The 288358-nt window shown below is 43.3% G+C and overlaps 5 protein-coding genes and 1 long non-coding RNA gene across 9 annotated transcripts; 3 read left to right on the top strand and 3 right to left on the bottom strand.

The window, feature by feature from the left end:
* The first annotated feature begins 7571 nt into the window (after positions 1-7571).
* Positions 7572-18598, top strand: LOC141495485 (uncharacterized). The gene is made up of 2 exons (XR_012470792.1): positions 7572-7740; positions 16851-18598. It is a non-coding gene; the product is annotated as an uncharacterized LOC141495485 (long non-coding RNA).
* Positions 9125-31298, bottom strand: TFAP4 (transcription factor AP-4). Its single transcript, XM_074196852.1, has 7 exons — positions 30885-31298; positions 17361-17526; positions 15758-15856; positions 13844-14014; positions 12780-12926; positions 11247-11414; positions 9125-10231 (listed from the first exon to the last, which is right to left on the bottom strand). Exons 1-7 carry the CDS (start codon positions 30971-30973, stop codon positions 10031-10033), a joined length of 1041 nt encoding a protein of 346 aa, XP_074052953.1. The 5' UTR covers positions 30974-31298; the 3' UTR covers positions 9125-10030.
* Positions 31299-72705: 41407 nt separating this feature from the next.
* On the top strand, positions 72706-124891 carry GLIS2 (GLIS family zinc finger 2). Of its 4 annotated transcripts, none has more exons than XM_074196848.1 (7): positions 72706-72898; positions 110103-110359; positions 111285-111493; positions 111748-111924; positions 112015-112148; positions 112441-112559; positions 113549-124891. In XM_074196848.1, exons 2-7 carry the CDS (start codon positions 110188-110190, stop codon positions 114334-114336), a joined length of 1599 nt encoding a protein of 532 aa, XP_074052949.1. In that variant the 5' UTR covers positions 72706-72898; positions 110103-110187; the 3' UTR covers positions 114337-124891. The 4 variants fall into 4 exon arrangements, with proteins under 4 accessions (XP_074052949.1, XP_074052948.1, XP_074052950.1 ...); XM_074196847.1 differs by having other exon boundaries at positions 72706-72911; XM_074196849.1 differs by lacking the exon at positions 72706-72898 and adding an exon at positions 73916-73979.
* PAM16 (presequence translocase associated motor 16) lies at positions 119237-126367 on the bottom strand. Its single transcript, XM_074196850.1, has 5 exons — positions 126210-126367; positions 121772-121856; positions 120701-120837; positions 120241-120306; positions 119237-119380 (listed from the first exon to the last, which is right to left on the bottom strand). The coding sequence occupies exons 1-5, from the start codon at positions 126210-126212 to the stop codon at positions 119294-119296; spliced, it is 378 nt and encodes a 125-aa protein (XP_074052951.1). The 5' UTR covers positions 126213-126367; the 3' UTR covers positions 119237-119293.
* Positions 126368-135447: 9080 nt separating this feature from the next.
* Positions 135448-277007, bottom strand: CORO7 (coronin 7). The gene is made up of 28 exons (XM_074196844.1): positions 276851-277007; positions 263367-263463; positions 262538-262612; positions 254452-254522; positions 253272-253461; positions 244947-245023; positions 226251-226301; positions 213669-213755; positions 212846-212928; positions 147167-147221; positions 144652-144709; positions 144385-144530; positions 144147-144239; positions 143692-143820; positions 143280-143409; positions 142644-142819; positions 141819-141927; positions 141436-141522; positions 141166-141308; positions 140624-140728; positions 140428-140513; positions 139368-139509; positions 139092-139181; positions 138526-138642; positions 138108-138243; positions 136985-137076; positions 136481-136567; positions 135448-136286 (listed from the first exon to the last, which is right to left on the bottom strand). The coding sequence occupies exons 1-28, from the start codon at positions 276908-276910 to the stop codon at positions 136281-136283; spliced, it is 2778 nt and encodes a 925-aa protein (XP_074052945.1). The 5' UTR covers positions 276911-277007; the 3' UTR covers positions 135448-136280.
* VASN (vasorin) lies at positions 187422-202465 on the top strand. The gene is made up of 2 exons (XM_074196845.1): positions 187422-187588; positions 199654-202465. Exons 1-2 carry the CDS (start codon positions 187501-187503, stop codon positions 201684-201686), a joined length of 2121 nt encoding a protein of 706 aa, XP_074052946.1. The 5' UTR covers positions 187422-187500; the 3' UTR covers positions 201687-202465.
* Positions 277008-288358: the final 11351 nt, after the last annotated feature.

Below are 288358 nucleotides of genomic sequence, written 5' to 3'. Positions count from 1 at the left end.
ATGTGATGCTCTGATAATTAAACTGGTCTAGTTCTATTGAAACCTTCTTTTCTAGAGGAAGAAACTGCTCCTCAAAGAGGTAGAATGGATTTTCCAAGGACACATATCAAATGAATAGCAAGGGAATGATTAGAACTCCGGTCTCTTTCAGTGATCCAGTTCTTTTAAAGTATGCAAGAATTTGACTTAGGGAACTATCTGAGGCCTCACCCTAATTCAGGAAAATTCTCAGCTGGTGCCCTTCTGCTCTGGTCACAAAATAGGAAAGGGGGAGAGAGAAGGGCTTTGGGAAGCTCATACCTTCCCACAGCTGCCAGATATAGGGTTATATCTGCGCCCCAGCCCCCAGCCCAGCCCTCTCCCCTGAATCAGCACCAGCCCTTGTCAATCAAAAGAAGAAGATTGCAACTCAGCAGGTCAAAGGCAGAGAGGGGATCAGGACAGATGAGAGAGAAACCAAGGAGTGGGGAGGGTTGGCTGAAGATATAGTCCAACTGTTATAGGGCAAATGGATGAATCTCAGTCAGAGCAAAGGAAGAGGTAGAGAAAAGGGGTAAATTCAATAAACTAGAGGTTAAAGAGCAATGAAACTTAGGCCAAAAAAACAAGGGTCAAAGGGGCAGTGTGAACTAGTTCCCATGAAAAGCTTGATGACTCTAGCCTATTATACTTAATGGTAACCCACGAAGTATAGTTTGAGCAATATTATGGCAGAAGAGAGGATGTCCTCTGGGCAATGGAATTGCTGTCCAAGCAAAACCCTCCTTATCTCCAAACAATTGAGCAAGAACTTACCCACAAGAAGTTCTAGGAACCCCAAGATAGGCCAAGCACTTCAGAAACTGGCAGTGGCATTTAATGGTAGAGGATGGCAGCCTTCATCTTCTGGGGGGGGGGGGGGTTGCAAGGCAATGGGGTTAGGTGATTTGCCCAAGGTCACAAAGCGAGGTAATTCTTAAGTGCCTGAGGCCCAATTTGAACTCAGGTCCTCCAGACTCCAGGATACGTGCTCTATCCACTGTGCTACCTAGCTGCCCCCCCAGCCTTCATCTTTAAAATGATAAGGTGGTATTACATAATCTTCCCTTCCTACATGGTAAACAATCTAGCAAAACTTGTAGTCTGTGACACCACAGAAAGGCAACCCTGGACTCAAATGGATCTAATTATTTATTTATTTAAGGCAATTGGGTGATTTGCTCGAGATCACACAGTGAGGCAATTATTAAGTGTCTGAGGCCGAATTTGAACTCAGGTCCTCCTGACTACAGGGCTAGTGCCCTAACCACTGAGCCACCTAGCTGCCCATCTAATTTGAATCTAAGAAGCATCTCAATATTTCTAATGGTTGATGGTATTCTTCTATTTGTCCCCACCCAGAAATGATTGAGAACATGCAGGAGAGATGGGATTTGATGGAATAAGCATAACTGAGACTAATAGAGATGCAGTGTGAGAGAGAGAAATGGAATTTGGGACAGAGAGAAAGAATAAATGCAGAGTGGCAGCTAGGTGGTACAGTAGACCCTGGAGTCAGGAGTACCTGAGTTCAAATCTGGCCTCAGACATTTAATAATTGCCTAGTTGTTGCCCTAGACTTGGGCAAGTCACTTAACCCCATTGCCTTGCAAAAAATTTAAAAAAACAATTTAAAGAATAAGGTCCAGGCAGCTAGGTGGTGCAGTGGGTAGAGCACCGGCCCTGGAGTCAGGAGTACCTGGGTTCAAATTCAGCCTCAGACACTTAATAATTACCTAGCTGTGTGGACTTGGGAAGCCACTTAACCCCATTTGCCTTGCAAAAACCTAAAAAAAAAACAAGAAGAAGTGACAGTTTTGGTCAGAGAGAGAGAGAGAGAGAGAGAGAGAGAGAGAGAGAGAGAGAGAGAGAGAGAGAGAGAGAAGAAAGAGAGAGAAAGAGAGAGAGTTACAGAATATGTGAGGAAGATTGTAAGAGTGAAATTCGAAAAGAGAAATGAAATGTGTGACAACAGACACGATGTATCTGACAGGAAGATTGAACATATTACAGAAAGAGGAACATATGAGAGACAGAAGCAGAAGATACAATAGGGAGATAGTATATGACAGTAAAATATATATTTGCATGTATATGTATATTTGACAGGGAAATTGAGCATGTGACAGGAAGACAGAGAGACAATGTATGAAAGATTGTATATCAGAGATTCTGTGAGAGATGGAATGCAAATGAGAAAGTAGGAGGATATGACCAAAAGGCTGAGGGTGTGATAGAGAAGATGACTGTGAAACTGCATGACTAAGATTCAGAATAAGCAACAGGAAAACACTGTGATTTCAAGAAACAGTATGACAGGAGATACCACATGTGATAAAAAAAAAAATTGCATATGACATAAATGTGTAAGAGGAGAACCATTTTTACTCCAGAAAGAAAGAATAAGAGAGATCCTCTATAACATGAAGACATTGTATGACATGGATCATGTGTGACAGAGGTGGCATATATGGCAGTTATGACAGGGTCAGTGTATACCAGGACAATTCTGAGACTATGTATTAGAGAGGTGATGTATATAACAAACGCTGTTGTGACATAGAATATGATAGAGTCAATGTGTGTGAGACAGTAAGTGACAGAGACAGCATGAGGTTGGAAAATATATGATAGATGGGGTCAGAGACATTGTGTGACAGGAGTATGGCAGAAAATTTAACTGGAAAACTTTGCTAGAGAAAATGTAAATGACAGCAGGTGATAGAGAAAATCAGGTGTAATATGTGCAAGAGATTGAGACAGATAATATGTATAACAGTATGGTGGGCAATTTATACAAGAGAGAATGTGTACAACAGATGAGATATGGTCTATGAGAGACATTTGTGACAGAGTGACAATTATGTGATGGTGAGATGGTGTGGCAAAGACAATGTGTGTGATGATGTATGACTGTGTGAAAGGGTGTAAGACAACAAGCATGTGACAAAGACAGTCTTATGACACTTTGTACAAGTTTATAAACAATATGAGAGACAGCATGACAGACTGCGAGACAGTGCATGAGAGTGACAGAAACAGTTACTGTTATGAGATCCATGAGAGGAAAGGATGGAAATATGAGTGACAGGGACAGAATATAACAACCAGAGGGACAGTATATGAGATACATGAGAGACAGAGAAAGTATATAACAGACTATGGCTGTGTTATGAGATACATGAATGGGAGAGATGGTAACATGATTGTGGGAGAGTGTATGATTGACAGACTTTGTTAAAGTGTGTGAGATATGAGGGACAGAGACAGTAAGACAGACAGACTGTGGGACACTGTGAGACAGATGGGAGGGACAGACAGTGCGACAGACAGACTGAGGGACAGTGTGAGAGATGTGAGGGAGAGAGACAGCACGACAGACAGACTATGGGACAGTGTGTGCAATGTGAGGGACAGAGACAGCATGACAGACAGACTGCGGGACAGTGTGTGAGATGTGAGGGACAGAGCACAACAGACTGAGACAGTGTATGAGAGATGTGAGGGACAGAGAAAGCGCAACAGACAGACTGTGGGACACTGTGTGAGAGATGTGAGGGACAGAGAGAGCATGACAGACAGACTGTGGGACAGTGTGTGAGATGAGAGGGAGAGAGACAGCACAACAGACAGAAGGTGGGACAGTGTGAGAGAGATGTGAGGGACAGAGACAATGGGACAGACAGACTGTGGGACAGTGTGTGAGATGTGAGGGACAGAGACAATGCAACACAAAGACTGTGGGACAGTGTGTGAGATGTGAGGGAGAGAGACAGCACGATAGACAGATGGTGGGACTGTGTGTGAGATGTGAGGGACAGAGCACAACAGACTGTGAGATAGTGTATGAGAGATGTGAGGGACAGAGAAAGCGCAACAGACAGACTGAGGGACAGTGTGATAAAAATGTGAGGGACAGAGACAGTGCGACAGACAGACTGTGGGACACTGTGTGAGAGATGTGAGGGACAGAGAGAGCGTGACAGACTGTGGGACAGTGTGTGAGATGAGAGGGAGAGAGACAGCATGACAGACAGATGGTGGGACAGTGTGTGAGATGTGAGAGACAGAGACAGCACAACAGACAGCAGGTGGGACAGTGTGAGAGAGATGTGAGGGACAGAGACAATGGGACAGACAGACTGTGGGACAGTGTGTGAGATGAGAGGGAGAGAGACAGCATGACAGACAGATGGTGGGACAGTGTGTGAGATGTGAGAGACAGAGACAGCACAACAGACAGAAGGTGGGACAGTGTGAGAGAGATGTGAGGGACAGAGACAATGGGACAGACAGACTGTGGGACAGTGTGTGAGATGTGAGGGACAGAGACAATGCAACACAAAGACTGTGGGACAGTGTGAGAGAGATGTGAGGGAGAGAGACAGCGTGACAGACAGACTGTGGGACACTGTGTGAGATGTGAGGGACAGAGACAGCATGACAGACAGACTGTGGGACAGTGTGAGAGATGTCAGGGAGAGAGACAGCGGAACAGGCAGACTATGGGACAGTGTGTGAGATGTGAGGGACAGAGACAGCACGACAGACAGATGGTGGGACTGTGTGATAAAAATGTGAGGGATAGAGACAGTGCGACAGACTGTGGGACACTGTGAGAGATGTGAGGGACAGAGAGAGCGTGACAGACAGACTGTGAGACAGTGTGTGAGATGAGAGGGAGAGAGACAGCATGACAGACAGATGGTGGGACAGTGTGTGAGATGTGAGAGACAGAGACAGCACAACAGACAGAAGGTGGGACAGTGTGAGAGAGATGTGAGGGACAGAGACAATGGGACAGACAGACTGTGGGACAGTGTGTGAGATGTGAGGGACAGAGACAATGCAACACAAAGACTGTGGGACAGTGTGAGAGAGATGTGAGGGAGAGAGACAGCGCGACAGACAGACTGTGGGACACTGAGATGTGAGGGACAGAGACAGCATGACAGACAGACTGTGGGACAGTGTGAGAGATGTCAGGGAGAGAGACAGCAGAACAGGCAGACTATGGGACAGTGTGTGAGATGTGAGGGAAAGAGACAGCATGACAGACAGACTGTGGGACTGTTTGTGAGATGTGAGGGACATAGCGTGACAGACTGTGGGACAGTATGAGAGAGATGTGAGGGACAGAGACAGCACAACAGAGTGTGGGACAGTGTGTGAGATGTGAAGGACAGGGACAGTGTGACACACAGACTGTGGGACAGTGTGTGAGATGTGAGGGACAGAGACAGTGCAACAGACAGACTGTGGGACAGTGTGTGTGTGAGATGTGAAGGACAGGGACAGTGTGACACACAGACTGTGGGACAGTGTGTGAGATGAGAGGGACAGAGACAGCACGACAGATAGACTGTGCAACAGTGTGAGAGAGATGTGAGGGACAGAGACAGCATGACAGATACAATGTGGAACAGTGTGTGAAATGTGAGGGACAGACACAGCACGACACACAGACTGTGGGAAAGTGTGTGAGATGTGAGGGACACAGACAGCACAGAGACAGCGTGACAGACAGTGTGCCACACTGTGTGAGATGTGAGGGACAGAGACAGCATGACAAACAGAGTGTGGGACAGTGTGTGAGATGTTAGGGACAGAGACAACACAACAGACAAACTGTGGGACAGTGTGAGAGATGTGAGGGAGAGAGACAGCATGCCAGACAGGCTGTGGGACACTGTGTGAGATGAGAGGGAGAGAGACAGCATGACAGACAGATGGTGGGACAGTGTGTGAGATGTGAGAGACAGAGACAGCACAACAGACAGAAGGTGGGACAGTGTGAGAGAGATGTGAGGTACAGAGACAACAGGACAGACAGACTGGGGGACAGTGTGTGAGATGTGAAGGACAGAGACAATGCAACACAAAGACTATGGGACAGTATGAGAGAGATGTGAGGGAGAGAGACAGCGCAACAGACAGACTGTGGGACAGTATGAGAAAGATGTGAAGGACAGAGACAGCATGACAGGAAGACTGTGGGACAGTGTGGGAGATGTGAGAGACAGAGAGCGCGACACACAGACTGTGGGACAGTGCGAGAGAGATGTGAGGGACAGAGAGAGCACAACACACAGACTGTGGGACTGTGTGTGAGATGTGAGGGTCAGAGACAGCAAAACAGATAGACAGCGGGACAGTTTGTGAGATGTGAGGGACAGAGAGCATGACAGACTGTGGGACAGTGTGTGAGATGTGAGGGACAGAGACAGCACAAGAGATAGACTGTACGACAATATGAGAAAGATGTGAGGGACAGAGACAGCACAACAGACTGTGGGACAGTGTGTGAGATGTGAGGGACAGAGACAGCAAAAGAGATAGTGGGACTGTGTGTGAGATGTGAGGGACAGAGACAGCAAAACAGATAGACAGTGGGACAGTGTGTGAGATGTGAGTGACAGAGAAAGCATGAGAGACAGACTGTGGGACAATATGAGAAAGATGTGAGGGACAGAGAAAGTGTGACAGACTGTGGGACAGTGTGAGAGAGATGTGAGGGACAGAGACTGTGCGACAGACAGCCTGTGATACAGTGTGAGAGATGTGAGGCACAGAGAAAGCGTGACACACAAACTGTGGGACAGTGTGTGAGATATGATGGACAGAGACAGTGCAACACACAGACTGTTTGCCAGTGTGAGAGAGAATTGAGGGACAGAGACATCGCGACAGACAGACTGGGGGACAGTGTGAGAGAGATATGAGGGAAAGCGTGACTGTGGGAGAGTGTGAGAGAGATGTGAGGGACAGAGACAGAACGACAGACAGACTGTGGGAAAATGTGTGAGATGTGAGGGACAGAGACATCTTGACAGACAGACTGTGGGACAGTGTGTAACATGTGAGTGACAGAGACAGCAAAACAGATAGACAGCGGGACAGTGTTTGAGATGTGAGGGGCAGAGACAGCATGACAGACAGAATGTGCAACAGTGTGACAGATGTGAGGGATAGACAGCAGGACAAACTGTGGGACAGTGTGAGATGGGAGGGACAGAGACAGCGTGACACAGACTATTTGACTGTGAGAGAGATTTGAGGGACAGAGACAGTACGAAAGAAACACTGGGACAGTGTGAGAGATTTGAGGGACAGGGACAGCGCGAAAGACAGACTGTGGAACAGTGGGAGAGAGATGTGAGGGACAGAGAGAATGCGACAGACAGAAAGATGTGAGGGACAGAGAAAGTGTGACAGACTGTGGGACAGTGTGTGAGATGTGAGGGACAGGGACAGCACGACACACAGACTGTGGGACAGCGTGAGAGACACATGAGAGCAGGAGACGGTGGGACAGAGTGCGGGAGCCGCGCCATGCGTGTGTCTCGGTGTGTAGGTGCGTGCGCGCCCACGCAAGCGTGTGGCTAACTTCCAGCCCGAGCGCGCGCCGGACCCCAGGCCTGCCCTTCCTCCCTCCCCTCGCTGTCTCTGCGGCCAGTCGGACGAATGGAAACGGAATTCAACTTCGGTCCCGCCAATCAGAAAGCAGCAGCGCCGCTGCTGGGCGGGGCTCGGCCCTCTTTTCCGGCCGCGGCGGGTGACTCCCGGGCGCTCGGGGCCCCCTGGCGCCAGGCGGAGGGACTCGCCCGGCCGTCAGGGGGAGCCCTCCCGCCCCACGCGGCTCGCCGGGCCGGGCCGAGCCGGAAGCCTGCGGGCCGGCCAGGCCTCCCGAGCCTCCTCCAGGCCGCCCCGCGCCTCGCACAGGTAAACAGTCCTGCCCCGCCCCGCCCCTCCTCCGGGCCGCCCCTCCCCCTCCCGCCCCGCCCCTCCTCCGGGCCGCCCCTCCCCCCCCGGGCCGCCCCGCCCCGCGCCTCCTCTTTGGCCCGGGCTTCCCGCAGCCTCCGCCCCCGACTCCCCAACCCGCCGCTCCCGCGGGGCGCCCTCACCCGGCCCGGGAGGCGGCGGGGCCCACGGATGCCCGGGGATTGCCCGCCGCTCACCAAGCCAGGCTCGCCCCGGGCCTGAGCCCCTCGTACAGGCCCGCCCGCAAGTTCAAGCACGGGGTGTTCGTGGGTGCCCAGCCTCCGTGCCCCATCCGGGTCTTCCTGGCAGGGGCACCGCGTGGCTGCCGTCCCCCTCTCCAGCTCGTACAAAGGAACCCGAGGTCGAGGGACTTGGCCAGGGTCACACGGCCAGGTGGTGCCCGAGGCCGGATTTCAGACCCACTTTGCACCCAGGTAACTTGCCAAAGGTCTCCAACCTAAAGGCAGAATTGGAACTTGAACCCGAATCACTGGACATGGGCCTTGGAGTCAGAAGTACCTGAGTTCAAATCCAGCCTCAGACACTTAATAATGACCTGGCTGCGTGACCTTGGGCAAGCCACTTAACCCCAATGCCTTGCAAAAACTAAAAAAAAAAAAATTTAACTCGTGCCATCTCTTCTGTGATGCCTTTATAATGCTACCACCTCCTAGCTTCTTGGGGTGGCTTAGGTGGTACAGCAGATAGAGCACCAGCCCTGGAGTCAGGAGGACCTGAGTTCAAATGTGCCTTCAGACACAAGTCACAAGCAAGTGGTAGGCACTCTCCTAGGTGCTTTACCTCATAACAGTTTCCTGTTTTACATATGGAAAAACTGAGACTCAGCTCACCTTGCCTAAAATCACCGGGCCATGGCACCACAGCTGGTACACATATCCCCAAATACATTTGGGGAATGAAAAAGGATAGTGAGTGATTTTCCCCTCTAGAGAGAAAGGGACTGGTGCTTTTTCTTTCCTTGCCCAGCTTCTTGGGGGGGGGGGGGGGGAAGTCCTTCCCAAGTGAGATTTCCAACCAAAAAACAAAAGCGAACTACTTTTGAGATTGCCCCTAATCCTCTCCATTTCCCCCTTCTACCCCCAACATTACCAACACCTAGATTACTTCTAAGAATCAACAGTATTCTCTTCCTTGTTCTGGGAATCACTTTTTCCCACCCCCACCACCCACCTCCAAATCCTCACTGCCAAGCCCTTGTATAGGCATTTGGCTCCTCCACACATAATGGACCCAACACCAGTCCCCTGGGCCTCGGTGTAGGACGAGGCCCCTCACCATCACCAGCCCATCTCCCCAGAACAGAAAGTTGGCAGGAGGCAAAGGCTCTAAAAAACAAAGTACAAACTTTATTTTGTTTCTTTACAAAGGCACAATGGCCTTGTTTTTTGTTTTTTTCCCCATTTCTTAACAAAATATAATAGCTTCTCCCAGAACACAAAGACCTCAAAATTGTAAAAAACAACAACAGACAAAACCAAGGAAGGAAGGAAAGAAGGAAGGAAGAGGGAGACAGAAAGGAAGAAAAAGAAAGAAAAGGACAGAGACAGCTGTGGCTGGAGGAGGGGGTAAACCTAGGGGGAAAGGTTGAGGGGGGTAAAAAATAACAGCTAATTCTAGTGCTGAGCCAGGTGGAAAGGGAGGAGGGGGCATGAGAAAACCCCAAACCAAGAAGCAACATACACAACCCACCCCCACCCAGGCCCCCAAACAGCCCCAGCCCAGCCAGACCCACAGCCCCCAAATCCATTTAAGTGCTTAAAGGGTAAAGAGGAAAAAACAAAAGGGGAGAGGGGGGAGAGGAAGGGGAAGAGAGGATGGAGGGGAACAAGTGGTAGACTGGAGGGGGTGGTCACTGTTCCCAGAGCTGGCTTCTGAAAGGAGGGGAGAAATAGCTTGTATATCCCTTTTTAAATTAAATGCAAAATGGACTAGTGGAGAGGGGCCAGGGAGTTCCCTGACTTCCTCCCCAGCCTCTTCCAGCCTGGTCCTGGCCCCCTGGTACCACCTGTGTCCCAGCTCCGCCCTCCATCTTTCCCGAGCCTCCTCCAAAGTTGGGTGTGTTGGCTTTGTTAAGAATTACAGTATTGAAAAGAGGTCATAAAAGAGACCCAAATGACATTGTAATTTTGTAAAAATCTCTCCGCTCTAAGAACTCGAGCATTTCTCCCCACAATTTGCCCCTGCCCTCGCCCCCCTGAGGGTGGGGGGAAGAGGAGGGCTGTGGGGTGGGTCAGGGGAGATCCCCATCCCCTGCCGGGTCCTCCTTGCTCTGGTCCATAGCGTCACTGTCTGAGGCCTCTGAGTCTGAAGCTGTGTCAGAGGCAGGGGCTCCAGGGCAGGCCCGGACTGGCGGCTTCACTATCACCACCCGTCGATGCTCTTCTTGTTCCTGTTCCTCCTGCTCTTGTGTGCCCTCGATGTGCTGAATTGCCTAAGAAGGGGTTGGGGGAGAGGTTAAGTACTTTGACCAGACCAGCTCAGTAGCTCTCCAATCCCATGCCAGGCCCCCCAAAGACCTCACTCCCCAAAATCCCAGCCTAAGAGCTCTCCCCAAACCCTCTTTTCTCCACTAAGATCTCTCCCTAGTTGACCACAACTTCTCAACTTTAGTCAGTCTAGATAGATACAGGAAACAGATCAGGTCAAAGGGTGGCCAAGGTGTCCCCTCCTGGCCATCCATACCTTCACCTTCCCTGCCTACAACTAAGTTAAACCGTGCCTACGAGAAATTGATAGGTAAGACCTAACTTGCTACAGAGGAGGTGGACTAGGGATTTAGAAAACAATGAAGTTGTTTTAAAAAGTGTTTTTACTGAGGTGAGAAATAATATTAACAGACTAGGCTAGTAACTCAATAAAGAAATTTGTAGCATTCTTCATTTCTCTATCAAAATTAAAAATCTTTTAAATTTCCTCATGTCGCTCCTAGAACTTGAGCAAGGACATGATGAAAACCTGAATCTCTGATCTACCACTCTGAGCCAGAGACAGAGCAAGCCTTTCCTTACATACATCCGATGACAGTCCACTTCCCTCCTGTGGACCACCAAATGACTTGGGAGGGAGAAAGCAGAAAAAGCACCCTGTGATACCCAAGGTGGGACCCTAAAAGCCCCTGGCAGTGTTCAGTCAGCATTCTCTTGTTCTCACCTCCTCAAGGCCAGGAGAGGGCTCTCTTCCCCACCCCCCAACCCTCCCAAATCCTCTGTTTGACAGTTCTCATAGCTTCCCAACTGATCTTTAGGATACATAAATACTATTCTCATTTTACAGATGAGGAAGCTCAGAGCAGTTTTACACTAGTGAAAATGAAGATTTAATTTTTTTCCCCACCCACATTCACTGACCATGTTGATCCTGGTTGGGTCTTTCCCTCTACCTTCTTCCTAGAACTGGAAACCCCCTCACCAGTCACTCAAAGCAAATGCTGTCTCTCCCTTTATTACCTGCACAATGGTGTCCAGGTTTTGCCGGGACGTGGAGACTGAGTTGATGACCGATGAAGGACCCATAGTGACTACATTGACATGGTGGGAGGGTGGGGGTTGAGGAGCAGGCACAATCACTGTGGGGTGGTGGGTGGGTGCTGGTGGAGGCCCATGGGGGGGCAGGAGCTGCAAAACAGAGAGGGTTCAAGAATTGTCCTCAAGATACAGGTTCTATCCTCATCAGACTGATTACTCCCCTTTCCTTTGTCCCTGACTTCCAGTCATACACCAAACCCTGCCAACTCTTCCTACAAAATGTCTCTCATATCCATGACTACTTTCCATTATGACTGCTTGTCCCCCTAGTTGAAGCTTTTATTATATCATTTCTGGATCATTACAGCTGCCTCCTAATTAGTCTCTTGGCCTCCAGTCTCTCCCTTCAAATCATTCTGCACGTGTTACCATAATCTTCCTCAAATGACAAGACAATGAAACTGAATGAGAGCTGGAAAGCAAGATTCAAACTCCCTCCTTAGCATAACCCTCAAGACCTTCCACAATCCCTCCAACCTCCCCAGGCAGTCTGATACCACCAGTCCCCCCACCTACCCCTGACATTCGAAGAAAGACATTCTCACTGTTTCCACAGCACAGCACAGCATGCCAAATCCCATTTCTATGCCTTTGATGCATGGTGTCTCCCCCCAACCCACAGAAATCCCTTTTCTGAGTCTCTCCAAATTCTAATCATCTTGAAACATCCCAAATCATTCACAAAGCCTTCTCTGACCAATGTTGAGCTCCTTTTTTCTCTGAACTCTTATGGTCCAATAATCTATCCAGTGTCTCCCATCCTTTAAGCATAAAGACCCCTTTTTAAGGACAGAGTCAGAGACCCCCACCCCAACTGAAAGGAATTATCCTACTGATTGAAAAAGGAAAATGATAACATATTGATATAAAGTATTTTAAGTAGCAAAAAACACTTTCTTCACAATCTTCTAAGATAAGTAGTATCATTGTTGCCCCAATTCTGTGGACAAGGTAAAGGAGCCCTTAAGAGATTAATAGTCTGTCTCTGGTTAGTGAAGGTCTCAAGTCAGATGGGACCCATTTTCTTGCATCATGTGCAGCACTCTTTCCACAGCCTCCCACACATACAATGACAGTTGACAAATCCCTTTCTATATTTCCATAATCCAGAAGTAAAGAATCACTAGTCCACACCACCACTAAATCAGGCCAAAAACAACAGCCTTAACTCTCTCCAATTCTTTCATTATGAATGCCTCGTATATCCCAAACAGCCTATAAACCCTTTAAGAGCACCCCTTCGTCTCACTACAAAACCACCTGTACAGAGTGGGGCTGGCAGGAGGATCCCTGAGACCCAGGCTGAGGTGCAGCCCATGTGGGAGAGGACCAGAGGCTCTGGTCCGACCCTCTCACCTGTGGAGATGCCTCAGGCCAGGTCACTTGGCACCTCCCTCCACAGTGACCCACTCCCATGTTGCCAGTAGTACATAAGTGGGCTCCTGCCACACTCACCTGTGTGCGGAGCTGCTGTTGCTGCTGCTCACGCTCCAGCTTCTCCTGGTGCAGCAATCTCACCTGCTCCTGCTGCTGCTGGAGCTGGACTTGCTGCGCAATCACCTTCAGCTTCTCAGGGTACATATGTGCCTCCAGAGAACGCACCTGTGGGATGGGCTGGCTCAGGAAGCTGGGTTGGGACCTTTCCTCCCACCACCAACGTGAAAGCAAGGGACTAAGGGAAACCCCGAGAAGTCCTATTAAAAAACCAAATCCCATCTGCCCTCAAACTTTTTGCAAACTTTAGGACTATAGACTTTGGAATGTCACAGTTGGAAAGGCCCTTAGAACATAGCACCATAGAGCTAGAAGAGGCTCTGGGGCAGGCAACTTAGAGTGTCAGAGCCAGAAAGACCTTAGAACATATCTAAAGGTAGAAGAAGCCTTGGAACATAATACAAAGAATGTTCAAGGTGGAAGAGACCACAGAATGTAGGCTCTAAGAGCTTTAAAGAAACCCCAAAAGAGAGAATGCAAACTGTCAAAGCAAGGGGAGATCTTAGAAATCATTCCATCTTGCCCCTTTATTTCATAGATGAGGAAACTGAGGACCAAGGACACACAGGTAATGTGTCCAGACTTCAGTCTGGTGCTCTTCTCTCTATATATCTTCATATAGATATATACACATACATATGTGTACATACACACACACACACACACACACACACACATATAATCTATATAATCTATAACTCTTATGTCAGAATTTTAAATATCCCAAGCACATTGCATAGAGGAGACAGTCCATACAGACTTTTAAACACAAGAAAGGTAATCATCTTTGAATAGATGAGAGCAAGCTAACCAAGGAACTCAGCAGGAAAACAGACACCTCAAAGCTCCATGTGTCTTCCTTAGAGCTCTGCCTATCTTTCCCTGCCCACCATGGGAAGAGAACAGACTGAAAACAAGGCAGGAGGAGACTGGGGGCTCATCCCTTCAACTCCACCAGGGGGCATAACTGGTCTGCCCTAATCACCACATTGGGACCCCAGGGTTGCCCACTCCCTCCAACTCACCTGCTCTTCCAACATCATCCGCACTGAACGTTCCTTGTCCAGCTGTTGTCTCAATTCAATCATCTCTCGCCTAAGGTCTTCAGCCTTCTCGTCCTCCCAGATGTCTGGTGAGCCAATGCCCTCGTCCTTGTCCTCTGCCCTCCGCCGTTTGGGAGATGAGCCACTCAGTTCCTGGGCACCCCAAGGGGGAAGGAGTCAGTGGCCAATGCACCCCACCCCAGGAAGGATGCATGGCTGGTCCAGAGCCCCATGGGAAGGGCTGGAGAAACACATGCCAGCCCCCATCCAAGCTGGGGATAATCAATGTATTGACAGTCAAATGCAGGTGACCCTGATACTAAGCAAATCCACTACATGAAAATCCAACTTGTTTGACAAGCTTTTCATCATAGGATTCTAGGTAGCTCCCCTAGTAGAATAAGGTATCACAAAAAAAAAGGCTGGTTTACGTTTTAGAAGAGCTAGGTTCTAAACCCAGAGCAGCAAATAACTATGACCCTGATCCTACAGGCAGACAGATGGCTTAGTGGATGGAGCCTCGAGTTAAAATCTGGCCTCAGACACTAGTTGGGTGCTCCTGGGCATGTCACTTAACTTCTGTTTGCTTTAATCCACTAGAGAAGGAAATGAAAAATTACTCTAGGGTTTTTTGGGTTTTTGGTTTTTTTTTTTGGTTGCTCTGGGTTTGGTTTTGGGTTTTTTTTTTTGTTTTGTTTTGGCTAAGAAAATCCCATGGACAGTATGGTTCACATAAAGAGTTGAACATAAACAATTTAATGTTAATTTGATCCTAGAACCCTAGCTTTAAGGTTAGAACAAGTCTTAGGAATCATCTAAACTAAACTGTTACTTTTCTTTTGTAAAATGGTGAATAAAAACCTGTCCCTCTTCTCCTACCCCACATCCCCTTACTTTTCAAACATCAAAGTAAACAGTATCTTCAATAATACTTGGAAAGGGGGTGGCTAGGTGGCACAGTGGATAAAGCACTGACCCTGGAGTCAGGAGTACCTGGGTTCAAATCTGGTCTCAGACACTTGATAATTACCTAGCTGTTGTGGCCTTGGGCAAGCCACTTAACCCCATTGCCTTGCAAAAAAATAAATAAAGAGATCTATCTAATACAGTACAGAAGTAGTATTTACAAACATCTGATTTACAGAACTTTGCAGGAATACAGCTCCCTTGGATAAACAACTGAGGCACTCAACACCCTACCTCCTCATCCCACCCCTCCATCCATACTCTCCTATCCAGGTTTCTGACTTATCTAGCAGTATGGACTGTGCATCTCCCTTAGGGTCATGCTTCAGAGAACTCAGTGGTATTAGCTCACATGCAAGAGCCAATGCGCTTTGAATAGGCTAAGCTCAAGCCTCACCTCCTTCAGAAGTCTCCAGACTCCTCCACTCTACTCTCAGCCTCCCCTATTGCATGAACCACTTCCCTGGGGATGCTAGTTTCCCCTAACTACAAGAACAGCTACATGAGGGAGAAAATTGAGGCCCAGGGAAAAAAGAAGGGACATAGTGAATTAGTTTCAGAGTTGAAGAGAACCTGGATCTCCTGTCTTCCAAGTCAACATGTCTTCTTCCCTGAATCCCTATGGTTTGCTAATTAGCTTCTATATTCCATGATCAAATTTGGTCTCACATTCTCTGTCAGAGAAGGAACCCCTTTGTTGCCCAGCTATGGGAAGCTAACTAATGTTAGCCAAGTGTAACTTGTACCTCCCTCTGAGATACTCCACATCAGGGCCAGTTGTGCCCTGGTGAAGCAGTACCAGCCAGGATGCCCTTAGTCTGTGAAGAATTGTTGGCATGTCCAGAAAAATGTTCTCATTAGGCAGCAAGATAGGGAATGAACCTGTGAGGACCTAAGGATGGAAACCAGGTGGCCAAGGTGTCTCCTTACCTGGATGAAGCGTTTGAGTTGGTTGTTCTGTTGTAAGAGTCTTGTTTTTTCCTGCTCCAAGGAAAAGATGTATTCTGCTGTTTGTTGGAGAATGGCTGCCTGCCAGGGAAGGAGGAAGAATATGGTGCAAAAGGTCAGACCTTCTATCCTATCCTAGTCAAAATCAATCCACAAGCATTGATTAAGCCATTACCAAGGGCCAGGCTCTGTGCTGAGCTCTGAGGAGCCAAAGAATAACCTCTCAAGAAGATTGTATTTTAATGGGGAAGAGGACATGTAAATAAATTGGTACAAACAAGATCAATGAGTCAGTGGCAGGTAGTCTTGGAGTGCTCCTCAGCTGTTTGCTCCCCTTTCCAGCCCCACTAGTTCTCAGGAACTAAGACCTATTCTACCGAACTATATTTCTTACTTTGGATTTTTATAGTGTCATTTCACAGCATCATAAGATTTAATGTCTTTTTTTTTATGTTTTTTCAAGGCAAATGGGGTTAAGTGGCTTGCCCAAGGCCACACAGCTAGGTAATTATTAAGTGTCTGAGACTGGATTTGAACCCAGGTACTCCTGAGTCCAGGGCCAGTGCTTTATCCACTGAGCCACCTAGCCACCCCCAAGATTTAATGTCTTAAGAAAAGGGTCCAGTAAAGACAATCTCTTGGCCAAACTTATCATTTACAGATGAGGGAAAAATAAAAGTTGATCTACCCTTCTTGCCCTTCTTGTTGTCTCCTGAAACACTCTCTCTCTCTCTCTCTCTCTCTCATTCCCTATCTTTGTTCATGCTATTCCAAGTTTGTCCTGCCTCCTCCAAGCCATCTTCTTTGCCCACCCCAGGCATCCCTCTGACTTTTACAAACATTCTTTACTATAGGGTAAAGCTGAGTCTTATGTCACATCCTTCACCATGTTGCTAAGCACAGAGCTGCAGCAATATGACCTCGGAACACCTACTTGCTCACCCTCCACTACTGCAGAGGTGGGGGACTACAAGGGCTGTATACCACATGTGCCGTCAGACACTAACTCTTCATTGGTTAGTTGGTTTCGCTGACCTGTCTTTTTTTATCTTTTTTTTTTATATCTTTGTTACAGGGTATGGTTCACTGGATAGAGATAAGGAGATCATATATCTGGAAATGGATGTGAGATAAAAACAAAAGGCATCATAAAATTAAACTGCCTTTTTTTTTTTTTAAACAAGAAAACCCATTTGCTGGTCATTCAAACTGTACAATTTAACACGCTAAGAACTTAACCACCTGCTATGGATGACACACTGTGTTAGGTGCTGCAGAGTAAAGATAGGAGACCTACCCTGCTATCAAGAAACCTATAATTTAATGAACTCAGGAGTCATAAAGACTGGACAACAATAACAACAAAAGTCCTCTGTCTGCCTCCACCTCCCATCTCCCTGACTCCTCTCTTCCTTGTACAAAGACAATCAGACTTGAAAAGAAGAATCGCACTTTGGGAAACATTTGACAAAACTGGTTTTGATGTCCCTTAATTTCTAGCCAGTCCAATGAGAAGGGCCTCAACCTGTGAAAAAGCCACTCCCAGACCCTTTCAGGTTCCTTGCCCAGGCTGGGTCCTACTCACCTTGCTGAGTTTCTCTCCATCTGTGTGTGGGATGAGGGTTTTCAGGGACTGGAACCCCGCATTAATGCTCTGCATCCGTCTTCTCTCATTGCTGTTGGCAATCTCACGACGTATCCGACGCTCCTGGTCTCTCTGGGTCTCTGGGGTCAGTGGAATGTTGGCCAGGCTAGAAGGAGAAAAGAGCCCATCAGCCAATCAGCAGAAGACCTCCCAGAGGGAAGGAGAAAGAGACATGAGCTGGGGCCTCTCCTCCTGCATCCTGATCGGTCTTCCTCAAATAGTTCTCCTGCCCCCTTTTCCTTACACATGACTGGAGAGAAAAGGAGGGGAGGGCTAAGAGGAGAACACAAAATCCCACTTCCTGTCTCTAACACATTCCACGGATGATGGGATAATCCCGTCATCCATCTCCATCTGACACGCAGGCAAAGCCAGAGCCCGCTCTTCTTTGATTTCTGGTGAGTCCCCAAGTCTGATGAAGATTCAGACCCCAGATGTCTGGATGCAGAGAGGTTTAGAGGTCACTCCCAGCATCAGACACTTAGCAGGGTCAGCTTCTGAGAAAGGACCAAGAGGACAAAGTTACTTTTATAGACTGGACACTGACTTCAAATACCCTCTGTGAATCATCAGGGATTGATTGTCCAAGGGTTTCTCTCAGGCCCCTTTGAACCTGTTTTTATGTCTAGTCTGCACTTCGATTACAGAATTTATTAAATGGAAGGAACCTTAAAGATCATCTAGTTCAACCCTTATCTTTTTTACAGAGGAGGAAACTGAACTGTACCATCCTGGGAGGCACCACAAAGAATGCTATCTCTAGAGGCAAAAGATGGCTGTTCAAATCCTCCCTCCTACCAAATGACCTTGGGCAAGTGACTTGACCTCCTAGGGTCCAGGAGGATGCTAGACTAAAAGGCCTCTGAGGTCTCTGCTTCAGCTCTACATCTAGGATCCAAGCTCACAAAGTCTGTCAGTGAAGATGGAGACCAGAACCCTGGTGTCCTAGTTATGAAGTGCTATTATGTGTAGGTGTACAGGCAGGCAAAAGTCCCAAAAGTCTTAGTGCAGTTGTTAAGCTATCAAAGTTTTAAACTACACCAAAACTTTTGTCTTTAAATATTTTCCCTCTAACTTCAATGGAAAGGAGGGCCAGGCCCTCAGTCAAGAATCTGGAGATTGAGAACTGATAAGTGTCTTAATACAGACTGAAATATATTAAAGAGAGGGAGAATTTGGGGATTGAGTCCATGTTCCCCTAAACCTTCCTTGGTTTTATAGATTTTTCTTAGATCTGCTCTTTCCAGATAACAGCTGTCTTGTGGGTCATCTAATTACCCACCCTCACATCCACTTGTTTGTTCCCAGCTACCCAACGACACACACTGATCTTAGAACAGCAGTCACCCTACTTCTCCTCAAAGGGGATTTCCTTTAACTCCCAAACAACCTGCTGTGTCATCCCAGAGATGGCTGTACTACTTTTATTTCATAAGGATAGGGCTCCCAGCATCCTTTGGGGTCATCCCCCCCAATTAAAGAATAGGTAAAAGAGCCCAATGGGGGAAAAGGACAATAAGACTTTGAGAGAGGGAAGGGAATATTGGTCAAAAGAAGAAGCTGGGGGATAGAAGGGGGATTAGATGAGAAAATTTAGCAGGCAATATAGACAAATGGACAGATGGTGTATGTGTAACAAATGCCACCACTCCCAAGGGGCGTGTGTGTGTGTGTGTGTGTGTGTGTGTGTGGCCTAGGATGAGAAGGACCCCCCCATTTCCCATTCTGGGTCCTTTCCCCCCTTCTCCCCTAAATTAATGGCTTCCAGATGCTGTGATCCCAGCAGAGGCCAGCTGGCCCCACCCAAAACCACAGCTCCTGCCTGCTTCCTGCCAAGCCCCCTCCCTAGGCGACCTGACCCAGGGACAGGGGAGTGGGCCCCAGTCCCCCTCTTTTCTCACAGTATCCTCACTCAAAACTTTGAGCCAGGAGGAGAATCAACAGCAGTCTTGGTGTCTCCAATCCTATCACTGAGAAATCCTACTGAGTAAAGAGGACGAGGGAGTGGGGAGAGGGAGGCCCTCAGAAACCCCAAAGCAGGAGATGAATCCAAAGTCATTTTTTCCATCAAAGTACCTCCCCAGAAATCAAAACTCACCTCCTCACATATGCACAATAATAGGAAACCCAGTATAGCTCTTTGACTCAGCACAACTTAAAAAGGATTATCTCTGGTTCTTTTCCCCATTCCATTGGGGGGGGGGGTTATCACAAACCCATGAAACAAATACAATTTATACAATGGCTAGCTCCAAACTGAAGATGACAGTCAAAAGTACCAGATCCTCCCCATCTTACTTGGTGGTCCTGGCCAATTCAGTTTTGGTTTCCTCTACTATCAAATGAGAATAATCACCCCTACCCTTCATGAATAATCTCCCTCCCAAATGATCTTATGTATATGTATATTTACCAACTTGAGACATATGCTATTGGTATGTCCTTGTTGTCTCCCCCATTAGAATGTAGTTTTCTTGTGATTAGAGATTATTAAGTACTTTGATCCTCGGTGCCTAGGATGTGGGAGGCACTTAATGAATATTAGATGAACAATGATAACAACATTAAATTTAAGCAATGGGAAGGATGTTAGGAGTTTGGAAGAGTTGGATTAGAATTCTACCCATAGGGGCAGCTAGGTGGCGTAGTGGATAAAGCACTGGCCCTGGAGTCAGGAGTAGCTGGGTTCAACTCTGGTCTCAGACACTTAATAATTACCTATCTGTGTGGCCTTGAGCGAGCCACTTAATCCATTCTACCCATAGAATGCTAAAAGGTAGGAAGCAGAATTCTAAGATAACTTTTCCAAACTCTATAACAACCTACCGACATAACCCCAAGGAGGGAGTCAATATTAACAAGTTTCATCCTACTTTCCACCAGATACCAACACATGCACTTAAATGTATATAAATGTGCTTCTGCTCTTTCCTCCCTTTCTCCTCATTGAAGAAACTGCCATATAATAGGTATGAAGGATTCTCCTTCTGAGGCCTGGTACTTACAGTCTGACTAGGAGTTCACCCCAAGAAGTTGGAAACCAAATCTTAATCTTAGGGGAAGCTCTAAAACAAGGCAGCCCTCCACCAAGAATGACAGCATCAGGCCCAAGTTCTCTAGACATAGGACATCAGACTTGGAAGAAATTCAACTCATTCATTTTTCAAATGTGGGGAATATGAAGCCCAGATAATGAGTGACTTGAACTTCATTTCTGTCTTTGTAGTTCCAGGATCTGGCACAGAGTGGGTAATAAATGTATGCTTGCCAAATGAATGAATGAACATTGGTTTACATTTGCTGAACTGAATCCCCCAAAGACAAAAAACAAATCAGTGGAATTGCCAGTATCCCTAGGGTTGTACCTCTGTCTCTCCTATCTCCTAGTCTACTTCACCACAAATAATATTAATGTCTTCCTCACTGGTGTGAACAATGTGTGGGGTGCAATGATGAGTGTTCAGGATGGGTCATGGAATGGGAGGTTACAGATAGCTGACCAAAGTCCTCCTTAGGTAGCTCTGGAAGGACCAGAGCTCCCAGGATACCTTGGTACCTGAGACACTGGGAAACATACTGAGCTGACTGGATGAAAAGCAATGGATTTGGAGTCAGAAGACATGTATTTAAATTGACCTCTTACTAGCTGAACAACTTTAGGTAACCCTCCCCTCTCCAAGTCTTAGAGAACTCATCTGTTTGGTTGGATTAGCTGGTAGATCTTTCCTTCCAGTTCCAAATTCTTTGTTCTAAAGACTCTCCAGGGAATCGGCCCCACCCCCAGCCCTTTCAGGGAATAGCTAGTCTCAAAACAAAGCTTGGTCCTTCAACCACCCAAAGCAGAGGTTAGGGTAGAAAATTTCCCAGGGGCTCCTAGGGAAGGAGAGGAATTGTCCATTCTTAAGCTGATATGGAAGAGACCTAAAGTTCTTCAGGGCCTTCTGAGAATCATTTGATATTAGGAAGTCAGAACCTCAAGAATATACTTTTAGTGCATAAAAGACCTTGTATTTTGGAATTTCCCCACCCCCCCTCCCATCATGAAAGGTGTGCCAATTTGTTAAGATATTTAAAAAAAAAAGAATATACTTTTAGGAAAGGTCAAAGACCAGGCAGATCAGGGCACAGAGCAGGGCTGGGGAAATAAGGAGTTTGGGGGGGGGGAGGTCTCCTTGCTTTCTAAAACCCTGTTCTTTGCCACTAATTCGTGTTAGTCTGGACACTTTCTTTGCCTGGATTCTAGTGCCAGCTCATTACATTCTAGGAACTGTTTCACCACTTGAGAAATCAAATGGGGAAAATGATGACAAAGTGCTTTGTAAATCATAAAGCTAGGTCCCGCTGACAAGACCTACCAAAAAGAGCCCTGGCCCTGGATTTAGAAGACCTAGATGTGAATCTCTGTCATTTATTAGCTTATGGGAGTTTAGGCACTTCACCTCCTCTCTTTAAACCTGAAGGAAATTAACTGTATTTTTGTATTGGGAGAGTCTTTCTTTTCTTTTTAGTACTATGTCAAGTCCTAAATCAAGAGGCCTTGAGTTGAAATTCCACTCCTGGACACTGAACAAGTGTGTTCTCTCTGGGTTTTATTGTCAAAAGGGGAAAGCATCCTGAAAACCTTAACAAGTCCATATAAATGTATGATTATTTTCATATCCATTCTCTCATCTGATCCTTATAACACTCCCTGCAAGGAAGAGAGGATTATTTCCTCCATTCTGTGGATGAAAAAGCTGAGGCTTGGGTGAGTCAAGCAAATTGTCTAAGAGGAACAAATTAATTTGAAAAAGGAACTTTTGGCTTCCCCAGCATTGAACACATACCAAGAGCTTAGACAATGCTTCTTGACTAGCCCCCATACTTCTTCCTACTTCTGAAGCTAGATGGGGCTCCTACCCCCATACCTCAATTCTGGGACTCAAAGTGCTCCTTCAAAGCCCACAGCTAAAAAAGGGTAGGTGGCTAGTGTTGGTACATGGCTATTGCAGATTTCTTTTCCTCAGGATGGGGCCAGGACCAACCACAAGACTTAACTTTCCAACTCTTACCCATTATAGGGAAAAGGACCTCAGGACCTTGTGTGACCCCAGCCTTGGCAGGGGTGGGGGTTCCCTCTATGTCTAGCTGTTCCCTGGAATCACATCAGAGATTTCAGAGTTTAGGAAACAAGAAAGAGGCCGGCAAGGACTGCCCAGCATTAGGAGCGGCTATTCTTTGTTCCATTCTTCTACGATCCTCAACATACTCCATTATCCAACTTTTTGACTTCTCAATAATTTTCTGGGAGCACAGAGGTAACTTCTTGTTTTCAAAGGCCACCACAAAAGAATAGAAACACTGATAAGTTTTATTAATCAATCATCAAGCATACATTAAAAGGCTGCTATGGTCCAGGTACTATCACAGGAGCTAAGAATACAAATATGCTTAAATTATTTACTAAGACATGAAAGAACGGTGAGCCAAAGAAGTGGGGAAAATACATGGAAGAATTGCAGATCCTCAAATCATCAAAGAAGTTTCAATTTGTGCCTTACTTGACAATGTGTTCCTTTCAAAAGAATTAGAGCTCAATAAAATGTGTCATATTGAGCTGAATATGGGCTATCCTCAAATACAGGTTACAATTTCTGAAATGAAATCTTTTTGAAAGAAAAAAATAGATACAATTACAGATCACAACTCAGGTTTTAAATAAGCTATATTATTTTTTTTTGGGGGGGGGGGGAATCATCCCTCTAGTCAGTCCAATATGGTACTTAACACCAAAGCTACATTAAGAGTGATTTAGGGGCAGCTAGGTGTCGCAGTGGATAAAGCACCGGCCCTGGAGTCAGGAGTACCCGGGTTCAAATCCAGTCTCAGACACTTAATAATTACCTAGCTGTGTGGCCCTGGGCAAGCCACTTAACCCTATTGCCTAGCAAAAACTTTAAAAAAAAAAAAAGAGAGAGTGATCTAGTCCTTCTTTGGCACTTCATATGGCACTAGAAGCCCTTACTTTGCTGGGGTGGGGAGATCATCACCACGAACAACAATTATCACTGTCCTTAAAATGGACCTGAGTACAGGAAAAGATCCCAGCTGAACAACAGCCCACTACACAGCTTGAAGCAAATTGTCAAAAAAGAAAAAAGAAAAAAAAAAGCTGGCCCTTAGAGCCAGCATCAAATCTGTGCGGGGATACATTCTTTTTGTTTTCAGAATGAGGAGAAGATAGAGGAGGGTGCTACAGAAAATCAGAAGTCTCTGGGTTAGGGGTAGTTTTGGTGCCTGCCCTGTGAATTAAAAAGGAGAGTTTTTCTCACCCAACCCTATCTCACTCTAATGAAGAGGAAGAAAAGGGATAGTGGCCAATTCCCCTGGACCTTGATTCTTGACAGGATTAGAGATATAAAGAATAATATTTGGACTTAAGCTAGTAAAGACCTTAGTTCAAATTCTGCCTCTGCTATGTCTTGAATATGTCACCCAACCTTTCTGAGCCTCGGTTTTCACATCTGTAAAATGGAGATAATAATACATTTAGTACCTATTTTACATGCTTATTTGGGAGGCTCAAATGAGTTAAAGTTGCAAAAGTCATTAATAGACTTTAAAACTGATATAAACAGGGTATATAGTATACTGGACCCAGCTCCAGAAAGCTAATTAAAATCTTTCCATGTGAGCATTTACACCTTGGAAATTGGCAAGCTCCAAATCAAAACTTGATTTATTGTTTTATTGATTGTCTAGACTTAAGAAAGTGATGGAGAATGTTAATAATGAAGATTAATGTTGAAGTGTGTGGGAGAGGGCCAACTATTAAACACATCCAGCACATCTCTGGATATAAATGTCAGTTAATAGCATCTTTCCCTCTGATTAATCACAATAACCCTGTAGTGTATTATTTCCCATTTTACAAACAAGGAAACCAAGGCTCTATGTATACAGCACTTTGAGGCCTTGGTTTTGTGAGTGCAAGCTCACAAAAGCAAATAAAAGTCAGGGCATTTAGATTCAAACCCAAATAGCCTGACTTCACAATGAGTATCATCAAACACCAATTCTTTGAAAAAAAGTCATAGAACATAGATTTTTAAGCTAAAAAGGGTTTCTTATCTAACCCCAAAAGATAAGAAAACTTATGTCCAGAGAAATAAAATGTCCTCCATAAGATCAAACAGGTAATTTAGTAAGAGGCATGATTCTTTTTTTTTTTTTGCAAGGCAATGGGGTTAAGTGGCTTGCCCAAGGCCACACAGCTAGGTAATTATTAAGTGTCTGAGGTCACATTTGAACCCAGGTACTCCTGACTCCAGGGCCAATACTCTATCCACTGCACCACCTAGCCACCCCAAGAGGCATGATTCTAACCATGGTTCTCTGACCCCAGATCCAGAGTTCTTTACTACTGTCTCATTCTGTTTCTCAAGTCAATCAATCAATCAATCAATTCACAAAAATTTATTAAAGGTTGATTAGGTGGGTACTATATTAATGCTAGAAATAGAAATATCTAAGAAACTGATGGAGGGCAATAAGTATTCCACTGAGAAAAGTGTTAGTTTACTCATGTGTAAAACAGGAATAGGTCTTGCCCTATCTAAACCAAAAGATCGTGGAATGGCTCAAATGAAGAAAAAAGTTATAAATGCCTTTGCCAACAGCAAATCAGTATGCAGTACAAAGAATTGTCATTATTATTTGGCAGATTCTTAGGGGGCAGGAGTAACTAGCTACCAAAGGAAACTTTAATAGTTACTTTTTCACAATGTAAAGACTAACAGATTGCTTTCTGTAGGGGGTGGGGGGAGGGAAGTGAGATTTGGAGAAAAATTGAAAAAAAATTTTTTTTAAAGTTACTTTTTCAATTTATCACACAAGATTCAATCTCTGGTCTTCTGTGCTTATCTAATGGTCTCTCAAACTTTTCCCTTCCTAACCCTGAGTTTCTTAGGGGCAGAAGTTATAAAACCCAGGGGTAATCTGGAAGCTTCTGGATTCTAGTTCCTTGGTCAATACTTAGGATGATATATATTTCATATCTCTGCACTGAGTTTCTCAATTCCTACATTTATATTTGAGATCTTAGTTCAAGTCTCTAGCAGGATCAAGGGAGACAGTTGTACGTACAGAGCACTTTGAAAGCTCAAAAGTCCTAAATAAATGCTGGATTTATCAATTCTACAGAACTGAAATAGAAGACCTGGGGAAGTTATAAGTTACTTGCTCCAAATCACACAGGTTAAGTAAATCATATCTATTTCCAAGGAGGTTCAGAACAAGACTCATACAGCCCCAATCAGAAAATCACCGATAGGTTAAGTGGTTAAAAAAAAATAGATACATTTCAAACCTAATTACCTTTTATCAAATGAAACTAGCTTAAGCTGAGAATGTATTGGAATGGGGTGGGGGGGAGCTTAAGATAATGAGGACATAATGCAGTTTATTTTATCAAAGGTTTATCTGAACAGTACTCATCCAAAATTGCAATTCTTTTTTTTTTTAGTTTTTGCAAGGCAAAAGGTTAAGTGACTTACCCAAGGTCACACAGCTAGGTAATTATTAAGTGTCTGAGGCTGGATTTGAACTCAAGTACTCCTGACTCCAGAGCCAGTGCTCTATCCACTGTGCCAACTAGCTGCCCCTAAAATTGCAATTCTAATTCTAATTCCCCAAAAGTCGCAACCCAAGACGTCCCAGCAGAAGGAGGATAATGTATAACACAATCAAAAACTAATGAAGATTACAACTAGGAGGAACCTTAAAGACTCATTTCCAAATTCCCCAGTCTGGCTTTCACCTTTACTTGGACAAGTGACTTTAACCTCTGCTTGCCTCAGTTTCCTCAACTGCAAAATTTGGATATTAAAAGCACTGACCTCACTGGGTTCTTTTAAGGATCAAACAAAATATTTGTAAAGCACTTATCCCAGTGCTCACTTAGTAACACCTACTCCCTTTCCTTCCCTTTCTGAAAACTTTCCCCACCTAACCAGAAACAATAACAAAAAAATTATAGAGTGCTTCTCAGGTTTCCAAAGAACTTTTTTCTTATAACTATCCCACGAAATAGGCAGCCTAAAGATTAGAATCCCTGTTTTACAGATGAGGATATTAAGACTCAGAGGGGATAGATGCCGCATTCAAATATCATAGGGAGAAGAAGTATAGGAGCTGGGGATCTGAACCCTAGTTTCCATCTCAAGATTTGCTGGTCTTCCCTCCCCTCACTCTTACCTCATCATCAGAGGCAGCAAGCTATATAGTAGAAACAGCACTGAGTTTGAAATCAATAGAGACTTCTAGAATCCCACACTTAGTAGTTGTGTAGCTACACACACAAGCTAGTATCTCTCCCCGAGGCTCAAATTTCTTTATCAATGAAATTGAAAGAATATCTAAAGCATCTATCTCAAGAGCTGCAGTGAGGAACAAATGAGAAAATAATGTACATAAATTCCTGGTAAACACCAAACAACTATATAAACCTCAGCTCTATTATTATTGCAAGGACACATCACTCACCCAGTTTCTATAGAAGCAACTTTCCACCATGTCCTCCCTACATTTCCAAATCTGACCCCCTTCTTCAAGCCCCATCTACCTTGAAATTTGGTGCAGTGGCCAACAGCTCTAGACTAAAAGCAAAAAAATCTGGGTTTTAAAGATCCATTCTGGGGCAGCTAGGTAGTGCAGTGGATAGAGCACTGGCCCTGGAGTCAGGAGTACCTGAGTCCAAATCCGGCCTCAGACACATAGTAATAATTACCTAGCTGTGTGGCCTTGGGCAAGCCACTTAAGCCCATTGCCTTGCAAAAACTAAAAGATCCATTCTGCCATAAACTCACTGTATGGCATCAGCAAGGCTCTCAGTCTGTTTCCTATACAATGGTAGAATTAAGGGGCAGCTAGGTGGCAGTGGATAGAGCATCAGCCCTGGAGTCAGGAGGACCCGAGTTCAAATATGACCTCAGACACTTCATACTTAACTGTGGACCTTGGACAAGTCACTTAATCCCATTATCTTGCAAAAGTTCAAAAAAAGGCAAACTGAAAAATAAAATTATGGAATTAGACTCGATTAGGGGTCCTTAACTGAGAGTCCATTACTTGTTTTAATACTGAATTAACTGCATTTCAATATTTTTTTTTCCTTTGCAAATCTTGGTATTTAAGAAAAAAAGCATGATTCTGAGGAGTAGATAAAACCAATTACAGGTCTTCATTTCATTCTTCATTTCTCTAACCATTGCAATCCACTGATTTCTCCCTACTAGTAAGCATTCAAAATATCCCCACAATTTCCCTCTATATCCTAAACCCAACATCAAAAGTTTTTCCTCACACCTGGCCAGCCTAAACCTCTTGTACAACAATTCATATCTATCCTCAATGGGGAGAAAAGTTGATGTCAAGGACAGACTTTGCACCTGCTTCAGAGGATACCAGATTAGACAGGGAAGAAGGCCAGAGGTGTGATCTGACCCACAGGACACTGAAATAGAAGAGTCAGGTCACCAGCTCATACCAGGTGGACAAACAGCTGTTGTGGACTGGTGTTTCTGACATCTCACACTTTCAGAAATCTGTGTAGGGAATACATCCCTTATTTTAGATTAGAGCAGAGCCACACATTAAGTAAGAGAAACACATAAAAAGGATCGGCCAGCACAAACAAGGGTTCCAACAGGCCCACAGAAGTTTCAGACCCTAGGTTTCAATTTGGTGAGATGCCCAGGAGCCTCATAGGGAAAGGGTTGCCAAGTGGTCAAAAAAGAATTCCTGGGAATCCCATTCTCCACATGCTCAGCTCTGGCTGACTGGACAGCAGCTGCCTCCTGGCTGACTCTGCTTCCTTTCCTAAATCTCTCTCCATAGTCCTCCTCCCCTACTAACCTCTGTGCTTGGGAATGTCTGCTCTTCTTGCCTCATCAACCCATACCTAATTGTCCTTCCAGGAGCCAACTTAAAATTCCCCTTTTTTTCCCTTCCTCTGAGAAGTCTACCCTGACTTTGTTGGATCACTCTGGTTATCTTCCTCTAGCTTTATTCTTGTGTGCTCCTGATTTGGCTCCAGATTTAAGGCTAGAATTTCAAAAGCTCCTGAGCATTTTACAAAGTGCTTCCCTCAATAATCCTGTGAGGCATGGAGCTGCACAAGCCCTCATTTTACCCCTAAGGAAGATGAAACTCAGAGAGAAGTTAAATGATTTGCCCAAGGTGGTTAAACCTAAAAAGGAATTGAGTCCAGGTCTCTAGAATTCTAGTCAACACTCTTTCCCATAGACACCGTACTGACTCTGAACCAAAAGTTTTTAAGGCATTCTAATACATCCCCTTCATTTTACAGCTGAGGATCATGAGACAAGAGTGAAGAAAATATCTTGCAAAGAAAGAGTCGCCTGGTGCACAGTATCTTTTTCTATCTTTTCGGGTTTAAGTGTTAATAATTCTGTCTTGTAGCTAAGTTCTTTGAGGGAAGGCATTAGGTTTATTCATCCCAACAACAAACTGACACTTCTCTAACTTTTATACCTTTCTTCAAACTTGCAAAATAGGCAATTCAAAATTTCTGTCACCATTTCACAGATAGGTAGTTAAGTAGAAAGAATGCAGGGCTCGGCATCAGGAAGACTCATCTTCTTGAATATAAATCTGGCCTAACGACGTACTAGCTGTCTGACTCTGGTGAGTCACTTAAAACCCTGTTTGTCTCAGTTTCCTCATCTATAAAATGAGCAGGAGATGGAAATGGCAAAAAGTTCTTTATCTCTACCCAAAAAAACCCGACAACAACAAACGTGGTCACAAAGAATGGGAAGAGATTGAACAACAATGCAGATAAGAAAACTGAGGCTCAGAGAGAAATAAAATGACAATGTCAAACTGAAGTTGTCTAAATCCACAGCTGCTTCCATTACATCATGAGGGTCTTCTATCCCCAATGTCAGTCCAAGGCAAGTTTATCATTAGCCCTGAGGACCTTAAGAGACCACCTGGCTTCAAGCCCTTTATTTTACTTATTGTTTCTGTGATCCGTCGGCAGAGCCGGACAAACTATGGCAGCGGTGAGCTGAAAGGGGAGATCTGAGGCTAAGAACTGCCTCAGGTCCCCACAGGAGACACCTCTTCCCAGGAGCCAGCGCACCTTTCCACCACCTGCTCCCGGGAGAGAGGTCTGGTAAAGGTACAGGTAAGTTAGTGGGGGGCCTGGGTGGGCAGGGGCAGAGGCCTTGGGTCGAGTCTCCCTCCTGAGCATAAGGGAAGTGAAGAATTCGGGATCCTTGACAGTCCTGGCGGTTCAAAGGGCTCCGGGAAGCCCCGAGGGTTTGGGGGCGCCTGGGGGGCGGCCCCCTGCCCAGGCGCATGGGGGGCCCGGGGCGCTGAGGCTCGGGCGCTCCGAAACTCCTTCTCTGGGTTTCTGCCCCGGGGGTGGGGGCGGGCGCGCTGTCTAGGAGTTTGTGGCGGGGACCCACGTGGAGAGGGGCCGCACGAACCCGGCGGGGGGCCCCGGCCTGGGGCTGGCGGCGAACCGGCCCCGTCCCGGGCTCCCCGCCCCTCCCCCTCCCGCGTGGACCATGCTTTGTGCATGGAGAGCGTGGCCCGGGCAGCGCCTACAGCTCCCACAATCCCGCACACGAGGGGCCCGCGAGAACTACATCTCCCAGGAGACGGCGGGCGCAGATCCGCCTACTCCAAGAGGGCTGCAGAGTCACGTCCAGGCCGCGCTGGTAAACAGCGCCCCAGCGCCCGGCGAGCCGCCCCCGGCGTGCCCGGGGTCCGCGGCGGCCCCAGCCCGGGGGCGAGCCCCCGCCCCCCCCCCGCCGCGCCGCGCGCGCAGACCCGCCACGCGCGTACCCAGCCCCCCCCCCCCGCGCCCACCGGGCTGTTTGCAAACAGGCGCGCCGCCTCCCCCCTCTCCCCACCCCCACTCGGCCGGAGCAGCCCGCAGGAGCAGCATGGCTGCGTGGTAGCCCGGACCCGTGCCCGCCCCGGCCCCGCCGGCCAGCCCCGTGCCGAGCCTCGTCCCTCTCCCTCGCCCCCTCCCCCCGCAAAAGAGAAAATCCACCCCTTTCTGAGCGCCAAGCGCGAGCCGGAGTGAAGGGGAGGAGGGAAAGGAAGCGGCCGCGGGAGAGGGGGAGGAGGAGGAAGAGGGGGAGAACGCGAGCAGCATGGCCGGGACTGCTGCAGAACCACGTGGGTCTGTTTGCAATCTACAAACGTCGCGACTCGCTCGCCTGCGCCAGACAAAAGTGGCCGCGGCGCGCTCGGGGGCCGCCCGGGGCCGCGGCGCCCTCGGGGGGCCGGCCCCCGCCGCGCCGCAGCCCCCCGGCCCCCGGCGGCGCCCAAGAAAGGAGTCGGGCCGGTGCCATGCCGTGCACACACACACGCGCGCCGAGGGCGGGCCGGCCGGGGGCTGCGCTCGCGGGGAATAAATAGATGGATAAAGAGGGGAGTGGTACACACCTACAGAGTCCTCCTATCACTTCTTTCTCTGTTTTCCTGAAATGTTGCAAAGAGGGCACCTTCTGAGCGGGCACCATGAAATACTCCATAGCGATCGCCCTCCCCCCCCGCCTCTGCAAAAAGCCAAGTCCGTGGTCCCGATCCGCAGGAGAATGCAAAATGGAAATCCGAATCCAAGGGCAGCGCCGGGGGCTGCTCTGCCGGTCCCAGATGCGGGCGGCGGGGAGGTCTCTCGGCCCGCCTGCCCGTGCGTGTGCGCGAGTGTGTGTATGTGTGTTTGCAGCTGATCAGATGTCTGTTTCAAGGCGGGAAACAGCTGGTGAAAACTCAGCACTCCCCCGGCCTCCTTCCGCGGAGTAAGGAATTGCATGTAAACAAAGGACTATTTGCAGCGCCCCCCCGGGCCGGCGGGAGACCCGGGCGAGAGGGGAGCGGAGCCCCGGGGGCGGCCTTGGGCCGGGGGCCGGCCCCGCGGCTCGGCCGCCCGGGGGGGTGGGGGTGCGGTGGGCGGGCTGGGAAGGACTGTGTGAATGGAGCAAACTGCCTGAGCTTCATGCGCCACTATGGGTGATGAGGTCCATCAGCTGACAGGTTGGCAAGCCTCGCCGAAAAAAAAAAAAAAACCCACCGGCCACGGAGGGAAGGGCAGCTCGCCCCGGGGGTCGGGCCCGGCCGCCGCGCGACCCTGCGCCCGCCCCCGCCCCGCGCGGCGCGCCCGGGCGGACAGGCTGCGGGGCTGCACCCCGGCTCTGCGGCCGCCCTCCCCACCTCGCACTGGAGGGCCCCCCGGAAACTTGCGCCACCCCGCCGCCGCGTCCCACACGGAACTCCGGGGCGTCCTCCCGAGGCCGGCTGGCGGCTCTGCCCGCGGCTCCTCCCCGCGCGGCTCCGGGCGCCGCTGCCTGCCAAGTCCCGCCTGGCGGCCCGGAGCCCCGGGCGGCGCGCCTGGGCCCCGGAGCCCCGAGCCGGACCGAGCCGCGCGCCGCCGGCCCCCGGGGAGGGGCCGCCCGGCCTGGCCCCTCCCCGCACCGCTCCTTTGGGAAGTTCCTGGAAGAGCGCGGACCCATGGGCTCAAGTCCGGGGCGGCCGGTCTCGCCGCGGGCCGGGGGGCCCAGCCCCGACACTTCAGCGTTACCCGTGGGCCCACGCGGGAGTGCTCGGATCCACAGGTAGCGTGTGGAGAGCCTCCCCCGTGTCGCGGCTACCAGCGTGGGAGACTGCAGCAACCCGGTGACCCTAGTGTGGATGCAGGAGATGAGCACGTGGAGCATTTGTGCAGCTGCAGAAGCCAGAGACTTCACTTTTAAAAACTGACATCGTATTGTCTGATCTCGCCACCTCTTATGCTTTATGTTGCTTCCTTGAGGAGATGATTTCTCTCTCATTACTTTCAACGGAGATCAATGTAAACCATGGAAACAATGTAACAGACTGCCTGGGGGGGGTAAGATTCGGGGGGGGGGGGAATTGTAAAACTCAAAATAAATAAAATCTTTCAAAAAAAAATTTTTTTAACAAGGCATGATTGGAGAAGGACACTAGATGCTGGAAGGCGTCATGAAAGGATTCGTGCAGATCGTTTCTGAGATGAAATTTTAAAATAGAAGGAAGGCACAAGGCTCTGAGATTCTGAAATGAGGAAGGGAGAAGCCAGTTTGGATGAGCGAGTTCAACAGGAATAATGTCCACTAATGTCCACTGTCGGATTGGGGCCAGGTCCGGATTGTACCCAGGAATAGTCTCTACCATTTTAAATGTTGTCTACTCCCCCCCCCCCTTTAATCTTTTACTTTAACCTAAAATCCAGCTCCTTGAAATTTTTTTTTTTAGGTTTTTACAAGGCAAGTGGGGTTAAGTGGCTTGCCCAAGGCCACACAGCTAGGTAATTATTAAGTGTCTGAGACCGGATTTGAACCCAAGTACTCCTGACTCCAGGGCCAGTGCTTTATCCACTTCGCCACCTAGCCACCCCTCCTTGAAATTTAATATGCAGGCTGTTCCAAGCTTTTTTCACACACATCTTTGGAAGTTGCCTTTAAATTGCCTTCTAGTCCCCCTCCCACTTTGATCTCCTTAATAAGATTGCAAGTCCCAAGTGTACTGGGACTGTGCCTGTCTCCTGTGCACCCATTATATAGGATGTGCAGAGCACTACAGTAAAGTTTATTGAGTTGAAGTCACCAAAGTGAACAAACTTGGTCTCTCTAAGGCCTTGAAGACTTGGAAACACATCATGATGGCTGAGCATCTGGACTGCTTTGTCCATTACCTTCATCTTGGAGAAGCAACTCTCCAGGTACAAATGGGAATGGAAGAATGAACTGTGGACCCTAGGGGTCAAGTTCCCACAGTACCTAATGTAAGTGAATAACACACTTCATAATCACTATGATGATTAGTGGAAGGCAAGGAGATTCTCCAAGGGAATTCCATCCCCACTTTGGCCAAGGTGAAAAAGGGCAGCAATCTGTTGACCTCTGATCAACCTAAGGAGCTTCACCAAGGAGTCAAAACTTTAAAAATTTTTTAAATAATGAGGGAGGAGGGGAGAAGAGAGAAAAATATAGACATGCTCCAACTCCTCTGAAGCTATTTCCAGACCAAAAATCACCTTGACCTCCCTACTTCAACTACTCCTGACCTGTTTGTTACCTATGGGATTAAGAATTTTGTCAACTAGTATGGAAATGTTTTGTTTGATCATACATATTTAATCTATATCAAATTGCTAAAGAGGAAAGGACACAATTTGGAATTCAGTTTTAAAAATGAATGTTAAAAATTGATTTTACAAGTAATGGGGTTTGAGAAATAAAATGATAAATAAAATTAAACAACCTTTCTGACATGTGACAAAAATGTCAATAACCAAACTTGGTGCTGATGTCTTTCTCTCTCCTTTTCTGTCTCAATCATTGACCCTTCTCATTTCTTTCTTTCAGTGATATTCCTGACACAGATGCTACTTCCTCTACTATCCTTTAGGACAACACTTTATCCAATCAGCACAACACTGGGGGGACATGAAAGAAAACTCCTCATGGAGTTCATGGCTTCACTGACTCAACAATATACCCAGTAAAAAGTTTAATGATAATTCAGGGGCAGTTGTGATTAAGTGCCATATAGGTGGTGTGGGAGATTCATCAATCAATTAATCAACATTTATTCAATACCTACTATGTGCTAGTTAGTCATTGTGCTAAGAGATCTTCATAGAGCAGTCACTCTGGGCTAAAATAGTGAAGACTTAACAGAAGTTCTTAGGAGAGCATTGACAGAGTACTTAACTTAGGTCTTGACAGCCAGGAAAAATTTACTGGGTAGAAAAGAAAGGGTAGGTACTTTCAGGCAGAGAGAATTGTTTCTTCACATTCACATTGCCCAAGCCTGTTCTGCCCTAATTTAAATGCTTTGTCATTTATTACCTAGATTATTGCAATCTCATCCTCACTGAATGTTCTCCTCTAGGCTGTTGTCATAGTCTCCCATTGCTTTGACCAGACCAACTCCACCTTGAAAAACCCTAATTTGGCTTTAAATCATGAGTTCCCCAAACTAGAATACGAGGAGCTTTGCAGAGAAATGTAGAGATGTAGGGGATGGCTAGGTGGCGAAGTGGATAAAGCACGGGCCCTGGAGTCAGGAGTACCTGGGTTCAAATCCCATCTCAGACACTTAATAATTACCTAGCCGTGTGGCCTTGGGCAAGCCACTTAACCCCATTTGCCTTGCAAAAAAAAAAAAAAACCTAAAAAAAAAAGAGATGAAGAGAAATAGTTTCTTGATTGATTTACAACCAACTCCAACAATGTAAGCAGAAAGAATAACAACCACCAAAAATTAAATTAATTTGTCCAAAAAAGGTAAATGTTGCAAAATGACAAAGAACAACCCCAAATTAGAGAGATTAAATGCCTTCACATACATATAACACACAAGTACAAAACTTTACAGAGGTGAGAAGTTCACAGCTGTGAAACACTGTAAATATTTTCGGATTTTTTTTTGATATATTAACTGGGATTTTTTCTCTTTGTTTTTAAAAAAGTTCTCTTTTTTAAAATGACTTTCTGGAGGGGAAAGGAGAAGTGGGGGGATTTAAATGTGTAAAAATAAAAGATATCAACCAAAATATTTTTAAATATTCTAAAATAGTAAACTACTTTATTTCTTATATGCATGTGAATGATAAACTTAAGAATGAACTTTTTTCATACCAAATAGGGGGTATTGGTTACTGAAAGCTAAGGAATATAGGGACTAAAAAAAAAAGTTAGGAACCTCATTCTAAATACAGAGAGGAAATATGTAGAGGAAGGAGCATTGATTTTAGGGTCAGATGACCTAGGTTCATATCCTAATTCTACTATTAACTATCTGTGAGGTAAGCCAAATCACATTCCTATACTGTCACAGTTTCCTCATCTATAAAATTAGAGGGAATTTAACTATTTGATCTTTCTAGTTGTAAGTATATGATCAGGAAAATAAGAGGGCTCTGCCCCCCCCAAGAAACTTAAATTGGAAGAATAAAGATGGAATTCATCATGTAAATAGAATTTGAGGATAGAAAATATTAAGTGAGTTTTTGTTTTTTGCAAGGCAATGGGGTTGTGGCTTGCCCAAGGCCACACGGCTAGGTAATTATTATTATGTGTCTGAGGCCAGATTTGGACTCAGGTACTCCTGACTCCAGGGCCGGTGCTCAATCCACTGCACCACCTAGCTGCCCCTATTGAGTTTTGAAAGAAGCTAAGTATTCTAGGAAGTGAAGGTAAGTAAGGAGCACATTCCCAGGATGCAAAGGTATAGGCTATGCAAAGACCTGGACCAGGAAGATAGCAAAATTTGAGAAAAAGCATTAAATTAATTTGTCCAAAACATAGCATAAGTGCACTTAAGAAGAAAAATGTTCAGAAACAGATCCAACATGGAGTCAAGGAAACTTGATTTAAAATCTGACCTTAAATACTTACTAATGTCTACTTAATTTTTTAGTAGTATGATGCTTGACAAATCACTTAACTTCTGTTTGCCTAAGTTTCCTAAGTGCTAAAGTGCTTAGCACGTAGTAGGTGCTAAATAAATGCTAGCTATCAATATTATTATTAAAAAGGTAGGCTGGAGTCAGATTGTAAAAGACTTTAAATATTAAGCTCAAATGTTTGTGTTTATTCTAGAGTCAATAGGAAGAATTCCTCCTAGAATTCCTCTAAGGGAGAGGAATGATGTGCTCCAATTTGTACTTTAGCAAGATCATCTAGAGGATGGATGGGGAGGGAAAACACCAGTGAAAAGGCTATTGTGAAACTCTGGGTGACTCATAATCAGATGGGGGCTAGACTTCACAACTTCTAAAGTCCCTTCCTATTCTGTACCTTATGATGTCATTATTTAAGCTTTTTTATGCTGTTCCCCAAACCAATTCCTAGGTCTTTGCCCCAGACACACCTGCCAGTTCTTTCATTCCATTAAATACTCAAGGGTAGAAATATTATCACCTATATCTTAAATGGTTTCTTTCTCAATTACTTAAGCATCTTTTGAACTGAGTGCTCCAAGAAGCTTTCCTGAATCTATCAGAGGATCAACTCTGGGTGCCCAGTTTAATCATATCCAACCCCCACTGCAATTATTTACTGATACTAACCCTTAGGCTATCAAATGTAGTTAAATGTGCTTCTATTTAAAGTTAAATAAACTTACATCTAAATTCAGTTTTTGGTTATCATTATTAATTAACTAGGAAATCTGTGTCTCTCTCAGATTTTTTTTTCCTAGACAGTACATTTTCTTTGGATAGCACCTAACAGGAAGTCAAGAGCAATTTTTTTTCTTCACAAATACTCAGTTATAGTGATGGTGATGGCAGTATTACAGGATATAAATGGAAAAGGATCTCTCCCAAATCAGGATGCCATTTAGGAGTCTATTGCCTCCTTGGCTTGGGCAGTAGTTGCCTCCTTTTCCATGTTTAGAGTCCTGGCAGAAGCAAGGCCTGAGATGATCCAGGAGGTGGAGACAGAATCTAGCCCAGCCAGTGTTACCATGAAGGAACCATCTGCCAGCTAGTCTTACCAGCCACCTTCAACATCAGAAAAAAAAAACAGCAGTCAGAAACAATTTATTGAATGCTTCTGGTGTACTACATTGGGACTACTAGATATAACTGGGAAGAGGAAAGAGGAGCAGGATACAAAAAAGCGGGGTTGGGTTCTCACTCCAGAGGAGGAACTTAGATTCTATTAAGAGGAGATATAATTGGTAAAAATTGTCATTGCATATAGTGGGGAAAAACAAATAAATACAATATTTTTTTAAAGGAGATTTAACATTCATACAGAAGAGTAAATAAAGGGGAAAGAACATCAACATCTTTGAGAATCAGGGAAGATTTTGGAGGAGGTGTCTTCAACTGAAGATAAGGCTTAGGGAAAATAGAGATCTTGATTGGGAGAAGGAGGGTGGGAGGGCATTCTGGCCACAGTCAAGGGCAGTTGGGGCTTTTGGAACCAGGAAAGGGGTTAGCTGTCCAATTTGAATGCCACAGAGAGAATGAGGGGAGTGCTGTGAGATAAGCCTGGTTCCAGATAATGGAGGGGCTTAAATATCTGCCAGAGTTTGTGCATTATCCAAGAGGTAATTAGGAGATACTGTAAACTTTGAATGATCAACACAGTCAGGCCTGTGCCTTAGGAAGACAATTTAAAAGTCATTGCATGAATGTGTCTAATAAAAACACCCCCCCCAAAAAATGAAAATAAAAACAAACCCAATAATATTAGTCAAAGCTGTTGTCAGAAAGCAGCATATGAGAAAAGCTCCAGAAATTAAGTGCTACAGACATTAAAGGGAGAGTGATCCTTGGAGTTTGAGGGGGTCAGAGAAAGTTTTATGAAGGAGGTGAAACTGAGGGAAGTGGAACTTGAAGTATAGATAGGGGGATTCATTTATCTTTCCTGCCAAAACAAGTTGTACTTTGAAAGGGAAAGTGAGTGTTTTCAACTGTGTTTTATTGTAGAACTCTCACATTAGCTTTAGGCAATGGGCATGCTCTTGGAAAGTTATATGAATAATCCTCCTACTTTAAAAGCCCAGGGGAGCTTGTTATTCAAAGGAATTATACAATTAAACCCTCTGTTAAGTGAAAAATTCCTTTGTAAATCAAATAATCATACACACAGGTGCTTGGTTTCATAGATCTGAATTTTCATATGTGTAGTTTATTTTAAAAAAGGCATGTATCTAGCTGAGTTCTAACATTGATAGCTCTGGCAGTATCACTGTCCTGATAATACACTGAGTAAGTGAAAAGTAAAGTTAAAATTAGAGGGACAAAATATTTGTCTCCCATCAGTATTAGGATGTTGGTGTTAATCATAGTTTTGCTAATGGTGGTGATCATGATGCCAATGATTGTGATAGTCATGACAGTGATGGCAAGAGTGGCCATCATCACAACCCTGTAGTTGTTATAGTGGCATAATTGATTATTGTGATCATGGTGGTCATGGTGGTGATTATGGTTGTAATGATATAGATGGTGATAGTCATCATGATGGCTGTGGTCATGATGGTAATCAGTGGAGTAATGTTGAATGTAATGATGATAGTGGTCATAATGATTTTGGTGATTATGATAGTGGTGTAATGACCAGCATGATAATAACAGCAATGACAAAATGATTATAAAATTGTCCTCTCCCATCTCTTTAAATTGCACTAGGAAGGCTGACCCTCTCTCTTTTTCTCCTCTTCCATGTACCCATTTACAGCTGTTAATCTTCTTACTTTATAATCCTGATGCAGTGAGGACTACCAACATCCACAATTCTAATCTTGAATATGCTTTTAGACTCTTGATTGAACTGATGATTCCAGCAAATCTTTATAGATCCCTGGTATAAATGCACAATTTATATTGTCAGTCCCATGGCAATATGCCTTACCTTGACCTTGACCAAACTCCAAATTATGTGCCCTTACTTACTCTATAGCCTAGCAACAGGTATTCAGTACATGTTAATTGATTAGAAAATGGATTTGAATTGTAGCAAATAAAGTACACATGCTTTCTCAGACATAACCAATGTGGGAATTTGTTTTGCTTGACTATATGTATTTGTTACAAGAGCTTTGTTTTTCTTTTTTTTTCAATCTAGGTAATTAGTAGGAGGGAGAAGAGGACTAGAGAAAGATTTTTTTAAAAAATAAAAACAAAATAGAGAAAAGTCAGGCATTGAAGCATTTTTTAATTTACAAAAGAGAAAATAAGGAAGGTCTGAAAGAATCATAAATAAGTAGTACAAATATGGAATTTACAGGCTGAATGTATTAAAATTTAAAAGTTTTTAAAAAAGAAAAGCAAGATTCACAATTCGACAAATAGTCTTATTCTTTTCTACTATGTATATGAAAATGTATATGGATGTTTGTTGAGCTCAGAATTTTTAAAATTAATTTTTAAAAGTATTTTAATTGTAGCATAGAAGATTGACTAAGTAAGAAAATGAACTACCAGGAGGGATGTAGAATTTCCTTTCCCAAAGATGTCTGAATTTACATTAGATAAACATCTATCTAGAATGAGATTTCAAGGTTTTATTCAATCTTCACTTTATAGTTGTATAGGGTTTTGCATTTTTACAAAATACTTTTACTTACATTATGTTATTTGATTCTCTCAGCAGTCTTATGGGAGAGGTAGGGCACATATCATTATCCCCAAATGGTGAAAATGAGGCCAGGAGATGCCAGAGGGTCTTGTCTAGGCTGAAACAGCAAAATCAGTGGTTGAGCCCAGTTCTTTAAACCAGGTCTTCTGCTTCCTAGTTCTGTGCTTTTCCTACTAAATAAATAATAAACCCAACAGAAGGCAAGGAAATGGGCAAATGATCCCATAAGTCTGGGATGATCAGAAATCAAACCCAGATTTATTTAGAAAACAATGATAGTAGGTAATATGGACCCTGGATGGACTTAAAGAATCAAGGGACCTAAGATTCCAGTTTGACTATAGTAACTTAATCTATTAATAAGCATTTCCTAAGCATTTAATTTGTACCAACCACTGGGCTAGGTGCTAGGGTACACACAAAAAGTCAGATGGTTCCTGCCCTCGAGGAGCTACAGTGTAATAGAGGAACTGAGTGGAGAGATGGCAGAGTGATAGTCAATGAAGGAGTCTTGGTCCTGGTAGTTAGGAGCAGAGCTGTAGTACATTATCATATCCTTTCCCTTAATGATATCAGTATTGATTTGATAGTTATGTAGCCTGCCTAGGATGCTAGGTGGTGGTGTATAGAGGACACTGAGTCTGGAGTCAGGAAGTCTCATCTTCCTGGGTTCAAATATGACCTCAGACATTCACTAGCTGTGTGACCCTGGACAAGTCACCTAACTCAATTTGTCTTCAGTTTCTTCCTCTGGAGAAGGAAATGGCAAACCACTCCAGTATCTCTAAGAAAATCTTAAATGGGGTCACAAAGAGTCAGACATGACTGAAAAAAAATGGCTGAACAACAAAATAATCTTTATACCTTTAGGCAAATCACTTCACCTTGTTAGGCCTCAGTTTCCCTGTAAAAATGAGGCAATTAGATCAAGATCCACTTATCTATAATAATCTATGAATCTTCAAATAAGCATTAATGCAATGAAAAAAATCTGTTTCCTTCCAGAGTCTGTCCAGGAATAAGAGCCAGAATTTCTTTCAGACCGTGAGATACAGCCACAAATGAGGTTCCACAGGGGTCCAGGATGTGGCCTAAATTTCACCCTACTTTTCCTCTCTCTCCCCTTACATCCAACTCCTTCTAAATGGGGTTCAGGTCCTACAAAGTTGGAACTTCCCCCAGCCACTAGGGGGCCCCTGTTGCATGTGTGATGATTCCGGGGCAAACTAGGGTGCAAATTTTTGTTTTAGGGAATGAATGAATGCCCATGACCTCAACCACAACTTCCTTGAATGCCTCACATTGGACCAGGAAGTCTGAAATGGCATGAGAATTGTTTAGGGCCCAAGAAGTAATCCTCCATGGCTGAAGTGAAGCAGTATTAATTTAGGAAGCACCTGTTCTAGTTCAGCTCTTAATCGATTAATCAGGAGCAGATCTTTTCACCTCAGCACCTCAGCTTCTGGTCTCCACAAAGTATACTGTAGTTACTAATGCTCTCTTTTTACAGATAAAAAAACTGAGAATTATCATTAGGGGATGCTCCTGAGGTCATACAACTTGTAACTGAAAAGAGAAAGAGAGAGAGAGAGAGAGATTGGGGGGAGAGGGAAGGAGAGGGAGAGAGAGAGGGAGAGGAAGGGGAGGAGGAGAGGGAGGACCTGGCCAAAGATCCAGGAGAACCAGTTGAAGTAGTACCACTTTGGGCCACAAAGTCACCAAGAACCTTGGGAGAGCAGTTATACAGATGAGCTGATCATGGAAGCCCCACTGCAGATGCATAGATGGTAAGAAAACACTCATAAACTGCTTCCTAAAGAGAAAAAAAATTGAATTGGAACTGGAAAGAGTAAAGGGAATGAATCAGTGACATTGGCAGGGCAATAGACCTGAATATTCTTTTTGTTTTAATTTATTTATTTTCGAATTTTACAATTTTCCCCCTAATCTCTCTTCCCTCCCCCCACCCACCACAGAAGGAAGTCTGGTAGTCTTTATATTGTTTCCATGCTATACACTGATCCAAATTGAATGTGTTGAGAGAGGAATCATATCCTTAAGGAAAAAATAAAGTATAAGAGATAGCAAAATTACATAAAAATATAACATTGGTTTTGTTTGTTTTTTTTAATAGAGGTAATAGTCTTTGGTCTTTGTTTAAACTCCAACAATTCTTTCTCTGGATACAGATGGTATTCTCCATTGTAGACAGCCCCAAATTGTCCCTGATTGTTGCACTAATGGAATGAGAGAGTCCATTAAGGTTGACCATCACCCCCATGTTGCTGTTAGGGTGTACAAGGTTCTTCTGGTTCTGCTCATCTCACTCAGCATCAGTTCATGCAAATCCTTCCAGGCTTCCCTGAATTCCCATCCCTCCTGGTTTCTAATAGAACAATAGTGTTTCATCACATACATATACCATGGTTTTTTAAGCTGTTTCCCATTTGATGGACATTCACTCAATTTCCAATTCTTTGCCACCACAAACAGAGCTGCTATAAATATTTTTGTACAAATGATGTTTTTACCCTTTTCCATCATCTCTTTAGGGCATAGACCCAGTAGTGGTATTGCTGGATCAAAGGGTATGCACATTTTTGTTACTCTTTGGGCATAATTCCAGATTGCTCTTCAGAAAGATTGGATGAGTTCGCAGCTCCACCAAGGATGTATTAGTTAGATCTGAATATTCTTTTTTTTTTTTTGCCTCTCAGTGCTCTCAGTATCTCTCTTTCTTTCTTTCTTTCTTTCTTTCTTTTTTTTTTTTAGGTTTCTGCAAGGCAAACAGGGTTAAGTGGCTTGCCCAAGGCCACACAGCTAGGTAATTATTAAGTGTCTAAGACCAGATTTGAACCAGGTAACTCCTGACTCCAGGGCCTGTGCTTTATCTACTGCCACCTAGCTACCCCAGATCTCAATATTCTTAAAGGTAAAGAAGACTACCTGTAGAATGGATGAAATTGAGACCACCCCATGGTGGAAAGGGGGAAAGACGAAGAAGGTCAGTCTCTCACTGAGTAAAAGAAGAAAGAGCCCAAGAGTAGTAGGATTAAGTTTTTACCCCCTCCTCTGAGACAGCTAGAAAGCAGAAGTTGGATTATAGGGGCTGGGCCTTTTTAAACCAGCCTCCAAATTAATACTACAAACTTAGAATGGGCTACAATTAGTTGTAAAATGAATTGTATTAGTTCCTGTTTATGTTTGTGTCATATCTCCTTATTGATCTATAAACCTCATGAGGACAAAGACTGTATATTCCCCTAAGAACTAAGCCTAATGTTCTATATACAGTAGATATTTAATAAAGCTAAAATTGGAGAATGATATAACAATTGCCAAGTAAATGGATAGTCACTGCCAGCACTGTGTTTGATATAGTGATAATTAAATTTATTGGCATACAATAAATCTTACAACTTATATCTTTAAAAAACTTTTATTATATAATATTAATATCATCTAGTTACTTGTTTTATTCGATATGGCACATTTTGATGCATATTTTTAAATTCTTCATCATGAAACCACACTTTTTTTCCACATTATATATATTAAGCATACCTTTGAAGAAAAGTCTATTTTTCTAAGTATAGCTTTGATTATAACCCTTAGGTTTTCTATGGAGATTTATATAAGGTGAGTTCTCAGGTCACTAAAGAGTGTTTATCTCTATCTCCTGGATAAATTTCTTAACTATTCACAATGCATGAAGTTGTATTGTAGGATTCCATTTCCATTTGGGAATTTCTGTTATTCTGGAAGGATTGCTTCTCAGTATATCACTATACTTAAAAGAATTTATTTCCTCAATGAGATAATTTCAGGCCCATTGGAAGTATTAAAGCATCTTTTAGGGGGAGTGAATATTTTACAGTCTGATAAGGATATATAAAAATCTTGTAGACTCAGTTGAAAACAATTTTATTATAACCTTGAACAAAAAAAGTGAATTTTACCAGTAAAATCATTCCTGTATTTTTTTTGTCTTTCCCATGGCAAACATTTTTTGTTCAAAGCAATGATTAGCAGCTGTGGTTTTTTTTGGGGGGTTGGGGTTTATTGTTGATGATTTTGGGGGGTTTTTGATTGTTTTCTTATCAATCTTGTAGCTTTAAGAAGCTTTCATAGCACTTTTAAGGAATCAGTTACTAAGTCCTTTAAAGGAACTTTTTTGATTGTTTTCAGAGGATGAAATAGGCTATATTGAAGCAATCATTTATCAATTCTTAGGGTTGTTTTTCCACTTTCTACTGAATTTTGCACTTTAGGGTGACCATTTCATTTTGATTTTGATTAATTCCCACCGCAATAGTCATTTCAATATCATTAACAGTCACTAAAGTGTGCTCTTTAAGAGCCATAATTTTTACATATTTCCTTGGAGTAATATTTTTTCTTAAGAAACACAAAATTTAGGGTGGCTAGGTTGCACAGTGAGTAGAGCACTGGCCTTGGAGTCAGGAGTACCTGGGTTCAAATCCAACCTCAACCTCAGACACTTAATAATTACCTAGCCGTGTGGCCTTGGGCAAGCCACTTAACCCCATTGCCTTGAGAAAATCTAAAAAAAAAAAAAGAAAAAAAGAAACACAAAATTTAAAAATCAACAAAAGAAATCAATGAAGAACTGTGTATGGTCTGAAATCCAGCACTCAACTGATAGAACAGTAACTAAAGGTGGGGAAAGAGGCTCAAATTTGGTTTCATCTGCTCTAGACATTCTGAGTCAGCTTAGTGTAAACAGAAGCATACAGGCATTTGTGACTTGCTAATACAAAATGAAATCACATCAAAATTGCTGCCTATTCCAAGTGATTTAAATAACATTGTAGATGGAATGAGAAATTCAGAAGAGGAAACAGAAATGATTCTTGCCCTCAAGTGGTTTGCTATTATGCAGCAAGGAGTAAGACTTTTCAACATATCTTGGTAGTATGGTGTTAAGGAAAAGACAACTGCACTGGTAGCCTAGAATTTGAGTTTGATTTCCACCACTTACTAGCTATGTAAACATGGACAAGGAATTTCCTCAGTGTCTAAATAAGGAAATTGGGGGGGCGGTCAGGTGGCACAGTGGATAGAGCACTGGCCTTGGAGTCAGGAGTACCTGGGTTCAAATCCGACCTCAGACACTTAATAATTACCTAGCTGTGTGGCCTTAGGCAAGCCACTTAACCCCATTGCCTTGAAAAATCTAAAAAAAAAAAAATAAGGAAATTGGATTGGATGATTTGTAAAGTCCTGTTCCTCTTTAACATTTTTTTTGTTCTACGATTCCTTCAGACTCTATGATTAAGTTATATGTTCTAAGGTCCAACATGGAGGAAGAAAAATGAAGACTGAGTGGCTCTGCCTTCCTATCCATCTCTTCACCATGCCTTCTCCACTGAGATCATCATCTCCTCCCCATTGGAACCTTGGATACTACTCCAGGACTCTGAATAACAAAGTTTCGCTTTATCTTGCCTGGATCTAAGCCTTCATTTCACTTCCCAAAAGTTTGGCACCTTGCTATCATTAATGACACTATATACATTCCTTTCCTGTTTTCTTCATATCTTCCCTTATTAGAATGAAAGTTCCTTGAAGGCAGGGACAATCTTTCTTGCTTGTATTTGTATCTCTGCCACTTAGCAAAGTTCCTGATACTTAATAAGTGTTTTTTGATCTTTCTATAAGATTCATTAGGGCTAGCTAAGTGACACACTGAATGGAGCACTGGCCCTGGAGTCAGGAGGACTTGAGTTCAAATCCTACTTCAGACACATAATAATTACCTAGCTGTGTGACCTTGGGCAAGTCACTTAACCCCACTGCCTTGCCAAAAAAAAAAAGATTCTTTAACATGAAATAGATAATACAAAAGAAGAAGTATGACAGTGTTGTAGGGGAAAATCATTAAGCTCTTAGGTGGTAGGGGTGGCTAGGTGGCGCAGTGGATAAAGCACTGGCCCTGGAGTCAGTAGTACCTGGCTTCAAATCTGGTCTCAGACACTTAATAATTACCTAGCTGTGTGGCCTTGGGCAAGCCACTTAACCCCACTTGCCTTGTAAAAACCTAAAAAAAAAAAAAACCCAAAAAAAGATCTTAGGTGGTCCTGAAGGCTTGAAAGAAGAGGATGACCTTGGAAATTGGATGCAGATTGGATCTTAGAATCATACACTTAGAGCTAAAAGGAATCTTGGAAGTCATCTAGTCCAGTGCTCTGACTTTAAATTGAAGAAACTGATATCCAGATTAGTTAAATGACTTGACTGAGATTTTGCAGACAGAAAAGGCCAGAATTTGAACCCATACCCTCTAATTGAACAAAGCTTAAGAAAATCATGAAACCATGGTGACTGGGTTCACTACAAATTCATGTTACATAATCTCAAGTGGGTCCTCAGTGCTGCAAAGGAATTCATTTATACCTTTTTAACTCACTATCCTACTTACCACTGTAGCTTTTTTCAAATCAATTCATCCCTGCTCAAACCTTCCATGGCCTCCCCTTCCTCCGCCCTCTCTCAGCTGAGAACTTTGCCTCATATTTTACTGGAAAAAAATTGAGGACATTTGCCAAGAATTCCTTCTTCTCCCCCTCTTCCCCATCTCACATCACTGGGATGTTTTGTGTCACTATCTCTCCCTTTACTCCAGTCTCACATGAGGAAACAGCCTTTCTTGCCGAGGCAAAACCCTTGACATGCACAAGTGATCCCATTTTAAATAGCCTTTTCCAGCATATTTCCTCCTCTGTCATCCCTGCTCTATCTCACTTATCTCCTGTTTCCCTCCTGCCCACAGCATGCCTGTATCTCCCCATCCTCAAAAAAAACCACTCTCTTGATTAATCTCTATCTGCCAGCTATCATCTCATCTCTCTCTCCTCCCTTTTTGACTAAACTTTCTGAGAAAGCCAACTACAATTGGTAATTCTACTTCCTTTCTTCTCACTTTTTTTTTTCAGTTTTTGCAAGGCAATGGAGTTAAGTGGCTTGCCCAAGGCCACACAGCTAGGTAATTATTAAGTGTCTGAGGTTGAATTTGAACTCAGGTCCTCCTGACTCCAGGGCTGGTGTTCTATCCACTACGCCACCTAGCTGCCCCTTCACTTTCTTTTAAACTCTCTTCAGTCTGGCTTCCAACTTCATTATTCAACTAAAATTTCTCTCTCCAAAATTACTAATGATCTTTTTTTTAATTATCAAAGCTAATAACATTTTCTCAATCCTCATTCTTCTTAAACTCTTTGTAACCTTTGAAACTAGCTATTATTATTAATGTTATTTTTCTTTTGCTGGCTTCTAGGGTTCATCTCTTACTCTGTCTTGCTCAGACTATTCCCTATAACTAGAAGTAATTGTGTAGGTAGAGAGAAGGATGAAATCCAGGATGGTCTTTGGAAAATGCATCCCTCAAATAATCTTACCATGTTTCCTGGTCCTCCATTTGGAAGTCCCATCTCTTACTTTTGTATCTCTCCACCTGAAATTTTCTTGGGCCTGATGATCTATTAGGGCTTTTCCAGCTCTAAATATTGCTATGATTTCTGTCAGCTGGGACTGCCAAGTTCCCCGGCAGTCTGCCAGGTATTGCTTCTGTCTCCCCAGATGGACAGCCTGCCCCTTTGTCAAAGGCTCCAATGGTCAGTGGGTGCCTCAGAACTTTCCTTCCTGTACAAAGTCTGACTAGGGTCTGCTGATCCCTCTCCTGGGACTACTTTGGAGGAGTTGAGGGAAGGGGCTGGGAAGAGGGACACATCCTTTTTCTCTGGCAGACAGAGAGTCTTGTATCTGCCAGGGAAATCCTCTCTCTAGTTTAGCCTTCTCTAGGCCTGCAGCTCTCCCTAGCTTCTCACATTTCAGCTTCTGAGTTACTGGCACCACCTCATGCTGCTGCTGCTGCTGCTGCTGCTGCTGCTGCTGCTGCTGCTGCTGCTGCTGCTGCTGCTGCTGCTGCTGCTGCTGCTGCTGCTGCTGCAGCCAAAGAATTTAACCCTCAGGTTGCCAGGGAGGTCTGTGGACAATTCATCCAGTAACCCAAAAGTAGAAAAAGGACTTTCTTTTGCCATCCCACCTCAACAACATTCTGTTTTCCTCCTCTGGAATTCCCTTCCTATATCTGCACAGATCTGATGTTTCAGTGGTAAGAACATTGGAGCTTAGAGTTAAAGTGAAATCAACATTTATTTGTCACCTCCTATGGGCCAGTTACTGTGTGGAGTACTAAGAACACAAAGAAAGGTAAAAGATAGTCCCTGTTCCCCTAAGAGCACAGAGTCTAATGAGGGAGACATCATGCAAACATCCATGTATAAACAAGCTATACACAGGAAAAACTGGAGATAATCAGCAGAGGGAAGGCACTAGAATTACAGAGATCAGGAAAAACATCCCTTAAAAGGTGAGATGTTAACTGGCACTTGAAGGAAGATAAAGAGAAAGGATATTCGAGGCATGGGGACATGCCTGATTTCAGATCGTTTTAAAATAACAGCTAGGAAGCAAAACCCTGGATTGTAGAGTATGTGGTAGGGATTGGGGGGCCAGTGGTTAAGGTGTAAGAAGATTGAAAAGAGGGGACAGGCTATGAAAGACTGGTCTTTTTTTTTTTTTGGTCTTTTTTTTTTAGGTTTTTGCAAGGCAAACAGGGTTAAGTGGCTTGCCCAAGGCCACACAGCTAGGTAATTATTAAGTGTCTGAGACTGGATTTGAACCCAGGTACTCCTGACTCCAGGGCCGGTGCTTTATCCACTATGCCACCTAGCTGCCCCTATGAAAGACTTTGAATGACAGCAGATTTTCTATTTGATGAAGGAGATGATGGAAAACCACTGAGCAGAGTCTATCACAGTGAGACCTCTGTTTAAATATAATCTCCAATATTTACTATCCATGTGATTTAACCTTTGTTTGCCTCAGTTTCCTGATCAGTAAAACAGGGATAATAATCACACCTACCTCCTAGGGTTGTAGTGAAGAGCAGATGAGATGATATTTGTAAAGTGCTTATTCAGTCAGTGCTATATAAATTGTTATCTATCATTATTATTAGAACAGTAACTGTCCTAAGACTTTTGGGACACCCTGTATTATTAATAACATATTTATACAGCATTTTAAAGGTAGGGAGCACAAATATTAGTATTATTATTATCCTTCTGTGAGGTGAGCTGGAGAAGTTAAACAACTTACTGTCACACTTTAATAACAAAGCTATATTAAAGTTTTTGAGGATACCTTGTTTTATCAAGAAAATGAGATGAAGATGAAAGCATAAAAGGGAGATGATTAAGTCTACAAATTTACAAGAAGTAAACCTAAATTCAACAAACATGGGGCATTCCTGGTAACTGTCATGCCTTCCTCATTCATTGTGATCTTAAGCACAAACTGTTTCTTAGGCCTGGAATGGCCTTTCTTCCACATCCCAGCAGGTTAAATCCTTCCCTTCCTTCCAGGTCAGGTCCAGGTCCAGGTCCAAGGTCCAGGTCAGGCATCATATCCTCCAAGAAGCCTTCCCCAGCAACAACAAATTTCATAGCATTTAGAGTTATAAGTAAAGCATTCTGGTAAATGTTTAACAATGTATTATTTGTTAGTAAGAGAGGTAGAAATAGGAGGTGTTCCCAACCACTCACTTTTAAATATAGACTACAGTATCAACATATTTTTCATCATTTTCTCAAGCCTAGACAATCAACAAAACATTAAATCAAATCAGCATTGATTTCCAAGATTTAAATGCTCATATTGAAATTTTAACAATCAGTTCTCATAGTTCCAGATGACTCTATCACACTCCCAATCGCTTAGGAATTTCAGCAATCATATAATCTAATCCCTTCATTTTACAGATGAGAAAACTGAGGTCCATAGGAGTGAAGAGAATTGCCCAATACCACACAGTTAATAACAACAGCAGAAATTAGGATTTAAATGTTTGACTTCTAGCTCCATATCCTCTTTGTTTTTTTGGGTTTGTTTTTTTTTTTTTGCAAGGCAATGGGGTTAAGTGGTTTGCCCAAGGCCACACAGCTAGGTAATTATTAAGTATTTGAGGCAGGATTTGAACTCAGGTACTCCTGACTCCAGGGCAGGTGCTTTATCCATTGCCTCACCTAGCTGCCCCTCCATATCCTCTTAACACTACTTCAAGTGGTACTCTCTCCCCACTTTAATAACTTATCCTGCCCTGTAGACTGCTACTAAACATTTATAGCTTGTATTGTATTTATTTGTGTAATTGTCTTATTGCCTTAGACCATATTGTGAGCCCCTAGAGGACCAAGACTGTGCTGGATTATTTCATAGATGTCATGTTGTTTTATCTTTCTGTGCTTTACAAAGTATAGGCACTAAATCAGTGTTTTGTTGAACTGAACTGAATTGATAAATAAAAATATTTAAATAGAAGGCAATAAATAGATAGAATTTTTTTATCCAAAGAATAGGGTGGAGGTGGGTGGAGATAAAAATGTAAATAGATTCTAGGACCCATGAGAAATGCATGCTACTTATAGAAGCCAAAAAGTGTTTGAGGAATATATTGTTCATCTTTTGAGTCTGACATTCCCTAATATCACAAAATCCTGGGTAAGATATAGGAAGAAAGGGGCGGCTAGGAGGTGCAGTGGAAAGAGCACCGGCCTTGGAGTCAGGAGTACCTGGGTTCAAATCCAACCTCAGACATTTAATAATTACCCAGCTGTGTGGCCTTGGGCAAGTCACTTAACCCCATTGCCTTGAAAAATCTAAAAAAAAAATAGGAAGAAATCTGATCTAGCATGATGTTTACTCTGATATATCTTAGTCCCTAAGCATGATGTTAACTGGCACTTGAAGGAAGATAAGGAGAGAGAATATTCTAGGCATGGGGACATGCCTGATTTCAGAGCTTTTTAAAATAACAGCCAGGAGGCAAAACCCTAGATTGTAGAGTATGTGGTTTATTTTTGTGAAGTATGTTTTGCTAGGCATTGTAAGGAAAAATAGTAGTAGAAAGGGTTATTACCTCCAAGAAGTTTACAATTTAATACAGTAGAATGGACATACACTTGAAAGATAAAGAAAACAAAGAAACAGAGTAACCACCACCACCTCCTCCCCCATCCCACTATATATTTTTTTAGTTTTTTTGCAAGGCAAATGGAGTTAAGTGGCTTGCCCAAGGCCACACAGCTGGGTAATTATTAAGTGTCCGAGACTGGATTTGAACTCAGGTTCTCCTGACTCCAGGGCCAGTGCTCTATTCACTGTGCCACCTAGCTGCCTCCCCCAATATTTTTTTGATACAAGATAGGAGCTCAACAAAATAATCTAGGACATAACTAGTAGCAGATTTATAAAACTCCATATAGACATAAATGTGATAGGTGACTGGTGAGATTGGGAAAAACACAGCTGGATGGGGTTAATCTAGTAAAACTTCTTGGATATGACTTTTGTAGGAGGTGAAAAGAAGCAGGTGAAGAGGAGAGAATGGATTCTAGGTGAAGGTAGAAAGAGTACTCACATTTCTGTAACACTTTACACAGAGTCACCTAATGAAAAGAGAATGGGAATTTAGAATCAGAAAACCAGAATCTAAATCCTGGTTTTTAATACAGTAGCAGATTGAGTGTAAGTCACTCAGTCTCTCATAGCCTCAGTTTCTTCATCCTTAAAATGGGAAAATAACAATACTTGTGCCATCTCCCTCACAGAACCTTTTTCAGAAAAGTATTATGTAAATTTTATTATTTCCTATAATAATCATGGAAGGTAAGTTATGTGAAGTATTAATAACATCATTTTATAGAAAGAAGATTGAGGCTCATAAAAATACCATAACTTGCCCAGGGGTCACACCTTTGGTGTAAATCAAAGGTAGAATTCAGACTTAGGTCTTCTGGCACCTCTAGGCTCTTTCCATCAAACCCTGCCCTTTGAGGGTCTGAGGTAGGGAGGCAAGCTAACAGATGGCAAAGTGCACCGAGAGACTCTTAAGAACTACAGGAAAGTGTACAATTAATTGAACATTTAATACTTGAAATTTTGAAAGTAAATCTGATAGTAAATATAGGCTGATGATAGGTGGCACAGTGGATAGAGTACCGGCCCTGGAGTCAGGAGTACCTGAGTTCAAATCCAGCCTCAGAAACTTAATAATTACCTAGCTGTGTGGCCTTGGCCAAGCCACTTAACCCCGTTTGCCTTGCAAAAATCTAATATATATATATATATATATATATATATATATATATATACATATATATATATAGGCTGATGACATTGCCTGCTCTCAGGGATTAAGAAATTCTACTAGAAGTCCCCAAAAAACTCCTTCCATTGACATTTTTGATGTGGAAAGCTGGAGAGGTAGAGCTGTTTAATATCCCTCCCACCCCTGATTCTCTAATATACAAACTCTCCAGGAATTGGAAAATCCCTAACTGAAAGGATTTGCTAGGAGGGGTAGGGGCATCAGGTGGGTAAGGAGAACCCATTTTTCTCCCCTCTGCCACCTCTGCATTACAGCTCAGGTGAGCATGGAGGCATGTCTGTACCTGCTGCTCTCCAGGCCTCTCACATCTACTGGGCAAAGGGTTGTCAAATGTACCACTTAAATGAGCTGCTTCCTGTAAACAACCTAACCTTCAATCCCCACCTCTTCTTTACCTGGAAGTTACTTTGAAGTATAGGGAAGCAATTTTGTAAGTCTTGGGTCATGCTTAGCTAGCTGCTGGCTCCTCTCAAACCATATATGGCAGAGACCAGATCACAGAGCCATGACTCTCCCAACTAAGCAATAGGACTTCTGGCTGTTGCAAGACACTGCCTCTGTTCCTATCACAGCAAGGATGGCTGGGGACTTTTTGCTTCATGGGGCAGGAACAACAGCTGGTCAGCATCCCATATCCTTGGCTAGTCTCCCCTTCTCTGCCCTCCATTATGCCCAACCACTCAGCCAAAGTACAGAAAGTAGGCTGCCCTTCCCCATCTCCCAGATTAGTTTTCTCTGCTTGACCTTCAGCATTGGCATCCTACTGCAGGAATCTGCTTCTTTCTCCAGGAATTTGGCCTTCCAGATGTTAAAGGGAAGGCAGCAGCACATGGCTCCACTGGAGTGAATCAGCCACATTCCAAAGGTGGAAATGCAGACAGGGCTCCGCCCTCAGTCTACCAAGGCAGCCTATCCCCACCCCCCAAGCCAGACCAGGGTTTGGGCTTCATTCAACAGACATTCTCTTGGAACTAGAACACAGTAGAAAGAAAGCCACTGGAATTGGGAGACATCTCTACATCCTAATTTCCCTCCTTGATTGCCCCAATAAATACCTGCTGACTGACCATACTAGTTGCCCTTCTTAGATTAAACACTATCTCTTCTCTTTTCCTAATACAAGGCAGTACTTTTATTCAGTTGACTAGCTTCCATGAAGTACTTATTATACATGAAGCCCTGTACTAATTATTTGTTGTTCAGTTATTTCAATCATGTTCAACTCTTTTTTTTAACCTCATTTTTTCTTTTTGGCAAAGACACTGGAGTGACTTGACATTTCCTTCTCTAGTTCATTTTTCAGATGAGAAAACTGAGGCAAAAAGGGTTAAGTGACTTGCTCAGGATCACACAGCTAGTAAGTATCTGAGTTGGATTTGAACTCAGGTCTTCCACACTCCAGACTCAGTGCTCTATTCTCTTCACCGCCTAGCAGCCCATATCATAAAAACAAAGACAAAAATAAAACTAGCTCTTGTTCTCAAAGGATTTACATTTATTGGAGGTTGAGTTGCAATTTAGACTGAGTAGTTGCTGGGTTCCAAATTCAATTCTGGGGTTTTTAACTCTTTTGTTTTAGTACGCTCCCATTTCAGTTTATTCTGCACTTTTAAGGCTAGGGGCATCCTGAGGGGTTTGAATTACTAGACTAAGCCTGGGGCTGGAAATTAGAAGGGGATGCAACCCGTGACCCTGCATAAGTCTTTTCTTCCTCTGTTCTGTATCTCCCTTCTACATGTCTGTCATTTTTTTTCTTCACAAGGATCTCTTCAAAAGGAGCTCAAGGCTTTCAGCTGGAAATTACCCAAATTACCCCCCAAAAAAGACAATGCCCCAAGGAAATAGTTACACACCAAGAAGCTTTAACCAAAGGTTCTTGATTTATGACCTGTAAACTTATTTTTTAAAATGTTTAGTTACTTGTGCTTGTTTTGATATAATTGATTTATTTTGTAAGTCTACATGAATTATTTTATGTACTTAAAAACATTTTTTTCTGAAGAGTCCATTCGATAAGAACAGATGCTTTTTAACTAGTTAATGTAATTTATTTGGAAGGTCAGGTAGAGCCAGAGTACTATTTCATTCCCTGGAGTTCAAGAAAAGAGATGGAGTAAAATGTTACCTATGTATGTTGGATGGGGACTAGTAAAAAGCTCATCCCCAAATGATTCCCTTTCCAAGTCCCACAGTGCTGGAAATTCCCATCTTTTATTTCATTCCTTTGGGTTAAATATTGCCTTCTTTTCAAGTCTTCTTTTAAAATTTCTCCAAACTTCTTTCCAGATAGTTACTGAGAACTCATGCCAGGTGTAAGCCACTGAAATGGGGGGGAAAATAAATACATACCAGTTATTGCCCTTGAGGAACTTCCAGTTTAGTGGAGGAAACAAAGATGAACAGGGAGCAATTCTGCTTAGAGAGGCAGGGCATAGTGAAAAACCTGGATATAATCCCTTCTTGTAGCTCCCTCTAGCTGACCACATAAGTCACTTAACCTCTCAATTCCCAAAGCAGCTCACAGTAGGTAAAGTAACCTGTAAAATGTGGATCTGCAACCTGGGAATTCCTTAAACAAATGAAATCACAGATCCAATCAGAAAAAATAAATGCTCAAGCACTAAGATTAGTACAAATCAAAAAGATGAGCATAGAGGCACTGTTCCCTTGTTGTGGGTTAGTTCAGTTAATTTGTTCCAGCATCCAGGAAGGGGGAAAAAAGGCATCCCAGAAAGAGAAGGTAGTCTATAAGGCGAAATTTTCCTGCTTCACAAAGGTAACTAGAAGCCAGTCCTGCTCAGCAGGCAGCAGATCACAACTGGATTTGCCCAGCAAGAACTTGCTATAAGACTTTCCATTCAATTCAACTCCTTCCCAGAAGTCAAACAACTGAGCATAAACATTGTTATAAGTAATAATTTACAATTAGATACCTTTTGTTGCTTTGTATATATTGCTTTACTAGATTCTCACAACTCCCTTAAGAGGCAGAGAGTATAAATATTATCTCTATTTCACTTCTAAGGAAGCAGTTTCAAAAAGACTTGCACAAGGACTTTTGACTCGTCTTCTAATCCCAAACACACGGGAGACCCATTCCAAAATATTTCTGCCCAGTATTAGTTGCCATGGGTAGATGGACAAAGAGAATATCATATATTATCTCTGGTCTCAAGGAGTTTAGTCTGAGGGAGAAAGAACATACCTAGGGAAAAAATGCATAAGAACAGCTAGATGGTGCTATATTGTTAAATCTCAATTTGACTTCTATGCAATAGATGCCACAAAACTAACAAATCAAAGGTCTTTCCCTATGTATCATCAAACTATTGGAACCCTTTTCCTCAAAATGTCAGTCCGTATTTACTTTGAGGAACTAATATTAACAGTAGCTTAATCAAAACATAGGGAAAGTCGATATTCTTTTTTTGTTGTTGTTAATGGATGTAAAGTATAGTGGATATATATATATAACAGTATCTGGAATCAGGAAGACAAGTTCAAAATCATGCAACATTCATTTATGTAACCCTGGGCAAAGTCACTTTACTTTGGTTTGCCTCAGTTTCCTCATGTATAAAATGGAGAGAGAGAGGAGTAGGGCATACCTCCTAGAGTTGTTGAAATGATAGCATGTGATATCTGTAAAGCATTTTACAAACTGCAAAGGGGTATATAAATGTGATGGTGATGATAGTTTTATTGTGTACCCTCTTAGTACAACTACAGTCCTTTTTGGGAGGAGGGGATTGAAAGAGGCTAAAGCTGGTGGATTCTTTCCCTCTGGGTGTGACTGAAAATACCAGCAAACCCTTCTATTTCAAGTCAATTTGATATCCCTCTTTTGATCAGTGATTCTGAAAATTACAGACAACAGAGAGCTAGCTAGTTGAATGATGACCGGGATGAGGTGTAACTTGAGTCAGGTGAGATTTATCTGGAATGACATCAAGAAAAGTAGCACTTTGAATGGGAGAGGAGACAATCTAATCTGAAACCCTCTTGGTTCTCCCAGGAAGTTCAATACAGATTATTGGAATGGCCTCAGGTTTAAGACTTTGTGCCCTCTTCTCTACTCAAACTGAAATCCTACTTCTGTACCATCAACCAATCCTCAAACATCTGCCCCATCTCCTCTGGACCACACCCTACTTTATCCATTGGTCCTCATCCTCAGATTTATGCTTCCTTTTCTCCATTATAATTGCAGTAAGTAGCCCAACCAAAAACCAGAAAAGTTTAGTTTAGGGGTCTTCAAAGGCTGGCAAAATTGGTTTAAACTCAGTCAGAGGAAAAGGTTAGGAAATCATTGTTAACGCTGTCTCCTGCTACTTCCTAGGTCCAATGCCTCCTAGGAGATGCTGAAAAGAACTCTCCCTCAGGGTGACCCTGAGCTGGGCTGGTAAGGGAGATAACTTGGGACAGAAAGCTAGTTAGATGGTATGGTATTTGCTCCAAACCCACATCTCTTGAATTTATTTAGGTGAAGAGAGTGGCTATTGGGGCAGCAAAAAGGTATTCTTCATTTCACAATTCATTTTTTTCCCCAAGTTGTCTCCTGACTTTTGTATCATTGTTTTAGGGCAACTTTGAAAAATATATGGTAATAGTGTAGCAACCTACTGAACCCTCTGCCAGATGATCCATAACCCTAGAAGCATCTATCACATTGCTTGGCATGAGGCCATGGTTCTGGCTCCTCACTCTCAATTCAGATATAATGGGACACCTTTCTGGCAGACTGAAGGATTCTCCAGAAGAGGCAGGAATTGCATCTCCACATAGATAATGCCAGATGGTAGGAAGAATGTATGACTGGGAATTAAATTACCAACTCAACCATGAAGTAAATATCAGCGAGGTTTTTTTGGTACCTGTGTCCAAGCCAATGCTGTAAATGGCGCAGAGATGGTGGGCATCATTATTCTTTTTTTTTTAATTGTAGAAAGGTTTTATTTATTTTGAGTTTTACAATTTCCCCCCCCCAATCTTGCTTCCCTCCCCCCACAGAAGGCAGTTTGTTCATCTTTACATCATTCCCATAGTATGCATTGATCTAAGTTGAATGTGATGAGGGAGAAATCATATCCTTAAGGAAGAAACATCTAGTATGTGATATAGCAGAATTACATAATAAGATAACTTTTTTAGGTTTTTGCAAGGCAAATGGGGTTAAGTGGCTTGCCCAAGGCCACACAGCTAGGTAATTATTAAGTGTCTGAGGCCGGATTTGAACTCAGGTACTCCTGACTCCAAGGCCAGTGCTCTATCCACTGCACCACCTAGCAGCCCCAAGATAACTTTTTTTTAAATTAAAGGTAATAGTCTTTGGTCTTTGTTCAAACTCCACAGTTCTTTCTCAGGATACAGAAAGCATTCTCCATCACAGATATCCCAATATTGTACCTGATTGTTGCCCTGTTGGTATGAGAAGTCTATTAAGATTGATCATCACACCCATGTTGCTGTTAGGGGGTACAATATTCCTCTGGTTCTGCTCATCTTGTTCAACATCAGTTCATTCAAATCCTTCCAGGCTTTCCTGAACTCCCATTCCTCCTGGTTTCTAATAGAATAATAGTGTTCTATCACATACATATATCACAGTTTGTTAAGCCATTCTCCAACTGATGGACATTCCTTCAGTTTCCATTTCTTTGCCACCACACACAGAGCTGCTATGAACATTTTTGTACAGTTGATGTTTTTACCCTTTTTTCATAATCTCTTCAGGGTATCACCCAGGCATCTTCATTCTTAAGTTTTGTGGTATCCCTAAAGATGTGGCATACATTGAAGGTTATGCATTTTTTTCCTTGATATGTTCTTTTTCCTTCAGATTAAGCTCTTTGAGGTTAGGGACAGAATATGGAATATTCTTTTTATCCATCTATCTATCCTGAATCTTCCCAGCAGTAGAAATGGGTTCCCTACTGATTAAAATTCAAGTAATTTGATAAACACTTATTAAGTCCCTCCTATGTGCCCTATTCTACTGGAGACATGAAGACATGAAGACACAGAACCTAGCCTCCAAGAACTTCATAAAAGGCAAAACAGAAAAATCAAAGGCTTTGTCATTGCCCTCTGGTCACTATCTATTCTTTTTCTTATTCCCATAAGAGGATGAGTCAATGAGAGCATGTAGTGAGGGAAGGGAGATGGGGGTGACATATTTTGATAAAAGTTGATAAAACACAAAGTATTTGGAATGATAGTCCCTTGAGAGAAGGGGATTGAATTTGTGAGTTGAGTATTGAGAGCTCTCAAGAAATATCAGTAAAGGGACTACTGGGTGGTGCAGTGGATAGAGTGCCAGCCCTGGAGTCAGGAGGATTTGAGTTCAAATACAGCCTCAGACATGTGATACTAATCAGTTGTGTGGCCTTGGGTAACTCATTTAGCTCTGTTGCCTTGTCAAAAAAAAAATCAATAAAATGTGGATTGTATACTATATTTTTACAGTAGGAGTGATCCAAAGGTATGGGAAAGTCATTTACTGCCCTAATCCCTTAGAAAAAGGAGACTGTTCCTGCATTTAATATCTTGAGGGATATTGAACATCATGCCCTGAAGACCAAAAGATTAAGGCTCTGCCAAATTGGAGAAAGAAGGAGTCTCAGGAGGATCCAAATTCACATCCTCCCCAGAGCATTACCATTTTTACAGCCAGGACTCAAGTAGGGATCCCTAGGGTGGTTATCAAGCAATCTGGAAAAACTAAGATCATAGCAATAAAAACTGGAAGGGCCCTTTATAGATCACCTAGTTCAACCCCCTTGTTTGACTGAGGACCAAGATAATTATCTAAGGTTTAAGACCTCAAGAGGCAGAGATAGGATTTGAACCCAGCTTCCCAAACTTCAAGACTCTAAGATCAGATTTGGATGGGATTCTCTTTCTATTACACTGGGAAGACTCTTGATTGCTTATAGCTGCCCTTCTACCCATGATTCGATATTTGGGTATCTACCGTGAGGCCCAGCTCTGCTTATTCTTGGGGCTGGGCTGCAAGCTCTTCGGAATGCGAGGCCTGCCTGGCTGGGCCGGCTCGCTGGCTGAAATGTCTTTTGTTTAGCTCTGCCGAGCACTCAGCCATACCCAGCTTCCCCCACCACCCTCGGCTGGAGCGGGCCTCATTCTTCTTCCCTCCCTACCCACTGTCACTCCAATAGGCCCCCGGGCCCGCGGGGGTGACAAGTGCTTCCCGATGGATAAAAGCATTTCCCTCGGAAGGGGATGTCGGCCGAGTTTCCAGGAGAGTCACACTCCGGATGGGGGGCTTCAGGGCATAAAATTCAGGATCTACAGAGCTTTGAGCCTCAGCAGCGGGCGCCCGAGGCTCGCTTTTTGGCAGACATGGCCTGGGGCATCTCTCTCCCCCGCTGCGATTTGTAGAATGTCGCTGTCTGGTGAAAAATAATCTCCAGGTTGGGGAAGAGACACTGGTGCAAGGGAAGGGGAAAGGCTGGCAGCGCTCCCCGAGGAGGAAGCCCCGTCCCGGGCCTCAGTTTCCCCATTTGTCCGATGAGAGGGTGGGGTCGGACTCCCAAGGCCGACACGGGGCTCTTCCCGCGGGGAGGCCGGGCTGGGCGGGGGCTCCTCGGCGTGGCCCCCCGGCCTCACACGCGTCCTGGCCCGGGCGGGGAGCGGGAACCCCGGGGGACGGGGGCCTGGGCTCCCGCAAGGTCAAGGCTCCGGGCGCCTCCCGCTGAGTCAGGGGCCCGCCCGCCCGGGGGGCGGGGCGGGGGGCCGGGCCGGCGGAGCACACCCTCCCCCGCCGCCCCCCGCCAGCCGGCCTCCTACATGGGGCGCGCCCCGCCCTTCCGCCCTCCCCGCCCCCTCCCTCCGGCCCGGGGGGAGGCTGGTCATTAATATTCATGAGGCGCCGTCCACGGCCTGCCTGGGGGAGGGGCGGGACGTCTCATTACCGGTAGCAGGGGGGAGGGGGCGGGAGGAGCGGTCTGGGAACAGCTGCGGCCGCGCTTCCCCGAGATCCCCCCGGGGCGGAGGAGGGGAGTCCAGAGCTCCGGGGCTCAGAGGGGGAGCTCCCTGTTTCCGCCTCCGGGAGGGAGTTTCCACTTGGTCACGTCTCAAAAATGTCCGCCCCCCCATCCTCCATTCCCCAAGGTGGTCTCCTCCCTCGAGGCCCGGGCGGATGGGCGGGGCCGTCCTGAGGGAGGGGAGGGCGGGGCGGGGCGGAGGGGCCCAGGCCGCCTCTGCGGTCCTCCCGGGGTGTGGTCCAGGTCGGCCTGGCCCGCTCCCCGGGGCGGAACCCCGACCCTTCCGCCTCCCCTCGGGGGTCGGGGCGGATGACGCGGGCGCACCCCCAAGAGGGTGTGATGAGTGTCCGTGGAGGGGGCTGGAATCCCGGGCATCTCCCCACCCGGACCGCTCTGGGTTGAACAGGGCAGAGGGCGGCCCACGGCCCCCCAGGAAAGGAGACAAGCTTAGTTCGTAGATTTATACATTGCTTTCAGCTGTTTTCTTCAGTTTTGTTTTTTTTTTAGGTTTTTGCAAGGCATGGGGGGTTAAGCGGCTCGCCCAAGGCCACGCAGCTAGGCCATTACTAAGTGTCTGAGTCTGGATTTGAACCCAGGTACTCCTGAGTCCCGGCCGATGCTTTATCCACTGCACCACCTAGCCGCCCCTTATCTTCAGTTTTAAAGCGAGCCACAGCCTCCGAGAGGTTAAGTGACTTGCCCGTGCTAGTGTGGGAACGAGGCTAGGCCGGGGCCCCAAGGCTTCAGATTCCCAAGGCCAATGTCCTCAATGAGCCACTAGACAGCCATACTGTATTCTCATGGTGGAAGGGAGCTTCCATGCTAAGCCACCCAGCGAGGTCTTTGAGATCCCCCGAGGATAAGCTTCCTCTGATCAGGTGAGCTTGGAAAGAGAGAGGGTGGAGACCCAGTAAGTGAAGCAGGCTGGCATTGCCGAGCAGAGCTGGTGCTTTCTGGGCACACCCAAGCCTCGGGACCCATTCTATTGGCAGATGGAGCTGGGTCGTAAATGCTTGCCCCAGAGCGGCTCTCAGCTCTGACCTCGAGTCCTCCCTGGTATAATGTGTAAGGAGCAGCCAGGACTGAGGACTGCTTCCCAGAATAAACACCACACCCATTCTTCAGCTCCCAGCACTGAATATGGCCAGTTCTCAGGGACACACACACACTCACACAAGCACACAGAGCTTCAAGGACTGGCTGGCCACAGGCACATATACATGCACAAACACAAGTGGCCAGCCAGCACAAGGTTAAGAAGTCATCCTGATCTCATTTTACCCAATTACTCTTTCTTTGGGCAGGAGCTCAGAGCAGGGGGAATAACTCTTTATTATAGGTTTTGATCTGTATTTGTCTCATATTCATTTACTGTTTGTTCTCTACAAGCTACTCTGTCGGGGATGACTTCCTGACTTACAATTTATCAGTTAATTATATTGTCGCCTTTTACTCACTGTTGTTATATGTGTGTAAGTCTCATTTCCCCAACCATTATAGGGGAAATAGACCTCAGCTGGAAGTCTGGAAACTAGGATTCTAGTCATAGTTCTGCCACCAGCTATCTGCAAAATATGGGGGCACGGGGAAGGGGAAATCACATTCCAAGATCTCCAAAGATCCTCCTAGCTCAGATATAATTTTATTCTCATTTTTTAATGGAAACTCCTTGAAGTTAGAGACTGTTTTCTAATCCCATATCCCCAATCTTGAGAAGCATAGGGTTTGGTTACATAGTAGAGAAGGTGAAGTTGATGTGATATGATTTGGCTACAAATATATATACAAGGGCCAAGTTATGAATGATCTCTAGACTCTATTCCTTACAGGCACAGTTCTGTTTACCTTTTTATTGGGCATTTATTTTGTGACCAGTTTTATAGGGAGGGGGGGTGGAAAGGATACAGCATGTACATAGGTAAGTGGAAAATGTCATTTGAAGAGGGAGGTAATATTAAAAGAAGAATTGGGAAAACGTTGATGTGAGATGGGCTGAATTTTGAAAGAACTACAGCTAGCATATATAGAGATCTATCTATCCAACGATCTACCTATCTATATCTTAAATGTTTGCATGGAACTTTATAAATATGGCTTCATTTTATCCTCACAACTATCTTGGAAGATAGGTGTTATTATTATTTCCATTTTACAAATTAGTATTTCCCCATTTACAGAAACTGAGGCAGATAAAGGTTAATTGACTTACCCAAGGTCACACAGCAAGTCAGCCAAAAAAAGGAAGAATAAAGCATAGCTTTAAGAAAAACAATATAACTAATGATTCTATAGCACCTATTACATAGGCACTATGTATGCTAAGTGCCTTACTAATATTTGAGGTAGGCTATTATTTTCCAGTTGAGGAAACTGAGGCAAACAGGTTAATTGTGAATTTAACCTCAGATATGGGAGCTCAGGTATTCCTAACTCCTGTACTCTATCCATTATATCACCCAGCTATCTACCCAAAGGTAGGAAACTAGAGGGCAGCCTGGTGGCGCAGTGAATAGAGCACTGGCCTTGGAATCAGGAGGATGGGAGTTGGAATCCAACCTCAGCATTTGACATTTGCTAGCTGTGTGACCTTGGGCAAGTCACTTAACCTTGATTGTCTCACATCCAGGGTCATCTCCAGTTATCCTGATTCATATATGGTCCCTGGACCCAGATGGTTCTGGAGGAGAAAGTGAGGCTAGAGACTTAGTACAGCACCCCCTCACTCAAATTCAATTCATGTGCTTGCATTACCTCCCTGATGTTGGGGTCTTCTTTGAGAATGAAGGACAAAAAAAAAAAATGGTAGGAAGTTGGAACAGAGAGTAATCCATTTTGACTGGAATATAAAATTGTTTGGAGTAATATGAAATAAGATTGTAAAGTCAAGGTTGGAGCCAGATAATTCACAACCTGGAATGCTAGGCTAAGGAGTTTGTATTTTATCCTAGATGCAATAGGGAGGCATAAATGCTTCTTGAACAGGAAAGGACACAGGCAGAGCTTTCCATATTACTTTGGCATTTATATAGAGGGTTGATAAAGAGAGGAAATAAGACTGGAAGAAGGAAGACCAATAAAGAGAGACCTAAAATAATCCAGATCAGAGATTTTTTTTTTTTGCCTTACTGGGACTCAGTTTATTCATTTATAAAAGCAGAGAGCTTTAGATTGAGATTTCTTTTTTCAATGTTATTTTATTTTTTCATTTACTTGCAAAAGATAGCTTTCAGTATTCATCTTTTTATAAGCTTTTGAATTTCACATTTTTCTGCCTTCCTCTCTTCTGTCCTCCCTTGCCATAACAGCAAATAATGATATAGGTTATATATGTATAATCATGTTTAACATGTTTCCATATGTCATATGAAAGAAGAATCAGAATTAAAGGGAAAATAAGAAAAAGGAAAAAAATCAAGCAAGTTTTTAAAAATGAAAATAGTATGCTTTGTTTGGTCTGCATTCTGACTTCATAGTTTTTTCCCTATGGATGTGATGGCATTTTCGATCACAAATCTTTTAGAATTGGGGCAACTAGGTGGCATAGTGGATAGAGCACCAGCCCTGGAGTCAAGAGGACCTGAGTTCAAAGTTGGCCTCAGACACTGAATAATTACCTAGCTGTGTGACATTGGATAAGTCACTTAACCCCATTACCTTGCAAAAACCAAATCTTTTAAGAATTATCCTTGGTCACTGAACTGCGTGTGCGCGTGCGCGCACACACACGTGCATACACACACACACACACACACACACACACACACACACACACACACACACACAGTGTTCTCCTGGTTCTGCTTACTTTTCTTAGCATCTGTTCATGCAAGTCTTTCCAGCCTTTTCTGGTCTTTCAACTTATGATTTCTTTTTTTTTTAAATTTAGTTAACTGTTTTATCTTTTTTATTATTGTTTATTTTGTTTTGTTTTTTTAGGTTTTTGCAAGGCAAATGGGGTTAAGTGGCTTGCCCAAGGCCACACAGCTAGGTAATTATTAAGTGTCTGAGACTGGATTTGAACCCAGGTACTCCTGACTCCAGGGCTGGTACTTTATCCACTGTGCCACCTAGCCACCCCCTTTTTTTCATTATTTTTATTGAATTTTACAATTTCTCCCCCTAATCTTGCTTCCCTCCCCGCCACCCCTCACAGAAGGCAGTCTGATAGTCTTTACAATGGTTCCATGCTATACATTAATCAAAATTTAATGTGTTGAGAGAGAAATCATATCCTATAGGAAAAAATAAAATATGAGATAGCAAAATTTCATAACTTTTTTTTAAATTAAAGGTAATAGTCTTTGGTCTTTGGTTAAACTCCACAATTCTTTGGATACAGATGGTATTCTCCATTGTAGATATCCTAAAACCGTCCCTGATTGTTCCACTGATGAAATGAGCTAGTCCATTAAGATTGAGAATCATCCCCAAGTTGCTGTTAGGGTGTACAGTGTTTTTCTGGTTCTGCTCATCTCACTCATCATCAGTTCATGCAAATACCTCCAGACTTCTCTGAATTGCCATCCCTCCTGGTTTCTAATAGAACAATAGTGTTCCATCACATACCTATACCACAATCTGTTCAGCCATTTCCCAACTGATGGACATTCACTCAGTTTCCAATTCCTTGCCACCACAAACAGGGCTGCTATGAATATTTTTGTACAAGTGATGTTTTTACCCTTTTTCATAATCCCATCAGGGTATAGACCCAGTAGTGGTATTGCTGGATCAAAGGGTATGCATATTTTTGTTGCCCTTTGGGTGAAATTCCAAATTGCTCTCCAGAAAGGTTGGATGAGTCCACAGCTCCACCAACAATGTATTAGTGTCCCAGATTTCTCACATCCCTTCCAACATTGATCATTGTCCTTTCTGGTCATATTGGCCAGTCTGAGAGGCATGAGGTGGTACCTCAGAGATGCTTTAATTTGCATTTCTCTAATAAGTAATGATTTAGAGCAATTTTTCATATGACTATGGATGGCTTTGATTTCCCCATCTATAAATTGCCTCTGCATATCTTTTGACCATTTGTCAATTGGGGAATGACTTGTTTTTTTAATAAATTTGATTCAGTTCCTGTATATTTTAGAAATGAGTCCTTTCAGGGATGGCCAGATGGCGCAGTGGATAGAGCACCTGCCCTGGAGTCAGGAGGACCTGAGTTCAAATCCGATCTCAGACAATTAATAATTACTTAGCTATGTGGCCTTGGGCAAGCCACTAAATCCCATTACCTTGCAAAAACCCGAAAAAAAGAAAAAAAAAAGAAATGAGTCCTTTGTTAGAAATAATAGTTGTAAAACTTGTTTCCAATTTATTACATTTCTTTTGATCTTGGTTACAGTGGTTTTGTTTGTGTAAAAGTTTTTTTCATTTAATCAAATTTATTTAGTTTATTTTTGGGGGGTTTTTTTTTGCAAGGCAAACAGGGTTAAGTGGCTTGCCCAAGGTCACACAGCTAGGTAATCATTAAGTGTCTGAGACCGGATTTGAACCCAGGTACTCCTGACTCCAGGGCAGGTGCTTTATACCACTTCGCCATCTAGCCACCCCATAACTTATTTTTAATGATCTTTTCCATCTCTTCCTTGGTCATAAATTTCTTCCCATTCCATAGATCTGACAGATAAGCTATTTCTTTACCCCAGGAGATGGCCCTAGATGTGAGGCATTCAGGGTTAAGTGACTTTTCTCTAGGTCATACTGCTAGTAAGTGTCAAATGTCTAAGGCAGAATTCAAACTCAGTCCTCCTGATTCCAAAGCCAGTGCTTTACCCACTGTGTAACCTAGCTGCCCTTTGGCAGGATCTAAGTGTAACAGAGAAGAATAACAAGCTGCTTCCTTAATGTCCCTTGAAGTAAATGATAAGTGACTACTATGTATAAGGTGCAGTCTTGTCTGGGAGCCAAAAAGATTAGTAAGTCCCTTCCCATATAAATAAAACAGCTAAATAACAAAACAAGGATGTTCCTATCTAGCAGTTTGGGCCATAGATATTGAATGGACAAGAGGAAATAAAACTGAAGGGAGTGGTTCTTGAACAGAGTCCTGAAGGTTGAGCTCTGTCCTCCTTATACCACCTTGAGCCAGCAGGGAAAGAGGGCACTGCCTCCAGATTCTTAGGGCAGATGGTTAATTCTTCCAAGCAGAGCTAAAGCCTGGAGCACTTTGGGAGGGGATAAAGGCACACTCTAATTGCCAGGTCCAGTTTCAGGATTTAGCAATGTGGTAATGAAGGCAGTACCCTTAGACTTTAAAGTTGAAGAAGCCCTGCTTTTGACTCTGGCTTTTAGGAACTTGGTGTGTGATCACAGGTTAGTCATCATTCTCCATTTCTTCTGTTTTTCCATGTCAGATGCCAAATCTAGTCGATAGCAGCTCTTGAAGCTGTTCCCTTCTCTCCATTCATACTACCACCACTCTGATTCAGGTCCTGATTTATCTCACCTAGACATTACAATAGTCTCCTAATTGGTCTCCCTGCCTCAGATCTTTCCCTTCCCCACTAAATCCTCCCTCCAAGCTGCCAAAGGTACAAGTCTGACCCTTCACTCTCTAGCTCAATGAACTAGTAGCTCTCCATTACCTCTAGAATCAAAAACAAACCTCTCTTAGGTATCTAAAGCTATTCACAAAATAGTTGCAATCTACATTTCCATTCTCATTACATATTACTCCCTTTCACATGTTCTATAGTTCAGTCAAACTGGCCTATTCTCTGTTTCTCACATACTTTTCCTTGGATCCTCTTAACAATCCTACCATTTGAGTAGTAATGGTATCCTTATCACAGTTTTTCAAATGAGAAATCAATACATCAAACATTTTTTAAAAAATTTCTACTTTATGCTAGGTGTTGGAATCATAAAGACCATCTTCTTCTTCCCCTTTGCCTCTACCTTTCCTCAAAGAAAAACTCAAATGCCATGTACTACAAAGCCTTTCCTGAGACCTCCAGGTATCAGTGCCTCACTCTAGAAAGTATTTTGTATCTATTTTGTTGGTATATATGACGGTTGTTGTTTAGTGATGTCTGACTCTTTGGACACCATTTGGGATTTTCTTGGTGAAGATACCATATTGGTTTGCTATTTCCTTCTCAAGCTCATTGGCAAACAGGGTTATGTGAGACTTGCCCAGGATCACATAGTGTCTGAGGCCAGATTTGAACTCATAAAGCTGAGTCTTCCTGATTCCATGCCAGTGCACTATTCACTATACTATCTAGTTGCCCTTGTAGGTACATATGGTATTTCTCAAATAGAACATAAGCCTCTTGAGGGCAGGGACTGTCATTTTTGTCTTTGTTTTTCCAGCTTTTAGCACAAACCTTATACATTGTGGGTACTTAATAAATGATTGATATATTTATAAATGACTGGTTTCTCATCTCTAAAATGGTGATCATATTACTTGAAAAACTTCCATTGCAAGGTTACTTGGAAGATCCAATGAGATAAAGACTGTGGATTTCTCTGTAAATCTAAAAGTGTTATGTAACTGTCAGCTTTTATTATAAATGTTTTTGTGAAGGAACATAGCTTTTCTCTTGCTGTGATCTGATGAAGAAAAGCCAAAGTAGCCTCTAATAGCAGGCAGCGTTGGGGCACAGGAAGTGCAGATTCAACTAGGGATTTGGAATCTCTTGTTGCTGGCAAAGCTATTGGAGCCCAGCCCTAGCAAGGTTCTAACAAGTCCTCTGCTCTAAACATTTCTAAATGCCAAAAAGAGATCCTGCCGGGGCACACACAGTGGTTCATAGTTATGGAGACATGGAGATGTGGTAGGTAGTGAAAATAAATGTTGAGTCTGGAAAAGGATTTAGAAATCAAGTAGTCCTAGCTTCTCTTTTAATTAATGAGGAAACTAAGGCCCAAGAATAGTGCCTGTAATCACAGAGCATTTTCATGGCAGAGTTGAGACTAGTTCTCTCCAGACTGTTTTTTTTTTAATGTTTTTTGGAGCCACTAATATATTACACATGGGAATCACACATAAAAATTGAATGTAGCTATCATTCACAATAATTCCTCTTATTTTGAAAAAGTTTCTTTTTAACTTTTTAAAAGTTTTTATGTCACAAGTTATCCCAAATGTCACTCCTCCCTTCTCCCATATGAATCACCTTATATGACAGTATTGTTAGAGAAGAAAACAATCAGCAAACTGATTGATAGACTGGAAGACATATGCAATCTATATAAACTTGGAGACCTCCCCTCTCTATGGAAAGGTAGATTGGTGGTATCTTCTTGCTCTTCATTTGAATTTTGCTTGATCTTTATGATATCATTACATTTACTTTTGATTTTTTGGTGTAATTGTTCTTATTGTTATAGCTACTATGTATACTGTTTTCTTGGCTCTGCTTACCCTTTTTTGTCTAATTTCATATGAATCTTTCCATGCTTTTCTGTATTCCTCACACAAATAATTTCTCACAGCGGAGAAATATTCTTTGACATTCATGTAACACAATTTGTTCAGCCATTCTCCAATTTGTGGGCATCTACTTTGTTTCCAAAAAACAGCTTACCCCAAAATTGCTACTACAGATCTTTTGGAGTACATAAGAACCTCCCCCCCTTATTGATGGCTTCCTTGGAGTTATAAGCCCAGTACCTGGAGTCTTTTATTCAAAGGGTAGGGACATTCTGTACTTTATTTGCATAAATCCAAATTGTTTTCCAAAATAGTGGTATCATTTCACAGCTCCACCAACAATGTATTAGTGTGCATACAATGATTTTTTTTAGATAAGCAATTCACTTCTCTCTCTCCTTTTTTTAACTTCTCCACTCTTTTTTTGTTAAGGTTTTTGCAAGGCAATGGGGTTAAGTGGCTTGCCCAAGGCTATACAGCTAGGTAATTATTAAGTGTCTTGAGTGGGGATTTGAAGAACTCAGGTACTCCTGACACCAGGAACGGTGCTCTATCCACTAGGCCACCTAGCCGCCCCCAACTTCACTCTTAATCTTAGTTTTCTCCTCTGCAAAAATGGGAACAATGTTTGTGCTACCTGATACAATAGGTACATTATAAATCATGAAATTCTATGTAAAAGTGAGTAAATAATTATGAAGTCTTATTGCAACGCCTCCTTGTATTGTGGAAGTACTTCTGGGCTCTTTATGGCTGTCAACACAAGATCTGAAAGGGTTTACCATAATGGAGGACCCAACTAACCTAGCTCAAATCACTCAGCATGAGAAGGTTGGCCACCAGCCCTATTTACTAAAGGCTGTGATTTGTGTTGGTGAGGGGAGGAGCTACAATCAAGGAAATCTTAGCTTTTGATGACTGAATAAAAAGAAAAGTTGACATTTATAAAAATCTCATATAGTACTTGACACAATCTTATTCCAGCCTTATTTAAGTGTAAAACAGAACACTTTATATCTTATTCTGAAGGTGCTAGGAGTAATGAAGCTCGAAGAATAAGGTTTGTGAGATGATATAGTCAGATAAGCTTTAGGAAAATCATTTTGACAGCTGACTGGCAATTGGATTGGAGTGGGGAGAAGTTTGAAGATCAATTAGAAGGCTCTTAAAGGAGTTAAAATGAGAGGAGATGAGGGTCTGAAAGGGTAGTGGCAGTAGGAGTTGAGTAAAAGGAAAATACAGGGGACCTATTGTGAAAGTAGAAGGAACAAGATTTGACACAGATTGGTTATATGGAGTGAAAGCAAGGAGTCAAGGATGAAACTACAACTTCAAGTCCAGGTTACAGGGAATGTCACCCTTAGTAGATGTTTAGAACAGAGATATTTAGAAGTGAGGAGGTTTTTGGGGAGAGACAGATTTCTATTTTGGACATGAGTTTGAGATGCCTTTGCTGGCCTGTTCAAGATGTCTCAGAAGAAGTTGGTAATTTGTCACTGTGGCTCAGTAGAGAAACTAGAGCTGGATATGTAGCTCTGAGAATCATTTGCAGCTCCCCTGGGAGCTGATGATATCACTGAATGATAGTGTAGAGAATGAAAAGAGAAGGCCCAGAACACAACCTTAAAGGTTGGATACCCATGGTTAGTAGGTGTGAAGTGAATGACTGGCAAAGGAGACAGAGAAGCAACAGTCAAGACACAGGTAGAAGAACCTGGAAAGGAATATCCAGGAGGAGCAGGTGATCAATAGTAGACATTGTAAAGATGCAAAGAAGTATGAGGATAAGAGGCATGATTTGGTAATTATGAGATCATTGGACAAATGAGGAAAGGAGTTGAGAGGTAAAGAGAATTGCCTATTATCACACAGATAGTGTACCATTTATCTCCTAGCTCTATCTCAGACCCTTTCCTAAGAATAAATTTGTTTAGTTTCTTAATTTGGTTATAAATATACCTTATTGTCCACCACTGGGATGTCCTTGAAAAGGATAAATGTATGTATTGAGTGTCACAAATATTTTAAGTGCATAGGGGTGGCTAGGTGATACCTATTAAAATGAACTCTATGAACTACCTTTTTGTAAACTGCATTCTCTCCCTCCCCCCCTTATTCCCCATTATTCTCTTTGTTAATTCTAGATTTTTACCTATTGATTGCTAGAGAGGGGAGGAGGTTCACCTTAATTTTGATTCCCTGAACCTGCTCACTTCCTGCTCAGAGAAAAAAAAATATTCCTATCAGGATTACTTTTTTGTTCTCAGTCCTCCAGGTTCCAAAATGTGAATGGACTTTGAAAAATGATACCTGCTGAGGAAGGTAACATGGGTACAGTGGAAATATTGATTGATTTCCAATGAGGGTTCAATTGGGTTCAAATCCAGGATCTACCATTTACTATCTGTGTTACCTTAGATAAATCTCTTCATCCCTCTGGGCCTTTAGCTTTCCTTTGAAATGAAGGATTTGGATGAAATACTATTAAAAGTTCTTTCAGTTCCAAATCTATGATTTCTATTTCTGATTATTTTGTCATTGTAAGCCCAGCCTACTCCCAGTATAAATGTAACCTGGCTGGGGTGGGTGGGGGGGAGTTAATTATTTTAACATAACCCTCCCTAGCTTACTCACAATAGTAAAAGGTAGTGGTGGTTTGAGAATGTGTATGGTAATATAGATAAATGTATTCACCTTTGTCTTTCCAATACTTTGAGATTCTGAGAGGAGATTCATTGGATTTAGGATTCATTCCCTTCTAGCTGTGACCTAGGGTGACTCAATTCAACACCTTGAGCTTTAATTTGCTTAGCTGGAAAATGAGGAAAATACTCCTTTCCTCACTTCATTGCCTTGATCAAAGTACATGGTGGTGGTGGGGGGGTTGGGTGAAGGGAAACTTTCCACTATTACAACCCTCAATAAAGTATCGTTTTGGAGAATAGTCTGAGGCCCAGTGCAGTGTGACATGCCCATTGACACATAACAGCTTGAGTGTCAGAGAGATTTCCAACCTAGGTCTTCTTAACTTGGATTCCAGCATGCTGGAATAACTACTTCTTTAAAATCTCTATCACTTGCTATTCCTAGGCAATTTCTCATCCAGGTTCTCATCTGGTCTAATCTTGCTTGGTTTCTTAAGAGAGTTTAGCTATAGCAGGGAACTATAAATCTTAGGTTTAAGTAATTCTTCTAAGGTGAGATGTACTTTTCTAAAAAGCAATAAGAGTTGGTTATGTTAATACTAAAGCACATTGTATTTTCTGAGGTTTGGGATGGAGAATATGAGAGGGGGAGAGGGAGTAACTGAGAAGTATACTGGGGAGCCAGGGTTTTAAAAAGGGGAAGCCAAAACCACAGATAATAAACAAAGTAGATAATGAACATGAGGGTGCCTGGGAGGTGACTGTATGGTTTCAGGTAAAATCTTTTTTAGAAAGATAAATATGCTAAATAAAAATAATAATGAATAACAAGGATAAATAGAAATGATTTTTGGAGATTGTTTTAAATTGGAGAATCAGGACCAAGGCTCCCTCTATTGGCCCGGATAATGGAAAGTCAGCTAATGTCTCTTGAAGTCAGCCACTTCATCTGCTGAATTCCTTCTGAATATAGGGTGAAGAAGCATTGTCTTCAGTACATATGGATTGTACTGTGCCCAGAAGTCATAACAGGAGGTTCCTGGCTGACACAGGACCAGAAGGATATACAACAGAGAAGTGCACAAAAGCCAGAACCAAAGGAGAGAAGCCCAAAGATGAACAGCAAAGGAAGCCCAAAGATGAATGGTCTCAAAACTAATAGGGGGAAAAGAAGGGGGGTCATTCGAGGGGACTCTCAAATTTCAAAAAGAATTATCAGCATGATTCAACTTTGACCCAGGAATATTTGAATGGTTCTGTCATATTTAACACCAATAAGCAATATTGTACAAATTATTTTCCTTCAGTAATTAATACATTCGCACAGAGAAAAAAAGGCCAGTAAAACATTTGCTGAATACACATGACACCCATATACTGTGTTTTCATGGGGGTAGGAGTTCTGTGGAAACTCCCCTCCACTCTGCAGGTCTGCAACAGGTTAGATCGTTTAATTTATAATCAAAGAGAGCTTTCTGGGGCAGTGGGAGGTCAGGTGAGTTGTCCATAATCACACAGCTAAAAGGGTCAGAGGCTGGACTTGAACCCAGGTCTGAAGCCAATACACCAGGCTGTCATATCTATGTAATATGAGCACATGAAAGCTATGAACCTCCTCTATGTAACTGTATGCACACAGAGATGTATTTTATATACATACCTGTATCTATACATGTGATGAGAGTATGTCTCCGTTTTTTTTCGGGTACCTTACCTTATCTTAATGTATTTTCTTTTGCAGCAAGTGTTATGGCTAGGCTCTTTAAAAGCTGGAAGCGGCCCAGTCTCTCCCATCCTCTGCTCACCACCCCCTCCCCTCCCCCATCATCTCCTGCTCTGGGCACCTCCTCCTTCCCAGTGTTAAGCTGTGGAGCGCAGACTGTCAAGGCTCTAACTTTGGGAACATCTGGCCTCTTGCTCTTCTCTACCCCAGAGGCACACCGAAGGTTTCCTGTCCTGATAAGACGATGGAAAATTAAAGCTCACAGGAGTTCCTTCCAGACCAGACTTGAGACAAGGAAACTGAGGCCCGGAGGAAGCACGGAGGTAACTGGCCAAGGTCAGACCCGAGGCGCCGAAAAAGCCTCAATGCGAGTCTGCTGGACCCGGCTCCTCGTAGGACGGAGGAAACAGCTTTTTTTTTCCCCCTCCAAGGAAGACAGGAGGATGGAAGCTGCAGTTCCCCGACCGGCCCTCCTCCCCTCCCCCATCTCCCGTTAGGGGCGCCGCCCCCACGCGCTCTCCCCCCGCCGGTCCCATCGGATCCCCCCTCGCGGGCAGCGCGGCCGCCGCCACCATCACCACCGTCACCGCCGCCTCTTCCTCCCCTCTCCGGCCGCTCGGGGGCTTTTCTTCCCAGGCTTTTCAGACGCCCCCTCCCCGCCGGGCCCCCCGCCCCCCACCCGGCCGCGGACCCCCAGCCCCAGGCTCCAGCGCCGCGGCTCCCGGGGCGGGGGCGGCTCCGGGCAGTGCCCGCCTCCGCCTGTGTCCTAGCGCTGCCCTCGGGCCGGGGGCGGGCTCTGGCGGCCGGGGGGGGGGGGGGGGGGGGGGAATGGGGCCGAACCTGAGGAGCGCCTCGCGGGGCGGCGGGGCGCGGGGGGGCGCGGGGGGCGCGGGGGGCGGCTCCCCTCCCCCACCCACCCCCCGCCCGCGCAGCCCGGCGCCTGCCAGTCACGGCCGCCTCCCCCCGCCGCGCCGCTGCCCGGGCCGGGGGGCCCCGGCGCACGGTCGCCCCCGCTCCCCTCGCCCCCGGCCTCCGAGCCGGGCCGCCGGGGCCGCCAGGGCGCCCCCCGCCCCCCGGCCTCGCCGCCGCCTCCCGCGCCCTCCCTCCCCCCGCGCCGCCTCCCTCCGTCCCTCCTCCCCTCCGCCGTCTCTCTCCTTCCCTTCTTCCCTCCGTCCCTCCTCCCTCCTCCCCTCCCCAAGACATCCCCTCGCGCCCGGGCGGCTGCCACCTCTCCCCGGCCCGAGCTGCGGATGTGGCGGAGCGGCGGGGCGCCGGGCGGCCGTGCCGGGGGAGCCCGCAGCGCCTGAGCCCCGCGGCCCCCCGCCCCGACCCCGACCGCAGGAGCCCGCAGCCCGGACACCGAGCGCCCGCCGCCGCCGCCGCCGCCCGGGCTGCCCGCTAGAGGTAAGGCGCCGCGGGGCCGCGCGGGAGTCGGGCCCCGGGCCCCGGGCCCCGGGCCCCTCACCGCGGGCCATTGTGCGCCCCGGCCGGGCCCCCTCGCGCGCCCGAGCCGCCGCAAACTTCGGCGGGGAAGTTGAGCGCCTGCCCCCCGCCCCACGCGGTGCTCGGGGCCGCGGGGCGCGGGGGGCCCGGGGTCGGGGCCAGAAGTTGGCCGGCCCCTCCCGGGCAGCGGCCGAGCCGCCGTGTCCAGGAAGCCCTTCCCCGGGCTGCTCCGGCCCCGGAACGAGCCTTCATCCCCGGGCTTCCTCCGCGCCCATTCTTCTCTCCTCCCCTCCCGGCCTGGGAGAGCGGGCCCCGGGGGGCCCTCGGGACCCTCCGGCTGCGCGGCCCGGGGAGGGGGGCCCGAGACGCGGCCGAGCCCCCAGCCGCGGAGAAAGCCCGAGAGGGAAGGGGGGGGCTGGGCCGGGCACTTGTTCTGTCATCCACATCTCCGGCTAGGCCAGGTAGGGGGGAGCTCTCCACGGTCCGCCGGGGCCGGGCCCGGGCACCTTTTCTCCCCAGCACCCCCGGGAGCCAGCGAGGGACCGGGGAGAGGAGCAGGAAAGACAGCGGCTGGTGCCCGCATTGCCTTTACCTGGAAATCTGAGGGGATGGGGGCCCTCTCGCTCAGGTCGGGGGAGAGATGGAGTGTGGCAGGTGCACGCTGAGCCAAGGGGGATGCCTTCCTCACCCCGGGAGGGACCCAAGCTCTGATGGGGATGAATTTGGACTGACACCTGGAGTCCCTGGCCCGGTGCCCTTCCGGAACCAGGGAGTCCCCATGGCTGATGGGAGCCCCAGAACATTAATTAGCAGGCCAGTTCTTTCAAAAGCGAGACTGGCTATGCTGTGCCCCTTTGTGTCTGTGTCTGAGAGAGTGTGTGCCCTTGCGTCTGTGCTGGGCCACTCTCTGGTGAGAACTGGAGGAGTGAGATGATGCTGGGAAGACACCTGGGCCCTCGGCCATTCAGACCCCATAGCCATCCATTCTCAGATGAACCTGGCTCGGCCCCAAACCTGAAGATGGAGACAGGCGAGTCTGAATTAGAGTTTCAAGATAAATCTAATTCAGCCGGGCAAATGGGTAGGGTCCTGGGAAGGCCCCCAGAGTCTGGAGAGGGTGGTTCCCCCCCCCAATTCTCTGAAGCACTTTGTGTATGTCTGGCTAACTGGGGAGGAAAAGAAGGAAAGTCATAGCATTTGGAGCTAAAGGAGCCTTAGTGAACAACTTGAACCTCCAGATTCCCTTACCAAACCAGCCCCCTCCAAAGGGAGCAAGTGACTTGCCCGAGGTCACATAGCTCAATAGTGACAGAGATGGAACAAGAACCATGCTTCCTAATTGGATTTTCTGACATCCCATATTCCCTTTTTAAACTGACATTCTGAGGAATGGCTAAAGCTTATGATGATGTTGGTAGACATGGAATCAGAGCTGGAAAAGACCTTATAAATCCTCTAAGCCAACTCCATCATTTTACAGATAGGGCAAACTCTGAACAAGAGAAGTGAATGGATTCATCCAGGGTCCACCCAGCCTTTTGCCCCCCCTCTTCTCCAGCCCCTTTTGAGGATTCTTCTGGGCTTCCCATCCAGGACTGACCACAGCTGTTCAAACCCAGATTATAGCAGGAACCACAGGCCTCAGAAACCAAGCAACACCCTCCCCCTAATGACCTCTATGCACTCTCCCTTCCCCCTGCCTCTCCTACCCGGTCTGGGCCCCAGCCCCTCTGCTGAGTGACCTGACCTGCCTGCTGCCCTCAGCAGCCCCTTGCTGGAGGATGGGGTTAGGGGAGGGGCTGCACCTGGTTGGGGAGGGTAAGAGTTTCCCTGCTCTGCAATCCAATCTATAGGGGCCTCCTCTGGGTCCTTGAGGTCCTTCTTTTTCAGAGGCCCCCCCCCCCCCCAGTTTCATCTCTGTGGGCTCTACTCCAGACAACTCTTTCGCCTTAAGAGCCTATCCTAGATAGGAAGAGTAATAAGGTGCAGCCTCAGTCTCCCCCTATCTAGGGACCAAGTTGGGGAGCTTCAGGCTGCCATCTGGGCAGGAAGGGGAGGAGGTTTTTGAGACTCCAAGGGCCTCATTTGAGGAGCTGGGCTTTGACCCTAACTACCATGGGATATACTGGAATCCTGGTGACCCTCGGGTCCAGATCAGTGAAAGCAGGCTATTCTCCCCTACTCTATCTCCCAAAGCTGCTGTTAGTGGTGACCCTCTGACACCACCACCCCCTCCATCCCTCCCCTCTCTTCCTTGCTGTCTCTGACCTTTGACCTTCAGCTTTAAATCCCTCCAGCTGGGGCTCCTTAGCCCCTGAGTGAACCTGGCCAAATCCCCCTGGTGGGGCCTCTCCCAGCTCCCTCCCTGGCTGCTGCTTCTCCTCAGAGAGAGGGACACCTGCCAGCCCCTCCTACTCTGATTGAGGGGGAAGGGGAGGGAAGAAGAGAGGAGGCTGCCAGGGAAGCCAGACAGTGAGTCACCCCACTTCCAGGCATCAGTCCCCCTCAGCTTCAGGAGCAGTGACTTGAGGAGCTAAGCCATTTAGGGGAGAGGGCTCAGGGGGCAGATGTGGTTATGAAGAAAAGGGAGGGCATTGTCCCACTATATCCCCAGCTCTCAATGGGTTGGGGATGAAATTCATTAAGAATCCAAAACCCTCATTTAAATTCCAACCTCCTCTTCCTCCTATACCCCACTCCTCAGTTTATTTTAAAAGGGAGCTGTAAATAAATAGATTTGATTCCCCTTTCCTCTCTTGGCACACCCTTCTCTTTGGGATGCAAAGGAGAATATCTTGTCTCTATTCCCTACCCCACCCCCCACCCCCCAAACTCAGAGAGAATCTGAACACTATCAGGAAGACTGTTTTCCTGACCTGTTTTTCCAAAACTCTGAATTTCCCCAAGGAAATGGGGGCAGAACTTGGGACTGACAATCATAAGGCATATGAGCCTCAGAACGGTTTCAGGGCCCCTAACGCTGGTGTTGGGAATTGACTTGGTTTCTGAATGAGTGGGGGTCTGCTCTCAGGGATGAGATTCCCCAAGGGTGTGCCCTGCCATTAAAGGAGCTCTCCCCCAAGGTCCCTGGCCTCTAATTTGGCATCTTTCCCAGCAGTATAAGCAGGTGTCTGGGGCCTCCTCCCCTCAGGGGGCAGAGCTCCAGGCAGCAGGGGGGGGTGGAATGGGGGGGGGAGAAGGAAAGAGAGGAGAAAAAGGAGGGTGAAAACTGCCCTTTCCTGCATTGCTCTCTCTGTACATATTGAAAGGAATGTCTCTTCTTTTCCATCAGTGAGGCAGTGTGGTCCAGGGGTGCCCTGGACAGACCACCCGACTCAGGGAAGGAAACCTGGGTTCAAGTCCCAGCTTGACATAAGACTATAATTGGAAAGAAAACTTGCATTCCTTGCCTCAGTGTGGTTGGGGGAAGGGGATGAGATGTGTGTGTGGGGGGGTGTAAGGCTTTCATAAAATGTAAAGCACTATAGAAATAGGAGTTACTATTATCCTTTCACTGAAATGACCCACTTTGGGGATAGAGGTAGGAGGCAGGAGTGACTGGGACATGTCCCTGTGCAGAGGCTTTGGCCTCTAAGGAGGGAATAATGACAGTAAGCCCAAGTTAGGAAGCAGTCTTCTGGGTCACTGTCCTTTATGATGTCCCACCAGCTCTGCCTTGATTCTTCCTGTGTAAGTCAGCCTATGCCTCCTGACCCTTGCTCCCTGGTAAATAGAGTTCTGTCTTTGCCCTGTTCCCTCTCTCCCATAGCCATTTGGTTAGAAACAAAGTCATATGGTTGATTCTACCGTTATTCTGTTCCTATGCAGTATCTTTCATTTGTCCCCTCCTCTCTATTCCAATTGTCACCACCCATGAACAGGCCCTTATTAGTTCCTGACTGTTGCAATAACCTCTTAATAGGTCTCCAGCTGACACTTTCTTATCCCTTTCTAATCTATTCCCTATATAGCTGCCAGATGAAATCAATTGGGCCCACATCTATAAAGCACCTACTGTGGTTAAAACACTTGTGCTAGGGAACAAATACACAGACAATTTATGATGTTCCATCTCCTGTTTCTGGGTGTTTTCATAGACTGTTTCCAAGGCCTGGAATATACTCCCTCATCATTCTGGTTTGTTGGAATCCCTAGTTTCCTTCCTAGTTCTCCCCTTTCCACCCACCAATAATTTTGTTTATATATTTTTGTATATATTTTATATGTGTATGTTTCTCCTGTGATCGAATGTAAATTCTTTTGAGTTTATGGAATATTTCATTTTGTCTTTGAAATCCTAACTCTTGGGCCAACTAGGAGGCGAAGTGGATAGATCACTGGCCCTGGAGTCAGGAGGACCTGTGTTCAAATCCAGCCTCAGACACTTAATAATTACTTAGCTGTGTGACCTTGGGCAAGTCATTTAACCCCATTGCCTTGCAAAAAACAAAGGAATCTGGACCTGGTGCATAGTAGGTATTTCATAAATATAAATATCTATCTCAATAATTGATAACTACAATAAACTATTCAATTTAATAAATAATAAGCTCTGAAGAGATAACAAAATTTCTACCTGACATGATCTCTGGAAGTTAGGTCTGGACTTAAGATAGAAGGACCTGAGTTCAAATTTAAACTCATACATTTATTAGCTGAATGACTGGACAAAGGACTGTCTGCCTCAGTTTCTTCATCTGTAAAATGAGAATTATAGTACCTTCCTCCCAGGGTTGTCATAAAGCCTTCAGATTCCCCTCATTTCTTAGAGTACAAATCATGAGAGATGAGGGGAAAGTCCTTACAGGAAAATCTGAAGGTTTTATGAAGAAGGTGGCATTGTAGTTGGGCTTTGAAGAATGTGTAGATGAAGAAGGAGGATCCTCAGAAATAGGGACTATCTTGTAAGGAAGGGAGATCTGAAAGCATGTGTTCTGCCTGTGGATGACAATGCCATCTAGTTTGTCTGAAGCATGAAGTGACATATCTGCATTAAGGCTGTTATATTAGGCAGGGGATTTTGTCGCAGAAGGGGAACCTTGAATACTAGGATAAGAAATCTGAATTTTACTTAGTAGGCACTTGGGCAAATTTTGACCATTTTTGAGAAGAGGAAGGACATGGTAGAGTGGTATGGGGAAAGTGTAAAGTTGTTTCCCATATATAAATCTGATCATGAATCTTCACTCAAAGTCTCCCGAAGCACACAGAAGAAAGTTTTAATTCCTTCACCTGCCATTCAAGGCATTCTACAGTTTATAGGCATTCTCCTTTTCTGCTTTTATCTCACACTCCCCCCCCCTTCCAGGTACTCAGCTGGATAACCTCCTGGCTTCAGTGTATTCCTGACTGTCCCTATCCATCAATTAAAACTCAGTCCAAACCCTATTTCCTCCAAGAAGCTTCTTTTTTATTCCCACCAGTTGGTATTGACTTTTTCTTCTTGGATCTCAAATCACTTTGATGATCTGCTTAGAATATAGTCTTTCATTTTAGAGTTGTTTTTTGTCTTGTCTTTCCAGTAGTTTGTAAGCTTCATGAGGATATGGATCATGTCTTCGATTAAATATGTATTTCCTCCAGCACCTAACTCTGTTTCATCAATAGCCAATAATAAATATTGATTGACTTCAGTACAATGTTAAAGCCTTAGGGTGGCTCAGAGGTCATCATATCTTTCCCTAGAGGGAAGTATATACATGTCTCCCCAGTTAGATGATATTGTCTTTTCTTTTTTTTAATTAAAGATTTTTCAAGGCAATGGGGTTAAGTGGCTTGCCCAAGGCCACACAGCTAGGTAATTATTAAGTGTCTGAGACGGGATTTGAACCCAGGTATTCCTGACTCCAGGGCTGGTGCTTTATCCACTGCACCTAGCTGCCCTCTAGATGTTACTTTTTTGAGGACAGGGATAGTTTTCTTCTTCTTTGTATCCTCTTTGCTTAATAAATGTTTGTTCTTTGTTTTGAATCATATATTCCCTATTTTGAGTCTGAGGCAAAAAGGGCAATTAAAAATCTTTCTGGGTATGCTTGTCATGAAAGGGGTTTTTAGCTTGAGGCTCATAGATCTGAGTTGCCACAGTCTTTTGAGAAAGCAAGACAAAGATGATTATCCTGTCTGTTTGACAGATGGGGAAACTGAGGCCAACAGAGGTGTACAAGGCCAAACAATGGCCTTGTACATTCTTGTGGCATTCTGCTGACTACAGGCCCCGGATTCTTTCCACAGCCTTTCTCATCAGGCAGTGAAGGGAGTTGAAGGGAGTGTTGGTGTCTGGATTGTGGCATCTCAGGAGAGACCCAAATCCCTTAAAAGGTCACTGAGGGGTTTTGAGCTTCACCTTCCTTTTCTGAGACTTTTGCCTGCCCCACCCTGATTGTGTTTTTTTTTTTTTCTGGGGATTTAGGGAAGAAAAGAAAAAAGGTAAAGTGGAGAGGGTTGAGTCTTTTTTTTACTAATCAGGTCTCCCCAGAGATATGTAGAGACAGGAAAGAGGTTGAGTGACAGAGAGACCAAAAATGAGAATGTTGATTAATAAATTCTTAAAACTAGTAAAACAAGATGCTTTATCACTATCCATACCTGTATAGGGCTTTTTGACCCCCCACAACAGGTCCCTGAGGGAAGCAGTTTTGGATTTTTTTTCTTTTTAAGCCAAAGGAAAGAAAAATTGAGAACTGGAACTGAGACCCCGGATCTATTATCTTGTTCCAGTTGCTTTCCAAGTTTGTGCTCTGCAAAATCCTGAACAGTCCAACTACTTCATCTTAGGAGAAAATAGAGACCCAAAGAGTGGGAAGTGATTTGTCCAGGTACCCATATCCTACTGGAATGAGATGAAAGATTTTGGACTCACGTCCAGATCTCCTTTCCTTAGCCATATGAGTAATTTCTTCATCAATGCAGGGATGTTGGTAAGAAAGGCCTTCTTGAGGTCCCTTTGTATGAGAATGGGCTGTTAGCTGGCCTTCTTTGAGGCCCTTAACCCTAAGAGATCTTTACTGCCCCAAATCTTTGGCATCTGGGACTCAGGTTTGGCCCTTTCCCCAGCGCCTTCTGCCTATTCCTCAGAAAAACCAGGTCTGGCTGTTAAGTCCTCTCCCCAAACAAGAGAGCTAGCTATCTCAGGGGACTTGAGGACTAGTGTCCTTACTAGATCATGTCCTTCCTTCATGGGACCTGTGAGAAGTATTCAGATTCAGGGATTTCCCTTCCCAAAGGAGACAAACTCTGCATCTCTCATTGCCTTTGCTTTGCCCTGCCTGAATAAGCGCCTCAGAACCCAGGGGAAAAGGAAGGGATGGGAGAGACTGAGGAGTCCCTGGTTGGATCTCAGTTGCAGGTCCCCTTGCCTGGCAGCCTGGCTGATGAATCCCCTGGTGTGTTCCAAAGGTCCAATTGTGTTCTAGGGTGTGTGACAGACCCTTCTATTCGTTTACTCCCTTAACTGGGCTCCACTTTGTGCTGACTGACTTGGCCTGGGGTTCTTCTCTCAGGTGGTCCCAGAGTCCTTAATGAGGAGAGAAGAATGGGAGGAGCAGTAGCCATAGGCCCAGTTGGAGCCTGGGAGAGAGGAAAACTCTTGAGGGTAGGAAGAAAATAAGTGTGATGCTGGCCTGGACTATTCAGGTTGCCAAAGCCAGGAACTGCTCAGAATCTGTTTTCTTCTGCTCCACTGGATATCCTGGGGAGCTCCATTCACCTCTTAGTCTGGAGGACTGAGAAATTCAGGAGTAACTGGAAATGGGGTGTCTGGCCCTCAGCCCCACACTAAACTAGATTTGGAATACAAGGACCTAATATAGACCTGAGGGTAGGGGTCCTTGGGATAGTCTGTGTAGAATCCATGTTGGCGTTAGGGATAGATAGAGTGACCAAGATACCTGAGTCTCTTCTCAGAGCTCCTCACATAAGATGTAGGGGCTAGTGGATCAGCATTAGTCTACTTTACCACTTACTATCTATCTGGCCATTGGCATGTCCCTGTCTCTCTGAGCCTCAGTTTCCTAAGCTATAAAATGAGAGGGTATAAACTCTGATCCCAGCTCTAAATCCTGTGATTCTAATTATATGATGCTATGCTCCCAGCTTCTTGCTGGGGGCAAGTGGGGGAAGGGGGCTTTGTTGGGGTACATGCAAAGCTGTGGTCACTGGCAGAAGAAAACTGAGAATATCCAGGGGGCACAGATTGGTAAACAGGGCCACTTCTTTTTGTTAATTTTGATGGAAGGTGGTGACCACTACAAGAGAAAAGGGAAACGGGATGGGTGTGTGTGTGTGTGTGTGTGTGTGTGAGTGAGTGAGTGTGATGCAGTTGGACAGATGGCTGGACAGCTGGGTGGAGGGGTGGAGACAGACATATAGACCCCACCCCCCTTCCACCCTCCTTTTCCATGTGCCAGGACTGACAAAGGACCCTGATATACCCTTCCCCCCACCAGCCCCTCAACCCTTGACATTTCTGCCCCAGACACCCTGGGGGGTGGGGAGTTGAAGCCTGGAAGGGGGAGGAAGAGAAGAATGAGGGGAGATCTGAGTGTAGAAGTGGACTCAGTGGGGGCCCCTCAGGAAATGGCTGCTCAGCCGAGGCTCCCCCATTCCCTGTGACCCCTCCTGCCAGACTAGCCCCTCCCCTAAGGCTTCTCAGGACAGGCTTGACATGGAGATAGCCGGTCCCCAGGGACCGTTGGCCGGAAGGAGTATATCCTGAGAAATCTTTCTCCTCTCTTCTCCTCCTTCCCCTGACTCCCCCCCTCACTTCCCCACATGCAGACACCTGGTTGGCTTTCCATGTGGCTGAGTGGTTAGGGAACCAGCAACAGACCTCAGGACTACAGCTTGCATCTCCCTTTGTCTGAGGGCTACAGATGCCTGCCTGGGTCATTCTATCCAAAGGAACAAGACTGACTTTTCCCAGCTCTCAGAGGCTAGGGAAACTCCCTTTGCCTTCCCTGTTAGAAGCAACAGTCCCACAGGATAACTAGCTGCTAAGACCCCCACCTTTCCTAGTGGGGGACATGTCACTGCTGGCTGTATAGATTGCTCAGGAACTATGGTGCAAGATACTGAGGATAATGGGACTTAGAATTTGAAGACTGCTGACTTAAAATCTTAAATCCATCCATAATTAGGGGAGTGGGGAGGAGATTTAGGAAAGTCACTTTGCTCTTACTTTTTTTTCTTCTTCTGTAAAAGGGAAATAAGCCTATTTTGTGCTACCAACCTCCCAAGAGTTGTGAGGTTCAAATGAGATTTTTTTTTTTGAAACTGTCAGCACTGATGCAGACAAAATTACTGTGGTTCATAACAAGAAGGTCCTAGAGAAATGTGAATAATCAGGTACTCAGGTATAGTACTAAGATCTTGTACGCTGTACAAATACTCAAAATTTGGCTAGAAGGTAGTAATAGCAGGCAGCATTTATGTAGTGTTTTAAGGTTTGCAAAGGCCTTAGGAATATTGTCTCATTTGTTCCTCACACAAGAAACCTGGGCAGTAGGTACTGTTATTATTCTATTTTCCACATAGGTAAACTGAGGTAGAGAGTGGTTGAAGTGATTTGACCAGGGTTACTCAGCTAGTAAATGTTTGAGGTCAGATCTGAACTCTGGTCTTTCTGACTCCAGGGCTAGCACTGCTTTATCTACCATGCCACTATCTATTTGTAGATAATAGATAATTTGGAACTATAATATTCCTGAGTATCTGATGTCTGTGTGAGTGGAATAAAGGAGAAGGAGATTATTTCCCCTTTTCTAGCCTCTGGATGCTCAGGAAGACTTGGCAACTCATTGGACATTGGGGGAGAATGGGATGAGGGAAAGGGAAGAGTTGAGGTTAAGGAGGTTAAGCTTGTGAGACTGGGTGATTAAAAGAGGGAGGTGTGGGACCTTCCCTGCCTTTGAGGAGGTCCTGGTCTGGGCCAGGAACCTACCAAGTCCACGGCCACACAAAACTCAGACACACCCTGGATGTGAATGAATCACAATAGATACCCCTTTTAAATGGGAGTCAAGTTCTGAAAGCAAAACTACCTGAGGTCCCCATTTTACTACTTGCCTGTGTTTGCAGGGCTGAACAAGGTAGTTTTTCCTCAGGAAGAGGTACAAGGGGCAGGATATTAACAAATACAGCGCTGACCAATTTGGATGCTGCTTTTTATATCCAGACAGTGTTCCTGCCTTGAATCTTCTGGGAACAGGAGGCCAGAGAGAGGAGGGGAGTGTCAGGGGAGGGAAGGGAATGAGAAGAGGTCTGAAAAAGTGATGGGAGGGGGGCCCAGAGAAGGGGGCTAGTTTCAGGGCCAGAGGCAAGGCAGAGAGTCCAGAGTTCACGCCTGGTACTGCTGCTTCTCTTTCCCCCTCCCTCCTCCCCCCTTGCACTGCTCTGTGGCTGGGTGCCTCAGGCCCTGGAGAGGGAGAATGGGAGGGGAGCTGGGCTCCATGCCCAGCCACCCCTGCTGAGCAGCTCTGCTTGGGCTCCTGTCTAGGAGGAGGGGGCTGTTGTGGTGAAGTGGAAAGAGCAAAAGGGCTTCTTGTCAGAAGACCTGGTGTTTAGTTCCAGTCCTGCCACTTAGTAGCAGTGTGATCTGGGACAAGTCCTAAGGTATGCTAAAAGGGGCACCCCTTAGTTCCATCTGTAAAATGGGTATGAGAAGCTGCTCAGAATCCCAGGCTCATTGACAGAGTCCAAATTCAGAATCAGCTTCTCTGGACTCCAAATCCAGTGATCTGTTGTTTACTAGGAAGATTTAGAACTTGAGTTGGAAAGGATAACCTCTTTATTTTTCAGATGAGGAAACTGAGGCCAGAAATATTCCCAAGGTAGTAAGTCTCAAAGATGGGATTTGAATCTCTATCTTTTGACTACTGTACCTCCTGCCAACTGTAGGGGAATGGATAGATCTGCAAACCTTGAAATCATAAAGACCTGAGATCAAGTCTTTCCTCTGACATATACTGACTGCTTTGTGACCCTGAGCAAGTCATTTATCCTTTCAATGTTTCAAGCTATTCTCAAGGATTATAAATGACAGAGAACTGACTTGTCTGCATGGGTGAAGAGACTTTGCATGCGGGGGGAGTTCCACCCAAGTTCAGACTAAAACCAAAATTGATAAAAGTAAAAAAAAAAAATCGAACAACCTAAATCAGTTTTTTAAATTAAATATTTTAAATGAATATTTTCACCTTCTTTCTTTCTTCCCCTATTGAAAAAAAACAAAAGAAACCAAACACCCATTACAAACATGTATAGTTAAGCAAAATAAATTTCCACATGGACCATGTTTACCAAAATGATAATCTCAGTTTGTAATCTGACCCTATCACTAATCTGTCAGAAAGTGGGCAACCTTTTCCATCTTGAATCTTTGGGATCATCAGTGATGATTGTTAAGATCAGACTTCCTAAGTCCTTCAGAGTTGATTGGCTTTTATGATAGTGATTGAATAAATTGTTCTTCTGGTTCTGGTCACTTCACCTGCATCAGTTTGTTGTACAAGTCTTCCCAGGTCTCTCTGAAACTATCTCATTTGGTTTTTGTTGAATACTAGTCTAGATTATGGGGTAGGGACAAAGAGGGAACAACACTTTTGAAAGTTAGTATTGTGTAAACATCAAGATTTTTATGGGAGCAGAGAACAATTAGAAGAACATTGACTATTATAGCTTGAAAGGAAGAGGTTATAATACAATGTTGGAGCTGGAAAGATTCAAAAGACAGAATCATCAGATCATGGGTTTAGAACCACAAAGGATCTTTCAGGTCCTCTTAGTCCAGCCTCCTTTAGATAGAGATCCAGAAAGGTTAAATTACTTCCCCAAGGTCATAAGGTAGTAAGTGGCAGAATCAGGATTCAAACTCAAATCATTTGACTCTAAATCCAGCAGTTGTTTGTACTAGGGTGATAGAAAGAATCTTAGAATATCAGAATTGGAAAGGATATTTGAGCTGGAAATGGCTTTAGAACATAAAGCATTGAATGTTAATACCAGAAAAGATCTTAGAGATGCTTTATCTTATCCTTTGATTGTACAAACAGAGAAACTGAATCCTAGAGAAATGACTTGACTTTCAACTCAAAGTCACACTGCTAGTTGGGAGAGCTAGGAGTTGGGAGAATCACAGCTACTACTGGAAGCCCTAGAAGATTAGGAAGAAAGAACTAAATGAGATAAGATGTGTAAATCCACTTAACACTTCATAAATCGTAGTTTCCTTGTTTCTTCCTTTAATCTGTAGGTTGAGTCTAGTTCCTACTCAGCTAGAAATTTTCCCCATTTGCCCTTATCTCTCTCTCTAGATCTCTCTGTAGAGAGCAGAACTTAAGAAATTAAGTAGAATTTAAAGAACTAATGCAACCAAGAAGATGAACCCAAAGCTGGTGGTGGGCAGCCAGAGGCCTTCCTGGGATCTCATGATCATTCCTGGGGAAGTTGGGTTTTCAGAAACAGAATATCCCAAGTCACTGCCACAGGGGAGCTAAATTTAGATTTCAGGAGATGGGTGATGGACACAGTTTGTATGATAAGTTCAGCCCTGGACAGGGGTACAGAGAACTTCCATTGTGTATAGAGCCCTTGCTAGGCAGGCACCTTACCTCACCTGTGGCCACCACCTAGTTCACTTCACCAGCTCTCGGGGAAACCATTGTAATAGTCTTTAACTACACTACATTTTCAGTCTCTCCTTTGTCTACCTTTCCTCATAGAGACTATGAAAAGTTTCCTAATGAACAGTTCCTATGATCTTACTTTCTTGTTTGCCTATTAACATATACAAAGTGCTTTGCAAACTTTAAAGCACAATGTAAATTCTTCTCTCCTCCTTCTTCCTTTTTTCCTTCTTCCATTTCTTCTTTCTTCCTTTCTTTCTTCCTCCTTTTCCTTCCTTTCTTTCCTCCCTCCTCCCTTCCTTCTTCTTTCATTCCTCCTTTCTTCTCTTTCTTCCTATTGCCTATAGGATAAAATGTACATATTATAAACTGGTTCTCCAGACCCCTTGCACTTTGGTTCTTTGGTTTTAACTGATTTGGTTTTAATCTTTCCATTCTTTTCTCCTACCATCCCCTTCACACCTTCTGCATTCTGAGGATATTAGAGTCTTCATCATCTTCCCATCTCATCTTACCCACTTTTGCATCAGTGCTCTTTGTAATGGCCATGCTCTTTACCTGAGATGATGAGCATTCTCTCTCTGTCTCTCTCTCTCTCTCCCCCCATCCCCTCTCACTTTTCCCATAGTTCTCTCCCTTCTAGACCCAATTATCTGCTACTCTTTCCATGAAAGTTTTCCTGATCTCCGAATTTGAAGTAATGCCTCACTCCCTATTTATTTATCCTTTTTTTTTTTTTTGGTTTGGTCTTTCTAAAATCCAGCTTCTTTACACACACACACACACACACACACACACACACATTTCCCCGATTACATGTAAAAACAATTATTAACATTTGTCTTTTAAAATTTTGAGTTCCAACTTCACTCCCTGCTCTCTACCCTCACATTGAGAAGGCAAACAAATTCAACAGTTTCTAAAATACTAGACACATGACTGTCTCCCTATTACTCTCTTAATCTCTCACTTTCCTGGAAAGACCATAGGATTTCTTCAATAAAGGGGACTAACTTTCAATGAGGAAACTTCTCTTACCAATGCAAATTGGGACCTGCTATGCAATTTAACTATAGAGTGTTGCCTAAGATGGGGAGGGTAAGTAATTTTACCAATTTTTCATAGCCAATGTGAATCCAACGTGGTAGTGTTTGAATCTAGATCTTCCTAACTGAGGTCAGCTCTTTACCCACTATGCTAAACTACCTTACCTTATGGTCTATCTCTTTAATTTCTAGTTTCTTGAAAGAATCAAGTTTGGAGTAGTGTAAAGAATATGGGACTTGGGAGTTAGATTAAAATCCAGCCTTGATCCCTAACTAGCTATATGACCTTGGGCAAGTTATTTAACTTCTCTGAACTTCAGTTTTCATGTCTATAAAATACAGATAATCATACCCCTAAGTACCTACCTCCCAGAGTAGTTGTGAAGATCAAATGAGGTAGTATTGAAGAAGTGTTTTGCAAAATTCAAAATACTATATTTGTCAGCTCTGTTTTCTAATCTGTAGTCCTTTAAACACTAGTGTAGTGCTTAATAAATATTTGTTAATTGAAGAATTGAATTGATTCTTTCTCCTTGTAGAGCCATGGATGCCTATCGTCCATCCATAAACACAATGATAGTGAGGATAAAAATAATAATAGTAACTGGCATGCATAGAGTATTTTGTGGTTTATAAAGTTCTTTCTTTGCATTATCTCATTTGATTCTTTTAGCATCTCTGAGGCAAGTACTGCAGATATTATCATTCCCATTTTTCATCTGAAAAAAAAAAAGAGACCCAGAGAGAGAGAGTAGGAGGTTTTGTCAGTATGACTAATTTAGTCATGGGCAGAACTAAGATTTGAGCCATCCCTTGAGTCTCAGTCCATTGCTCTTTACATCTATACCAAGCAACCACCAGGAAGCTTCAAGAACTCTTAGAAAGCAACCTACAGTTGACATTAGCCATGAGAGAATTTGGGCCTGATTTCTTTGAAGAGGGGGTTAACCTGGGAAGATCTCCTGGAGGATGTATTGGCAAATGGTCCTGATCATAAACTAGAGCTTTCTATTTCTGGGAGGGTCCCTGGGTATAAGCCAAACCAAGATGTAGGGAGCATGAAAGTTGCTATGGGAGGAGGGTTGGACTGGAGAGAGTTGATGTGGATTACTGAGAAAGGGAGTTTAGGGATGGGCAAATGAATTTGACCCAGAATTCTAGCAACCAGAGCAGAGTGGGTTGGAAATGAGGATAGAGGGCTGAGGGAAGACTAGCTAGTGCTTGTAAAGTAATACAAGCATGAGTAATGGTAGTCTGGCAAGGGTGGCAGAGACATGGGAGTGAGGAGGAGATGATCTTGGAATCAGAAATGTATGACTAGAAAAGCCTTGAGAAGTCAATTAGTTCAACCTCTCCCTCGTTTTATGAATGAGAAAAGTGGGGCCCAGAGAGTGAAATTACTTGCTCATCAGTAGTAAATATCAGAGGTGAGTTTTGAACTCATGTCCTTTGACTCCAGATTCTGTTCTTTCCATTGAACTAAGCTTCAGTTGATAGTCTGGATACAATAAATAACACTACTAAGAATTGTCATTATTCAGTTGTTTTGGTCTCATCTGATTCTTTGTGACTCCATTTGGGGTTTTCTTGACAAAGATCCAATTCATTTTATAGTTCAGGAATTTACAATTTAGGGTTAAGTGACTTGCCCAGGGTCATACAAGCTATTAAGTATATTGGGGTCAGATTTGAACTCAGGAAGATGAATCTTCAGACTTGAGGCCCAGCACTCTATCCACCATGCTATCTAGCTACTCCAGTGTTAAGAGTAGGAACTCTCATTTCTCTTATGCTTTGTGATTTGGACAGAACTTTATTCATAACACCCTATGAAGTGTTATGAATACAAACATACTTCATATTATATAGATGAAAAAATGGAAGACCCGTTTGGATGCTGACAACTCAAAACTTACTGCCTTTGCCTCAACTGAGACTCATATTCTTAAATCTTGAGCTTTTTCCACCATGCGTAAAAGAAGCAAATCTCTTCAGTTCCCTAGGCCTCCATTTTATTTTTTTCTGTAAAGTGAAGAAAATTAGATTTTTTTCATTTCTTCTTTGTAGGGGAAGAGAGATCCAATGCTCAAAGTCTGCTGCCTTGGTGATAATATGAGGTATGAACCACTGTTCAGCTGGACTTTGCAGTTCCAATTAAGGGCTACAGAATCATAGATTTGAAGCTGGAAAAAGTCATGACTAAGGGCCGATCCCTTATTTCCCAGATAGGTAGACTTTGACAGAAAAGTTATATATGTCTCTAGGGTCCCAAAGGTCTGACCATGTTCTTCTTTTGCCTGAGAATCTTCAGTAACTCCTAATTGCCTTTAAAATAAGATACAGACTCTCCTGTTGGGCATTTAAAGCCCTCCACAATATTTCCAGACTGAATACATATCACCCCATATGATGCAGGATCGGCATTCTAGCCAAAACTAACCTATGCTTTTCCCCATGTTCAGTGTTCCAAAATGTCACCACAGGCCTGGAATGCTCTCCCTCCATACCTCTGTCCTGTTTGGTTTCAAGATTCAGCTGAAATATCACCTTCCTCAAGAGGTCTTTTCTGACTCCTGGAATTATCTGTGCCCCCTACTCAATCACTGAACAACACTGAAACAACAGGGATATATGCTTTCAGGGATAAAGAAGCTCTTTGAGGGCAAGTACAATATCATTTTTGTACTCATATCCAGAATACTAAGCACATAGATGCTTAATAAATGTTGATTGATGTAAGCAAGTGAGGATTAGACAGCTGACCCACACTGCCTCAGGGAGAAAGAGGAATCCAAGAATCTTGCTCATTCTCTGTAGAAGGAAGTGATGGTAGGAAGGAAGGGTTGCCAAGGTGCCAGAGTTGGAACAGAACATCACCAGCTTGGGCAGCATAGCCAGGTTTGGATAAGGACTGTGCAATGGTAAGGGTAGGGCAAGTTTCTTCCTTTAACAGTAAAATCACAACTCTTTGAAGTTTTGAGGGAAGCTGGAGAAGGATTCTTCTTCCTCTCCTTTAAGAAAATCTTTATTTAAATCTTAGCTCTGTCACTCAAATACTATACTTGTGACCTTGAAAAGTCACTTCACTTTTCCTTAGTGTCCTCATCTGAAAAATGGGCACAAAAATACTTGTTAATTGGGACAGCTAGATGACCACTGCAGTGAATAGAGCATCAGCAGCATCAGCCCTGGAGCCAGGAGGACCTGAATTCAAATTGGGCTTCAGACACTTAATAATTACCTGTGACCTTGGGCGTCACTTAACCTTATTGCCTTAAATAAAAAAAAATTTTAAAAAACTTGTTAATTGTTATGAAAAGAGCATTTTGTAAACTGTATCATCCCATAGATAGGAGAACTGTTCTTACTAGGAGCTAGAGCAGAAGTTGGGAGAGGGTTGGGGTTTGAGATGGGTCTCAAGGCATTAAAAGCATACAGATTGTAAGGGGGAAGGGGAGCTCTCCCCAGAGCTTCAGAACCTTGAGAATTCTTAGGACAGAAAGCTCTACCTCAAGCTGGAAATTCAAGTCTAGCCAGCTAATTTTTTTCTTTTGATAAGTTTTAAGGATGCTATTTTTAAAAATGTTATGTTTCTTCCCAGTGACAAGTGACTTTCTCCCCATATCACCCCCAGAACCCTTCCTTGCAACAAATAGTCAAGCAGAATAAATCCTTATTTAAAAATAAGGGAATCAAGCCCAATCTCAGACTTTTGGATCTCAGGACCTCTGAATACTTCAAAATTTTTGAGGAACTTTTCCTTAACCAAGAGCTTTTCTTTATGTGGGTTATAACTGTTGATGTTTACCATATTGGAATGAAAATTTCTTAGTGTTATTATAAAAGTAGTTTTGATCTCTTAAACTCCCAGAAATGGTGTCAAGGAATCTCTGGGGGAGCCATACCATACTTTGAGATCCTCTAGACTAGTTAGCTTCTAGACTGTATAACTCTAAAAATCTCTGATGCTATGATACTATATTTGAAAATGTAAGCCTCTTTCTGCACCTCTAGCCCTCCACCTCTCTGTTCAGACATCAGAGACTTGTTTCACCATCATAACTGGTCACTACTTTGATCAATTCTAAAGTCCTTCATGTTGTAGATATGTGTTCCCCTGGTTCTGCTTATTTCACTCTATATCAGTTTGTTTCTTCCCATTTCTCTGAATTCTTCATCTTCTATTCCTGATGGTGTGATGATATTCCATTATATTCAGTAAATTTTTTTGTATAGGAAATTTAAAAAAATTATTTAAGACTTAAGTGGCTTGCCCAAGGTCACACACAGAGCTAAGCAATTATTAAGTCTGAGGCCTGATTTGAACTCAGGTCCCCCTGACTCCAGAGCTGGTGCTTTATCCACTTCACCACCTAGCTGCCCCTAAATATTTTTTAAATGTGTAGATGACTTAGTTAATGGAGCACCGGCTCTGGAGTCAGGAGGAACTGAGTTCAAATTTGGCCTTAGACTTGACCCTTCCTAGCTGTGTGACCTTTGGCATGTCACTTAAATCTTGTTTGTCTTGCATCCAGGGATTCTCTAGATTCATGTCTGGCTACTGTATCCAGTTAGCTCTGGAGGAAAAAGTGAAACTGGTAAGGTAGTAGCATCCCCCTCTCTCAAATCAAATTCCCTTGCTTGTCTTGGCATCACTCTTCTGAAGATAAGAACTGAAGAAAAACAACAATTAAATATCTATTGTGGTGCTTAGTGCTGAGGATGATCCCTGCCCTCAAGGAGTTTACCACCTGCCACTAAAAAAGGTGGTGAATATGGGGGAGAGGAAAGTACTGAGTTAGAAGGATGCTGAAGTCCCAAATTCTGGCAGGTGGTTAATGAAATGGCTGGCTTCAGTACTTTCTTTAAATGGAGATTTTAGAAGGAGATACTGATATTTTTTCAACCATTTCCTATTTGGTGAGCACCCATTTTCCTTCTGGCTCTTTGTTACCACAAAAAACACTGCTATAGATATTTTTTTGTATATTGGAGACTTTTCCCTTCTCCCTCCTATGACTTTGCCCTTCTTGGGGTAGATGCATAATATGTATATATTGCTGGGTCAAAGCCACCTTATTGAATTTCCTTAGGATAGATATTTGTGGTGCTCACATTTCTATCATACTTGAAAGTTTTTGAAACACTTCTCCCAGTAGTCCTGTGAGGCAGGTTGAAAGAATTATCTTCATTTTATAGATGAGGACACTGAGCCTCAAAGAGAAGAGGGCCTGGCAAGGCCATAAAGGTAGTAAATGTCAGCCCTAATCCTTGTGATTTCAAAACTAATATTTTTTTATGAGGTTTAAGACTGCCCTCAGGAAGTTTGTAGTCAAATTGGGGAAAATTCTAGAGCATATTATTAAAGGGAGGAATTAGGGACATATAGAAAAAGAAGTTGATTATCATTAAAACCCAGCATGAGTAGAAGGTAAATTCCCTGAATGCCATTGATTTACTGATACAGAATAGTTATTGTCAGATTGATCATATTTCATTTTTTTTTGCAAGGCAGTGGGGTTAAGTGATTTGCTCAAGGTCACACAGCTAAGTAATTATTAATTGTCTGAGGTTGCATTTGAACTTGGGTCCTCCTAGACTCCAAGGCCAGTGCTCTATTCACTGTCCTACCTAAGCTGCCCCTCACAGTTCAGTTTTCAACAAGATTACTAATAGACTGGTAGGTAAAGATGCTGGTGTTGACATGACCTAGCATACTTGGTTTTCAGTAAGGTATTTGACACAAAGCCTCTCATATTTCTAAGGAGAAAATAGAAAGCTATAGAGTAGAAGATAGTAAATAAATTTCGGTGGATTTGCCACTAGTTAAAGGACTGGACTCAAAGAATGGTGGTTATTGTATTGAGATAAATCTAGAGGGATGTGTTTTATTAAAATGGCATGGGTACTGTCTAGGGTCCTTTTCCATCCATCACATTTTTTCATTGTCATAGATCATGCATATCAAATTTGGATGATGCAAGCTGGGAAATAATAGTGTATATACTTTAGATAATATGATTGGAATCCAGATATCTCAGCAAGCTAGGACAATGGGATGAACCTATCTAATAAGAAATTTAATAGGGACAAATATTTAAGTTAAAACAAAATTCACTGTACAAGTTGGGGACTGTGGGTAGACAATTAATTGTATATGTAAAAAAGATCTGGGACCCTTAGTGGATTGCAATCTCAAAAGGGTTGGCAACTGGGTGGTACAGTGGATAGAGAGAGCACTAGCTCTGGAGTCAGGAGGATCTGAGTTCAAATGTGCCCTGAGATACTTTGACACTTACTAGCTGTGTGCCCCTGGGCAAGCCACTTTAACCCTGATAATCTTCCCTGCAGAAACATCTCCAGCCTAAGTAGAAAGTGAAGCTGTTGACTTAGCATAGCGCTCCCCCACTCAAATCCAGCTCACTGCTCATCATAGCATCACCTCCCTGTTATGGTCTTCTTTGAGAACAAGGACAAACATAAAATTCAAAGAGTTAATAGTATAATGTAAGTACTCATGTGATCTTAGGCTACATTAATAGGAGCAGAGAGTTTAAAACAAAGATGGGGGTTGGCTAGGTGGCATAGTGGATAAAGCACTGGCCTTGGAGTCAGGAGTACCTGGGTTCAAATCTGGTCTCAGACACTTAATTACCTAGCTGTGTGGCCTTGGGCAAGCCACTTAACTCCTTTTGCCTTGCAAAAACCTCAAAACAAAACAAAACAAAGATGAGGATTTAATTATTATTCTACTTTGTTCTTTTGTTTGATGTCCAGTGCTGGGCACCATATTTCAAGAGGGACATTGACATGCCTCAACACACTCATGGGAGGGCAACCAGGACTCCAAGGGGACTGACAGTACTAGGACTGTTTAAAGGAACTGGGATTGTTCTTCATTCTTGAAGACCAATGACATCATGAGGATGAAGTGTTTAGCCTGAAGAAGACTAATGACATGGTAGCTGCCTTCAAGTATTTGGAGGACTATCATCATCATTATTACTGGAATTTATAAAGGACTTTTAGGGTTTGCAAAGTGGCCTTTACAATAACTTTGAGATAGAAGCTATTTCAGTCATATCTGACTTTTCATGACCCCCATTTGGGATTTTCTTGACAGGAATACTAGAGTGGTTTGTCATTTCCTCCTCTAGCTCATTTAACAGATGAGGAAATGAGGCAAATAGAGTTAAGTGACTGGTCCAGGGTCATACATCTAATAAATGTCTGATGTCAGATTTGAACTCAAAACCACAAATTTTCTGACTCCAGGCCAGGCCCAGCACTCAATCCGCTGTGCCACTAAATTGTCAATTAGGGGCTATTATTATTAGCCCTTTTGTGAGGAAATTGAGGCCAAGAAAGGTTAATTGACTTGCTCAGGGTAACAGTATGTATTGGAGAATGTGAATTTTAGCTTCTTGTCATGTACTGGAGGAATTAGATGTATTCAATCTTATCCCAGAGGATAGAACTAGCAGCAATAGGCAACACTAGAACAAGAAAGATTTCAATATAGTATATTAAAAATAGTCTCATTTTATAGCAAGATTGATAGGTGATGAAAATGACTAATTTGTAAACATGTTTAACACAAATGTGTATATACAATATTAACCTGGCTAAGTTAGGGAGGGGGTGGGAAGGGAAGTTGGAAGGAAATTATGTAACTGAAAAATATGCATATGGATGAATGTTGAAAAACTTTCACAACATGTATATGGGAAAAAATCAATTAAAAAAAGATTGATAGGTGATTGGCAATGCTTATGCTTCCTTGGTTTAAAAAGCTAAAGGAAGGGTCTTCCAGCGTATCAGGAAGGTTTCCTGGAAAGGATTTACTGGAAGATTTGGACAAGAGATGAAAAGATATTCATGGAGTCACAGATTGATTGGAATGTTAAGAAAAGTTTCCTGATATAATTAGAGTGAACTCCAGTAGCACAGAGTTTTCTTCACTAGAAGTACTGTAGCAGAGAATGGTTGACCATTTTGATGGGATGTTGAAGATAGAATTCTTGTTCAGGTAACTATTGAAGGCTCTCCTGGCTTCATTTAAGTGTATATAGAAATAAATATAAACTTATCCAGGGAACCAGGGAACAATTAAAGACATCTCGATAATTACTCACAAGATGTCAGTGATTAATAGTGCCACTGGAGGCCAGGTTGGGTGAGAAGTCATTTTATTATAGGCTAGAATACTCAATGAAGGCTTCCTAGAGGGAGAGTGACTTTTAAGAGGACAAAGATGGACCAGAGTATACCTCATAAACATCTATCTGTTTTGCATCTGACAGTATAGACTCCTACCTCTATTGAAAACAGAGAAGTGTGTTTCTTTATCAGGTTTCCATTGCACTTGATCTGATTTCCATTTCTTACCAGTTTCATTTGCATAAAATGGTTTGTCTTCTTTGTTCTCTTGATTCTCTTAACTTCTTTCTGTATCATTTCATCCCAGCCTTCTCCTAATGAGTATATTTAGTCAATAATTTTTTTTAGGTTTTTTGCAAGGCAAATGGAGTTAAGTGGCTTGCCCAAGGCCACACAGCTAGGTAATTATTAAGTGTCTGAGACTGGATTAGAATCCAGGTACTCCTGACTCCAGGGCCGGTGCTTTATCCACTGCACCACCTAGCCACCTCTAGTCAATAAATTTTTGACAGTCTCTACAAAATGCTTTGGTTTTGCCTTGCCTGGAAGATGTGATGAGGTTGCTGCTCTTTTTCCTTTCTTTTTTTTTTTAACTTATTTTTATTTTTCCAAATACATGTGATGACAATTTTCCAACATTCATCTACTTGCAAATGTATATTTTTAAATTACAAAATTTCTGTTCACCCTCCCTTCCCATCCCCCCCCTCCCCTCAGCAGCAAATAGGTTAATATTGTACCTATTCTGGTCAGCTAGATAGAACACTGGCCCTGGGAGTCAGGAGAACCTGAGAGCAAATCCAGCCTCAGATGCTAAATAATTATTTAGCTGTGTGACCTTGGGCAAGTCACTTAATCCCATTGCCTTGCCAAAAAAAAACTATTTACACATTTGAGTTAAACATGTTTACAGACTGATCATTTTCAAAGAAATACATAAGAGATATTTTTTAAAAAGTGAATGCAGTATTCATTAGATTCTGGAATTTTTTTGTTTTGTTTTTCTCCCCCAGGATGGGGATAGCATTGTCCATAGCCAGTCTAATAGGGTTGTCCTAACTGTATTTTTCCCTTTCAAGATCTCCTGAGTAATTAACAGAGAATGGGAGAGTTAGAGGTGCCAAGCTCCCAAGTAAGGAACTAGGAGAGGCGACAAGGTATTACCTCCAATGGGAAGGGAGAGAGAAAGGAAGGGAAGGAAGGAAGAAAAGATGGAAATAAGTATTTGTTAAGGGCCTTCTTTGGTTCAGATGAATATTATCTTATTGATCCACACATCAATCCTGGGATATCTCCCAGGTAAGCAGTTTACTTCCTTATTTTTTTAAATTTTTTTTTAGGTTTTTGCAAGGCAAATGGGGTTAAGTGGCTTGCCCAAGGCCACACAGCTAGGTAATAATTAAGTGTCTGAGACCAGATTTGAACCCAGGTACTCCTGACTCCAAGGCCAGTGCTTTATCCACTACGCCACCTAGCCGCCCTAGTTCCTTATTAATAAAAATAGCCTAGCACATATATTAGTCCCATTTTATAGCAGAGGAAACTTAGGCATACAGAGGTTAAGTGACTTGCCCAAAGAGGGTTTGGAGGTAGCCCTCAAGTCCAGAACTATTAGAGCAGGACCTCCAAGTGGCATACTCCTTGAGCTCAATGTGACATGTTTCTTCCCTGAGCTCCCATTAGTCTCTGGTACCTTCCTACAGGCTCTAGGTTTTCCAAACACTGCAGGCTATAAAAAGAAGCATGACAGGAACCACAGGACTTGGGTTCAAAGGCTACAAACTATAATTGTGCGATCTTGCACAAGTCACTTAATTTTTCCAGACTTCAGATTTCCCTTCTGTGAAATAGACAGTTGGACCAGACATTCTCTAAAGTTCCTTCCAGTTCTAGTATTTTGTTCTCTGACCTAAAGTCCAGTCCAGCTTTGACATTCTTTTTAAGGCTTTGAGACATTAACTATTTTTGTGTTAATTGTCTTTGGCCATTTTTAAATGCAGAAGATAAAATAATAGGATTATAAAGAAAACAATTATTTTGAAATAAGGGTTATCAAATGTTTCTGGGCCCTAGATTATGAACTCCAGTTAAGACTTTTTTTTTTTTTTTTTTTTAGTTTTTGCAAGGCAGTGGGGTTAAGTGGCTTGCCCAAGGCCACCAGGCTAGGTAATTATTAAGTGTCTGAGGTCAGATTTGAACTCAGGTACTCCTGACGCCAAGGCCAGTGCTCTATCCACTGCGCCACCTAGCTGCCCCCAGTTAAGACTTTTTTAAAGCTCTTTATTTTAAAGTTACAAGATTCTGAGTTCTAAGGTGACTTCAGTTGTAACATTTAATGATTCCATAAGAGTCTGACTTTTTTAGTAGGGAATAAGGACTGATGACTGAAGGACGGGGGAAATGTGTAGTGATGCCCATTCCAAAGTTAATATGTCTTAAAACAGGTGTATCCCTGGAAGATGTATGATGTGTAAGGGTATGTGTGTGTATATCTCCGCATGTATTTATTCTTTTGTACATGTGTATATGTGTTTTGGTATGAACATAGAGGTGTATTTACTTGCTTTTGTGTTCTAAAAGAAAGCATTGCCCGCTCCCCTCCCCCAGCCTGGGGCCTTCCTCTTGGCTGCACCCCCTTGGAATAGTGACCAGGAATGACAGAGCCTGGTCCAGGGCAGTCCTCCCATTCTTGTGTCTGTCTCCCCAGCACCCCCAGCTTCTCCATCTGCCTCTCTGGCTGGCTCACTGTGGTGTTTGTCCCTGGGGCCAGGGGTGTGCCCATCTGTCTGGTTCCTGTGGGGCCAGGAGGGCCTAGGGGCCTCTCAGCGGGGGTTGGCTCCCCCTCCTGTCCCCTTACCCCAGGTTCCTGCTATTCCTGGCTGGGCTCCGGGCTCTCCTCCCAGCTGCAGCTGCTCTGCACAGACAGCTAGGGGCCTGGCGGGCTCCCCTCTGGCAGGGGCCCAGGTGAAACACTCGGAGGAGCTAGCTGAGCCCCTGCCTGTGGCCAGGCGGCCTGGCCTCCCTCCCCTCCTCTTCCTCCACCCCCTTCCCTCCCCAAGCAGAGGAAAATACCAGACATAGTTGTGCAAAGGTGGCTGGGGGGGAGGGCAGAATGGGGGGGGGAAGAGGAGGCCCAGCCAGGAACAGAGCCTGAGAGGGCCCATGCTAGTTAGGCCTGCCTTCTTGCCAAGAAATCCTTGCTCAGCCACAGGGGCCTGGCCTCCCAGGGGGCCTGTGGTCAACCTCCCTGAGGACATGGCCTGGTGAATCCTGTACTGGTTTCTCTTGAGAGAATTTGGGGAAGAGCTTGGAGAGAGCTTGGGGCCCTGCAAATTGAGAACAATGGGACTCACCAGCCCCAGGGTCCTTTAACTACCCCCCACCTCCCCTCCCCCACCTTAGCAGAAAGAACTAGGCCTGTGGGCCTGGTCTTCTGTCAAGACAAAGAACTGATGACTGGACACCAGTAGGGGGTACAGCCATCAATACTCCATCTCCCCTCAGCATTGAGCCAGAAGAGGCAGGCTTTTTGCTGTAGCAGGAGGGGGTCAAGTTAGATATTGGAAAGAGCTTCTTGTGAGTAAGGGTTATTTAAGCCCTAAAATGGGTTAGTGGGGGGGGGTGAGGAATCCTCCTATTTTGGGAATCTTTTGCAGGAAATGAGACTCCCTTCGGTCCCAAGATGGTCCCTCAGGCTGACTGGGGTTGGGGAGGGAAGTAGGCCACCTTTCAAGTTCCTTTGAGTCTTCCCTCCTGTAAGGAAAGGATGGAGGAAAGAGAAAGAGGAACAAGCTGTGGGCCTGAGATCTGGGAGATGGGAGGAGGGGGTCCTGAGCCATCAGAAGAACTGTGGAATGCCTAGGAGATTCTCCACCCCTGATTGTTAAGAACTTTCATTTTTGGAATCAGACTTAAGCCTCCCAGTCACTTTTCAGTGGCTAGTAGTCAAAGGAAATGATAGAATAGTGGAAAGAGCCCTGATCTGAGCATCTGGAGACTTGGGTTCTAATCCCAGCACTGCATTTTCCTTTCTATTTTGGGGCACCAGTTGCAACATCATGATGGATTCCTTCCAACTCTGACATCCTCAGTGCCAGGTGTCTCTCAAAAAGGCAGAGATAACCATGCTGGCTTTATGAGACCCTTTTGTTGAATGAATTGTGGAGCCAGTATTTGATGCTGAAGCAGATAAAGAAGAATGACCTATAATAATAATTATGTTTGTCCTTCATTCTCAAAGAAGACCACTGTAACATGGAGGTGATGCCTTGACAAGAATGTGAATTGGATTTGAGTGAGGGTGTTCTGTGCTAAGTCACCAGCCTCACTTTCTCCTTCAGAGCCATCTGGGTCTAATGGCCAGATATGAATCAGGGTGACTGGAGATGGCCCTAGATGCCAGGTAATCAGGGTTAAGTGACATGTCCAAGGTCACACAGCTAATACATGTCAGAGACTGGATTTTAACTCCCATCCTCCGATTCCAAAGCAGTACTGTATCCACTGCTGCATCTAGCTGCCTCCAGAGCCAGTACTGGTGGTGGTTTCCCAGAACCAGGTTGAGCTGGAAGTGGGAACCTCTTTATAGTTTGTGTTTGTGTGTGTGTGTGTGTGTGTGTGTGTGTGTGTGTGTGTGTGTGTGTGTCTGTGTGTAAAGGGGAACTTTCAAAACAAGAATTCTTGATCTGGGATGAACTGGAAAAAAAAAGGTGCTTCCCCCCCAATATTTGTATTTCAACACAATTAATTTCCTTTTTAAGCCCATTTGTTTTATTTTTATGCATCTAAAAACATAATTCTAAGGATGGGTCCATAGGCTTCACTCAATTGCCAAGGGGGGGTGGTGGTCCATGAAACAAAAAAGTTAAGAAACTTTGATTTAAAGGGATGCCACAGCCCAAACTTTGACTTTGCTTTTCTAAATATTCCCCCCCCCCAGGGTATCACCATACACATGCTTTATTATATAGTACATAGAAATCTCCCACATTGATACACATGGATATAATGTATCCATATAGAGATACAGTAGCCTTGAACACACAGGAGCAATGCAACACACATTTCACTCCTATGCAGGAGACACTGCAATATGATACTAAGTATTTCTGTCTAGTCTGACCCTCTAGGGCTGAGCCTTGCCTGCCTCTTGGGAGCATTTGGTGAAGGGATTCCCTCCCCAGAACAAGTTGGTCTAGTCAGGGTCCTGGGAACTGGGAAGTAGGAGGAGGAGATGGGGACTGGTCCAAGCCCTGGAGAGAGACTTCCTTCTTGGATCAGCCCTGGGACAGGTCCAAGGGCTAGATCAGGCCAGGAGATGGGAATGGAAGTGACTCAACTTTCTGAACCTCAGGCACCCACAAATGTTCATTACCCCCAATGTGAGGAGGGGTTCAGTCAAGCTCCCCTAGGTGAGAAATAGGAAATTAAAAGTGGTTTCTGGCTAGGTCCTGTTGGGGAGAGAGGAGGAGGATGTAGGTTGGGCTGAGGTCACCTTATTGGGGTTGTTTATAGGGAAAGGAGGAGCAGAGAGAGAAAAAGCTGCTCCAGGTCTCATAGCAAAATAGCAAAGGCACCAATGTAGGCTCTAGAAGAATCTAGGGACTCTGACTTGGGCCCCTACTGAGAGCATGTTTAGGATTCAGAGTTGCAGGGGATTTAACCTAACCTGGTGCAGGATCATTAGCTGTATAGAGCAGAAAGAACTCTGGGGCTTATCTCTAGTTCAGCCCCCTCATTTTGCAGGTAAGGAAACTTTGACCTAGGAAAGCTAAATGTTCTGTCCCAAGATATTATTTAGCACATAATAGGCACCTAATACAGTCTTATTAATTAAGGAATGACTAGAATGGGATTTCAATTCAGATCCTGATTCCAAGTTCAGAACTTTCCTTAGGCTACCACATTGCTACTCCCATCTCATTTTACAAGTGAGGAAACCAGGATCCTTTGATTAATCAACTTGTCAGAGGTCATGTTGTAAATTAGGGACAAAATAGAGATGGAAGATCTGGGTTAGTAGCAAGCCTGGGGTTAGATGATGGGGGGGGGGGGGCAGAGGTAGAATCCCAGTGATAACCAGAGAATTTACATATTGATGGATTTCTGGCTGTTAAGGGTCACTTTGGGTTATCCTGGTTTAGTTTGAGTACTGTATTCCTCTTTAATTAGCCAACATTGAAATATAGGAGGGTAGCTTAGAAGCTTGGCACCCTGCCTTTGAACACACATTTAAGAGAACTTGAAAAAATGGGCACTTGGATTATATTTAATCCTAGAGTGGAAAGTACTTGGAGACCTTATAATATTGTCAGAGCCCAAAAAGGACCTGAGAATATTGACCTTACAATGTCAAAGATAGGATTTAGAGCATAAAATAAATGTTGAAACTAGAATCTGAGAGAGTCCTATCTCTTCTTCCCATTTGATTTGGATGTTTCATTTAAATTTCATTTATTTAAATGAAAAAATGCCTACATTGTTCATGTTCAGAAATCTGCATCTCATTCTGAGTTTTGAATCTGTCACCTCTATTTGGAGGTGGGTAACATATTCACGAGTCGTCTGGAATCATGTTTAGATAGTGCATTGAGCAAGTCAAGGTTTTCAAACCAGATTGTCTTTCCTCTTGTTTTTGTAATCGTGTAAATTATTTTTCTTGTTCCCCCTCGCCTCACTCCCTATCAGTTGTACAATTCTTCCCAGGTTTCTCTGAACCCAAGAATAAGAATTCCATTGCGCTCATATGCCATAACTTGTTTAGCCAGTCCCCATTCTATAGACCTCCCCTTAGTTTCTTCTTCTTTGCCACTATACAAAGAGTCATTAAAAAGTATTTTTGTAAATATGGGCCCTTTTCACCTTCTTTGATCTCTTTAGGACATGGAATGAAAAGTGGGAGCACAAGGTCAAAGGGTAAAGGTCACTTTAGGGACCTTTTGGGAATGACTCCAAATTGCTTTCCAGAATGACAGGACTACTTCACAGCTCCACCAACAGCACATTAATGTGACTTTTCCTTCAGCCCCTACCCTTTTATTTTACAGATTGAGGAAACCCAGACAGTGAGGAGGTCACTTGCCTAGGTCAAAAAGTAATGAATCTGGGGGACTAAGGCCAGTGAAGATTGTCCTGGACCTTCATCTCCTATTCTAGATGTCAGGAGAAGAAGTCTGCCATGGCTTAGGCAACACACTAGCCTGGAGTGTAACCTTCCTTTCCAGATGAAATGTTACCTCAGTTGATAAATTTGGGCTAGGATTGGAATGCTCCTATTACTAACAAAATATTTCAAGGATCTGGCATTGTCTTTTGTGTGTGTGCTTTCTTTTTCCAGAATGGATAGTGACTTGTCAGTGATTTCCTTGGGATGGTCTTTAGGATGACACCCAAAAAATTCATCATTCTGAGGACTACCTATGCTGAGCCTCCGTTAGCTAGGCTGGTCCGTGGATGACAGAGATTCCCTGACCTTTCCAGCTTGGTAGAAAGAGCTAACACTTGTTGTCTACTAGCAGAGTCTTGGAGAATCTGGAATCACCACCTATGATGAGCCAGAAGATAATAGGGGACCAGAACTTTAATTTCACTGGGATATAGAGATGTCCCAGTGAGGAAACCCCCTCTTTACCAATGCAGATCAGCACCTGTCTTAGATGGAGGTGAGAATAACAGAAGAGGCTAAATAGTATTTTGCTCAAAGTCACAGCCTCAGCTATCTATTCAAGGATCTTTTCTCCAAGCTTTCATTAAGAATATGCTGAGTATAAGGCATTGTGGTAACTGAGGAAATAAAGACTAAAAAACACAATAGCTCCTTACCTCAAGAAGTTTACTTTCTACTTGGGTGGGTAAGGGATAAAGCATATACACAGGTAAGCAAATACAAATTGATCTGAGTGGGCTTAGGATCTCACGTAGGAGATGGCTCCTGAATTGGCCTTGAAGTCAGGCGATCCACTACTGTCCCTGGAGGACCAGGATGCTGAAAGATTCAGCCAGCTATCATAGGAGAGACAGGATTTCATGCATTTTCAACATTCTGTTGGGGAATAAATTTTAAGGGAGAGGAGTGCATGAAGGACAGCCTCTTTCTGTTATAGATTAGGAAACTGAGGTACAGAGAAGATTAGGACCCAGCCAGGGCCACACAGTAAGGCAGGAGCAGGGCTGGCCCTGACCCATGGAAGACTTCTCTTTCCGATCTGGGGGCTAGAAGAGTAAACCCAGTTCTTTTCTTTCCCTCCTCTCCCTCCCTTCTCTTCTTCCTGCCCTGCGGGCTCTATCTTGGGCTGGTCCAGCCTAGTGGGGTGGAGTCCTTGGCTCTGCCTGGGCCTCTCAGCCCAGAGTAGGGATTGGAGTCGGTTCCCAGGAATGCTGGGCTGTGGGGCCTTCTGGTTTGGCAGAAGCTACTCTCCCCTCCTGTCCCTTCTGGCCCTACCCACATGGCCTCCCCATTACCTCCCAGGCCTGGCCCTGGAGCTAGAGAAGGGGGGACAGAAGAGGAAAGACTAGCCCTGCCCACTGGTCTGCTCCCCCTTTTTTCCCCAGTAGGGTTAGGGGCTACACCCCTCTCCAAACACATACTTGAGCACATATATTCACACACACAAACATTCACATATACAGATGACAGACAAAAAAATAGTCCCCAGCCATGAAGTCAGAAGGCACTGTGTATGAGTCCCAGTCTGGATAGCTAAGAAGCTGAGTGATCTTAATACCTCATTCTCTGAGCCTGAATTTCCTTATTTGAAAAAAGGAGATTGAACTGACTAGCAGATCTTATAAGATCCTTCCAGCTGTCTGTCTTTCCCCTTTCCATCTAGCTCTCCACTTATTCTGCTGACTTCCTTTTCTAAATTTCCCTTAGTTTCACCAAAGGAGAACACTTGGCAATCTTTACACAAATATAAAAGTGATGGGTGCAGAGTCAGGAAGACCTAAGTTTAAATTCCACCTATGACACTGAGCATCTGAACCTCAGTTTTCTCATCTCTAAAGTGGGGATATTAGCACCTGTTGCAGAGGGTTGTTGTGAAGATCAAATGAGATAATATGTAAAACATTTGCAGACCTTAAAAGTGCTATGAATATTAAACATTTAAGGTTATTAAATGTTAGCAATTATTATTAAATATAATTAAATATGTTAAATTACATATGTACATAAATATATTAATGGATATACTAAATATATTATTAGATATATAAATAAATATGTTCTAGAAAATGTCTGAGGTAGGATGTTAGAACACAAACCATTAGAATACCAGATATGGAAGGAATCTTAGAACAGAGACTATCAGAGCTGGAAAGGACCTCAGAGACAATATAAGAATGGGGGGGGTGGCAGGTGTGGTGGTGGGGGCCTGCTATTGGGAGTAATTCTTTGCATGCTAATGGAAAATTGGCTACATGTAAATGATATGCAAATGAACACCAGATTGACAGCTGTTCTATTGGAGGTAGCAGGTCCTGGCCCACTTATTAAAAAGCCCCAGGTCTGGGGCTGCAGGCAGCCTCAGAGCCAAAACAGCAATCTCTTCTACCTGGCCCATACCTGGCCCATTGGGACAACCACTGCTGCAGCTGGGAAAATGCCTACCCAAGACAGAGACAATGATCCCCATTGTCCTGGGATGCAGAGACTGAGAAGCTTGGGGATGGGAGGGTGAAGGGGGGGGTGTCTTGTGGGTTTGTAGGGAGGGGTCAGTTCATTGGATGGCCTGCTCCTGGTGGATGTGCCATGTGGGGGGTCGCCTACCTTACTCTGCATGATGCCTCCCTCCCTCCCTATTCATCCTTCCAACTCTGCAGGTTCATGGATGGAGTCTCAGGGGGTTTAGCAAAGCTGAACAATAGCAGGTCCTGGTCTTTGGTTTCCCCTCCCCCTCCCCTCCGTGCACCTAAAGCTGGGCCCCTCTCTCTCCTCCTGGTTGGAGCTGCCCTCTCCTTTTCTCTCCCTGCCCCCGGTGGTGTGTGTCTCTGGCGGCTGCTCCTTCAGCCCTCTTTTGTAAAGCCCCCACTTCCTCCCTCTCCCCATCTCTCTAATTAGTTCCTTTTGCAGCTGGTGAGGGAGGCTCAGGAGGGGGAGGTGGGGGTGGGTGTGGTAGATTCCGACCACCTCCAGTGCCTCAGAGCTCGCAGCCCCTGGCAGGGGCCCACACTGGAGGGGAGATGAAAGCCCCCTCTGTCTAGGAACTGCCTGTCTGTTCCCTCCCCAGCAGAGCTGGGAAAACTCTCTGGAGCTGAGCTACTCTCTTCCATCCCCTTTTCCCCTATTGCTTCTCCTCTGGGAGGGTCCCCAAAACTAAGGACAAGGGTAGGAATATTTACTCAGGTTGGCAGACCTCCTTTAGGAAAAAGCTTGGGGGCTGGTCGGGAGATTTGGGTTTGAATCCTGATTCTCTGGATCATTTAAAAGTGGAAAATAAATCTTAGATATCAACTCCAACTCTCGTTTTATAGATAGGAAAACAGGAAAAGGTCAGAAAGGATAGGTGACTTCTCTAGGGGCACAGTTAAAGGCATTCAGCAACTTGAACCCAGGTGTTATGAACTCCCAATCCCAGAGCTGCTGGTATTTTATTATTTTGGCTTACTCCGTTAATAACTATCAAGTGACCCCAGGCGAATCCTTTAGCTTCCCTGGGTCCCAATTTCCACATCTGCCTGATGGGGAGAACAATCCCTGCTCTATCTGTGTCTCAGGAGGATGTGAATGTGAAAACTTTGGAAAGAATAAATCCTGGGGAGGTCTTCTTGGCTCCGGGCCCTACCTCCTCTGTATACACATAAGCGCACACTCACTCTCAGCCTCTCCTCCCAGCCAGGACTGAGAGAACCTAGGGCCCAGAACTGGCTGCCACTGGTTGGGGTGGGGTGGGGGAGCTGCTGCCAAGGTGGAGGCTGGGGGGGGGGGAGAGGTGGGGTCACTTCCTGTCTACCTGGGGGAGCTAGCAGGGGGCAGAGTGGGAGAGAGGCTGAGCTGCCAGCTAGGACCCAGGGAGGCTTCTTCCGGCTCCCAGGACTGAAGGAGGGAGGAGGGCCCCAAGGGCTGGGTAGGGCTAGCCTCCTGCTCCCAGCCTAATGAACCCCTCTGGCCTCTGCTTCTCTGGCCTGGTGGAGTTACAGGAAGCTGGGGGTTGGGAATAGGGACTGTGTCCTTGTAAACCAAAGAGTGGGGGACATCTGGGGATAGTGGGGAGGGGAGTTTTACCCTGACAGCGTTGCTAGGAGTCAGAATTCTTGAAGGATGTCCCTCTGGGGATTACTGCTGTGTTTTACTTGGGGGGGGGGTGAAAGGGAGAGGCCCAGGTTACTAGGGGTTGTTATTTGTTCTAAGAATTTTTGGGAGATGTTACTTCTGGGAGGGGTTGTGAAGGGGTGCTTCCTGGGGTCTGGTTCCTAGGAATAGTTCCTTTCCAAGATTTCTGGAGGGGGATTACTAGGGTGTTACTGTGTGTGGGTTAATCCTAGAGATAGTAATCTGGAGGGAAGAATACTGGAGGTGTTGTTAATTGGGGCAGTTGTTCTTGGTCCAGAATTTGAATTTAAATCTACACCCTAACCCCCAAGAAAAAATTTTGCAGAGCCAGAGCCTCCTCAAAGAAATGTCCTGACCCCTCACTGCGAGAGCCCTCTGACCTGGGGCCCACTGGGGTGGTTAGATTGAGGTTGTGGCCCGAGGCCAATGGAGAGAGCAGTAGGGGGTGGGAGGTGGGGGCACCAACCTTCCCAGGCCTTCCTGGCTCCTGAATTCTTAATAAGCATAAATATTTACTTCCTTCCTCCTCCTTCCAGTCTCCCTGCCTGCCCAGCCTGGGCCCCCAGCACTCAGGGGGAGCTGCTGGGAGGTCCAGAGCCCAGGGCTAAAAATAAACAGGTGGAGGGACAGCTGGCCAGAGGGGGGGAAGGGGCAGGGACCCCACCCTGCCTCTCCCAGGGCCCTGGAGATGTCCTGTGCTTGACCTGGGAGCTCTGCCCAGGGTCTGGAGATCTGAACCCCAGATGATGTACACGTGTGTGTCTCTCCCTGCAAATCACCTCTCTCCTGCCTCAGTATCCCCATTAGTAGTCACAAGGGAAGGAGCTTATCGATCCCAGAATGGCAAAATCAGACTATCTCACCTCCTAAGTGGAGTTGATCAGAGGGAGTTGTGTTACTTGAGGTTTCCTAGTCTGGCTTTTCTAAAGTAAAGAGGAAATAGCATGGCAGTACCAACAGTCGTGTTGAACTCTTTGAGATTTTTTTTTTGCAAAGATACCATAGCAATTTGCCATGTCTTCTCCAGCTTATATTACAGATGAGGAAACTGAGGCAAACAGGGCTTAGTGACTTGCCCAGGATCATGCAGCTTGTAAGTGTCCCAGGATGGATTTGAACTCAGGAAGATGAGTCTTTTGGACTCCAGGCACTTTGTTCTTTGTCCTAGTTGTAGGGCTCTGAGTAAATCAGTTTTGAAAGCTGAGTGGGCAGGTTTTCCCAGTTCCAAATCCTAGAATGTTATGGCCAGGGCTTTTCCCTTGCTCAGCTGCCCCAATGTGGAAATCCAGTCCCTCTTTATAGTTTCTTCTCTTTTATTCAGTCATGAAGAGGACCCCCGGGGACATACCTGGTGCTTTAAGATCCTCAAAGGGATACCTGAGCAAAGTTGGACCTCAAAATAAATGAATCTGTACATGCTGGACTTTACTGGGTCAGGTTATTGATCTGGGAGGTGGGGCTAAGTTTAGTTGCCTTGAAAAGGGGAGGGGGACCCAGCTTCCTGGACAAGAGCAGCTGTAGTCTGGGGAGCTGCCCCAAAGGAAGCCACCCACACACCCATCTTTCCTCCCGGAGCCAGGGCTCTTGGCAAAGGTCTCTCCTCAGGTCCAGGGCCAAGCAGGTTAACCAAGAAGAGTGCCGCAGTCGCCAGCTGCCCCCTGGTGGCAGATTCTGGGATACTGACTCTTCACCTCTTCCCCTTTGACTATTTCCCTGCTTTGGGGTTGGTCTTTCCCTGTCACTTGGCAGGGATGAACCTTCCTTGCACTGGCATTCTGTTCCCCTTGGCTGCCCTTGGTCCACTTGGTGGGAGCTCCTGACTCCCTTCCTACCTGCTGGAGCTTTGTTTAGGTTTGGCTCATTTTGCTGTGTGAAGAGGTAATCCTCCTGGCCTTGGGACACCTTGATTTTGTACCTTTATTCCTCATTAGCTGTGTGACCTTGGGCAAGTCACTTACTCCTGTGAAGTAGTGATAGTACCACCTCGCCTGGTGTGGTGATTGATCATTGTGGGGGAAACTATTGTGGGGGTTTAGGGAGAGTGTCCATGAAATACTTGATACATAGAGGTATAAGACCCAGGACATCCGGACCTAAAACATCACTGAAGAGCAGGGCTGCCCAGCCTTCCCCCCAGGACTTGGAGAAGCTCCCTCAGTTCTCAGGAACTCCTGGGAGTTGGGCTCTATATGACTTTGTGTGCTCACTAATGATTTGAGTTGCCACTTGGGGATGGATAGGCAACTTGTGTGGTTGCAGAAGGATCTCTGGGACTCTGCCATCGACCTGGCATGAGCTCCCCTTCCTCTGCAGGGCATGTTGCTAAGTAACTGTGCCTAGTCTAGGAGCTGTTTGGGGAAGGTGAATGGACAGATGCATATTACAGGCTCCACCCCTGCAGCAGGTGGCCAGGGCTTGGCAGGTGTGAATCAATGGTGTGCATCAGTGGTGTGCTCCTGCTGGCTCTTCCCCCTTCTCCTGCCTAACTGCCCACCAGGTTTGCCACGTAAGATTCCCCAGAGCTGAAAGACATCTTGGAGACCATCTAGTCCAACACCCTCATTGTACAGATGGGAAAACTGACTTAGAAAGATAATGTAATTTGCCCTGGTAATAAAATTTAAGTCCTAGACCTGTATTCGTTCTAAGATGCTTGAATGGACAGACAAACATATACCCTCATCTCCTATAATTTTTAGACTTCAAGCTCCTTTGAGGGAGATCTGTGTCTTATTTTTGCAGCTTCTTCAATGTTTGATATAATTCTTTGTATACAAGGGGTTCTTATGCACATATAGTAAATACTTAAAAGAATAGAGTGATGGTAACTGGCCTCCAGGGAACAAAACTGGGACCCCAAACTCCTAGGATCCTCCTTAATCCAAATGGCTAGGAAGATGGGGCTGGGGAGCAGGTTGATGCATAACATAAATGAGGCTAGACCATTGCCATAGGAAGTTTCTGATTTGCTGACTGTTTCTTCCCACAGGTTCCTGCCTATTCCCACCTACCCCCCTTCCCTCCTACCAGGGAGCCTCTCTCTGCTGCAACCACACCTGCCCCTGGTTGGCACCATGCACTCTTTGGACGAGCCGCTGGACCTGAAGCTGAGCATCACCAAGCTTCGAGCAGCGCGAGAGAAACAAGAGTGGGCTTTGGGTGGTGTCCGCCACCGGACCTTGCATCGGGAGCTAGGTTTGGTAGATGATGGCCCTGCCCCAGCATCCCCTGGATCCCCTCCTTCAGGTAATGTACTGTGAGTGGAATATATAATACATAATATATAATAATATTAATATATATACATATATATATATATATAATGTAATGTGAGTGGAATAGAGAAGAGTAGAGCCTCTAGCTGTTGGGTATTCTTAATGGTTTAGGGTCATGATCTGAGCCCAGATATAGGCAAGGGTACAGTCAATCCAGCCAAGCAGGGACCCTGGAGGGGAGTGATCCATTCATTACCATGGGGAAAACCTGAAGGCAGCAATCAACTCTAGGAAGAAATTCAGGATGCAGAGCTGGAAAATACCTCAGAGCTCGTCTAGCCCAGCCCTCTGTTTTAAAGATGGGGTTAAGTGATTTGCTCAAGGTCACACAACAAATCACTGGCAGATAGATCTGTGACCAGAACCTGGGTCTCCTAGCTTAGTTCTCCAGGGTCCCCAGCAAAGCCTTGTTTACCAGGCTTTTCAACTGCTTGATCTTGAGGAGGCAGGAGCAAATGGTAGTGGGACTGAGATCAGGAATGGAACCACAGGAAGGGCCTCAGTGGTCATAGTTCAACCTCTACCAAAACTGGAGTCTTTCGTGCAAAATTCCTGATGAGTAGTGAAGTTATCTGGCCTTTGCTTGGAGACTTTCAGTGACAGTGAACTCACTACATTCCAAGAAAGCTCATGTCCACTTCTAGGCATTTGTAATTGTTAGAATGGCCAACAGGAATATCCTATCCTAGATGGGTACGCATTTTAATTCATTTTCTAGCTCTTCCCTACACACTCATTTCTTGAAACTGAGTCTTCTAATGACTGAAATGACCTTTGAGAGTCATTTCTGTGGTCACTATGGGGTGTGAAGGATAGGTCTGAGTCTTTCAAGGTGTGGTGGGGGGCTCTGAGAGAGAAGGCAACTGACTCTTCATTCCCTTCCCCTTTCTTTCTAGTCTTGGGCCACCCTGATTTCCTCCCCTCCCACTCAGGATTCCTGCTGAACCCCAAGTTCCCTGAGAAGGGAGATGGCCGCTTCTCAGCAGCACCACTAGTGGATCTAAGCCTGTCGCCCCCATCCGGACTGGACTCTCCCAGTGGCAGCACCTCCCTGTCTCCTGAGCGCCAGGGTAATGGGGACCTGCCACCAACTCCTGCTGCCCATGTGAGTCTGGGATATGGGCATTAGGGTGTGTCTTTCTCTTTTATGAAAACTCTTGGGAAGTGAGATAGGGAGAATGATTGGTTCAGAGACCCGGGGACCAGATGATCTTGGATGGGGATGATCCTGGGAAAGGTGAAGGCAGAGACACTATGGGAGAGGGGAAAGTCAGAAAGAGCTCATGGTGAAGAAGATTCATTAATCATCAAAAGCCACAACCAATTATCTCTCAGTTTTCTCTCTGCCCTCCTCCCCAGGACTTCCAGTCTCTTCGCTACATTGATGGAGTTCCCAGTTCCTTCCAGTTCTTCTTACCACTGAGCTCAGGGGGTGCACTGCATCTACCCTCCTCTTCCTTCCTTACCCCACCTAAGGAGAAGTGCCTCTCTCCAGATGTACCCCTGCAAAAGCAACTTGTCTGTCGCTGGGCCAAGGTGAGGACTGGCGGGTGTCGGTAGAGTAGAAGGTAGTTCGCTGAAGTTCCAGTAGGTCTTATGGCTCCTCCTCCCCTTCTCTCCCTGCAGTGTAACCAGCTCTTTGATCTGCTGCAAGACCTGGTGGACCACGTCAATGATTTCCATGTCAAACCTGAGAAGGAGGCTGGCTACTGCTGCCACTGGGAGGGCTGTGCCCGTCATGGCCGAGGTTTCAATGCTAGGTGTGTGCATGATAGGGAGAGGGAAGAAGCAAGGGCATTCTAGGACCACCTAGTTCCCTGTTGTTCTTATGGGACCTGACCTGACTTGGTTCATGAAGCCCTTTATTAAAGGAGGATATCTCCAGGAGTGGGGAAGAGGTTGGGGGGAGTGCCTGGTCAGGGCAGTGCCCCTACTAGGCCCTTCCTCCTTGGAGAGGGAAGCTCTGGATAGGGCTCACTCGGGACCAGTATCCCTGGGCTCAACTCCTTATGCCTTGGCTCACCTGATGCTTTTCCTTTCTTGGTCTGGAAGGTACAAGATGTTGATCCACATTCGGACTCACACTAATGAGAAGCCACATCGGTGTCCCACCTGTAACAAGAGCTTTTCCCGCCTAGAGAACCTTAAGATTCACAACCGATCACACACAGGTAGGCCCTGGGAAGGGTTCAAATGAGAAAAAGGGGAAGACTGGAGGAGGGAGTCATCAGGGACAAGGAAGACTCGATTATCTTACTTAAACATGAGAAGGGGTGTGGAGGAGGACCAGGAAGACAGTGTCAACACAGTTCACAGCAAGATACAGAATGTGTGCAATGTACTCTGCTGAACACCAAGGAGAAGGTGATGATAAATGAGACACTCCCCTCTCTGTACTGACAAATCTAGATCAGGAGCAACACCAGACAGACCCAAGGTGTCTCAGCTGTTCACAGGAAGGGGGGATCGACTCAAGCTTCAGAGGGGATAGCACCTGAGCCAGATTTCCTGTCTGCATGTCTGTGTCTGTGTCCCTGTGGTTATATTTCAAGTGGGCAAAGCATGCCAGGAAGATCAGGACTTGTCTGAGAAAATGACAGTCCAGTTCAGTTGGACAGTGGCATATACCGGAGGAGAATGGTCAAGATAAAATTAGAAAAACACCATCAAAGGATTTAGAGCTAAAAGATAACAAGAGATTATCTGGTCCTATTCCTTCATTCTATGTTAGATGATTGGCTTTCTCAACATCAACCAGTCAGTATGCATTTATTAAGCACCAACTGTGACAGGCTCTGGGAGTGCTTCCAGGGAGCATGAATATTAGCTGGGGAGATAAAGCGTGCATGGGCTTCAGGGAAGGTGCTGCTGAGCTGGAGGCAGGGGCAGGCACAGGGGGGACAGACAGAGATGGTGGACCCAGATAGGACAACGGAGGTCAGGGACTTGAAGGAGGAAGACACCACAAAAGTTAGTTAAGGGCTGAGCAGGATTCTGACTTGACTCCTGGTGCGGCATCCTGACTATACTACCACACTGTCCGGTTGTAGAGGGTTTGGAAAGCTATGCCGAGTCAATAGGCAGTGGAGACTGAGGGAGTTTGGGCAGAGGCAGGTGCTCCCAGCTCCCCTCTCACTCTTGCTCCTGTCCTCTCCCCCAGGAGAGAAGCCCTACATCTGCCCTTATGAGGGCTGCAACAAGCGTTACTCTAATTCGAGTGACCGCTTCAAGCATACACGCACCCACTACGTGGACAAGCCCTATTACTGCAAGATGCCCGGCTGCCACAAACGTTACACCGACCCCAGCTCCCTGCGCAAACACATCAAGGCCCACGGCCACTTCGTCTCCCACGAGCAGCAGGAGCTGCTCAAGCTCCGCCCACCTCCGAAGCCGCAGCTGCCCACCCCAGACAGCCCGTACGTCAGCGGGGCCCAGATCATCATCCCCAACCCTGCTGCGCTCTTTGGCAGCCCTGGCCTGCCCGGTCTGCCTGCCTCTTTGCCCCTGCCCTTGGCACCTGCCCCCCTGGATCTCAGTACCCTGGCCTGTGGGGGGGGCAGTGGTGTCGGGCCTGGTCTCCCAGGCCCTGTTCTCCCTCTCAACTTAGCTAAGAACCCACTGCTGCCCTCGCCCTTTGGGGCCAGTGGGCTGAGTCTGCCTGTGGTCTCCCTTCTTTCGGGCTCTGCAGGGAGCAAGGCCGAAGGTGAAAAGGGCCGAGGGGTAGTGGGTGCCAAGGCTCTGGGCACTGAAGGGCGCAAGATTACCGGGGAGAGGACTGAAGGTGGCCGGGCTCGGTCTTGTCCGGATGGCCTTTCCTTGCTGCCAGGCACCGTGCTGGACCTGTCTACAGGCGTGAACTCAGCAGCTAGTCCTGAGGCATTGCCTCCTGGCTGGGTGGTCATCCCACCAGGCTCTGTGCTACTCAAGCCAGCTGTGGTGAACTGATGTCCTGAGGCCAGCCATGGCCAGGGAGAGGGAAAAGGACTGGACAGAGATTCCTCCCCTCATCCAGTCATGACGAACGGAAATTCTTCTGAGAAATAGCAATAATGTCCTCCCTCAGGGCTTGGCCATCCTCTGGCCCAGGCCCAGCAAGGTGGGCAGGAGGTAACCAGGACACATGGGGAAGAGGTAGGCCTTGGCCTGGGGCTGGCTCCATGTCTGTGTGTAGAGATAATACCCATGTGGACAGAAAACAAGTCACTCTAGGGTCTCCTCCCCTCCAGGGCCTCTGGAATGATGGCATGGAAGGAGAAAGGGAAATCCCATCAGATAAAAAAATGCATTTTTGGCCCATAGAGTGAGCACTTTGGATCCTATAGACCTCTCTCCCAACCCAGCTTCTCTACGTTCAGCATAGGGTCTGGTCCCAACTCTCTTTAGGGAGGGAATACCAATATCCAGCCCCTTTTCCCATGCTGCTGCACCAAATCTACTCTGCTCTCCCTCCCTCCTCAGATTCTCCTTTGGAATGCTGCTTCACAGTCTGGCTCTTGGCATTCAGGTCTTCCCTCCCATGTTTATCTGGTGCCATTACTTTCTCCTTGCAGCCAGAAATTCTGTTTTCATATCCTGTGTGAGGGAGCTGGGTCATAGGAATAGCAGCCTCATCTCATGGTTGCCATGAACTACAAGGAGAACCCTAACAGTCCCTCACAAGCCTCTCCTTCCTCTTCAGAGCTGGCCTCAACCCAGATTTGGGAAACTCTACAGACCCCTCTCCTTCTGACCCCACTTTTTAGAGGGAGAGCAAGACAGACGCAGACCTTGGCAGGACCATGGAGAGAATAGGTCCTTTCCCTTGTCCCCCTTCCCCAACTGACAAGGTATCTCCCACCCTCAGGGTAGGGTGGGAGGGCTGCTCCCCCTAGCTCTGTTAATTGTGCTGAGCAAGAGGACCAGCACAGGACTGTCTCCCTCCTGCACCCAACTCAAACACAGGGCAGATCCTTTTTTTCCCCCTGGCTGGACAGAAAACTTGAGACCCAGTTTTGGGGTTAAGGTGAGAAGCTCATAGGGCTGGCATTCCCATGGCAGGTAGATGGTAAATCTAGAGAAGGCATCCCCAGAAATTTCCTCTATTTGCCTCCCCTGAACCCCTTTCCTTTTGAGGTTAAATGTAGAGTTCAACTATGCTTCCTCAGGGTCACCACACTGATGTTCTCACAGAAAACAAAACAGAGAGAAAAATGGGCATCTGATCTATACTGATGTGATTTCCAGACCAGCCATGGGGCTCAGTTGCCAAGTTTGCATGGTTCCCTTTTGTGTAGTACCTCTGCTTAGAAAAAGGATGGGCATCAGGGTTGCCATGTTGCCTCTGGAATTGTTTTCCCTTGGGCATCCATTTCCTAGATCCACTAAGGCCACAGGCTTAGTGCTGGGATGTCAAGAAGAATACAAGGAGTGTCATAACCTAGCTCAGTCTTGCTGGGGCTAGCAGAAGATTGCGAAGTCTTGGTCTGAACACCAGCCAGCAATTCTGGTTACATTCTCACAAAACAAGAGATAGCAGAAAGGTTGTTGGAACCAAGAGTCAGCAAGGAGGTAGGGCAGCAGCTAGGTAGGATGTTCAAGGAAGGAAAGCAAAAGCATGGTGTGTATACTACATTGAAGGTACAGAGGGAAAATGGAGATACCACCTGAAGAATCCAGGCCATCAAGTATGGGAGTATTTCAGAATAGAATGGAACCAGCTTGCTAGAGGTTTCAGTTATCTGGTTGAAACTGAATTCTGGGAGTTGTGGTCTCAAATCAGCTTGCATGAGGGAGGAAGGATTCAGCTGGGAGACAGCAGTGCCTGAAAAATCTGGAGCTGTGCTTTAGAAAACCCACATTCTTGCCCCACTGTTTCCACTAATGGGTCAATCCAAATAATTCCTTTCCTCCTTCACCAAAACCCCATGCTGCTCTAAACCCCTTGGCCTTGTAAAACTGGGAAGACAGACGGCCAGAGAAAAAGGGACATTGCATGTGTTATTGTAATTTTTCCTCTCCACAAAGGCTAGGAAGCCCCTTGGTTGGCTCCCCTGGTGTGCTTCCTTATTTGTTTGATGATGGCTGGAACTGCCTGACCTGCACCATAAGTACTGTAAGCTCATCTAGACTACAGAGCCAGAGAAGGCCTGGCCTGTACTGCAGGCATGAATAAGCTCAAGAAACCCTTTAGAATGAGTGGGCACCTCAGCAGGATGGTTGAGGTCCTAGGTGAGGGTCCATTTCCATAGCTACCTTCCCTGTTCTTTGCCCTCCCTCCCCTTCCCAGCTATGAAACAGTAGGACAGCTCTCCCAAGAGAGCATACATAGTATTGGCTTGCTCCCTTCCCAAGGGGGCAATTTTACCTCTTGCCTCTCATGAGGTAGCCTGGTGTCATAGAAAGAGCACTGGACTGGGAGTCAGGAGATCCATATACAAGTCCCTGCTCTGCCACTAATTTACTATCTTTTGTCACATAAACTTGCTGTGACTTTAGGTAAGTCACTTAATCACCTTGGGCCTCAGTTTCCTCATCTATAAAACGAGGGGTTGGACTAAATAATTAATTAAATCCCTTCCAATTCTGACATTAGATTATACTTGTCTCTTCTCATCTGGGTGGCTCAGTGCTGCCACCTCCCCGACTGCCCTTCTGTTACAGAGGGGTCACTCTGTCCTGGCCCTCACCTCTGCTGGGCTTTCAAACCCCAGACTGATTAGGTTACAACAGCTGGGGTTTTCCACTGAAGAGGGGACACAGGTATAAAAGAAAGGAGCTGGTCTCCTTCCTTCTGTCCCCTACTGGGAACCAGACACCCCACCCTTCTCCCCCCAAGGGCCCCAGGCCTTAAATAACTGGCTGGCTCAGTGCTAGGGCCCACAGATAGGGGTATTTGTCCTTCCTGACTAGCAGGAGGGATCATCAAGGGTTGGGGAGGGAGGGGTTGAGATTCAAGCCCATGGAGAATAGCAACATGGCACTCAAAGAGTTAACATTAGCTCAGCATGTGATTTGGTGATAGACTAGGCTTTAAAGGGCCGGTGTACTTTTTTGTTGTCATTGTTGGTTTGTTGTTGCACATTCCAAGATATCAGTATTTTAACAGTTTCTAAGTGCCTTTCTATTGTAGCTTACGTTTTTCCTCCTCTTGGCTCCATTGCTGTTAGCATAGAGTTTAAAAAAAAAGAGATAAGCTAATGACTATAACAATATATTCCTCCATGTGAGAGGAAGTTTATAAAGAAACAATAAAAGTGAGTTGCAAAGATGGCCTGCATGTACTGGATTGTGCTGGGAAATGGGTTCAAGATCAGACCAAATTAAACATGGTCTTCCCCACTTAGGTTACCAACTAGGTGTCTGAGAGACATTAGCAATCACCTTTGCTCTGTTCACCAAGATTCACTTCATGGATTCAATCTGGCTGAGTCTCTGAATTCCCCTTCTCACAAACAGCACTTGAAAGTCATGGTTTTATCATTTCTTTGGGGGTCAAAGGAAGGGTGTCAGGGAAAGGGGATGCTGTTTGGTGGTGTGGAGTCTTGAAACTAGAGAATGGGTAGGACTATCTAGGGATGGAAAACTTGCATGCCTGAGTTTGTATTCTTCCCCCCTCCCTCCCATATTCTGGGCCTTGCTATAGGAGCCCAAGGCAGCCCTGGGAATCAGATTTGGGCTAAAGTGATATGACTTCCACTCCACATTCTCTAGATCTGATTTGTAACACTATGGCACAAGTACCTTAGGTATCATTCACCTGATACTGTAGGAGCTCAAAATGGGGTAAGAGAAAGGCCACAAGTGGAGGTGAAAAGAAGTTCCTTGAAGCAAGAAATAGCCCAGTAGAGAGGACTCCTAATCTGCCACTGGATCTAGATTATAGTTACCACTCTTCTCCCTCCTTGAATGACCATCCTGTCCTACTTTACCTCCTGACTCCAGACTGTTCATGTCAAATAAGAGCAACTTCTCTAACTACTTTTTAGTGCTCTTGTAACTATCAAATTAGTTGTAAAGGAAAGAATACTATAAACACAAAAGTAACATCACTGACAACAATGCTGTATTTGTCCAGGGGAAATTTAAAGCTTGGGATAAGACTAAAGTCACTCCTTTGACAGACAGAAGAGACTGGACTCTCCTAAGGTCCCCCTAGGTCTGAATTCAATTATGCAATTATTCAATAAGGGATCTTTATAGGGCCTCTTAACTCTTTCTGTGTCACAGACACCTTTGGTGGTTTAGTGAACATATGGGAACCTTTTCAGAATTATGTTCTGAAATGCCTAAAATAAAATGCATAGGATAAAATGCATACTAAGGAAACCAATGATTAAAATACAAGGAAAATCAAATGTATGGGTCCTAGACCAAGAAATCCTACTTCATATCAAAGACCAAGAACATTCTTAAAATACATCTTTTAGGACAGTAGCTGAACTAAGCTCAGTGGGGAAACAGGCTTCTGGTTTGACAAAATAGAGCAACAACTCTTTACAACAGCCTGGGCAGAGGATAAAGCTCTTTGGTTTCTTTCCAGCACCTACTGGTCCCTGTTGTGGTTGTCAATACAATATTAGAAGGAGGTAAATGCTCCCAATTCTTTTCCCATTTTAGATATTCCCTGCCCCAACCAAACCTGGCCAAAAAAAAGGGGCAGCTAGGTGGCACAGTGGATAGAGCACCAGCACTGGAGTCAGGAGTACCTGAGTTCAAATCCGGCCTCAGACACTTAAAAATTACCTAGTTGGGTGGCCTTGGGCAAGCCACTTAACAAAAATTTGCCTTGCAAAAACCTAAAAACAAAACAAAAAACAACTTGCCTAGAGCCTGGGCACACGTACAAAAAAAAAATGCAGAAAAGATATTTATTATCAAGCTATAAATTATTCACACTGAAGCAAAGATAGGCAAGGATAGGTGGTCACGTTTTAGGTTGCTGTCCTTTCTCACTTTCATCCTGGGCCTGGATTTTAAGCTCTTCATCTAGCCGCTCTTTAGCTCGAACCACCTGGGAGAGGATGGGAAACCAACATTTCAGATGCTTTCTTTTAGTTTTTACCCCTACCCAAGGCTGGCCCCAAACATGCACCTCTTCCTTTTCCTGTTAAGTTTTAAGCTATGATTTCCCAGAGTCCATAAGGAGATCTTGCATCTCATCTACCAATCCTTACAGAATTCAAGTCTCTTATGGCCAATTTTTCTGAAGTATCAGGGAAGATCTAGGATGTCCAGGGGCCTTCTATTGTGATTTGTCTATTGTCTTTGTGCTGGCTGCTCCTAAAGTGGCAGAGTACAGGGCAAAAGCTACAGACTGTGTTTAATATACAAACATTTAAAGGTTGGTTTAAAATTTAGTCTTAAATTACAACACAGTTAAAATAGAAGAGTATGTTCAATAGATTCCATCAGCCATATATATAAAGCCAATGCACTGGTAGCCAAAATTGGCAAGACTTTGAGGCTAACTATACTTTTTTTTTTTTTTTTTAAGGTTTTTGCAAGGTAATGGGGTTAAGTGGCTTGCCCAAGGCTACATAACTAGCTAATCATTAAGTGTCTGAGGCCAGATTTGAACTCAGGTACTACTGACTTCAGGGCTGGTGTTCTATCCACTGTGCCACCTAGCCACTCCATAACTAGACTCTTCATGGCAAGAGTTTAGTCTGAATTGTGACAACATTTCATTGGAACAGAAGTAAAAGAAATGCATTATGTCTGGGCACTGGGATGTCAGGATAAAAACCTAAAAAAGTTGCTTTGTTGACTGTTTGGGACTTTGCTATATTTCCACTGACTGGAAATGAATACCCATCTGTACCAACCCCCTACCAGTTTAACTAGGGTTCCATAAGCCTTAAGGTCACTCACCTTTGACTGCAAGTAGAAGGAGCCACCCACAGATTTATCATTTACTTTAAATAAATGATCAAAGTTCTGTTCAGGAAAAACAGAGAGGATATTAATAGTTTATTTACTGGAAACAATAGGGGCTAAGGTCTCTTCTTGGCTGTAGCTGGATTAAATAGCTTTGAGGTACTTTAACAGATATGCTACATTGCTTATAATAAGGGCTTCCACCTGCCCAGAGATGATTGTAACTGTACAATGACAACCCAAGAGAAGTCCTTAAAGCAGAAGCTCCCAAGGGAGGCCCCAAAGCCCTACCAAAGCCTTATACCTTTCCATATGTGTTTTGACAAGAATCCCACTAAGGAGAGGGCACGAATCATTAAGTGGAACCCTCTCCTTAACAGTTCAGAGGTTCCTTTGCCAGTAGTCCCTCACTTTACTCTGGACATAGACTGGGCACCCCTTGCACTAAATTTACCTTCTGTATCTCCTCTCGGCTCAGCTTGGAGACATTGAGGATCTGCTGGGCTTCCTGAAGGCTAAGTCCAGAAAGGTTAGATGCGGCTGCAGACTGATGACCAGCTCGACCACGAGCATCTGCTGCTGCCCGGCTGGCTGTTCAGGCACAAAATGAGCTCTTGAACTCGTTTAACCATTCCCTTGGCGATCCCATAGGCCAGCTCAGAGTTCTTATCAGTCACGTTTAACTGAGAACCTTATACTATGTGGCCAGGAAATAGAGGGATCTAACTCAGAACCAAGGTAGCCAAGAAAAGGCCATTCACCAGGGGGTGGCAGGGCTAGTGTTCAACAAGAGGGCCAAGGATTCCTAGTTGCTGTCAACCAATCTGGGTAATGTTATTAACCTGGCCCCCTTCTGGTTCTATCCCATTCCCTTTCCCACTTCCTCCTAGAGTCATCCTTAGCATAATCATTTGCTCTATACAAAAACATTAGGGGAAATGAGGAGCCCTAAATAAGACGATCTATCCTGAGCTCTTATCTCAAGACCCCCTCCCCCCCACCAGCCTCAATTTTCCCTCTTATTCTATGGTAACATGAGGGTCTCTCATCTGAAGGCAAGTGAACCTGGAAGCTTATAATCTATTGCAAATGGCAGCCTCTGCCCTAAGGCCTTTGTCATCGTGAGACAAAGCACCAAGAATGCCACTATGCAAAAGAACTTTCTGTCCTTCCAGACCTTTCTACCCTATGGCAGTTGGTCAGATAATCACAAGTAGTGCAGTGTTATTGGGTTTCAATTATGGAATGTATTTGAAATAAGGAAGATGTTAAGTGTTATGGCCTCAAACTTAAGATAACATGGATAGTGTAGTTTTCCTCACACAACTCTGAGGCATGGAGTGCAAGTATTTCCATTTTACAGATGGGAACATTGAGGCTCAGGCTAAATGACAGTTCAAGGTCATACTGTGAAATGCTAAATTGGGGATTTAACCCAGGTCTCTGACTTCAGTCCAGAGCTCTGTTCTACCACACCCTGAAGCCTCTGGAGATTGGAAGCCTAGTTTGGGGATATGCTGCTTACCTGCAAATTCCTGCCGGAGTGCCCGGGCAAAGGCCCTTCCAACCACCTGCACCCCCATCACGATGATCTGAGCTAGATATCTGGCCTGTGGGCAAACCAGCAGTCAGTCAACAAGGTTTGAGGGGCAGTCTCCTGGAGCCCAAGTCTGAGGTGCTTTTCACTGAGCTTGATGGGCATCCATCAAAGAGCTGCAGCCAGCAAATTCAGATAAGGGAAAAAGGACAGGCCTTTAGCTAATCTCTTCTCTAGGTCCTGGGAAGATCACTATTCCCAATTTCCTAAGCTTCCTATTGCAGCTGAGTTGCCAGTTCCAAGTGAACCAACACCAAGTCTAGCATAATACACTGTGAGATTTGAAAGGAGGAAAAGGAATTCTCTGTTGAACAGTGCAACTTAACCAATGACCAGGAATAAACAGAAAATGAATTTGCAAAGCTCCTCTATAAGGAGGAAGAAGTAAGGTAGATAACTTAATGGTTTATAACAGTGGGTCCCAGAGAAGGCACAGACTGAAGAACATCCCAAACAGATCTAATTGTTTGTGCATCCAGCTGACAGCCTTTGCCTTAATAAATGAGGGAATGTTTGGATTTCACAAGTAGGTCTGACCTTCACAAGTCTTTCACTTCACACCAAGAAGTATGGCTCTATTAACACTTTTTTGTACTTAGAGCTATGATCAAAGCACTATGTAACTTAAACAATTAGCTAATTTGTTTAAAGACTTAATAGGATAGCTTATGAATTTAATTGTTCTCCCCATACATAGACTTCAAGGATTTGTGCTTTTAGCTGTCATTTGTGTATTCCTTCTAAAACTTGAGGGGTTTGGTCAATGAACCCATTACCCTATGACTGAACTAGAGCTGAACCTTGTCTAACTAGACTGTCATACCAATGAGGCTTTTCTTTTCTAGGTAGACCTGCCAGAAAGATTGGGTTCCATTGGCATTCATTTTCTTTTTTTTAGGTTTTATTTTTTTTTTGCAAGGCAAACGGGGTTAAGTGGCTTGCCCAAGGCCACACAGCTAGGTAATTATTAAGTGTCTGAGACTGGATTTGAACCCAGGTACTCCTGGGTTCACCTAGCTGCCCTTCCATTGACATTTTCTTAGAGAACCTATGGTTTCCTTCTTAACAAAATGAGGTATCCAAATAGTTCTAGATCTCCTAATCAGGAGATGGCCTCATTCATCAAATGAATGGATGCTCTCTTGAGGGCTTTCTAGCTCTAAAACATGATGATGCTGAAGGTGCTATCCAGTGACTATCCAAGTAGAAGATGGATGAAAAATCCAACATTGGCTAAAAATCCTTCCTATGCCATGTAGCTAAGGTCACCTTTCTATGTAGTGAAGAGAGCACTGAACTGGGAATAAAAAGATCCAAATGGCCTTAGAGGTCCACCAACCCAACTCCCTAATTTTATAAAATGAGTTTAAACTTTCTGGAGCACATCTGAGATGGGATGGTACAGATGGTGCCCACTGGAAAGGTTCTAGAGTCTGATCTAGATTCTTGACTCTGCTACTTCTATCTTTATGTTGATAGGCAGAGGTCATGTGACCTTGTGAGGCTCATTTTCCTCAAATGTAAAATGATCAAAATGGCCAAATTCTTTGACCTTTCTCCATTGAGAAATGCCCGTTTCTTGTCAAACACTATACTGGAGTTTCCAAGACACTGCTCTTTTTATCTTATTTGACTGCTGCATCATCATCTACTATCTAATCCCTTTACTTAGGTACATCCCAAAAATCTGTCCTGGGTCCTTTTCTTTTTTTTCTCAGTGACCTCAACTTGGAACTTGATGTGCTCAGCTCTAAGGACACAAATTCCTGATTTATACAGTCACTCTTGAATTCCAATAAGGTATCACTGATCATTGGATACTTCCAACTTGATATCCCATAGTTATCTCAACCTCATCATGTCACAATATCAATGGCTACCTTCCTCAAACCCTGCCCTCTTCCTAACTTCCCTTTTTTGATAAGAGATTTATCTGAGGTTGTTGGTGCTTTCTTGCAGAAGTTGCTTTATATCTATCTTGTTACTGCATTTCTGTCTACTTGTTTTTCCCTAGTGGAATGTAAGCTCATGGAGAACAAGAACTGTCTAATTGTCTTTGTATCTATCCTTAGGTTCAGGTAAAGTGCCTAGGGCATATTAAGTACTTAATAAATGCCTAAGAGATAGAACTGAACAGAGGGAGTTGGATCAGATCACTTATGAGGATTGTTCCAGCTAGAATTTTCTTGATTCTCTGATACTAAGTCTCCTCTTTTGAGTTTCTTCTTCACAGGGTCTATTCCTTACAGTTGCAAGCCAAGTGGATCAATCAGGTACTTTCTACAACTACAATATTTTAAAGACTGGATTTTTTTCAATCTTTAAAGTATCTTTTTAGCCCCAGTAGTTCCAAGTCTTCTCCTTTTTGGGGGCGTTTTGTCAGCCTGTCATGTAATAAGATATCTGATGTCTACACATATTATTTCAGTATTTAGGGCAGCTAGGTAGTACAGTGGATAGAACATAGTCTTGGCATCAGAAGGACCTGAGTTTAATGTGGCCTCAGACACTTAACACATACTAGGTGGGAGAATCCTAATTTCCTCACGTGCAGTGCCATCTCCAGTCATCCTGATTCATATCTATCCACTGGATTCAAATGGCTCTGGAGGAGGTGAGGCTGGTGACGGAGCACAGCACCCCCCCACTCACAATTCATTTGCTTATGTTGGCATCACATTCCCCATGTGTTATGGTCTTCTTTGAGAACAAAGGACAAACATCATCTTCATCATCAGTTTGCCATTTCATCAGAGTAGGTATTACTTCCACTCATGCAGACAGCAAACCCTCCATGCCTCATCAGATAGTCTTTAGAAGCTGCTGTGCCTCCCCAATTCACCATTGGCAATCAGCCTTCTAGTGATAAACCTCTGCACTTAAGCTAGATGGATCCTTGGATAAAACAGTCTGTCACTGGACCATACTCAAAGCTCTAGCCCTTCCAGGCTGACAAGAAGCTGCCAGTCCTTGAATATCATTTGCCTTGCCTTTGAGAGTCAAGTCAGGGTCAATGATTACCAATACTACTATTAATCATAAAGTGGGTGCTATAGAACTTTGAGTGATTAAATTAACTTATATTTGTAAAACAATAATTAACAAAGTACTTTCCTGTTTATTGCCTTAAATGATTTAGGTCATCCTTTGATGAGCATCACTCTAGTGTGAGTAGTCAGTTTATATTTCAGGACTTTCTGGGTCTTGTCCTCATGTTTAATAGTTTATAGATGAGGAAGATGAAACTGTGACTAGCTCCACTTCTGAAGCACAGAAACTATGCAAATGTACCATTCGTATATATATATATATTATGTATACACACATGTATATGTATATATGCATATTATTCTGTAGAACTGTCATAGCATTACTGCTACAGAGTGCCAAGATTTTCACTGACTGATAGTGGTCACTGAATTCTAATCACGTTGGGGGAAGCACCAAAGAGAAAGAGAAAAATCAAGCCAAGTAAGCCAGGTTGCCGTCTGGAAAGTTAGCAAGTAAAAGGTAGGTAGCATCAATAAAGCCTCAAACTTCAGACGAGAGAGAGAGAGAGAGAGAGAGAGAGAGAGAGAGAGAGAGAGAGAGAGAGAGAGAGAGAGTGTGTGTGAGAGTGTGTGTGTGTGTGTGTGTGTGTGTGTGTGTGTGTGTGTGTGTGTGTATACATATCTCTAAGCCCCCGGTTAGAATCAGGTGTGGCTGTGGGGAGAGGGACGCGTTTTAGAGCCGGGTGGGGTGGGGGCACTATATCTAACCTAAGAAGTGAGGCCAGGAGGGGGGTGCCCCGGGGCCCCCCTCAGGCTTGCTGGCCTCCAGGCCCCGCTATGCTCGGTAAGCCAGGCAGCACGGCGGAGGGGCATTAGAGCCAGCTCCGACCCTGCTGGCCCCAGCCCTGCGGCCCTGGACCCCCCCGTCCGTACAGAAGCCCCCGGACCCCGCACTGGACAGCGGAGAAACGCGCCGCGGGAGCCGCGCACAAGTGGGGGGCGGGGGCGCTCCCCAAGGGCAGTCCCTGGGCCTGGGAGCCGGGGGCCCGGGCTGCAGCGTGGCCCGGCCGGGCCCCTCCGGAGATAACACACCGGCGCCGCCTCGGCCTCGGAGGGTCCGCTACGGGCGCCCCCACTGCCAGGGCGCCGGGGGCTCCCCTCGCCTCGGGTGGGGGTCGCCCGGCCCGGCCCCCGCGGCGGCACGTGCGCGTGCGTCGGGTCGGGGGGCGGCCGGCCCGGGTCTCCCGGCTTGAGTCCGTCTCCCGACTCTCGGTCCCGGTCCCGGTCCTTCCCCATCCCCGGGCCCCCTCCGGGGAAGCCGGGAAACGGCCCCCCGGGGCCCCTCGCCCCCACTCCCGCCCGGGCCTCGGGCTCACCATGGTGGCGGGACGCGGTCTCGGCTGCGGCCCCGGCCGAAGGGCGCGGGGTCAGAGGTCGGGGAGGAGGCGAAGCCCCGCCGCGCCGACTCCTTCCCCCGCCAGCCGGCGCGCATGCCCGCTGAGGCGCACGCGCGCGGAGCGCGGGGGGGCCGGAAATGACGCCAAACAGGGGCGGGGCTTCCGGCGGGCAGGTGACGCTGCCCTCGGCGGCCGCGGTGACCTTGCGGCTCCGCCTCCCCGGATGTTCGCGTGGCCCCCGGGAGGTCAGCCGCGGCTGCAGGGCCACCGCATTCTCCAGCCAGCCTCGTCAGCCCTTACCCCTTGGGGGCCCGGGCTGGGCTTTTCAATTACCGTGGTGCTTAGCTTTCATTTTTTTTTTTTAGGTTTTTCCAAGGCAAATGGGGTTAAGTGGCTTGCCCAAGGCCACACGGCTAGGTCATTATTAAGTGTCTGAGGTTAGATTTGAACCCAGGTCCTCCTGCCTCCAGGGCCGGTGCTCCATCCACTGCGCCGCCCAGCCGCCCCAGAAGGGGGCTAATGAGGAAACTGAGGCAGAGCAGTTAGGGGCCTTATTCAGGGCCACAGAGCTGGCACCACATTTGAACTCAGTTCTCATCCATCCTTTGTGACCCTCCGCATTTTGTTTTGTGCATTTAAAAACAATTTGAGGGGCGGCTTGTGTGAGGCCACAGAAGTGAGGAGCGGAACGCTACACCAGATTCTGTTCATTGGCGGACACCATAGATAGGCTCCCTCAACGTCTTCTCAGGCTTTCTGCTCTCCAAAAGCAGTCGTTGGAGTTGAGAAATCGTCCAGAACTCGGGAGTCAGGGAGACCTGATCATATTGACGTAATAAAACAGGAAATTCAGGGACCAGGGGTCCCAAAGAACGATCTCGCACGTCCTGTAGTCCAGGTGCTCTACAGTTATCCCATATTATTCTCCATCTTACAGATGATGAAGTCGACTGAAGTGAACTTGGGGAACCAGATCCCGGGTTCAGGACTTCGGCCACTGCTCCACCTAGCGGCCAGTATGTGGTGCTTTTAAGGTTCGCAGAGGACGGGCCGTGCATTATTGGAGCCACACAACCACCCTGTCAAATCTGGCCCTAAATAGGTTGGGACTCACACAATTAGTGTCAGAGGATTTGAATCCTGGTTTTTACCACATCTTATTTTCAGCATCCTACCTAACATAAAAATGAGTGTGGACGGTAGATCAATTAGAAACAGCTGAGGAGTTAAGGAAGCAGCTTGGCATAGAGGGAAAAAAGCTCTGATTGCAGAATCCCAGGACCAAAATTTAAATCTTTCTTTAAATGCTTACTAGAGTGACTTTGGACAAAGTATCGACCCTCCTGAGCTTGTAAAATGAGGAGATAGAATTAGATGCTTGCTGAGGTCCCTTTCAGTTCCAGATCTGTGATTCTGTGAAATGGATCATAACTTAGCATGAAGATCTGATGAATAGTCATCTTAGTTGGACATGTAGATAGGGTCAGTAGAGGCAGCTCTTAATATTACCACCAGAGAAGTTGGCTGTTATCCTGAGACATGTATTCCCCTTGTGTCAGAGACTCAGAATTTGAGTTGGAAGGGATTTCATTAGCTCTCTAGGGAGCCCCACCATAACATAACCTACATATAGTCAGACATAGTGCTTGCAATGATCATTTCCCCCTTTTCAAGGGGAACCTCCCATCTCCCCAAGCATCTCATTCCTTTGGGATGACCTAGTTGTTCATTTTTCCCTCCCTGATCTCTTTGTAACTCCTCTTTGGTCTTGTTTCTATCCTCTAGGGCCACACAAAATAAATCTAATGTCTTCTTCATATGCCAGTACTTTAGATACTTTGGAGATAGCCGTCCTGTGCCCCTTAAGGCTCTCCAGGACAAATCTCCTTAGTTTCATCTGATCCTTATGTGATATGGACTCAGCCTTTAACCATCCTGGTGACTACTTCCCTCTTGATTCATGTAGGCCAAAGTACAGCCAGGATCATGAGGTCATAGACAAACTGAAAACTTTAGGGACACAAGTGTTCTGATCAAGCAATAAACATTTATCTACTACATGCTAGGTCACTGTTGCTGATCAAAGGACTTAAGAAGATAAAAGTAGATTTGATTTATGAAGTGGTATCTAAAAAGATGATTTAGATTTGTGAAAGTGTTTAGTAATGATGGACTCTTGTCAAGGAATAGAATGCCCTTCCCAAGGGCTGATAAATGTCTTAAAAAGCCAATCAAAGGGGTGGCTAGGTGGCGAAGTGGATAAAGCACCGGCCCTGGAGTCAGGAGTACCTGGGTTCAAATCCAGTCTGACATTTAATAATTATCTAGCTGTGTGGCCTTGGGCAAGCCACTTGCCTTGCAAAAACCTAAAAACCTTTAAAAAAAAGCCAATCAAAAGGACTTATAACTGAAAAAAAAACGAAGAAACTTGTCTATACAATATATAAAGAAAAGTATTAATCTCTTCCCCCCTCCCCCCAGGTTACAAGAGGCAAAAATCCAAGAAAGAAGCCCATGACCCTCAGATGACTTAGAAAAGAGTGGGTAGGGGGCAGCTAGATAGCACAGTGCATTGGCCCTGGAGTCAGGAGTACCTGATGCTGAGTGAAGAGAGCAGAAGCAAGAGAACATTGTATACATTAACAACAACATTGTGGGATGATCAACCTTGATGGAAGCAACTCCTCTCAGCGGTTCAGAGGGCTAGAACAACCGTTTTAGATTGGCTATGGACAATGTTATCTTGCCTTGCAAAAACCTAAAAACAAAACAAAACAAAACTTCTGGTGTGGCTAGGTGGTGCAGTGGATAGAGTACCGGCCCTGGAGTCAGGAGGACCTGAGTTCAAATTCGGTCTCAGACACAAAAACCTAAAAACAAAACAAATGTTATCCCTATCCAGAGGAAGAAAAACAAAAGAAAAAAACCCCTTCAAAATCTAATGAACACTTTATAAAAATTATGTCTTATGTATCTCTTTCAATAATCTTAATTCCTCATACTGAAAATGATTATAAACATGTTTATAAAAAATGTGTATGTACTATCTTGACTCTGAGAGGCAGTGGGTAAGCAAAGGAGGGTGGAAGGAAATTTTCTAACTTAAAAATATACATATAGGGCAGCTAGGTGTCACAGTGGACAGAGTACCAGCCCTGGAGTCAGGAGGACTTGGGTTCAAATCTGTACTCAGACACTTAATAATTATCTAGCTGTGTGACCTTGGGGCAAGTCACTTAACCCCACTGACTTGAAAAAAAAAACCTTAAAAAATTTACATATGCATATGGATGAATATTGAAAAAACTTTCATAACATTTTGAAAAATAAAATATCAATATAAAAAAAAAGCAGAGGAACTAATAATTTTATGGTTTGCCTTAATTTATCCTTTTAAATTGGGGGGGGAGTGACTGATTCTTACCAATAAGAAGCAACTGATTGCTGAAGTAAAATTAATGTGATTGAAGACTAGTCTAATGCTGTGCTGAAGAAAGAAGAGTGATGAATGACTAGGATTGCTTGGGGGCTGACTTAATTGATTAAAGACAATGGCAAAAAATCAGGGTTGTTTAATTCTTTCTGTTTCAGGTTTCTCTACAAAGGAGAATAATCTTGAATTGAAACACAAAATACATAGGGAATTAGCTGATTTAAGATTTGCAAAGCATTTAAAAATATTATTTGATCTTCATAATGAAGAGAGAGGTTGTAATGAGTTCAGACTCAAACAGCCAATGTCCGAAGCTGAATTTGAAATCAAGTTAACTTGACCCCATGCCCAGGCTGTATACACTGCCTAAGAGAGTATCTAGTTGCCCTTGATAAGTTTCTGTCACTGCGTCCAGATAAAATGCATCCCAGGGGACTGGCACATAAGACTGCTGACTGCCAATGTTTTGTTTGTTTTTTTTTTTAGTTTTTGCAAGGCAGTGGGGTTAAGTGGCTTGCCCAAAGCCACACAGCTAGGTAATTATTAAGTGTCTGAGGCCAGATTTGAAGTCAGGACTCCAGGGCCAATGTTCTATCCACTGCACCACCTAGCTGCCCTGCCAATGCTCTTTTGAAAAATCATGGATATTCCACAGGAGAGTGTGTGTCTGTCTGTGTGTGTGTGTGTGTGTGTGTGTGTGTATATATATATATATATATAAAATCTTAATTTTCAAAAAAAGGAAGATTATGGAATATACAAACCATAGCCCAGTAAACTTGATTTTACTGCCAAAATTCTAGAATGATTTTAATTATAAACAATTAGAAAAGGAAACAATGATTACAAAGAGCCAGCAAGGCTTAGGTTCATGGGATCACAGATTTCAGCTAATCATCTTCAAGGCCCACTAATCCAATCCTATCATTTTATGAATCAAGAAACTGAGGCCCAGAAGGGTGAGGCCCTTTGCCTAAGAATCAAATGTGTTGGATTGTGTACAACTTTTACCAGACTGTTTGCTGCCATAGGGAGGGGGAAGATAGAAAAATGCAGAACTAAAAAACTTACAAATGAGTAAGTTCAAAACTATGTATGTAAATTGAAAAAATAAAATAATTAGATCTAAAAAAAGTTTCACTCTGAAACACTGAAGAAATTTGATCTATGCAATGACCAACCACAATTTTAGGGGACTGATGATGAAACATATCCCTGACCTTCTGACAGATGTGATAGATTCAGATGCAGATTGAGACATATCTTTTTTGGATACAGCTAACACAGGAATTTGGTTTCACTTCATTCTGCATATGTTAAAAGGTTATGATTTTCTCTTCTTTCTCAAATGGGTAGGAAGAGAAAATGAAATTTTTAAAATTAAAAAAATCTTTTTTTTTTTTGATAGGGTTTAGACTGACAGATCTGGGAAATGCTACAGATAATTAATTCATTTAGTAAAGCATTTGAAAAATTCGATCCTGCTGGCCTTGTGAATAATACGGAGAGATGTGGACTAGACAAGAATACAGGTGATTGTTTTCAGAACTATTTAAATGACTGAATTCAAAAAGTCATCAAAAATCATCATGGAATGCCTTAAGAATCTGTATTTGGCCTTATGTTTCAACTTTTTAATAATGATTAATATAAAGGCATTCATGGATGGAATGCTTTATAATTTATATCAATTTATTATTATAATTCTTTATAATTTTTTATTAGTAATGAGGGATAATAGATCCCCCTTCCCCACCCCACCCCCTAAAAAGTCAAAACTTGATAGGTTAGATCATTGGGCTTAATCTATTAAAATGAAATTTAATAGGGATAAATATTAATAGGAAAAATATACATGTGGGTTTTTAAAAAACATCTTCATGAGTACAAAAATGGGGAAGGTGTGGATAGAAAAAAAGGAAAAATCAGAAAAATCTTTTTGGGATTTAGGTGGATTATAAACTCGGGTGTCTTCTGAAAGGGTAGCCAAAAAAACTAATGTGCTTTTAGGCTTCATTAAGAGACATGACAGAGGGGTGGCTAGGTGGTGCAGTGGATAGAGCACCGGCTCTAGAGTCAGGAGTACCTGAGTTCAAATCTGGCCTCAGACACTTAATAATTACCTAGCTGTGTGGCTTTGGGCAAGTCACTTAACCCCATTTGCCTTGTAAAAAAAAAAAAAGAGAGACATGACAGCTAGGACTAAGAAAGTGATTACTATCCTGTACTCTGCCATGGTTTGACTATCTCTTGCATAACATGTTTATTTCTGGACACCAGATTTTAGGCAGGACATTAACAAAGGCCCTTCCTTTTTAGTGCCAACATTCTGCCAATGTGCCTCTATGGTAACAAGATGTAAAAGACAATGATATTTAAAATAAATATTCCATATAAAATAAACCCTCAAAAATCCTCAGCATTTCTATATATTAATAGCAATATACAGCAGCAAGAGCTAGAAAGAGAAATCTCATTTAAAGTAACTTCAGACAATATAAAATACTTAGGAGTCTACCTGCCAAGGCAGACTCAGAAACACTATGAAAACAACTATAAAACACTTCTCACACAAATAAAATCAGACTTAAATAACTGAGCAAATATCAACTGCTCATGGATAGGTCAAGCTAATATAATAAAAATGACAATTCTACCTAAATTAATCTACTTATTTAGTGCCTTAGCAATCAAACTTCCAAAAAATTACTTTAATGAGCTCATATGGAGAAACAAAAAAGTCAAGAAAATCCAGGGATTTAATGAAAAAAGTGCAAAAGAAGGTGGCTTAGCCTTACCAGATTTAAAATTATATTATAAAGCATAAGTCATTAAAACAGTCTGGTATTGGCCAAGAAATAGTGATGGATCAGGGGAACAGATTAGAAGTAAAAGAGACAGCAAGAAACAGTTATGGTCATCTGTTGTTTGATAAACCCAAAGAGTCCAACTTCTGGGAAAATTGGAAGTTATTATGGCAGAAACTTGGATTAGACCAACATCTAACACCAAGATAAGATTGAAATGGGTACAGGATTTAGACATAAAAGACAATATTATAAGCATACTAGGAGATCAAGGAAAAAGTTTACTTATCAGATCTATGGAAACAGAAGCAGTTTATGACCAAGGAAGAGATGGTGAACATCATTAAAAACAAATTAGATAATTTTGATTACATTAAATTAAAAAACTTTTGCACAAACAAACCTACTGTAACCAAGATCAAAAGAAATGTAGTAAATTGGGAAACAATTGTTACAACTATTATTTCTGATGAAGTACTCATTTCTAAAATATATACAGAACTGAGTCAAATTTATTAAAAAAAAGCCATTCTCCAATTGACAAATGGTCAAAGGATATGCAAAGGCAATTTACAGATGTGGAAATCAAAGCAATCTATGGTCATATGAAAAATTGCTCTAAATCATTACTTATTAGAGAAATGCAAATAAAGCATCTCTAAGGTACCACCTCACACTTCTCAGACTGGCCAAAAAGGACAAGATCAATGTTGGAAGGGGTGTGGGATATCTGGGACACTAATACATTGTTGGTGGAACTATGAACTCATCCAACCTTTCTGGAGAGCAATTTGGAATTATGCCCAAAAGGCAATAAAAATGTGCATACCCTTTGATTCAGCAATACCACTACTGGGTCTATACTCTTAAGAGATCATGAAAAAGGGTAAAAATATCATTTGTACATAAAAATATTCATAGCAACCCTGTTTGTGGTGGTAAAGAATTGGAAATCAAGTAAATGTCCTTCAATTGAGGAATGACTGTGGTATATGTATGTTATAGAACACTGTTGTTGTATTAGAAACCAGGAGGGATGGGAATTCAGAGAAGCTTGGAAAGACTTGGATGAACTGATGTTAGACTAGAGGAGCAGAACCAGAAAAACACTGTATACCCTCCCAGCAACATGGGGGTGATGATCAACTTTAATGGATTCATTCCATCAGTGCAATAATTAGGGACAATTTTAGAGCACCTGGGATGGAGAATACCATCTGTATCCAGAGAAAGAATTGTGGAATTTAAACCAAAGTCATTACCTTCAAAAAAAAAGGCCTTATTATGTACTACATAATTTTGCTATCTCTAATATTTTATTTTCTCCTCAAGGTGAGGATTTCTCTCTCAACACGTTCAATTTCGAACAATGTATAGCATGGAAATAATGTAAAGATTATCAGATTGCCTTCTGAGGGGGGCAGGGGGAGGGAAGGGAGGGTGAGGGAAAATTGCAAAATTCAAAACCTTACAGGAAATGATAGGTAGAAACTATTATAGTATATAATTGGAAAACAAATAAAATATTAATAAATTAAAAAATAAAATAAACATCTCAGGGGGGAAGAGCATGTAGCTTGTATGAGATTACAATATAGATCTGTTATGAGGAATGCTGAAAAACAAAAGTAAAATAAATTATGTAATATGAAGATGGGCTAGTCATTTGGTCAGAACAAGGGATGGCTGAAGGGCAAGCAAAGTGCTCAATGTCAGGAGAAATTGGGGAAATTGTCCAAGGGGTTGGGAGAACTCCTCCTGAAAAACTTATGGGAGAATGTGAACATGTCACACAGGAAGGTCAAGTATGGATAGGGTTTGATCTACATTGTTGGAGTTCCAAATTAATGAGATCCCATATTCATCTGAGTATTGATCAGAGGGAGGGTATCCTGAAGTGGTTGGAGATATGAATTTGTTTAGGATGGAAAAGAGAAGATTTTGAAGAGATAGAGGGGGTGTGAAAGAAGAACATAATAACCATCTAAGAATTTAGAGGGCTATCTTATAGAAGAATGATTAGACTTGTTCTATGTGGCCAAAAAAGGCCAACAAATAGATTTTAGGTGAGGAAAATTCCTGAACAATCAAAGCAATTCAGAAGTGTACTACCCCCTCATATCAGAGACTAAATGAATGTTTGTTTTATAGAGTGGGCTTTTGTTTAGATACTGGCTGTACTAAGTAACCCCTGTGGTTGAGTATAATGTTTTGATTCTGAGAATAACAGGTTCCCTGCATCACCCTTATTTTCTATGTGACAAAGCGCTGCTGCCTGGCCCCATTGTGCTTTTATCCTGCTTTCAGAGGAAAAGCAGCATCTCCCAGGGAGTGTTGTTCATGGCTTCTTAAGTAATAGGTGTTTCATAAATTTTTGGTTGAAAGCACTCTTATGTAAGCAAAGGTTTTTATTCATCTTGTGTCACTTCTCTATCCCCTTTATCAGTGTTTCCCAACTGCCAGCCTGCAACAGATTTTTTTTTAATTAGTATATAAAACTAATGTTAGGGGTGGCTAGGTGGTGCAGTGGATAAAGCACCAGCCCTGGAGGCAGGAGTACCTGGGTTCAAATCCGGTCTCAGATACTTAATAATTACCTAGCTGTGTGGCCTTGGGCAAGCCACTTAACCCCATTTGCCTTGCAAAAACCTAAAAAATAAATAAATAAAAATAAAATAAAACTACTGTTTCCAGAGGTTCTTTCTTAAAAATCTATAAACTTAAAAAATGTATTCATCTGACTTTCTGGATTCTACTGGCTCCATTCTTGTTTTTCCCCCCTCTTCTTGGAGAGTCTGAGAGCCATGGCAGAAAATTCAGTAGGAAGACCTGTATTCTATTTTAGATAGCATTCCCTCAAATCATCACCAAGACTCTTATTCTATCTATAAGACCAAGCTTGATAAGGTGAAGCCTGTAGTAGTGGGATCAGTTCCCCTAGAACAGCCGGCACAATTAGCACAGGAGACAGAGAAGGTCTTGCTTAGAAAAATTTAATGGTCTAGGCATTGATAAATTCATAAACCCTTCATTAGTAGGGCTCACATTTATTTTTAAGTTCTCTGGGCCCTGGTCCTCATCCCTTTCTCACATCTCAGATTTGGAGGAAGAAAGCAAATAAGAGATACAGTAGGATTGATGACTGTAGGGGGATCTAGCCTCTTTGAGAATCTTGACTGTAAAAGAGGAAGATAACAGGGAGAAGAGGCAAAGAGAAAAGTGGAAGAAAAGGCTTAATCCAGAGGGTATGGAGAACAGTAGAGTAGCTGGAAGGGGAACCATTGTTTTTGGAAGGAGTAAGCAAGGTTCTCAAGAGCAAGATAGTAACCTATACAGTTACAGGGCAAGTGAACCACATATAGTAGAGACAGCCAAGAAGCAAGCCCAGGGCAAGGGTCACTAATGTCCCTTCCTCAGTTTCTGACCACAATGTGTAGCCAAGAAGAAAAACTGGTTCCAGGGAGAGAAATAGGAAAGGGCCAATTAAGGCTCCATTTGGAGTGTTCCCATTGCAACCTATCCCAGAGGTCTGCGAGTCCTCACAGAAAACTGGAGCCAGGATATTCCAGAGATTCGCAGGCTTGGGGGAGCTACCAGATGAAACACTAAGATCCCAAAGAGCTTAGGTGAGAAGTCCCTGGAATGAAGAGATGGGCTCACATCAGCTTTGGAGCTACCTCACAGGTCAGCAGCAGCACCAAGTCCTGGAGAGGCATCTTCCAGTTCAGAAGGAGGCTCAAAGTAGGGAAGGAATCAGTGGCCAGGGAGCTCCAGAGGAGAGGCAGCTGTGGATGTGGATCATAGAGTTGACTAGTCCTGGAAAAGAGAGGAACCCAGGTGTGAGACATAAAAGATGATGTAAGGGAATCAGGGGGAGGAAAGGAAGTAATTTGGAGGAGGGATAAGGAGGTGCAAGAGAACAGATGGTAAACCAGGAGTCTTTAGGGCTGAGAGCCAGGTGAGCTATGCCTGTGTCATGGACACCCTTCCACCTCCACCCATTATCTTACCCACTCATCCTCGTCCACTCCCTCAAAGGAATCTTGGGGGAGGGGGTCCTCCCGGTTACCCAACTTTGCCACCATGGCACTCAGCAGCTGAGAAAAAAATAAAAGGAGGAAGGGAAGAATGGGGAAAAATTCAAACACCAACAGAAACTCCCCAACTCCTACTCCAGCTCAGAGAAAGATTAGACAGTGGGTCACAGAGACCATTTCTGCAACTAAAGGTTAAAAAAGAAAACCAGAAATAGTTTGGGGACAAGAACAGAAGTATTAAGGAATTGGTGGCTGAGAAGGAATAGAATCTGGTGCCTTTCCCTCAAACTTCAGTGTGAATCAACATTCGATCTACTCTGGATAGTGAGTTGGTGAGAGGTGTTTGTTTTGAAGGGACAATTACCAACCACTGGCTTCGATTCACACTTTGTTACTTCTATAGGAGTCACTGATGGGGAATTCGTTTTCTCACTGACGCCCAGTTCTGTTGATCCATATCTATGCCACCTGTCCCACCTCTTCTTTTTTCTGCTCATCTGACTTCTCTTCAAGGTAGACAGCTGAGGGCAAAGTCCGCCGTGTTGGAGCTTCTCGGGGGGCCTCACTCACTGTGGATGTAATAATTGTTATAGATTGCTGGTCTATCTTTTAATTCCCTAACTAAAGCAAAAGACCATTTATTACCTAACTTTTGTATTTCTGTGGCCAGAACAACATTCTATATAAAGTAGGTACTTAATATATCTCTTTTTTTTTTTAAGATTTTTCAAGGCAACGGGGTTAAGTGGCTTGCCCAAGGCCACACAGCTAGGTAATTATTATTAAGTGTCCGAGGCTGGATTTGAACTCAGGTACTCCTGACTCCAAGGCTAGTGATCTATCCACTGCATCACCTAGCTGCCCCATTAATATATCTTTATTTCATTGGGAAGGGAAATTGTAATTGTGGCCTCTTTTTGACCATTTCATTTTTTATGCTAACTGGCACTGGAGAAACCCTGATGGATGATCTGGATGTGCTCATGCTATACTAGCTTGTCCTATAGCAGAGACAGGAGCAATACTAATCATTTAAATGTGTGAAACACTATTGGGCATTGTGGGTGCATGAAGATAAACAAAAGTCGCTGCCAAAATCTTACAGAGTAGTCAAATAGTCAAAACACATGCACAGAGACACAATTATGTTACAAACAACAACAGTGTATGTTATGTCTAGGAGGCTAATTTGAGCCTGGCTCCTTTTCTGTGCCCAACAGGAACAACTAAGGAATGAACACCCCCCTTCCTTCTTCAGGTTCTTGGGAGCACCCATCTCATTAACTCCCTGTCAACTCATTTCATCCTGAGTCTTTTTGGTCCTTTCTTCTGCCCCAGGGCTCTCCAGGTCAGATGCATACTCTGCCCTCCTCCTCCTCCTCCTCCATACGTTTTTTTTTTTATTTTGCTTTTGGCAAGACAATGGGGTTAAGTGAGTTGCCCAGGGTCACACAGCTAGGTAATTATTAAATGTCTGAGGCTGGATCTGAACTCAGGCACTCCCGACTCCAGGGTCGGTGCTCTATCCACTGTGCCACCTAGCTTTCCCTCCTCCATACTTCTTGAGGTTCTTTCCAGGTTTCTTGGCCCTTCATCCCACCTGGGGTCATTCCCTGGGGCTGGAGGTTGAGGCGGCGGTGCTGTCCATTGGCGCCCCCCAGCCAGGCAGCAGCGCTGAGTGCAGGCTCCCAGCATACAGCCGTCTCTGGATACACATCATCCTGGAAGAACTCTTTCTGTAGGGAGTAGTGACATTGAGATAATACTGTCTGCATGACCAAGGACTTGCTAACTTGGGCATAGACAGCTGCAGGAGGTTATGTTTTCTGGGGCAACTTGAGGGGTCCAGGCTCCTTCCCCTCTAGTTTAGGGAGAGTGGCAGTGAAAGAAATCCTATGATCTCAAGGCTTCATGGGCAGGAGTGCCTTTTGATAGAACTTTGTGGTAGTGAGGGTAAATAGATTTTTCCTGATGAGGTATTGGAGTTTTTTGTGATTAGGTTTAGCTTCCCAACTTACCCTGACCCTGGGAAGTCGGAAGGCAACTGGTTCCAGGGAAGTCTGACGGAGTCGAAGGCCCCGAGCAAACTCCACCTGTTGTATCTCACATTCTGTCTTGGGCAAGAAGGCAAAGCCCTGAGTGGGGGGGGGGGGAGAGAGGAAGGGTCAGAGCTCAACAAGGCTGCCCAGGTGCTTTCCTACCCATTAGAAGTAGCAGGTCTCCTTCCAGGAGACTCTGGGAAGAAGGCAGTCAGGCACTAGTCAGGCAGCTCCTTGACTTCACAGACCAGTTTCCTCTTCTGCAGAGGACAGCACTCGCTCCCTGGCCCTTCCCAGGTCAGAACCCACTTTCCTAAGTGACCACTAGAGGGCAGGGTCTCCCTGCTATCAGCTACTTGATCCTAGCAGGGGCTGACTAGCTTAATGCCCCCTTGGGAGGGCAGTGTTGGGTCAGAAGCAGAGTGGATCAACTTCATTAAAAGAAACGACCCCCAAAGCATAGCCCAGAAGTGGTTGCATCACCTAGGGATGGGAAAAGGAACTGGGAGAATGCTCACAGCAGAATGGAAAAAGAGGTCCTTTACCTTATGGGGGTCAGAGGAGGTGAAGCTGTTGCACTCCAGGAAGAAGGGGACCTCTGGGAGCAGTTCATACACAAACACTCGAGTGTCACCCTGGCAGTAGGAGGGAACTGAGAAATGCTGCAGCCATCCCTTCCCAACTTGAACTAGGTTAAGCTACCCTCTAGGCTCACCAGGAAATTCAGCCCAAATCTCCCCACTGTAGTCCTACTGCCCTCTTACAAAGAGCCCACCCAATACCAATCCCACCCATGTACACAAGCCAGACCCCAGACTGACCTTGCCAGTGAGAAGGACAAGACCAGTGTCTGGATCATAGTGGGGCAAGAGGGTGGAAGGTGCCACATCAAGGCCCAGCACAGCCAAAGGGCCCCCAGACAATGATCCTGCCCCATATAGGAGCAGCTGGCGCTCACTCCGGCTGCAATGGAAACCATGGAAAGGGCCTCAGAACTTGGTATTTAACTGGGAAGAATAGAAGTCGGTTCAGGGGGCAGCAAGGGGGAAGAAAGATAAACATGTGTATGGGATACTGGGTTTGAGAAATGCTCATCTTTTCCAGTGTCTTTAGAATGAATCCTTTCCAAAATTTACACCATCCTCAAATCAGTTCAATTCTTGGAGTATTCATTCAGGATGACACTAGTATATTCACTATCCTTAAAAATCAAAACAAAACTTGTAAAGATTCTAAAATTACAGAATGTGATCTTGGAAGATATTTTATAGATCAGCTCTACTCTTTTGCTCAAAAACTATTTTCAGTGGCTCCTTGTTTCCTAAAAAATTAAGTTCAAATTCCTTCACTTGGCATTTCTTTCCATGATGTGATCCCTACTTTTACTTTTCCAGTCTCTCTCCCAATACTACTTTTTCTGTTCCATATTTTCCAGTCCATCTAAATTATTCGCTATTTTCTGAGTATACCGGACTCCAAGTACATGCTCATTTTTTTCTCTGTACTTGGAAGGCCAGCCCTCCCTCCATCTTTGCCTAGTCTTCAATGCCCATCTCATGTTAGCTCCTTCCAGACATTCCCCTATATTCTCTAAGCTCTTCATCTCTACAAATTCCAAAGCCCTTATCATATATGTACATACTTAATCTCTTTCACTAGATCATAACTCCATGAGTTTTTGTCTTATTTACTTATCTGTATTGTTTTCCCAATGTCTAACACTGTATCTAACACCCAGTTGGTACTTGATCTGTTTCTTGAATGAATGACCTTGGGGGCTAAAAGTCTCAATAGGGATTGGATTAGTAAGGAAGAGTTGATTTTTCACAAGGAGGGTTTGGGGAAGAGTTACAGGTTTTAAAAGATAATGGACCCCATCACCTGTCAAAACCAGACACCAACAGACACCGGCCATCACACACCCAGACCACTCGGGCTCCTCGAGCTCCCTCAGGGCCAGGACCCTCCTGTAAGGTAGAATAGATCTAGTATGATACAGTTAGCTTGAGTTGGTCATGGCAAGAACTGGAAAGGACAAATGATCTCTCTATCCTCCCCGACCCCATTGTTCCCTTACCTGGATAGGTTCTGGGCTACGCCGGGGATCAAAGATCCTAACCTTCCCATCTTTGCACACTGTGGCCAAGAGCTGTCCATCAGGGCTCCAGGCCATGCTGAAGATCTGGAAGAGAGGCACAGGGATGAAGTGTGAGCTTGCTTTGTTCCTTTTGGAGATTCAAAATCAGCACTGCAAACCCAGACAATCTGATTGCCCCCAACTCTGGCCTACCTAGAACTGTGGACTCTCCTTTGCTTCTTCCCAACTAGGATAATATTATGGGGATCGAACAACAGTTATACCACCTGAATGGTAAGCCCTGATCAATGCAATTTTTTTTCAAGGTTTTTGCAAGGCAAATGGGGTTAAGTGGCTTGCCCAAGGCCACACAGCTAGGTAATTATTAAGTGTCTGAGGTCGGATTTGAACTCAGGGACTCTTGACTCCAGGACTGGTGCACTAACCACTGTGCCACCTAGCCGCCTAGATCAATGTAGTTCTTGTGTCTCATTTCCTCAGGCTTTATCATCCCTCCCTTAAGAGTCCAACCCTCTTCCCACCTGATCCCTATGACCCTGAAGCCTTATCTTCTCCATTCCTGTCTTCAGGTCCCAGATCCGCACACTCAAGTCATAGGAAGATGAGGCCAATATGTCAGATGCCAATGGGTGGAAGCGCAGGGAGTAGATCTTCTCTGTATGGCCTGGCAGAGGTTAGGGAAGCAGGATCATGTAATGATTAAGGCAGCCCTGCCTTCTGTCCTCAACTTATACCTCCCTCTCCTTTGCTCACTCTATACCCCAAACCTTTCTCCATTTTCCTCATCTCACCTGTTAGTATGGCCTCAGGTGTTGTCAGAACTTCCTTCAATCCTTCAGGGGGTACCCGCCAAAGTCGTATCCGGGCATCTTCCCCAGCTGTGGACAGGAGGGGAGGTGACCCAGGCAGGGTGTTTAGCCTCTGCCTCATCCAGTCAGAAACCCTGTCCCCCTTCCCAGATGCTCTTGAGCTTCCATATTCTGTCCTAATACCCACAAAAAGCTTCTTGGTCTAGACTGATGACAGGGGAGCCAGGGAGGAGTCCAGGGATTGTGCTGTGGCATATTGAGGCAAAGCTCAGGGGATAGCTAGGGAGGCAATTACAGACAATCCAGGGAAACCAGAGAATCAGTCCCAAGGGGCCAGCTCCAAACCAGGAGCCCCCCTCCCTTACCCACAGCAAGGTGGAACAGGTCAAATGGATCCCAGGTGAGGTCAGTGACAGGCACCCCATTCTGCAGCGTGGGCAATGCAGTATCAGGCAGACGGCCAGGTTTCCGCAGCTAGAATATGAGGTGCCCCATATCCCAAGACCCATAAGTGCCAGGCAGGGGAAAGGCACCTGCAATCCTCATAACCCTGAACCCTCAATGCCAAAAGCCAAACAAGCATGTTTAGGCCCTGGAGCTAGCCACATGGATGGCTCAAATTCTCTGCTTCAATGACCCACTGACCATGCCCTACTCATTAAGTAGGCTCTCCAGCGTCTCTAACTGTGACATCCTGGGAGTCTGGCATAAGAGTAATTGCTTGTTACTCTTCAGAGGCACAATAGGAAAAGCAGTGATCTAGTAGTCAAGTGGTATGAGCTAAGGGACCCTGGAAGATCCCGCCACAGACACCCCAGCTCCCCATTACTGTAAGTGCCGATAACTCCTCATGCATTGTAAGTGCAATAAAATGTGCAGGCTGGTCAAGACATTTGTGAGTAAACCCTCGGCTCTTGCTACCATCTAGTCGAGAGCAGGACATCAGTGATAGTGGGTAAGGCACCTTGGGACAGGGGACAGAGGCAAATTTATGTGTGTTGGGGGGCAAGGGGCAGGGAATGGAGCACAGGGTTGAAGATTAATCCTTTCCACTTCCTCACTGCTACCTGGGACTAGTCATGCAGCTAACTCAAGGACCCTATGTGGGACTGCTGGAGAGATGAAGGGAAGCTAAACACCAAGGAGTAAGGATACTGAAGCCAGATGTCTCCTTTCTCATGGGTTCTCACCTCCAGAATAGCCACCTGCCCACCAGTGCTCAACAGGGGTACAGCCACATGGAGGCGATTGGCACAGAACCCATCACTCTCCCCAGGTGTGGTAAGGTTGAGTCCCTTGAGGTTGGTGATATGGGTATCACGATGGAGCACAGTCCCCTGGGCATGGCGAAACTTGGAGCTAGGGCCTAAGGAAAAGGGGGGAAAAGAATTGAGAAGGGTAGTGGGGGGGTATAAAGAAACATATTAGGCAACACTTCAATAAATAAAATGCATCCTCTTGGGGCAGCTCTCCTATCTGAGACCTCCTAGTTTGGGATCTTTTCTTTAACTACCTGAGCCTGAAAAGAGCAATGGAATAAGACTCCAGAAGTCTGAGTTCAAACCTCAGTTTAATCACTAATTTGTGTGACTTTGGACAAAAATGGCTCACTTTCTGAATCTCAGTGTTGTCTTCTGTCAAGTGGGGGAATACCATGTTTGTATCCCTTACCCTCCAAAATGTGTTTTGAGGAATAAATGTGAAAATGGATCTAAAAACACCTTGGAAGATACTACAATGGACTGCTGACCAGAGTTCAGGGCTAGGCAAACTGACTTTTCACATCCCACAAGAATGATATCCAGTGATTTCCAGTTCCAACTTACCCAGAAGACTCTGTAGCGACCTCTGAGAGGGGCTGGTGCCAATGCCACTGGTGCTAGAGAGTGAGCGGCCCAGGCTGGAGGGAGTAGAGGGTGAGGTGAGAGAGCTTGGTGGGGAAGAGAAGCTGCCCTCCTAGAGGAGAGAGGAAATTGGGCCAGGGTCAGAGGGCTTTGAACTTCTCAGGCTCTCCTTCCTTCACCCCTGCAGGTGAAACCAAGGGTGCCCCATTACCCGCTCAGAATGGATCAGCTTTGAGTCAGTTCAGAACATAAATGGCAGGTTCAGTGACCATGGAGTCTTGCGTGCCTGGCCTCTCAGGATTCAGGGCACAACTTGTCCCTTGGGCCCTGACTGTTTAAGTGCCAGGTCATGTCAGGTTCTGGTGCCTAGCCAGGGCAAGTGAGGAGCACTTACACTTGGATCTCTGTCACTCATTGGCACCTCCGGAGACTGGGTGGCAGCAGAAGACAGTTCTGAGGGCACCAGGCAAGAAGTGAAGCCAGCGTGAGGCCGGTGGGCAGGATTCAGACTAACCCTCTGGACCTATGTAAAATCCCAGAGAGTGAAATCATGGGTTGGGCCCAGGAAGGGAAGGAAGCAAAGGGCAGAGATGAAGGCCAGAGTTCCAGGAAGCTGGAGGGCATGAGGCTATATCATGTAGCAGGGGCACAAAAAAAAGCACTGGGACCAGGATGGGCATAGTTCTTCTCCTCAGGCCCTTTAAGCAGGCATTGTACATGCCCAGGAATGCCCAACTCAGGTGGTTCCCCAGTTCCCTGGAAAGGGAACAGCCATCTCAAGCTATATAAAGCAGGAGGGGGCAAGACTGTCTGAAAAAGACCAAAGTGCCTCCCTGGGTGAGAGCTCACCTGTTGGTTGTCTCCAGCCCACCAGCCCTGGGCAGTGGTGGCAGGCACACTGCCCACAGCATCAGAAAACAAGTCTTCATGGAATTCTACAGACTGGCAGAAAAAAACAAGGGTTGAATCCTTACACTTTCAGACTAATCTTCTAGTGTACTTCTACTACAGATGCCAGTTCTCCTATAATCCCATCTCTTCTCAGTGGAGAATGTAAGGAGAATACCAAGGTCTCAGACCTCCTTACCTTTCGGGGCACAATGTAGCTGATGGGCACGATGGCACTCTCACTGAGCTGCAGCAGCCGAAGCACCTCACAGGCCATCACAGTCAATGCTCGACGAGGTACCAGGGCCAGTCCCCGGCACTTGGTCTCAAGGATACATTGGTTCACTGGAAGGTGATCATGGATCATGGTCTAAACCAGGGCTATGGGGAGGACAGGGCTATGGGGAGGGAAAAAAATGTGGGGCAGAGTGGGAAAGGGAGAAAGACTGGAGGGAAGGGTACTTACCTTGGGTTACTGTGGCCTGTTGCAGTGACACCTCATAGCAGTAGATCAGATTCTCCCCCTGCAACATAGCCCCAGGGCTCCTGAATCCTTAGCCTCTCAGTCCTTCACCTTTCCAGCTAACTACCTATTCATTCAGGTTGATAATGCCTCCCAAAGGGTTTTATCGGACAGGACCCTCAGTGGAATGTTCCCCCCACCCCAGAATCCTATGTGATAAGAGAACCCTTTGGACAGTCTAAGATATGGATAGGCATGATAGGGAAGTGATACTTCCTAGTGAGGACAAGAAGACATGTTGGAGGCCATCACATTTTACCTGGGATGGATTTCTTTACCATCTAAACTGATGATTCTCAAGTCCACCTATCCTGCTGGAAACCCTTGGCCAGCCTCCAATCTTACATCTACTAGATGTCCAGTAGACATTTTAGACTCAGCATAACCAAAGTAGTACCCCTCTTCCTCTCCTACCTTTCTTTCCTTTTTCTGTAGAGGGAACCCAGACCTCATAACCTAGATGTCAACCTGAATTCCTCACTATCTCTCACTCTAAGCACCTGCAGAGTAACAGCTGGGTGGTTCAGTGGGTAGAACACCTGCCTGGAGTCGGGGGGGGGGGGGGGGGGTATACTAACTGTGTGACCTTGGGCAAATCACTTAAAATCTGATTGCCTCATATCCAGGGCCATCTCCAGTTGACTTGATCCATATCTGGCCACTGGACCCAAATGGCTCCAGAACAGATAATTTGACTGGTGACTTAGTATAGCATCCCTCTCAAATGCCATAACATTCAAGGGAATTGGATTTAAGTGAGAAGATACTGTGCAAAGTCTCCCTAATGTGATAGTCTTTTTTGAAAATGAATCATCATCTGCCAAAGTCTGCCAATTTACCTCTGAAATATCACTGTAATTAACTCCCTTCTCAGATCCTGTAGTAGCTTGCTGCACTTGGTGTCTGCCTGCCTCTAGCCTCTCTCCACTCCAATCTATCCTCCATTCAGTCACTAAATTGATATCCTAAGGCTTCTTATTGCTTCATGGAGCAAACTTGAAATGCTCTGTCATGTGAAGTCTTAGGTTCCTCCTATCTTTCTTATCTTCTTACATTTCACTACCCAACCCATACTCTTCCATCCAAGGACACTGGCCTCCTAGATGTTTCTTGAATAAGAAATTCCATCTCTTGGCCCCAGTTTTTTCTGGCTGTCCCCCATGCTCTCCCTCATCCACAGTAATCTCCCTAGCTTCCTTTAAGTTCTAATTTAAAATCTCTTTTTTTACTGAAAGATTTCCTGAACCCTCTAAATTCATGTTCTTTCTTTCTGTTAATTCTTTTTTTATTCTGCATATGCTTGCTTTGTATATATTTGCTTGCATGTTGTCTCCCCATAAGACTGTAAGCTCCTAAAGGGCAGGGTCTGTCTTTCCCCTTTTTTTGTATCCCTGATGTTTAGCATAGTGCCTCTGAACATAACAGATGCTTAATAATGTTTGTCCTTCATTTTTGAAGAAGACTATGACATCAGAGGAGATGCTATGACAAGCAAAGGAATTGGATTTGAGTAAGGGAGTATTGTACCAGCCTCATTTTCTCCTCTGGAGCCTTCTGGGTCCAGTGGCCAGATATGGATCAGGATGATTGGAGATTGTCCTGGATGTGAGGCAAACAGGGTTAAGGGATTTGTTTAGGGTGACACAGTTATTAAGTGTTGGAGGCTGGATTCAAACTCCTGTCCTCCTGACTCCAAGGTCAGTGTTCTATCTAATGTGCCACCTAGCTGCCCTAGATGCTTAATAAATGCTAACTGATTGATAAACCAGTGCCTAGAAATATCCTCAACATGTACCTTCCACTCGAGTCAAGCCTCCTTGATACACTGTTTATGTTTTGCATAGGATTTGCAGTATGAGGAATGTAGGGTGTTTGGCTTCCACAGAATGTGGGAGGAGACTGTTAGTTTAACAAATATATATACACATTACAAAGACTGGGGTCTTGGTGCCCACCTGCAGGGACATGAAAGTAAGACAAAATGGGAGACAAAGGAATTGACCCCAACTAGTCATAGAACTGGGAGATCAGGATGGAGACCCTGATCAAACCTAAGATTAGACCAGACCTGTTCCAATTAGTCCTGGGTTGACCTAGGGTTCCTGATCTCTGCAAGTGAACTTGCTTAATGAGGTCCATACATCAGCATAATGACCAGGGCAGGGAAAACATATTAGAGAGTGATATGGGGTGAAGTTAATGATTAGATTGTAACCCTGATGATTCAGACCAATGGCTGGCTTGGAGGGGAGGATTAGTCTTTCAAATTGCATATAAGACTGGGACTGGACATTGTCATGATTTTGGGCTCCCCCCCCCACCTGGGGGAGATAGCCCTTTTAATAAAAGCTATTTTAATCACTCCAAACTAAATATTTATAATTCTAAGCCATCTATAACAGCAGTAAATGAATTCTAAGGTTCCTTGTAACTTTGAGAATCTATGATTTTCACTTACCTTTCCACCTAGGATTAGGAGTCCAGAGTCAGCATCCAGTAGGGGGATCAGAGACCTATAAAAACAAAGAGTACACATAGTCAGTCATCCAAGGAGTATTATTTTCTATGGGTCAATATACTGTGTGTATGTGTATATGTATAAAATAGAAGGCCATTCATATTTATGAATATACAGTGTATTTCATGACCATAAGGAACTTCAAATATGGAAATTCTCCATGAATGTAAATTGTAATCTCTATATAAATAGCCTTAAAGAGTATCCTGAGGTACAAAGTAACTGCAACTTTTCCTAGACAACTAGGTTAAGGAGTGTCAGCGGGTTTTATCCACTCAACTAATTTACTAGGAATATGGAAACAAAAAATTTTTAGTGAGCAAATTTATGGACTCAGTAGTGGGCAAAATCTGTCCCCAAGATGCTAATTCTCACCAGTTTCTAGCTGAGCCTTGTTGGAGTTAAGGGACCCAAGGCTAAAACCTATCTGATTCTCTGAATAATAGGCATAAGTGATTTGGTCAAGTCAGGGGAACATTAACCAAATATAATGTATACACTCCAAACCCAGGAGAAAGACTTGGAGTGTGGCAGGAATAATTGCTCTATCAAATTTGATTTCCTATTGTTCTTCCAGACACCTCCCACAGGTGTGTCCTACTTGCAGGACAATTCTAGATTCCCCTCCCTTGCATTTGTTGTTATGCATGCTGGTGGTGTGGGATGCATAGGTATTTAATTTTAAATGTGGGCCTTGAGGGGTTTTTGTAGGGAGATGGGGCCCAGAGGAACTAAAAGGTAGGACACTCCAGCCTAGAATTCCAGCTAAATTGACATCATTGTTGCTCTTTGTTTTCCAAGAAAACTAAGGTCAGGGAGATGATGTCATAACATTCAAGGGTGCTGTGCAAAGTCACCAGCCTCACTTTCTCCCCCAGAACCCCCTGGATCCAGTGGCCAGATAGTGATAAAATCAATTGGAGATGGCCCTGGATGCAATGGAAGAACTTGAACTTTTAAAGCTAGGTCTTTTCCAGGACATAGTTTTCATGACAGATGATTGGTTTGGCTAAGTGAAAAATTCACAACCCTCTGACCCCGGAGTGCAGTGCTATAATTTAAACAGATAGTCCAGCTACTGATTAACTCATGTAGAGAGGGACAGGCTAAAGGAGTAAGGTAAGGCATACTACACCAGAGTCCCTTTAAATGCCCCTTCAGGGTCCTGGTTGCTTTAGGAGGAGTGGCTGTAAGAGGGGTGTTCCACCTGGTTTAAGGTAGTTTGTGGTAGAAAGTAGTTTGACCTAGAGGTGATCTTTGGCCAGGGTCAAAGTAAAGGTCAAGGGGAAACATTTTAATAGTACAGAGATTACAAAACTACATACCAAAAAACAGTGCAGAAAAGATTATAAAAATTCATTTTCAGTTACAATATTTCTATGTCCATAATTCCCTGCATCAGTTTGACTGAGGCAATGCCCATTCAGTGTTTAAGGTTAGATAAGAGAAAGAAGCAAAGAGGCCAAAAATGATCACCACCCCCTTCTCCTCCAAAAAAAAAAAAAAAAATTAAAGTGGGAGGGTAAGATCCTTAAGATTTTTCTTTAAGGTAGATAAAGTAGATAAGAAAGAAGTAAGAACCTCTTTTGCATAGCACAAAAAAAAAAATCAGTTCATGAGGGAATACCCTCAGGGTTTTGGCCAAAACAGAAACAATTGCTATTTCTATTCATTCTGAACCAATCGGGACCCAAGCAATGGAAGGAAGTAATAAAGAAAAAAGGAAGAAAGGGAGGGAAGGAAGGAGGGAGGAAGGAAGGAGTCATTCTTGTGACAAAATTTTAACTCCGGTATATATTTAAAAATCTTTAAAAGTACAGAAATAAATGAACCTTTCTTTAATATGTTATATAATTTCTATCTAAAATCATGAAATAACATTTTATGTAAAGGAAAATGGTAGAAATCTTTCCAGTAAGATCAAATGTAAATATCTATTATCACCACTATTATTTGTTATACTGCCAGAAAAATGACCTATAGTAAAGTCCTTTCTTGATACAAATATGGCCTACATTATAAGATGGTCAATATATAGAACACTAAAATGAGCAAAGTGAACAGTAATTTAAAAAAATTAAGCAAAGGGGACGGAGCCAAGATGACGGCATGAAGGCAGCATTTCCTGGGAACTCCTTCCCCCCAAAATTCCAAAAGCCAACAAATGATGACTCTTAACAAAAATTTAGAGGGGCAGGACCCACAGAAAGGCTGAGTGATACATTTTCCCAGTCCAAGATAACTTAGAAGTTCCATGGGAAAGGTGGGTTTCACCAGAACTGGGGGTTGGAAAAAAAAAAGCTGCAGCCAAAGCGCATCCCAGTGCAGCCCAGAGATCACCTGCAACAGCTTGAAGGGGCAAGGAGAGAACTCTGTTACACAAGAATGAGTGTGGAGTGAGGAGCACAAGCTGCAGAATCTTCAGTGAGAATCTGGAGAAAGCAGCCTGCACCCCCAGATTTGGTAAAAGGGTCAGAGAAGACTGCAGAGATTTCTCTGCTCTCCCTCGGGGTAGGTCTCTGATGCTAGCCTACACTCAGATCCAGGTTGCAGTTTGGGCTTCCATACTAAGATAGCCAAGCTGGATCCCTCCTTATAGCTCTAGGGCAGAGGGAAGTATGGAGGGGGGCTATCTACATATCAATGCACAGGCAAGAGAGCATAAGACCATGGAGGAATAAAAGTCCCAATGGGGTGTCCCTCTGAAAAAAAACCCAAAGCCTTGGAAGTGCTGTCTTGGGCTGAGGAAATGAGTAAACAACAGAAAAAGAAGAATCTGATCATAGAGCATTCCTTTAGTCCCATGGAAGATCAAAACACATACTCAGATGACGACAAAATCGAAGCTTCTTTATCCAAAATGTCCAAGAGAATAGAAAATGGGCTCAGACTATGGATGAGCTCAAAAAAGACTTTGAGGAGAAGAATGCCTTAAAAAGAAGAATTGGCCAGCTGGAAGAAGAGATAAAAAAGCTCTCTGAAGAAAATAACTCCTTCAAATGCAAAATGGAACTAAAGGAAGCTGATGACTTTGCAAGAAATCAGGAAGAAATAGAACTCTTCCAAAAAAGCCAAAAATGAGAAGAAAATGTGAAATATCTCATTGGAAAAACAACTGATCTCGAAAACAGATCCAAAAGAAATAATTTAAAAATTATTGGGCTATCTGAAAGCCACAATCAGGAAAAAAGCCTAGACTTAATTTTTCAAAAAATAATACAGCAAAGTTGCCCTGAGATCCTAGAAGCAGAGAATAAAATAGAAATTGAGAGAATTCACCAGCCCCTCCTGAGATACCAAAAGAAAAACTTCCAGGAATATTATAGCCAAATTCCAAAACTCCCAAATCAAAGAGAAAATTCTAAAAGCTGCCAGAAACAGACAAACTACCGAGGCTCCATAGTCAGGATTACACAGGATCTGGCAGCATCTACATTAAGGGCTCATGCAGATTGGAATATGATATTCCAGAAGGCAAAAGATCTTGGTTTATAACAGAGAATCAACTACCCAGAAAAACTGAACATCCTCTTTCAGGGGAAAGGATGGACTTTTTTTTTTAAGGTTTTTTGCAAGGCAAATGGGGTTAAGTAGCTTGCTCAAGGCCACACAGATAGGTAATTATTAAGTGTCTGAGACCAGATTTGAACCCAGGTACTCCTGACTGCAGGGTCGGTACTTTATCCACTATGCCACTTAGCCACCCCTGAAAAGATGGACTTTCAATGAAACAGGGGACTTTTAAACTTTCCTATTGAAACAACCAGAGCTGAACAGAAAGTTTGATCTCTAAGTACAGGACTCTGGTGAACCATAGAGGGAATGGAAGAGAAGGACTAACTATGAGGAACTTAATGATATTGAACTGTTTGTATTCCTGCATGGGAAGAAGATATTGATAACTCATATGAACTTTCTCATTTATAAGAGCTGCTAGAAGGAGCATATATATAGACAGGACAGAGGAAGGAGTGGAATATAATGGTATAATACAGTAAAAAGATGGAGTCAACAGGCGATAACAGAAAGTACTGGGAGGAAGGGAAAGGAGATGAAGAAGAAGCTAAGAAATTTCATATAAGTCAAGAAAAAGCTTTTACAACGGAGTAGAAAGGGGGAAGGCAAGGGGGAAATGAGTGAGCAAGCCTTCATTCTCATCAGAAATGGCTCAGAGAGGAAATAAAACACACACTTAATAGGGTATAGAAATCTATCTTACTCTAGAGAAAAATGACAAGAAAGGGATGGGATAAGGGAAATGGGGGGAGGGAAGGGGAGAGTAAATGATAGAAGAGAAGGAAAATCGAGGGAGAGGATGCTCAGATACAACACACTTTTGGACATGGTGAAAGGAGAATAGAATAAATTAGAGTGGGGGGTACAGCTAGTAATAGCAACTGTGGGAAAAATATTGAAGCAACTTCTCTGGTGGACTTATGATAAAGAAAGCAACTCACCCTAGAGACAGAGCCATTGGAATCTGAACACAGACTGAAGTACATTTTTTTCTCTTTCTATTCTTGAGGTCTCTCATCTTCTTGGGGGGGGGAGGGGGTTTATGTTTATTCTTATGTTTACTCTTATGACACATTCAATTTTGATCAATGTATAGCATGGAAACAGTCTTTTCTTTTTTTTTAAAGTTTTTGCAAGGCAATGGGGTTAAGTGGCTTGCCCAAGGCCACACAGCTAGGTAATTATTAAGTGTCTGAGGCCACATTTGAACTCAGGTCCTCTTGACTCCAGGGCTGGTGCTCTATCCACTGTGCCACCTAGCTGCCCCTGGAAACAGTCTTCTGTTGGGGGGAGGGAAGGGAGGGTGGGGGAAAATTGTAAAATTCAAAACCTTACAAAAAATGATAGGTAGATGCTACTATTTTATATAATTGGAAAACAAATAAAATGTTGATATAAAAAAGAAAAATAAAGCAAAGTTGCAGGGTATAGAATAAACTCACATAAATCATCAGCATTCTTATATATGGAATTACTACCAAATATCCACTCTGCTTCAGCAAATCTTGTCATACTACCATGACATTCCAGGTTCATAATTTAAGGGTCAAACTTTAAGACCTCTAAGGTCCCTTCTGTTAAAGAGTCAGTGCATCATAATTCTCACAGAACTATAGAATCTTGAAGTGGAGGGGGTCCCTGAGATCATCTAGTAATCTGTAGCTGAACAAGAATCCCTTTCACAACATACTCAAGTGGTGATCTATGACTCTACCTAGTGTGAGGAAAACGCCCATCTCCTAAATTAGCTTAACAACTTTTGCAGAGTACTAATTGCATGACTTGTGTCCCTTACATATAGCCTAAATCTGCTTCTACAACCTCCACCTGCTTCTTGGCCCTTTAGAATGCAACAGATTGAGTCTTACCCTTCTTCTTCATGACAGACTTTAAATAGTCCATAATAGCAATCATGTCCACCTCTCCAGTTTTCTCTTTTCTAGGCTAAACATATATACCCAGTTTCTTCAGCTGATCTTATGGCATGAACTCAATAACTGTTCCCCACCCCCAGTTTCCCTAGATGCTCCATAGTTTATTAATGTCCTTCCTTATATACGGTGCTGATGCAGGGGAAAGATGAAGAAAATGGTGAATGTAACAGAAAGAATTTGGGTGGAGATGTAAACTGACTTGAAGTTGAGAATTATGATTATAACTGAAACAACTGTAATCTTAAAAAGTGCTTGGGGTGGAGACCTCTCCCCATTCTTAATGCATCATTGATTCAATGTTTGATGTAAAATTTGTATCCTGATCTCCTTGGGTTTTACCCTCTACCTAATTCCGGGTCCAGTATAGGGGAAAGGAGTTCACCTTTTGCCTTCTGGATGAGAAGCAAGACATAAAAACCTGGGTGGGACCCTGGTTCAGGGCTGGCTCAGTCTTCTCTGACAAATGGCCCAGTCAACACTGCTTGGCTGTTCTTTTATCTCTCTTTCTCTCTATCTAGTCCTTCCTATGTCTTGTAACCTTTTAAAGAAATTTTTGTTTTGTTCCCTCCCATGCTTTCCCAAGCCTGAATAATGATTCCTCATAGACAGAATTGAACCCAAGGAGCCAGCAGCTACAATGCTAAGAACTAAACACAACATTTCAGATGTAGTTCTGAAGCAGGAAATCTCAGGTCACAGAGAAAATGTCAAACCTTTTGAAATTTCTGTACTATGGGGACTATTTTGGACTTTTTGGTCAGGCACTTTGGGGCAGGAGAGGACTATGAGCTTAGAATGTTGCTCATGTTCATGCTTTCTGGCTTAGTCACTCCTTTGGGACTTCACTATGGCATAAGAATTGGAGAATACCTGGAGCCAGGTGTTAAACCACTCCTCTAGCACCATCCTTGTCCTACCCACCACTGAAATGCATTTAATAAAAAAATACACCTAGGACTTCCAGCCAGGGTGCCTTGGATCCACATGCTCTGGCTCATTCTGCTGGAACAATATGGTCCCAGCTCCATGCAGCTGGATTTATGTTGATCTAAGCTTCTTTTCATTACTTTTTTTTCCCTTTTTAAGGATTTTAGCCTTTTTAACCCAAACTGTCCTTTAAGAAATTCACTGTCTTGGTGATTTTCACAGGACCTAACTTTTGAATTTCTGTAGCAGTTTGTGGACTTTGTAGGAACCTGTGAACTTTGTAGTAAGTTGTAAACTTTTGTGCAACCTGTGAATTAAAATCTAAACCTTTCTTAGAAGGAGAAATATGTCTAGTTTTTAATATTAAGAAAATGTCATTTGTGCCTGACTAATGTTTTCTGAGGGCTGTTCAATGTAACTCCATTGTTATATGTAAATGAGTGCAAGCTCAGTTCAGCCCTCTACCCCTCTTTTCCAGCTTCTAGCCTTTCAGAACGGGTACCTGACCTCAATCACCAGAGGGGGTGGGATTTCCCTTTGCACAATTTTTCCTGAAGAGAAGGGGGACAAGATTATAAAAGTCTGGCCTACTGAACTCTCTAGTGGCCAACCTCCCTCCAGCTCAGTTCAGACAGCTTTTATGGCTGCTCTCCTTTCACTCTCCCCCCCAGACACTCTTGACCTTCCTTTTTTAACCTGTCGTCCTACCAATATTTTTTTTGGCAAGGTTTTGAGCATTACAATTTTTCTCTGTCCCTCCCCCCAAAGCAATTTGATATAGGCTTTATATTTGTAACCATGCTGATTGAAATTGAATGTGTTGTGAGAGAAGAATCAGATCCAAAAGGAATAAAGAAAACATTAGAGAGAAAAAAATTACATAATACATAAGACAACTTTTAAAAAATGAAGATAATAAGCTATGGTCAATTCCACAGTTCCTTTTCTGGATACAGATAGTATACTCCATCACAAGTCCCCTAAAATCGTCCGACTGTTGCACTGTTGGAATGACCAAGTCCATCATGGGTGATCATCACCCATGTTGTTGCCAGTGTGCACAATATTCTTCTGGTTCTGCTCATTTTACTTTGCATTAATTCATGCAAATTTTTTCAGGCTTTTCTGAAATCCTGTCCCTCATGATTTCTTTTATTTTTTTTAATTTAATTTAATTTATTTATTTTCAAATTACTAGAATAGTCTTGTGGAAAAAAGTAAACAAGGATGGAGAAACCTCAAGAAAAATAAAGTGAGGGGAAAAAATGTTCTTCAGTCTATATTCAGATACCATTGGCTGTCTCTGGGATGGACTGAATTCTTTATCATAAGCCCATCAGAGAAGTTGCTTCAGTGTTTTTTTTTCCCCACAGCTGCTATTGCTAACAGTCTTTCCCTCCATCCTATTCCTCCTCACTCTCATTTATTCTATTCTCATTCTCCTTTCATCATGTCCCTCTTCAAAAGTGAATATGACTGCTCTCTCTCATAATTTTCCTTCTCTTCTGTCACCTACAAACCTCCCTCCCATCCCTTTCCTCTCCTTTTTTCCTCTATGCCCTATTGAATGTGTATATTATTTCCTCTCTGAGCCCCATCTGAGGAGAGTGAAGGTCCACTCATTCACCCCCTTCCACCCCTTCCACTCCATTGCAAAAGCTTTTTTCCTGATTCTTTTACATGAAATATCTTAGGAAAGAAAGTGTTCTCCCAACACATTCCTTTGTCACCCATTGACTCCATCTTTATTATATATTATACCTTCAAATTCAGCTATCTCTTATGCCTTGTCTATATATGCTCCTTACAACTGCTCTAATAAATGAGGCTAATATAAATTGTCAGGATCTTCTTCCCATGCAGGAATACATGCAGTTCAATATTATTAAATCCCTCATAATTTGTCCTTCCCATTCACCCTCTCTATACTTCAACTGAGTCCTGTACTTGGAGATTAAACTTTCTGTTCAGCTCTGGTCATTTCAACAGGAAAGTCTGAAAGTTCCCTATTCTGTTGAATGTCTGGATTTTTCCCTGAAAGAGGATAGTCAGTTTTGCTGGATGGTTGATTCTTAGTTGTAAACCAAACTCTTTTGCCTTCCAGAATATCATATTCCAAGTCTTATAAACCCTTAATGTAGACACTGCTAAATCCTGCCTGATCCTGACTGTAGTTCCATGAAATTTGAATGGTTTCTTTCTGGTTGCTTGTAATATTTTCTCTTTGACTTGGGAGTTCTAGAATTTGGCTATAATATTCCTGGGATTATTTTTTTTGGGGGGGTGATCACTTTTAGGAAGTGATCGGTGGATTCCCTCAATTTCTATTTTACCTTCTGCTTCAAGGATATCAAACTAATTTTTTCTAGAGAATGTTTTTGCAAGGCAAACAGGGTTAAGTGGCTTGCCCAAGGCCACACAGCTAGGTAATTATTAAGTGTCTGAGACTGGATTTCAACCAAGGTACTCCTGACTTCAGGACTGGTGCTTTATCCACTACACCATCTAGCCAGCCCTCTGGTCATGACTTTCAAGTAGCCCAATAATTTTTAAATGATCTCTCCTGGATCTGTTTGCCAGGTCAGCTGTTTCCAATGAGATATTTCACATTTTCTTCTAGTTTTTCATTCTTTTTGTTTTGTTTTATTGCTTCTTAATTTCTCACAGTCATCAGTTTCCCTTAGCTCCATTCTACATTTGAAAGTTATTTTCTTTTTTTAAATTGATTATTTTATTTTTCTAAGTACATGTTATGAAAGCTTTTCAATATTCATCGACATGCAAATGAAAATGCTTAAGTTACATGATTTCCTTTCACCCTCCCTTCCCATCCCCTTCCCCTCAGTGGGGAACAGTCAGGTGAATATTGTGCATACATATTTATGTTTACAGATCAGTCATTTTCAGTATGAGGAATTAGGATTAAGGGAAAACAAAGAAATCCATGAGACAGGAAAGAAATATATAAAAGAAATTTTTAAAAAAGTGAGTGTAACTACTCTGATGGACTGATGATAAAGAATGTGATCTACCCCAGAAACAGAGCTGATGTTAGTGAAACATAGACTAAAGCACATTTTTTTTCTCTTTCACTTTATTTCTCATGAGGTTTTTTAATTTTTGTGGGGGGGGGGATTATATTTACTCTTAAAACAAGAATATTTTAATAATGTGTAAATAAATTTAAAAAAGAAGTAAAAAGAACAACCATCAAAAAAAAGTGAGTGTAGTGTTCATTCAGATTCTGTAGGGTTTTTTTTTGTTTTGTTTTGTTTTGCTTTTTTTTTCTTCCTCTGGATGAGGATAGCACTGTCCATAATTTTTCTCCTAGGGTTGTCTGAACTCTCTGAACTGTGAAGAGGCGCTACATCCATCAAGGTTGATCAACTCATAATGTTGCTGTTAATGTGTACAATATTCTCTTGATTCTGCTCCCTTTGCTCAATATCAGTTCCTATTTATTCCATACTTCTCTAGAGTCTTGGTTTCTTATAGAACAATTGCATTTCATAACATTCAAATGCCATAAGATGTTCAGTCATTCCCCAATTGATGGAAATCCCCTCAATTTCCAATTCTTTGCCAATACAAAAAGATCTGCTATGAATACTTTAGAATATGATTTCTTCTGGATATAGGTCTCCTATTGGAATTTCTGGGTCAAAGGATATGGTAAGCTTTATTGCTCTTTGAATATAGTTCCATATTGCTCTGCAGAATGATTAGATTAATTCACAACTCCACTAACAATGCATTAATGTCCCAATCATCTCATAACTTCTTCAACACTGATTATTTCCCCTTTTTGTCATCTTAGCCAATCTGATAGGTGTGAGGTAGAACCTCATAGTTTTTTAAATTTGCATTTATCTAATCAGTAATGATTTGAGCATTTTTTCATATAATTATACATAGCTTAATTTCTTCATTTGAAAACTGTTCTTATTCTTTAACCATTTATCAATTGGGGAATGACTTGTGACTTTATAAATTTGATGCAATTCTCCATATATTTTAGAAATGAGACCTTAATGAGAACACCTAACTGTAAAAATTGTTTCCCAGTTTTCTATTTTTCCTTCTAATTTTTGCAGCATTGGTTTTATTAGTGCAAAACCTTTTTAATTTAAGGTAGACAAAATCATCCATTTTACAATTTAAAATGTACTCAGTTTTTTTTGTTTGGTCATAATTTTCTCCCCTTTCCAAAGATCTGACAGACAGAGTATTTCTTGGTCTGTTACTTGGGCTATGGTATCGCTCTTTATGTCTAAATCGTGTACTCAATTTGACCATATTTTGGTATAAGGTATGAGATGTGGGTCTATGCCTAATCTTTGTCATACTATTTTCCACTTTTCCCAACAATTTTTTCAAATAGTGAGTTCTTATCCCAGAAGTTAATGTCTTTGGGTTTCTCAAATAGTAGATTGCTGTAATCAATTACTATTTATTTGTTTTGAACCTATCCCAATCCACTGATCCATTACTCAATTTCTGAATCAGTACCAGGCAGTTTTGATGACTGCTGTTTTATAGTATAGTGTGAGATCTAGTAGAGCTGGGCCATCTTCCTTTACATCTTTTTCATCAGTTTCCTTGATATTCTTGACCTTTTGTTGCTTGCATTTTTTTCCAGCTTGGTAAAATAGTTATTTGGTAGTTTGATTGGTATGGCACTGAATAAGTAATTTAAGCAGAATTGTCATTTTTATAATATTAGTTTGACCTAACCATGAGCGATTCACATTTTCCCAATTGTTTACCTCTGACTTTATTTGTGTGAGAAGTGCTTTGTACTTGGATTCATAGAGTTTCTGGGTTTATCTTGGGAGGTAGATTCCCAAGTATTTAATGTTGTCTGCAGGTACTTTAAATGGAATTTCTCTTTCTATCTCTTGGGCTTTGTTGTTCATATATATAGAAATGCTGATTATTTATGTGGATTTATTTTATATCCTGCCACTTTGCTGAATTTGTTAATTATTTAAGAAAGTCTTAAAGATGATTTTCTAGGGGCAGCTAAGTGGTGAATTGGATAGAGCACTGGCCCTGGAGTCAGGAGGACCTGAGTTGAAATCCAACCTCAGACACTTAATAACTGCCTAGCTGTGTGACCTTGGGCAAGTCACTGAACTCCATTGCCTTAAATTTAAATAAGATGATTTTCTTGGGTTCTCTAAGCATATACCATCATATCATCTGCAAAGAGCAAAAGTTTTGCTTCCTCACTGTCAATTCTGATTCTTTCAAATTCTTTTTCTTCTCTTATTACTAAAGCTAACATTTCTAATACTATATTAAATAATAATGGTAATAATGTGTATTCTTGTTTCACCGCTGATCTAACTGGAAATACTCCTAGTTTATCCCCATTACATATATATTTTGGGGGGGTTTCCCCCTAGGCAATGGGGATTAAGTGGCTTGCCTAAGGCCACACAGCTAGGTAACTATTAAGTGTCTGAGGCCGGATTTGAACTCAGGTACTCCTGACTCCAGGGGGTGCTCTATCCACTGTGCCACCTAGCCACCCCTATTACATATATTTGTTGATGGTTTTTAGATAGATATTGCTTGCTCCATTTACTTTTATACTTTTTAGTGTTTTTAATAAGAATGTATGTCGTGTTTTAATCACAGGCTTGTTCAACAACAATTGAGATAATCACATGATTTCTGTTGGGTTTGTTATTGATATATTCAATTATGTTGAATATTTTCCTAATATTGAACCATCCCTGACTACCTGGTATAAATCTTACCTGATCATGGTGTTTTATCTTAATAATAACTTGCTATAATCTCTTTACTAAAATTTAAGATTTTTGCAACTATGTTTATTAGGGACATTAGGTCTATAATTTTGTCTGTTTTGGTTCTTCTTTGGTTTAGATATCAGCACCATAATGGTGTCATAAAAGGAATTTGACAGAACTCCTATTTTTACAAATAGTTTATATAGAACAGAAATTTAAAAAAAATTTATTTAAGGCAATAAGGTTAAGTGACTCGCCCAAGGTCACACAGCTAGGCAATTATTAAGTGTCTGAGACCGAATTTGAACTCAGGTTTTCCTAACTCCAGGGTCAGTGCTCTTTCCACTGTGTCACCTGGATGCCCCACAGAATAGAAATTGTTTCTTAAATGTTTAGTAGAATTCACTAGTAAAGTCCTCTAGACCTGGAGACTTTATCTCTTGGAACTTATTGCTGGTTTCTTCAATTTCTTTTTCAGAAATGCAGTTATTTAAATATTTTATTTCTTCTGTTAATCTGGGCAGTTTATACTTTTGTAAATATTCATCCATTTCACTCAGATTATCAAATTTACTGGCATACAGTTTGGAAAAGTAGCTCTGAATTATCTTTCTAATATCCTCCTCATTGGTGGTTGGTTCACCCCTTTCAGTTTTGATACTGGTTATTTGGTTATCCTCTCTTTTTTCAAATCAGATTAACCAAAGGTTCATCTATTTTATTGATTTTTTTTTCATAAAACCAACTCTTAGTTTATTAGGTCAATGATTTTCTTGCTTTCAAATTTTTTAATTTCCAGAATTTCTAATTTGGTATTTCATTGGGAATCTTTAATTTGTTTTTTTTTTATAATCTATTTATTTGAATGCCCAATTTATTGATCTCTGTTTTATTTATATAGCATTTAGAGATATGAATTTTCCCTAAAAATTGTCTTGGCTTCATCCCATAAATTCTGGTATGATGTCTCATTGTTATCATTTTCTTAGATTAATTATTAATTATTTCTATGATTTGTTGTTTGATCCACTCATTCTTTAAAATTAAGTTATTTAGGGGCGGCTAGGTGGCATAGTGGATAAAGCACCTGCCTTGGAGTCAGGAGTACCTGGGTTCAAATCCAGTCTCAGACACTTAATAATTACCTAGCTGTGTGGCCTTGGGCAAGCCACTTAACCCCATTTGCTTTGCAAAAACCTAAAAAAAAATTAAGTTATTTAGTTTCCAATTAATTTTTGGATTATCTTGCCATGACCCTTTATGACATGTAATTTTTATTGCATCATGATCTGAGAAGTATGCATTTACTATTTCTGCCTTTCTGCATCTGAATAAAAGGTTCTTATGCCCTCATACATGGTCAGTTTTGGTATAGGTGTCATGTACTGTAGAGAAAAAGGTATATTCTTTTGTATCTCCATTACATTTTCTCCAGAGGTCTATCATATCTAAATTTTCTAAGAATTTATTGTTCAACTTAACTTCCTTCTTGTTTATCTTGTAGTTAGATTAATCTAGTTTTGAGAGAGGGAGGTTGAGGTCCTCCATTATTAAAGTTTTCCTATGTCTCCTTTGTTAGTCACTCAACTTTTCTTCTAGGAATTTCTATGCTATACCACTAGATGTATACATGTTTAATAATGATATAGTTTCATTGCCTATGGTACCTTTTAAAAAGATGTAGTTTCCTTCTTTATCCCTTTTAATGAGATCAGTTTTTGCTTTTGCTTTATCTGAGATTAGAATCACTATCCCTGATTTTTTTTTTTTACTTCAGCTGAAGCAAATACATTTTGCTCCAGCCTTTTACTTTTACCCTGTGTGTTATTCCTCTGCTTCAAATGTGTAAATAATATATTATAGGATTCTGGTTTTTAATCTATTCTGCTATCCACTTCTGTTTTTTGTTTTAGTTTCTTATTTGTAAGGCAGTGGGGTTAAGTGGCTTGCCCAAGGCCACACAACTAGATAATTCTGAAGTGTCTGAGACCATATTTGAACTCAGGTACTCCTGACTCCAGGACCAGTGCTCTATCCACTGTGCCACCTAGCTGCCCCTCCACTTCTGTTTTATAAGAGAATTCATCTCATTCCCATTTACAATTAAGATTACTAATTCTGAATTTCCCTCCATGCCATCTTTCCCCATTTATATTTTTCTCTTTCCTTTCCTCTTATTCCTCCTCACCAAAGTTTTAATCCCTTCTCCCTTTAACTTTTCTTTTACATTTTAACTTTCAGTTTATTTTCACTTATGCCTTTGGTTTCGTTTTCATCAGTCCCTTCTTCCCTTTTCTTTCTCCCCCCCCCCCCGCCCACTTCCCTGTAGAGTAGGATAGACTTTTAAACCCAATTGGGAATGTATCTTATTCCCTCTCTGGACCACATCTATTGAATAGAATTTACTCAGTGTTCATACCCTCCCTTCTTTCCCTCTACTATAATAGGTCTTTGTGTGTCTTCATCTGGTGTTATCAATAGAAGTACTATCAATCAAAGGTTGATTAATTGATTGCACGATAAACTCAAAATACTGTCAATCAAAATACAATCACAAATTGATTGGCTGACTGTTTGATACATAGCATTGCCTCATAGTCACTAAGTACCCTCCCCTCTTCTGTCTCATTAGAAATATACTTCTCCAGAGTCATGAATCACATCAAATTATATTCATTTTATGCCTTATCCCCTTCCTCCCAAAGAGATAGACCTTCACCAAAGATCCTCCACTATGTTTACTGTTGAAAATTTCTTTGGATCTTGTCTTTTTTTTTTTTTTGGTGGGATCTGAAGCTTTATTGTCTGTGCAGAGGCTTCATTTAGCTTTATATAGTGAAAAGCTCTGGGAGAATGCTAGCTTCAAGCTGCCATCTTGGGTCTGTCCTGGAAGTCTCCCAGTTATTTTCTTCAGAGAGCTTTTTTATCTTCTTTTCCATTTGGTCAATTCTGCTTTTTAAGGCATTCTTCTCACTAACCTTTAGGGCTACTTTTTCCATTGACCTAAACTGGTTTTTAAGATGGTATTTTCTTTGGGGTTTTTTTGGTATCTTCTTCACCAAGTTGGTGACTTGATTTTCATGATTTTCCTGCATTGCTCTCATTTCTCTTCCCAATTTTTTTCTCTACTTCCCTTACTTGATTTTCAAAATCTTTTTTTGAGCTCTTCTATAGCCTGAGATCTATTCCTATTTTTCTTAGAGGCTTTGGATATAGAAGCTTTGACATTGTCATATTCTGAGTATGTGTTTTGATCATTCATGGGACCAAAGTAATTGTCTATGGTCAAATTCTTTTTCTTATGTTGTTTGCTCATTTCCCTAGCCTATGACCTAATTTGAACTCCTTTTTAAGGTGGGGGCTCTGCTTCAAGGGTGGAGGGTATATTTTCCCAAGCTTTTGAGGAGTTTTGAGACACCCCCCCAGGGGCCTCAATTCCTTCAAGGTCTTATGAGTGGCTCTGGCCACTCTCTTGGCCTGTGCTCTGGTCTGTGGATGATCATAAGCACTCTCCTCTGCCCTGGAGCTGTGAGATGAGTCCCTGCTCCTCTATGGCAATTGGGGGCCCCAGACTGCGACCTGGATCTGAGTATGGGCAAAGCAACAGAGTCCTGCCCCAGGGATAGCAGAGAGACCTCTGTAGTCTCCCCTGACCCCCTTACCAAGGGCTGAGTGTTCTGAAAACTGCTTCTACTGCCATGGAACCAGGTACCCTGAAGCCTATTCCTGGAAGGATGGAGCTGGTTTGCTCTGGCACAGTGTGGCCTGGGTTGTGCTAGGGCCCTTTCCAGCCTTGGTGGAACAAGACCCTTCCCACAGATCTTCCAAATTGTCTTGGGCCAGAAAATTGTTTCACCACTCTCAAATTTAGTTAGAGTCATAATTTTAAGGCATTCAGAGTGATCTGGAGGGGGAGCTTCTGGGAAACTCCTACCTCCATTTGGCCATCTTGGTTCTACCCCCTTTTATGATTTCTTATAGAATATATAGTATTCATGTACCATAACTTATACAGCCATTCCCCAATTGATGGACATCTTGATTTCTAATTCTTTGCCACTACAAACAGAGCTGCTGTGAATATTTTTGTACATGTGGAAGTTTTACCTCTTTTCATGACCTCTTCAGGATACAGACTCAGTAGTGGTATTGCACAATCAAAAGGTATGCACAGTTTTATTGCCTTTTGGTATTCAGCGTGTCCTCAAGCAGCTTACTGTCTCTCCAGGAAAAATTTGTAATCTGTGAACTTTGGAGGCTTGTAAAATAAAAATCCTGAATTTTTCTACCTCCAGGGTTAGTGTGAATTTTTCACTTCAGGAACTCTCATTTTCATGATGGCACCATCAATCTCTCCCACATCATTACCTTCAGAGACTAGTGAGTTTTTCACAAATATGACCCCAAAGAGATCAAGTTTTAAAACCCCTGTCCCAAAATCCATTTCCTCCTATCTTCAGTGTGACCAGGGTACAAGGCAATAAATAATACCACCATCTCTCCAGTCTTAAATTCCAAATTTTTCAGCTCAGCCTAAGAACTAATTAACTTTCTTGATGCCATATCTCATTCATTTTCTTCAGACCTTTTGCACACTTTTATATTACCTCCTCAGCTCTTAGTTATACACTATCTTGTATTCACTATGGAAAGAGTCCAGGAGACCTGGGTTTGAATCCTCTTTCTGCCACTTCAATGGCATGCCCAAGGGGCATGTTACTTCATCTCTGTGCTTCATTTTTCTCTTCTAAAAAGAGAGACAATGCTTGTGTCACTTATCTCACAAGGTTATTGTGAGGTAAATGATTTGTAAACTGAAAAGCACCAAAGAAATGGGAATTATTATTCATAATATCATTTGTTTGAATGTTATCTCCCCCAGTTTGGTAAACTCCATAAGAGTAGGGTCCTCTTATTTCTTCTCCTATGGTCTCTTTAGCACAAGGCTAGACCCAAGGAAGAATAAGAGATTAGATTTTACCTTCCTTATGACCCACAATGCTTACCCCATGCTTCTCAGACACCTCAACACAGCCCCTGCTTCAGGAATTTTCTAGTATCTCAGCCCAACATAATATTCATAGTACCAATGCTCCAATGACCTCTCCCTTGTGCCCTGTGGCAAGGTGCCAATTGGGGCATAGGGGTGGTAAGGGGACAGGTAGGATTAAGAGTAAGAATGTTTGAAAACTCCTGGGAACCTTCTCCTCTCTACTTTCCCCAGGAAGGCTCTGGGGGGAAGGGTACCTTGTGGCAGCCCTGCCCTGGCCTCCTTCCTATCTCTGAGTTTTGGCTCAGGGCCATCTTGACAGCCCCTAAAATTTACAACTTTCCTTTCTGGGCTTTATGATGATTCTTTACAGCCCTTTGACCCTGGGAACAATACTTGAGTCCTCAGCCCTTCTGGTGCTGTTTCCCACCAGGTACAACCTTCCAGTAAGAACTAGTGACCGTGGGATACCGTCTCCTTAGTGAGACTTATGGAGAAACCTCTTGACCTTGGTCTTGGAAGAAAAGGACAAAATATATTTTGCTGTTGTGTTTCTCCTCCTCTGTCACGTCAAGGGATTGCCCCCTTATCCCCACCACACATAACCATATTACACACAAAAGATATATAATACAAACATAACAAATACAAATATACAATAGAAATACAATTAATTTTGTACAAACAGAGATATAATAAGCATAAATGAACCCATTCATATAGATTCACTCAGTTATTGGAATCAAGGGATCTAGGTTTAAGGGCTAGCTGTGCTATTCATTAGTCATGGGACCACAGTAAAACTATTTAACTTCTCTGTTTCCTAATTTGTAAAATGGAAAGAATACTATTTCTGTCACTGGCAAATCACAAAAGATAGGGAATCTTGGGATTCAGAGCCAGAAGAGTAATCAGGGAACATTTAATCTAACTCCTTTATTTTGAGGAGCCCTGGGCCCAGAGAGTTTAGGTGATTTGCCCATAGAAGCAGAGAATCAATTCTCTGGCTAATCAATACTCTTTAAAAAATTATTTATTTATTTACACATTATTAAAATAGTCTTGTTGTAGAAGCAAATATAATCCCCCCCCCCCCAAACCCAGAAAAACCTCATGAAAAATAAAGTGAGAGAAAAAGAAAAAACTTGTACTTCTGCATGTGTTCAGATTCCATCAGCTATTTTTCTGGAATGGATCACATGGTTTATCATAAATCCATCAGAGAAGTTGCTTCAATATTTTTTTCCCACAGTTACTAATGCTAATTGTATTTTGCTCTATGCATTCCTCCCCACTCCATTTATTCTATTTTCTCTTTCCTTTCACTTTGTCTCTCCTTAAAAGTGTGTTATGGGGTAACCAAGTGTTGCATCAGAGCCAGGAGACCGCAAGCCCAAATCCTGCCCCAGAAACCCCACAACCCCACAACCGCACAATCCTGGGCAGGCCACCCAACCCCACCACCTTGCAAAAAACAAAAAAAAAGTGATGTTGTATTTGACTACCCTTTCCCACGATCTTCCCTCTCCTCTATCACCTGCCATCCCCCTTCCCTCCCCTGTCACCTTTCTCCTATACCCTTCCTCTCCTTTTTCCTCTAGGGTAAGGTAGATTTCCAAACCTTATTAAGTGTGTATGATAGTTCCTGAGCCATTTCTGATGAGAATGAAAACTCACTCATTCCCCCTCACCTTCCCACCTTGTTCTATTGCAAAAGCATTCTCTTAACTGTTTTGCATGAAACATCATAGCCCATTCTATCTCTCCTTTCTCTATCTCCCAGTACATTCCATTTTCACCATTGACTCCATCTTTATTCTAACTTATACCATTATATTCAGCTCTCTCCTGTGCCTTTTCTAGATATGCTTCTTTTAACTGCTCTATTAATTAAGATGGTTCCCCAAGACAAACCCAGAAATTGTGTGAAAAAAATTAAAACACTTTTTTTTAGCTTTTTTGCAAGGCAAATGGGGTTAAGTGGCTTGCCCAAGGCCATGCAGCTAGGTAATTATTAAGTGTCTGAGGCTGGATTTGAACTCAGGTACTCCTGACTCCAGAGCTGGTGCTCAAAAAGTACTTCTCACTCAAATAGAGTCAGAACTAAATATTTGGAAAAATGTCAAATACTCATGGTTAGGTCAAGCTAATATAATAAAAATGACAATTCTACCCAAATTAAATTACCTATTCAGTGCCATACCAATCAAACTACCAAATAATAACTACTTTACTGAGCTAGAAAAAAAACAGTAACAAAATTCACCTGGAACAACAAAAGTGCAAGAATAGCAAGGAAACTGATGAAAAAAAAATGTAAAGGAAGGTGGCCTAGCTCTACTAGATTTAAAACTATACTATAACGTGGCAGTCATCAAAACTGCCTGGTAGGAGTGGCTAGGTGGCGCAGTGGATAGAGCACCAGTCCTGGAGTCAGGAGTACCTGAGTTCAAATCCAGCCTCAGACACTTAATAATTACCAATCTGCAAGGCCTTGGGCAATTCACTTAAACCCATTTGCCTAGCAAAATCCTAAAAAAAACCAACTGCCTGGTATTGGTTAAGAATTAAGAGTAATGGGGGGGGGTGGAGCCAAGATGGTGAAGGGAACATTTCCCAAGAAGTATAACACCCCCAAACACCCAAAAAACAAAGGATGGCTCTAGCCAAAATTTAGCAGTGCAGAACCCATAGAAAGACTAAGTGATATATTTTCCCAGTCCAAGATAACTTAGAACTTTCACAGGAAAGGTGTCCCAGCCAGGGGTTAGGAAAGAAACCTTGGTACAGCCCAGCCCAGCCCAGCCCAGCCCAGCCCAGCCCAGCCCAGTTCACCAGGAACAGCTTGAAGGGACAGTGAGAGAACTCTGCTGTACCTGGGTGAGTGTGGAATGAGGAGCACGGCCACAGAATCTGCAGCAAGAATTGGGAGAAAGCAGCCTGTGCCCTCAGAGATGGTAACTCTGCTCTCCCTGGGGTAGGACCTTTCTGTTTTCCCACACTCACATATTGCAGTTTGGGCCTCCATACTAAATAACCAAGCTGGATCTCTCCTTATAGCCCCAGGGCAGAGGGCAGTACTGTGGTCATCTACATATCAAAGCACAGGCTAGAGAGCATAAGACCTTGGGGGAATAAAGGTCCCAGTGGGGTGCCCCCCCAAAAAAAACCCAAAGCCTTGGAAGTGCTGTAAATTAGTCTTGGAGGAAATGAGTAAACAACAGAAAAAGAAGAATTTTGAACAAAGAGTTTAGTCCCATGGAAGATCAAAACACATACTCAGATGATGACAAAATCAAAGCTTCCATATCTAAAACCTCCAAGAGAAATAGAAAATGGGCTAAGACTATGAATGAGCTCAATAAAGACTTTGAAAAGCAATTAAGGGAAGTGGAGGAAAAATTAGAAGTGGAAATGAGAGCTATGCAGAAAAACATGAAAACCAAATCAAAAACTTGGTGAAAGATATACAAAAATATATTGAAGAAAATAATGTGTTAAAAATCAGTTTAGGCCTAATGGAAAAAAGCAAAACAAAAGGCAAATGAGGAGAAGAATGTCTTAAAAAGCAGAATTGGCCAGCTAGAAAAGGAGATTAAAAAAAGCTCTCTGAAGAAAATAACTCCTTCAAATGCAAAAATGGAACTAAAGGAAGCTGATGACTTTGCAAGAAATCAGGAAGAAATAGAACTCTTCCAAAAAAGCCAAAAATTAGAAGAAAATGTGAAACATCTCACTGGAAAAACAACCAACCTTGAAAACAGATCCAGAAGAAATAATTTAAAAATTATTGGGCTATCTGAAAGCCACGATCAGAAGAAGAGCCTAGACTTCATTTTTCAAAAAATAATCCAGAAAAATTGTCCTGAGATCCTAGAAGCTGAGGGTAAAATAGAAATTGAGAGAATTCACCAGTCATCCCCTGAAAGGGATCCCAAAAGAAAAACTTCCAGGAATATTATAGCCAAACTCTAAAACTCGCAAATCAAAGAGAAAATTCTACAAGTTGACAGAAACAGACAATTCAACTACCGACACTCAATAGTCAGGATTACACAGGATCTGGCAGCATCTACATTAAGGGCTCATAGGGATTGGAATATGATATTCCAGAAGGCAAAAGATCTTGGTTTACAACTGAGAATCAACAACCCAGCAAAACTGAACATCCTCTTTCAGGGGAAAAGATGGACTTTCAATGAAACAGGAGACTTTCAAACTTTCCTATCGAGATGACCAGAGCTGAACAAAAAGTTTGATCTCCAAGTACAGGACTCTGGTGAACCATAGAGGGAATGGAAGAGAAGGACTAACTATGAGGAACTTAATGATATTGAACTGTTTGTATTCCTGCATGGGAAGAAGATATTGATAACTCATATGAACTTTCTCATTTATAAGAGCTGTTAGAAGGAACATATATAGACAGGACATAGGAATATAATGGTATGATGTGGTAAAGGGATGCAGTCAATGGGTGATGGGGGAAAGTACTGGGAGGAAGGAAAAGGAAATGAAGAAGAAGCTCAGAGATTTCACAAAAAGTCAAGGAAAAGCTTTTTTTTCCCAATGGAGTGGAGGGGGGAAAGGAAGGGCGGGGGATGAGTTAGCCTTTATTCTCATTGGAAATGGCTCAGGGAGGAAATGACATACACACTTAATAGGGTGAGGAGATCTGTCTTGCCCTGGAGAAAGATGGGAGGAAAGGGACAGGATGAGGGGGAATGGGGGGAGGGAAGGGGGAATAGGTGATAGAAAAGAGGGAAGGGGAGGCTAGGTGGTGAAGTAAAGAGAGCACCGGCCCTGGAATCAGGAGTACCTGAGTTCAAATCCGGCCTCAGACACTTAATAATTACCTAGCTGTGTGGCCTTGGGCAAGCCACTTAACCCTATTTGCCTTGCAAAAACCTAAAAAAACAAAAAACAAAAAACAAAAAAAACCCCATGTAATTAGGGGAATTATACATAATATATATTTATATATAAAAAATAAAAAAAAGAATTAAGAGTAATAGATCAGTGGATTAGAATAGGTTCAAGAGAAGTTGCAGTAAATGACTATAGCAATCTACTATCTGACAGACCCAAAGACATCAGCTTCTGGGATAAGAACTCACCATTTGACAAAAATTGTTAGGAAAACTGGAAAATAGTATGGCAAAAATTAGGCATAGATCCACATCTCACATCCTATAAGAAAATAAGGTCAAAATGGGTACAGGGATTTAGACATGAAGAGTGACACCATAGATAAATTAATAGACCAAGAAATACTCTATCACATCTATGGAAAGGATTATGACCACACAAGAATTAGAGCACATTATAAACTGCAAAATGAAGATTTTGACTATATTAAATTAAAAAGGTCTTGCCCTAATAAAATCAATGCTGCCACAATTAGAAGGAAAGCAGAAAGCTGGGAAACAATCTTTATAACTAGGAGTTCTGATAAAGATTTCATTTCTAAAATATATAGAGAACTGCATCAAATGTATAAGGTCACAAATCATTCCCCAATTGATAAATAGTCAAAGGATATGAACAGACAAATTTCCAATGAAAAAATTAAAGCTATATATAATCATATGAATAATGTTCCAAATAATTATTGAATAGATAAATGCAAATTGAAACAACTATGAGGTATCATTTTCACACCTATCAGATTGAACAAGATGAGAAAAAAGGAAAATGATCAATACTGGAGAGGCTGTGGGAGGATTGGGACATTGATGCATTGCTGATGGAGTTGTGAATAGATCCAACCTTTCTGGAGAGCAATATAGAACTATGCCCAAAGAGTAATCAAACTGTCCATATCCTTTGACCCAGCAATTCCAATTCTAGGTCTATATCCAGATGAAATTATTTTAAAAAGGGAAAAGTCTTACATGTTCCAAAATATTCATAACAGCCCTCTTTGTAGTGGCACAGAATTGGAAATTGAGGGGATGCCTATCAATTGGGGAATGGCTAAACAAGTTAGGGTACATGAATGCTATGGAATACTATTATTCTATAAGAAACCATAACTGGTTGGACTCCAGAAAAGCATGGAATGACTTATAGGATCTGATGCTGAATGAAGGGAGTAGGACCAAGAGAACAATATGCACATTAATCAAAAACATTGTGAGATGTACAACCTTGATGGATGCTCCTCTCAGCAGTTCAGAGAGCTAGGAAAACTATATTAAATCAGCTATGGTCTATATATATCCCCGATGTTATCCCCATCCAGAGGAGGAAAAGAAAACAAAACATATACACAAAAAGACAACCCTCCAGAATGTGATGAACACTTTATAAAAATTATCTCAGTATCTCTTTCTCTTAATCCTAATTCCTCATACTGAAAATAACTAAACATGTTTTTTTGTTTTTTTATAGGGTTTTTTTTGGGGGGGCAAGGCAATGGGGTTAAGTGACACACAGCTAGGTAATTATTAAGTGTCTGAGGCTGAATTTGAACTCAGGTACTCCTGACTCCAGGGCTGGTGCTCTATCCACTGTGACACCTAGCCACTCCTGTAAACATGTTTATCACCAATATGTATGTACAATGCTAACCTGACTATTGGCCACTGAAGGGAGGGGGGTGGAAAGGGGTGCATGGAAGGAAATTTTGTAACTTAAAAATATGCATGTGTATATGGATGAAAATAATATACATATATATTACAAAAAATAATTAAGATGGTTCATATAAGTTATCAGTATTATCTTCCCATGAAGGAATAGAAGCAGTTCAACATCATTAAATCCTGGGGCAGCTAGGTGGCACAGTGGATAGAGCACCAGCCCTGGAGTCAGGAGTACCTGAGTTCAAATTCAGCCTCAGACACTTAATAATTACCTAGCTGTGTGGCCTTGGGCAAGCCACTTAACCCCATTTGCCTTGCAAAAAAAATAAACCTAAAAAAAAATCATTAAATCCTTCATAATTTACCCTTCCCATTCACTCACTCTGTGCTTCATCTGAGTCCTGTACTTGGAGATCAAATTTTCTTTTCAGCTCTGGTTGTTTCAACAGGAAAATTTGAAATTTCCCTATTTCATTGAATGTCCATCTTTTCCCTTGAAAGAGGATGTTCAATTTTGCTGGATAGTTGATTCTTGGTTGTAATCTAAGCTCTTTTGCCTTCTGAAATATCACATTCCAGCCCTATGAGCCCTTAATCCCTTAATGTGGTTGCTGCTAAATCCTGTGTAATCCTGACTGCAGTGCCACGATATTTGAGTTGTTTCTTTCTGGTTGCTTATAATATAATATTTTCTCTTTGACTTGGGAGTTCTGTAATTTGGCTATAATATTCCTGGAATTTTTTTGGGGGGGTGCTCTTTCAGGAGGTGATCAGTGGATTCCCTTGATTTCTAGTTTACCCTCTGCTTCTAGGATATCAGGGCAATTTTCCTGTAGAAATTCTTTTAAAATTAAGTCTAGGCTCTTTTACTGGTCATGACTTTCAGGTGGCCCATTAATTTTTAAATTCTCTCTCCTGGATCTGTTTTCTAGGTCAGTTGTTTTTCCAATGAGATATTTCATGTTTTCTTCCAGCTTTTCATTCCTTTGGTTTTGCTTTATTGTTTCTTGCTACCTCACAAAATTATCAGCTTACCTTAGCTCAATTCTACATTTGATGGAGTTGTTTTCTTCAAAGAGCTTTTCTTATCTCCCTTTCCACCTGGCCAATTTTAATTGCTTTTTTTTTTATGTTTTTGCAAGGCAAATGGGGTTAAGTGGCTTGCCCAAGGCCACACAGCTAGAAAATTATTAAGTGTCTGAGACCAGATTTGAACCCAGGTACTCCTGCCTCCAGGGCCGTTGCTTTATCCACTGCACCACCTAGCTGCCCTGCTAAACTGGTTTTTAACATGTTGTTTTCTTCCATATTTTTTGTATCTCCTTAACCAAGCTTCCGATTTGGTTTTCATGGTATTCCTGCATTGCTCTCATTTCGCTTCCCATTTTTTCCTCTATCTCCCTTATTTGATTTTATTTTTTAAGAATTATTTATTTATTTATGGCAGTTGAGTTAAGAGTGACTTGCCCAAGGTCACACAGATAGCCGGAGACCAATTCCTATTTTTCTTGGAGGCTTTAGATACAGAAGCTTTGACTTTGTCATCTTCTGAGTGTGTGTTTTGATCCTCTATGGGACTAAAGTAATTATCTATGATCAGATTCCTTTTTTTCCTGTTTACTCATTTCCCCAATTTATACCCTGGTTTTGAGGTGCTTCCCAAGCTTTTGAGTTTTATTGGGACACTCCTGCAAGGACCTCAGTTCCTTCAATGTCTTATGAGAGGCTTTAAATGCTCTTTTGGCCTCTGTTCTGGTCTGTGATTGACCATAAGCACTCCCCTCTGCTAGAGCTATGAAGAGGGTCCCTGCTCTGTTATGCCAATAGGGGGCCCAGACTTCAACCAGAGTCTGAATATGGAAAAAGCACAAGAGTACTGTCCCAGGGATAGCAGAGAAACCTTGACAGTCTCTGCCCCTGCATCCCCTTACCTTCCATGGGCTGGAAGCAGCTGCTGGGCAGCTCCCTTTTGGGTGGCTCTACAGGCCTGCTTCCCTTTCCCAGGACCAGGACTGCACTGGCCTGGGTTCCATGTTCACTCTGGCAGTTTTCCCACTGATCTTTCAAGTTGTGCTTGGTGATCCCTGGGTTGGGAGGTCTGGAAACTGCTTCCACTGCCATGAACCTAGGTACCCCCAGGGACCCAGGTGTCCCATGGACTGTTCCTGGAAGACTGGAGCTCATTTGCCCTAGTGCAATGTTACCCTGGCTGCGCTGCCATGCCTTCTGACCCCAATGGAACAGAGCCTTCCCATGGATCTTCTGGAGAATTATTTCACTGGGTCTTTCTGTGGGGTCTGACTCTCTAAAATTTAATTAGAGTCATAATTTTAAAGTTTTTGGAATATTTTGGAAGAGAGCTTCTGGAAATTTTTGCCTTCATGCTACCATCTTAGCTCCACTACCCCAGTCAATACTCCTTCCACATTTCCATTCTGTCACCATCAGGAACATGTCAGGCCAGGAAAGGGGACTTCATCATGAAGGTAGAGAAAGCAACCTGGCAAATGACCTAGTCATAGGTCAGCCAGAGGATTGTATCCTCATCCACAAAATGGTAAAGACCAGAAGAAGGTTTAACTATGTAGAGTAGATCCCTTTTGTATAGTCTTTTTGATCACTTAGGGGAGGGACGCATGGAGGGAACTGTTCCCAGGGCTGGGTAAGCAGTGCTTTGCCCAGTGGAGGCCAACATTTAACATTATACACACACACAGACACACACACACACACACACACACACACACACTTTTTTGATTAAATGCTTTATTATTCCAACCCCTCTCAAGGGAAGAGAAGAAGAAGAAGAAGAAGAAGAATGTTTTAATGTATGGCTTCAAAAGATATAAACAAATGAGCTAGTTAACAAGAATAATTAGTTGAACTAGGGAGCTACTAGGTGGCCCATTGCTGATAGAGTTCTTATCTCTGTATACTATTAGGATAATTAATTTCCTATTCAACTGATTAAAAAATAGGAACTACTTACAAGAAAAGATGAAAAATTGATGGAGAACATCAGAACAAGACAGACATCTGGCTAATTTTACTCTATGAGATAACTTTACAGATTGCCTTAAAAGTTTTTCAACAGAAAATGAAAATCCAGGATAATCTTTAAGTTTCAGTGAATCGAGTGTGATACTTCAGATTGAAGTATAAAATACAAATCTTGTACTGCTCAAATTTATGACTAAATCCTACTAGAGAAGAAGTCAAAGAAAGGGGAAGTGTGTGTGTGTGTGTGTGTGTGTGTGTGTGTGTGTGTGTGTGTGTATCAGAAGAATCTGACCCATGTGCAAATCAAAGAAATTATGATCTTAACCTCAAAGATGAAATACAAATAAATCAGCACTGATAATTATTTTGATCCTTCCTCTGCCTTAAATTACAGACAAAATATTAGATTTATCACTTAGGCCTGATCAAGGAGAGATAGTACAAACTTTTTGTTTCTTGTTTTTTAAAAAATAATAACCCAATGGTTATAACTGTGGATCTTTCAAGCTAAATATGCTCAGTTCCTTCAATTGATCCATGAACTCAAGGCCCTTCAACATCCTGGCTGTGGTTGCTCTCCACTCTCTAGCATATTAATCAGTCAATCAATCAATCAATCAGTCAATATTTATTAAATGACTATTTTGCTAGGCACTGTGCTGAGTACTGGGGGGGGGGATACAAAAAGAGGCAAAGGATGAGACAAAACTGCCTTTATCTAAGCACAGAATTAAATATATGCCAAGCAAGCATGACCTTCTTAGGCCTCCAAATGAAGCCTGGAGAAGACAGGAGGCATAGGACTGTGACCAACTTGTTCCTAAAAGCTGGCCTGCTCAGATCCAGCTTTCTTGGCCCTATGATCACACCGTTCACTCAGATTGAGCTTATGAACCACTGCACCCCTCTGATTTTTTTCAGAACAACTACTATCTATCCAATTCTCCCCCATCTTATATTTGTGAATGAAGTTTTTTTTTTTGGGGGGGGTGTCATCTCAAGACTGAAAGGTTATTCCTATTGAGTTTCATCTTATTAAATTCAGTCTGGGGCTCCAGTATCTTAAGATCCTTTTGAATTCTGTCATTCACTATTTTAGCTAAACCTCCCCACTTTAATATTCTATGAATTTGATGAATATGCTAATCACAGATAAAAATGATAAATAGCAAGGGGTTACTAGCAGACCCCTGGAGTACTCCACGGGAGACATCCTAGCAAGGTGATTTTGAACCATCAATTCCTCTTCAAACCTGGGACCATCTGACCATCTGACCAGTTCTGGAATCCATCTGAATGTATTGTGATCTAAACCTTGTCTCTCTACTTGCTCCAGAAGAAGAGAGTCCAAAGCTTTGCTGAAATCTACATAAACTGTTATCTAGAGCATTTCCCTCCTCTATATTATATTAAGTAACCCCATCCCAAGAAGGAAATGAGGCCTCTACAATGCAACTTATCCTTAATGAGGCTATGCTGTTTGCTTTGGAATCATAGATTTCCATTTTGGATGTTTGCCAAATATCTCTTTAATTATCCATTCTAAAACTGTCCCAGGGATTGACATTTAGCCCGCAAGTTCTGTGCTCGTTTTGACAACTGGTGCATCTGGAGCCATGGCCTGTCTTACGGCAGCACCCCCACTTTGTATGACTCTTCTGATATCATTTGACAGTGGCTTAGCTGTGACACTAGTGGGTTATTCCAGGACCAGGCAATGATGTGAATCTACCCCAGGCAGAGAGGTGCTGTGTTACTCTCTCCTTGCTGGTCATTTCTACTCTGTTCTTTTCAGGGAAGGGATCATACCTCTTTTCAAATATAATAGAAGCAAAGCAATAATCAAGCATCCTTGCCCAGTCTCTGCCTGTCATCAGACACTGCTGTGACCTCCACCTCAAGTAAAGGTCCTCTTCCTTGGGTTCTTTTTACTCCAGTATAGCTTTATTTAATTATTTAATTAGGGTTTTTTTTGGGGGGGGCAAGACAATTGGGTTAGGTGACTTGCCCAAGGTCACACATCTAGGTAATTATTAACTGTTTGCTTTTGGATTTGAACTCAGGTCCTCCTAACTCCAAGGCTGGTGCCACTGTGCCACCTAGCTACAACCTCCAGTATAACTTTAAATAAAAAAAAGTTTGACCATAAAATAAAGTAGATAATTGAAATAAATTTCTGATATGCAAATGTTTTAAAAAAAGGAAGGGTGATAATTAGTGGTGCTATGAGAAAAATGGTGATATTATGAAAGCTATTTTAGATGTTATTGTCTTTTGTAACAAAAAGCAAACAAAAAACAAAATCCATTTTCTTTTCAGGGAACTAAAGAAACCATAAGTGGCTCTAAAATGAAAAATGTTATTAATTTGCTTAAATTACATGCATGTATGTATATGTTATACATGTGTGTGTATATATGTATGCATATGCACATATACACTCACAGAAAAAGAGAGAGAGAGGATGTACAAATGTGTTAAAGATGGAGAACTATGTGTAGAACATTATGTTGCTAGACCTAGTTGATGAATAGATGGAGCATTTATAAAGCATTTACTACAAGTAAGGCACTATGTTAAGCATTGAAAATACAAATACAGGGGTGGCTAGGTGGCACAGTGGATAGAGCACCGGCCTTGGAGTCAGGAGTACCTGGGTTCAAATCCAACCTCAGACACTTAATAATTACCTAGCTGTGTGGCCTTGGGCAAGCCACTTAACCCCACTACCTTGCAAAAATCTAAAAAAAAAAGAAAAAAAGAAAAAAAAGAAAATACAAATACAAGTAAAGAAGACAGTCCCTTCTATCAAGAAGCTTATATTCTAAATGTGGCCAGCAAATGAAGTTGAGCTAGCCCAGAGCTCTCACTAATGTGGCATATCAAAATATATTGTCTATTGCTTCAATAAAAACTTTTAAACATAAAGTTGGACAGCCCTGTTCTAATGGAAGAAGACAATATAAAGAGGCAGCAGGATGTGAAGATGTCCAAGAAGTGCTGTGAAAGCCTGGTTCTAGTCAAGATTAGGACAGAACTCAACTATCAGCATTCAGTGATACTGGAACAGAGCCTAAGGTTATTGGACCGGGGAGATGAGGATGACAGCCAATGTAGGCAACACAGTGAGGAGATAGCCAGAAAGCTTAATATTCTTCCTTCCTTCCTTCCATGCTATCCTTTGGGGGGGGGGGGGCTAGATCAAAAGGTTCATAATTTTTTTTTTTTTACTTTGCCTGGTTCAGCTAGTAGTAGGTAGACTGTAGTAGTAGGTTGTCTTGAAAACAACCTTGAAAGAATACAATTGTACCTCCTGATGATTGTTAATGCTGTTCATGCCTCACATAGACACAGCAAAGAAGCCCAGGGAGTTTTGAATGATATACTATCAGATGCCTCAATATAGAACTCAGTATCTGCTGTATCAAATTAATGGCAAGGCTTATTATCTCTATGGAATGATATTCTTAGCCAAACTGAGGAAAACAAAAAACAAAAGCATCCAAAGGTCTGCAGGGTGAAAAAAGAGAGTAGGCTGCTGCTACATGGACTAAAATTGTTTGTATAAAATATATGAGAAAATCCACTATACTCCAAAAAAGTTAAGAGAATAGCTAAGATGGAGAGCTGGGCCTGAAATCAGGAAGACTTGAGTTCAGTTCTGGTCTCAGACACTTACTGACTGTGGTTTTAGCAAGTCACTTCACCTCTCTTTGCCTCAGTTTCTTCAACAATACAAAAAGGAATAAGTGTGGTTGTGAGGATCAATTGAGAGAGAATTTGTAAAGGACTTAGCACAAGTTTGGCACCAAGCAGGCACTAGACAAATGTTAGCTATCATCATCATCATCATCATCATTATTATTAGCAGGGAGCTGTTTAGAATTTTCTGATAATCAGAAACAGAAAGTCAAATGACCAAATTTCTGAGTCACAAGATTGAAGATGTAATCTTTCAGTTGAATAGTTGTAGAAGGTTAACATGAAAATACAATTTGGTTTCAACTAGACTGAAGGTAAAGCAAATTAAATAAAGATTCTATGATTTTAAGTTTCTTCTTTGGAAGCAAAAATTCAAGGTTTTTAAAAAAAATAAATTTCACAAATTTCTAGCCCAAACCTGTCCACCTGGCCAAAAAAAAAAAGTATAGTAGTGACTTAAATGCCACAGAAAGCATCAGCAGCAACATCAGACCTATTTAAACTGATACCTAGATTTGGCCCTATGGAATCTGATCCAGACCTCAAAACAACAATGAGGCTATTTTTAACCTCACCCATAACAGCAGCATCATGGGAGAGATCTTTCAGTAACCTGAAATTCATAACATACTTAAGACCTCTTGCTCAAGAAAAAAAATGACTCTCTTACAGCCACACTCTCCATCCAAAACCAAATTTCAAACAAAATCCATTTGGACCAGCCCCTAGCCAGTTTGTTCACTTGGGAGAAAAGCAGGATATATTTTGTGTCTAGATCAACACATTTATTAACCACCTCCTCTATGAGGTGCTGGCCTTTGAACTCACTGCTAGAGATACAAAGGCAAAAACTAGATGGCCTTGAATCCTACCAGGAGGACACTTACATGTGTTCAGAGAAAGACATGCAGGAAATCTATGAAAGCAAGCTAGTGGCCATGGGGAATGAGGGAAGGGGAAGGGGTCTCTTGAGGGGGTGGCACTCTGAACTGAGGCTCCCAGAGGGTAAGATGAGAAGAAAAAGCATCTGAGCAAAGCAACAGCCCAGAGGTGGAAGGCAGGCCAGGTGGTCCAGAGTGGGTGAGGAGGAAGAGCCAGGCTGGGAAGAGCTGATGACATTTTAACAAGGGGAATGGGAAGCCTCGGAGGTTTCTTGAGCAGGGGAGTGCACCTTTAGACTTATACTTTACAAATATCAATTTGTTAGCTGTCTAGAGAATGGATTGGGGAGGGGAGAGACTAGATTCTGGGAGACCAGTTAGGAGGCTACCCCAATAGTCCAGCTGAAAGGTGATAAAGGCCAGGACTTGGGCAGTTTGGCTAGGGCTACAGAGAAAGGGATAGATACAAGAAATGTTGAGGAGGTAGAATCTCTAAGGCTTGGTCAATGGTTGGCTAAGGAGATGAGGGAGACTGAAGAATCACCACTGGATTATGAATCTGGATGAGGGAAATAGTGCAATCTTCTACAGAAATACAGAAGTTAGGATGGGTAGGTTTAGGGAGACAAAGAATGAGTTTTGTTTTGGATGTGTGGAGTTTGAGAAGCCAGGGAGATATAAGACTGGAGTTCTGGAGAGATATGAGAGGGTAGATTACAAGTGTGGCAGTCATCTATATAATTGATCCTACAGGGTATAATGAAATCAACAAAAGAGAAAATATAGAGTAAAAAAAAAGAGAGCACCTAGACTAGAGTTCCATGGGATACATGGGCACATGAGAATAATGTTCTACAAAGGAAACCAAGAAGAAATGGTTTGACAACTAGAGAGAAAAATGTAACAGAGAAGTGTCAAAAAGAAAAAGTATTTCAAAAGAATTGGATGGTCGGCAGTGTCAAAATAATACAGAGGTCAATAAGTATGAGAACTGAGAAAGATCCCTGGATCTAGTAATAAAATTATCACTGGTGATTTTGGAAAGAGTTGTTTCAGTGGAATGGGGAATGAGGAAGGAAGTCAGATTTCAAAGAACTAAAAAATGAGTGGGAAGTGAGAAAATGGAGTCAAGGTGTACAGATAACCACCCTCCCCCACTTCCCCAGGGCTATGGCTGTGAAAGGGAAGAGAGATACAGGATTATAGCTTGAGAAGATGGTACAGTCAAATGAAGGGTTGTTTTTGTTTTTTTTTAATGATGAGGGAGACTTAGGCATGTTTTCATGTAGCAGAAAAGGGATCAGTGGATAAAGAAAGGTAGAAAAGGGATGATAAGAAAGGCACTTTCTTTTTTTTTTAATTTTAAAAAAAATCATAAACATTTATTTGAAGGGCAGTTTCCTGGAGATGACAGAGCATAGGAGAGGATCAAGGACAAAAGTAAAAAAGGACTATTACTGGGTCACCTTACTCTCTAAGACTTGAATAAAAGGAAGAAAGGATGGGTAATGATGCTGATGTGATTTGTAAGTATGGAATCAGAAGAGGAGAGGAAACTCTTGACAGATGAACTCATTTTTTTTTCAGTGAAATATGAGGTTGAGAGGGAGAGGGTAGTTAGTGATGGTGGTTTGAGAGAAAAGAGAAGATTAGCAACAGCCACTGTGTGTAGATCAATTCAGAGTTGTTTGGGGGAGTATAAAAGGAATGGCATGTATCATTGGCTGAAATCGAATAATGTATTTTTTTCTTTGCATTTTCATAATTTCAAAGTTTCTTAAGGCTCAGTGGATAAGGTTCTGAGCCTGAATTAGGAAGACCTAACTTCAAATCAGCCTGAGATATTTACTAGAAGTGTGTCCCTGGGTAAGTCACTTAACCTATTTGCCTTAAACCAGTGGAGAAGGAAATGGCAAATCACTCCACACCTTTGCCAAGAAAACTTCAGGGACAGTATAGTTCATAGTGTCACAAAGAGTTGGATATGACTAAACAGACAAGAACAACATCATTTTATGCTTGTGGGTATGTAATTTTTTTTGGGGAGGGAAGAAATTTAGACAATAAGTGAAAAACAAACTAGAATGCTTGAACACAACTTGGAGAGAGACCTGAGAAAAGAAATTTTAGAAATCTCTTTTATTACTTTTTTTCCTTAAAGAATATACCAGTTTTGTTTAGCAATACTAAAGAATCAATAATTATGACTTTTTTGTTGCTACATAATTCATCTTTTTCTTTTCAATGTAATAAATTGAATACTATACATGTGTAAAGGAAAATTAAACATGTAACATAAGTTAATATTTAATCATAATTATTTTTCGTATTATTTTCACAAGTCGAATTACAAAGTTGATACGAGGGCATGGTTTGTACTGTTTGCCCCTGGTGTTGAAATTCTGAGTTAAGGCTTTGGGAGAATCCACACGGATGAGATCACAGAGTCTTCAAAGTATAAAATATTTTTACAGCTTAACTTACAAGGGATTTTTGTGAAGATCAAATGGGACATATTAGAAGCAATACGTAAACCTTAAGTGATCTATAAATGTGAACTATTATCATTATTACAACTCCCTGAATACTCCCTGCCTTCTGCATGGTGTCACTATTACCTGTATATATGTCTTCCTTCTCACCCCACCATCATTAGACTAAAATCCTTGAGAGTAAGTGCCATCCATGTATTTTCAGGTGCTTTACAGACAGTTTTCAAACCAAATATGAAATATACACTTTACATATCACATTCATCCATTTGTGCACATATATACAATCTGAACACGAGATCACTTCCACCTGGATAATGGGATAATGGACAGTCCCACAAAGGATAATGATGATAATGATGACCTGTATGTATCTGCATCTCCACGAGCTAGGCACTCTGTGCTAAGGACTTTGCAAATAGTATCTCATTTGATAAGAAAGCAGAGTGGCACCTGAACCCTGGGCTCCAGGGCTGACCTCTGCTTACTGGTTGGGTGACTGTGGACAGGCCACTTCACCTTGGAGGCTCCTTAAAAAAAAATAGGGAGTGATACCAGTAAGACACATCTCATGAGACTGTTGGGAAGAAAGTACTTGAAAAACATTCAAGAGAGACAGAAACATGAACTGTTCTATTTTTGCCAGCAGCTTCGGAAGAAGTCACCCAGTGGCTGGAGGCTACAACATTCCAAGCCCGGGCATCTGGGCATCTTGCTGCTGGTGAGGGGAGTTCCTTTGCCCCACACCACAGGAGGATCCATCTGTCTCTTGCCTGCAGGCTGCTGCTGCTGCTGCTGACCAGGCTTCCCTGCCCTATTCCCCAGCTGGCTGCAGCCTCTGGTCCAACTCATCCTTCCCCCCCACCCCACCAGGAACACCCACACTCCCTGGCAAACCAAGTTCAGCCAGCCCGTGGGAGGGTGGGGTGAAGCAGAGCTGGAGAGTGGGCCAAGGATTTGGGTGTGGCCCGGCCTCAATCTCTCTGGAAGCCTCCCTGAGTTCATCTGGCATGTTTGCTGAGTAACCCGGCCGTAATTACAATCTACCCTGTCAGTGTTTGTGCTGAAGCTGGCTCCTCTTCATTTCCTGTCCTAAATTACTGACCTTGGAGGCTAGGAAGAAGTTAAATAGCAGCTATGGGGCCCCTTGGGGGTGGTGCTGGTGCTGAGGGGAGTCTTTCTGTGAATAGTGAGTGATCAAAGATACATGGGCACACAGTCACACACAAGTTGTACATTAAGAATTTGTAGCATCACATTATGCAGGAACGTCACAGATACATACAGGCGCAAAGCTATAATACATAATCTCTGATCACCATAAGCAGTCATTCATGTATCTATACAGTTAGCTACATACAGGCAGATACACACAAATATAGTCATGATTACATCCACAGAATCACACCAATCACACATATATATGACGATGTGGGACATATAGACATACACAGTCACAGAAAGAAAAGCATACAAATACTCAATTAAGCATAAATACAACTGATTGGTTTCAAATGCATATGTGTAGAGATGTGAAATAGAGAAAGCCTATAAACATAAGAAAAATCAATTTGTAATCTTTTTTACAGGCTGCACTGTAGCTGTGTTAAAGCAATATGTATTTGAATAAAATACAGAATATTACTAAAAAAAAAAACTTACCATAAATGCAGTTATAGAAGTATACAGACTGGAGCCACAGATTCACCCATTTCCACAAACTGTTGATGTTTCTGATTCCCCTCATAACAAGGTAAAGTCCCATAACTTCTTCCTACACAACTTCTTCCTCCACCACCCTCCCCAAAAAACTGGAGTTTCATGTGCCTTCACCACAGGGAGGTTTGAGCCTAGTCTTATCCCAGGAAGGAGTTGGGGCATGAATGACTGGTAGGATGTTGATCAGAGCAGTAAGAAGGCTAAGTCACTAGGACTTTAGAGCTGGAAGGAGCTAGAGCTACCTCTTCCTATTTTTCCTATTGAAGTGATCTGGGAGAAGAGCTCTGGCCAGGGACCCTGGAAGACCTGAGGAAGAAACTGGTCTTTTGTCCCAATTTTCCTGAAGAAGTCCCTGGACAGGGGCTTAGTTCCTACCCTCCCTAACTCATCTCAGTTGCTAGACATTGATCAACTTTTTGAGCTGGCAGTAGAGAAAATGTTAGGGCAAGAGCTTGTGATGAATTATCCCTAAAATACTGGCCTATTCTTATTTTTAAATTTTTCTAACAGGGAGCCCATACTTGGAAGTGTTAGGTACTTCCCAATGTCTCCCTTCTCCAATCGATCCTCCCCATAGCTGCTAGAATGATATTCTTGAAACATAGGTCTAATCCTCAGGATCTCCCTATTACCGCTGGAATCCAATGCATTGATTGTTTGGCTTTTAAAACTCTTCTGAAAACCTGATTCCCAACCCACCTTTTTCAGGCTTATTCTATAAAGTATCCCCCAAATCTTAGTGCCACGTTAAACTCAAATAACTTAAGATGATATTAATGTCTTTTGCATATCCTGTATATCATTCCTCTTCCTGTGCTCTAGTCTAGCCCAGCTGGCCCTAACTTTTGTTCCTTACTCATGACATTCCATGTTCCTACACTTGATAGGTGGTTCCCCATGTGTAGGATGCACACCTTCCTAAATTCAGTAGGGTCATAGGAAGCCTTTCCTGATGCCTCCAGCTGCTACAGCTATTTAATAACTGTTCAATGAAAAGCTATCTACACCAGAAATAGCCGCATCTGAAATCAGGTCAGGAGGAGAAATCTCGTTTCTCTGGCCCATGTGAATGCCTCCTATCTTTCCAATCTCTTTGAATCAGTTAGGCATGGACTATGTTGAGTCCTTTTATTTCCTACAGCTGTGGAACCTAGTGTCTTGTGCACAAATTGCAGTAACAGACAAGAAGAAGGCCACAGGTCTCACTAGGTCAACTGCCCAACCAGTCTGGCACCTATTCCACCACATTGACTCGGGCACTGGGGGGGCAAGAGGACAGACAGGAAGTTGGGAAGGGCAAGGCCTTCTCCTCAAACTGGTCAGGCCAGTCCTATTTCCCCACCCCCAACCCACCTCACATAGACATGAGAGCCCAGGCAGCTACACTAAAAGGTGATATCCCCACCCAGGTCTTAGCAGGGGCCTAGAAATGGGGCCATGGAATCTGGCCCCAAGGGTTGAACAAAGAGTTTATAGCATCAAACCTTGCCCTTCCAGGTCTGGCAAAACAAGGCAAGTACCAATATTTAGGAACTCCAGACTCTCCATGTTTGAGCCCAGACTTCTGATCCCCAGATCTAGAGAACAGGGACCCACCCACCTGTAGGGCAGAACAACATGGAATTTCCAGGTCTTGTCTGTTTCAAGGAAGATGAGTGGAACCACCAGTCTTTCATAGTGCACTGATTACCTGCTCTGCATGAATGAAGGTGAGGTATGGTTGCAGTAAGGCAGGTAAGTAAGGCAGGTTTAATCCTCATGACAGCATGATGTAGTGGCATTTGAGGCACATCAAATCTATTAAACAGGTTCAAACCCCAGTGCTGTTAGTTGTTCCCTTGCTTCCAATGCCATCTGGCCTTATATTTCCATAGGGGTCTTCTAGAACAGTAGAGCTAGAAGGGCCCTAATCCAACCCCCTCACTTGAAAGGAAGAAAGTAAAGAACAAAAGGATAGTTTCCTAATTTGTAAAATGAAGTGGATGAGTTAGATGAACTTTAAGATTCCTTTTAGTTCTAAATATCATTACTTCTCCTCTCTCCTGTCCACAATTCTGGCCCCCTATAGTTAAAGTTAACACTTTTAAGAAACCACTTGTGGAAAATATCATGAAAAAGGGTAAAAAATCCACATGTACAAAATATTCATAGCAGCTCTTTTCATGGTGGCAAAGAATTGGAAATAGAGGAAATACCCATCAATTAGGGAATGGCTCAACAACTGGTATGTGAATGTGATGAGCACAATAGAATAATTCCATAAGAAATCACGAGGGACAAGATTTCAGAAAAGCCTGGAAATACTTAAATGATCTGATACTGAGTGAAATGAGCAGAAACCGAAAAACATTACACACACACACACACACACACACACACACACACACACACAACAACAACAACAACAACAACATGGGGTGATGATCAACTATGATGGACTTAATCATTTCAACAGAACAATAATCAAAGAAAATTCTAAAAGACTTGTGATGGAAAATACCATTGATATCTAGGGAAGGAACTGTGAAGCTCAAATGCAGACCAAAGCTTACTATCTTCAACTTTTTTTTGGGGGGGGGGGTTGCAAGGCAAATGGGGTTAAGTGGCTTGCCCAAGGCCACACAGCTAGGTAATTATTAAGTGTCTGAGACCGGATTTGAACCCAGGGACTCCTGACTCCAAGGCCAGTGCTTTATGTACTTCGCCACCTAACTGCCCCTACTATCTTCAACTTTGAAAAATTGTTTTATGTATTATGTCGTTATTTTCTCTCTAATTTTTTTTTCTTCCACTTGGATTTGATTCTTCTTTCACAACATGATTCATATGGATCTATGTTTAGCATAATTTAACATGCAGAGCCTATTTGAGATCGCTTTCTGTTGGGCGAGTGAGAAGAGGAAAAACATAAAACTAAAAACCTTGTTAAAAAAAAAAGGTTGGTACAAGGGCGGCTAGGTGGATAAAGCACTGGCCTTGGAGTCAGGAGTCCCTGGGTTCAAATCCGGTCTCAGACACTTAATAATTACCTAGCTGTGTGGCCCCATTTGCCTTGCAAAAAAAAAAAAAAAAGGTTGGTCAAAACTACTATTGCATGTTGTTGGAAAAACAAATAAAAATATTTTAAAAAAAAACATGCCACTTGTGGGCTCAAGCTCCATCCAGTGCAGGGATGCCCATTAGAAGACTGCCAGATAATGAAACCTCACATTTATGAAGTGCTTTGTGTTTTACAAAGTTCTTTCTAACTAACAACTTGGTGAGATAATATGGCAACTTGGGTTAGAAAAGTAAAGTGATTTTCCCAAGGTCATGTAGTTAATAAGTATCAGAGCTAGAAATCAAAACCATGTCTTTCAAATCAAGTCCTGGGCTTGAGATATCACACAAATACACTGCACTGACTTTGCTGTATGACAGGCCAAGGAATTCATTTCATTCCAGAGGTACATGCATTTGATAGAGGTGGCAGGAAGAAATTCCCACTAAGTCCTACTTGGTAAGGGGTTGAGAGAAGAGAGAAATTTGGTTAGTGGGGATGGAGTTGGAATTGGAAAGACCTCGGAGACAGGGGTCTTATAAGGATCAAGTAACCAACCTTGGAAAAAAGTGCTAAGGGACCTAGGGTGAAAAATGGAGAAATGAGTAGGGTCTATGAAGAGTCATGAAGACAGGTTAAGGTGAGAAGAGCCTATATCAAGTATGTCTGACAGATTATGCTAAATGCCTCTGCCCCAGGATTGTTTTTATTAAAAGAGGCATTTTAAATCTCCTGAGTATTTGCTGACCTGCATTCCAGTCCCACTGGGGAAAGTGAGGGGGAAGTGGGGGAAAAGTACAAATCCTTAGACGTGTCTGTCGAGAAAGGTGAAAAGCAAGATTCCTGGGAAGGTCTTACCAGTGATGAGACTTTTCAAGGTGTGTATATAATAGAAATGGGGAATTCCTGGTTATAAAGACCCCATTTCTGTTTTGATTCCAGGTTTCCTTGGTGGTTTCCAAACTAACACTACTTCCCAGGGCTGGGAGCTGGTGATTCAAAACCCTAGGGAGGGGACGGAAAGGAAGACGGCAGGGATGATACATTTTCCTGGAATTCTTGGGGGTGGGAATTTCTGGACTGATCTGGGCCCCTTGGGGGATCTAATAGATGGAGAGCCTGGCTCTGTCCTCCAGTGAGGCTTCCAGCAGGGTCCCCAACAGTGCCTTGAAGACGGCAGGCTGTGTTCTTCCCCACCATCTCATCCGTCTAATTCCAACTTCACCACTAAATATTGGACAAATCGCTGTGCCTCCTGGCACTTTCCCCCTCGGTCACGGAGAGGAAACAGCCACAGACCCCAGAACCCACCGAGCCTAAAAGGACGGTGCGGACCACCTAGTTCAAGGTCCAGAGAGAGGTTCCAGCACGGGTGCCGGCCAAGGGACGGGCCGCTCTGCCCGGGGAGGACAAAGCCCCCCCCACGTGGAAGCGCTTTGGGGGACGGGTCGGCTGCGGTTCTGCCCGCGCCCCCCCGCGCCCCTCTCCCCCAGGTGCGGCGCTGGGCCGGCGGCCCCGGGACGCAGAGGGCGCGTCTGCCACGCCCCCTAGCCCTCCGCCAATGGGGAGCCCGGCCAGCGCCGCGGCCCCGCCCCCTCCGCTCTTAAAGCCGCAATCGGCCCGCGGCGGCGCCCACAGAGCCCGAGTCGGGGGGCGGGGAGACGGCAGAGACGCTCCGGGGCCGCGCTGCTCAGCTCCGGGGCCCCGCTCCCTGGCCCGCGGCGGGGATGGACCCGAGCGCCGGCCCCCCGGCCCGCGCCCCGAAGCGCCCGCAGCCCGAGGAGCCCCCGAGCCCGCCGGGGGCCGCCGGCGCCGGTGAGTGCGAGCCCCGCCGAGGGGCCGGGCCGCCGGGGCGCTCCGTGGCGGCTCCCCCGCGGCCCGGCCCCGGCGCGCCTGGGGGGTCGGGGGGACCGGGCCGGCTCCCGGAGAGGCGGAGAGTACGCACGCGCGCAGACACGCAGGGACAGACACGCGGCCCCCGCACCCCCCGCAGCAAACCTGGAGGCATCCGCCTTTCACGCACACCTGGCCTTGGAGAGCACCCCCACCCCACCCCGGACCCCGGCACCTCACAGCAAACTCGGGGGCACTGCCCCACGGGCCGTCCCTCACACACCTGGCCTCACTTAGAGGGCACCCCCGCCCCCTCCCTCCCACCCTCTCTCCAGCTAGCCCCCAGGTCACTGCCTGTGTGTGTGTGTGTGTGTGTGTGTGTGTGTGTGTGTGACTGTGTGTGTGTGTGTGTGTGTGTGTGTGACTGTGTGTGTGAGTGTGCGTGCGTGCGGACCCCACACTCGTAGGCAGACAAAATAAACACCCACCCGCTCCCTCCGCCGCCGGGCCGGAGGCTTCCACCACTTTTATGAATTAAAGCCTGCTGAGGTGGCCAGGAAGCGGCTGTCTGTCTCCCCTTCTTCTCCTGTCTAGGCTCCCTGCGGGGAGGGGGGACTCACTCTTCTTTCTTGGAGTTTGGCCCCTACCAACTCAACAACCAGTGCTCCTGCTCCGAGGGCAGTGCCTTTTTTATATAACTCAGCTGTCCTGGTCGGACCGATCTCCAGTGACCACTTTCACCTCAGCTCCCAGTCTCGGTCCCTATCTCAACAGTGAGGGAGGGGCTTGGTCTGTCCATGGCCTTGGACTTAGCCAAGTCCCGTCTTTTGTCAACTCTGCCTCCCGTGGGGCCCACTGAATGGCCTTAGAGCTTGTAAATCTAGATCGGTACGGAGAGCGATCAGAAGACAGGGACACTGAGGAGCTATGTTCTACCCCTACCTTTCCACTAATGCAAAGGAAGAGCCTCAGGGGTCTCTGAGAAGTGTAATAATTCCAGGTTTCAAACTTAACGATCCAGTGCCCAGGCTCCTTATCACACGTCCCCATCAGAGCCACCACCGAAACCCTGATAAGATCCAACCGCCTTGGCCACTGCTGAATGGCCCCACCACCTCCAACAGGGAAGAGGCAGCATTTCCCAAACCAGGAACTATATACCTTCCTCTCTAATTATTAATGATTACAATTCTGGAAGTCACTCAATTCTCTCCAGCACCAGGGCTTCTGGGTTCTGTGGTTTTACTCTGACAGTAGTTCCAACAGGGTGAGGCATTAATATTCCTATTCCCTTTCATGAGGTCTGGAACATAGCTCCCCCTGTCCTGATGCCAAGGAGTTTGTATGGTGTCTTGGAGGCAGGCAGCATAGTATTAGAATTCAAGATTCCAGGGTCCTAGTTTCAGTTCACTTGGTGACCTTAGGTGAGTCACTCCATTCTTAGGAAACTCAGTTTTCTCTTCTGTAAAAACAAGGGGGCTGGGGGGGGGGGCAGCTAGGTGGCACAGTGGATAGAGCACTGGCCCTGGAGTCAGGAGTACCAGACTTCAAATCCAGCCTCAAACACTTATTTACCTAGCTGCGTGGCTGGCCATGGGCAAGTCACTTAACCCCATTTGCCTTGCAAAAAAAAAAAAAGGGGGGCTGAACTCCATAATCTTTTAGGTCTTTTTTTTTTCTGGCTTTAACATTCTCTATTTCCATGAGGTACTGGCTCCTTTTTCAGGAGTGGGTGGCCAAACAGAACAGCCTATACAAGTGTGCTGGGGATGAGGATGAAGAGGAAGTCATCCTTGTGAGGATACAGACAGAAAAAGCTCTCTCTCTCCTGAGCACTTGGCAAGAAGCTATAAAAAGTGGTCTCTACTGGCCCATAGGGCTTAAATGCTCTAGCCTTTAAAGGAGGTAGGGTGGGGGTTTGGGGGAGTAAGCCTAATCTCTTCTAAGAGATGAGATGTTTGCAAGCCCTGGTAGGCAGATGAGAGTCTGGGATAGTAGCAGAGGTACTGGTCGACCAGGGATAGGGAAGCAGCCCCCATTCTCCTGCCTTGTTTATTTTCTTCTCCCTTTGTCGAGTTAGACCCCGGAGATTCTGTAAACAGAGTGTCAGAGGCAGGAAGAGGGTTCTGTTAATAAGCAGCCCGGCTGGACTCCCTCCAGAGTATTATCTGGCTCAGAGGACCTGGGGGGGAGGGAAGAAAAAAATGGATGTGGGTGCATGTACGTGCCAGGCGGTGAGTATGGGGGCCTGGAATGTTTGGGGCTAGGGAGCTGAAACACTGGCCAGACGGGGTAATTTGGCTGTACCTAATGTCCTTGATCCATCACCTGAGTACAACCTAGAATAAAAGACCACAGACTTGTGAGGCTTGGAGTGGGAGCAGCAGTAGCAGAGAGGAAACCCTGACTTGGAGGGTGTGTGGGTAGGGAAGAAAGGTCCTAGAATATTTGCCATCTTCATCTGCAGAAGGAGGTTTAGAGTGGAAGAAAAGATTTATTCCTGAAAAAGTCAGAGGTCATCTAGTCTAATTCCTTCATTTTACAGATGAAGAAACTGAGGCCCAGAGGGCCATTTTCAGTAAAGTATAAAGGCAGTAAGAGGTAGAAACCCCTGATGATCCCTGAAGAAAAATTCCTGATTTAGGGAGTAAGTACCTGAAGGGCTGAGGACACTTGGGACCAAGACCATACTGAGCTTCCTTTAGAAAAGTAATTCTTTGTCAAAGTATCAGACAGATGCAGGGCTCCCCCAAGCAGTGAGCCTCCTAGGAACCTGTTCAGGTTTCACCCTCACTAAAAGGGAGGCAGTGTAGGGCAGTGGAAAGAGTTCAGGATTTAGAATCAAATAACATGAGTTTGAACCCCAGCTCTATCACTTAGTAGCTGTATGACAATGGGAAAGGCCCTTAACTTCTCTAGAGCTGTTTTTTCTTCTGTAAAATGTGTGTGTGTGTGTGGGGGGGGAGGTTAGACACTATAAATGTCTGATGTCAGGATCCAATGCTGAGAGCCAAAGAAGTGTCCCCCAGAATTTCAACGAGTTGGAGGAACTTGAGAAGTCATTTATTCCAACCCACATCTTAGGAAGAAACATTGCTTGAAGACTTCTAGTGATGGGGAACTCATTTCCTTACAAGGGAGCCGGTCCTGAGAGTTTGTGTGTGTGTATGTGTGTGTGCATGTGCGTGTGTGAAATCAACACCTGGCTATTACTGGTAACATGCAGCAGTCCAATTATGATCACCAGATGATTATAGTTCTTATTCACTCTCTCATCTCTTGGTTCTTGGCAGTGCCCCTAGATAGGCACCTTGGAAAGATTTATCTGGCCTCAGGAATGGCAGAGGGCAGGGATCTAAAAGAACCAGGGAATGATTTTACTAGAGAAGATTTTGTTTTTTGAGAGCAATGGATAAGAAGGTAGCTGTAAGGTCCTGGAAGAGGGGGGTGGAGGGAGGCCATACCCCTTCCTTGAGCCCACCAGCTAAGGGAAGACAAGGTTCCAAGAGGGAAATAGCACCCCCATATTGGATAGAGAAAAGAGCCTTGAGGATGCCTAGGGAGAGAAGTTCTTTACTATATCTTTTCTAGGTACTGAGACTTGCTTGAAGAATAGGAAGAAAAAGTAGTTTTATTCCCTTAGCCATTCTCTGACCAATCAGCTCTTGGACCAGCCTCCACTTGGGGTCTCCCTTGTAAATATGTCATCCACAACCCCCCAGAGCTTAAACTCTGCTGGGCTGCCCTCAGGAACCCCTCACTCTGCACCTTGGGAGCATAGCTCTTGCCTCTCAGGGCCAGGGAGTCACAGGGGTGGCGCTGCCAAGAAAACCCGCTCCCCTCATCACATAGGAATTCGAGTGAGTTTCTAGAGAAAGGGGGCGGCTGTGTTTGTGTGCATGTGTCTGGAGGAGGGAGTGTGGCCTAGTGGGTGTGCTTCGGCGCGTGGGCCTGTGTCTGGGGTGCACGTGACTGTTCAAGAGTGCATCTGTGAGGGGAGTGTGTGCTGGGGGAGGCTTGGGGAAAAGGCAGAGGGAGGAGCTCCAAAGTTCAGCCTGCCTTCCTTTTATCAGCTTCCACATTCTTGAGACAGCCGGATTGCTTTTCCTCTAAGCAGGCTGGCCAGGGAGTTTTTCCTCATTCCAGGCACCTGGGGTGGGCAAGAGGCCCTGTGGCAGCTCCTCTGGCTGCAGCAACTGCAGACTGGGAGGGGGAATTCTGGAGAAGGAGCTGGAGAAAATCAAGAGTCAACACTGGGTGCTGGCCCAGGTGGTGGTGGGGACCTATTGGCAGACTGTTCCCAAGGGAATGCAATAAGCCAGAGGCATTCCTTTGAGGCTGCCTTAGAGATTTAATTAAATAGAAGGGGCTAGTTCCTAAGGAAGGGGGGGATAGTGGGTAGGTACTGACCTCCTCCTCTCCTCGCTCCACATAAATTATGCTCTAATATAGGAGCAGAATGGGACATGTTTGCTGCATGAAAAAAATGAGGGAATGGCTAAACCTAGGGATCAGAAAGGAGACTCGATTCAGAGGATGGGCTGGTTCTAAGGTAGTGATCTGATGCCATTTCCCTTTGTGGACTTGGTAGCTTCCATCTCCCTGCTCTTAAAACATGAGATGAGCTGTGGAGCCAGGGAAACCACAATGTGTGTATGTGGAACTAAGGAGGAAAGGAAATGACTTAACCACCTGAAGGACCAAAAGAATCCCAAATCCCAGAGACTATAATGGATTATTGGGAGACTTGAGGCCTTCTCAACTGGGGAAGGAGTAGCTATCTGGGTCCCTGGCATATCTACAATTTACATCCCTCCACCCACCAAATCCCAGTTTCTTTTTGGTCTAAGATCCAGAAAGATGTGTCTTTTTCCAATCACCTGATGACTAGAGTGCATGTCCACCCTTCATGAGTCAGGCTCGTTGTGGTGCCAACTCAGGGTTAATTGCAGGTCTTGGACTGGCTAGGCCAGAGGGGGATCAGACCCACCCCCAGCCTCACCCTCCCAAAAGATGTTTAACCACTAGGTTGGGGCTGGGGAATGTCAGTGACTCCCCATCATTTCTCACTCTAGCTGATTAAGGGGGAGGGCATACAGGAAAAGCTGGGGACAATAAGGAATGTTGTTTTTCTGCCAAGAACAAGTCCAACCTCGGACAGTGCATTCCAAAACCCAATAAAAAGGCTATCTGAATTATCTATTGCTTTGCAGCCTCTTCACCTCAGCCTTCTTGCTACCCCATCTGTGTAGATAATAGAGCTTGCCTAGACCCTGTAAAATCAGTAAACAATACTTGTGGTTACCTCCCCAATGCCAGGATTCCAGCTGTCAGTCAGCCCAGGGCATCCTGCCCTCAGGTGCCCTCCTGGAGATAATGATTAGCCTTAGTCATTCAACTCCCTACCCCTGGCTGACAGGTTTGGTGGCTGTCAAATCTTTAAACTACTTGGAATGCACTTTTGGGCAAGGCTGGTGTCTCTGCCCTATGTGGCAGGACAAATTGAAGGTGGGGTGGCAGTGCTGACACAAACCATTGGTATTTCTCCCCTGACCCCTTAGCTTGCTCCTAAGGTTGGAGTACCCTTTGATATTAAGGGGGAAAGTGTCTGGCAGCAGGCTGACCAAGTCACTTTGTTTCAATCTAGCTGTGGACCTCCATAGAAATTAATAGTTCCAACCTTCAGGTAGTTTTGGAGATCCTAAGGGATTACACTTAAAAGTTCGGACATCAGTCTAGGTGGGGTATAAGCAGCTGCTTTGGGGAGAGTTAAAGCCTTTGGGGTTTTCCCTTGGCTTTGGGGTCAAAAAGAGTAAGCTCAGGGACCTATGCATTTCATTGCTAAGCCAGGCTTTTGTAAACCTAGGGTCACCCTAGATCTGGGGGGCTCTAGCCCTTCAGGAACAGTAGCCAGGACCCCAGTCCTTTCTGTCTTTATCATTTCTACCCACATTGGATAGAGGTGACCCATCATAGGACTAGAAAGAAGTGTGTTGCTGTCTCAGCCTAGGATGGAGACACATCAGCAAAACCTGAGCCCGGATGCTTTGGCTTCCTGCCTGACCTTCAAGGTGGAGGGGTCTAGAGGTTCAATGGGTACAAAGCCCCCTGCCAATCTTGGCTTAGGGTATTTGCACCAGCCAAGTCATACAGGGCAAGTAATCACTGTTGAGCCAGTCCACAGGATGGGGGATGGGGTGGAAATTGTTCAATTGAAGGTTCTGGAAAGGCTGAAATAGGCTTATTTCTCCAGAAGAAATCAAGTTTTCTTGAAGCAGGATTGACCATCCTAATTCCTACATCCTTAGTCCCAGCTTTTTCTTCTCTTGAGATTTGTACTATATCTTCCTTGACCCCCTGCAAGGGAGAAGAGACACAGGAAGAGGGGCTGCAGCACAGGGCTGTGTGTGTGTGTGTGTGTGTGTGTGTGTGTGTGTGTTGAGGAAGGACAGGGTGTACACAGAACAGGAAGAGTGTGAATTACAGGGATCTCTGTCCTAGTCCAGGGGTGTGTGATTAAGGGAGGAGGTGTGTGTGAGGCAAAGGGTGGATCGAGTATGTGTATGTGGGGTGAGCAAGAGGACAGGGATGTGGGTGCCAGAGACCTTGGGCCTGGGTCTGGCATTGGGGTGAGTATGTATACACTGGGATCAGGGTGTACTGAAGGTTCTCAAGAAAAGGGATGAGACATTTCCTTGGTGTTATTCATCCCCTCCCCTGGGTCCTGAGGTCATGGGTTGGAGTGGTCTGTCCAAAGGACAGCTCCACACCCTGCTCAGTCCCCCAACTTTGAATCATCTCCTGGAGGGCTTCCCCCTACCAGCACTCCACCTCATGTCAGAGTCCATCGATGTTCCTGACAGACAGCCCTTGGAGGACACCCCTGAACTGTGTCCTGGGGTTCTAAGACACAAGTAATATGTAAATTCTCGAGGGGGCAGCACTTTCCCCAATTTTGAGCCTAGCACCATGGTACTGTGAACCACTCCTGTCTCCTCAGAACTCAGTACCCTGGGTCCTCCTGGATTCCTGAATCTAGGATGGGTTTCTGGGAGCTTGGTTTTCATAAGAAGCAGGGATGGGGGGATGGGGAGGAGAGCAGAGGTAACAATCGTTCCAGAAGCCTGCCTTCCCTATCCCCTCCCCCTCTTTCTAGGAGAGAGCCAGAGTCTGTCATTCCCCCCCAACTCCCCTTAAACTGGCCCCAGGTTAGAGGATCGGATATCAAAGCCCCAGACTCCTAAGTTCTGTCTGAGCAGTTATGAACCCAGCAGGGGCAAACGAACTGCTTCAAGCTGAAGTGTGTGAGTGTGCGCATGAACGCCAAAAAATAATTACAACACTTTTAAAAATGTCCATATTGAAATTTCTTGAGCACCTCATACTGGACCTATAGGATACTCCCCATGGGAATCAAGGCAGGAATTATTACTGCTAAATGACAGGTTGACCAGTACTGAATTGCCCTGAATTGTGTCAGAGACAGGATTAGAACCCAGGCTGCTGGAGGCCTTCACACTTTTCTCTGTTCGCCATGTCCTAGCCATATGGATGCCTCATCCACTACCCACTTGCTACCAATGACAAGAAGCTCTCACAAATGTCAGAAGAACCCTGGAGGGAGCCCTGTGCATTCGTTTGTTTTTTTTGTGTGTGTGAGGTAAAAGAGTTAATGTCAAAGATACTCCAGATTCAAGTTCAAGTCCTAATTCTATCAATTCTTGACTGTCAATTTTAACAAATGCAAGCTGAATCTCAGTTCTTTCATCTATAAAATGAGGGAAAGAATATTTCTGTTTCAAGCATCAAATGAATTTTGTATGCAAAGAATGCTTTATTCTATAAAAGACCCATATAACTGTCAATTATAATTAGTTAGCAGCAGGTAGGCAATAACAGGAGTCCCTGGGTGGGGGCTGCATAGCCGGGGAATTAACCCCAGCTGCTGCTCCCAAGGTGGGTCTAGGGGACCAGACAGGGGAATTATCTGATTGTTTTCTCTTCTGCTTCTTCTCTGCAGCTAGGGTTTCACATGGCTTTCAAGCTACAATCTTGCACACTTCAACCTTGTAATCACTTTTCTAAACCCCAGGGCCAGCTAGCTTCCTCTTTTCATCCCATTCTAAGTGACTCTAAAGTCAGAAGCCTAGGGCCTGACACTTAACAAAACTCTTTGTGCCTTCATATCTTCACAGTGGGGAGTGTAATATTTGCCTTATCTGCTTTAGAGGTTGATGAAGACCAAATGAGATAATGTTTGGAAGGTACATTGTACACTATAAAGCACTACATAAGTATCAGTTATGATCATTCCCCTTTGGGGCTAATGGAAAGTTCCAACCAAAGAAGAGAAAACAGTCTCTTGGGAAAGAATTGACTTCAGTTTCTCCTTTCAGCTCAGGATGTTCCTTGGCCCAGTCCCTTGCCCTCCTCCCACCTCCTTTCCCCACCACTTCCAACCACACATTCCAAAGCTTATTACCTGTCAGCCAGATGCCCACTCTGGACAAATCCCCAGCTCCCCCTTTAATTATTTTGCTTATTAAAGGGGCTAAAAGACAGATGAACTGAACTAAATCATCACCTCCTGAGTTTTCCTGTGGAGAGGCCCTCACTCATTCCAGACAAAGGCACTTCTTACTCCACCCTCCTTACCAGAAAACCAGGTGTAGCCACTAAGAAAAGTAGAGAGAAAGCTGAGACTCGGTCAGTAAAGACCCAGAGAATGGTTGTTCCCTTCCTAAGTTCTGTTTGTGGTGCTACTTGGACAGATGGAGCTCCAGCCCAGGGATCCAAGAGACCAATGCTTCCAGAGGGTAGGAGATAGGCAGTCAAGATAGGGTGGGGGCAAGGGGGGCCAAAAGCCAGCACCAAAGTTGACATCTGGTGCTCAGGCTACACCCAGGCATCTTCTGACTCAGTGGAGGGAGTTGGGGGCAAGAGGAGGAGTAAGGGACTAGAGACAAATCCAGAAAGGGGGAGAGAAAGAAGAGATGGGAGGGGGCAGGATAGATCATCAGACTCGATAAGCTGCCAGGAAACTGGAAGGGGCAAGAAGCCAGATTCAAATATGGCCCAGCCCTGGAGCACATCAATCATAGAACATTAGATTTAGAAGTGGCTTTTAAAATTATGTAATCTTTATAGATGAAAAATCTCTGATCCAAAGGGAAGTGACTTGTCCAAGGCCCACAGAGCTGAACCTAGACTTAGACTCGGGTCTCCGACTTTCAGCTTAGTATGCTGCTGCTGTCTGTGCCACACTGCTTATGCCCAGGGCCAGGAGGGAAAGCTGGGCCAATGTTTCTAAAAGGCAGGTCCCTTCAGGACTGATGGAAGGCTGATGCTCAGCTCTGGATTAATGGTGACTTGCCTTTGCCCTGAGCCTGAGCTCTGGGGGCAAAAGCATTGGCTCCAGGGACTAATGGACAAGAAGGCTGACCTACTTTAGTGGCTACTGAGACACTAAAACAAATGTTGTGAACAGAGGCCATCAGGGGCCAGTCTTACTAACATCTATCTTAATAAAGGATAAAAATGAGAGATGAGATGATGCAACTGAGTTTTGGCTAAGTTGCCTCTTCCTCCCCTACAATAGGTCAAACCTGTTCATTCTTCCAAGTCCAATCTGCTCTCCTCAAAGCCCCATCAACCTGGAAAGAGGCCATATGGGGAAGTGGAGACTGCATAGCACCTTGTCAGGGGTGAAGCTCTGTGGAGAGCACTTTACAGACAAGCCTTCGAAGCTGTGGGACTTGAGATCATAGAGGCTCTGCTGTGTACTGGATCAGAGAATCCAAGCTGGGTGGCTGGACCAGGGAATCCTAGTCACCTAATTATTAGTCTCACAAATACCACATTTTAGGAGCAGAGAAGCATGTGAATTGAGATCCACATTAAGGTAGTATAGAGGTGAGTAATGGAGGAAAGGGGCTATTGGATGATAAAAGCATCCATGCAATTGTTCCTGATTTAAGTAGGAAGCTCTAAGGCTGCTTCTTGGGTTTGAGTGACCTGTCACAAGGCAGAAGAGCTCATGATTTTCTTTTTATAGACTCAGGCAGTCTTCCTTGTCCAAGGATAGATATGGGTAAACTGACTGCATTTCAAGGAAGCCAAGACAAGCTATAAATTCAAAAAGAAGATGAGCTCAACATGCTGCCTAACCCCCCCACCCAGTTCCCTACCTACTGCCTCTGTCCCTCTTCATGCAGTCTCCTGTATTATTCTGGGCATTTGTTCAAGACCCAGAACAGAAATTCAGAATCTGGGGCTGTTTCACCTGATGTGGACCTTTCAGACCCCTTAGTCAGGGGGAGTACAGCTAAGGCTTTGGGACAAAGGGCTCTTGTCCAATTTAGGAAGAAAGAGGGAATGTTCAGAGCTCAGAGTGGGAGTGAGTCCTCAAGCAGAGGAAGCAAGGTCTTTCCTTTGCAAAGTACTCAATCTGCTCTCTCCTTTGTCCTCAGGATCCCAGCCTCAGTCCTCACATTTAGATATAACAATTTTTGGAGGAGGAGAGCAAAAACAAGTGTGGCCACTGACTGTGGGTCTCTCCTAAAGATACTTCCTCTGTTCAGGATGCTTAGGGGGGGCCCCAACTCAGTTTGCCAAGGGGTCAGCATTGTGGATCCCATGGTATGAGAGCTGCAAGAGAAGGACTTCACCTACTGATGCTGTTTCTCACTGAGGTTTCACTTTGAGTTGCAGAGGAGATGGGACCAGGGCTGGACCTCAAGGGAAGATTCTAAAGTGCTGGCCCTTAGTTGAACAGACATTAATGTTTACTATACACAAAGGCAAGAACCTAAGGAGATAATAATAAAGAAATGCAATGTAATAAACTCTAACCAGAGGGGAGACCTTATGGAAAGCACCCTGAATTTAGGACAGCCAGAAGTTTTTTTTTTTGGGGGGGGATAACAGGAGAGGCCAAAGGTGACTGCTCTGGATATAGGTAACTATCTTCATAACAGCAGAATCTCCTAGAGCTCAGAGACCCAGAGCCAACAAGAAGGATGGAACCTTTCCCAGGAGATTCTAAACCACTCAGAACCTCAGAGATGAAATGGAAGATGTGCTGGGGTAAAGGGCAGGAACAGAAGGAACATTAGGAAAGTTAGTCTCCTTTGGCTAGTACTCTCCTCCCGTCATCATTCCTTAAATAGCAATGTGGTCACCCCCAAGTATGGAAAAACTTGGATATAGAAGTGTAGGAAGGGGGAAAAGAAATCAGTTCTCCAACTCTCAACCCCACCCCCTATAAACTAGTCTGGCTTCTAGGTGAAAGGCCTGGCAGTCCCATAGTGGTAGGCTCAATAGCTTCCATCCCAGGCAGGTTGCTGACTTAACAAGTGGAAAAACACCAATCCCAATAGTTTCCATATGAAGTCTTCCCAGTTGTGGTCTTTCCTCGTGCTCTTGGGGAAGGAGGAGAGCAAAGGAAAGAAGTCAATTGGATAGGCAGCAGCTGGTCTTTTCTTCCTGAGCAGCACCTCAAGCTTCCCCTTGTCTCCCAAGCTCAGTCATCTACTCACAGTGGCAACTGTGTATATCAATTCAGACTAGATAACCTCTCTTTCTCTGCTAGTTTTGTTCTTTTTTTTTTTTTTAAGGTTTTTGCAAGGCAAATGGGGTTAAGTGGCTTGCCTAAGGTCACACAGCTAGGTAATTATTAAGTGTCTGAGACTGGATTTGAACTCAGGTACTCCTGACTCCAGGGCTGGTGCTTTATCCACTACGCCACCTAGCTGCCCCCCTAGTTTTGTAACAAAAATGAATAGCAAAATCCTTGTATGGAAATTGGAGAATAGGAAAAAGTGAGGCCTGGCCAGAATGGATGCCTGATGGCTGCTGTAGAGTGTCTGTTAGTGGTGGTTTCTGAGGGCAGATCTGATCTCCAATTGTCGAGGATGGACTGGGTCGAGTGAAGCTTGCTCCAAAGGAGGGGGATAATTCCTAGAGTTTTCTTTTAGCTTATGGATTTAAAAATTTGAAATCTCACCTGCTCTGAATCTCACCTGCTCTTGTTCTGTCTCCCATCCCAGAGCTAACCATGACTGCCAAGTTAAGGAAGATCCTGTTGCCACTGCTGCTGCTACTGCTTTGCCAAGGGCCAGAGGTACAAGGATGCCCAGCAGGCTGCCAATGCAACCAGCCACAGACTGTCTTTTGCATTGCTCGGAAGAGCACGACAGTTCCTAGGGATGTGCCCCCAGATACAGCTGACTTGTATGTCTTTGAGAATGGTATCACCACACTGGACTCAGGAAGCTTCATTGGCCTCCCTGCCCTGCAGCTCCTTGACCTGTCACAGAACCAGATCACTACCCTCCACGGAGGAGTCTTTCAGCCACTTGCCAACCTCAGCAACTTGGACCTCTCTTCCAATCAGCTGCAGGAGATTACCAATGAGACTTTCCGAGGCCTTCGTCTGCTTGAGCGCCTCTATCTGTCCCACAACCGCATCCACCACATCCAGGTAGATGCCTTTGACACTCTTGAGAGCCTTCTGGAGTTGAAGCTGGAAGACAATCAGCTTCAGGTGCTGCCTCCTTTGCACCTGCCTCGCCTGCTATTGCTGGACCTCAGTCACAATCATATCCCAGCCCTGGAGACAGGCACTTTTGGAATGAGCAATATTGAATCGTTAAAGTTGGCTGGGCTGGGGCTGAGTCGGCTGGACGAAGAGCTGTTCTTGGGCCTACGGAACTTGCATGAGCTTGATATCTCTGAGAACCAGCTGGAAGGGGCACCTGCTGTGCTGCGAGGGCTCCGAGGTCTCACCCGCCTCAATCTTGCAGGGAATGCACGCATCACCCAGCTGCTGCCCGATGACCTACAAGGTCTGGCAAACCTTCAGGTGTTGGACCTCAGCAACTTGAGCCTGCAGGGCCTCCCTCGGGACTTCTTTAGCCGATTCCCCCGGCTCCGAGAGGTCACAGCTGCCCGAAATCCCTTCAACTGTGTCTGCCAGCTGAGCTGGTTTGGGCAGTGGGCCAGAGAAAGCCGGGTGATAATATGGAGCTCTGATGAGACAAGGTGCCATTTCCCTCCCAAGAATGCAGGAAAGCTTCTCCAGCACCTTGATTATGCAGACTTTGGCTGCCCTGCTACCACAACCACTGCCACTACTGCCCGGCCCTCCACCCCTCTGCCAACCCTCCCCCTGACGAGCCTACCCCCAGTGGAGCCTAGCACCCAGGCTCCCACGGCAGCCTCGTCCAGTGGGGATGGCTCCAGCCTGCTCTCTGTCACAGCCCCAACGGACAGCGCTGGCCCCCAGCTGAAGGAGTGCCCTGCACATACCTGTCTCAATGGGGGCACCTGCCAGCTCAATGCTTGGCATCAACTTGAGTGCTTGTGCCCTGAGGGTTTCTCGGGTCTTTATTGTGAGGTAAAGACCAAGTGGCCCACCCTTCCACCACTCCCCCCCACTAGGCTGCCAACTCGAGTGTCCCAGCTTAGTATTGAGCAAGTGAGTGCAACCTCCTTGAGAGTAAAGCTCAAGAATTATATCCAGAACAAGGCCCAGCTCAAGGGCATTCGCCTGACTTACCGAAACCTCTCAGGCCCTGACAAAAGGCCAGTGACACTCAGCCTTCCTGCCACCCTCTCTGATTATACAGTCACACAGCTTCGCCCCAATGCCAGCTATTCCATCTGTATTGGGCCCCTGGGGGGAGCTCGGGGCCCTGATGGTGAGGAGGCCTGTGGAGAGGCCCGCACTTCCACGTCTGTTCGCTACAACCATGCACCTGTGACACAGACCAAGGAAGGTAACCTGCCACTCATGATAGTGCCTGCATTAGCTGCCCTGCTCCTTGGGGTGCTGGCTGTGGCAGGAGCCATGTACTGCTTACGGCGAAGGAATGCCCAGGACAAAGGCCGAGGCCAGCTGGGGGTGGAGACTGGACCCATGGAACTGGGGGGAGTGAAGGCCCCACTGGAGGACACTGTCCCCAAGCTGCCTGAGTGCGTTGGGGTGCCATCAGGTGGCTCTGAGTGCGAAGTACCACTCATGCACTATGCTGCTGGCAACAACAACCGAGCCCCTGTTCCCCGACCCTCCTACTTCTGAATCCTGCCTAGGTCAAGGGAGCCACCAGGGTGCAACAGCCTTCTTGGGCAGCCTCACTGAACGCCCAGAGTTTTGTTTTATTATCCCCAATATGAAGGTTTTAAGGTCAGTGTGGCAGGCAGCTGTAGGTAGTGAGAAGGGCCCAGGGCTAGGAGTTAGGAGCTCCTGGGCGTTAGTCCTGACTCTAGGAAAGTCATTCTCTCTGGGCCAAAGTTTTTTCATCTGTAAAATGAAGGGGTTGTGAACTTGATGATCTTCAAGATTACTTCCAACTCTTCAGATTCTCTGACCCCAGCTCCCCCCCCCCTTCCCCAACAAGGTGCAATCTCCTGGAGCCACACAATCCTGCCCTCCTCTGTACTCCTCTCATATCTGGAAGCCTCCTGGGGTGGGGAGAGCCCATGGGTGGCCCCTGTGTGCTGGCAACACAGGTGTGAGCTTCTCAGGGGTAACCTCTGCCAACTACTTTCCCTCTGAGAGGTCTTGGGGGAAAGGAGGGTACAAAAAAATGAAGGAAACCTTATAGGGTCCAGGCAGGGAAGATACCCCTCAAGGTTGCTGATTCTCCAGCTCCAGCTTCGAGGAAGCAAAGGAACAAAAGAAACTGGAAAGAAGATTAAGAACTTTTTTTTTTTTGAAAAATATTTATATCAAAGTTTTTCCCATTTCTTCTGGGAAAGCACTTTTCAAACCCAGAGGCAAGGACTTTGGTTTTTGTAAGACAGACGATGACATGAAGGCCTTTTGTAATAAAAAGAAATAAATGAACTAAAATCAGACTATGTAGTTGACCATATAGAAAAAAATTGTACTGGGGACTTTTTGCTGCTTGGGAGACCAGTGCTAATTTCTGGCTTCTCAGGAAGGTGGGTGGGACTAGGGGGTCTGAATTCTAGGTCTGTTAATTGAGTTCTGCATGAGTAACCAGAGGAAATGAGTCACATAAGGAAAATCACTTTTCCTCTCTGGGCCTCAGCTTACTCATCAGTAAAATGGAAAGGTTGGATTATATAATATCTAAGATCATCTCTTTTGGTTTCATATCTTGTGGTTCTAAGAGTCAGGATCCACAGGACTCCTGGACTTCTTCCAGGGAGACTGAGAGTTGAAGGGCCTAGAATCCAATAAATTCTATTCTCTAGGTCAGGGGCTGAGAGACTGAAGGGAAAGTGAGCTGAGACAGATGTCTAAAGGAGGGGATGGGGGCTGCTAGGTGGAGCAGTGGATAAAGCACCGGCCTTGGAGTCAGGAGTATCTTGGTTCAAATCTGGTCTCAGACACTTAATAATTACTTAGCTGTGTGGCCTTGGGCAAGCACTTAACCCTATTTGCCTTGCAAAAAAAACAAAATCTAAAAAATTAAAAAAAACAAAGAGGGGATGGACAGATACCCCAAGCAGGGTTAATAGCCTTATCTAACCGAAAGAAGAGAAAGATAAAAGCCCTGCTTGCATCCCTGAGGAGGGAAAGGAATGAGCACTGATTGAAACATGGCAGGCACCTTACTACACACTGGACAAAATCTCCCAACAGCCTGTGAAGAAGGAGCTGTCTTGCTCCTGAGGTTATAAAGTTATTAAGTGAGGCTATATTTGAACTCAGGGATTCCTGACTCCAGGTTCAGGGTTCTGTTCAAGAGCAATAGCTAGGCCTCAGCTATCCCATTAGACTACAAAGCCAATCTAGGCCTCTCCCCAGTCTGATCTGTCTGGCACATCCTTTCAAGTCGGAACACTAGGTAGCAGAGGAGATAGAGCACTGGTCTTAAGAGTCAGAAGGACAGGAGTTCGAGTCCAGCCTCAGACACCTGACACTAACGAGCTATGTGACCCTGGACAAGTCAGTTAACTCTGCCTCATGTCCAGAGCCATCTCTAGTCATTCCAAATCATATCTGACCACTGGACCCAGATGGCAGAGCGGGGCTGGTGACTTAACACATCTGCGGTGGCACCCCCCCAATCCATGTGCTCTTGTCATGGCATCATTTCCTTGATGTCATGGTTTTCTTTGAGAATGAAGGACAAACATCATCATCCTTTCAAATCAGGATAGCCTAGTGATTGCTCTGACTGCCTGTGCCAAAAGGTCATCAGTGAGTCTGTGAGAGTCTAATTTGCCTTCTCCCCAGTGGAAGCAGGAAGGACAGCCTGAGAGGTGAGAGAACTCTTGTCCTAGGTTCTGACAGCAAAGGAAAACCTAGCTCAGACTCTAGTGACAATGGATCTATGCCTCAAAAATCTTTTTCTATAACATCACTGAGCTAAAAATGAGCAGCTCCTATCTGTCTCAGATTGGGACTTGTTGAGTGCTTAATTTTCTATTCAGTCTTTGGAGAGACAGGTCACAGTTCTGTCAACTTTTTCTGCTCTGGACAAAAGCAGTAGGTGCCGTTTTCTCTAGGGTACTCCTGGTTCCAAGTTTCATTTTCCCCCTGGTCTTTTTGGAAGAAAACACACTAGCACCTTCTCTTTTCTATTTACAGGTACTACTCCACATTCATTTTTGATTGAGAGGCATGCCCTCCACCCAAACCTGCTAGAATACAGCCCTTTCTGTGTCTCTTACCCTATTATTGCCATCAAATGGTATATTCTAGTATTTTCAAATTTATTTGCCCAAGATTAACCTCCCATCCCCCATCCCCAATCCCCCATCTTCTCCACCAGACAGCTTTTAAAAAAAACATCTCTTTAGCTCAGAGACTGGTATTATCATAAGGACCTAATAAAATCTTTTTCATTCATTTAGCCCTAAGAAAATAAAAACAGAGGAAAACACAGAATTGTCACTTCAAGAGGCAGTAAGCAAGGGAGAGTCCTGGATTGTTTTAACCTGGATTTGAATACCTATTAGTGTGACCTTGGATGAATCCATTTCCCACTAAGGACATCAGTTTCCTTCTCTGTAAAGTGGGACTGGAGGTTGAAGTGGGGAATAGGATGAAGAGATGTTCTGTAAGGTCACTTCAGGTTTCAAATCTATGGATTTAGGGGAACAGGAAACCTTTTTCTTAGAATCTTATCTGGTCCTTAATGGCCAATACCATTCCAGGATAAAAAGTTCCACTTCCATGAGTCTACATTTGTTACATATCTAAGATCTTGACTCAGGAGTAGACCCAGGAAATGGGAATCCCACCAGACCTCTAGCTCTACTCTTTTCTAAGCTAGGGTCATCTTGGTTCATTGAATGAATGTCTGGAGCCAGTATTTCTCTGCCATCATCATTCTGCCACTCAAACTCAACTTTTCCAAAATAGAAGTCAATACTCTTCTAAAACCCATTGTCTTCTGAACTTTTTTTTTTAAAAGATTTTATTTATTTTGAGTTTTACAATTTTTCCCCATTCTTGCTTCCCTCCCCCCACCCTCCACAGAAGGCATTTGAACTTTGATATTTCTGTTGAGACCCCCATCCTTCCAGTCATATAGGATTGAAAACTGTTAGGGAAGACTTTCTCTCTTACTTCACATATCAAATGAATGGCTAAATTCTGTTTCTCCCTCCAGAAAATCCCTCCCATATTACCATCTCTCCCATATTACCTTCCCTTCCCCTACGACTGCAGTTTAGAGCCTCATCACCTCTCACCTGGACCACTCCAGCAGCTTCCTAATTCATTTACTTTAAGTTGCAACGATTCTCAATTGTTTCTAGGAGCAAATAGAAATTTCTGTTTTTGGTCTTTCAAAAACACTGTGTGGTGCGTGTGCATGTGACATTTATTTTTTGTCTTTTTGTCCCCAGTGTATGACATATAGCAGGCACTTAATAAAGACCTACTAAAGTAACTGATTCGGTAGAGAACTGCTAATATGCTTCCTGGCATAATTCACTAACTATGGGGTGGTCCAGCCCTGGAGATCTTCAGGTGAAGAGAACAGATGATTAAAGTGAGACAAGGTCCTCAAGTACATGTGCCATTAGTCCTGACCACTTTATGGGTTTTGCTTAGGGGTCTTTTAATGGCAAGGGTGAAAAAAAGATCTTTTAAGAGAAAAAGGCTTGCTAGCAGAAATCTGGTCTAAAGGAAACTCTTGGATATTCAACCCAGGAAAATCAAGAAAGGTAAAGAAGGATGTAAGTACAGGACAACTAAGTCCTTCAAGGGTTCCTAGGTTCTTATCTAGATCACTGTCAACAGTTCGAGGGTTTGGTGCTCAGAATGGTGCAACAATTCCTGGTGGGACTATGCCCAGGATTTTGTAAGAACCCAGGAAATGGGAGTGTCTTCCAGGAAAGTTGTCTGCTTGGAGAGGGGTTACGCCAGAAAGAATAAGTTGTTTGGGATAGATAGGGAGGACAGAGAAAGCATCAAATATCCTGCACATACTGGATTACTCAAGGATATTTGAGCAGACTAGCACAGTATCTTTTGGGTTTTGGGGGGTTTTTTTGAGGTGGGGAGAGAAAAGGAATGAATCTCAAACTTCATAAAATTTCTCTGCCTCACTGAGATGATGATTCAGAAGTGTCTAAAGAGACAGTGAGTTAAAGGGAGGGTGTGAAGTCAGAGGTGACTATAGTTTACTACAAAGAACTTCACTGGGCTTCAAATCTTAAATCCTGGATCCAAATCTTAGCTCTAAACACTTAAGGACCATTTGAATAAGACATGTGCTTAAATCTGTTTCTTCACCTACAGATTAAGGACAATGGTAACTGATACTACTCACTGCACAGATGTTATACAAAACACCCGAAAAATGTGGTTCTTTTTCTACACTAAATTTCATGTGATCCTCCCAACAGTCTGAGAGAGAGGCAACATTATTATTACTGCCATTTTCAAAATGGGGAAATAGGTAGAGATACATTAAGCTACTTTCTCAAGGGGGGGGGGGGTCTGATTCAATGGACCCTGATGTCACTGATGCAAAAGATTCTGATACCATTTTTCTTTTTTGTTTGTTTTTACAAGGCAATGAGTTAAGTGACTTGCCCAAGGTCATACGGCTAGGTAATTATTAAGTGTCTGAGGCCAGATTTGAACTCAGGTCCTCCTGACTCCAGGCTTGGTGCTCTATCTGATCCCATTCTTCTTTCAGGGTCTAGATGCTCTTTGGAGCCCTCAGGGATAGTCATCAAGAGACAGGCTAAGGGGAGGAAGGGGTTGGAGAAAACTCCCACTGGTTGCTGATTGTGACATTCTTAGTGTGGGCAAATACAGCTTAGAAATAAACAAAGTCTACAAAATCAGGCTTGATTGCTTTCAAGATTTAGGAAAAGAATTGAGAAAATGTAATAGTGCAGACTGAACTTAAGTGTATGTTATGTGGATGGGTTTTTTGTTTTTTATAGAGTTAGCACTTCCCTGGCTGAGAAGTCCCAGTGTTATTATTCCCATTTGACAAAGAAGGAAACTAATGTTCCAAGAAGGGACATGATCTGTGCCAGATCACAGAAATGATAACTGGAAGAAACTGAATTTGAACCCAGACTTTCTTACTACAAGCCCAGAGTTCTTTTCAATACATTGGGCCCAAGAGGAAAGAATGTCACAGGCCTTTCTGGCCTTGGGGGCTGGCTCTGTGGCTCACAAAATTGATGTCCCAGTCAAAGGGCTTGTGGCACGAGCCATCCAGGTGGCTCATTCATCAGCTGTGTAATAGAGGGTGCAGTATTGAATGGGCGAGGCCAAGCCCCTCCCCAGTCCTGGCTGGGGAGAGGGGGAGAGGGAGATTTCTGGAAAGGCTGAGTTCCATTAGGGAAGGGGAAGTGAGAAAGGCCTCCCTTCCCCCTACCGCGGGGAGGGAGCCTGCTGGGACTAGCTGTCAAAGGGGCCATTGTGGTCCTCCCAGCAGCTTTGTTAAATCACCAGCCCAGATTCCTCTGAAAATTGCTGCTGAGTAAATATTTTCACTGCCAGCCCAAGTCTGTTCCACAGCCCCAGTAGGAAGAGCTTCATTCTGAAGGGGGCTATAGGAGGGGACAAGGGTGGAGAAGCAGTAAACGCGGGCACTAGGAAAACCACAACTGTGTCCTAAGCTAGCCTTCTAGCAAGGGACCAGGCCCCTTCGGGGTGGAGGGGGGGGAAAGGGAAGGCATTCTCTTCTCAGCTACTTCTTAGCTTTTTCCAGCCCTCCTCAGGGCCCCGATTTCCCATTCCAGGAAATAGAAATGGGGAAGAAGGGTATTCTCATTTCTGAGACTTGGGAGTTAAGGGAAGACCTGGGGGGTTAGGGCTGGTTAATACCAGAACCTAGTGACCTATGGGGGGCTCAATGCAGCTGCATCCCCTTACATTGAAATATGAAGAAACTGTTTCCATAGCAACACTTCTGTGAAACAGGCTGTATATGGATTATAGTCCCATTTTACAAAAGAGGGAAAATGACTTCCTCAAGGCTGAAAAACCAGCAAGTGGCAGAGTGGGGGAAGCTCGACAGCAGTACTCTGGATTCCTCCATCTGACAAGGCTGAACCTTCCTAGGCAATCACCATCTCACCTAGCAGGATCTCTAACTGTGGAGTAACGGGCTTAGAGACTTGTAACACATAGTGACAGGTTGGGGAGAGCTCTTTTGTGTCATCTTTTTTTTTTTAGGTTTTTGCAAGGCAAATGAGGTTAAGTGGCTTGCCCAAGGCCACACAGCTAGGTAATTATTAAGTGTCTGAGACCAGATTTGAACCCAGGTACTCTTGACTCCAGGGCCAGTGCTTTATCCACTGCGCCACCTTTTGTGTCATCTTTAAGCAGATTTGTTTCACCTCTGTGGCTTTCAGTCCAGGGTTCCCTCCCAGACAAGCACAAGAATGGAGTCTGGTGTTCTGATGCTGGGTTTACCAATGACTTAAGTTGTTACATTTCTGCAGAATGCTGGAGTTCCCCAAAGGAAATGTTAACTGGTTTGAAAAGAAGGGTGCCTGACACCATCTCTAGCCCTGAGTTAATGAAGGATCTCCCAATTGCCAATGAGTAGGGAATATCTATAATACAATGGACTTGAAGGAGCTTGCACCATTCTAATCACCCATTGATCTTGGGCAAGTCATTTAACTATCATGAACAAATCTTTCATGAAATGAGTGTTTTGATCTCCAACATTTTTCCTTTCCAGATCTAATATTCTATGAAAATTCCCTAAGCCCAGAATCCAGGGGCTGCCCCTCATTCCTGTCCATCAAATCATCCCACCTCTAAGGAGGAGCGAGGGCTGGTCTGGAAGAGAAGAGTTTGGTATTAGAAGGGAAGACAGTGGGTTTTAGTCCTAGTCCCAGGACTAATTTATTATAAAGTTTTAAAAATTAACTTCTTCCATAGAAAAGATATAACTATCTGTACAAGAGGCATAACAATCTCTTGACTACCTTACACAGCTGTTGTGAGGCAAAAATGTCTAGACAATGGATGGAAAAGACTTTGGAAAGTGAAAAGCATTGTGGGGGGAGAAAGCCAGGCCCAGCTGTGTTCTCAAGGCAAAGGTTAAAGAGGTAGGGAATGGCTAAGTGTAAAGGAAGAGAGAAGGAACTGAGGGAAAGCTCAGGATCCCAAAGTTGGTTCGACCCCTGGTCTACCCCCAATAAGCTCCTGTAAGAGCACACACTGTTCTAGCAAAGTAAAGTAAGAGATTCTGGGGAGAGAACAGGAAAAAGGGAATGCCAAGCTGCCCGACCACCGGCGCCCTGCTGTTGATGCCATACAAACCATCCATTAGAGGCCGGAAATGCTTGGCCACTTCCAAGATCAAGTTAGACAGAAAAAAGGGAAGGTCTTTTGGACCTCAAAGACAGCCTGAGGTACCTGGGGCTGAAAGGAAGTTATCCCTCAGATATAAGCTAGATCCCTATTGGGGGCTGCTTGCTATTTGCAATAAGCCTCTGGATTTCCAAAGGACTGCCTTTGTTAAGGGTGAAGAGTCTAATGGTAAGGAGGGAGGGCTGGGGGCGCCGTGTGATGACTGGCGGCCCATCTGGGAGTGATTTGAGAGATTCCAGAGCTCACTGGCCCCGGGCAGCCTGCTGGGCTATTCTTAAACCCTATAATTATGGGTTCAGCATCGTCCAGTGGTACTGTGGGTCCTAGAACCATTAACCCCTCTGAGGCCCAGGGGATTGGGCCATGTTGTTGCTGGGGCAGGGGTGACTCAGTCGGGGGAAGAGAAACAGAATTGAGGTAGGAAGGGGGGAAAAGATACACAATGTTCAGTATCACATGTGCTGGGAGCAGAGCCCAGAAGGCAGGAAACGGTGGGTGGAGGGCAGGGCACCACAGACTTAAACATTGATGTTTCGATCCCTAGGTGGAGCCCACTGGGTTATTTTTCTGGGCCTGGTCAGGCCAACCTGACAAAGGGAGAGCTGTCAGAGGGAGGAGAAGAGATACAGTGTGCTATAGCACTGTATATTTGAGAACTCTAGATTTGGAATTTTAGGACTGGATTATCATCGCAGATCTGTCTACTAATTCTGTGACCCTAAGCTACTTCACTCCCTCACAGCCTTGGTTTCCTCATTTGTAAAATGTTAATAGCAGTCCTAATCACATCCTTTTGCTTGTTCCATTTACCTCACAGTCAATAGGAAGAAAGAACTTTGTAAAATATAAAGAAATGTGAAATGATGATTTTTTTATTTTACTTTTCATTCTTGGACCTCTGCACATAATACATGATTAATAAATGTTGAATGAATTGAATTGGTCTGATTCAGGACCCTGAGGGAAGCCAGTGGGTAGAGAATAACCAGATCTGATCACCTCAGGACTCTGCACAAATTGGATCCAATCCAACAATTTATTAAACCACAGAGCCCGAATGCAAGAGGCTTCTCAATGACTCCCTCACACCCAGAGTGGTTCATCAGGCATTGAACTTGGGTTCAATTATGAGGTTGCATAGTGATCTGTTTGTCCCACTGATCTGAGTTTTCCATTATTTGTTTGACTTTTCCTTCCACTAGACTGTGAGATTCTTGTCTTTAAACTCCAAGGTCCATCTGGGCCATGGCCCAGGGCTCTGTAAACAGTAAAGTAGGCACCTAGCAAATGGGTGTGGGGTGATCTGTGTGACTGGTATCCTTAGTAGAACAACTCTCAAAGGTCCCCCCCTTGGCCACTCCAGCACATAGGGCCCATCTCACCTCATGATGATGAACCTAGAAACAGGGATATAGGTTCTAATCCTGCCTATGCCTGGCTGGCTTGTCTGCTGGGTCTCAGTTTCCAGCTCTGACAATCTCTGCTCTATGTTCAAAGGTCCTTTCCTTCTAGCACTCCCATTCCATAGTCACAGGATTACAGATCTAGAGCTGGAAGGGACCTTAGAGTCTAGCTGGTCTAGGCCTCTCATTTTACAAGTTGTAAACTGTGGGCCAGGGTGGATCTGTTACTTGTCTGGATCACACAAGTTGAATTTTAACCTAGCTCTCTTTCTGCTATGTCCCTCCTCAGGGCTTCTTTTCAACATCGATATTCTATGATTTTTAATCCTGACAGCAGTATCCTAACAGTACCAGAAAAACTGGTGAGAAATATCTATGGACTCTAAGCTTTGATCAGAGGCAAGCAAATATGTGTTGAATGTGGAAAAGGGAGATTCTATTCTCAGAGCTCAGGAGGAAGCAGGCTAACAGGCCAGGAATCCTGGATCCCAATGAAAGCTTTGCTGGCAACCCCAGTCCCACCTTTCTCCTATGGAGCTGAGATGACCCCAGAGGGGTGGACGGTGCTGTATACAATAACCTCCCCCACCCATACAAACACTTAGCAGGACTCTACAAATATGGATGTAGGAAGGGTTGCAGATGAGTGGGCTGGTTTGGCTCTGGCCTCCATACCCAGATATTCAGGTCCTTTTATATGATGCAGCCCCACCCCCATGACCAACTGTACTTGAAGTTGCTTCTAACTCTCTAGATCAGGGGTTCTTAACCTTTTTTTGCATCATGATCCCTCCTCCCACCCTTTGGCAGCCTGCTAAAGCTTAATTATCCCTTTTCTGAATAATGTTTTAAAATACATCAAATGACTACAAAGAAAATCAATTATAATAAAATACAGATATCAAAATATTAAAAACAAATCTATATATCTCAGGTTAAAAACTCCCTGCTCTAAGATGAATTCAGCCTACTTCCTTAGCTTAATTTTTCCTAGTTGAACACTTCACTCCAGGGAGGCTTATCTTCTCATCCATCTCCAACCTCTCACCATGAACATGGTGTGCATGTCTGCCCCCTTTGTCTTTGCTTACACTATTTCTCCTAGCTTTCTGTCCCCCCTTCCATCTCTTTTTCTCTCCCTCTCCCTCCCTCCTTTCCTCCATCTCCCTCTTTCTCCTTTCCTCTCCTCTCCAAATGCTACAAGCATCAAAGCTTGCCTCAAGTTCCTCCAGGTCATCATTTTTTTTTAGCCTTTCCAGCTAGAATTAATCCTTCTGCCTAATGAATTCCTACTTTTTCTTCGATATCCACTTCAAATCTCCTTTTTCTATGAAGGTTCCCCAGATCCTGCCAGTTAGTAATGATCTTTGCTAACTTTAAAAGTTAGTCAGGACCACATGATTTAGTTCTTAATTGTTATCCAGTTCCTCCAAATCACACTTGGATGCACTCTTATAAAGCAAGGGCCTCACAAGGCTGCCAGCACTTACACACTGACAATAAAGACTTGATCAATGTTGACCCAAACAGAAAAACTAAGGTCTGGGGGATGGTAAAAAGTCAGCTTCTAACCATCCCAAGATAGGGTGTTTGATTTAGGGCTGGAAGGGGTTGTAGTGTTCATCTAGTCCATTGGAAAATGAAGTCCAAAAAAAATTAAAAGATTTGCTCAAGGTTCTCAAAATCTCAAGGTGCAAAGTCAACACCTAAGTCCAGGTGTTCTACCCTATACCACTGCTAAAAGTGATGCAGATCAAACTCATCATCACCACCAGATAAACTGGGTCCTGAGCCCACTTTGATTTAAAGTCTCCTCAATAAAAACCTTCAAAAGCCATACCTCCACATGAGACTCCCTGCTCAGCTAAGGCATACCCTGGAATCTTGAAGTCAAGGGTATTTGTTAAATATTTGAAACTGAGGTGGACAGCTTTCTTTCTTGCTCCCCTCCCCAAGCATCACAATGAAGAATGTTTCCTTGACCTGCTCCCCTGCTCCCACCTCACATCCTGAGCACACTTATACCCACAGTCCAGGGAACATGGAAGCTCCTACCCGGGAGAGGTGTTGAGGGTGAAGGAAGTGAGAGCGCTGGAGAAGCAGCGAGTGTCCCACAGCTTTACTTCATGCTCTCGCATCTATAAGAGATCAAGAGGTTCAGAGTTATCAATTTTGACCAAGGACCCTGAGGGGTTCCTTTATCCTCAGGTCAATACAGTCTAACAGGAAGTAAAGTTTGTACTCAGTTACTACACCTGCTGTCTCACCAATGGGATTAAATTAGGAAGGAAGCAGGGTATGAGGTGAGGTGGGGTGAAGCAGTATCCTAGAGAAGAACATGAAATGGACAGGGAGTCTTTTCATTCCTACTAATCCCTTACAGCAGCATCCCCTCCTCCCAGACTTATACTTTCACCCCAGACTCCTTGTCCTCTGCAGGGGATGACCGTGGTTCTGAGGGTCAGGGTTAGCTATTCCAAATGGAATTTGTTGATTTCGGCAGCTTGGTCCCTTGGGGGCTCTGAGACCTGGCTGTGTGACTGTGGCCGTATATGGGCACATTTGGGGCAAGACACCCCTGGCCCCACCCATCCCCTGGGCAGGCGAGTGACCCCTTTGAGCTCATGCTGGCCCTGCCCATCTCTAACTCCCCTGAGAAGGATTTCTTCCTCCCAAAATACATACATACACACACACACACACACACACACACACACACACACACACAAACGAGTTGTGGAAATTAGGATATCTCCTCAAATGAGATTATCACATATACCAAGGAAGGATAATTGTTTAGGCTTACATGGGCACAACCCTCTCCCCACACAAGGGACTCTGGGACACTGACCAGTTCTGTCCCCCAAGGAGACCATACCTGGTTTAATGCAGTAGATAGGAGGTGATCCTGAGAGTTGGTCCAAACCAGTCGGCTGTCCTTGTGGTTCTCGTGACCCTGGGTACTCTGAAAGAGAAGGTCCATTGGGGAAGAAATGAGATATCTGCCTATTTTCCTAAAACAGAACTGGTCAGCCCTTCCTGGAGACTTGAAAAGAGCACAGAAGAGAACCCTTTGCAATGAAGGACAGCCATCAAACTAATAACAATATACATTTCTATAGTGCTTTAAGATTTTAAAAGTGCATTCCTTAAAACATCTCTTTGGGTAGGTTCTGCAGATATCATAGCCTCATTTTGTAGAGGAAGAAACTAAGACTCAATAAGGTGACATGACTTGTCCAAGGTCAACCCAATCCAATTAACATTTATTGAATGCTTAGGGTGAGGGCAAGGATCTGAACCCAGGTGTTTTTTCCTGACTTCAAGTTCAGAGTCAATTAACCCAGTCCCTGCCTAAAAAAATGAGAGCCCTCAGAAACAAAAGCCCAGGGGATAGGGGGGATGAGAAATCAAGACACTAGAGTTACTAGTTATAATGTAAAAGATAACTCTTCTTGGTGCAGTCCTAGACCACCCTAATTCCCTAGGCCTTGCCTCCAGACTAGGGATGGGGCAAATGACTCACAGACCTATCTGGCCATGACTCAGAGGCAGGAGTATGGTTTCCCAGACTTGCTCTTTCAGGTGCTAGTACATAAAAATGTTATCCTCTTCCTCCCTAGCATAGTGTCATCTATATAAGCAGAGAGACAGGCAAAGTTTCTTGAAAATGACAGAAAACAGGGTAGAGGCCTTTGGGGCTCTGACCCTAGGGCTTGTAGCCAAAATGAGGACTGCCAGGTGATGAGTAAGGCAAGTAGGAGGTGGGGGAAATGGCAGTTGAGAGGACAGGAGAAAAAACACCATCTGTCATTCCCTTCATGCTCTTCAGTGAAACCATCTACCCTGAATCCTACTTTCTAGGGGCACCTATTCTCCCTCTGTCATCCAGCCCCCTCTAGGAGAGGAGCTTCAAGATATGTTGCTGCTGAGTGGAGGTCCTGGGTAGGGTGGGAGTGCTAATCTGAGGGCATGGAAGCAAGTGTGGGCCACGTCGCACCTGCTCAATCTTCAAGCCCTTTGAAAAGAGATGGAGATAGAAACAAAAGGAGATTTTGAAAAAGAGCCTGTTAATAAAACCTATTGGTCATTGGCAAGGATCTGTAGGAGTGAGGAAAACTGGCTTAATACTAAGGAAAGAATCAAGGACAGGAAGATGTCTGTTTTCTAGAGGCAGGGGCCAGTTTATGGATGGCAGTACATTTAACTCCAGCACTCCACCTGATGATATTACCTGAGAGACTGGAAACCTATATGCTCTCCCAGGGTTCAATATCCCCTCCAAAAGGCCAACAAGGATTCTTCCTGCTAGGTATGAAGAACCCACTCACTAAAGCTGCAGTGGCATCTAGGACCAGGTATCTATTCATGCACCCCCACCCCTACCTCCAGGCTCTGCTGAGAGCTGGCTTTCCAACTTGGCTCTGCCTCAAAGTTCAAATTTGAAGATTCCTTTTCCTCTTTCCTGTGCCCCCAAGAAGGCCTGGTTCTAGTTCTCATTCTGTAACTTCCTAGTGTGTGAGCTAATTTCTCTGAGCCTTGATTCCCTCTATGAAAGGTGGGCAATTGGTAACTTGGCTATGATAACATGATAGAATCTGAGTCATAGACAGTCCTAATATCTCAGGGCTATAAAGGACCTCAGAGATCATATCTTGTCCAACCTCCTTATAGAGAAGAAAATGGAGACTCATCATGGAGAACTGATTTACCCAAAATCATAAAATAAATCTGTGGCAGGTCAAGGACTTAATTGAGACACAGTGGCAGGGCCAGGGTGTGGTGCTCCTTCTGGATCAAATGGCTTCAGAATTACAAAACCCAGTTCAGGCACTACCCCACTTTCGGATACCATTGTCTAGCATTCTAACATTACTACAGAGTGCAACTACAACGGGCTGGACACTTTGTTAGAATGCCAGACATATGCTTGCCAAAAAAAAAAAAAAAAACCTATTCTATGGAGAACTCATACAGGGCAAGCACTCACAGAAGTAGGGAGGGATACCAAGACACCTTGAAGGTATCATTGAAGAACTTTAGAATTGACTGTACAGCTTGGGATACACTGGCACAGGACTGCTCAGCATGCCTGCATCAGTGAGGGTGCAGTGCTCTATGAGGAAGGCAGAACTGAAGCAGCTCAAAGAAAACATGACATATTTTAAGTTCAGAGTATCCAACACAGGTGTCCACATGGACTATTTGTGCCCCATCTGTGGTAGAGAATTCCAAGCTAGCATTGGTCTGATCATCCACAGTTGGTGACACTGTCATGTGTCTCAAACATTGTGATGTCATTTGGGTCCTCTTTGATAATGAAGGACAAGAACCAATGAACTTATCCTCTATAATACTGATGACAGCTCTGTTTCAAACACTCCAGAGACAAGGAACCACTGTCTACTGAAGTAGCCCATTATACTTTTAAACAACCAATTATTAGGTATTTCTTCCTCATACTGGCCAAAATCTTTCTCCTTGTGATTTCCACTCATCAATGTCCTTTCAGTTCTAGATTCTGTGTGACACAGATTAGTTTCATATGGGGATGGGATGGTAGATGGTTGAGTGCAGAAAAAAGGAGGTGATATGGTAGGAAGCCCAGGGCACCAATATCTGCTGGTGATGGGAGAACATTAGGACATGGGGTACCTAAGTAGGAAAAGGAGAGAAACCCGGGGAGAGGTAGATTAGTATGAAAAGAGAATAGAAAGGATATCCGGGGAAAATTCTATTTTAACAACTATGTCCAGGGTCAACCATGGAGATAGGGCATAATGCCAGGTTATGTGATGTCCCTGGAGAAGGCAGAGAAGAAATACCCTCCTTAAATGCTCCATTTAGGGTCAGGGAGCTGCCAGTTGGGAGACTTCAGGGAAATCAGGCTGACAGAGGGCAGGATATCACACCACGGCCCTGTCTCCCCCACAGAGTCCCAGAAAGGAGTTGTGCTGAGGAAGGGGAGAACTGGAGTGGGGAGAGAACTGGGGGTTGGGGGGGGGGGTGACAAGAGGAAAAGAAGGAAATATGAACATCCCTCCCAGTCACCCGGGCCCCTGGAGCCTGAGAGCGTGGACTCTGTTACCAAAAATAGCTCACCCCAAACTGTGGCCAGCTTCCTCTGTGCTTCCCACGATCTCCTTGGGAACAAGGAAGGCAGGCAGCCCTGCTTCAAGCAACTTCTCTCCTCTTCTCCCGACCCCCACTAAGACTGACCCCAGCGTGGGAGACACTGCCCCTCTCATATCCCCCTCCCCCAAGAGGGACAATCTGAAACAGCCCGATGTCATTAAAAGGGTCTTTTCTCACCATTCCCTTCCCTCTTTGACTTAACTCAACACAGGAAGTTAGTGCTGAAGCCTGAGAACCAAGCCCCCAAAGCAGCTCTCCCCAGAGAAGTAGGGCCTGGAGGTCACCAAAGGGACTAGAGGAAAGCTGACAAAATGTCAGTATCACCTATGAGGACCACCAAGGAGGAGTCCTTGTTTGGGGCCTAATGTCCCAGTATTAGAGATTATCTCCTTTTGTTCTAGGTCTTTCAGAGTTCCCTATGTGAAACAGTCAGAGAACCTGAGTTCAAATCTTGACCTGGCCACTTAGGTGACTTTGGTTGAGCTACACAATCTGTTTCCTCATTTATAAAATGAAGTGTTTCGATTAGATGGATTTGAAGGACACTTTGATATTCTATGATCTTTTAGGAAAGCAGCATAGTATGGTGGAAAGGGCATCAACTTTGAGTTTGTATTTAAGTGCTACTCTTTTCTTGCAATTACTTTTCTCACAACCGGAGTAGGTATTGCTCTCCCACTTCACAAAGGAGGACCCTGAAGTTGGAAGTATTTAAGTGATTTGACTAGAGTCACAAATCTATTAAGTAGCAGACTGCATATGTTCCTTCTCCAGGAAGGGCCCAGGCACGAGGAAGAGAAGAAAGGGTTGTCCCTCATCCCAAGCCACCCCAGGACTAAATTTATTCCATCCCCTCTTCTGCTCACTCTTGAATACAGTCCCAAGCTTTCTGAGAGATATTTATACTCTCCTTCCTAAATCACTGGAGTGGAGAGAGATCCACATTAACTGTCTCCCCACCAAAAGGAAGAAACCAAATCTGAGTTTTTTAAAAAGGAAATTATTCCTCTTTGACTTACAAAAATCCAAGAGAGGAACAGGCTATCTATTTAGACCCTTATATCACTTTCTCCCTCTAAACTCCCTGTGTTTCCAGTCCCAAGGGAAATTCAGAGCGCAGGGGTTACCTCTGAGACTGTTGGACCCTGAGCCAAAAGCCACAGGAGAAGATAGAAATGGCTTGGCCTGCTCACCAGATTCCCCACCCACCCACCCAGGGAATCTCTCACTCCAGTGCAAAATCTTCCATAGAAAGCTGCCCTTCCCCTTCATTTAGCAAGGCAGTGACCCCAGATTAAAGCTCCTCCCTCACCATCTCCCCAAATCACAGAAGTTTGAGGATTGCCCTGAGGCCAGGCCAGAGGTCTGGGGTGGATCCCACCCAAAAAAAGCAATCTCTGTATTGGTATCAAACAGGCAGCTACAGTTTCCCCATTTAGAGAGATTAGCCAACAGGAAGCCAATCCTGATGCCTTCATGAACCCCCTTCTCTTGTCCATCACACACATATACTCTCAATCAAAGGTCAGGCTGGCCCCACCTGGATCTCTCCAACCTGCCCCCTTGGGAATCAGCATAATAACTGGGCCTCCCAGTCCCCAGAGCCCAGCTGGAGCTTTCTCCAGTGCATAGCAGGCATTCCATCTATAGATCAGTCAAATCCCCCACTAGGTCTCCATAGTAACATTTCCTGTGTGTGGCAACCAGGGCTCAAAGGGAAAGCGGCTCAATGAGTATGGTCCAGGGGCTCCATCCTTGCAATTCTAAGTTTGGGGAGTAGGGCAGAGAGGAGAAAAGTACAGTGAGATGGGGAAGTCCATGCACCAAAGAAGAACTTACATAGCAAGGAAAAAGCTAGAAGGAGGTCTGGGAGAGACTGAGGTATTGGTGCAGAAAACAAGAGACAAGCAAATCCACTACTCAGAATCTAAGTTCACATACCAGGAAGATGGTATGAAAATAAAAATAAGATCCCTGGATGGGAGTCAGGAGATCTGGGTTCAAAAGTTGACTCAACCACTTACCAGACTTGTGACTTTGGGCAAATCACTTTCTCTGAGCCTTAGTTTCCTCATCTGAAAAATGGGGAAGGGAATAGGATAAACTTGATAGCTTCTGAGGTACCTTCTAGTTCTAAAGGGCATGATGGAAATGTTCTTTGGTTTCTGATAGTCTATAATTCTAAATGACATAGAAGGCCTTCCTCCAGAAGGATGATGAGGAGACAGAGACTCCTCAGAGATAGAAACCTCGGAGTAAGCTTTGTGGCACAGGATTCTTGGAGGTTCTGCTCACCCCCAAGCTCCAGAGAGAGAATCCAGGAGTTTCCCTCAGTGCCTAAAAGTAGTAAGAAATTAGTATTATATGAAAACAGAGCCCAGTCATGGCTCCTGGAGTTCACCTTTCTCCGTATCTCTGGAAAGCAGCAAATGGAGTACAGAGAAAGCACCAATAGATCTGGGAAATGGACATGTGGACTGACAAGTCACTCAGTTTCCTTCTTTGAAACTGTCAGGACACAGAGGTAAGGAAAGGCCAAGAGGAAGGAGCAGTGACTACATTTGGGGTTAAAAGGCTGACTCAAGGCCTAAGGTGAGTGGCTGGATACCTGCCTGTGTCCCTATTTGTAAAATGATAATGACAACCATCACAGCAGTTCCCTCATCAAGTTTTGGTAGCCACAGTACTTTACAAATATGAGTGAGTACTGCATCTTTGGCAGTTATTGTTGATTAACATACTAATAAAAAACATGACACAAACATGAGGTAATAGTCCTATCACCCTGATTTAAAATAGTGGCTCAGTCAGGGAAGAAAACTCCAATAAGCCCAAGGGAGTGCTGGGGAATAAGCCCACTTTAATAATCCTTGGAGATCTGTAACCGTTGGTCTTTCTGTTTTTCTCATCTGGGCTTGACAACAATACCTGGGAAGCAGGGAGGCAGGCACTAGGGAGGCTCAAATGAAATAATATGAGTAAAGAGCTTGGTAAACTTTAGTTTTAGTGGGAGCTATTATTTTCATTATCATTTAAAATAGGAAGAAACTGAGGCCCCAAAACTTAAGTGACTTTGCCAAGTCATAACACTTACTACTAGTGAGGAAAGCAGCTACTGTGGTGGCTTGGTGGTCTCAGGGAGTTCCAATCTCAGCTCCATCACTTAGACTACCTGTGCCACTTTAATTTCTCTGTAAATTGAAGGGTTGGACTAAGTGGTCTCTTGATCCATGGTCTTATGCACTCATCTCTAAACCACTAGTCTCAGGTTTTCCCCACTAGATCACTATTTTCCCACTTGGCTCCTTGGTCTGCCTGGCTACCCTGCTTGGGAACCATCCCAGTCTCCCTTGTTACCCAGCAAAGACGGTGACACAATAAAATTTTTCTTGTTTCCAGTGTAAGAGCCAGAGGTAGAGAGGGTTGGTGAGCTCAACAAGTGGCTATACTCCCAGCACCAAAGTAGTTATCCCAGGACTCAGGTTCAGCCCCCTATGGAAGGCCTACCACTTCAGGGGCACTGCCTGCAATTGAAGCTCAGTAGCCCCAAGGCCCCAACCTTATGGCCCATTTCAGAGACGAAGAGAGGAATACATCTTTTGTTTTTAATCAGAATTATGATTTCACCAGTGTAAGGAATTCTCAGTATCAGTGGAGATAGGCTACTGGGCCCTAACTTTATCATCTTAGGGAGTCAAATAACTTGACCTGGGTCACAAAGCCAGTTCTTGATCCATGATACCAGATTACCTTTGAGGAGGGCTCTTTTAAACCAAGTCTTTCCCTAGAGAGGTCTGAGCTAGGCTATGCAGCAGGGACCTGGAAGGCATCCTAACACAGTAAACAGAATATGGGACTGAGTCAAGGGACCTAAATTTTAATCTGAGCTCCACTCCTAGCCCTTCTAGGTTATATGACTGGGCAAGTCATTTAAACTCTCTGAGCCTTGGTTTATCATTTTTAAAAAGGGGAGGTACTAAATAATCTTTAGTTCTTTCCTAGGTTTAAGGTCTTGCCAGCTCTATTCATGTTCTGTTACCTAAGGTCCAATCTTTTATTCTGACATTCTATTATTCTAATCCAAAGAGGGAAAGAAGCAGATGTATGAAACAGAATACAACTAGTGACAGATACCACAAGACAAGACTAGGGATGGAGATTGAGGTCTCTTATCTTCTCTCAAAAGGTTTATTAGTGGGAGAGGGAGAAGAGTGGGATTTGTCAACCTCCAAGCCAATACAACTTTCTCCTATGATTCCCTAAATTTCCCCCAAAAGCCATTCCAAATCCCTACTATGTTAGTGAGTGTGCATCGGTAGGTTCTCGTGAGAACACCCTCCCTGTGAGGCCCCTCTCCCCCACACCAGGCCCCTGGATCACTTGCAACACTGAAGCTGGCCAATGCTCCTTAATGGAAGCCAGGTGTGGGCCAGATGCCACGACCGGAAGTGGGGGCAGGGCTGGGTGGGAGGGGTAGTAGAATTCCAGTCCTCTACTACAGTTCAGAGTCGCTTTCCTTTGACTCATCTCCCCCTCCAACCCCAACATATACACACTTAATAGAAAATTATTAAGAAAGCACTGGTCACAAGCCTTACCCATTCCTCAATAAGGTGTAAGGCAGGGGTCAGGTTGGAGGAATGAATCCCTCTAAATCCACACTCCTCATGCCCTTTCCCCCACTTAGAAAGGAGCTCAAATTGCTATAATTTCTTCCCCACCACAGTCTTTCACAGGGATTGGGAACCTCTGTCATTTTCTCTAAGCTGGAGGAAGAAGAGAAACAAATTCAGGTTCAGAGAAGGTAAAGCATCTGTTTCGGGTGCACAATTCAGGGCAGGGCTGGGTAGTTCTAGAATCAAGTCTCTGATTGACACCAGTAAATCCTGCTTCCAATGCTCTTACTCTCTGTATTACCTCAGGCAAGACATTAACCTTCCTAGGTCTTTTATTTGGGCCTACAAAAAGATAAATTTGAACTAGATGGTTTCTTAGGCCCCTTTCAGCTCTAGATCCCTACTAATCCCTACTAAAATGTCCTGTTACTGAAGGATACCTGGGTTTGGCCTTTGAAGGGACTGCTTCAGGAAATGAGGAACGCTCCTGAGAGAAGGGTCAGCAGAGAGACAAGATGTAACTCTCTCTGTTGGCAAAGATCCTTAGAGGCATCCTGTGCTCAAGTGGGGTTGGGGCTCTTTACAGGTTAATTTTCTTGAGGAGGGAGGTAAGTTACCAGGGATACATGAGCTAGGAAGTTGAGAGTAAGAATTTTTACACATCAACTTCCCTGTGTATGATATGAGGACATTTGAGCTGTAGCTCCTCATCTTGGGTGAGCCAGAGGAACTGGTTCTTAATGACAGATTTATAGGCCACAAGAACCATCAGTAGAAACTCCCTCCCCTGCCTCTACCCCCTGCCAGTCTTCAAAGACCCGGCATTCCCTCTTTTCTATGTACCTAGCCTGTTTCAATGATGAAAAGCTTTCCCCTATTATAATTAGCCTTGTGTCCCCTTCAACCCCAACTTCTTCCTGTGGTTCTTAAGGTCACAATCCCTTCTTTCCCTATTTACCCACCACACTGCCACAAACAAGTTTCCCAGATCCTGTTTCTGCCAGGTCCCACCACTTCCTAAAGCCTCTCTATGCCCCTAGCTCTCAAAAATAAGAAAAACAGAATGGTAAAGTCAGCAAAATCTGTCTTTCAGATATCCCTATACCAGTAAATACATACCCCATACTCTTTCCTGAAGATAGCACATTCAATTATCCAGCAGATAGTTTCTTTAAAAATATCTGCTGATAAAGAATGGCTTAATGCAATGTGGACCCAATAGTATTTGTGGAACCCTCCTGTTTTGTACAATTCAACTAGGGGCTCCATGAACAGTTGTCAATGCTAGAAATATTTTCCCACTGAAAATATTAGAAGATGAAATATAAAGATGCTCAATACATTTCAACATGAAAATAGGCTTATTTTTCCTTAGCATTCTCTTCCCCCATCCACCAAAAATTTTTTTTCCCTTCTCTTTCATCTCTGGATTCTGTTCCAAGGATATGTCAAAATCACAAATTTGGAATGACCACTTATGGAAAACACTCTTGTAAATCTTAAGGCTACTAAATAAATGTGAATTATAATTATGACTTATGTCAATATATTTCAATCCAAAAGTTTCCTTGGTCAAATGAGTTTGATAAATGCTGAGTGAAGGTGTTACTACTTCCATGGGAGGTAGTAATTTAACATTGGACTCAAAGACGGTAAATGGTAAGACTTGACAGTTTGGATGAAAAAGATCTGAGAGTTGGAGTTACAAGTAAACTGTGCCAAGCAGGGCAAAGCACTAACAGGGTCTTACATAGACTAACAAGGCCTTGTTTTGACAAAGAAGATCATAGTGAGAAGTCCCATTCAACCTGGTCCTGCTATAACCCTATCTGGATGGATGTATTCAGAATGGGCCATGGACAAGGTGGAATTCAAGCAGGATGGGAAAAGGAGAAATCATCTCTTAGGATATATAGAAAGAACTGATGGGGATTAACCTAAAGAAGAGAAAAGACTGAAAAGTACAATATGGAAGCATCAAAAGACTGCCATCTGCAAGAGGGTTTAAAACTGTTCTGCTTGGCCTGGAGGCCGAAAAAGGAGCAACAACGGATGGGAGTTGCAAAAGGACAGATTTAGGTTTGATGTCAGGAAAAATTTTCAACAATTGGTGCCAGTCAAATGGGGGATATGTGCTGTACTGGAAGGCAATGGGTTGCCTTCAATGAAGGCCTTAAATAGAAAGCCGGATAACCCCTTCTCTTTCTGTGAGCATGAGATTTGATCTAGAGAAGCTGAACTTGAACTCCATTGTAACTTCTTGTGTGACTTTGGGCAAATGTGGTCTCCTCTTTTTTTACCTGTAAGATGTGGGGATTGGCCTGGCTCAGTAGTAACAAACACAAATAAAAATAGAGGTCACCAAACCATACATCAGGATCCTTGTAGGCTGCATATTGATTTAGTTTTAAAATGTAATATTATCTATATTTTCTTGTATTTTTATGTATTTTGTTAAGTATTTCCCAATTACCTTTGAGTCTGGTTTGCCCTGGGGAGGGAGCCACATGCTCACCATCTCTAACTCTAGCATAAAATTTTGTCAGACATGGTTGTCTTGGATGGCCTGAGGCTCCTTCCCTTTCTGAGAGTCTAGAGTAACCAACTTGTGCCAAATTTACTGGAAAGGCCTCTACTGGGCAAACTGGGGCTTTTATCTGCATCCTTACAGGCTCATCATTTGTCAAGGAGCTGGATATTCGGTTGGTGCTGGGACTGAGTAAGCCTGGGGAAGGATTATTAAGGTGCCAAATGCTCTTGGCAGGAAGGTGATGGTGTCGGAATAACTGCTGGAAAAGTCAGCTCATGTCTCTGAAGGCTCAGTTGGCCCAGGGTAAGTGGCTACAGACACATCTGTTCTCCCACTCAAATAGGCCTGCCAACAGCCTGGTTCACAGCCTGCTCTCTGGGGGCAGTCACCCTGCTCCTACCCCCCAAGGCTGCTGGGCTCGACAGCCTGGCTCCAGGGAGTCAGGAAGACTTCAGAAGAAAAACAAAAGGCTGAAATGGGAGGGGAGGAGGTAAATTGAGGCTGGCTAAGAAAAGAAAGGCAACTCTATCCAGCACAAACTCTATGGCAAAATTAGGCAAAATTAAGTTTCAGGCTTTTCATGTCCTTCCTCCTCCTCCTCCTCCTCCTCATCATCACTATTCATTTTTGGATGGGACTTTAATCACTTTCTTTATGCCAACCTATGAGGTGGAGGGTGTAAACTTCACTATTTCAGAAAAGTGATGTGTTCATAGTTACAAATCTGACCCTTGCAGTGAATCTTCTGTGCTGTGCTATTCTCCCAGCAGTCTCCCATTCTCTGGTAGGACAAGGATTAGGGGCTTGTGGGGACAGACCTGGCCCAGCTGGAACCACAATAGAGTTGTCTTCCATATCAGTGCACTATCCTCTGGGCACTGCCCTTTCTGCCACCTCCTTAACTCAATCTGCCCAGGCAGACATGGTTGATTCTCCCTCTGCTGACATGACCTCTGCTCCTTATTGCCTGAGCTCCTGCAGTAATATATACTATGAGATTTAAGCATCCTCTATCATCTGGTTTAGCTCTGAGTGCCCAGGAAGGCTACAAACCACATGGGTAGGCACATGGGCAGGTACAGGAAGGTTAGCAGACAAAGAATTCCAGGACAGAGGCCACTCGGGGAGGGACTATCACATTCCAGGCATAGAAGGGAGGAACAAAGAACATGCACTCTGGCACGTAGAATTTCTCGACTGACTGACCTGGGTTCAAATCCAGCCTCTTCTTATGTGACTTTGGGCAAATTACTTAACCTTGGTTTCCTCATCTAAAATAAGGCAGCTAGATGAGATGGCCTCTGACATCCCTCCTAACCTCATAGCTGTGATCATTTAAAGGGTAGAGGTGAAGGTTAAAAATTGAGACAAGTCAGGGGACAAATGTCATGGGTTTGCTTTTGTTTGTTCCTCTCCAAGGTCTCCCCATCACCAAGATTGTGGTAAGGGGACGAAAGAAAAGAGAAAGTCAGCATTTAAATTAGCTTCTCAAGCCACAGGAAACAGTTAATGATACCATTTGGACAGCCAAGCTAGAGGTGATGCCCCACCCGTGGTTAAAGTTTGTACTTAGGATCAGGCTTGTTGTTACTTGTTTCCCAGAAATGGCTTCTAACCACTGTCACCTAACGGTCTGGGTGACACCACCCTACCTCCTCCACCTGTGCCATCCCAGAGTATCTGGGAAGTGACATCCAAGTCCTTCCCGGCATCTCTACCCAGATATAGAGGCCCTTGTGCCGATGTCATGGCAGTAGGTAGAGTATCCACTGCTCCTAATTCTGTACCCAGATCAATGAGTAAAAGTTGCCAAAAGACAGATTTAAGTTCACCATGACAAAAACATTTCCTCATTTGAACTACCTAAAAGTAGAATTGGCTGCTGGCTTTCCCATTTTGAAGCAGAGGCTAGAGGACTTCTTGTTGGAGATGTTTTTAAATGGGTTCCTGTTGAGGTATGGTCTAAACTAGACTGCCACATAAGATCCTTTTGCTTGAAATTATAGGTTCTGTGCATCTGAGGATCTGGGTTTTGACTTAATCCCTACTCTGTTCACTTTTTGAGTGTCCTTGACCATGTCAGAACCTCTCTGGACCTCAGTTTCTTCATTTATAGGATAAACTGGGAGCCCTTAAATACCTTCTAGCTCTATCTCTGGCATCATTTTTGTATACATACCTGAGAGGCCATGGGCTTTGTTCTGGGATCAAAGATCCGTAGCTGCTTGTCCTAGAAAAGACAAAGGAAAAGATATCAATACTGTTACCACATCATGAGAAAATAAAGAGTTTCCAAGCTCCCCTTCCCTGAAGGCCTAAAAGGCCAGAGTAGTAATCCCAGATCCCTACTTAGGATATATAGCAAAGCTTCACTCAATGAGGAGTCACATGAAGGTTTGGGGTGATAAGTTAGAGGGAAGATCAGTTACAAAATAGAGAAGAGCTGGTATGAGAAATGAAAAAACCAACTGGATTCTATCTCATGAACATTGACTCTTGTGCTGCCACATGTATTATCCTCCAGCTTGTTTTTCTGCAAATCATTCATGGGAAACTAGATGCTATAAGCCATCCATTGTTTCATAAATTCAGGTGGATGCAATTAATCAGCATCTCCCAGTTTGGGGAAAGGAAAGTCCTCAGAACCCACTGAACCTCTCCTATCTTAACTAAAACTCACTTTTCCTCCCTTCCAACTTGGAAAGTCTCTAATATTTTCTTCAATTAGAAAAAAGATTACCTAATTCTGAATCCTGGTTTGTTTCCTGCTAATTGTTTTCTTTCAATTAATTGGCCTTAACTTAATAGTTTCTAAAACATAAAAATTTGTCTCCCCCCTGTATTCAAAGTCTTTGGACTGAATGAAGAATCCATTGACCCATTTAACTTATAACCCTAGTTCAGGTTGTGTTTCCACAATTATTAAAAATTATCTGCAATGGGGGGGCAGTCAGGAACTGATGCCTCTCAGCCTCAATTTTAGCTTTTTACTGAACTCATACCTCCCCTCTTCCCAATCCCTAGAGCCCAGAAAGTCAATCTGTTCCTGCCTCAGGTACCTGGTTACCCAGAGATCCTAAAAAGTTGGAAATTAACAACAGAAAGGAAAAGGACAAGTGGATGATCTACCCTTCTGTCTTTAATTATATCATTTATAAATACTCTCTAAGACTTTAGATGCAGTGCATAGTTCCATAGAGGATCTCTGAGAAGACAACAAGGGCTCTGCTCACAGAAAATTCACCATCTAGTAGAGAAAATAAAGTCAGCAAACTGGAAATAATTTTAAAAACAGATAAATGTGCTTTGTGAGGGTATTATTAAAATGTAAAGGAAGATAGTATTTTTTGTGAACTATGAGGATCACTTGGGTATTAAGTTGGATTGTTCAGACTTTTTGAAACCAGGAGAATATTTTAAACTTGTTTTGAATGTCCTTGCTTTTCCTTTAGGGCAGAGGTGTCCAATCTTTGGACTCCCAAGGGTTGAATACAAGCATATGAGCACTAAGTTGAACAAGCCTGTATAGAGGAATGGGCAGTGGATGGGTATAAGAAATACTTGTTTTTAACTTGAGGGGCATAGAGATATACTTTGGGGAGTTAATTAGAAAACCATTAAACAGGAACATTGAGTGAGCAACTAAAATCTTGGAATGCCTTGTAATAGAGGAGGCTTCTTAATTGGCCAAAAGTAAACCTAGCAATACACAATAGAAAAATGAATGCATCAAAAGAAACCAAGTAAGTAATCTCAAAACTAGTAGAGGTATGGAAGATGCCATTCTCTTCTGAGGAATCTGAAACAGTGGTATAAATCTCCTGGCCCAGAAGGAGGTCAGAGGTCAATCAAGGCCTGGAAAATTGTAGCTAAATAGAAATAGTTTAGGGAGTTTAGAACCACCTTAGACTAGATCATCTAGACCTACCCTATTTTACAGCTAAAGAAACTAAGGCAGAAAAAGATTAGGCCCAGTTAAGTATTCTTTTTCTCATTTTTAATTACTTTACCTTGAGGTACTATTGTATAATCTCCTTGTAATAAATATGCTAAAAATATATGGAGAAGAGTTGAAAGAAGAAAAGAAATGAGTACCTAAACCAGGCAACCAAGTTGAGGCAGTCAGTACAAAAGAAATCGGAAAGGTCATTAGGGCTCACATACTGCAGATGCCTGGATCCTGGGAACCATGAACAATTTAGGACTGGGATTTAGAGAGCATAGTATATAAAGCAGTGAAACTAAAAGCTCTGAAGGCCAAATTGCCAAGGTTCCCAATTCTGGGTCTGAGGAGGAGGAGGAGCAAGAATCCTCCCAAAAGACCTAAGACTCAGAATCAGATTCTGTTTTATAAACTACAACAGGAAGAACTTCAGAGAAAGAATAATGTTCTAAGGCAGTGCCTGGTATATATTAATTGATTAATAAATGCCTGTTCCTTTGATTTCTGGGAGGGGTGGAAGAAGGACAAGGTAAAGAAAGAGAACAACAGGTAAGCAGAGACAGTAAGACAGAGAGACAGAAAAAATAACTGCACCTCTAGGGTCCCTTTCCATATAAGCATTACCAAAGATGCAGAAACAACAATGAGGACAGTTTGGGAGAAAGGGTAGGGAAGGGAAAGGCTTGGTCTGGCATCCATGGTACAGAATAGTGAGAGAAGTCTAGATAAGCAGGGCAATGTAAAACTGTGGAGTACCTGAGTGACAGCTAAGCAGCATTTGCAATAATAATAAATTTGCATGTTCCTGGATTCTAAGTAGTAAGCTAAGCTTCAAGCTAACTAACTAGGTATGTCCCTGAGCAAGACATGACTTTTCTGATTAGGTGGCAGGCCTCAGTGTCTTCTGGTGGACCCCTGTAATCTCTTCCAGCTCTGTTTTATATTTTAAGGTCCTTTTTAGCTCTAATAGTCACAGGATCACAGATTCAAAGCAGGGAGAGGTCATCAAAGCCATCTAGTCAAACTTCCTCATTTTACAGAAGAGGAAACAGGCCCAGAAGTAGCCCCAAAGTCACCCAAACAGTAAGATGCAAAGATGACATTCAAAGCTAAGTCTTCTAATTCTAGTTAACATCTATATCTAGAGCTCTTTCCTCCACACCATAATGCCTCTCAGATTCTCTGATTTAATGCAAGTTCTTGAGAATAGAATACCAAGATTAACATAGAACCACTGCTTTAAGATTTGTATCCAAATCAACCTCTCGGACTTCACTAGTGGGGCCAGAACATCGAGTCCACTGCTGCCATCCTATAAAAAAAGGAGCTAAGCTCTCAGCTTCCAACAAAGGCTCCTAATCTTTACAGGAAGGGCATCCTATGGTAACAGCCCCAGTTTCTGCTGTAGCCAACTAAGCCAAGACTGCCCACATAGAGACACGAGTATGGTGGGGTTACCCGGAACATTTACACACTCCTTCTCTCCAGGAGCACTATTCTCTGCCTTAATTTGCTCTCATTAACTTGACAGTCACAGTGGTCCCATAATTCACATAGCACTGTGGCTGGCAAACCCCCAGCCTCATTTCAAATAAGAACACCTGCTGTGTAATACTTTATAGCTCTAAACTTCATTGTTATTCTCATTTTATCTTCACTCTTCAAAGTTGGTAGGTACCCTAAGCCCCATCTTATAGATAAGGAAAAAGAGGTCCAAGAAGGTCAAGTGTGCTGATAGAAGGGCAAAGACAAGAGTCCAGCCCAGACTTTTTTTCTTTTCTTTTAATCATTAATATGAAGTTTATTTTGCTATAATACTCTTTACCTTATAAGAACATGATTCATTTTATTTTGTAAGATTTGTACATTTATGTGTATGTCTTTTTTTAGTAAATTATTTTATTTTTAGTTTACGGAACCCAGTCCATGACTCTTTTTCTCCCATACCATCAGCTCTGCCCTCCTCTTACTAAGTCTATAACCCAAATCTGAGCACAGGCATCCCAGGTGAGCAAGTTATGTTCCCCTTTCTATCACTAATTGCTTAGAGCCATGACTGAGGGCTTAGAGACAAGTGTGTGTGTGGGGGGGGGGGGGGGCTATATGTAGAGAAATACTTCCTAACATCTAAGCATTCAAAGATCAATGGACTTCTGGAAATGACTTCTTGTATCTAGAGCTTTTGTGGGGGAAAAGATAAAAGCCAGGGTGAGAGAAGCAGCAACTTCAGGGTGTGCTCCTAAAACCTAGCATTGCTATTTACCACCTCTGTGACCTTGGGCAAGTTAATGTAAATTCTTCAGTCCTTCATTTATTTATATATGGAAAGGGTTGACTTAGATAGACTCCAAGATCCTTCCTCCCCCACTCACACCCCCCCCAATGACCTTGAGCATGAGCTTCCAGCTCTAAATCTATGACCTTAAGTGATCATCTGAGAGGATCAGAAAGACACCAACTCTCTTCTTCACTGTACATCTCCAGGAGGTGAAGCTTTTGAGAGAGTCACCTACAAGTTATAATCTGGGAGGTGTTAACTAAAAACAACCCTCAACTCCAAAACTGCTCCTTCCAGCCCAACCTTATTTTATGAAATGTTGCCAATAGAGACTAGTTCTGTTGAGTTTGTATGGCTTTATCCACCACATATCTCTTCTTTTAAAATATTAAAACAGGAAGCTAGGTGGTACAGTGAATAGAACACTGACCCTGGAGCCAGCAGGACCTAACTTCAAATCTGAACTCGGACACTCAATTAATTATTGAGCTAGGGCAAGTCATTGCCTTGCAAAAACAAACCAAAAAAACAAAGCAAAACAAAAACAAAAACAAAATACCAAACTCCAGGTAGTGGGGGGAAGTTTCTACATTAAGAGACTATTAGTTGGCTTAGGGCCAAGATGGCAGAGAAAAGACAGGCACAGTTCTAAAGTCTCCTGATTTCTCCCCATCTATGATATGAAAGAAACCTCTTAACAGAAATAAAATCAACAAAACCCAGAAATCAAAGCCAGGAATTACATTAAGAGGTACAAAAGACCTATGGTAATAATAGAGGGGAAGAAGGGAGATGAGAAACACCTGAATCTTCTCATCAGACTTGGCTTAAAGTCAACTTACACACATACTCAGTTAACTTAAAAAATATCTAACCTTTCAAGTATTAAAAGGGGAAAAGGGGAGGGGGAAGGAGAAAGGGAGGGGGAGTAAAAAAGGGGCACTAACAGAAGGAAGGGAAAAGGGAAAAAGGGAAAGGGGAAAGAAAGGGGAAGGGTGGATTAGGAGGGCAAACACACTGAAGGGGGTGGTATTCAGAAACAAAATACTGGGGAATACAGATAAGGGGGAAGGGGAAAAATACTAACAGAGGGAAGATAGCATGAAGAGCAATAAAGGGTTGGTAATTAAAATTTTCAATGTGAATGGGATGAACTCTCCCTTAAAACATAAGCAAGGGGATGGCTAGGTGGTGCAGTGGATAGAGCACTGACCCTGGAGTCAGGAGTACCTGAGTTCAAATCTGGGCTCAGACACTTCATAATTCCCTAAATGTGTGGCCTTGGGCAAGCCACTTAACCCCATTTGCCTTGAAAAAACCTTGAAAAAAGAAAGTAAGGAAATAGCAGAGTTGATTAAAAACCAGAACCCTTACTGCTTACAAGAAACTCATTTGAAGCAGATATATATATATATATACAGAGAGAGAGAGAGAGAGAGAGAGAGAGAGAGAGAAAAGGTAAAAAGGTTGGAGCAAAATATATTTTGCTTCAGCTGAAGTGAAAAAAGAAAGGGTAGCAATCCTTATCTCAGAGAAAGCAACTGCAAAAATAGATAGCATTAAAAGAGATAAGGAAGGAAACTACATCCTCCCAAAAGGTACCACAAACAATAATGTGATTTCAATACTGACTATATATGCACCCAATGGGATAGCATCCAAATTCTTAGAGAAGCTGAAAGAACTACAGGAAGACATAGACAGCAAAACTCTACTAGTGGGAGACCTCAACCTCCCACTCTCAGATCTATATAAATTGAATCATAAAATAAACAAGAAAAGTTAAGGAGGTAAATAGATTGTTAGGAAAAACTAGATATGATTGACTTATGGAGGAAATTGAATGGGGACAGAAAGGAATATACCCTTTTCTCTGCAGTAAATGGCACTTATACAAAAATTGACCATGTACTAGTACATAAAAACCTAATGATCAACTGCAGAAAGGCAGAAATAGTGAATACATCTTTCTCAGATCACAATGCCATAAAAGTTATATGCAATATTAGGCCAGGGAGATATAGACCCAGAACCAATTGGAAATTGAATAACCTCATTTTAAAGAATGAGTGGATCAAACAACAAATTATAGAAAGAATTAATTATTTTATCCTAGATAATGACAATAATGAAAAAACATACCAAAATCTATGGGATTCACTCAAAGTGGCTGTCAGGGGATATATTATATCTTTAAATGCTTACATGAATAAATTAGAGAAAGAGGAAATCAATGAACTAAATATGCAACTAAAAAAATTAGAGAAAGAACAAATTAAAAATTCCCAATTGAATATCAAATTAGAAATTCTAAAAATTAAAGGAGAAATTAATAAAAATCAAAAGCAAAAAAACTATTGAATTAATAAATAAAACCAAAAGTTGGTTTTATAAAAAAAAACCCAATAAAATTGATAAACCTCTGGTCAATTTGATTAAAAAAAGGAAGAAAACCAAATTGCTAGTATCAAAAATGAAAAAATGAAAAACTCACCACCAATGAGGAGGAAATTGGAGTAATAATTTGGAATTATTTTGCCTAACTCTATGCCAATAAATTTGACAATCTAAGTGAAATGAATATTTACAAAAATATAAGTTGCCCAGGTTAAATGAAGAGGAGATTAAATACCTAAACAAACCTATCTCAGGAAAAGAAATCCAACAAACCATCACTGAACTCCCTAAGAAAAAATCTCTGATCTCATTTTCTCATTTACAAAACAAGAGGCTGGACACAGAAGATTTTTGAGGGCATATGGAGCCAGAGAACAGGCCAAATGGCAGATATGGACTGTGATCTACACTGCTGAAGGGAGCAATTTCAGCTTACTGAACTATGAAGAAATATTCATGAGGTAAAAGCAAAATGTATAGTTCAACACTAAGAGACATGGTAAAGCCTGCTTCCTAGACCCAAGGGCATTCTTATTTACTATCTAACTGAAGTACCAAAAGAATGAGAATGACAAAAAATAAAAATTAATTGAGGGGGCTGAACTTGTCTGGCCCTACAGTCATTCTAGGGGACTAAAAGCTACAAAGTACTGACTCAGTAGTTGATAATGATTAACACAAAAAGGGTGGGGTACAGTTTCTAAGCCAGGGAATCCAATGCTCTGATCATTCATTCCTAAAGTGCCTTGACTCCAATCGTGAACAGGATTAAGACAATGCAATGCCCCATTTGAGATCAATGAGGGGAGAGTGACCTCTAGTGGCCACCTTCACAACAAATCCTCTTCAGTGAGGAAAGCTTTTCTGTAGCCTAGGGAATGATAGAATGATAGAATGATAGATAAGAGAATGATAGAGAGTAGCCTTCTGAAGTATCTGTTGTTTATTTTGCAGATGGAGAGTCTAAGGTCTAGAGAAGGGAAATCAGAGTAACAGCTCTGATTTCACTGAGGCTAAGTTCCCCAAAGTCATGCTACTGAGTTAATGAAATAACAGGAACTAGACCTAGAACCCCATGAGATCCCTATTCCATTGCTCTTGGCTTTCTTCTCCACTATCACCCTTCAGCTCTATGCAGAACACTTATACAAATAGGAAAAAAATATCACCTGGATAAGGAGGAAGAGGAAATATTAAGAAAAAATATTTTCACGCTCACCTAGCACATCCTGTGGATATCTGATTTCCATCCCATTGATATCTAGATACATTTTGAACCACAAAGACCCAAATAGTTTCTTTCCCCAATTCAGCCAAAAAACCCAACTGAAACATAAAAGATTAAGTTTCTTTCCCAAGTCCATCTCAGGGGTGGCCCACAAAAACTGCATACTTAGTTAGACAATGGAAATTACCAGAGCCCTTTCTGAAATGTAAACTCACTGAAATGATGTAAAGTGCCTCAAACACCTTTCCCCAACTCCTCCCCTGTACACCATGCCCTGCTCCCCTGAATAAATCCAGTTTTTACTGATGGGTATTACTGTTATCAGACATAATCTCTCTCCCTTGTACTGCTCCCCCTCTATATGCTACTCATGGCAGCTGATCCTGCTAATTGATGCTGCTACTGATTCTTCTAACTCTGTTTGCTCATCCCCTCAAGGATCACCCCTTCCTTCCCAAAGGCCTTTACTCACCCCATCTCCTCTCTCCTTTAGCTTCTGCTAACCACAATAATACTTAAATAAATCTTTTTGTCCCTAAATACTTCTGGGTCAGAACTGGGGCTTTTACAAATTTGTCACATTGAAATCCAAAACTAGACCAATCCAAAACATTTCTAAGCAACATTTTCCAACAATATTTTTATACTTCTTCACTTTTAAACTTCTTCAGATAAGACCTCTTAAAAGGACTTTCAAACACTAAGAATGGTTGAGAAGGAACTGATTAAACAAATCATCATGGGGGCGGCTAGGCGGAGCAGTGGATAAAACACAGGCCCTGGAGTCAGGAGTACCTGGGTTCAACAGGTCTCAGACACTTAATAATTACCTAGCTATGTGGCCTTGCATTTGCCTTGCAAAAAAAACTAAAAAAAAAAATCAACATAAGATTTATCTAACAAAAGAATGGGTTCAACTTGGGAAGAATTAAGGTCTCCTAAAAAGTCTTGTAGGTGTCCATCAGTGATGGTACACAAGTTAGGGTTTGAGCTAGATGAACCCTGAGGTCCCTTCCAGTTCAGAGACTCTATTTATATAGAGTCCAGTGAGAGTTTATATTTTCACCTAAACTCCTCAAAAAACAAAATCTTTTTGTGAATAAGTAGCCCTTCCCAATACATGATAGAATCCAGTGGTATATGGTGAGAATACTTGACCTGGAGTCAGAAGTCCTGCCTAAAAGTAGATGCCTATCACAGGTAACACTTGTTGCCACCCTAACATTCCAGGGTGAAATCCCTAGGATCTACCACAACAAGTTCAGAAACAAGAGCCAGAACTTGAGAACGGTCACAATCAACAAAACAAGATTTCAGTAAAAAGATACATGGCACTAAAGACAGGGCCCTGTTACAACTAATGTCTGGGGTCAATGTCTAGCTCTGGGGTTGACTACCAATAGGTTAAAAACACCTCCCATTTCTATAGGGACTTCAGGTTTACAAAGAGCTTTATTCAAAACAATCCCAAAGACAGGAAGCAGGATCATCTCAGATGAGGAAGCTAAGACAGAGAAGGGAAGGGTCTTGTCTAGGGTCATACCACTAGTAAATAAATGTTGGACCAAAGGCTTGAATTTCCATTTTCTGTTTCATACTACTACTACCATACTGTCATACTTCATACTACCTGTCTGGCATCAATACAGTAAAAGACAGATATTTTTGTGACTGTGGATACTTAATCTTTCAGTCATGTATGACTCTTCATGAATCATTTGGGTTTTCTTGGCAGAGATAATGGAATAGTTTTCTATTTCCCTCTCCAGCTCATTTTACTGAGGAGGAAACTCAATAAGTTATTTGCCCAGGAAGAATCTGAGACCAGATTTGAACTCGAGAATCTTTCTGGTTCCAGGCCCAGTACTCCATAAACACATTATGCAGTCAACTAGCAGCCCTAACATTCAGTTAGAGAAGCCTTTCAGTCAAGGCACTATTTCTGTGCTCACTAGTACTTTCCATGGAAAAGTAGAAACTCTTTTCCCTGGTCCTCAGGACTCTCTACAATTTGATGTCACCCTAACTTTCCAGCTTTGGGGCAATTTAGTGGGGGATAGAACATTGGCCTTGAAGACAGAAGGACAGGTATCTGAATTCAGTCTCAGACACTTGACTCTTATGAGCTGTGTGACCTTCAGCAAGTCACTTAACCCTGACTGCCTCTCATCTAGTCATTTTGATTCATATCTAAATCAACCAGGTGGTTCTGTAGAAACTGAAGCTGGTGACTTAGCATTGCACCCCTTCACGTAAATTCAATTCACATGCTTGTCAAGGCATCACCTCCCTGATGCCATGGTCTTCGAAAACAAAGGATAAACATCATCATTATCAACTTTCTACTTTTAACTTGTTGTGTTCCTTTCCACATGCTACGCTCCATGCTACTATTTACTAGATTCTACTCAACACATTATACCTTCCCACCTCTATGACTTTTAAAAAAATTTATTTATTTAAAATTTTACAATTTCCCCCCAAATCTCACTTCCCTCCTCCCACCCCCTCAGAAGGCAGTCTGTTAGTTTTTACAGTTTCCATGGTATACATTGATCTAAGTTGAATGTGATGAGAGAAAAATCATATCCTTAAGGAAGAAAAATAAAGCATAAGAGAACAAAATAATGTAAAAAGGTTAAGTTTTTTTTTTAATTAAAGGTAATAGTCGGGGTGGCTAGGTGGCACAGTGAATTCTAGAGCACTGACCCTGGAGTCAGGAGGACCTGAATTCAAATTTGGTCTCAGACACTTAATAATTACCTAGCTGTAGGGCCTTGGGCAAGCCACTTAACCCCATTGCCTTGCAAAAAAAATTAGAAAAAAAAAGTTATAGTCTTTGGTCTTTGTTTAAACTCCACAATTCTTTCTCTGGGTACAGATGGTATTCTCCATTACAGATATCCCAAAATTGCGTCTGATTGCTGCACTGATGGAATGAGCAAGTCCATTAAGGTTGATTATCACCCCCATGTTGCTGTTAGCCACCTCCATGACTGCACAAAATATTTTCTTTGTCTGGAATTACTTCTTCTCCCTCCCCACTTTGCCCCAAGGCAATCAAATTCCTACTCATTTTTTTAAAGCTCAACTCAGATGTCCCATCCTCCAGGATATTACTTGATATTTAACCATAATCTTTCCCTCTAGAATACCACAAGACCTATTTTATGCAAGTAACATAACCATGATCCAAAATCATGAACATGCCATCACTAAACTAAATCATAAGCTCCATGAAGAAAAGTTCCTTTTCCAAGATACAGTAAAAAACTTTGGTAATACTTTTCAGTACAATGCTCTGCATTCAATTAATAAATTTTTTACTGAATTAGGAGACAGGGAATAGCTATTATCATGCCCACTTTCCTAATTCAGCCCAGAACATTAAAGTGTCTTGTCCACAATTCATGTAGTCAATAAACAATAGACCAGAGACTTGAACCCAGGTCTGAGTATGGTTCAGTGTTCCTTCTATTTCAATTATGTCTGACTCTTCCTGAACCAATTTGAGATTTTCTTAGGAAAGATACTTGTAGTTAACTTGCCATTTCTTTCTCCAGATCATTTTACATATGAGGAAACTGAGGAAGGGAAGTTAAATGTCTTGTCCAGGGTCCCACAGCTAAAAAGGGTCTGAGACTAGATTTGAATTCAGTTCTTCCTGACTCCAGGCCCAGCACTCTACCTATAGCACCACCTAGCTGCCCCTAATATTGCCTGATTATTGGTGGTCTCTAGCCCTGCAGATCATGACTCTTTCTTTCCTCTGACTTTTGATGTCTCAGACTTTATCTTTCTTTTCTATGAGCTGGTAGCATATTCTAACATTGTTTATCCCTGCTGGGGGCCCTCAGGAATAAGAGGTTTTTGTCGCCTAGCCTAAATGTAGTCCATTAGTATTAAAGTACAAATTTCTCTGTATACTCCATACACACACACACACACACAAACTCAAACACCTCCCCCCACTTCACCTCCCAGAGTGATACAGAACTAGGAGTCAAGCTCAGGCTGCTGCTTTGCTGCCTCTGAGCCCAGACCCTGGGAACCTGGACTGTTACTGTGGAAACCACAGCCAAGGTTTCTTAAACCTGCTCAGACAGGTGAGACAATGAGTGGTCAGAATGGCATTTGTTAGCAGCTCCCTTCAATTCACCTCGCTCTGGGGTGAGATTCAGGTACTGTCCCTCTTCTCCACTCCACTCCAGCCCTGACAGGATGCAGGGTATATTAAGGGCATCAAATGGGAAAAGATTAGAAAGGATTAATACGAAGTTACTGAGAAGGCCTGGAAAGAAGGAAGAAGAGAAAAAGGGGGAAGAAGTTAAGAAGGGTAGAAAGGGAGTCTCGAGAGAAACCTTTCCTGCATTTCCCCAAGGACCCTTGCAGAGAAACAAAGATATGGCAGGAAATTACAAAATGTCAAAGTTGGAAGGAACTTTAGAAACCACAGAGTTCAATCTCTTCTTTCTCTCCCACCATTTTACCAGGTAACTAGTTCAAGGTCATATTTTGCTCATTACAAGAATCAGGAGTCCAAGGTATTTCCCACTCTGTATTTCCCTGGAATATGTGTTCCCCACCAATTGTGCTTTCTAGAATCTTTCCAGCTCAGGAACACCCTGAATATCACTTCTGCCTCCTCAGGGTACAACATGAAGTGGGCACAGAGTACCAAATTAGGAGCCAGGAGGAGATCTATCTATATAAACCCTGAGCAAACTGCTTCCAATTTTCATAGCCTCAGTTTCCCCATCTGTAAAACAGGATGCTAATACTGATCTCTCAGGGAAATATGATATATTCTGGTGAGCTTGGCTACTCCCACAGATTTATATGCAACATACATAACTCTTCAATGTTAGTTCCAACTAAAGACAACTTACTTCTCAAAGATTCTCAGTCCAAGAACACTCACAGGAACATGAGAATTTGATCCTAACTAAATGCAATCAAATCATTGTCAAGCAGGTATGTTTATGCTCCAACTAAGGGAGGGGGAAAAATTGACTATAAACTCCTAGAAGGCAAGGATTGTTTACTTTTGTCTTCTAACATAGATGCTGGTACACATGCTCTATCTCTCTTTCTGTCTGTCTGTCTGTCTGTCTGTCTCTGTGTGTGTGTGTGTGTGTGTGTGTGTGTGTGTGTGTCTTTCTACTGAACTGAAGCAAAGAGGTAAATTATAGGAGGAAAAAATTTTAAGTAGCAGCTAACATCTTAGAAGCAGGAAGATATATCTTTTATTAGGGTCATACAACTAGTAAAGAGTCTGAGGCAGGATTTGAACTCAGATCCTCCAAGGTTAGTATTCTATCACACTAAATCATCTAACTGCCCCAAAAGATACATCTTAAAAAAAAAGTGGAACATTTAAAAAGTGAAAATTTTCAACTTTGCATATAAAAAGTTAAAAGGAAAGCAACTTCCTCCAACAAGTTGAACTCTTCTCATTCCAAATAGCTGTCCCTGTCACCCTCTCTGCTCTCCATTATTTTGGGGGGAGCACTTCAGAACCCTTAATCTCCCCCCCCAGTCAGCTATGGAGAAGCTGGGGCAGGTGTGGGGGAAAGAGGAGAATGGGAAAAAGCACAGAACGGTTTCCTGTGGATGAATGGACTTTCACAAGCGATGGGGGAACAAGGGAAGAGAAGCCGCATTTAGAGAGCATTGCTCTGGGTTGGCTGAGGCTCGACACGGGCTCTCCCAAGAAGCTGGGGGCCAAGTGCTGTTGGTTATCATCCTTATTTTACAACTGAGGGAACTGGCAAACAGAGGGGCAGTGACTTGGAGGAGGGTTGTCACACCACGATGTGGTCTCCAGGTGTAAAAAGAAGACATCTACACACAGGAGGTGAGCCATCTATGCAGAAGCAGAGCAGATCCTCTCTGTCACCTTCTCCATCCTTCAGTTGTTTCTTTGTGGCTTTGTCTTAATTCTCTCTTCAGGAGTCTGCCAGGATCTGCCCCTTTGGACAAAAGCATTTCCCCTCTCTCTGGGTCTCAGTTTCCTCCTCTGTAAAATGAGGGAGTTGGCCCAGCTGATTCTTAAGGTCCCTTCTAGCTCTAACTGTCTAAAAGGACATTTAAGGACCTCCACAATCCAATGACTTCCTATGTCTTTAGTCTTAGGCCAGATCTTCCGCAGTTGCCATGCAGAAATAGAAAAGCACAGTCAAAGGCAGAGTTCATCTCCATCCTCTGACTCCAAATCCCAGCCACCCCCATGGTTCACATTGCTAAGGAGATCTGACCACTGGTGGTGCTAGGCTCCCAGAGCGCTAGCTGAAAGGGTCCTCACAGAATATCTAGAGCAACCTCTTCAGTGCCCAGATGATGGAGCTGGGGTCCCACGAGTACTGGGTGCAGAGGTCCTCTGACTCCCAAATGTGGCCATTCTTGCTGGTAAGTGCTCTATACCTGCTACAGAATGCTTTTTTTTTTTTTAAGGTTTTTGCAAGGCAAATGGGGTTAAGTGGCTTGCCCAAGGCCACACAGCTAGGTAATTATTAAGTGTCTGAGGCCGGATTTGAACCCAGGTACTCCTGACTCCAAGGCTGGTGCTTTATCTACTATGCCACCTAGCGACACCCCCCCCCCAATGCTTCTTAACCTGCAGTCAGGGAGCTTGCTTTTTTAACAATGCTGATAACTGTATAGGGGTATAGGATTCCTTTGTAATTCTATATATTCATGTGTTTAAAAACAAGACTCTGAGAAAGAGTTGATAGTCTTCAGACTATCGGGGTGGGGTGGGGTGTAGAAATGTTGACAGCACTAAAATGCTTAAGAAGCCTAGAGAGATATTTGTCAGTGCATGCCTCCTGTGCCAGTGCCACTCTATCTCCAACAGCTCTGATGTTCAATTAATGCCCAGTAAACATTTCTCACCTTCAGATCAGTCTCTCTTTTAGTCATCTTTGCATCTGTCTCAATACCTAATATAGGGCTTGGCACAAGGCAGTTACTCAGGAAATGTTTGGTGAATGAATTATTAATCCAGAGAGATGCAGATGGGCATCTCTGCATAAGGGACTCCCAATTAGTGACCAACAGAGGGAAGCACAGGGCTTTCCTGAAAATCTAACAAATATTACAATACCCTGGGATCTTTTGTGAAGGGCCTTTCCACCCCACCCCTACTCTCCTTAATACTGGTCTAGCTTTTGGGGTTTAGAGCTAACAAAGAAAAATGGGAATGAAGGTCTTGCAGGTAGGGGAGGTGTGAGGAAGGGAGAAGGGCTCTTTCTAGACTCAGATGGCTTAGGTGCCTTTGATTAGCTGCTCTGGAATGAATCCAAAATCTGAGTATATTTGATCTACTGGAGTGTGGAGGATGTGAGATCAAGTCACATCTGTCAACTCTTTCTACCTTTTCCTCTCCTCAGCTGTGCCAGAATCACATCAGGCTTCAGGGAAGGTTGTGGAGAAGGGAGAAGGCACTAGGGGAAAACTCACTGGCACTACTGACTGATAGCTAGAAAGAAGAGGAAGGCTCCCATCAGAGCTACCCTCAAGTCCCTAAAGAAAAGGAATGCTGAGGTGAAGCCAAGATGATGACAAGAGAGGATCGTGTCTTAGGTGCTCTCTCATAAATCTTCAAAACTAAGAACTCTAACTAAATTTTCGAGAGACAGAACCCACAGAGGGACCCAGTGAGGCAGTTCTCCTACTCAACGTAACCTGGAAAAGAGCAGAAAGGCTCTGCTCCTCAGGGTTGGAGGGGCGGCTGCCAGAGGGAAAGAACTTCAGCCTCCCGGAGGCAGTCCCAGGGCGCTAGGAGCCGCAGCTCACAGCAGTGGGGGAGTTTCCTGAGCTACTCCTCAGGGAGCACCAGGCACAGATTGGGGGAACAGCATGGGGACCTCTGCCATAAAGAGTACATGAAGCCCAGCCCTCAGGGCACATAGCCAGCAGCCTGGCCAAGGCAGTCCAGATCCAGGAAACAGAAGCAGGCAGAGCCAGTAAGCAGTAGCCCCCAAGGCATGAGCCCATTGAACCTAGGGAGGGCAGTGAAGAGAGAGACTGCTGGGCTTTGTCCTCTGCCCCTGAAACAGGATGCTGGGGCTCTGACCACATTCAGATCCTGATCACAGCCTAGGCCCCCCCACAGAACAGCAGGGCCCCCCTACCTCAGCCCCATGGCAGAGGGGGGCGCATATGGTCATTCACAGACCAGGAGGGAGGACAGAGCCTCACACACTGAGACCCTTGTAGGAGTGTCCCAAAAGCTCAGGAAGCACCCCAAAAACAGGCTCAGGCTGGGAAAATGAGCAGGCAGAGAAACAAGAGGAACACCACTGAGAAATATTTTGCCTGTGAGCCCAAGAAGGAGCAAAACACTCAGTCTGAAGATGAAGAAGCATAGGCTCCTGCATCTAAAGACTCCAAGAAAAACAGAAATTGGGCTCAGGCTATGACAGAGTTCAAAAAAGACTTTGAAAATCAAATGAGGGAGTTAGAAGAAAAACTGGGAAAAGAAAGGAGAGAGATGCAGGAAAAACATGAAAATGAAATCAGCAGCTTAGTCAAGGAAATCCAAAATTGCAGAAGAAAATAGCATGTTGAAAACCAGCTTAGGACAAATGGATAAACAGTTCAAAAAGTTATTGAGGAGAAGAATACTTTAAAAATCAGGATGGGCCAGATGGAAAAAGAGATAGGAAAGCTCTCTGAGGAAAACAAATCCTTCAGACAAAGAATAGAATACAGGGAGATTGATGAATTTACTAAAAATCAGGACTCAATACTTCAAAACCAAAAGAATGAAAAATTAGAAGAAAATGTGAAACACCTCCTTGAATAAACAACTGATATGGAAAACAGATTTAGAAAAGGTAATTTAAAAATTATTGGAATACCTGAAAGTCATGATCAGGAAAAGAGCCTTGACATCATTTTCTAAGAATTACTACAGGAAAATTGCCCTGATATCCTAGAAGCAGAGGGCAAAATAGAAATGGAGAGAATCCACTGATTCCCCCTGAGAAAGAGATCCCAAAAAACCAACCCCCAGGAATATTATAGCCAAGTTCCAGAACTCCCAAGTCAAAGAGAAACTATTACAAGCAGCCAGAAGGACACAATTCAAATATCATGGAGCTGCAATCAAGATTTCACAGGACTTATCAGTAACTACATTAAAAGCTTGTAGGGCTTGGAATATAATATACCAGAAGGCAAAAGAGCTTAGAATGCAACTGAGAATCAACTACAGAAAAACTGAATGTCCTCTTCCAGGGAAAAAGATGGACTTTCAATGAACCAGGGGAATTTCAAATGTTCCTGCTGGAATGGCCAGAGCTGAACAGGTTTGATCTTCAAATACAGGACTCAGGTGAAGCATAGAGAGCATAGAGAGTAGAGGAGAAGGGGAAAATATGAGGGACTTTTTTTTTTAAGGTTTTAAGGTGTTTTTTTTTTTTTGCAAGGCAAATGGGGTTAAGTGGCTTGCCCAAGGCCACAAGCTAGGTAATTAGTAAGTGTCTGAGATCGGATTTGAACCCAGGTACTCCTGACTCCAAGGCCAGATGATGAACTGCATGTATTCCTGCATAGAAAAATTACACTGATAATACTCATATGAACCTTCTCAATTAACAGAAGAGGTAGAAGGAGCTTTTATAGATGAAGCACAGGAGAAAGCTGAATTTGAAGATAAAATATGGTGTAAAAATGGAGTCAATAGAAAAAAAAAGGAAATGTAATGGGAGAAAGAAAAAAGGAGAGGGACAATAGGCCAAGGTATTTCATATAAGATTTTTCTTTATTACAATGAGCTATTGAAATGATATGGAAGGGGGGAAGGCAAGGAGGAAAGAGGGAATCTTCACTTTCATCAGAGGTGGCTAGGAGAGGAAACAGCATATATACTCAATGGGGTATAGGCATCTAGAGTAAGAAGGAGGGGGGGGGGGGACAGGGGGAAGGGGTGGGGATGTGAATGAAGGAGGAGAGGATAGACCATGGGGGGAGGAAGAGTGGTCAGATATAATGCATTTTCTTTTTTATGTCTTGCAAAGGGGCTGGGATTGGATGGACTGTCCGGGACCATAGGGCCAGGTGGATGCTGGGCCTAAGGGGTGGTAGGGGAGCTCGAGGCCTCTTGGCCCCAGAGCCAGGGATCTTTCTGCTGTGCCATTCAGCTACCCTACAGCAGAGTCAGTGAAAGGAGAGAGAAAATATAGTACATGGTAGGTAGTGGAGAAATACGAAAGGAGGGAGTTGCAATCAGCAATGGCAATGGTGGAACAATATGGAAGTAACTTTTGTGATGGACTTATCATAAAGAATGTGATCCACCCACGACAGAGTTGGTGGTGTTGGAACACAGACTGAAGCAAATTTTTTATTATTATTATTTTTGGGGGGGTGCAGGGCAAATGGGGCTGGGTGGCTTGCCTGGGGCTGCACAGCAGGTGATTGTTGGGTGTCTGAGGCCGTATTTGGACCCAGGTGCTCCTGGATCAAGGACCAGTACTCTGTCCGCCACCCAGCCGCCCCTACTATTATTATTTTATTTTAGGTCTTTTTTTTTCTTTTTTTGGTTTATGCAGAGCAATGGGGTTGGGGTGGCTTGCATGTCACACAGCTGGGTGATTGTTGGGTGTACAGGGCTGGATGTGGGCTTCAGTGTTCCTAGCTCCAGGGCTGGTGTTCCATCCACTGTGCCACCTGGCCATACCTACAATAATTACTATTACTTTTTTAATTTTAATTTTTTTCCTCTTCCCTTTACTTTATCGCTCAAGTGAGTCTATATTTTTTGGGGGGAGGAGATATTTTGTTTACTCTTAAACAAGGATATTTTATTAATGTATAAAAAATTGTACAAAATGATAATAAATATTAAATAAAAAAAAGAAACGAAAAGGAACACTGAGTTCTTGGGTGTGAGGCCTCTCCTAACCTCTGCTAACAAAGAATGCAATGAGACCAGGCCACTAGATGCTCATCCCATCCCTTTGCCAATTTAAATGACAGTTCACAACTCCCAGCAATCCCCTCAATCCTGTAGTCCACTCACCTTGGAAGATGTGCCCAAGAGAATACCATCAGAGCTCCAGGCCACGCTTTGAACCTGGTCTTTATGGGTATCCAGCTCTAGGAAGAAACAGAAAAAAAAATGTAAAAGTCTGCATTAGAAAGGTAACCAGTTGGGGCGGCTAGGTGGCATAGTGGATAAAGCACTGGCCTTGGAGTCAGGAGTACCTGAGTTCAAATCCGATCTCATACACTTACTAATTACCTAGTTTGTGGCCTTGGGCAAGCCACTTAACCCCATTTGCCTTGCAAAAAAAAAAAAAAACCTTAAAAAAAAAAAAGAAAGGTAACCAGTCACTTAAGAAAACCTGGAGTAGGTGAGGGTTCCTCAATAGATTTAAATAAACCTAAGTCTTTTTCAGATGCCAATGGACAGCAGTCATGATACTATGGAAAGAGTAATAAATTGAAAATCAGCAGACCTGGATATGGGACCAAAACCCATCATTTATTAACAGTAACTTTTGAGCAGGTTTCTTCTTCTTTCTTTCTTTTTTTTTGCAAGGCAATGGGGTTAAGTGGCTTGCCCAAGGCCCACTCCAGCCCACCCAGCCTCTCCAAGCAGCCAGTCCCTTCCATTTCCAGGCAACTCAGGAAGTCTTTTCAGACATTGAGACTCAATTTGTTTTTTTTGCTCTTCCCCTCATAACTCCTGGTTCTGTGCTCTGGGACAAAAAGAACAAGCCACATCTCAGCTGTCACAGTCATAACACTCATCACAAACTGCAGTACACCATTTTAACTGTGTGCTATGACTAGCTTTGTCGACACCAGATTGTAAGGCTCCCAAGGGTAGAAATAGGGTACTCAGTGTGTTCATAATTTCAGGAGCTTCAATAAATACTTGTTAAGACAAGGATTTCCTTCCCATATATATGCCTTCTGGGGTCATGTAGTATATTGCATGTGACACCCAAGGGACTGACTATGGCACCTTTAAGACAACTCAGGGATCAGGATGAAGATCAGGGAATTTTGGAGCTTGAAGGGACCTAGAAACAGAAGGATTGAAAAGGTCTTTAGGGGGTGGCTAGGTGGCGCAGTGGATAAAGCACCGGCCTTGGAGTCAGGAGTACCTGGGTTCAAATCTGGTCTCAGACACTTAATAATTACCTAGCTGTGTGGCCTTGGGCAAGCCACTTAACCCCATTTGCCTTGCAAAAAACCTAAAAAAAAAAAAAAAAGGTCTTTAGAAGTCACCCAGTCCCATTTAATTTCTGAAAAATGAAGTGATATGTTCTCATCAGATGACTGTTTAGCAGTACCATTGAGAATAAAGCTCATGGAATGCATACAAGAATCCACTATCCTGCAAAGCTGAGCCTTCTTTTTTAGGAGACAAGATGCACATGTAACAAAATGGAAGAATTCCAAAAATTCCTGATGAAAAGACCAGAGCTAAATAGAAAATTTCGACATCAAACAGGAGGTTAAAGAGACACATGAAAGGTTAAAAAAAAAGGGGGGGAGGGAGGTAAAGAAAAAAAAAACTGCTATCCAATAAGATGAAATTGGCTATATCCCAGCATGGGAAAAAGATTCTCATAACTCTTAAGCACTGTAACAGAGAAAATATACCTAGCCAGAAGTGATGAACACTCATGATTTATCCATGAGACTGCTATCCAATGGGATGAAACTGGCTATAACCCTACTTGGGAGAAAGACTAATAACTCTCAAGAATTATAACTCTATTAGATAGAATATACTTAGCTAGAAGTGATGGATACTCAGAATTTTCGATGATTTAGATAGAATGATTTAAAAACACCTCCTCCTTAAAAAGGGGGACAGGAAGGAGAAAGGAGAAGGGAGGGGACTGAATGTGGTAAATTTCATTACATTAAGAGGTACAAAAAAACCTATGGTAATAGAGGGGAAGAAGGAAGGAGATGAGAAACACTTGAATCTTCCTCTCATCAAACTTGGCTTAAAGTTAACTTACACACAAACTCAGTTAACTTAAAAAACTTACCTTTCAGGTATTAAAAGGGGAAAAGGGGAGGGGTACAGAGAGAGAAAGGGGAAGAAAAAAGGGGAACTAACAGAAGGAAGGGAAAAGGGAAAAAGGGAAAGGGGAAAGAAAAGGGAGGGAGGTGGATGTAGGAAGTAAAACATACTGAAGGGGATGGTATTCAGAAACAAAATACTGGGGAATATGGATGGGGGGTAAAAGGGGAAAAATACAAACAGACAGAAGATAGCATCGAGGGCAATAAAGAGCTAGTAATTATAACTCTGAATGTGAATGGGATGAACTCTCCCTTAAAACATAAGCAAGGGGACGGCTAGGTGGCGCAGTGGATAGAGCACTGACCCTGGAGTCAGGAGCACCTGGGTTCAAATCTGGGCTCAGACACTTCATAATTCCCTAGCTGTGCAGCCTTGGGCAAGTCACTTAACCCCGTTTGCCTTGCAAAAACCTTGAAAAAAAAAGTAAGCAAATAGCAGAGTTGATTAAAAACCAGAACTCTACAATATGCTGCTTACAAGAAAGTCATTTGAAGCAGAGAGATACATATAGAGTAAAGGTAAAAGGTTGGAGCAAAATATATTTTGCTTCAGCTGAAGTGGAAAAAGCAGGGGTAGCAATCCTAATCTCAGACAAAGCAGCACTAAAAATAGATAGCCTTAAAAGAGATAAGAAAGGAAACTTTAACCTCCTAAAAGGTACCATAGACAATAATGTGATTTCAATACTGACTATATATGCACCCAATGGGATAGCATCCAAATTCTTTTTTTTAGGGTTTTTTTTTTTGCAAGGCAAACGGGGTTAAGTGACTTGCCCAAGGCCGCACAGCTAGGTAATTATGAAGTGTCTGAGACAGGATTTGAACCCAGGTGCTCCTGACTCCAGGGCCCGTGCTCTATCCACTACGCCACCTAGCCGCCCCCTAGCATCCAAATTCTTAGAGGAGAAGCTGAAAGAACTACAGGAAGAGGGGCAGCTAGGTGGCGCAGTGGATAAAGCACAGGCCCTGGAGTCAGGAGTACCTGGGTTCAAATCCTGTCTCAGACACTTAATAATTACCTAGCTGTGCGGCCTTGGGCTAGCCACTTAACCCCATTTACCTTGCAAAAAAACCTAAAAAAAAAACTACAGGAAGACATAGACAGCAAAACTCTGCTAGTGGGAGACCTCAACCTCCCATTCTCAGATTTAGATAAATTGAATAATAAAGTAAACAAGGAAGAAGGAGGTAAATAGATTGTTAGAAAAACTAGATATGATAGAATTATGGAGGAAATTTAATGGGGATAGAAAGGAATATACCTTTTTCTCTCTGCAGTACATGGCACTTATACAAAAATTGACCATGTACTAGGGCATAAGAGTAGATCACAATGCAATAAAAGTCATATGCAATATTGGGCAAGGGAGATACAGAACCAGAACTAATTGGAAAATGAATAACCTCATTTTAAAGAATGAGTGGATCAAACAACAAATTATAGAAAGAATTAATTATTTTACCCTAGATAATGACAATAATGAAAAAACATACCAAAATCTATGGGATTCACTCAAAGTGGCTGTCAGGGGATATATTATATCTTTAAATGCTTACATGAATAAATTAGACAAAGAAGAAATCAATGAACTAAATATGCAACTAAAAAATTAGAGAAAGAACAAATTAAAAATCCTCAATTAAATGCCAAATTAGAAATTCTAAAACTTAAAAGAGAAATTAATAAAATTGAAAGCAAAAAAACTACTGAATTAATAAATAAAACCAAGAGTTGATTTTATGAAAAAAACCAATAAAATTGATAAACCTCTGGTCAATTTGATTAAAAAAAAGAAAGAACAAAACCAAATTGCTAATATTATAAATGAAAAAGGTGAACTCACCACCAATGAGGGGAAATTAAAGTAATAATTCCGAATTATTTTGACCAACTCTATGCCAATAAGTTTGACAATTTAAGTGAAATGGATGAATATTTACAAAAATATAAGTTGCCCAGGTTAAATGATTAAATTCCTAAACAACCTATCTCAGAAAATGAAATTCAACAAGCCATCATTGAACTCCCTAAGAAAAAATCTCCAGGACCTGAAGGATTCACAAGTGAATGCTACCAAACATTTAAGGAACAATTGGTTCCAATCCTATAAAAACTCTTTGGAAAAATAGGGGAAGATGGAACTCTGCCTAACTCTTTCTATGAAACCAATATGGTACTGATACCTAAACCAGGAAGAGTTAAAAACAGAGAAAGAAAATTATAGACCTATCTCCCTGATGAATATAGATGCAAAAATCTTAAATAAAATCTTAGCAAAACAATTACAAGTTATCACTAGGATAATACACTTTGACCAAATAGGATTCATCCCAGGAATGCAGGGTTGGTTCAATATTAGAAAAACTGTTAGTATAATCAATTATATCAACAACAAACCTACTGGGGCAGAGCCAAGATGGCAACAAGAAAGGAGTCTTAGACACTCCCTGATAAAACTTCTAAACTAAGGACTCCAACTAAACTTTCGAGAGACAGAACCCACAAAGGGACCCAGAGAGGCAGTTCTCTTACTCAAGGTAACCTGGAAAAGAGCAGAAAGGCTCTGCTCCCCAGGGTCGGAGGGGCGGCCCACCAGAGGGGTGGCCCGCCAGAGTGAAAGAACTTCAGCCTCCTGGAGGCAGCCCCAGGGCACTGGGAGCCACGGCTCACAGCAGCACAGGAGTCTCCTGAGCTATACCCTGGGGAAGCACAGGGCACAAAGTGGGGGAACAGCGGGGGACCTCTGCCAGAGCGAGCATGTGGAGCCCAGCCCTCAGGGCACACAGCGAGCAACATGGTCTTTCAGCAGCCCAGATCCAGGAACAGAAGCAGGCAGAGCTGGTAAGTAGGAGCCTCCAGGGCATGAGCCCATTGAGCTGAGGGAGGAGAGTGAAGAGAGACTGCAGAGCTCTGTCCTCTGCCCCTGGAACAGGACTCTGGGGCTCTGAACACATCCTGATTACAGTCTAGGCCCCCCCATAGAACAGCAGGGTCCCCGCCACCTCAGCCCCATGGCAGAGGGGGGCACATATAGTCATTCACAGACCAGGAGGGAGGACAGAGCCTCACACACTGAGACCCTTGTGGGAGTGCCCCAAAAGCTCAGGAAGCACCCCAAAAACAGGCTTAGGCTGGGAAAATGAGCAAGCAGAGAAAAAAAGAGGAACACCACTGAGAAATACATTATCTATGATCCCAAGAAGGACCAATATACTCAGTCTGAAGATGAGGAAACACAAGCTCCTGCATCTAAAGACTCCCAGAAAAACAGAAACTGGGATCAGGCCATGACAGAGCTCAAAAAAGACTTTGAAAATCAAATGAGGGAGTTAGAAGAAAAACTGGGGAAAAGGAATGAGAGAGATGCAGGAAAAACATGAAAATGAAGTCAGCAGCTTAGTCAAGGAAATCCAAAAAAATGCTGAAGAAAATAGCACTAAAAACCAGCTTACGTCAAATGGATATAACAGTTCAAAAAGTTATTAAGGAGAAGAATGCTTTAAAAAGCAAAATTGGCCAGATGGAAAAAGAGATAAGAAAACTCTCTGAGGAGAACAAATCCTTCAGACAAAGAATAGAATACAGGGAGATTGATTAATTTACCAGAAATCAGGAATCAATACTTCAAAACCAAAAAAAATGAAAAATAGAAGAAAATGTGATATATTTCATTGAAAAAACAACTGATATAGAAAACAGACTTAGGAAAGATAATTTAAAAATTATTGGAATACCTGAAAGTCATGATCAGGAAAAGAGTCTTGACATCATTTTCAAAGAATTACTACAGGAAAACTGCCCTGATATTCTAGAAGCAGAGGGCAAAATAGAAATGGAGAGAATCCACCAATCCCCCTGAGAAAGAGATCCCAAAAAACCAACCCCCAGGAATATTATAGCCAAGTTCCAGAACTCCCAAGTCAAAGAGAAAATATTACAAGCAGCCAGAAGGACACAATTCAAATATCGTGGAGCTACAGTCAGGATCACACAGGACTTAGCAGCAACTACATTGGAAGCTCGTAGGGCTTGGAATATAATATACCGGAAGGCAAAAGAGCTTAGAATACAGCCAAGAATGAACTACCCAGCAAGGCTGAATGTCCTCTTCCAGAGGAAAAAGATGGACTTTCAATGAACCAGAGGAATTTCAAATGTTCCTTTTGGAATGGCCAGAGCTGAACAGAAGGTTTAATCTTCAGATACAGGACTCAGGTGAAGCATGGAGATTGGAGAAGAGGGGGAAAATATGAGGGACCTGATGATGAACTGCATGTATTCCTGCATAGAAAAATGACACTGATAAAACTCATATGAACCTTCTCAGCTAATAGAGCAGGTAGAGGGAGCTTTTATAGATGAAGCACAAGAGAAAGTTGAATTTGAAGATAAAATATGGTGTAAAAATGGAGTCAATAGAAAAAAAGGAAAATGTAATGGGAGAAAGAAAAAGGAGAGGGGGAATAGGCCAAGATATTTCATATAATAAGATTTTTCATTATTACAATGAGTTATTGCAATGTTATGGAAGGGGAGAGGCAAGGTGGAATGAGGGAACCTTTGCTCTCATCAGAGGTGGCAAGGAGAGGAAACAGCATATATACTCAATGGAGTATAGACATCTGGAGTAAGAAGCAGAGGGGGGGGGACAGGGGAAGGGGTGGGGATGTGAATGAAGGAGGAGAGGATGGACCATGGCAGGGGGGAGTGGTCAGATATAATGCATTTTCTTTTTTTATGTCTTGCAAAGGGGCTAGGATTGGATGGCCTGTCTGGTACCATAGGGTCAGGTGGATTCTGGGCCTAAGGGGTGGTATGGGGGCTCAGGGCTTCTTGGCTCCAGGACCAGGGATCTGTCTGCTGCGCCACTCAGCTACCCTACAGCAGAGTCAGAGTGAAAGGAGAGAGAAAATATAGTACATGGTAGTGGAGAAATAAGAAAGGAGGGAGTTGCGATCAGCAATGGCAATGTTGGAAAAATATGGAAGTAACTTTTGCGATGGACTTACCATAAAGAATGTGATCCACCCATGACAGAGTTGTTGGTGTTGGAACAAAGACTGAAGCACATTTTTTATTATTATTATTTGAGGGAGGGTGCAGGGCAAATGGGGCTGGGTGGCCTGCCTGGGGCCACATGGCAGGGTGATCTTTGGGTGTCTGAGGCCAGATTTGGACCCAGGTGCTCCTGGCTCAAGGGCCAATGCTCTGTCCGCCCCCCAGCCACCCCTATTATTATTACTATTTTATTTTATTTTGGGTCTTTTTTTTCCTTCTTTTTGGTTTTTGCAGGGCAGTGGGGATCAGGTGGCTTGCATGTCACACGGCTGGGTGATTGTTGGGTCTACGGGGCTGGATGTGGGCTCGGGTGCTCGTGGCTGCTTTGTCCATTGCACCACCTGGCCATACCTACAATTATTACTATTTTTTTATTTTAATTTTTTTTCTCTCCCCTTTACTTTATTGCTCAAGCAAGTCTATATTCATTGGGGGAGGGGGTATTTTGTTTACTCTTAAACAAGAGTATTTTATTAATGTAAAAAAAACCATTTGTACAAAATGAGAATAAAAAAATAAAAAAAAACAACAAACCTATCAGAAATTATAGGATCAAGGGGTGGTTAGGTGGCGCAGTGGATAGAGCACCGGCCCTTTAGTCAGGATTACCTGAGTTCAAACCTGGCCTCAGACACTTAATAATTACCTAGCTGTGTGGCCTTGGGCAAGCCACTTAACCCCATTTGCTTTGCCAAAAATAAATAAATAAATAAATCTAAAAAAAAAAAAAAATTAAATCTTTATAAACAAGGAATAACAGAAAAAAAAGAGAGAATAAAGCTCCGAACTCCTACCTCCAATGCCACTGTTCTTCCATATTATGTGACATTTTAGAATAACTTTTCAAAATTACATTTCCATAGATATTTACAGTTTTCAGAGGGTTTTCCATATCCTATTTCCTTTGATCTGTAATAACCCTAGGAAACAAGTTGTGACCATATGATTATCCCCACTTTACAATTAAGAAAAATGAGGCTCAAAGGTTAAATGACTTGCTTTGGGTCACAACTTTAAAGTCTCTGTATCAGAATTTGGGGAAAAAAACTTATACCAAGGTGTCTTTTGACTTTGTACACCAGATCTGTACTGGAAAGTGGGTAAAAGAGTTTTTGGGGAGAAAGAAGGAAACAACTCAAATACTTTAGGGGTCATCGGACATACTGTTATTTCCAACATACCTACCATTCAGCTTGAGGTATTACAAGTAGGCAGATAACTGAGGATACCTACCAGTCAGGGTGTGTTGCAAGGCTAAATCCCAGACTTTCACAGCCTTGTTGGAGGCGCTCACCAGCACAGTGTCTGAAGTGGGGTGGAACTTCAGGATGTCCACCTGGAAGTCTTCAGGGCCCAACACCACTCCAGGGGCAGAGGGCAAGTCCTGACTGGTAGTGGCAGTGGGTAGTCGCCACAGCTTTACCTGTGAAACCAAATACATCCATAAATGTCAGATGTTATATTTTGTAAGGAAGAATGGAAATGGGGAAAGACGATTTTTCTGATCCCTGTTCCTCTCAAATCTGGTGTCCATGTAAAGCAGAATAAAGGAAAACAATTTTTATCCCAGGGCTCTTTCAAACCATCTAGTCCTCCACCATTTTCCAACCTAATCCAATTTTTCAATCTTGTTTGGGGCGCTCCATTGCCCTTGCCCTTGCCACTGTCAGGGCAGATGCTACCAGCAGATAAGGGAATCCACAGACCCTGAGGAGAGAGGGTTCTACCTTCCTGCTATTTCTGGACCCTCACTCTTTTCACCAGATCTCTGTGTAAGATGATAGCTGATGGCTTTGCAGGCAGCAGGGAATATTAGTTTCTTGGAGTTCTCACTGAGAAATGAATTTCATTTGAACCATTTAGACCAGACTGGCCACCATTTAAAATCTACTGACTTGAGGTCTCTCCCTATAAATCAAAAATGTATGTTTGTTGTCAGGGGAGCTTAGGAATACTGAAACTGGGACTTCCTTCAACTTTCCAATCAAAGAAAGAACTGATGAACCCAACCCTAGAAACCATATAGAAACCATGAGGAAGATCAATGGGTTTATCTGAATCCTCTAACAGTCACAGCAAACACATTTGCTTTAAAAACACATTTGCTTGTTTTAGTGAACAGGGCAGAAGTATTCAAGAAGGGCAGGGGAGGAAAAGAAGGAGAGTGTTTACAAGGGGTCCCACATGGCACCTGTGTCTTAGTTAGAGGCAGAATTCATAAGAAAAAGAAGAACCATGAAGTCCCCAGAAACTTAAAGACATAGGCTTGAGTTTATTTTGAGTTCACTCTCCAAAAGTCCCTGAGTTGATAGCTAAGACCACAGAATGGAGACTAGAGGGAGGAAGAAGAGAAGGATTCTGGTTATCAGCTGTTCTATGGTCCTACTGCAGGTTCCCCAAGCCCCTCACTTACCATTCTGTCTGCTGAGCCAGTGGCAAGGAGATGGTCATCAAATGGAGAGAAATCAAAATCAGTCACCAGATCTGTAGAAGACATATGGTCAATGCGTTGAAGGAGCTATCACCACTAGAGCACCTAATTAGATTCCCAAAGTGGCTTCAATTACTGGCGCCCTGAGGTAAGGATCCCTTAAATTGTCTTCTACTGTTTATAACAGATCCTCCATCTTGAGCTCTGAAGTATAAAAGAATATCCAGGGTCTTTGGGGGCAAATACCAAAGAGCCTTTTCTAAGATTCACATCCTCAACTAAAGCTTTTCTTCTCTAGAATCAAATTCAAAGTCAAGCAGGCTAGTAAAGGAATCAGAAGAGAAGATCAACTGAACATTCCTCTGGATTCCTAGTGGAATCCTGCCCCATTCATTGAACTCATCAACTATTTCTAAAAATCTCTCATGTGTCTAGAACCATCATAAAAATAGAGACAGAAAGAGACAGAGAAAAAATATATACATACAGAAGGCAAGCATCAATCACAGAATGACAACACAAACTATCCATGAATATTAACTGAATATAACTGTAGGAAGTAAAGCCTAGGAAAACTTCAGAAATGTATGAGAAGATTTATATTCATTGATGTAGACTGAAAAAAGCATAACCAGGAAAATGAAACACAAGAACAAACTAAAACACAAAGAAACTGACCACTTTGTAATTACAATGACCACGATGCTTGGCACCAGGGAAGAAGGAAGAAAACCATGTCACTCTAAGGAATGCATATTTGAAATATTGTGTATGCTATAGAAATGCAGATTTGGAATACTGTTCATGTTATAGGATGACTGACCCGGGAGTATTGAACTCTCTCTCAAATTCAATGATTGTGTTGGCTAGTTCTGCTCAACTGCTTCCCCCTCCAACCCCCCTTTTTTTTTGGTTTTTGCAAGGCAGTGGGGTTAAGTGACTTGCCCAAGGTCACACAACTAGGAAATTATTAAGTGTCTGAGGCCAGATTTGAACTCCAGTCCTCCTGAATCCAGGATTAGTGCTTTATCCACTGTACCACCTAGCTACACCCTCTTTCTTATTTTTTAATTACTTAATCATCATATATTTATTCTTGATTTTATTCTATTATTCTTTACCTTTTTATTTTTTAATGCAAGGGATAGCTTACTGTTCATGGGAAAGGAGAAGGATAGACTTGGAAATGAAAAAGATATAATTTACTTTACAAAATCCTAAGAGTTGGATGGGACCTTCCCCTAGGGGTTAGACGAGACCATAGTTATTATCTCCAGTGGATGGCTACAAAAGTCACAAGTGCCTCCTGAACCATATTAAAATATGTCTAACAAATGTCTAACAATCATTAAAATAATGTTTAACAAAAGAAATAAAAATACAACAGAACATAAATAATGTCAATATATGGTTCTATTTAAGTTTAATACTATTGGACTAGATGATCTGTCTAGCTCTTCCAAATGCATGAATGCTGTGGATGGCATCCTGGAAAGTGGCCCTGCAGCACCTGAATGAACATCACCAATCTGGTGCCGCTATTCCACTGAACTCTGATGACTCCCTTTCTTTTTTTTATTTGAGTTTTACAATTTTCCCCCAATCTTACTTCCCTTCCCACCCACCCCCACAGAAAGCAATCTGTCAGTCTTTTATTTATTCTTATTTTGTATGAATAATGTTTTTTATACATTACTAAAATATTCTTGTTTAACAGTAAAGATAATATCCCCTCCCCCCAAGAAAATATAGACCCGCAAAAGCGATAAAGTAAAGGGGAAAGAAAAAAATTAAAATTAAAACAACAACAACAACAATAATAGTAGGTATGGCTAGGTGGTGCAGTGGACGGAGCACCGGCCCTGGAGCCAGGAGCACCTGAGCCCAAATCTGGGCCTAGATACCCAACAATCACCCAGCTGTGTGACCCCATGCAAACCATCCCAACCCCATTGCCCTAAAAAAACAAAAAAAAAGACCCAAAATAAAATAAAATAGTAATAATAATATTAGGGGAGGCTGGGTGGCAGACAGATCACTGGCCCTTGAGCCAGGAGCACCCAGGTCCAAATCCGGCCTCAGACACCCAACAATCACCCAGCTGTGCAGCCCCAGGCAGGCCACCTAGTCCCATTTGCCCTGCAACCCCCACCCAGAAAATAATAATAATAATAAAAATGTGCTTCAGTCTGTGTTCCAACACCACCAGCACTGTCTTAGGTGGATCACATTCTTTAGGATAAGTCCATCACAAAAGTTACTTCCATATTTTTCCACCACTGCCATTGTTGATCACAACTCCCTCCATTCATACTTCTCTACTAGCATAATCTATATTTTCTCTCTCCTTTCACTCTGACTCTGCTGTAGGGTAGTTGAGTGGCACAGCAGACAGATCCCCAGCCGTGGGGCCAAGAGGCCTCGAACCCACATACCACCCGGCCCTACAGTCCCACCAGACAGGCCATCCAATCCTAGACCCTTGCAAGAAGTAAAAAAGAAAATGTGTTACATCTGACCACTCTCCCCCGCCATGGTCCATCCTCTCCTCCATCACTCACATTCCTCCCCTTCCCCCTGTCCCCCTTCTCTCCTTACTACAGATGTCTATACCCCATTGCTCTTTGATGAGAGCAAAGATTCCCTCATTCCCACTTGCCTTCCCCCTTCCAAATCATTGCAATAGCTCATTGTAATAACGAAAAATCTTATTATATGAAATATCTTAGCCTATTCCTCCTCTCCTTTTTCTTTCTCCCATTACATTTCCCTTCTATTGACTCCATTTTTACACCACAATATATCTTCAAATTCAGTTTTCTCTTGTGCTTCATCTATAAAAGCTCCTTCTACCTGCTCTATTAAATGAGAAGGTTCATATGATTATTATCAGTATCATTTTTCTATGCAGGAATACACGTACTTCATCATCATTAAGTCCCTCATATTTTCCTCTTCTCCTCTACTCTCTATGCTTCACCTGAGTCCTGGATTTGAAAATCAAACCTTCTGTTCAGCTCTGGCCATTCCAACAGGAACATTTGAAATTCCCCTGGTTCATTGAAAGTCCATCTTTTTCCCTGGAAAAGGATGTTCAGTTTTTCTGGGTAGTTGATTCTCAGTTGCATTCTAAGCTCTTTTGCCTTTTGGTATATTATATTCCAAGCCCTACAAGCTTTTAATGTAGTTGCTGCTAAGTCCTGTGTGATCCTGACTGCAGCTCCACAATATTTGAACTGTGTCCTTCTGGCTGCTTGTAATATTTTCTCTTTGACTTGGGAGTTCTGGAACTTGGCTATAATATTCCTAGGAGTTGGTTTTTTGGGATCTCTTTCTCGGGGGGATCGGTGGATTCTCTCCATTTCTATTTTGCCCTCTGCTTCTAGGATGTCAGGGCAATTTTCCTGTAGTAATTCTTTGAAAATGATGTCAAGGCTCTTTTCCTGATCATGACTTTCAGGTATTCCAATAATTTTTAAATTATCTTTCCTGAATCTGTTTTCCATATCAGTTGTTTTTTCAATGAGTTGTTTCACATTTTCTTCTAATTTTTCATTCTTTTGGTTTTGAAGTATTGAGTCCTGATTTCTCATAAAATCACCAATCTCCCTGAGTTCTATTCTTTGTCTGAAGGATTTGTTTTCCTCAGAGAGCTTTCTTATCTCCTTTTCCATCTGGCCAATTTTGCTTTTTAAAGCATTCTTCTCAATAACTTTTTGAACCATTTTATCCATTTGACCTATGCTGGTTTTTAACATGTTATTTTCTTCAGCATTTTTTTGGATCTCCTTGACTAAGCTGCTGACTTCATTTTCATGTTTTTCCTGCATCTCTCTCATTTCTTTTCCCAATTTTTCCTCTATCTCCCTCACTTGATTTTTCAAAGTCTTTTTTGAGCTCTGTCATGGCCTGAGCCCAATTTCTGTTTTTCTTGGAGTCTTTAGATGCAGGAGATTGTACCTCCTCATCTTGAGATTGAGTGTTTTAATCCTTCTTGGGATCACAGGTGAAGTATTTCTCAATGATGTTCCTCTTTTTTCTCTTTTTACTCTTTTTACTCATTTTCCCAGCCTGAACCTGGTTTTGGGGTTCTTCCTGAGCTTTTGGGACACCCCTACAAGGATCTCAGTATGTGAGGCTCTGTCCTCCCTCCTGGTCTGTGAATGACCATAAGTGCCCCACTCTGCCACGGGGCTGAGGTGGGGAGGGCCCCTGCTGTTCTATGGGGGGCCTAGACTGTGATCAGGATCTGAATGTGGTCAGAACTCCAGAGTCCTGTTCCAGGGGCAGAGGACAGGGCTCGGCAGTCTCTCTCAGCTCCCTCCCTAGGCTCAGCCCACTCATGCCCTGGGGGCTTCTACCTCCTGTTCCTAGATCTGGGCTGCAGCTGCTATGCTGTTCACTGTGTGCCCTGAGGGCTGGGCTTCACGTGCTCATGCTGGCAGAGGTCCCCCGCTGTTCCCCCAAGTTGTGCCTGATGCTCCCCTGGGTGTGGGTCAGGAAACTGCCCTGCTGCTGTGAGCTGTGGCTCCCAGCGCCCTGGGGCTGCTTCCGAGAGGCTGAAGTTCCTTTGCTTTGGCAGGTCACCTCTATGGCAGGCCGCCCCTCCAACCCTGGGGAGCAGAGCCTTTCCACACTTTTCCAGGTTATCTTGGGTTGGAGAATTGCCTCACTGGATCCCTCTGTGGGTTCTGTCTCTTGAAAATGTAGTTAGAGTCCTTAGTTTATAAGTTTTGCTCCAGAGCAACTGAGAGAATGTCCTCTCCTGACACCTGATGACTCCCTCTTAACTTGTTACACATACTGACCTCTGGAAGGACAGCCTTCACAAGTTGCTAGTTGTGCAGTATTGTTACAAAGCAGGGTGGAAAGGTAAAAACTGGATACCCTCCCTTAAGAGGTAATTCAGGGAAACAGTTAGACTGTTGGTTCTTCCTAACATGGAGACAGTGAGTTTTGATGGGTAATAAGACAACTTTTGCTAAAGGAGAACCCCAAAGAGTTAATTCTAAAAGGCTGCTAAGCACTACTGGCAGAGTTGTGAACTGATCCAACTATTGTGGAAAGCAATGTAACTATGTCCAAAGAACAATAAAACTGTTCATATCCTTTGACCTACTAACAATACTAGGTCTGTATCCAGAAGAAATCATAAAAAATGGAGAAAGTCCCACATGCTCCAAAATATTCATAGCAGCTCTTTTTGTAGTGGCAAAGAATTGGAAATTGAGGGGAAGTTCATCAACTGGGGAAATGGCTGAACAAATTATGGTATATGAATGGAATGTGAATTTTCTATAAGAAACAATGAATGGTTGGACTTTAAAGAAGCACGAAACAAAATTACAGAAACTGATGCTGAGCGAAGGAAACAGAACCACGAGAACATGCTACACATTAACAACAATATTGTGAGATGATGAACTCTGATGTAGCTCCTTTCTGCAGTCCAGAGAGCTAGGACAATTCTGGGAGACCTGTTATGGACAATGCTATCCACCTCCAAAAGGAGAAAAACAAAATAAAGAAAACCCTACAGAATCTGAATGAAAACTATGTTCACTTTTTAAAAACTTCTCTTATGTTCTCCTCTCCTACTTCATGGTATTCTTTCTTTTCCCTTAGTCCTAATTCCTCATACAGAAAATGACAAATCTGTAAACATGTGAAATACAAATGAATGTGTGTGTGTGTGTGTGTGTATATATATAATATTCACCAGACTGTTTGCCTCTGAGGAGGGGGGCGGTATGTGGAAAGGGAGAGTGGAAAGAAACTATGTAACTTATAAAAATGTATATACTTGTGGATGAATATTGAAAAACTTTCATTACATCCAATTAGAAAAATAAAATAAAATTTCAATTGGGAAAAATAAATAAATAAATAAATAAAAGGTGGCTAAGCCCTGTTTCCCTAGGGTCTCTCACAGCCAGCTTCAGGGGCTACTTTTTGAAAGGACATAGGATGACCTTCAGTGACTGAAGGACTAGTGTACAGAGCAGCTGCTTCTGCTGCTCTGTGGCACTTGAAGACAGGACAATAGATACATCTGGAGGAAGTTTCTAAATGATTATAGCTATGAGGAAATTTGAGTTCACTCAGACTGGGGATAATAGTATTCTATTTCTCCAGACATCTCCTGGATAACATCCTTAAAGCATCTCTTTGTTATCTCTGCTGTGCACATTACACTCTAAGAGAGTGGGGCTCTGCCAAGGTACTTAGGATACCCAGGATTTCATCCCTTTCCCTTTAATTGGTTCTTTTTTTTGGTTAGATTTTTTAAAATTTTGTTTAAGGCAATGGGTTAAGTGACTTGGCCAAGGTTAAACAGCTAGTGTGTAAGGCTAGATTTGAACTCAGATCCTCCTGACTCCAGGGCTGGTGCTCTATGCACTGAACCACTTAGCTGCCCCTTAATTGGTTCCTTTTTTTTTTTTTTAAGGTTTTTGCAAGGCATTGGGGTTAAGTGGCTTGCCCAAGGCCACACAGCTAGGTAATTATTAAGTGGCTGAGACCAGATTTGAACCTAGGTACTCCTGACTCCAGGGCTGGTGCTTTATCCACTGTGCCACCTAGCTGCCCCCCCCCTTTTTTTAGGTTTTAATTGGTTCTTTAATACTGTGGCTTCTGGTGAAGAATGAGCAGGAGAGGGAAGTTTGACTCCAGTAAAAATCCTTAATCAGGGAACTCATTTATCAAATAATCATTGAGTATAAAGGATGAGATTATAGTAAATCCTCGATTTAGTTTTCACTTGTGACACTAGAATCACAGACTGAAGAGCCCTCACTGCCTCTTTCACTCGATCTCCCTTGGTCCCTGTTCTAACTCCCCCAACCACACAAATTCATCATCACCTCTGTACTGTTCTGTATTACTTCTCAATTCTTCATCCTGTGAGCTCTACCATTTCACAGTCTACATTCTAAGATCCCATATAGATTTAATGCTCTATGATCCTTCCCCCAAATGAACAAATCATACTCATGAAGTCTGGATACCCTCAGAAAAATCCAGAGAAAAGGCACAGCAATTTCCCAAGATGAATAGCCTTTTAATTACAGAAACAAATGATCTCTTCCCTCTGAGGTCTCAGGGTACCTTTTTACACTCAATCTAAGATACCTGAATTTGTTTTTTGTTTTTTTTTTTAATATTGCCAAACTGCATTTCAATATAACTGATTTCTTTTATAACTCTATGTATTTTGATTTATGTATGTAAAAACATGATTTTGAAAAGAGGTCCATTGGCTTCACCAGACTGTCAAAGATCTCCTGGTTTATCTATTTCTTATGCACTGACCACATTCTACTCTACATTGTAGTCTATCAGCACATGAATCTTATCCCACTTCACCTTGCCAAACCCACACTGGATTATATATTTCTTCATGAGAGCAGGGACCTGTTTTATTCTTCTCTGCATTTCCAGCTATAGCCCTGTAGAACACAGGCACTTAGTAAACAATTCTTGAACATAGGAATCAAAAGACTGTAACAAGAACACCCACATACCCCAAAAGCTTTAGTAGGGAACAATCCTTAGTCCCTGTCATGAGGCAGGAACAGAGCTCCTGGAAGTTAAAGATCGTCAGCACAGATGCTGTGACAGTTTGAGCACACACAAAACAAGTCATTTAGTTTGAGATGGAATCTTGTCTGGACAGCAGAGTTCTCCCCAACGCAGTGTTACCAGGCTTGGGCAAAAATAGGCAGCACAACATTTGTTCCACTCATCACCCTGTTAGGTGACAAGTAACCAGGCAAGACACTCTTCTCTCTATGGACTCGTGCATCAGAAGAGAAAGTCACAGGCAGTATAGAGCCAAGGGCCAAGTAGAGGTCAAAGATTGCTTTGTAATTCTAGCACCTTACAAACTTAATTAAGGATTATTGGACTGGAAAGATGGTAGGAACCACGGATGTCAGTAAGTCTAATAAATGTTCAACAAATAGCAAGTGAGTTTGTATCTCTATTACTTAGCACAATTCCTTGTAACTGAATGAGACAGTGTAAAAAGGAAAGAGCGAGTATGTACTGGGTGAAAGGAGTCACCTACCTGAATGGCAACCCAAGTATGCAATGCTCCTCTTGCTCTTGCCTTGATTGTCCAGGGGCACAATGCCCAGGGCACCTGGTATCAGAATAAATTGACATTGATTTCCAACATAATAAGAACTAATCACCACACCCCCTTCCCAGGTGCCCACAATCTTACTGGAACCTAGATACATGCCTTAGAGAAGGGAGCACCCTAAAGGAAAGGTACAGTTTGGAGGGCAACTGTCTCAACTTTGAGAAGAAGTCCTCTGGATTCTACTCCAAGTTCAACTTGGATCCCTTAGTATGGGTGTCTTGTAACTGTGACAAGTCAAAAGGCCAGTTATTAAAGGTCATAGCCCTGGGGTGAGAGGGCTGGATTAAATGACTCTACCATACAATGTAAAGAATAAGACTTGCTGTCAACTTATCTGTGTGACTCCAGAAAAATTCCTTTGCCTCATTGAGACCAAGATGTCTCAAATACAAAAATAAGAGGATGGACTCCAGGATCCTGAAAGTGTATCATCAGGTCTGGACACCATTCTAGTTCTCACTGAGAAAAGAATCAGTCAGTTTACAATTTCTCAGGCCTGTAAGCACTCTCAGCCTTCTGCTCTCATATTCATCCCACCCTTGATAAGCCAGCCTTGATCCTCCAAAGAATCTTCCCACCACACAGCTGTGGAATGGAGAAAACAAGGAGAAAAACAGGCAGGTAAAAATGAAACTCTGCTGCTTCTTCCCCTCACTAGGAGTCTAGAAGATGTTGCCCTTTCCCCTCCAGTCCTCTTCTGTCTCTCCTGTCTAGTCAGTCCATATCCCTAAGGTCAACCTAGCCCCCGTACCTGGACGATCAGTGTTGAACACAATCAAGCTACAGCTCGACTTGATGTGGTTCCCGTAGGATGAAAATGTTCCTGCTCGAATGTCATTGATCCAGGCCTGGAAGTAAAGAATGAGAGAAGAATGGTAGTGATGGAAAGGCCTGGTGATATCCTTAGAGGAAGGAGGAAGGTACCTTGTTGCATCATATGTGTTCCAGGCTATGAAGGGTTAACATAGAAATAGTTACGTGCTTTAACGAGCAAGATGTACTTCAGAGCTTAGATAAGGGAGTAGCTGCATGTCTGAGCTAAGGAGGTGTATTCCCAGGCTCAGATAGATAGCACATTCTGAGAAAATTACCTTCTGCACTCTGTTTATCAAATCACTGGTTCTCAAAACAATCTTCTCTCTGTTTATCAGAACACTGTTTGGTTCTCAAAACAATCACCTAAGACATACACAAGGTATGCATGTGAAAAAATGCTTGCTAAAACGCTTATCTAATTGGTTACGTAAATGTAGAGTATAAAAGTATGTATCCAGTGATCAATAAACGAACCAGCTTATGCATCATATTGATGTCGGCCTGGGTTCCCTTCTCCGGACTCGACTTATGGTGACCCCAACGTGAGGGAAGTGAGTTGAATGGGGAGAAGACATCCCAGTTTGAGTTGGTAGGGAAGTGCTGGACACCCCCTCACTCAGCGCTAGAAGAAAAGCGGATTTAAGTGGCCATGACTGACCGGTGAGTCAGGGAATTTGGGATGGGAATGGCTGCGTCAGCCACGGAGCACACTACGCTCAATACCTTAGAGGATTTATCGAAAAAATATGACCTGCCTGTTAAGAGATCAGAAGTTTCCTGGATATTACACTCGGGAAGAGATAAGGACATAATTACTAAGACTGAAGAACTCTTCTCCTTGGAAAAATGGGATAAGCTGGGAAAAAGCTTATGGGAAGCAGTCCAAACTAAGAACAAGGAAGCCCAGAGACTGGCAGAACCGTATGGCACACTGTGCAAAATTGTCTATGATGACTTTGAAAGTTTGTGGGCTTGCCCCGCTGTGACTGATGCTGAAAGAACCGATATTGGAGGAAGTTCGGATGTGCCTCCTCTAGCAGAAAAAGTGTTAATTAATCCCCGCCGCCACCTGGCCGGCAAGAGAGCGGGCGGGCAGGCCACCCCAGAGCCTTCCCGCTACCGCCTTTGTCTCTCGCAGGCTTTTCAGATCAGGGGCCCTGGGCCACCAGCACTCTGTGGCCTGGGTGGGGGCTGACCGAGGGGAGGAAAGCTGATCCTGTTCCCCGCTCCGCTCCGTTAGTCCAGCCACTGCCGTGCTTCCGCTCTCTCCCCCTGCTGCATCCTGCTCATCTCAGCCAAGGCTTTGGCGAAAACCTTCAACCTGACCCTGACACAGACTAGAATGATTGTTGCCTCCTGCCCTGACTGCAGTACAACGACTCTCCTGCTTAATGAGAACTTGACTCAGCAGCCGCCGTGAATCATCCCTAGGCTGGCAGAGGAGGGAGGAGGATTTAACCCTCTCCCACCCCGCTTCATGTCCACGTCTCATTCACCTCAGTCTACCTGGCAAGACCGCCGCTGACAGGGCTCATCAGGATGCTAAGAAATATTTAGCCTTGTTTTTAAAAGAAAAGGGGGGAGGTTGGGGGATCACTGCAATACCATAGTGAGCAAAGTGATTTATGTTTTGAACTGGCTTAACCCTAAGCACTCCATCTCAGATAACAAGCCTCTTTACTTTCACTTTTCAAAGAACGCGGCACACTTTGCTGGTGTTGACATTTCTGCTTCTGTTTTTGATCCTAAGACAGCCCAATGGGACAATTCCTATTGGTTACTAACCTGCGGACGAGGGTATGCTTGTGTTGTTTCAGGTTCATCGAAACCACAGTGGGTTCCTGCAAAGTGGGTAAAACCTCACCTGAAAAATGATACTTTTTCTGCTGGCACTTGCATCCTGCCTGCTATGGCTCTTGTGACTCATCTGATTCTTAAGTATCTTACAGCATCAAATGTGTATCTTCCTGAAATCAGCTGGTGATCCCATCAAGACATGCTTCATAGGGATCTCCCAGGACCCAGAGAACATCAAACAGAGACTGAAAGGGTACTATGGACAGTTAAAGGAAATATGTAGGAGTTTTCAGCAGTATAGTTCTTGTGCATGTATGTGTGATAAACAGCAAAATTATACCTGGCCATCCCTGAAAAATAGTTGTAGATTAAGAGCTATATTAAGGCTTTAAATAAACCAACTATACAGGAACCACAGGAAATAAATTTCTTGTGGAGTGTTCCCCCTGGAATAAAAGAGAATATCACTCATCTCCCACATTGTAGTCTTGTGAGCTCCCCACAACTTTGTAATGCTACAGAAGTTTTTATATTTGGAGGTTTAGAGTCTTTTTAAGAAAACGCGCCTTGAGATCCCCCTAAGTGGGAACAATTCACTAATGTATCAGGGCATTTTCATCATTGGAATTTATCAAAAACAGAACGGGGGCTCCTTGAAGTACAAATTGAGGGAGCAAAGTCATTACCCACTGGAGTATTCTTGATATGTGAAGACAAGGCATACAGTTCTATCCCATAGTGTCCTATAGGAGGACCTTGTTACCTAGGCCAATTAGCACTAGTGTCCACACCATACCTTAATTTCTCCAGAAGCCCTAAGAAAACAAGGAGCATCTGACTTCTAACTGTAATAAAAATGTTAAATTTCTATCAGTATCAGAAACAGTAGCTGCATCCTTTTTCACACCAGGGGTAATGGCATCTATTAATTATAATACCATGAAAAAACTTGCATGTTGGGCAAAAGCTCAGGCTGACATTACATCCATGGCTTTAATGGATATAATTACGGAAGTACAGAGCATTCGCAAGGCTACACTACAAAATAGAGCTGCAATAGATTTCTTGCTTTTATTATATAACCATGGTTGTGAGGAATTTGAAGGCATGTGTTGCTTTAATATTTCAGATAATAGTGCTTCAGTCTATGCTAAAATCAAAAAGGTACAAGAAAATCTTGATAAAATAACTGTACATGAAGATTTCTTTAAGGATTGGTTAAAATCTTTAGGATTACCTGCTTGGCTTTTGGCAATTGTAAAACCTATAATTGTAATTTGCTTTATACTTGTTATATTCTTGTTGTTTGGACCATGCATCCTTTTGTGTTGTCAGAGATCTCTAGCAAACATGCTCTCCCAGGCCTTTAAACGAAAAGGGGGAGATGTTGTATCATATGTGTTCCAGGCTAAGAGCTATGAAGGGTTAACACAGAAATAGTTATGTGCTTTAACGAGCAAGATGTACTTCAGAGCTTAGATAAGGGAGTAGCTGCATGTCTGAGCTAAGGAGGTGTATTCCCAGGCTCAGATAGATAGCACATTCTGAGAAAATTACCTTCTGCACTCTGTTTATCAAATCACTGGTTCTCAAAACAATCTTCTCTCTGTTTATCAGAACACTGTTTGGTTCTCAAAACAATCACCTAAGACATACACAAGGTATGCATGTGAAAAAATGCTTGCTAAAACGCTTATCTAATTGGTTACGTAAATGTAGAGTATAAAAGTATGTATCCAGTGATCAATAAACGAACCAGCTTATGCATCATATTGATGTCAGCCTGGGTTCCCTCCTCCGGACTCGACAGTACCTATAGTTATGTCCAGGACTAGATACAAAAGGAAAGTGTACTGAGTGTGATATCAGAGGACCCAAGATTTGAATCTTAATCTCTCTAGGTTTTAGGCACTTTATCTGTAAAATGAAGAGGCTGGACTAAATGACTTCTAAAGTCCTTCTAGTTATTTATCTCTGATTCATGATAAGTACCCTAGTCCCAAATATTACCCTACCTAGGTATCAAAGAATCTAAAAAGAATCTTTCTCTTGGGGCGGCTAGGTGGTGCGGTGGACAGAGCGACAGCCCTGGAGTCAGAAGTACCTGAGTTCAAATCTGGCAGAAACCTTAAAAAAAAAGACTCAGCTGAAACCTGGGGGCCTGAGAAAATTCTTTGAAGTCATAGTTCCTCCCTAATATTATTGCTTTTAGCATTTTAGAATTAGTATGAGTATCATAGATGTATAATAAATTGTTTTATTGGGGGAGGGGAATAGGAATTGGTGGGGAATTATGAGGACCAAGGGGCAATACTGATTTCCCTCCCCACAAAGGGGACAAATAAGGACAAAAAAAAAGTAAAAGCAAAGATTTCTAATAATCATAACAACTGGCTATTATATAACATTTCTATATTTATGAAGCTCTTTTTATATAAAAACTTCTGTAAAGTAGGTAGTTTGAATATTAAAATATCCATTTTAAAGGGGAGGAAACCTGAATTTACCAAGCTTAAGTGACTTGTTTAGGGTGACATCCCTAATAAATTCTAGAGTTGCCTCAGCCTAGCCTACCAGCATGATTATACCTTTCTTCCCTTCATATGATCTACAGTATGTTCCAGCCAAACATCTTGCTAGTCTCCAAACAAGACCTCTTCCCTTAATGCCTTTAATTCATGTTAGTCCTCATGCTGGGAATATTCACCCTTCTGACCTCTACCACCTCTTGTAATCCTGATTTCCCTTTGATGTTCAAGCCACAGCCCCCAATAGATTTTTTCTTTTAGGTTTTTTGCAAGGCAATTGGGTTAAGTGGCTTGCCCAAGGCCACACAGCTAGGTAATTATTAAGTGTCTGAGGCCGGATTTGAACTCAGGTACCCATGACTCCAGGGCCGGTGCTCTCTATCCACTGCGCCACCTAGCCACCCCTGCCCCCAAAAGATTTTTACTAATTTGTAATTTGTTAGTGTCCACTCCCCTCCATTAAAATGACTGCATTTGGAGGGAATTTTACATTATCTGTGAACACGCTGCTTCACCCCCCAGCAAACTGCAAGCTCTTAAAGGGCAAGATCTTTCTCCTTATTATCTGGCAGACAGTAGTACGGATTCAAATAAATGTTTGTTGTGGACTGAAAGGAGCAGCGGTTTCTAATGACTCGAGGTGCAGTTCTATTTACTCTAAACTCTATAACCCTTTGTAATCTGAATACCTGTAAACTTTGTACCTTCTTTTATTTCATACTGTTTTCTCCCTAAACTGCTTGTAAAGTTTTGCTTTAAGAAAACAGCATTTCATTAAGATTGAAGAAAAAATGTTTTCCTTGACTAGGCCAGAAAAATTGGAAAAAAAACTAGCTGTCCCAAAGGCTAGGAAGAAATAAGTAGCAAAGAATAGTAAAAATGATAATAGTAGCTGGCATTTATACAGTTCTTTCAGACTTACAAAGCAGTTTACATATATTATTCCACCATTTCAGTGACTATGAGCTAGAGAGCAAGGAAGGTTCATAAAAGAGTGACAGATGGGGCAGCTAGGTGGCGCAGTGGATAAAGCACCGGCCCTGGAGTCAGGAGTACCTGGGTTCAAATCCGGCCTCAGACACTTAATAATTACCTAGCGGTGTGGCCTTGGGCAAGCCACTTAACCCAATTTGACTTGCAAAAACCTTAAAAAAAATGAGTGAAATGGGATGAGGAGGAAAGGAGGAGACACTCAGGAATGTTTCTTTACAAATTAAATTTTTGGCCTGGGTTTGACTACTAATATTAACCTGAAGAAATCACTTCTTATCTTTTAGGTGAAAAATGGAGGGAAATAGAGAATTTCACCTTTTCTGATCTTGCCTCACTGAAATAATATAATCATTAGGAGATAATATTCCTGAAGCCCTTCACACAGAGAATAAATACACTATTAGAGCTGATAATTCATTCTCAAAAATCAGCACATTCACTAAAATTCAAAATGTTAAAAACTCAGAAGAATGAATCAACAGACTGGTCACAAATGGAAATGATGAGCACAAATGCTGGCTTCTGGTATTCACAAAATAGAAATAATAATACATTTGATGGATCTGCCTGAATCTGGTTAAGCCAAGAGCAAGTTCCCAATTAAATCAGTCTAAGCATTATCTGAATCTTTCTTCCAGTGATTTCAAAGTACAACTACGTTCTACTAAGTAGAAAATAAACACTCCAAATTTCCCAGTCTATTCTACCTGCATGAGTTACTGGACCTTCTCTTGGTTTCTACACCAACCTTCATTTCCCATGGCAATTCATGGGGACAATACGGGCCTGGAGTCAAGAACTGGGACTTAAAAATTTATTAGTTGTGTGATTCTGAGCTTGTTACTTAATCTGCCTGCTTCAATTCCCTCAACTGTAAAAAATTCTGTTAAAAAAATAATTCCTATCTCACAGGGACACTGTGAGGATCAAATGAGTTAAGATTTGTAAAAAACTGATCCAATGCTTGGCACAGTTCCCTACAGAAGTCCATACAAGTTACCATGTTATTTATTTTGAATTCACTGACAAAACTTATGAAATGGGTACAAAACTGAAGTCAAACTCAAAGAGAAATGAAGGTCATCATATTCTATTGAAGGAAATCTATGACTGCATGTCTACTTTAATATTATTTCAGTTTTATTGTATTTCTATTTATTTTATTTCCTAATCCCAATTACATTTTAATTTGTTTAGGTTATACTTGGGAGTATTTGACAACTGTGTGGTAGACCATGCATAAACTTATACCTTTCTCTTTTGTTTTTTTTTAGGGCAGTTGGGTTGAGTGACTTGCCCAAGGTCACACAGTTAGGCAATTATCAAATGTCTGAGGCTGGATTTGAACTCAGGTCCTCCTGATTCCAGGGTCAGTGTTCTATCTATTTCGCCACCTAGCTGCCCCACCTTTCTCCTTTTGGAAACAAAATTCAATTCTCCATTCCTTAGCCTTTAATCCATCAGGGACTTAGCTTGAGCTGTTCACCTTGCAGTTCTATACCTTGTGCTGGGCTACAGAACCCCTAGCCTTGCAATCAAGCAATAAACACTTACAACATGTGCCAGGCATCCTGCTGGAGACACCCTCATGGAGTTTACATTTTACCCATGGGAGACATCAGGAGCATATAGAAATACATCTACAGGAAAAATAGAAGGGCAATTATTGTTGGAAGCGGGGGAAGGACAGTAGCAAGTGAAGGAAGGGAAGAGCTTCCTAAAGAAGGTGGCACTTACATTATGTTTTGAAGGCAAGAAGAGAGACTAAGAAGTAGAAGTGAAAAAGAAATACTCAGGAAAGAGGAAAAGAAGGGAGATGGAAGAGTGCCAAGATACAAAAAAAAAAAAAAAAGAAGATGGAGAAATTGGGCTGGGTGGTGCAGCTGATAAGAGTCAGGAAGAACTGAGTTCAAATCTGGCCCCAGAAACTTACTGTGTGACCCTGAGCAAGTCATTTAACCCTGACTGCCTCTCCAAAAAAAGAAAGAAAGAAAGAGGGGTGGCTAGGTGGCACAGTAGATAAAGCACCTGCCCTGGAGTCAGGAGTACCTGGGTTCAAATCCGGTCTCAGACACTTAATGATTACCTAGCTGAGTGGCTTTGGGCAAGCCACTTAACCCCGCATTTGCATTGCAAAAACCTTTAAAAAAAAAAAGAAAGAAAAGAAAATTATGGGATAGGGCAAAAATGAAGAGTCAAGTATAACACTGAGGGAGTGTGAAGCTGGGTATCTGACAGGACAGTAGTACTCTTGAGAGAGAAAAGGAAATTGAGAGGAGAGATGAATTGAGGGAAAAGATGAGAGTTTATACTTCTCAGACTATCTAAAAAGAAGTTTCCCTACAAATAAAATTTTCATTGCATTCTCAGAATTTCTGAAATAGCATCAGCTATGATCATCCCATAAGACTTTATTCTTTGTCCCCTCTACCTTAGCAATCTCATGTCTGTAACTAATTATCACCTCTATGCTTTATTTTTATCTCCAATCAGATTCAAACAAACATTTGCAAATACCTACAATCTATTAGATGCTAGGTATATGAATTTGAAAAAAAAGAATATAACCCAGGTCTTTTTCCCCTCAAGAAACTTATAATTATATAAGAGGGTTAAGATGAGGACAACTAGGTGGCAAAGCAGGCAGAGTACCAAGTCTGGAGTCATGAAGACTTGAGTTCAAATCTGGTCTCATACATGTACTAGTTGTATAACCTTGGGCAAGTCACTTAAGCCTGTTTCAGTTTCCTCATCAGTAAAATGAGCTGGAGAAGGAAATGATAAACCACTTCAGTATCTCTTTCAAGAAAACCCCAAATGGGGTCATGAAGAGTCAGGCATGACTGAAATGACTGAACAAGAAGATAAGTACACAAATATGATTGTTTTGCTACAGATGAAAGGAGTCATCTAGATGAGTTTTATATGAGAAAGGGTCTCCCTGGAACATCCTGGAGAGTTCAGGAGGGCAATTAGGATAGTAAAAGGACTTGAGATCAAGCTACCTAAGGATTGTTTGAAGGAAGAAATATTTGGGAATATCAGTTGTTTTCAAGTTTCAAAGGAAATTAGATTTGTTCTACTTGATCCCAGGGAGCAAAACTAGGAATAACAGGGAGAAGTTGGAGAAGAACAACTTTAGTCTAGAATGAAAAACTTCCTAAGAATCAGAGCTATCTCAAAATGGATTATCTAGGGAAGTAGCTAATTTCTCCTCACATGCTCTTCCAAGAAAATTCCTGAAAAAATGTCTGGTATGTTGTACAGGGATTCTTGTTCAGAGAACAGGTTGACCTAGGAGAACACTGAGGTCCCTACTAAATTTGATTCTCCAAGAGATCATTTCATTCCTGATAGTCAAGGAATCTGAGAAAACTTCAAGAAGCAGGTGGCTACTGGGTTGGGCATTTGGAGAGAATGTCAGTAAGTGGAGATGTTGCTGAGGAGAATATTCCAAGAATGAACATATGTACAGATTCAGGAAAGGGCAAGCAAGTTCAGGAAACAGTAAGGAGACCAGCTTTGCTCAAAATAAATAACTTTCTTTGAAAGTACATGAAAGGGGCGGCTAGGTGGCACAGTGGATAAAGCACCGGCCCTGGAGTCAGGAGTACCTGGGTTCAAATCCAGTCTCAGACACTTAACAATTACCTAGCTGTGTGGCCTTGGGCAAGCCACTTAACCCCGTTTGCCTTGCAAAAACCTAAAAAAAAAATAAAAAAAAGAAAGTACATGAAAAGGATTGATGTGAATTAAGACTGGAAAGATAGCTTGTAGCCAGATTATAGAGAGCCTTAAAAATCAGGTTAGACTTTGTATTTTATCCTTATTATAATGTTCTGAGTAGAAAGTGACATAATCCAATCTATGCTTTAGAAAGATAATTCTGATAGTAGGGGAGAGAATCAGCTAGGAATCTATTACAATAGTACATGTGAAAGATAAAGTGAAGGAGATGATGGTAAGATAGATGGAGAGTAGGGAACAAGTAAGAGATAATGCTAAGATAGATGAGACAGAACTTGGGGACTGATACAATATAGAAGGTAAGGGAATAGGAAGAGTCTAAGATGTCTCTAAGGTCTTAGCGTGAGTAATTGGGAAGATAGTGATAAAGAAATGGAATTCGAGAGGAAAGAAAAAAAATTTTTTTTTAGGTTTTTGCAAGGCAAACGGGGTTAAGTGGCTTGCCCAAGGCCACACAGCTAGGTAATTGTTAAATGTCTGAGGCTGGATTTGAACTCAGGGACTCCTGATTTCCAGGATGGGTGATCTTTCCACTGCGCCACCTAGCCGTCCCAAAAGAAAGATTTTAGGAATAAGATGATGACCTAAACTTTGGATATATTATATTTGAGATACAATACAGTGTAAGTGCTTAATGCATACTTTTTCATCAAATGAGGTAGTTTTAGGAAATCCAGATGGAGATAATTAGTTGAGATTTGTGATCAGATGTACAGATATATCAGTCATTTGCACATGGATAATAATTGTAAAGTAATGGATGTGAAATGTACTTGACAAGAGAATAAAACAGAAAGGGAGATGAGAAGAAGGCTGAAGACAGGGTCTATACTTAGATAGTCAAGAGAAGCAGATGACCCAGACATGGAAACAGAAAAAGAAAGAGAAAACCCAGGAGAGAGCAGTGTCATATAAAAAGTTAGAGAGAAGAGAATACCAAGAAGGGGGCAATCAGCAGTTATAAATGCCACAGCTAGATCAAGAAGGCTGAAAAAAGGTCACTGGATTTAATGTTTCCTAGATCTTTGAGAAAGCAGTTTTGTGGTAAGGATTACGAGAGTGTGGTGAAGAAGTAGAGGTAGTCTGTTTTTTTCCCTAGCCTCAACAGTGACAGGGTAGAGAAGGTAAGGATGAGAGGGAGGGTAGCAAGTTTAAGTGAAGATCAGATATTGTTTTGTTTTGTTTTTTCTTTTAGGATAAGAAAGACCTATAAAAGTTTACAGGCAGAGGATAAAGAACCAACAGAAAAGGAAAGTTTGGAGATGAAAGATGAGGGAATGACTGTTGGAACAAGGTCTCAGAGAAGATTCAAAGAGGAAAGAATCAAGGACACAAGGAGAAGGCTTAATCTTGAAAAGAAGACATCTCCTGAGACTAGAGGAAAAGAGGAGAGTTTAAGAATAAAGATAAAGAAATGTTGACTTGGGCAAGTCATTTAACCTTACTGCAAAAAACTCCTCCAAAAAAAATGTGGAGATGAAAGTGAGGGGGTTCAGGACAGATGGCCTGAGTCTTCTCTGTCAAGTAGATCTCTACCATGTTATGCTAGTTATCTGTGTCCTGCCATGCCATTATCCAAAACTGAATTCAAATTTTCACCCTAAACCTGCCTCTCCTTTTAACTCCCTTATTTCTTCTGATAACACCACAAGTCACCTAATTATCCAAATTCAATGCAAATTTCACATCTTTTACATTCACTTATATAATAATATCCTTGAATAAATATCCTCAATATCTCTGACCTGTATTGTTGTCTCAGAATGTCTATGATCTTATGATTTCTATTATAACCATATGTATATGTGAGATCCCTTTAATAAATTAAAAGTTCTTTAAGGGCAAAGATTGTCATTTCCCCTTCAAAATTTGTCCTTTGGGGTAGCTAGGTGGCACAGTGGATAGAGCACTGGCCTTGGGAGTCAGGAGTACCTGAGTTCAAATCTGGCCTCAGACACTTAATAATTACCAAGCTGTGTGGCCTTGGGCAAGCCACTTAACCCCATTGTCTTGTAAAAACTAAAAAAACAAACAGAAAAAACAAATAAAATTTGTCCTTCCTAGTTCATTAATATAGTATTCTGTAAATATGTTAATGCATTTATCATGTTGATATGATATTTTCCTTGAGACAGCATGGTACAGTGAAAAAAGTCCCAGATTTGTAGTCAGAGGATCTGATTTCAAATATAAATGTCATCACTGTGTAACCTTGGAAAAAATCACTTAACCTCTCTGAGCCACAGTTTCCTCATCTATAAAATGAGGACACTGGACCAGATGACTTTTAATGTACCTTTCAGCTCAAAATCTGCCATGGCCCCTCCTATGATGTAGATCAAATTCAATCTCTTCACTCTATTCAACTGATTCAACTGTCCACTGATTATTGCTCTTTTTTAATTTTTACAAAATGGCACCTTCTCCTGTGATCATATCCAGCTAGATCCTGATTAGGGCAATTAATGAATCTTTTTAAAGAGGTTGCATGTATTTGAATTCATACTATTCAAAATAATAATTAAGTATGGTTTCAGTCCACTGAAAATATACGTTGAAAGTTAAAATAGGGGCGGCTAGGTGGTGCAGTGGATAGAGCACTGGCCCTGGAGTCAGGAGTACCTAAGTTCAAATCTAGCCTCAGACACGTAATAATTACCTAGCTGTGTGGCCTTGGGCAAGCCACTTAACCCCATTGCCTTCCAAAAAAAAACCTTAAAAAAAAAAGTTAAAATAATTTGACAGCTCCAGAGAATTCCTTATTTGGACTCATTTGGACCTGGTTATATTTCCTTCCAAGGCATAAGCACTGTACTGGAGAATGAAACAACAATATCTTTGTGAATTAGGCATAGCAGAAAGGAAAAAAACTCATATTTCCCAAGAGTAACCAGGTCTTCAGAACAAAATCTTCTTAATGCTGCTGAGATGGCAAACAGAACACCTGAGGTCAGCAATTTCTCTGTTCAAGACTCTAGAGACAGCAATAAAAATTCCCTCCCCATCGTCTTCCTAATGTTGAGGAAAAAGCTTTCGCTATGGGAGAGGAGAGAGAGACATAGTTAGGCCGAAAAACCTCTAAGCCAGGGAAGAGGTTGTGCCAACTCTAAGTACAACAATCAGGGACAATTTGGGGCTGTCTGCAATGGAGAATACCATCTGTATCCAGAGAAAGAATTGTGGAGTTTGAACAAAGACCAAGGACTTAGAAAAAAAAATTTACTGTCTGATCTTGCTATCTCTTCTACTTTATGTTTCTTCCTTAAGGAAATGATTTCTCTCTCATCACACTCAATTTGTATCACTGTATACCATGGAAACAGTGTAAAGACAAATTGCCTTCTGTGGGGGGTGGGGGGGAGGGAAGTAAGATAGGGGAAAAATTGTAAAACTCAAAATAAATAAAATCTTTTTTAAAAAAAGAGAAAGAGGGGCGGCTAGGTGGCACAGTGGATAGAGCACCGGCCCTGGAGTCAGGAGTACCTGAGTTCAAATCCGGCCTCAGACACTTAATAATTACCTAGCTGTGTGGCCTTGGGCAAGCCACTTCACTCCATTTGCCTTGCAAAGAAAAACTCTTAAAAATAAAAGTCAAGGGGAAAGCTGGGAAGCCCGACCCCTGGCAACGACCCAGATACAGAGGCATCAGCGCTTCACAGAAGAGAACCAGATAGCAAACACACCAAATCCCTACACTTGTGCTTCTCGCTGCACAGGAGCAAAGTTGAGGAAGGGGGCAGGAGGATAGGAAGCTAAGCAAAACACCGCGGTCTACACTGAGGAAGCAGAAGCGGAAGCCCGGGGTGGGGGAAGGGGAGAGAAAGGCGCCTCCTGCCGCCTCTGGAGCCCCGCGGCGGGGCCTCGCCCCTTCTGGCTCCCGAAGGGATGCCCGGGCCGGGGGCCGGAGTCCACGCCTGCGTGCGACCTGGCTCCCCACACTCAACTTGGACCCATGTGTGCCATGGAAGACTGACTGCCTTCCGTGGAGGGGGTGGGGGAGAAGCGCGGTTAGGCGAAAAAATGTAAAACTGAAAATAAATAAAATCTTTAATTAAAAAAAAAAGGAGTCAAAGCGCGCGGGGCCGGCCGGCAGGGACGGATGACCCAGGTCCCCCATCAGGACCGCTGCCCCCTCCCCCAAGCCCGGCTCGCGGCCGGGGGCTGTCCAAGTGCCCTCTCCTCCTCGCTTCAGAGAGGGGACACCGGGCAACGCGGGTCGGGCTGCAGCTGGTGCCCGGACGGCTGGACTCCGGGCGAAGGGGAGCCTCCCAGGGTGCTGCCGGGTGCCCCCGCGGCCCTCCGCCCAGGCTCTCCCGCCCTGCCGCGCGCCTTCCTCCGGAGCGAGGGCACTCACCTCCCTTCGAGGAGGCCGGGCCTCGGTGAGCCGGAATTTGGACACCTTGAAGCGGTTCATAGCGCGGGGGAGGCTGCAGCGGAGCCGACTCTCAGGTGCAGCGCGAGCTTCGGCGGAGGCGGCAGGGGCGGCCACTCCAGAGCCGCGGCGCCCTCCCCCGGACCCCGCCGCGCACCGCCCCCGGGCACGCCCTCGCCCTCCCCTCGGCCAATCCCCGGCTCCCGCCGGCACGCCCTCGCCCTCCTCTCGGCCAATCCCCGGCTCCTTCGCTCCCCGGGCCACGCCCCCCCGGCCTCTTCTTCCGTACCGGCCTCGAGGCCGGGCCTTCCTACCAATCGTTATCCACCCGCCCCGTTAGGCCCCTCCCCGCTGTACGTTGAATGGCGGGGAGGGGGGACGGGCGGAGAAAAGGGAAGAGGGTCACGTGCGGAGGCTGCTCGAGGCCGCCGCCCTCGCGTGCCGGGCGGCTGTTGGGCTGGGCGTGGGGGACTCTTCTCCGGAAGAGGCGGCCGAGGCCACATCCCCGGGATCCCCAGTCTGGTCCGATGACTTCCAACCCCGTTCCGTTAGCTGAGCCCTCGTGAAGCTCAAAGACCCCAAAAAGCCCATTCCTGGCCCTCGGCGAGCTTCCGCTCCACCGGTAATACAACTATAGACAAAAACAGATTTGCTTAATTCTGGGCCCACCAGAGCGGGAAATAAGACAGGCATGATATAGTGGAACGTCTGCAAGATGAGATATAAGCTGTGTGATCCTGGGGGTCACTGAGCCTCTGTGGAGCCACCTGAGGCCGTTAATTCCATAATCCTACTATCAGTTAAAGCCTCGAACGAGCACAACCTTGGAGGAAGCTGGAGATTCGATGCGAAGGTAGAGGCTGAAGAGGGAGCGGAGTTCCAAAGCCCTCCACTCTCACCCCTAAATATAGAGACAAGGAGCCTAGATATTTCCCACTCCCAATTCCATGTTGTATAGTAAGTATAACAAAAAAAAAATAAGATGATAAGACGAGCGTAAAGGGCTATAAGATTAGATGTGACATCACTTTCAATTGAAGCGAATGAAAGAGGTAACATGAGTTGGGTCACCATTGACACTGGATGTATTAACATTGGGTCTTATTGGGAAATCAGTGACATATCACAGGCACCAAAAAAGGTCAGTGATCTGTAACCTCATACATAAAGTCTGAGAAACCTGAAATCTGGAATCCTGTGAATGTGTCCTATTCTAATGTGACCACTTCTCAAGTCAAGTCCTTCTTAGTCTGTGCTTTGGAAACTCTTAGTGCCAGAAGGAAGCACAGATAAGTAGAACAGCTTCTAAAGTTCAAATTTATTACATACTTAAATGGAAAAGCAAATGAGATAATAGACATTCATGGCTTCATGGACCCAAACAAAATACTGTCTTCTTGATTCCATGACATTTGTTTTGGGAAAGATTGGAAGATGTGTTCCAGTGAAACTAAAGAAGAGACAAAAAAAAATTAAAAAAAAAAGAAGAGGCCAGACAGAGAATAGGACTTTGATTCTGATATAGGGAATGCAGGGAGAGGGATATGAAAATTTCCTAAGCAATTATTGCTAATTTCAACTTGAATGCAAATCTTTTTCAATCCAAGAAACAACTAGTCAATCAAAATAAGCATTTCAAATTAATAGTCATGTACAAAGTGGGGTCTGGGTAGATTTGTAGTAGCTAGATGTCATAAGGTTGAACTTGGAATCAGTAAGACCTGATTATGAATCCTGCCTCAAACAATTCTCTGATCTTGGGCACATTACTTAAGCTCATCTATGAAATGAGAATACCAATAACATTTACTTCAGAAAAATATTATGAGTATCAAAGAGATAACATGTAAACAGACAGCTTGCTGCAGCTAACTCAGGAAGTTGTGTCAAAGTCTTCTTCTGGACAGTTTAGCATCTATTTAAGTGAAGTGACAGAGGCAAATCAAGATACCGACAGAAATACATCCTGATTTTTTAGTACTGTGCCTAAAGGAAATACATTTCCATTATCCTTTTACCTTTTTTATTTATCAAATATTTATTAAAAGCTTACTACTGAGGGGTGGATAGGTGGCACAATGGATAGAGCTCCAGCCCTGGAGTCAGGAGTATCTGAGTTTAAATCCAGCCTCAGACACTTAGTAATTACCTAGCTGTGTGACCTTCGGCAAGTCACTTAACCCTATTTGCCTTGCAAAAAAACCAAAAAAAAATTAATTAAAAAAAAGCTTACTGTTGAAGACTGAAGAACATTTTATTAGGTGCTGAGGAAGATATAAGGACAAATAGGACACAGTCCCTTCCCTCAGGAAGCTTTCAATTTAATAAGGGCTATAAGGCATGAATGCTAAGTCTGATCTGAATTTCAAGGATCAAAAACACATTTCTACATTCTATTTCTAAATGCTACATTTATTGATAATGTTTAAACCCCATTGGTGGTAAACATATACTTAAGAATGAATTTTTAATTATATTTCAAAAGTGGGAAAATTGAGAGGTTGATTATATCATTTTACAAACACAGAAATCTTTATCATCTAACACAATAATGTATCTTGAAATAATGTTCTTTGACAAAAAAGTCTTCCCTCTTCACTGAATTCCATTTTGTTTTCATCCTCTTGTATAGTGCTTCATAAGTTCCAAATTAACTTTACATACAACATCTCATCTGAGTCTTAGAACACCCCTATCAGGTTGGCAGAAGCAGCTTGAGCCTCAGGATGTTAAAGAGTGAGCCCAGGTGGCAGAACTTGATTAAAATCAGGACTTCTAAGTCCAGAGTACTAACTAACCTAACATGGTCCTCAGATCTATTCCCCACTTGGAGAAAATTGCTTGGTTTCTACCAACTCATGGAGTTTCTTAAATGGTTTTTCAGGAAACTATCAGAACTTATAACAAGAAAATAACCAGGATAATAGGGTTTTGTATTTCATGGTTTCAGTCAAACCTCAAATGACTCTTCCTTAGAGACTTACTCTTACTCTATGCAGGATGGCAATATCCAGGAGTTCATACCCATAGATCCTTTGGATTTTTGTCAGTAGGGGTGGGTTAGGTTGAGGAAAGATGGGGGAAAACCAATTAAAAGGGTAGACTAAAGAGAGAGGAGTCAGAATCTACAATCTGAGAAATGCACAACCCAAATATCACTGCTCCTTAAATGAATTTCTCAAGGACTTGAACTGAGGACTCTTCTACCCTCTCTGTGTCTTTGGAGAACTAAATCTCACAAAAAGAAAAAAAACATGGGTACCAAATGCATTTTTTTTATCTATGATAGAAGAAGTAGCAGTCATGCACTCAAATTGTCCAATTAACTTGATCTGCAATTGTGAGTTTCCAATGGAACAGTCATTTGGAGCAAATATGAGATCCCCGTTTTTCTCTTAAAGTGCTGAGTCCTTCTTGACACTGTTCATTTTGACCCTTCCCTTGGATTAGCCTACATTTAGATACTCTACAAGACCATACAGACATCTCCAGATCAAGGAAGCATTAAGGATCCAATGAATCATATACTGTTGCTAGCAAAATAAAAAATTACAAAAAAAGGGGGACATATATGTGCATGTAAATTACTTTCCATTGGGGTAAAGCATTTGAAATTCTTTTTATAAGGGCTGTCAAATTTTAGATAACATTCAATTCAATCATTTTTTTTTAGGTTTTTGCAAGGCAAATGGGGTAAGTGGTTTGCCCAAGGCCACACAGCTAGGTAATTATTAAGTGTCTGAGACCAGATTTGAACCCAGGTACTCCTGACTCCAAGGCTAGTGCTTTGTCCACTATGCCACCTAGCCGCCCCCTCAATCATTTTTTCTGCTTGGTATTAAAGGTCAGACAAAGATCATAAGAACATGGACTTATGGGGCAGAGCCAAGATGGTGACAAGAGAGGATCGTGTCTTAGGCACTCTCTCATAAATCTTCTCATAAATCTTCAAAACTAAGGACTCTAACTAAATTTTTGAGAGACAGAATCCACAGAGGGACCCAGTGAGGCAGTTCTCCTACTCAAGGTAACCTGGAAAAGAGCAGAAAGGCTCTGCTACCTGGGGTTAGAGGGGCGGCCCACCAGAGCAAAAGAACTTCAGCCTCCTGGAGGCAACCCCAGGGTGCTAGGAGCCAGGGCTCACAGCAGCAAGGGAGTTTCCTGAGCTACGCCCCGGGGAGCACCAGGCACAGGGGGACCTCTGCCAGAGCGAGCACGTGAAGTCCAGCCCTCAGGGCACATAGCAGCCTAGCCAAGGCAGTCCTGATCCAGGAAACATAAGCAGGGGGAGCGGGTTAAGCAGGAGCTCCCAGGGCATGAGCCCATTGAACCTAGGGAGGAGAGTGAAGAGAGACTGCAGAGCTCTGCCCCTGGAAGAGGACTCTGGGGCTCTGAACACATTCAGATCCTGATCCCAGTCTAGACCCCCCCATAGAACAGCAGGGGCCCCACCACCTCAGCCCTGTTGCAGAGGGAGGCGCATATGGTCATTCACAGACCAGGAGGGAGGACAGAGCCTCACACACTGAGACCCTTGTGGGAGTGTCCCAAAAGCTCAGGAAGCACCCCCCCCCCAAACAGGCTTAAGCTGGGAAAATGAGCAAGCAGAGAAAAAAAAGGAACACCATTGAGAAATACATTATCTATGATCCCAAGAAGGATCAATATACTTAGTCTGAAGATGAGGAAACACAAGCCCCTGCATCTAAAGACACCAAGAAAAACAGAAATTGGGCTCAGGCTATGACAGAGCTCAAAAAAACCTTTGAAAATCAAATGAGGGAGAAGAAAAACTGGGAAAAGAAATGAGAGAGATGCAGGAAAAACATGAAAATGAAGTCAGCAGCTTAGTCAAGGAGATCCAAAAAAATGCTGAAGAAAATAGCATGCTAAAAACCAGCTTAGGTCAAATGGATAAAACAGGAGAAAAATGCTTTAAAAAGCAGAATGGGCCAGATGAAAAAAGAGGTAGGAAAGCTCTCTGAGGAAAACAAATCCTTCAGACAAAGAATAGAACTCAGGCAGATTGATGAATTTACTAAAAATCAGGACTCAATACTTCAAAACCAAAAAAAATGAAAGATTAGAAGAAAATGTGAAATATGTCATTGAAAAAAAACAACTGATATGGAAAACAGACTAAGGAAAGATAATTTAAAAATTATTGGAATACCTGAAAGTCATGATCAGGAAAAGAGCCTTGACATCATCTTCAAAGAATTACTACAGGAAAATTGCCCTGACATCCTAGAAGCAGAGGGCAAAATAGAAATGGAGAGAATACACTGATCCCCCCAAGAAAGAGATCCCAAAAAACCAAACCCTAGGAATATTATAGCCAAATTCCAGAACTCCCAAGTCAAAGAGAAAATATTACAAGCAGCCAGAAGGACACAATTCAAATATCATGGAGCTACAGTCAGGATCACACAGGACTTAGCAGCAGCTACATTAAAAGCTCATAGGGCTTGGAATATAATATACCAGAAGGCAAAAGAGCTTAGAATGCAACCAAGAATGAACTACCCAGCAAGGCTGAATGTCCTCTTCCAGGGAAAAAGATGGATTTTCAATGAACCAGGGAAATTTCAAATGTTCCTGTTGGAATGGCCAGAGCTGAACAGAAGGTTTGATCTTCAGATACAGGACTCAGGTGATGCACAGAGATTGAAGGAGAGGGGGGAAATATGAGGGACTTAATGATGATGAACTGCATGTATTCCTGCATAAAAAAATGACACTGATAATACTCATATGAACCTTCTCAGTTAATAGAGTAGGTAGAAGGAGCTTTTATAGTTGAAGCACAGGAGAAAGCTGAATTTGAAGATAAAATATGGCATAAAAATGGAGTCAATAGAAAAAAAGGGAAATGTAATGGGAGAAAGAAAAAGGAGAGGGGAAATAGGCCAAGATATTTCATATAATAAGATTTTTCTTTATTACACTTATTACAATGATATGGAAGGGGGGAAGACAAGGGGGAATGAGGAAATCTTTGCTCTCATTAAAGGTGGCTAGGAGAGGAAACAGCATATATACTCAATGGGATATAGACATCTGTAGTAAGGGGGGGGGCAGGGGGAAGTGAGTGATGGAGGAGAGAATGGACCATGGGGGGATAGTGGTCAGATATAACACATTTTCTTTTTTACTTCTTGCAAGGGGCTGGGATTGTATGGCCTGTCCGGGACCATAGGGCCAGGTGGATGCTGGGTCTAAGGGGTGGTATGGGGGCTCAGGCCTTCTCGGCCCCAGGACCAGGGATCTGTCTGCTGCACCACTCAGCTACCCTACAGCAGAGTCAGAGTGAAAGGAGAGAGAAAATACAGTACATGGTAGTGGAGAAATAAGAAAGGAGGGAGTTGCGATCAGCAATGGCAACGTTGGAAAAATATGGAAGTAGCTTTTGTAACGGACTTATCATAAAGAATGTGATCCACTTGCGACAGAGTTGGTGGTGTTGGAACACAGACTGAAGCACAATTCTTATTATTATTGGGGGGGGGGGTGCAGGGCAAATGGGGCTGGGTGGCCTGCCTGGGGCTGCATAGCAGGGTGATTGTTGAGTGTCTGAGGCCAGATTTGGACCTGGGTGGTCCTGGCTCAAGGGCCAATGCTCTGTCCACCACGCAGCTACCCCTACTATTATTACTATTTCATTTTATTTTGGGTCTTCCCCCCCCTTTTTTTTGGTTTTTGCAGGGCAGTGGGGTTGGGGTGGCTTGCATCTCACATGGCTGGGTGATTGTTGGGTGTATGGAGCCGGATGTGGGCTCGGGTGCTCCTGGGCTCCAGGGCTGGTGCTCTGTCCATTATACCACCTGGCCATACCTACAATTATTGCTATTATTTTTTTATTTTAATTTTTTTCTCTCCCCTTTATCGCTCAAGCGAGTCTATATTTTTGGGGGGGAAGGGGATATTTTATTTACTCTTAAACAAGAATATTGTATTAATGTATAAAAAACATTATTTGTAAAAAAAAATGTGCATACCCTTTGATCCAGCATACCACTCTTTGGTCTATACCCTGAAGAGATGATGAAAAAAGGGTAAAAACATCACTTGTACAAAAAATATTCATAGCAGCCCTGTTTGTGTGGCAAAGAATTGGAAATCAAGTAAATGTCCTTCAATTGGGGGATGGCTTAGCAAACCGTGGTATATGTATGGAACACTATTGTTCTATTAGAAACCAGAAGGTATAGGAATTCAGGGAAGCCTGGAGGGATTTACATGAACTGATGCTGAATGAGATGAGCAGAACCAGAAAAACACTGTACACCCAAACAGCAACATGGGGGCAATGGTCAACTTTGATAGACTCACTCATTCCATCAGTGCAACAATCAGGGACAATTTGGGACTGTCTGCAATGGAGAATACCATCTGTATCCAGAGAAAGAACTGTGGAGTTTGAACAAAGAACAAGGACTATTACCTTTAATTTAGAAAAAAAAAAAAAACCTGATATCCTATTGTCTGATCTTGTTCTCCCTTAAACTTTGTTTCTTCCTTAAGGATATCATTTCGCTCTCATCACACTCAATTTGTATCAATGTTTACCATGGAAACAATGTTAAAGACTGACAAACTGCCTTCTGTGGGGGTGGGGGGAGGGAAGTAAGATTAGGGGAAAAATTGTAAAACTCAAAATAAATAAAATATTTAATAAAAAATAAACAATAAAAAAGAACATGAACTTACAATTTACTAGAGAAGGAACTTCATACAATCACAAAACAAAGTAGAACAATATAAACACTAAGGAAAGCTATAAACTATGTTCTATGAAAGTCCATTGAAGGAGGTTTTTCACCTTGCAAAAGGCTTCACAGATGAGATGAGACATGTCCTAAGTTAGAAGATTTAGAACTGGGCTTTTCAACAAATTAGTCTAAAATTCTCAATTCAACAAACTTTTATTAAATTCCTCATGTAAGGCACTGAATTCTACAGAAACAAAAACAAACAAAAAAAAAAACCCAGCCATATATAATGAGGATACAATGTGTAAATAAACAGAAGGTAATTCTCTTTGGCCTCAGAAAATAGAAGGAAGAGAGACAGATTTAGGCTCAATAGAAAGATCTTCCTAAGAACTAGTGTTAAGACATGGAGTCAGAAGACCTGAGTTTCAAATCTACTGTAGAATCTTTCAACCTACTTGATAGAAAGCCTTTTAATATCTTTCCACTTGAATTTAATAATAAACCTGTTCACAAGATTATAAAGATCACATTTGATAACAAATAGGCTCTTTCTGTGCTTAAGAAATGACAAATACGATGAATATACAGAAGAACATAAAGATTTACATGTTCTGGGGGTAGCTGGGTAGCATAGTGGATAGAGCAGCTGGCCTGGAGTCAGGAGTACCTGAGTTTAAATCTGCCCTCAGACACTTAATAATTACCTAGCTGTGTGGCCTTGGGCAAGTCACTTAATCTCATTGCCTTGCAAAAAAAACCCAAAGATTTACATGTTCTTTAGCTGAATGAATCAAGGAAACAGCATAATTCTATTAACTATATGAGGAAAGAACAAAAAAAATCAAAAGAGAATATTGCAAAATTACAAATAATAGGCATAAAGAATAGAAATGAGAAGACATCACCACCCCATTCCATTGTAGAAGCTGGAGGTTCACTAGTCCAGTTAACTACATACATTTATATTCCTATATATATATATATATTGTTCATTTTATCTATTTTCCTTGGAAAAAATAGTGTTTGTTACATGGGATGACTAACTGGATCCTAGGAGAAATTCTGAAGATATTAAAAAAACCAAGATATATCAATACTTAGTAAAATTGTGATAATATATGTAAAGTGTTTTGTTAGCTGTCATAATTAGCTGTCCAAAAATGGATGGGCCACCTTGGAAAATAGTGAGTTACCCTTTTTAAGTAAACATTGGATGATCATTTATCAGGTATATTTTAGTGAAGATTCTATTTTTAGATATAGGCTGAACTTGATGGCCTCTGAGGTCCCTTGCAACTCTGATATAATGTGATTTAGTTGCTGGACATTCTTTGAAGCCCGTCTGAGTTTTTAAAAATTATTTTTATTGACCCTTTTATAAATATGACATTTTCAAATAACCCTCCTCTGCTCCCCATGTCATTCCTATAACAATAAGTGAAAAAAAAATCATTCAGCAAAACACTTGACAATAGATGCAATATTTCACAACCAGTCAATAAAGATAAGGAAATACATTTTCTCAGCTCTTCTCTAGAGCCAAGCAAGGCATTTATAATTGCATCCCATTCTTTCCATTTTCATTTTTGTAAATTAGCTTCATATTTTGATTCTTTTTACTTAATTGTTTCAGTTTATACAGTTTTTATGTTTCTGTGAATTGTTAATGCTTATTTTTTCCTTATCCAGAAAAAATATTCATGTACCCAAAACTTTTCATCCCATTTCCACTTGATTTGTTTCTAGTTCTTTACTTCCACATAAAGTTTGGCAGTGACTATTTTGTCATTGATGAGACCTTTCTAACTTTGACCTCTTTGAGGAATATGCTAATTATCATTTTTCTGGATTGAATAGAGGGGAAATTTTAGCTGCTTCATAATTCCAAATTACTTTCCAAAATAGCTGAACCAAATCCACTAAAATGGACAGCTAGGTCCTGATGATTACAAATGATGAATCCTATAAAGTGGTTGATTATATTTGAATCTGTACTATTCAATGTTATAATTATATAAAATATTTTCACTTGGTTCCAACCCAATTAAAATATGAAGTTACAAGCTGAATAATCCAACTACTACTTCACAGTATTCATTCATTATTCTTATTAATAGGGGACCCAGCTGCATTTTCTATGTGCCTTCTCATATCCTATACAATGATGGCTATTTCCATCATGTGTCATCTTTGCTAATTCAGCTAGAATTCTGTAGAATTTAATAGAGTGCCCAATTAAAGAAGACCTAGAGAAGTTATGAGGACAAAGGATCAAAAGTGCAGGTTCTAATCCACCTACATTATATAAGAAGCACGTCAAAACCCATTCCTCTAGTAGCTTTAGGAGCTACTTGTGCTAATGGCAGAGAATGAGAGGCCATGATTGGGACAAGCCATTGTCTCTGATCTCCATTGGATTCAGGATAGTGGTTGGGAAAAAGGGAGTTTAGGCAGGCAGAATCTTGAAGATAGGAGGCTATGTAGGAAGGAGGCTATGCAGAGATTCACTATAAACTTGGCAGGTCAGATAGACAAGAGAAGAAACAAAAATAGATTCAAATGAAAAGCTTACACACATGTGCAACCATAATTATAATATACATGCTCATGGGTTGTATCCATTAATCAGACTTGGAAAGTAACACTTGAGGGTCCTCAGAGTTGAGTTTACACAGATTCAGGAATTTTTAGTCAGGACAGACCCTTACCAAGTATAAACATAGACACACATACCAAGGTAAGCTTTTGATCTGTCAGCTTTCCCTATCAGATTGTAGGTCTTTTGGATTGGAGTATATCAAACTTAAGAATCAGTAAAAGTGGGTATGTCTTTCCCTTAGGAAGTCCAGATATTTTCCATGGTGACCCAGCTTTACATCCTATTCATATGACTAGTTTTATCCAGTCAGACTCAAAAACAATTAGAAAATGATATTTAATATAATCTGTGGGAGGAAGGATGTGGGCAGTGTGACAAGACACAAGAGCATAGAAGCTATAGTCAGATCACCTGGTGGGAAGTGGAAGTCAAAGGTGGCTTTACAAATGATGCAGCTAGCACTGATGCTGCCTTGGAAGGAGACAGATTCTAAGAGATATAGACAAGAAGGGATATCCCTGATAAGTGGGGTAGCTTGTACAAATATATAGAGTCAAGATATGAAAATGTTAAGTTCAGGAAACTGCTAGTAATGTAGTTTGGCCTAGAAGAAATTATGTTGGAAGGTGAATAATGAAAAATAAGGTTATAAAGTTAGATTTGGAGTAGACTGAAAAACTTAACCCCAGGCAATAAAATTTTTTATCCTAATCTGTAAGATGTTGGGGCGTGATATGCTCAGACCTGTGTCTCTGGATGATAATCTTTGTATCTATGTGGAGGATGAATTGGAATGAGGGGAGACTGAAAGGAAAAAAGGTAAATTAGAAGGTACAAATGAAAAGGCTCTTTAAAGGCTTAAGTTGAGATAGTGATAGTAAATATGGAAAGAAGACAGATGTGAAAGGCAATGTAAAGGTAGGTACTGAAAGTGAGAGAAAATCAAGGGGGTGGCTTTGACAGAAGTGTCCATTTATAGCTGAGGAACTCAAAACCCAAGAGATGAAATGACTGGCTCAAAGTCTTAGAGGTGAAAGTAGCAAAGCCAGGATTTGAAGTAGATTTCCTGAGTCCAAATCAGTGTTCTCCATCACTTGCACAAAAATATTCATAGCAACCCTGTTTGTGGTAAGCAAAGAATTGGAAATTGAGTGAATGTCCATCAATTGGGGAATG

This window comes from Macrotis lagotis, chromosome 8 (genome assembly GCF_037893015.1).
Source record: "Macrotis lagotis isolate mMagLag1 chromosome 8, bilby.v1.9.chrom.fasta, whole genome shotgun sequence".
NCBI classification, from domain to species: domain Eukaryota; kingdom Metazoa; phylum Chordata; class Mammalia; order Peramelemorphia; family Peramelidae; genus Macrotis; species Macrotis lagotis.
This window is presented reverse-complemented; position numbering and strand designations above follow the sequence as displayed.

Coding starts and splice junctions, on each gene's coding strand:
- TFAP4 (XM_074196852.1), bottom strand. CDS start 30,973: ATGGAGTATTTCATGGTGCCCGCTCAGAAGGTGCCCTCTTTGCAACAT. Junction 15,857..17,360: donor ATGGAGAGAAACTCAGCAAG/GTGAGTAGGACC, acceptor CTTCCCTGGCAG/GCAGCCATTCTCCAACAAAC. Junction 10,232..11,246: donor ACCTGGACACCATTGTGCAG/GTAATAAAGGGA, acceptor ACCCCTTCTTAG/GCAATTCAGCACATCGAGGG.
- GLIS2 (XM_074196846.1), top strand. CDS start 103,477: ATGCAGATCAGCACCTGTCTTAGATGGAG. Junction 112,149..112,440: donor GGCCGAGGTTTCAATGCTAG/GTGTGTGCATGA, acceptor TTGGTCTGGAAG/GTACAAGATGTTGATCCACA. Junction 112,560..113,548: donor TCACAACCGATCACACACAG/GTAGGCCCTGGG, acceptor CCTCTCCCCCAG/GAGAGAAGCCCTACATCTGC.
- PAM16 (XM_074196850.1), bottom strand. Junction 120,838..121,771: donor ACTCCGGCAGGAATTTGCAG/GTAAGCAGCATA, acceptor GTGCCTGAACAG/CCAGCCGGGCAGCAGCAGAT. Junction 120,307..120,700: donor GCCGAGAGGAGATACAGAAG/GTAAATTTAGTG, acceptor TTTCCTGAACAG/AACTTTGATCATTTATTTAA.
- VASN (XM_074196845.1), top strand. CDS start 187,501: ATGGACCCGAGCGCCGGCCCCCCGGCCCGCGCCCCGAAGCGCCCGCAG. Junction 187,589..199,653: donor GCCGGGGGCCGCCGGCGCCG/GTGAGTGCGAGC, acceptor CTCCCATCCCAG/AGCTAACCATGACTGCCAAG.
- CORO7 (XM_074196844.1), bottom strand. CDS start 276,910: ATGAACCGCTTCAAGGTGTCCAAATTCCGGCTCACCGAGGCCCGGCCT. Junction 144,531..144,651: donor ACAGGCCACAGTAACCCAAG/GTAAGTACCCTT, acceptor ATCACCTTCCAG/TGAACCAATGTATCCTTGAG. Junction 143,410..143,691: donor TGAGTGACAGAGATCCAAGT/GTAAGTGCTCCT, acceptor TCTCTCCTCTAG/GAGGGCAGCTTCTCTTCCCC.